This window comes from Ochotona princeps, chromosome 4, assembly GCF_030435755.1.
Source record: "Ochotona princeps isolate mOchPri1 chromosome 4, mOchPri1.hap1, whole genome shotgun sequence".
Taxonomy (NCBI): Eukaryota; Metazoa; Chordata; class Mammalia; order Lagomorpha; family Ochotonidae; genus Ochotona; species Ochotona princeps.
The window spans coordinates 68,403,185-68,691,542 of NC_080835.1; the positions used below are offsets into that span (position 1 = coordinate 68,403,185).

At 41.5% G+C, this 288,358-nt stretch overlaps 2 protein-coding genes and 1 non-coding gene across 3 annotated transcripts; all 3 read left to right on the top strand.

Annotated features, from left to right (window-relative positions):
* Nucleotides 1-270: 270 nt before the first annotated feature.
* Nucleotides 271-124,066, top strand: LOC101522123 (protocadherin Fat 3). Its single transcript, XM_036493716.2, has 24 exons — nucleotides 271-576; nucleotides 2,897-3,107; nucleotides 11,431-11,570; nucleotides 27,125-27,400; nucleotides 29,697-29,907; nucleotides 35,207-39,280; nucleotides 43,362-43,558; nucleotides 45,168-45,321; nucleotides 47,516-47,749; nucleotides 68,145-68,534; nucleotides 70,981-71,195; nucleotides 72,763-72,900; nucleotides 73,801-73,944; nucleotides 76,758-76,955; nucleotides 79,585-80,383; nucleotides 91,688-91,822; nucleotides 94,616-94,773; nucleotides 101,028-101,496; nucleotides 112,304-112,457; nucleotides 114,359-115,017; nucleotides 118,569-118,682; nucleotides 120,510-120,569; nucleotides 121,107-121,142; nucleotides 121,741-124,066. The coding sequence occupies exons 1-24, from the start codon at nucleotides 271-273 to the stop codon at nucleotides 122,361-122,363; spliced, it is 10,095 nt and encodes a 3,364-aa protein (XP_036349609.2). The 3' UTR covers nucleotides 122,364-124,066.
* Nucleotides 124,067-196,370: 72,304 nt separating this feature from the next.
* Nucleotides 196,371-206,856, top strand: MTNR1B (melatonin receptor 1B). Its single transcript, XM_004585254.2, has 2 exons — nucleotides 196,371-196,593; nucleotides 205,988-206,856. Exons 1-2 carry the CDS (start codon nucleotides 196,371-196,373, stop codon nucleotides 206,854-206,856), a joined length of 1,092 nt encoding a protein of 363 aa, XP_004585311.1.
* Nucleotides 206,857-214,499: 7,643 nt separating this feature from the next.
* On the top strand, nucleotides 214,500-214,630 carry LOC118759626 (small nucleolar RNA SNORA40). The gene has a single exon (XR_004996316.2). It is a non-coding gene; the product is annotated as a small nucleolar RNA SNORA40 (small nucleolar RNA).
* The last annotated feature ends 73,728 nt before the right edge of the window (nucleotides 214,631-288,358 follow it).

A 288,358-nucleotide genomic window follows, 5' to 3' on the forward strand; every position in this document is an offset into this window, starting at 1 on the left:
TGTTAACGTGATGTAGCATCTTCAACAAAGACGGTCCTAATTCTCTACCACACTTTCTGTAGATTTTCATTTCTGTGTTGGGAGAACTCCTTTTTCTGTAGGTAAATCATGAAAAGTAAACTTTTTGATATGAACCATGGCAGTAACAAAACTGAAATGCCTTAGGGCTTAGGGTGCAAGATGGTCCTTTGTGGAGCCAGCCACGGGACAAACAGGAGATGTTTTCTCTAATTGTGTCATGCTTTCTCTTTCCAATCCCAGGTGACAGTGATGGATGGCGGTCCCTCTCCCAAGCAATCAACGATTTGGGTGGTGGTTCAGATTCTGGATGAGAATGACAACAAGCCTCAGTTCCCAGAGAAGGTCTACCAGATCAAGCTGCCCGAACGTGACCGAAAAAAGAGGGGAGAACCAATTTATAGGGCATTTGCCTTTGATAGAGATGAAGGCCCCAACGCAGAAATTTCCTACAGTATTGTGGATGGCAATGATGATGGGAAGTTCTTTATAGACCCTAAAACAGGCATGGTTTCCTCCAGAAAGCAGTTCACAGCAGGGAGTTATGACATCCTAACGGTAAGATCTTCTGAAATCCAGCAACACTGATGGGAAGAAAGGATTACTTTTTCGTGTTTGTGTATTCCTTTCAGTATTAAATCTTTAGGATAAATGTGCAGCCTCAAAGCTGTGGAAGATAAGTACAGGTGAGATCTCTTGCTTGTTTGGTATTCTGAAATAATGAGCCAGCTTCCTTTGGTTGTATCCCATCAGCAAACCTTCCCATCTTCCAACCACAATCCTACTGCACGTCCCACAGCATACTCAGCTGCACTTTCTGCAGCCCTAAATTATTCTCAGTGTACTGAGCACGGATGCAAACTGAGGACAGTGGAACAGCAAAGGGATTCCTTTCCAGCACTAAAGAACATAGCACTCGGCATGTCCCCAAGATTTCCCAAGCAACTTTTTAAATTGTTGATAACATGATAGAACATGAATTTAGCTGTGTAAATTGTGAAATAGATAAAAGTCACACCTGTTTACTCGGTACCAAATGAAAAAAAAAAGCTTGATAATAAGTGACAAGTTAGAAACTAAAAATCAAAACCAGCATGAACATAATCTCAAATAGAAATTTCACCACACGTGACTGAGGTATATACCTCGAACCACCTTAGCTATAGACTACCTGTGCTTCTGGCGAATAGGACTGGCTGGTCATCCTTCACAGCTGATGGACACTTTCCAGAGTCTCAACAACTGTCAAGAGTTGACACTGTTCACCATCCTTCTCTTTCTCTTCAGCCTCCTCTGCATTGTGCAGTAATACCTTTATTATTTTAAGGATGATAAGAGTGCCTTTTCTTTTTTGGTCCTCAGGAACTAGGGATCTTTTCCCTGTTCAGTAACATATCCAGAACAGCAGGTAGAGAAAAGAAGATAATAAAATAGCTGCCCTGTTCCGACCATTGACAGCTCTGATGGAACATGTGTTGTTGCAGCTGTTTGAGAGTTGCAGTTGGGGATTTTGAGAATTCAATGCACTCTAGTGGATGCTGTTGATGTCCTGCCCATTCTCCTATAACATGGAGCTCTGTCAGTCCCCCAGCTGCTGTAAGTGCTGGGCTCACAGCTGCCTCCTTCTCTGCAGAAGCATCTTTGGCTGATGGTTGACCCAAGAGACTCTCGTCTCCCACCCCAGCCAAGCCACATACAGCCAATGAATGATTGGCCACAGTATCCAAATGTACAATCCCTTAGCCTCCAGTGTGGGTGGATCTGACACAGAGCTTCCATGCAATCCGTAGGACATCATTGCAAGTTCTACCCCTACCTATCCTGATCTCTTTACTTCCTTTATTTTAGAGCTCCCCCCCCAAGAAAATCACTTACCCTAATGCTTATCTCAGCTCCCTGGGAAACCTAACATAGATGTGCATCTTTAAGGGTTCTTTGGGGCATCATGATAACCCATGAACATACAGCATGACGATGTTATAAATTGTCTCCATTTTCAAAGGCTGCTGGCCCTGTGTCCCAAAATGGTACTTTTCAGATGTAATACTTGAAAAATCCTTGTAAACTTTTGTTTTGATCTTTCAGTTTTGTGTCAGTCTTTTTTGCTCATTGGCCTTTTTTTTGACTGTCCAACATTACACCACAGCAGTTCACCTGACCTGCCCAACTGGGCAAGAACACGTGTTTTCTACTACTCTTTCATCAGACTATGAGCGTACAGTACACTGCTCCCAGTAGCTCGTGCTGCCAACCAGGAACATGCACTTCATTGCGTTGCAGTCGGCATAACTGACAACCCTCTAAGGCAATTAGATCACGCCAGCTGCCTTTCCCAAGTCTGCCTCCATCACTCCTCTTGGGCCCTGTGTGAGTGAAGTACTTCTCTGGAATAATGTAGAAGGCAGAGCTGCAAAACCTGACACTACCCACACACACACATACACACACTTTTCACATGTCTTTCACACACAAAGAAGTATTCACATTGCTCTTTGTTTCTTTTCAGACATCAGTACCAGGCAGGAGCTTCAGGGTCATTGCCATTAAGAGTTAGAATAGCTATCCTACTAGTGTGATTATCTTTCATGCCCATGAAGCACTGCACTACACATTGTTAAGTACAGCAGTTCTTTTCAAAGTTTCTGTATCTGGAAACTTGGTAGACGTCTAGATAGGCCTCTGGTGAACAAGGAGTGACCCCACCCCTTGACTCACTCGCACCCTCCAGATTCCTGAGATCATCTGTGGCAGGTCTCTTCTTGCAGGTCTCTATAATGAGCATGGACTCTTGGGCCAACAACACATGACTAACAGATCCAAACTTCCACAGCAGCAGGGCTCTAAGACATCTTTCTGTGTTCTTTCTGTGTGCAAGTAGATTAAGGCTGTGGACAATGGGCGCCCACAGAAATCCTCCACGGCTCGCCTCCACATTGAATGGATTAAGAAACCACCTCCCTCACCCATCCCATTGACCTTCGATGAGCCATTTTATAACTTCACAATCATGGAGAGTGACAGAGTGACCGAAATAGTGGGGGTGGTGTCCGTGCAACCTGCTAACACCCCTCTGTGGTTTGACATAGTTGGTAAGTTTGAATCACCCAGAGCAGTTTTGGGCAAAGTGGTGGTAATTGATTGTTTGGAATGACTGGACACAAAATTAAATAAAACTGAAACTCGTGCTAAGATTAAAAGTTACATAGTGCTGGAATGCAAAAGAGCCAGTAAAATGAATAATCAACCTGTGCTTTCGTTCTGATTCTGTAGCTAAGCTGAACAGAAAGTGCTCTCTGGCTGGATTTCCATAGTATGTTATTTATTGCAATCTTAATGTCTTTCTGTGTGTCATTTAAATTCTATTGTCACACTTGGCTAATCTCATTTCTAAATGTATTGATGGTACTAGACTTGCTGTCCTTCATTTCTCTCTTTTTCTTCACCTTTTTTCTGCATTCTGTTCTTTTTTTTTCTGCTCCCGACTGCCCTGCTTCAAGGTGGCAAGCATGCTCGAGAGATGTTCTATATTCTACAGACAGCTTGTGGGCAGAACTGTTCAACAGAAGGTACCCTTAGTGCAAACACATTTGCTAAAATATAGCTATCCAATCTGCCTTTTACGTTTTTTTTTTTTAAGCAAATTGAATTACATCTTTCATAACTGCCTGTGACAGGCTGAAGTGCAGCCCACAGATTTCATACATGCCTCTAACAGCCATTGCATTACTTGTATCCAATGACTCCTTTGTTTAAGGTTTGATGGGGTTTGGGTTGGGGGGTTGTTTTGATTTTTTTCTTTTGTTTTTGAGGTATGTGGGCTTTTTGTTGTTGTTTTTTTTTTTTTTTTACCTTTTTGTAGCTTTTTTCTATTGAACTGGGTCTTTTACACTTTAAAAGATAATTGAAGATGTATTCCAGCCCCTCTGTTTTATAGCAGCAGTGTCGTTTATATATCAAAAAGTTCCATTAAGAGAGTCCCCTGACCACTGTCCATAAAAGGAAGAGCAGGAAATGGATCATAAATACATAGCCAGTATGCGTCCCACACAAGCTAAATAGGGAAAAGCAAGCGGAAGCATGCAAGATAGACTTGGGAGCCAACCTTTAAATTCCTTGAAAGCAAGCAAGCAAGCATGCTGGGCTGCAAAAAGAAAAGGGCAAAACAACACTGTTGCCCTCAACAATCCTGCAGGGAGAGGCAACGGTGAGGAAATAAGTGCCAAGGAAAGGGAAACAAAATAGGCCTGTTGCTGAGAGCACAGAGGTATCTGACACTGTGTTGAACTCTTGCCACGTCCCACGCTTCTTAATGGAGGCAGAAAATCCAAGAGAGCTGGGCGGGGAGAATCATTTCCTTCAACATGTTGCTGCCTGAGCAGGGTGCACAAAAACCCACTTCTGCTCTCAGGAACAGCTGCATTGAGGAAAGCATCTAAATATATTCCATATCTATTGAAAGGAGACAAAGAAAGTCACCCACCCACCTTTAAGCCTTAGGAGAGAGCCCTCTGACCTCCCAAAAAGAAAGGGTTCCTTTTTTTCATTGTTTGTATAGGATGAGAGTAAAAATGTCTTTGTTTTATTTAATTGGCGCCAATTTAATTGTCCCAGTATGCCACCATCCTCATACAAGCTTTCAATTCCTTCTTCATCTCCGCTTAATGTATTGGACTTGGAACCTTTTGTGACCACTGAAATTTGTCTGCATTGCTTCACCTTCTTTCCTAGTGCAACAAAGGGAGTTTTTAATATTCATTGCTTTTGTCTTTCTGCAGCCATTTTCAACACAGCTCCCACAGAGCATCACAGAAAATACACTTCAGGTTCAGTATGTGTGCTGGTTGCAGGGTTTTCAGGATCATGTGCAGTAATGATCTCTTATGATCGACCTGTAAGAGGGTGCAGTGGAAACCAAGCAGTCAATAGAATGTGGCTGTGCACTGAGTAGTTCTTTTGATAAAGACCCCAAGGATTGGTTCTCCAGTGGGATGCTTCCTTTACAGAGATCCCACTGTAAATCTAGTAACATCCAGCCAGGCTTCTCTTAGAAAATGAACTTACTGGGCCAGATGCCTGAATAGAACATGATTGTATTTCCATCCCCACATCCAACAACCATCATCTTGAAACGCCAACTCTGTATTTCACCACAGAGGTAAAACCCTTCCCCAGATGCTTCTAGTATTATGATACAGTCTCTCTTCCACCAAATCCCCCTTTTGAAAATCTTTCTACTCCGTTAGACTCGTTTTTTTCCCTCGTTCTGCTGACAACATCTTTCGTCTTCTTAAATACCTATTGTTTTCTTTATCGTATTCAGATGTTTCATTTTCACGTTCAAGATTTCTTGCTTATTTTTCTTTGGTTATGGAAACACGCATCTGTTTCTTCTTTCTTCTTTATCTCAGCATCCTATTTAGCCAAGATCACATCAAAGGGACAGGAGGGAGCAGTTCTCAATGCTTAAGACACAGCAGTGTATTGTAGGGAAATGTGAACAATTAATTCCAAGGCATAGGATGTCAGCATGGATTTGAAATGAAGTCTCTGGGAAAAGTACTGATCTGGCGAATAATCTCATGACTCTTCCAAGGGGGATCATGTTTGTTTCTTTTTGTATGTCTAGGGCCTTAAGTCTTCTGTATAGACAGATACATAGATAACCAACATGCTGGCCAAGCACTTATAGCTTACAAATGCTAACTAATAAATACTCAAGTAGGCAGAAATAGTATCTCAGTGTGTTTTTCCCCTGAAAATATAATCTCCTCATTTCTACATTTCCATATCTACCAGCTACTTGTTCAATTACATTTCTTTTTCTCTAATCATGATAGGAGTTCACCAAAACTATGGCTGGACCTTGCATTGAGGATCTGCTAGATATCTCCGTGTGCCTCCAAGATAGGTTGCTTACAATATTATATAGCTACACTATTTGGCTTCCAGAAGCAGTAGCACTGCATGTAACTGAGTTAAGAACATTGTAATTAAAAAGGAAACATAATAAGGTTGAACTGCTTTGTGTTCTCACAGTCTAATGCACAGCATGTTCCTCTTCTGTGTTAAATGGGAAGGAAAATGAAGGGAACAAAAATAACCCATAATCCTTTGTGGTTTTATCACGTATCTTCACACTTTTCAGGAGACTATGATTTCAACTCAGTAGTTCCTTGATCTACATACTCTCTAATGTGCACACAATCTGGTTCACAGTTCAGTTCCCATATCTTTATTTTGATGGCAAATATTTGAACTGTAAAGGCGACCCTTATGGCACACTTCAAACAATTGCTGTTTACCTAAAGTTTGATAAGGACTGCTGCAACTGTTATTTTTTTTTCTTTTCAGTTTTTTACCTGAGTCAGACAGGAAGATGGCTTTCTTTGTAGATAGCATGCATCTAACATGTTTTCATTTATTCATCCCATGATTTGCAAAGAGAAAGACTGTTTTCTGAGAATGATTCTCATGGTGAATACCAGTTCACAGGTCCATCTCCGGCAGGAACATCTTTCTGTTTTGCAGAGAATGTAAAGGCCACTGTGTCCTTAGTTTGTCACTGATCCCTGCAGACATTGGGCTTCTATCTATTTGTACTCATAGTATAGACCTGTTCTTCTTGAGCTTTGTTCCCAACCCTAACCCCTAATTTTTGTATGATTGAATCAAATGGGCCAGTTGAACTTTGATAGCACTAGCGGTGGCTTTAATATCCGACCAGGGTTTGGAGGTCTCTGGGTCTTTCTTAGGCCAGTGTCCATATTTTTGTTGATCATAAAACTATTCACTAATCATTCCGGGTAAACCAGCCATGTCCACTTACAATACACCTGTTCTTCTATCAGGGTACTGTTACTGAAATTCATTAGAATGATATCCGAATTTCATTTCTCTTATTCTGCAGTATTTTTCTAATTTGATCCTTGGTAGACCTTTTTTATGGCATAACAACCATCTGGTCCATAGGAGCACATCTATAGAGGTTTTTTTTAAGAAAGATTTATTTTATTGATTTGAAAGGCAGACTTACAGAAAAAGAGTGACAAAAAGGGTCCATAATGATGGCTAGATTGGTTAATCCTCCCCATTGTAAGCACCGAGATCCCACATTGGTGGCAGTTTGTGTCTCAGCTACTCCACATCCCACCCAGTTTTCTGATTGTGCCTGGGAAAACAGGGGGATGATCCAAAGCCTTGGGCCCCTGCTCCCATGTGAGAAGAGGCTCTGGCTACAGATCAGCTTAACTCCAGCTATTGCAGCCACTTGGGGATTGAACCACTAGATGGAAAATCTTTATGTATCTTCTATCTATAAATCTGCCTTTACAATAAAATAAATACATATTTTTAAAAAGAGATGAAGAGACAAATCTTCAATCAGCTGATTCATTTTCCAAATGGCCAAAGTACCCAGAGCTGAGTAGACCAGAGCAAGGAGCCAAAAACTCCATCTAAAACTCCCATGTGGATTCAGGAGTCCAAGGATGGGGGCCATTTTCCACTGGTTTCTCAGTCACAATAGCAGGAAGCTTGATTGAAAGTGGAGCATCTTGGACTCGAACCAGTGCCTATGTGAGATGCTGGCATTGCAGACTTCAAGTTAATATGATGCAATGCTGGCCCCAGAGGCTTTAAGAAAATAACTTTTAACGGCTAGAAATACTTCATGTATCACTTGCTTTAACAAAAAGAATCTGGATTCTAGAAAGCATTTGAGTTCCTATCACTATTTCCTTGCCTCTACTTGGTGTCACCTGCCTTCCACGTAAATATCTTTTGCAACCCTGTACAGTGCTTGCTGCTTTCCAAGGAAGATTATACATGATGACACCCTAACTGGTGTTTAACAATTTGCTCTCAAGTTTGGTGTACATGCTGAACTTGAATGAACAGCTTGCGTATGACTCCCTTAATTCGTTGAGATTCAGCAGCTCAGTGTTTTGGAAGCTTCTCACACAACACTTCCCCCACAGTGACTACTACATTTGGGGTTGGCATTTTTATACCTACACTGGTAGTGGAATGAAATTGTATGCTAGAGAACTAAAAGCTTCTCAAGGGGGACACTGTGGGAATTTTCACTTTTAAAATCTATAGAGAGACCTTGGTATTTCACACCCATCTTTAAAGGGGAAAATTGATTAAATTGTGACCTGGGATTTCCCCCCCCCCCACCCTCCCCAGCACAGTCAGGCAGTAGCAGTTAGCTCAGGATATTGTCATTCATACCCCATTGTTACAGTCTTTCATCAGACAATCCTACTTGCTATATTTAATTTTAGAACTCTATAGCAGTCCAAAGTGCCACTTCTGCTCTTTGTTTATTATACCTGTCTTGACCAAAAATGGTCAACCAGCAATGTCCCTGATGTGGATGATCTGTTATGTGGGCTGTTCACAACCTCGCTTTTAACCATCCCTGCCGCACACCCTTGCAGCAATGCTCAGGCTGTGACTTCTCTGATTTCCCACTTTGTTGACACTCGGATTGGCTCGGCAGTGTCCTCCCTTCTTCCCACCTTTTGTTGAGCCTCACGCTGCTGCACCAAATACACTCTGGCTTTGCATGTTCTGTTACTGGCTCTGAGGAAGCACACCTTGTTGAAATGGAATGCCGCTAGTGAAAATGGATTCCTTGCATTTGATATTCTCACCCGGGATGATTCGGACATGTTTTCCTACGAAAATGAAATCACCTTTCAGGCTAAAAGGAAACCTGAAAAATGAGACCTCGGGGAGAGATACAGAGTCATTTATGAAATGGGATGCTTAAGTGGTAGGTTATTAAATTGTGTGAGGGTTGATGGTGAACTGCTGGTCTAGATTCTGTGTCCCTTGTCAGAAATTCAATTTGAGACTTAGGGAAGGTTTGTTTTACATAAAATTTTGGTTTAACTAGGAGCAAATGTCCTGGAAATGAGTATATATCAAGCCTGCTAGCCGTACTGATAGACTAAAAGATATTCAATGGCTCATTGCCAACACGCTTCACCCTGTTCTTGCAATGGGCTGACTCCCCTATCCCTTTAGACATCTCTATGGTGAATGAAGGAGACACACAAATACAGATACAGACACAATGCCTACCAGCAAAGCAGCAGCTGTAAAAAATGACAACCCCCAAAGTGATCAAAATTCTATTTGAAATGAAGAATGACTAAGAAAATAAACAATCTGCGTTTCACATGTAAATTTATGCCACTGAGAATGTGAAATGGTTGTGCCCTTTATGTTAAAACCTGAGGAAAACATCACAGATGAGAGCACACAGTCACACCCCACCTGAACAGTTACTGAAGCTGGAAACTTGTGCTTGCATGTTCTCTGAACTTTATTGTCATATACCTTTGGACCAGAGCAAAGTGAAGTCACGTAGTTATCAGGATTTCTATGTTGTGAAGTCTGGTTTACCTTCTTATATAATCCATACCAGAGGAGGACTTGTTTCTCCCATGTGCCCTTCCACCAATAAAAAACAAAACAAAACAACAACAACAACAACAAAATCATGCTCAGATTGAACAAAATAAACATCTTGGTGAGAAAATATTCTCAAAGCCATTTAGAATATGATTACATACACACCAGAAATAGTGTGTGAGGTTATATTTTTGTCCATCCTTTTACTCAAGTCCTATGAGATAATTTTGAGTACTTTCTGTGGAACTCTCTGTAGCAACATATGTGCGTATGTGCGTTTCAGAATATACCACTTGATAGAAATGGTTTTCCTTTGCTCATTATAATGGCTAGTCTAGACTCTAAAATCTGCTTTCCATTTCATTTCCTGTGATTATCAACATGAAATATTCCTTTAAATAAGAAACAGTGACCTAAGGCTTGCTTCTTTTTTTGCCCGGATGTTCCCACATTTTTTCTTATCCTATTCTTCAGAAGGGTGTTTTTTTTTTTTTTTTTTTTTTTTGGCTTTAACATGTAGTGTTTCTCATAAGTCAATTAAAGATATTAATTGGATGATGAGTCTCTTTTTAGATGAAATTTCTGAAAAAAATATATCACCTCCAAGCAATTTTCTGTACCCCTGTATCTCCATAACTTTAATTAAATGTCAAGGGCAATTATGTTCTCTCTTGCAATTAAATAATGTTAAGTGTATATGACAGATGCAAGCATTAAGTACTTGAAATATATGACCAGTTTCTTTATAGTAAACCATAGTATTTGTTTTATGTCACTATACATCAAATTCCAGTAATTTAGGTAAATTTCTCCTTTCTGTTAAATCATTTCATTTACAAAGGTAATACCACAGAAATGTACTGTTCATTGATCAACAAAGTGAAATATGAAGAATAGAGAAAATAAGAAGTCAAGATTTCTAAATTATGAAATCAGTAAGTGCACATGCTATAGTCAGATAAAAGTACTGTCCAAGACTAAAATTAGTTAACACAATGCTGTTTCAGACTAACCAAATAGAGCTTGTAAGTATATCTCAATGTTAATTAACAAATTTCCGGCATTTCCAGGATCTTTTCTCCCTCCAGATAACTATGTTTATTTTGTAAATATCTTAAACCACACCCTGGGACACCAAAAAAAAAAAAAAAAAAAAAAAAATTAGCAGTAATTTCAGCAATGCCAGTGTTATTTTGAGCATAGCACCTTCAGACCATGAGTTCTTCCCAGCACAGGGAGAACAAAGTATTCTAAACTTCATATAAATTGTTCTATGAGTTGATATTGTTCAAACTGATATTCTCCTTTAATCCTTTCTTAGTTCCATTTTGAATTTTCCATAAACTTTCTACTTTTTTTAGGAGGAAAATAATTTACACCATAAAGGCAAACCAAATCTCCAAAAATATACCAGCTTGCCAATGTAGAGCTTTTAGTATGAAATTCAGTGTGCTTTTTTGGCTTTTACTTATTTGCTAGTATTTATGGCTTTATTTCTGATATTTCACTGAAGGGATCTGAACTCTACCAGCCAAGTGTTTACCATCAATCCAGGAATAGATTTAAGAGTGTCTGCTCATTTTTATTGATAATAGACTATGCATTTCCTTGGAACTTGATCAACTTTTGAAAACAGCCAAAAGATCTACAGATTGTTAGCACAGAAGCCACAAGGGGTGGAAGGGCCATTAGCTTTCTAAATATTTTATGCAATCAGTTTATGCTTCAGTACTCTAACATTACTGCTGAGGTTTTTCTCTGCAATACATTCTCTCTTTTTGTTTTTAAAACATTGTTTAAGTACTCCAGAGGCTGTGTTTTAAAATATGAATTAGGTTAGAAATAAAGAAGCCCCATTTAAGACATACAAACTGAGCCATAGGGAAGCCTGTCAACAATATTGCAATGTGTCCTGTTAAAGACTATGCTCAACACCTGTAATGATTTCTCAGATATGCTAATTTCATGTTGTTTCTGTGAAATCATCAGGGGGGAATTTTGACAGCTCTTTTGACGCAGAGAAAGGTGTTGGGACAATTGTCATTGCCAAGCCTTTGGACGCAGAGCAGAGATCTCTCTACAACATGACCGTGGAAGTCACCGACGGAACAAATGTTGCTGTCACTCAGGTAAGATGTTAAATTACTAAATAACAGGAATGTTGAAAGATCTACTAAGGCAAGGGTGCACGCAGTGAAGCAAAACGTGGTATTGGAAGCAGTAAATTATGTTCTTGGATTGCTAGCATTTGAAAAACTTAGAGAACAACCTAGGAAAAAGATTCTCTCAATGGTATTCGATAATCTTTCAAAAGCTTGTGATTGTTCATGTGTGGGAGAGTGATTGATGCCTGTTTGCTTCCTGAGCATTTACTGTTGATATATCTCTGACAACAACATTAACTCCTGAATTTACAAAGAGGAGTTTGACCAAACCATGTAAGTTAACATGCTGTGGTATTATTCTCCTCCTCTGATTTGGGTGTGTTTGTTGATTTGTTTTGTTTTTTAATATTTATGTATTTGAAAAAGAGAGATAGATCTTCTATCCCTTGGTGTATTTCCCAAATGGCTACAAAAGCCAAGGTTGGTTCAGGCCAAAACCAGGAGCTTCTTCTTGGTTTTCCTGTAGATTCAGAAGTCCAAAAACTTGGGCTGTCCTCCGCTGCTTTCCCAGGCACATTAGCTGGGAGTTGGATTGGAAGTGAAGAATCCAGGACTCAAACTGGCACTCATTTGGTATGCTTATGTTGCAGGCAGCAGCTGAACTTGCTCTGCCACAATGCTGGTCCCATTAAGGTATTTTAGTATCAGAAAGATAAAACTAGAGAATACCCAGGGATCCTCATTCACTTTGCACATTGACAACAGCGGGGAAATCCACCCAAGATCACACAGTATTAATAAAGCATAAGGACTAGGATCTAGGTGCCCTGACCCCTCCGACTCCAGCCTAGCACTGGTTCCTTATCCAGGCTCCACAACAGAATCCCCTAGTTGTGGGGAGAGTTAAACACTGATGGCTTTCGCCTCCATCCCCAGCGATCCATCACAGTTGTCATGTGCAGCCAAGGTGGAGGACTGCTCTTTGCGCTCTGCAACTTAACACAAATAAACATGTGATGAGAGTCAGGAAGGACGGAAGCTCCCTGGGCATTCCCTATGGCTCAGTACACCTTCCTCAGTGAGACTAACACAGTGTTCATATTAACATGGGGCAGGCTTTCCCCGCCTGCATATAAGAGGATTTCGTGTGTTTGTTTTCTTCCTTGGTAACAGAAACCGAGGCCAGTTAAGAGGGCAAGCCAGTGCCTATGCATATGCATATACCATAACCCCTATCTTCCTCTGCTATTCTTAACTCTAAAAGGCATCACTAACTGATAAAGGCCCTTTTCTCTGCTCAGATGTGTCCTCAGCATCTGTCTCAGTACAATGTTTCAGGTAGGAAAATGACATTTTTGCCAACCTTGAAGCAAGCAAGTATTGGTTTATTTTCAATATGGTATAAGCTTTCCTAACGACCCTTTTTTTTTTTTTAAGGGCAGAGGTATTTTGTGTTTTTGTTGAGCCAACCACCTCCTAGTCTAAACTTGATTCAAGCATTTAATGACACTCCTTTCACTCTAAGTATAAAATAATAGCATTTTAAGGAAAGAACAGGGTTCATTGTAGTACAATCGCTGTATGTTTTATTTGCATAAATCCAAGAAAAAGGAGGTGACTTAAACAGGTAAGGCAGCTTGTGTATGATCATTTCTGATCTTACAAGTTGTGTCTGTTCCCACTAACCTGATAAGGCAAAGAGTGGTGGCCAGAGGATTCCATTTGCTGTAAATGGTCTTGCTTGCACCTGTTGCACTGGCAGGATTATTAGTGGTATTCCATCCTCTTGTAAAACTGCCCAATGGAGAAAATAAATTGTGTGGGCACCCTACTTAAACCACAGCACTTCAGGTTATTTTCAACACTATAGACTTCATAGCAAGAGCCTCAAGCTGAGGTCCTGTGGGAAGCACATAATTTAAAACTGTGCCCAAAGACTAAAGCAAAGCAACCCACTTAATGTATTTCTAAGTCTTTAGTGCTAAATTACTTCAAGTACAACTTTAGCTTTTTTTAAAAATTAACCTGTCTTATAACCTCAAACCCAGATTTCCTGCTGTCTTAAAAATATAAGATACAAAAAGGCAAAAATGGAATTAAAAGAAATACTTATTTTAGCGTAAAAACTGTTGAAACCCATGCAGTTGTTTTTCAAAACATGCGTTTCCTGTGAACTTTTTTCATGATTCCTCATAAGTAAATAAAAGACAACTAGAGCGATGAGTCATGTTGATTTCCAGTCTTTGGAGTTTTATACTATTGAATTAAAATGGTCTTGAGTATGCCCAGAATGTTACAGAAACTTGTTAAATACTTTTAGAATGAGTGGATGAATAGTGGATACTACACATTCAGCATGGTGTATGTGGCCAGCATGTTGGATCAGCAAAACATACAACTGAATCATATTAATTTTAAAAAGGGAGGAGGAAGGCATGGGGGTGGGAAGGGAGCAGGCTCTATAGCACAGTGCATTAAGCCACCAGTTTGGATGCCAGCTGCCTTTGTCAGGAGTGTTGTTTTTTTCTGGCTACTAACAGTTCCATTCCTGCTCCATCCTAATGAGTGTGGGAAGGCAGCAAATGATGATCCATGTTTTTGGGTCCCTGCCACCTATGAGGGAGATGCAAATGAACTTGTAGACCCCTGGCTTCATTGTGGTTCAGCCCCAGCTTTTGCAGGCATGTGAGAAGTGAATCAATACATGGAGTAAATCTTTGTGTCTGTCCTTCTCTCTGTGTCGCTATGCCTTTAAAATAAAGCAACAAATCTCGTTAAGTGTTGTTTGTTTAAAGATTTATTTTTATTGAAAAGGCAGATAGACAGAGAGGAGACACAGAGAGAAAGATGCTCCGTTTCTTGGCCCACTCCCTAAGTGGCTGCAAAGGCCAGAGCTGAGCTGATCCAAAGCCAGGAGCCAGATGCTCTTCCAGGTCTCACACATGGATGCAGGTTCCCAAGGCCCTGAACTATCCCCAACTGCTTTCCCAGGCCACAAGCAGGGAGCTGGATGGGAAGTGAAGCAGCCAGGACACAAACCGGCACCCATATGGGATCTTGTTGCATACAAGGCGAGGATTTTAGCCGTGAGGCTACCACACTGGGCCCTTAAGTGTTCTTAATGGAACATTTTTTTCCAGAATTTCTTTAGGATCAGATGAGAAATCTTATAACAGCATTTATTCCAGAAATAGTCTTTGAGTTCATCCAATCTACTAAAAGTTGTCTCAGGTGTTGAGGTTGCAATGCTATAATATGAAATTCAGATGACTAATAAGTGCTCATGAATAAAGTAATATAAAGTATATAATCACAGGACTTGAATATAATTTTGTTTGAGTTCCATTCTTGATTTTCCTTCATATTAATTTACAGTTCTACTTATCACTGGAGCAGTTCAAAAGGAGTTAAGCAGTGAGGTGATCTTGAAATTCCCCCTTGGCCAGATCAAGCTAAGGAGGTAAACAGAAGGTGTTAAGAGATGTGCTTTTCAAAAGCAACAAAGTTATTTCGTGTCCTCAGAGTCATCACCTTCTTAAGTGAGAGCTAGCAGTTTCCAAAGCAAAAACTTGTGTGTCACAGCCATTACCATCAAATGCAGCTATGACATGGTCTGAATTCAGCAGCCACCACTGCCAGCCAAGGCCTCTCCCACCTTCTGTATGGTTTCCCAGGCAGTGGTGACAAGAGTAGTTCTTTGAATTAGTCAATGCCCCGCCACCCTGTGTCAAGGACATTTTCACAGAAAGATGTTTGGGGAAATAAAAAGGCATTCTAGAAATCTCTGCGAAACCACTGAAGCATGCATCAGTCCATGACCCTAAACGACTTAATGATTTCACCATCAAACGAAACTTTTCACCATGTAGCTAAATAAATGTCTTGTAGGCCCCGAACACCTGTTCAGTGTTCCTTTGGGAACTTTTCTCTACTTTGTTCATTTAGAAGCATAAAACATGGTATGACATGGGCTTCAAATCAGCCATAAACAATATGTTGAATTTTGCTTCACAAATGTCACATAAATCAGAACCTCAGGGATTTGGTATCGACATGAAAACACTGCCTTCATCTTCAGCTTGGTCCTCTTCTCCCAACTCCCCCAGGATCCCTGTGCCTCAGAGCTACAATATCTGATGACGAATAAACATGATTTTCTTTCCTGAGATTCCCTAGTGTAAGAACGGAATGTAAAAAGAGCTTGTGGTTTTAAGGTATAAGGATTCAGCAGAACTAACTGCAAGAACAAAGCACCCCAACATTTATAAAACCTTCTGGCAAGATGAACAAAGGCCTCCCACAAAGTAGTTGTTATATTGTGAGGGATAGTATTTATTGTAGCTTTTATAATGTGGTGTTTGATGGTGAGAGCTTCGTAGTAGATAAAACTGTGTCCCCATCCCCAACTCTGCCCTCTGAGTCACCTCAAGCATGTTGTTTAATTTCTCTGTACCACAAACTGCTTATCTGTAAAATACCTATATCATTAGCGCTGCCATCAGGATTACCTGAGTTTATGCATGAGGAATGTTAGCATGAGGTATAAATGTAATAAATACGTTATTCATCACTGCAGTGAAATATGTGAGGCAGACTAGCTTTTTAAAGCAACAGAGTTTGTGTATGATTGTGGAGGTTCACAGTCTAAGGTGGAACCGTTGTTCACCCTAGTGACAGTGGTCTTGCCGACAGGGTCGCAGAGTGGCTCAGAGCATCACACAGATAGGGAAAGCCTGTATAGCTAGATCAGAATTCAGCCATATCTTCATGACGCCACCAGAATTCAGCCAAATCTTAACGACTCAATCCATTTACTTCCCAAATGTTCCACTTCACAGCAGTTGAAGTTGAAGTTCCTTAGCTTCTTTGAGTTGCTGCAATGTGGGAGTTGGCTTCGCAAGTTGTTGTGAGCCGTGCGTGCCCGAGACAGAGCTCTGATGAGGAGAGTAACCCAGAGTCTGCATCCCAGGCATGGAGTACACAAGTCTTCTGGATATTTTCTAACTTGTCCTGGGATGGAAAGCTCAAGCCGGAATGTCAAGGCACTCCCTGGGTAGCTAACAAAAGGCCAACAGGGTAAAATCTGTCAAGGTCATTGTGACTAGATCAGACCCAGTGTAAGTTACCAGACTGTTAAAGAGCCAGCCCTGAATGGCCACTCTTGGCAGCCCTTTGACAGTCTTCTCTTTTCCTAAAATTAGACAAAGTATGTTAGTGTTTTTTCTGTTCCAAGAATCGTCTCAGATTTTTAAAAGCTTACTCAGCGTTTATATCCTTAAAATGACATGAGGTGGTGCAGTCAGTTCATGAGGTAGTATTGCTTTAGACCAAATAATCAATAGTGTTCAATGGAGCAATTTTAAAGCAGCATCATGATGCTTTCTTATGCAGACATCTCCTCCACCCACAACTCCTGCTGTCTCCAACAAGCCAGTGCAAATATGGACTGAGTTGTGCAAATTGAACTCTGCAAGATAGCTTAAGGTGATAAGAGATACCTGAAACCTATAAAATTACTTATAAATTTTGGTGGATATGTTTGTTGTTCTTTATCAAAAGTCCATCGTTTTAATCAGCTGTCCAATTGGCTATGTGAAATTCTTTAGCATTTTTTCATTGCCCAGAAACTGTAGTTAGAAATTCAACCTGCAATCATTCAGACATCCTATGGAACACATATACTCAGTTTTATAAAGGCTCCCCAACTCTGGCTGTTAGATTGACAATTTCCATAGTGTCGGAACACTTTTATTCTGGGTTAATAAGGAGACTGATTGTGTCCACTGAAGCCTTGGCTAGCAAGAGCAGGTTAATTTCCCTCAGGAAGAAATTGGGGCTGGGGTATGAGGCATAGTTTGGGGAAAGAAAATCATACAGTTCTTTAACCTTTTGGAAACTCACACTTGGAAACTCAAAGATGAGTGAGGGATGCCTGGCTTAGAAAGGAAGGATGAATGGCTTGGGTGATGAAAAGAGTAATCATAAGGAGTACGGATTGCTATAAGCAGAGTGGTAGTGCCAGACACAATCGAGTAGGACTAGGGTTGTGGTGGTCATGTAGTGCAGCAAGTTAAATCTTGCAGTGCCAATACACTGGTTCAAGTCCCAGCTGTGCTGCTTCCAATGCAGCTCCCTGCTATTGTACCTGGGAAAGCAACATATAATGGCACAATTAACCAGTCTTTACACACTATTTACCACTCAAGGGACAAGAATTCCTTGCATAAGTAGCCAACTCCAGTTTTGGTGAAGGAGTATGGGGTCTGTTTTCTTTCCAGAATAGTCCAGTGGAACCATGTTAAAAAGTGATGCTCGGCAACTTGAGCTAACTTTTACTGGTCAAATGGTATAATTGAAAATCAAATAGATCTTTGGAGCAAGGGCTGTGATGGACTGAGAGACATGAAATGGATAAAACCCTAGAGTTTATAATGATCCTCAAAAACACTCAATTATCTCAGTTATTCCTGAGGAATGTGCTATTTGTGGTAGGCAGGTATTGTCACAGGCTAGAAGTTCTCTTCTGCCTCCCCCCAAAAGATGTTCCTCCCTAAATCTTTGGAATTTGTGAATGTGTCAGGTTCTCTGCATAAAGAGGGTTTTGTAAATATAATTAAGGTTGCAGATTTGAAGATAAAAAGAGGATCCTGGACTATCCAGGTAGTCTTAAGCTAACGAAATTCACTCCTCAGCCAATGACATTCTCCAGTTGGATTCTGAATTGCTGAAACAAAAGTAGAAGTCAGAGATTTGAAGTGAAAGAAGTGTTTGAGATGACATTGTGAAGTTCAGTATGGGGGAGGCAACATGACAAAAGAATGCAACCAGCTAAGGAGCAAAGAAGCCCCCGGCTCACATGAAGAAACAGGGACCTGAGTTCAGTAACCACGAGCTCTACCCAGCCAATCACCTGAACTTGGAGTGGATTCAGCTCCAGCACTTCCAGAATGCATCCCTGCCTCACCCACTGACTTCAGCTTGACTTGTGATTTCAGAAATACGACATAAAGGAGTAGAAAATGAATCCACTGTCGTCATTCCCATGTTGCAGGTTAAAAAAATAGAGGCTAAGCAAGGTGGAATACCTTGGGCCATCACTGGTTCAGAACTAGGTAAACAGGTTCCTTTCCTCCTTCAAACTATGCTGCTTCTCCAATGCAAGATGAAATATTTGACAACTTTTTTAAGGTAGGGAAAGAACTTAAAGGGGGATTTTTTATTAAGATGCCTGAGAGACATGATGCTACTTGCGGCCATCAGGAAGTCTCAGCCAGCACAGACTCCTCATAGCCCTCAGATCAGTACACTGAGTTAGTGTGGCCCAGCGACACGTGTTCCTACAAATGGGATGTTCTGACTTTTAACAACTTTCCTAATGGCATCTGCCAAACACATCTAAGCCAATGTATTTCCATAGTAAATTGAAACAAAACAAGAACATGGTTCTTCCAAAGGGTCGGTGGATGAAAATACATAGGAATATATATATGTGGTACTTGCATAGTAAGCTCTTAACTTGTTTGGCAGACAGTGAAGCCATCACACAAGACACCTGCATTCCATATGGAGTTCCTGGATTTGAATTCCAACTCCACTTGCCTTTCCAGCTCTTTTTTTTTTTTTTTAGTTATTTTGAGTCACAGTTACGGAAGGAGGGTGAGAAAGAGCCTGAGAAATGATAAATCTTCCATGCACTGGCTCATTCCCAATTGGCTGCAAAAGCCAGAGCTGAGCCAGGAGCCAGGAGTTTCATCCTGATGTCCAACATAGGTAACAGAGACCCACACATTTGGACAATCTGCTGCTGCTGTTCCCAGGTCATTTGCACAAAGCTGGTTTGGAACTGGAGCAGGCAGGACACAAACCTGTGCCCATATGGGATGCCAGCATCTCAGGCTGTATCTCTGTTATTCCAAAAAGCCAGTTGCTGCAGCTTCTTTCTAATGAGAGTCTGAGAGGCAGTCCATGACTTTTAGAGTACTTCAGTGCCTATAGCTCACGTGGAGTTCTGGGTTCCTGGCTTTGGTCTACCCAGACTCAGCTGTTATGGATATCTGAGGGGATAAAACAGCATATGGGAGATTTCTGTCTGCCATTCAATACATCAAATAAATAAAAATGTAAAAATAATTGACATAAGAAATCTCACCCTAAGGCCTCATTTTCCTTTAATCCTGGAGTAGTCACATGAAGAATTATTATTTCACCCTTTTTCCAGGGACAAGTTGAGGTACAGACAGTTTGGGCACCTGCCAAAATATGTATTGGTAGAGATTCAAACCCACATATTCTTTCTAAAAAATTACATGCCACCCCAGAAACTTTACACACTTGCACGTACAATAGAATGCCTTAGAAGAAGCATCTAATAGAGTAGCAAGAGCACTAACCCTGAATCAGGTAACCCAAGTTCAAGTCAGTATTCGACCAGTTGCTATCTGAGACAACTAAGTCTTGGTGTGTGTCCATTTTTTTCTGCCCAGTGAGAATAAGATCTTGCATGCGTCAGGTTATTGTAAAAATGAAAATGTGATTGTGGAAAGCTTCCTGGGTCTGTGATGTGTGGAACACATACACATTTTATTAATAGAGCCTGGTTCTCAACTAACATAAAATTGCAATAACATACCTGATAGTTATAAATTATGTGTCTGGCCTCCGTTGTGGTTGGTGAAAGACAGCAGAGATAGGCCTGGCCAAATAATAATCTAAAAGTTATGTTGATTTGATTCACAGACTCAGGATGTGTAGGATGTGTATGATTTTGTGATTTTACCATGCTTTTCTTATTCAAGTCATGCTTTGGTTTTATAAAGATAGGAAATCCAGCTTGTATTTACATGCTCTGTTGTTGCCAAATTTGACATTAAAAAACCTCCTTATGATAATCTCTGAAATTTTTAAGCCTCCCAAAGACATTAATTGAGATTGGCCAGTTAGACTGCATTCACTGGGACTGAGTGGACTGTGGCCTGAATCTAGCCTTCCTTCATTTCCAAACACTGTTTAGAATTCCTCACTGACCTGCTGCCTTGAAAAACAGATTACCCACACTGACCATTTGCACTTGGTCTTATTTCTGTTCTCCATTCCACACCTGATTCAAGGGTGGGATGGGGGGAAGCACTTTTGCCAAGACTGCTCCATGGCTTTGCAGTTCAAGGCACTGTCAAAGGGCATGGTTCTCAGTGTCTTCATTTGTCTCCTTTAGTATCATCTGCCTCTTAGCAGGTGAAAAAGGCAGTGGCCAAACCTCTCCTATATTTAGGTTGGTTCTGAGAGCATCTGCAATTGGCTGAAGGTAAAATAAGCAACAATCAACTTCTTAAAATATGAAACTTTTCTATTAAGACAAAATTTCCCTGACTGTAATTGATCTGTGCCTGACAACTTACGGAGAATCAATATTTGAAAATGAATTTTAATGTTGAAGGCAGCAGAGGGATTTCTATTTAAAACAGTCTCATGATTAATGTTCTTGAAATGATAATGGCCATGCCAGTTATATACTTTGTAAATTACAGTTTCTCTAAAATATGTGCATATTTATTTGTTCATATGTGAGTGATCCTTACACTGATTCTTTATATGCAACTTAAACACTTAAAGAAGTAGTATGATAAATGTAGAACTGACTCAAGAGGACCCAGGTTTGAGTTTGATACTATCCCTTAACTTCTGTGATCCTTTCAACATTGGAAAGTTAAAAGATAGAAAGTCATAAGAAATGATAATGACACAGATTTTTAAACTCTATAACAAATACCAGCTGACATGATTTTTCTACTAAACATGGAAAAACAAAGCTTGAAATCCGAGCGAGAACATAAGAGCATCACCCTTGAAATCACAACTGAAGACTGCTGTAAATACAGTTGTGAAATGCCAGCAGAGGCAGAGCAGGATTGCAGTAATTTAGGATTTAATTAGTTCCAACAAAGACAGAACCCTTACCCTCCAACTCTTGCTGTGCACATTTCATACCATGAGCCTTTGTAAAGCAGGGTTTGGCCTCTGCCCGGAGTTAGCCTAGAGGAGCCTGCAAAACGCAAAGTGTTTGTGGTGGGCAGCATTGAAACCAGCTCTGAAGAGACTTCCTATATTCGAGTTTCCTCCTGCTTTTGAGTCCATTGTGCTTCTTTGGGTATTTCAATTACCATTTTGAACACAACATCTTTGAGAGTTACTTTGCTTTGTTTGTTACTTCAGGAGCTCACAAATGGCCCCAACTGTGGGAAATAAAGAGCAAATAAGGAGAAGGAAGTCTTTTACAGAGAAACACTTGTTCTGACTATAGATTAGGCTCTGCACAAAGCAAGCAGAAAGAGGCAAGCTTTTCAAGAGCACATCAACTTTTAAAACTTCATGAAGGTCAGGGCAGGCTTGCTGGCCAGAAAGGCTTTTCTTTTTTTCCCGTTGCTATAACTAACTGCTTCTGTGAACATTAATATTTTAGCATCGTGATGAACTTAAGCTTTTAAAAAAATGGGCATCCAAGCAACCTGGTATGATCTTATAAATAGAGTAGATATTAAAATAAATACCCAAAGCTATCAATGTAATTCCTAACTGCTTTTCTGCCATGGACTGTATCGTAAAGCTTGTTCTCCAGCAGGCCTGCTCCCAGGGTCAGCTGGTCCTGGCATGGAAGTGAAAGCACCGCCCCAATTTTCTCACTTAAAAAAAAATCACATCTGTGCGAAGGTAAATAAATTTCTAAAGGCAGCCAAAAACATGATTACTAGAGAATCATTAGAGCTTTTTCTCAGCCGAGATTGAGAGAGCATCACTATGTCTGTAGCTATGCATCATTGTGCTCTAGGTATCAGTTAGACAAGATAACCATATAGTTAGACAAGATAAAGCAACTTGAATTACAAGGAAAGGGCCCAGCACAATAACCCCGCAGCTAAATCCTCACCTTGCATCTGCCGGGATCCCATATGGGTGCTGGTTTATATCCTATCTGATCCACTTCCCATCCAGCTCCCTGCTTGTGGCCTGGGAAAGCAGTCAAGGATGGCCAAAAGCCTTGGGTCTCTGCACTCGTGTGGGAGTCTTGGAAGAAGCTCCTGGGTTCTGACTTCAGCTATTGTGGTCACTTGGGGAAGGAACCAGTGGACAGAAGATCTTTCTATAACCCCTTTGTACATCTGCCTTTCCAATGATATAAATAAATAAATCTTTTTTAAAAATATGAACAAAACTAAAGCTACCTCCATTTCGATGATTTTCAATCACATGATTTTCAGTGATAACCTGATATTCTTGAAAGATTGCAGGAAAAATACTGTAGATTATAACAGAATTGATTAACTGCTTATGAGCATCCACTGACACATAGTCAAAAATAGCAAAAATATTTATTGGGGAAAAAAATCCCATATTGCACTTGCATAAACTTAGAATGTGTTCAAAACCTACTGAGGGAAGCTAAAATACCTCAAAACCACACAACAGATTTGAACAAAAATTTTTTTAAGATTTATTTATTTTATTACAAAGTCAGATATACAGAGAGGAGGAGAGACAGAGAGGAAGATCTTCTGTTGGGAAGTGGAGCTGCCGGGATTAGAACCGGTGTCCATATGGGATCCCCACGTGTTCAAGGCGAGGACTTTAGCCGCTAGGCCACGCCTCCAGGCCCATTGAACAAAAAATTTTTGAAGTTTTTGAATTAGAAGGCTGCTTTTTAAAGACTAAAGATTTATTTACTTTTATTTTTAGGAAGGTTACTTTTTTAATAAATCAGTTCTCCTACTACTTGAAGCATAATCCCTTATCAAATTTCTACCAGAGATTATACAGTTTGATTATTTATCTGGAAAGAATCCTGAAGAGCAAAAGTGGGCCTAAATATACCTTAAAGCATTCGCCATTAAAACATTTTGATACTGATATGTGAAAAGATAGGTGAGCTTATGGAATAGGTTATAAAATTCAGAAATTAATTGCTTGTGTACTTTAGTATGCAATGGAAGTGGCTCTTCAACTCAGTAAACAGTCATTTTTTTTTGTTTTTTGTCTTTAAAGATTTGTTTTTATCTGTTTATTGGAAAGGCAGATACATAGAGAAGAGATACAAAGAGAAAGATCTTCTGTTGGCTGATTCACTCCTCAAGCGGCCACAACGGCCAGAGCTGAGCTGTTGAAGCCAGGAGCTTCTTCCAGGTCTCCCACATGGGTGCAGGGACCCAAGGCTTAGGGCCAACCTCTACTGCTTCCCTAGGCCACAAGCAGGGAGCTGGATGGGAAGTGGAGCAACACTGTCAAGAACCACTGCCCATATGGTATCCCAGTGGATACAAGGCAAGGATTTAGCTGCTAGGCTATTGCACCAGGCTTGAAAGTCCTATTATTCTAAAAACAGCATTGGTTTAAATGGAGACTAAAATTGGGACCCCCCCCTCCCAGTAATATATTAGGATAAACTCCAAAAGAACTAGAGGAATAAATGAAAGAAAGGCAACATTCAAATGCTATTTTTTTTAAGAAATGGTCATGGGGCTCTTGGCACCAGCAGCAAAGGCACTGCTTGTGGTGCCTGTGTCCGTATCAGAGTTTCTGGGTTTGAATCTTGCAAGTGCTTCCACTTCTAGCTCTCTGCCACTTCACACGCTGTGAGACAGCACGTGATGGCTCAAGTACCCGGGTTTGTGCCACCCTTGAGGGAGAACTGGAGGACATTCAGTCAGCAACAGCCATAGCTGTTTAGATAATAAGCCAACAGCCTGGAGCATACTCCTGCCGTTTCTCTTTTACTCTTTCTCTAAATAAAAATAAATTAACATGGATGTGTTTTTATATAATTTGGAAGTATAGAAGATGTTTGAAACTCTAACATTGACAAATGCTAAAGGAACATAATTATGTACTCACTTTTGCATGATGAAAATATCACTATGCAAAGTAAATTTAAAGTAATTTATGATAAACTTGAAAGTATATTTGCAATTTATATCACCAAGCTTCCAAAAATGAAGCATAATATTATCTAATTTGTAGAAGAATAAGCTGATATAAATAGTATAACAGAAAAAGAGATGCAAATGGATCTTAAATATATGAATATACTCAGCCTCATTGATGGCAAGATAAATGCAAAATGTAAGAGGCCGGCAGCGTGGCCTAGCAGCTGAAGTCCTCGCCTTGGATGCGCCTGGGATCCCATATGGGCGCCGGTTCTAGTCCCGGTGGCCCCACTTCCCATCCAGCTCCCTGCTTGTGGCCTGGGAAAGCAGTGGAGGACGGCCCAGAGTACTGGGACCCTGCACCCATGTGGGAGACCCGGAAAGAGGTTCCTGGTCCTGGCTTCGGATCTGCACAGCATCGGCCATAGCATTCACTTGGGGAGTGAATCATCGGACAGAAGATCTTCCTCTCTGTCTCTCTTCCTCTCCGTATATCTGACTTTGTAATAAAAATAAATAAGTCTTAAAAAAAAAGCCATTCAGAGTTTAAAAAAAAAAAACTATACTAAGATGCCATTCTTCTATCAAATGGGTAAAAATTTCCAAAAATCATAATAAACACTGTTGTTATGGCTGTAAGATGATTATTCTTGTATATTGCTATGGGAATGCAAAATGATAAAACTCAAGAAGGAGAAAAAGCCATAAATAATTATTATGATGTCTTTGAATATGAGAAGTGTTAGCATGGGAAAGGGAGATACATATGTAAACGCAAGAACGAGAGGTAAAAAAAAAAAAAGGAAAAACACCTGATCTATTTTGACTTGGAAGTAGCAGTAAGATTTAACGAGACATTTACTTATTAAAAATCCAATCAAGTTGCAAGGAGCATTCCTAGTACTAGGTGTTGGTCTTTAAATACCATTTGTAACTTAAAAAAAAAAACTTGTAGAAATGCATAATTCAGTATTTGGATGTACATATGCAACACGACCCTGGGAAAATTACCAGTAGTACTACCAGAAATCAAGAAATCTGTTGAACAGCAGTAGCATTGTTTCAGAAGATCCTGAAACCAGCTAACCTGAAGAATCTCACTGGGCAAAGAAGGGCTGCTTGTGCGTCACATAGCTATAACAGATAACACGTATTAGATACAATCAAGTTAACGAGTTCATTATAATGCATTGTTGGTCACCTTGGGAAGAACAAGAGATGCACTCATTATTGTAAAAAAAAATGGTGAAGAGAAAGAATTAAGGACTTATCCTGTCTTTCTTTCAGGAAGTATACTTAGGAATAATGAAGTTGTTAGAAGATTTGTTTTGGTAGAACTATTCCAGCAATGAATTGAGGAAGGAGTCATATAATTAGGACATTACCATCTGGGCTTTTAAAATCTTTTATATGTAATGGTCATCAATGCTAATAACAATACAGGAGAAAGGAGAAAAACAGATAACACATGTTTCTAGCAGTAAGTTGAACATAATAATCATGAACAACTTTCATCCAAATGAAAAAGAAGAAATTGGAATTGATTCCGAATTTCATTAAGTTTCTTAAACTACAAATTTATAAGAGGTACAAGGGAAAGAGACAGAAATGTGGAGACCATAGAGTTGCCATGAGAAAATTCAGACTAGGAACTCAGGAGAAAAAGAGACGTTTTGTCAACACCAATCGTAACAGCATAATAAATTGCACAAGCATAGAATGAAAGACTCTATGATCTATGCTCAAAAGACATATCAACCAAAGACAGTATTAGGGTATTGTTTGCATGTCTTGATTAGAACTATTATATGTGTACACATGCACACATGTATATGTATATGTAAACAATAAAATGTATTACAACTCTTAGTGAAGTATAAACATCAGTTGAACATTTGATATATTAGGGAATTTTATCTGTTTAGGTACAGTAATGATACTGGATATGTTAATGATTCCTATGCTTTAGAGATACATGCTGATATTGAATGGTGGCTGATAATTTGCTACAAAATATTATGGAGAGCAAGTAGAGATGAGTGAGGAATACAAATAAGAGGAGACGGATATACAGTGTATTGGTAATTGTTACAGCTGAGTAATGAATATGTGGGCATTAAAACATTATCTGAAAGTTTTTTATAACAAAAGGTTTTATGAAAAAATAATTTTGAAACTTTTAGTTGCTTTTCATTCCATGTCCTGTGCTAGACCCCTCCCACAGCAGGTCAGCCTCAGTGTGTAGACGTGGCCGTTGAGGAGCCCTGACTGCTCTGAATGCATCTCTGTTCATTCCTCCCTTTTCTGACTCCTCTTTGTTGCTCACTCTGTTCCACACGTAATAGGAACTTAAGATGATAAGAGCTTAGCAAACTAAGGTCACAGTGTGAACATTCCTCTTGTGCCTCAAATAATGTCATGGATTTATGGCCTTATGCTATTTCTATTAATAGTGAGAATATTGATCACCTTATAGTTTATTTTCCTACTAAAGTGAACTACTGGTTTATCGTCAGCCTCTAATCACAGATGTTTTTGAAGAGAGTTTCCTATGTGTTGAGAGAGCTTCTTGAAACTAAGATCAAAAGATAGAGAGGGAGTCAGATGCTTTTATTAGCAATGTGTGAGTTGGCACTGGTCATCACTCTCGTCTTCTTTTAAATACAGGTATTTATCAAAGTGCTGGATAATAATGATAATGGCCCAGAATTCTCTCAGCCACATTACGATGTAACAATTTCAGAAGATGTGCTACCAGATACAGAGATATTGCAGATTGAAGCCACAGATAGAGATGAGAAGCACAAGCTGAGCTACACTGTCCACAGTAGCATCGACTCCATCAGCATGAGAAAATTCCGCATTGACCCTAGCACTGGTGTGCTGTACACTGCCGAGAGACTGGACCATGAGGCCCAAGACAAGCACATCCTCAACATCATGGTAGGATGAAACTGATCATTTACTTTATGATACTGCCACTTATCCCTAAGTCACAAACCTTGATCCTCAGAAGTAGGATTCATAGCCTTTTCTAATTGGTAGTAAATTTGATTTTTTACAGTTAGGTTGCGTTTAATGTTTTGCTTTTTTCCAAGACAATGAAAAATTAATGTTGTTAAGGGGTGACTGGTTGCCAAACTGAAAAATTAAGCAAGTTCTGAAGACAGAGGCTTCTTGGTAAATGCTATTGAGAGACTGGCTTGAGAGGAGAGATCAGGTCAGGTTTCAGGTACTGATATTAGCATGCATCCAGAAAATTTTGAGGAGAAGCTTAAAAGAAATTCCTTGAGAAGTTAATCATAAGGGTAATCATTTTCTCAGCATATGCAATGCTCAGTCTGTGGAAGCATTTAGAGATCAGCTTATTACTTTCACTAGCATTGAATCCAGCAGTGATTACTGGCACAGAAATGAGGTCTCAGGACACACCCAAGCCTGCGTGGTGTTAACTCCAAATTTATTGCCACATGGCATCCAAAGAATGTAGGAGAAGTTGCTCTGCTTTTAAAATTTTCCTTGTTCACATATTTGGAAGATAGAGATTAATAAGAAACATCCTTGGTTAATTTAGGAACTGCAACAGGTCCCTTTAACCACCCAGTAACTCCATGGAAATTACGCAGCCACTACCTGTAAGAGCCACTACAGCAGTTCTTAATGCTAATCAAGATAACAGAGACTTAATCTTGTAAACTGATTAGCTTTATAATTCACTAAAACTCTGCAGATTCTCAAGTAAGTGCTTGGTATATAATAGGTACTTGAGGAATAGCTGTTCACTGAATGAATGAACGAGGGACCAGGGAGATGTGACAGATACCTTTTGTGAGTCATTCTTACATCCTTTGGCCCTTCATTCATTCTTCAGTGAATAGCTATTTCTCAAGTACCTTCTGTATCCCAAGCACCATTCTGAGCCACTGAGTACCGAAAATACATTCAACCAGAACTGCCTGGATTTCAATGTTCCCCCAATAAAGCATAGACCCTGAGGGTGGCAAGCCAGTCTACATTCAGAGAAACACATTTTGTGTATGTTCTCTTCCAGGGTTCAGCCCTCGTGCTCATGTTAACTTCATTCTCACTGTTTTTCTAGTCATTTCCTTTCCTTCTTCCTTTAACATAATCTGTTTGGCCACCTTCCACTATTAATCATTTATATAAGTGAATATTTGTAGCCGACAACTTTTGGCTGTCTTCAAGCTAATCCATTTGAATCATTTTGCTCATCCTTCTACATACTGTTTCTCAGGACACATTTTTCTTTGATGTCTCTTCTGGGTTTATTCCCTAATTTCTTCCAATCTTTAAAGTTACATAGCTTAAAGCTGAACAAAGCAAAAGGAACCATTTCATTAGTACTAGATTGAATTGATTGCTTATCAGTTTCTGCTGTTTGCAAATTGAAACTTTTAAAGTTGTCAGATGAGCTAGTTCAATAAGATCAAATGGAGAGTCTCAATATCAGAAATTAGGAGTATGATTTGATTCTTCCCAGTGTTCAAATTTGCCTTTAAATATATTGGCTGTTCTTGGATAAAAATGCCATCACCACTATCGTCATTTAACTACCTCTGCTTGGTCTTTGTTCTCTGGAAGCTGAATATTAGTGTGAGTTGTTCTTATCACACACCTTGAAGACAGTTAGTGTATAATGGTACTTACCCTGTGTTACACATGTCTATTTACTTGTTTGTATTCCTCACACTAAGCTTCTTGAGGGCAGCAGATGTATCTGATTCAAAACTAAATACTGACAAAGGAGTCAAGCTGGAGATTTCACCAAAAATCATTGACAGTAAATGCTTATTGGAGAAAGTGATAGACAATGCCAGCATCGCTTTAGCTAGTTCCACTTTTGGTTTCTACTTTAGAATTGCTTCCACCTACCATTGCATTCACAGCTATATGCAGACTAATAAGGTGAATGAGTGTGCAAGGGAAGCCAGAGTGAAGTGTGTTTTCGAGAGCAATGCTATTTTCAGTTATAGACTGCACCTAGACAATGGGCTAGGCATGAAGCCGAGCAGTTGAAAGTATGTTGTTCCTGCTTAGTTGGCTCACCTGCCTGTTTTCTGCCTTGAAAAATACATTTCCTGAGTAATGTATAATGTGCCTGTGACTGGATAATGCACTTGCTGTGCATCGGCTCATATTATTTTGGCCACAGACACAGCCATGGGAGTTCTTTTCAGTTCAAGAATGTGGTCTACTACTGCTTCTATTTTGCCTAAAGGTCAGAGATCAGGAATTTCCTTATCGAAGAAACTTGGCTCGAGTCATTGTGAACGTGGAAGATGCTAATGATCACAGTCCTTATTTTACCAACCCACTGTATGAAGCATCTGTGTTTGAATCTGCTGCTCTGGGATCAGCTGTTCTGCAAGTGACCGCTCTGGACAAAGACAAAGGGGAAAATGCAGAACTCATATATACCATAGAATCAGGTGAGAGCTGTTGCACTGTACAGATTTCAGTTTCATGCATGGCATTCGACCTAAAGTAGCTTTTATCGCCTTGTGAAATTCATATTGTTACCACTGGAAAATCTCCAAATGAAGTTTTCGGCCAAGTAACTTCCCTATTTGTGTGATAATAGATAGTATATAATTGCTTGGCGTTTCGCTAAGGCGTGTTCCATCCATAACAGCAAGGAAAGGGCTTCCTTTGTTGTGTTCAATCTCAGATGTTGCTGGCATGGAGAAGAGAAAAAAAATGTAGTAATTTCAGTGGTTTTTATGCATGGGTCAATAAATCATGGCGTCAGAATAAAATAATCAAAGCCTCCCATTGCCTGGGGACTGCGGGGCTCTTCTGTGAATTGAGTTTTGTGTGTCTTTGCTTACTCCTCAGTGAATGGAGTGAGAACTTGAGAAATTCTTGTGCCCTCCAAGTCCCTACAAATTAACTTCAAGGGAGGCAGTGTGAGTGTGAAAGATAAAGTCCTTGGTAGATATGGTGTCTGAACTGCTAGTTTAACCTGACAAGTAAATACAGGCTCTCATTTTGCTAAACTTGAGATTTTTAGAAAATCTATTTTATCATCCACAAGACAAAATTTTATTTCATGGTTTGAAGATCAATAGCCAGAAAACATTCATGATGGAAAAAATGCAGCAAAAAATACTGTGATCCTAAAAATGACAAATACCCTTTGTCTGCTCGGTTCTCCTTCCCCTGTCCTGTCTCTTTTGGGTGTTCAAGCCACATATTTCCAAAATGTTCTGCAACATTATGTCTGTCATAATGTTGGCACTTAATGCCAAGTGCACTCTCCTTTCAAGTCAGCAATGGAAAGGCTCATTCCTTTCATGTAAATGTGGAGCATTTTGTGAGTACTTGAATTAAAATAAGAATGCTAGGATGGCAGTTTTGGAATGGAAATTTTAGAAGACAAAAGGCAACAACCTTCTAAAAAATTCTATGTGTAATGATTAAAACTGTTGGTACCACTTTACTTAAAAAAGAAAGATGCTGGCCTGTCACAGCCAGATGCTGCAGAGAGCTTACTTAGGCTAGATGTCTCTGGGCTATCTTTTCACCATGAGCAATCCTCAGAAATTCTATTTTACGTCTCTTATTTAACACAGGACCTGTTTATAATTTCATTATATAATCCTTGCTTCTTGGTTCCCGAAATAATAGAAGGAAGGTTTCTCCCCAAATTCAATGTTTAAATAACATCACAGAAAATGTCATCCAACTCAACAAATCAAAATCTTTCTTTGGATTTTTCTTTTCTTTTCTTTATATTGACTTACATATACACATTGTCTCATGTAATAGCAACCATTTAAATATAAGGTTTTATTTCTGCTTATTTTCTGAACATTTGTCCATGCATCTGCTTTATTTTAATGTTTGTCACTAAGCGATTATTTTCAATTTTCTTAGATGACTAGAAAATTTGTAAATCAGTTTGGACATTTTCAAATAATAATTTAACTTACCATGCAGTTGAAAAAAATTCACTAACAAATTATGAAACGAAAGAGAAGCTATTTCCTTAAAGCATCTCATATATAGAAAAATTCATGGAAAACCACAGGAGTGATTGATTTAATTTTTAAAAAGAGGCATTGCATGTGTTACAAAGCTAGCAAAAATTATAACTTGTACAATAACCTCAAGCAGCCAGCAGACACCATCACAGAAAAATATCCCAATACTGACTCTGGGCTGACCCAGCCCAAGCAGGTTTCTTCCCAGAGGATGAAGGAAAAGAGATCCCTGATGCTTCAGTGTTTTGAACCAAATAACAAGTAGTTTGTGAGGAGTTTTACATTAACCATCTCTCACAGACCTTAGATACAGAAATTTATACTCTGTTTACTGGTGGTTTATACATTTTGTCTGTGCTGCCTGGCCTTTAAAGTGATGCTGAAGCTTTATTTTGACTTACAAGTTAGGGGGAATTTGAGTGCACAGCATCAAGCCTAGCATTCAGTTGGGGTTTGTGTTTGGTGCCAACAATGATCATTAGATAGTCCAGGACAAGAGAGATCGGGAGTCAAAGTTGAGTTAGGAAGCAGGAATTTTGAATTCTTAAATCCATACAGACAGAGATTGTTTAAAAAAAAACCATAGCTCTAACCTTCTGGTCAGTCTTTCAACACAATCATTTGCTAGTCAGTGCCCTTTATAGCAGATAGATAATAAACCTTTTGCTCAACTTCCAGAAGACTCGGAGTAGAACCTTAAAAAGTGGGTTATTATGAAGACGTGAAGAAGCCAAAAGCACGCTTTGGCACTAACAGATGAACATTGAGTTCTACAAGTGGGTAACAACAGGTCAGCAAACATGGGATTATAGGGTTGTCAAATTCCACTTGAGGTCAAGAGTTACCCTATGCATGCTCACCGTAATGCATCTTGCAAGATGCAGAGAGATACACTGGGCTTAAAGTGATGAGGGAGAACTTGTGTATAAACTTCACAGTGGGATACCATCATCAGTGAACACAGGAAGACTTAGCACTCACAGCATCCTTCAGACAGGTTCACAATGTGGTGCCATTATTGGAAGGTTGACCTTTGCTCAGAGGAAGCAATTACTCTTTGAAAGGTCTAGAAATCAAACGTTTCTCCCATATTCAATTCCTAGTATCTATTAAGTACTTGGAATTTTACTCATAGGATCATTAACTATTGTAGTCACAAAAAGGTCGTGGTTGGGTGATAAAGTAAAAAAAAAATCAAGCTAACATTAAAGTTAGCATTGTTTACTGTTCACATTTTAGGACTGGAATCAAATTGACTTTTTTTTTTAAGATTCTTTCATTTTTATTTGAAAGACAAACTTACAAAGAGAAGGAAAGATACAGAGAGGGAGGGCTTCCATATGCTGGTTCATTCCACAAATGGCCACAGTGACTAGAGCTGAGCTAATGTGAATTCAGAAGCCAGGAGCTTTTTGGGGTCTCCTATGAGAATGTGGGGGACCAATGACTCTGCTGCTTTCTCAGGCCACAAGCAGGGAGCTGGGTAGGAAATGGAGCAGGCAGTACTAGAACTGGTGCCCATGTGGGATGCCAGCACTGCAAAGCATACAGTTAGCCTATTGAGTCATCATGCCAGCTCCCAAATTGACCTCTTGATTAGATATGATTCCTCCTTAAAAATAAACAAGATCTTATTGAAATAGATTTTATGTGAACATGACCATTTTCATGTTCCATTTCAGACATGGAAAACTTTATTCACACCATAGGTATATCTGCGCAGCCACAAATTCTGTGTATTTCAGTAAATACATAATGTAACTGTCCTCTGAATCCTGGGACCTATCTCAGTAAGCCTGACATTGAAATGGTCTGTCTGTCATGCTTCATGGCTCAAAAAGAAGGAAAAATCCAAGAAAAGTTGAATAACAAAGGCCTTTAACATTTAATATGAAAAAATTTGAATGAAAAGGCCAACATGTTCATAGAGAAATTTCAAGAAACCTGATAAATGACTCAGAGTAATTTGGGAAATGATGCCGTTTGTATTGTCCAGCACTTTTGAGGCAGAACCAACCTTCTTTGCATTCTTCCAGTTTCATATTCTCCATTCTCTACAATTTCACTTTCCGCCCCTCCCGGCCCACACCAGTCCTAGATTTGCACCCTCTGTATGCTTCGGAGCTCCAGGCCACTATACAGGCATGGCCCACAGCTCTTCCCATGTCACATATATTCATGTGAGCTCTAGCACTCCATTTCTTTAGGATTGTGCTTCAAGTTGAGTTTGTTTGTTTAATTTATTGTTATTGGAAAGGCAGATTTTACAGAGAGAAGGAGAGACAGAGAAAGATCTGTCTGCTGGTTAACTTCCCAAGAGGTCTCAATGATCAGGGATGAGCCATTCTCAAGCCAGAAGCCAGGAGCTTCTTCCAGATCTCCCTCATGGATGCAGGGACCCAAGGCTTAGGGCCATTCTCTACTGCTTTCCCAGGCTACAAACGGGCAGCTGGATGGGGAAGTGGTGCAGCAAAGACACCAACCAGCACCCATAGGGGATCTCGGTGCATGCCATGCAAGGATTAGCCACTAAGCCATCATACTGGGCTCACTTCAAGTTCTTCGAATGGTGTTTCCAATTAGCAATAGTTTCCTCCTTTACCAGACACATCTTGAATAGTTAATGAATAGGATAGTGACACATTGGATGAACTGCCTTACATATTTTAGATTTACTTTTTTGCCTATGTGTGTACAGGAACATAGGTGAAAGATAGGAGTGAAGAATACAAGGATAAGCAGAAAAATTGGTCACAGAATACCAAGCAGTGCCTTGGGAAGAATTCTCCAGATCTGGTCGAAATTCCTTCACCAAAGCAGTGTTTTGGAAGAAGTCCGTTTTAGTAGGGCAAGGTAGTATTATTTCCATGAGGTGAAGCCTTCTTTTAGGGTAATCAGAAACAAGAACTGGTAATTGGCTAAGGCTGATAGTCCCCCTGCAGTTGTGGTAGCATCAAGTCGCATGGTCTGCCACAGTAAGAAAGCCCCGTTCCTGGAAAGCACTGTGTTCAGATATGGAAGCCTTTATTCAGCACAATCAGTAATGTATGAGAAGGAGCTGTTCCGTGCCCTGTGGGGCTTGACAGAAGAGTTAAAGAAAAGACCAGTGATGCTGCGGTGGAAAAAAAAGTGAGTCTAAAACACAGCAGTAAATAAAACTGAAGCAAACAATAAGCTATTTTATAAGTCCTTGATTTTTCACTATCAAATCAGAAGATTAGATACCCACTATTTTATATAAGTTCCAATTCTTTGACAACTTTCTTTATACTAAACCAAGTCATTGAATTCTGAAAAAATGTTTACATTATAATATCCTGAAACTAGTCCTACAATGTTCCTTATATTAACATGAAATTGATTTAGCTACAAACTTTTTTTTCACAAGTGACAGTGCTAGTGCCTGCCCAGTCACTAAGGAAGGACTCCATATTCTTAGCAGAGAAGTCCTTCCTAAAATCTCTCTTATTTCCCATTTCTACTGTATACAGTGATGCTCTTCATGACCTAGAATTAAAAGCTACTGAACTGGGACTGACTATTTTACTAAAAAACTCATTTCAGTGACTTTTTAATAACCTTGAAGAGAACTTTCTTTTTTCTACCCCCCTTAGAAAGACATGGAATTCATACAAACCATTGCTTTCTACTTGCCACATTGAAGTACTTTTACATGACAGCTGAATATCAGAAAGGATTTAATGATCCACTTGTAACTTATTTCCTGATGATTTCTATATTTTAGGGAACACTGGGAACACGTTTAAGATTGAACCAGTTCTGGGCATCATCACTGTTTCCAAAGAACCAGACATGACAACCACAGGCCAATTTGTTCTGTCAGTCAAAGTCACAGACCAAGGCTCCCCGCCAATGTCTGCCACTGCAATTGTGCGTATTTCTGTCACGATATCTGATAACTCTCACCCCAAATTTACTCACAAAGACTACCAAGCTGAAGTAAATGAAAATGTTGATATTGGAACATCAGTCATCCTAATCTCTGCCATCAGTCAATCTACCCTCGTTTATGAAGTCAAAGATGGAAACACTGATGGGATCTTTACCATAAATCCATATTCTGGAGTCATCACCACTCAGAGGGCTCCAGATTACGAGCACACTTCCTCTTACCAACTCATCATTCAAGCCACCAACATGGCGGGAATGGCTTCCAATGCCACAGTCAGTATCCAGATTGTTGATGAAAATGATAACTCCCCGGTGTTTCTCTTTTCTGAATACTCAGGCAGTCTAAGTGAGGCTGCCCCTGTCAATAGCATTGTCAGGAGCCTGGATAACAGCCCACTGGTGATCCGAGCTACTGATGCTGACAGTAACCGGAATGCTTTGCTCGTTTATCAGATTGTGGAATCCACAGCCAAGAAGTTTTTCACGGTGGACTCCAGTACAGGTGCAATCAGAACAATTGCCAACCTGGATCACGAAACCATCTCCCATTTTCATTTTCATGTGCATGTGAGAGATAGTGGTAGCCCCCAGTTGACTGCAGAGAGTCCTGTTGAAGTCAACATCGAGGTGACGGATGTGAATGATAATCCACCTGTATTTACCCAGGCTGTGTTTGAGACTGTCTTACTTCTCCCTACCTATGTTGGAGTGGAGGTTCTGAAGGTTAGTGCCACAGACCCTGACTCTGAGGTGCCCCCTGAACTGATATACAGCCTAATGGAGGGCAGCCTTGATCACTTTTTAATTGACTCAAGTAGTGGAGTGCTCACCATAAAAAACAATAATCTCTCCAAAGATCACTATGTTTTGATAGTTAAAGTTTCTGATGGAAAGTTCTATAGTACATGCATGGTGAATATAATGGTAAAAGAAGCCATGGACAGTGGTCTCCAATTTACACAAAGCTTTTATTCCACCTCAATCTCAGAGAACAACACTAATATAACCAAAGTTGCTATTGTCAATGCAGTTGGAAATCGCCTTAATGAGCCCTTAAAATATAGCATCTTAAACCCAGGAAATAAGTTCAAGATAAAATCTACCTCAGGAGTCATTCAAACTACTGGAGTCCCCTTTGACCGTGAGGAACAAGAACTGTATGAGTTGGTGGTGGAAGCCAGCCGTGAGCTGGACCATCTGCGTGTGGCCAGAGTGGTGGTCAGGGTTAACATTGAAGACATAAATGACAATTCTCCAGTTTTTGTGGGCCTCCCTTACTATGCTGCTGTGCAGGTGGATGCTGAGCCAGGGACTCTGATTTACCGAGTGACAGCCATTGACAAAGATAAAGGTGCCAATGGAGAAGTGACCTATGTCCTGCAGGATGACTACGGCCACTTTGAAATTAATCCTGTTTCAGGGAATGTTGTTTTAAAAGAAGCATTCAACTCTGACTTGTCTAACATTGAATATGGAGTCACCATCCTAGCCAAAGATGGTGGCAAGCCTTCTCTGTCCACATCTGTGGAACTTCCCATCACTATTGTCAACAAAGCAATGCCTGTGTTTGATAAGCCATTTTATACAGCGTCCATAAATGAAGATGTCACAATGGACACCCCCATTCTAAGCATTAATGCCACCAGTCCGGAAGGTCAAGGCATCATATATATCATCATTGACGGAGATCCTCTGAAGCAATTTAACATTGACTTTGACACTGGGGTCCTGAAAGTTATTAGCCCTTTGGATTATGAGGTTACACCTGCTTACAAGTTAACTATAAGAGCCAGTGATGCCTTGACCGGTGCCAGGGCTGAAGTCACTGTAGACTTGCTAGTTAATGATGTAAATGACAACCCCCCTGTTTTTGACCAGCCCATATACAATACAACTTTATCTGAAGCATCTCTAATTGGCACACCTGTTCTACAAGTTGTATCCACTGATGCAGACTCAGAAAACAATAAGATGGTACATTATCAGATTGTTCAGGATACCTACAACAGCACAGATTATTTTCACATAGACAGTGCAAGTGGCTTAATCCTGACAGCACGCATGCTGGACCATGAGCTGGTACAGCATTGCACATTGAAAGTCAAAGCGACAGATAATGGTTTCCCATCACTGACCAGTGAGGTTCTGGTTCATATCTACATTTCTGACATAAATGACAATCCTCCAGTTTTTAATCAACTCATATATGAATCATATGTAAGTGAGTTAGCTCCCCGGGGCCATTTTGTAACCTGTGTTCAAGCCTCTGATGCAGACAGTTCTGACATTGACCGATTGGATTATAGCATCTTATCTGGGAATGACCGGACAAGCTTTTTGATGGACAGCAAGAGTGGAATCATCACACTGTCCAACCACAGGAAACAGCGGATGGAGCCTCTGTACAGTCTCAATGTCTCTGTCTCTGATGGGCTCTTCACCAGTACTGCACAGGTGCACATCAGGGTGCTTGGGGCTAACTTGTACAGTCCTGCCTTTTCACAAAGTACATACGTAGCAGAGGTGAGAGAAAACGCAGCTGCTGGAACAAAGGTAATTCACGTTCGAGCCACAGATGGGGATCCAGGGACATACGGGCAGATCAGTTACTCCATCATCAATGACTTTGCCAAGGATCGGTTTCTCATTGACAGCAATGGGCAAGTAATCACAACAGAAAGACTAGACCGAGAAAACCCTTTGGAAGGGGATATTACTATTTTTTTGAGGGCCCTTGATGGTGGAGGGAGAACAACTTTCTGCACTGTGAGGGTGATTGTTGTGGATGAAAATGACAATGCTCCTCAATTCATAACAGTAGAATATAGAGCCAGTGTCAGGGCAGATGTTGGAAGGGGCCACTTGGTCACTCAGGTTCAAGCTGTGGATCCAGATGATGGAGTAAATTCAAGGATTACATATTCCCTCTATAGTGAGGCCTCGGTCTCTGTGGCTGACCTCCTAGAAATTGATCCTGACAATGGATGGATGGTTACAAAAGGCAATTTTAACCAGCTGAAAAATACAGTGTTGTCATTCTTTGTCAAAGCCGTAGATGGCGGCATTCCAATAAAGCACTCCCTCATTCCTGTCTATATCCACGTCTTACCCCCTGAAATACTCTTGCCATCATTCACTCAGTCTCAGTATTCCTTCACTGTTGCTGAAGATACAGCCATTGGAAGTACAGTTGATGCCCTGAGAATTTTGCCCAATCAGAATGTCCAGTTCAGCACAGTTAATGGGGAACGGCCAGAAAATAACAAAGGTGGTGTTTTCATCATAGAACAGGAAACGGGCATTATCAAGCTTGACAAGCGCCTTGACCATGAAAGCAGCCCAGTTTTCCAGTTTAAAGTAGCGGCCACAATACCCCTGGATAAGGTAGACATCGTGTTCACCGTGGATGTAGATATTAAGATACTGGATTTAAATGACAACAAGCCAGTCTTTGAAACTTCAAACTATGAGACCATCATAATGGAAGGAATGCCAGTTGGCACCAAACTCACACAGGTGAAAGCTATTGATATGGACTGGGGAGCCAATGGGCAGGTGACCTACTCTCTGCATTCGGATTCCCAGCCTGAAAAGGTAATGGAAGCATTCAGTATTGACAGCAATACCGGTTGGATCAGTACCTTGAAGGACCTGGACCATGAGACAGATCCCACGTTTGCCTTCTCTGTGGTGGCCTCTGACCTTGGAGAGGCATTCTCTCTTTCTTCCTCGGCTTTAGTCTCTGTAAAGGTGACAGATATAAATGACAATGCACCAGTCTTTGCACACGAGGTGTACCGAGGCACTGTGAAGGAGAGTGACCCGCCAGGCGAGGTGGTAGCCGTCCTCAGCACCTGGGACAGAGACACATCTGACATGAATCGGCAAGTGAGCTACCATATTACAGGTAAGTCTCTATAGCCATGAGATTCACTATGGGCTTTGTTTTCTAGAGAATGATGGATGGCGGTAGAGGGTAAAAGTGGGAAAGAAGATTGAAGATGCAATGAGGAATAGGGAGTAATAAAGCATTGCATGGGTGGAATGACAGATTTCTTGAGTAAATTTGGGTTCCTGTGATTGGCTCTTGGTGGCTAAGCATTAGTCTGAAATTTATTGGTTTACCTGCAACATATTACCACACTGGCAACCCTTCCTTATATCCCTCCTATCATTTTAAAGAAGAGTCTAGCCACGTATTACAGTTGAAAAAATTCGAATAACAGTTATTAGTGGTAGAGAGATATTTTTAAAATATATTCCTATTTCCTTTTTTGCTGGGGAGGAGTGCTAAGAAATATAATCTATTGATACAATAAGCCTTCCATACAAGCTTCTCTTGGTCATGAAAACACACATGCACATACATAACACTTTACAGGTCACAGTTTGACCTCTTATTTAAAACTTCTAAATTATTGTTCCAAATCAAGCCACATGTTCTGACAAGTAAACTTTCTTAAATTTCTTTGTAGTTTTTCAAATAGTAAGTAGCAGTTCAATGGAAAAGCCCAGATGGACAAATGTGTTCACGGAGAGTACATTAAAAGTCCAATTTCTGAGAGGGTCAAGGGACTTCACAACGGGGTAAAAATCTTGTCACTGATCAGATGTCATTTTCTGACCTTAAACAGGACAGGGATGGTGGTCTGAGAAACAGTATTGCCATTTGATGGAGGGGGGTGGGAAACTATTTAAGCTAATATTTTTATATTGTCATATTCAGAGGCAAAACATAAGCAAAATGCCGAAAGATTTTAAAGAATCCATCAATACTTGTAGTCAGGTGGATTTCCCTTTAGAAACACCACATTATTCAGAGTGAAAAATGAATTAATTAGAATGCCCTTAGGACCCAGAATCTGCTTAAGTATGTTAGTAGAAAAGTTAATTAATCACTGCAGAACGGATCCACAGTGGAGCAGATGTGGCGGTGCTTGGGGTTGCTGCATTGCTCAGCACCATTCTCCAGTTTCATCATGAAATTGCCTCTTGATATTTTTATTAAAATATTTTATGCTTTTTATACTTCATCTGATACCAACAGTCTTTCTCGCTTAAGAGAGATGAGCAAACTTCTAAAAGTTCTTGGAAAAAATGGAATTAAAAGAGGTTTGTTTTGGTGCAAAAAGATGTTGACAACTTTTTGAAGACCCCTTGGTATTTCTGCAATTAAAACTCAGAAGATATTGGTAAGACAAAGAAAGATGAGTGAAACATCCCTTTGATTTATTTGTGTTTAGTTTAAAAAAATAAAGAGCTGCCTTAGGCATTCTGAGGGATGCTTTCCCATATATAAGACTTGTTGAATGGCTTTAATTATTTATAGACAGCCTCTGAATTCGCAATTGATGATGTAAAAGGACCATCCCATTGACTTTACCGAAGTAATGAGCACCGAGTAGCTTAGAGCTACTGTTACTATTAGTGGTGCCAACCACCAACTGATTTTAATTAGATTTAACTTTTGCTCTTGATGTAACACAATTTGACTGTGCAGCCTCCAATTTACAAAGGACCATTAATCATTTTATGCAACAAAAGAATGGTGTGGGCCTGCCTTCACTGAAAGCATTTAATAAGAGAGGTTAAATCTGTGTGTGCTGAAATAATATTCAACTGCAGCATAATTGAATCTTAGCCAGTGGTGGAGGAATGTGATATCCCAGGGTGCACCCGAGCCTCCCTGCAGCAGGGTTTCTCAGCCACACATGATTGACACTTGGGGCTGGATAATTCCTGTGTGGTGGGGGCTGTTCTATGGGTAGAATATTCAGCTGTGTTCCAACCCTCTACCCACTGGATTCCAGGAGCCTGCAGCACCACCCTCTCCCCAATGTGGCATTCCAAACTGCTTTCAGGTACTAACAACTGCCTTAGAGAGGGGGAAAGGCTTGGTCGTCCCCAGCTGAGAACCACTGCCCTCACCTTTCCTGCACTGTCTCCCCAGTTTCATTCTGTTTATCCCATGATTGCCCCATAATCCAGAGGTCCCTGGATGGAGCCCCTTGTCTCAAAATCAAGATTTCAGCCTGAAACTCAGAAACCTTCCTCCCCTCTCAACTTCTGCAGTAGGACCATGGTGGTCTCTTTCTGCCCTCTGTGTTGTAAGATTCATTATAAGGTAAGAAGGCTCCACTTTTAATGAAGAAACGGCCTACATGCAGTATGCTTTGCTTGCTTTTTGTTTCTAATGTTAAAAGATAACCTTGGGCACAAAGTTTGAAGATTTTATATGGGCAAACAGTGATCCAGTGAAGTGGCTGGTTATAAGTTATAAGTTGTACAGTGTTCCACCTACGGGTCACATGAGTGTTGTCAGAGGCAAGACAGAGAAAACACTTAAGTCCTGAGTGGAGATCAGCTGGTGGTTTCCGATTTAGTAAAGTTTCGTTTTACCATCATCATTGAATAGGGCATATTTCTGTTTGCCTGGGTAGAAGGAGCCCAAGGCGCCCACAACATCTGCAACCTGCTGACACCCCAACTATTTTGACTATGATCAGTATTTCACAGAATAGGAACTCAACTGGGAGAGCAGGCATACTCTACCAGCTTTATCCCTGAGACTAGCACTGCTGCCTTGTAACAGTCCCAGTCCAGAGGGGCAAACGGATACTTGCTGAATGTGTGTGTGAACAAGATGATGAGCGTCAAGCTTGTCTCCTGACGTGTTGTTGTCTTGTCCAGTCTTTCCTGGACATTATCCTCTCCTAGGGATAAGAAGGTCACAATTGTTTACTGCCTCCTGTTTCCTCCCTTGTTTGCTAAGTGGTTTTTGTCTCCACCAAGTTTAATGATGTGGAAAAGAAATATGGCTAGGACCACTGTCAGTGTTTCTGCATCGTAAGAAGCAGTTCCACTTCATCTCTCCTCTCTTCCTTCCTCTTTCACCAGCTTCCCTCTGCTAAATCTCATCTAATTGCAGTACTTGTCTTTCAATAGCTCCTTAAATGACCCCTTATTAGGGCTATTTAATACTAATGGGTCTTCCCCTGTCATATAAACTTTTCTCCCCAAACTCTAATCCTCATGAGAAGAACGCAGCTGTATGATAAAGACTTCATTAAAAGATTGCTTAATAGAACTGACTGCCTTCCCTTGATTGCATAATCAACAACTAATGAAATTGTCTTGGTAACAAGAGCTATAGTGTATTACATCCTCTCTTGAGACTAAGTGGAAAGACAATTGTATCATCCTGAGAAAACGATTGATTGTTCACAGTTTGAATTTGATTGTTCTTAAGGGGACTCAAACAAGGGATCATTTCCAGCTTCTCTAAGTGGATTTTATTCTCTTGGAAGGTTACTGTTTTACTTTCCACACAAGCAAAGCATATAAATACCATACTTTGTTGCCCAAGAACCAAACAGAACATCAGGGTTATTTTTTTTTCTTAGTATCATAAATGATACAGTTGGAGGGGCACCTACGTGACCTCCCACGGGCCTCATATGGGAGGTGGATCTCAAGGCATTTTATTGTATACCTTCAGAAAATGTTCTTTTCTTTTGAAAGTAAGTTTATTTTACAGCACTGTGCATAAGAGGTCTAACTGGGTAAAAGTCTGGCTGCCAGACTTTTCCAATCCTTCTTTTTAGAATTATTTTTACAAACTTTGTTGGCATGCATTATTTGTATGTTTTTGTGGAGCACAACACACACACACACACACACACACACCCCATAAATCAATTAAGTCAAGCAACTACATTTTCATTTATCTTCTCTTTGTATCTGGAGCCTTGCAAGTGCCTGTCATCTGGTTATTTATGCAGTATTGAATACATTAATGTGAGAAACACTCACCCCATTGCACTGTGGAACATTCGAACTTGTGACTTCTCTCTACCTGTCTTTGAGTACCGGTTATCCAACCTCTTCCATACCCTCTTTCCTCCATCCTCCTCCTCCCAATGTCTAGTAAGCGCTCTTCTAAGTCAAGAGTCCCTGTATTTTTTTAACATCACTATTTTTCCCAACAGGAGGAAATCCCCGAGGAAGGTTTGCCCTGGGCCTGGTGCAGAGTGAGTGGAAGGTCTATGTGAAGAGACCTCTAGATAGAGAAGAACAAGACATTTACTTCCTCAACATCACAGCCACTGATGGGCTCTTTGTCACACAAGCCACAGTGGAAGTGACTGTCAGTGATGTCAATGACAATAGTCCAGTGTGCGATCAGGTGAGATTCAGACAGAGCTCTGCCTTTCCACTATGCATCTGTAAAATTAGCACCCATTTCACTTTTCTTCATTAAGGCCAGGAGACCTTCTGTTCTGATCTCTAGGAAGGGCTCAGTTGGTCTTAAGTGAGTGGGAAGTAAAGTCTAGGTAAAAAATATTCTAAGCATAAGAATGAGATAGGTGGTAAAATCAGGTGCCTAATTTGATCATCCTACAAGAAAGAACAAAAACTGTTAAGTCTCAAAATTAAATTGTATCGCAGGGAGCACTTGGTGCAGTGATTAAGCCTCTGCTTGGTAAACCCACGTTCCTTCTGAGAGGTTCCAGATTTGAGTCTCAACTCCACTATCTATTCCAGTTTCCTGCTAATGCATACCCCGGGAGGCATCTGGTGATGTTTTGATGGCTCAAGTACTCGGGTCTCTACCTGGATTCAATTCTGGCCTGCAGGTTTTAGCAGGCCCAGCCCTGGCTGTACTGGTCCTCGGAGGAGTGAATCAGCAGAAAGAAGATGATTCTGTCTTTCTTTCCCACTTTCTCTTTATGACTTTCAAATGAAATGAAATGAAAACATGTGAAATCAAGTAAATCTGAAAGGATATTATGAGTAGCTCTGTCAAAATCACTGATACTTTAAAAGAGAAATGGACCACTCTGTAGGCTAAGTTGCTTGCCAGCATAAGTTTACATAGCTGATCAGTGACAATACTGACATTGAACCTAGGTCTTCAGACTCTTCATGAATTAACATTTCTACTACCGTACAAAACATGATGCTTTTCTGAGGCCCCAGTACTAGATTTAATTTTCTTTCTTTTTTCATATTTTTAAATTTTCTGTTGGAAAGGCAAATATACAGAGAGGAGGAGAGACAGAGAGGAAGATCTTCCAGCTGCTGATTCACTCCCCAAGCGGCCACCATGGTCGGAGCTGGGCTGATCCAAAGCCAGGAGCCAGGAACCTGGAGCCTCTTCCGGGTTTCCCACGCGAACACAGGGTCCCAACATTTGAGCCGTCCTTCACTGCTTTCCCAGGCTACAAGCAGGAAGCTGGATGGGAAGCAGGGTTGCCGGGATTAGAACCGGTGCCCATATGGAATCCTGTCATGAGCAAGACGAGGACCTTAACCACTAGGCTGCTGTACTGGGCCCTTGCATTTAGTTTTCTTTCTTACTGAGATTAAAATACATGGCTTATTGTGTCCTTACCACGAGAATCAAGAAAAAAATTACAAATAGATTTAATCTCTCCTGTTAGTGCCACATGTTATCAGTGCTGTCTCACTGTGCTCCAAGGATTCATTGAGGTTCAACAGAAAGATAGGACATAAATGATATGTGATGTGTTCCATGGGTCCAACGGAACGTTTTTGTCTGTTTTCCTCAGCATTATGCCCTTAGCATCTGTAAACATGCATAATGGCCTTTACTGAGTAGACCTTCTTGTGAAGGGGAAGACAGCAAAGTATCATGTTTCATCTTATAGTACAAGATGGTTGTATGGTGAAGGGAAGAAATAGAAATTAAATTACATGTATGAATTCTCAAATGAATCATACATCTTTACAAGGTACTAAGAACTTAAATGCCTTTCATCACCTTTTTCTAGGTTGCATACACAGCATCATTTCCTGAAGACATTCCATCAAATAAAATCATCCTGAAGGTCGGTGCCAAGGATGCTGATATTGGATCCAATGGAGACATACGATACTCACTCTATGGATCTGGAAACAGTGAATTTTTTCTAGATCCAGAAAGTGGTAAGGTGAAATTTATTCTTTGGATAAATGCCATTTTTTAATCCATAAGGGGTGTTACACCCTCACAGGATGTCCTCAGTAATAGGTAGTTTGAACAGTAGAGGTTTGATGGGGTAATTGTGCAGGATCTTGGAAATTATAGCAGCACATAATTTCCGAATATGCTCTGGACCACACTAATTTTATCTGATCTATAAAACTTGCCTGGATTTTACTTATATTTATTAACATAGAAAGCAGACATCTTCAATCTGTGAGTTAAAGCATCTGCTTATAAAAGGTATAAATTGAGTTACATGTTAAATGAGGGTTGCCATGCTAACTGGACGGCAATACACAGTAAGGAGAGTTTTTCTTTCTTTTTTTTTCATGTTTCAGTTCCTTTTGAAACCCTTCCTGATCATCATTGACACATTTGTTTGGTTTCTATCAAGCATCCCTCCTCAGTTTTTCTGATGCTGTGAGCCCTCATATTTGCTTGTACATTCAGGTAAAATTTACAGTGTGAAAGGTTATGTAAACTAAAGGCAGCTGCCTATACTGAAGACCAGAGTTAATGGAAAAGCCATTTTCTATGGAAATTAAATTATTTTAATATTATGAACAGGATCATCTGTCCAATGACAATTTTAAATAAAATGTACAGGATGAATAACTTTTATATTTCAAGTATTTTGTTAGTTTTAGTAAATAATAACCAAACATTGAATTTCCATGAATTAGTTTCTCCCTATCTTACTTCCATGTCATCTGCATCTTACTTGGACACACTGACATGGTCATGTATATTTCTGTCAGCTGTATACCCTGATGATTTTTAAGGAATGGGTCCTATTTGTTGAGTAGTTAGTAAACATACAGGCACTTTCCGGGATAACAATCCAATCATCTCTAAGGAATATGACAGGCTGGTTGGGACATGGACAAGAAAACTAATACTAGCAAGAATAATATTAATCAGAATTAAATGAATACCCAGAAAAAAAAATCAAAGGGGAGCTCTATCTGTGAATAGAGGAAGGCACAGCTAATATGATGAGAGAAAACTGTTTTAAGAAAGAGATAACATGTGAACCAAGCAAGGGTTATAACTGACATTGCAACTTTTAGGAATAGCACTAACAACAACAACAAAAAAAAAAACAGCACATCCAGAGAATGTGAGAGCTCAAAGTGCCAGATCAGATCAAGATCTTAAATGCTCCACCAAAAAAGCAACTGGCTGCTCTCTGAATAGGAGAGGAAAATGATCCAATCTGTGGCTGAGGGCTGGTTCCGTGCAGCAAGGAAGCCTGGTAAATATAGGTGGCTTGGTCTCAGTAATGTCCAGTAATATTAAGAGCAGTAATTTCATGAGGCATCTTTTTTCCCACATAGAATATAATCAGGTTTCTTACCATATTTGCTGTCACTATCTATTGAAACTTAAACAGTAATAAAATCTCCACATGGGGTCTGGTATCCAGCCCCAGTACAGCTGTTGCCTTTGTTAAAAGCAGACAGAACATACCTCCATGCTGATTGCTAGACAGCTGCTGCTGTTGCAAGCTCCTCAGCCCCTGCCTCAAACCTCTAAACTTAACCCCTCCCACAGCAGTCTCACGCCCTTCCACACCCAGCGAAGGAAAGTGGTAACCCTGGCACAGCACAGTCAAGTTCCTTCAAGATTCCAAATCAGTGAGCGTCAGTTTTATGTGTGTGATCATATTTTCCTCTAAAACATGAGGTGTACATTTAGTAGCTGGAAAAAGAGGTTGCCCTCTTGGGTTGACAAGTTACTGACATTATTGAATATCAGAAAACTTGAAATGTGGGTGCATTCTTGGTCTTTTCTTTGGAAATAGAGCAGAAATCCTGAGATTGCTCTCTTGAGCAGGTTTCAGGAAGCTTGAAGAGGTATAGGTCCAGGAAGCCAAAGGAAAGAATCCCTTGCATGGGAGAACTTGCAGAGGGATTCATTCATTTGAAAATCATATAGTCAGTTCACTGTTTTTCACTGATTGCTAAAGAAACTGAATTTGCTCATGGGGGAGGGGGTTATTTTGTTCTTTTTTTTTAAGAGTTTGGGACACTTGGACCAAATGTTATCAGTCTTTCCTGTATGAAAAGCCTTTGTATAGGGGATGTCTCTGTTCCTCAGAGAAATGCAGTTTTCAGAAAGCCAGATCAAGCATGCTGTCATTTGTTTCCACAGGTGAGTTAAAGACCTTGGCTCTCTTGGACCGAGAGAGGGTCCCTGTGTACACTTTGATTGCCAGGGCCACCGATGGGGGTGGCAGATTCTGCCAGGCTGATGTGAGACTCATTCTGGAGGACGTGAATGACAACCCACCTGTGTTTTCTTCGGAGCATTACAATGCCTGTGTGTACGAGAACACGGCCACCAAGGCTCTCTTGACCCGGGTTCAAGCTGTGGACCCTGATGTTGGTAAGTCAGCTGTACAGACCAGCAGCTCCATTTACACACGCTGGACATGTTGATATCTGATGCTACCATTAATGTTAGGACAACCCTGCTCAGCCTCATTGGTTCCCATCTCACTTTTTATCTGCTGAAACACCTCATTTGCACAAGAAAGGCTTATAGGATGTGCTCTACAAGCTGCCTTTCCTTCTATTTCTAGGATTTGAAGATACGTTACTATAGATTGCCTCATCTTAACCAAGACTTTTGGTTTGGTTCACTTTTTTTCCCCTAGCCCTTCAAATAGAAGTCACAGCTTCTTTACTTGTCCATTCCACCTAAACGTAGTTAAAATGCTATGCTGTGTGGCAAGAATTCCATTTCTATGAAGAATTGCCTCGCATGCCTCAACTGAAATATGACAATCTCAATTTATTGTTGTGCCCCACAGTGCAAAGACCAATCACTAAATGCACTCCCAGCCCAGTGTGGATTTTTCAAATGCTGTTTTCCATTATTTTGTCACATATAAGCTGATAGTATAGTACCATGCAGAGTCAAAGTAGGGGAGATATGAAGGAATTAGAATTAAAAGCTATGTTCAAATCCACTTTACATAAAGACGTGCAGGGCTGGAGTTCATTGTTAAGTGGACCTTCTGAGTATGCACAAAACATTGATGTGACTACATGATGGAGCACAACTACAAAAGGGCATGTACCAGCCTCTTGGTTGAATATTTTACAAGCTGTAAATCTGAGGGCTAGGGAGTAGTGGGGTGTGTCTGCTATGCTAAACAGGCCATTATACAATTCAGTGTCTTATTGCTTAATTTTGAATTGAAAGAAAAATTATTGGGCTAATGGAAAAGTAAATACATGATAATTAGTGAAAAACACACAGGGAGCCCAGGGTCTGCGTGTTTTTTTCCCTTAGAGAAATTAGTGGCTACATTTGAATTATTGCTCTTCCCTCATTAGCATACTTTTCGGGGCTGAGAACCAGCCCTTTGTGAGTCTGCATTATAGAGTGTGGTGAAAAATGGCAAACAAGAAAAGGCTGTTATTTATAAATAATTATGTGGGACCCACAACACTCCTTTTTAAATTGCAGTCAAAATTCTATAGACTTCTGTTGATGGGATTTGGGGGAATGGGGAGCAGACGGGACAGAATTAATGGAAACTATTTTTTAAATCATTTTAAATTTGGTGTTTGGAATATGTAATTAAGCCACAGGAAATTCTTTAAAAGTTAAAAGACTGGAATTCTCTTGCTCACTTTCTTCAGGAAAGAAAATTGGGTGTATTCCATCAAGCTGGTAAAAGTTTAATTGGTATACAAGATATTGTTTCTGACAGCATGGGGATAGATAGATTCTGCCTGACTCATAGACATGGTACCTAGAGCTGTTTTGGAAGTACTGGTGATGTATGTGCAGCTAGCTATGTCTTCCTCAAAGTCAGCCTGGCCAGGCTGGGGGGGAGCATTGTCTGAGATGTGAGCATCTAACAGGCAGACATGATAAACCCTTGAGAAACACTAAAACTGGAATGAAGACCTACTCAACCTGATCTGCTCCTTCCATTATGTTAAGAACTACAAACACAGTATAATGGGGACATTGCTGACAACAACACATAAAAAGTATTCAGCAACCCGTTGTCTCAGTGTCAAGAAAGTTCTAGTATAAGACACCACTGTGGGGTTCATTTCCGTTTCCACAATTTTTATAGATCTAATTCAATTGTTGTAGATCTGATGTGTATATGTTTAAAGAATTAGGATAACTAGGAAGGAATAAGTGAACATTGCTTAAAAAACACACGGTAATGACCATGTCCTTGACACTGAGTGAGAGTGACTGTGAGCTCTTGGCCAGAGCTTGCAGGGGATTGTGGGAGCAGCTGCAGTAGCCCAAGCTGCCAGCTGACTGCTAACATTGTTTAGAATACCTGGATGTCTAGGCCTGCTGGCTCAGGACATATTCATCACTGAGCAGAAGGCTAACTTTCTCTCCAGTAGCCATTTCTCCTTTTGTGTAAGGGATCGCCAACTAGTGTGAGCTGTGCACTGAATGGGGGATTCAACTGGGGTTAAGTTGATCCACTTTGTGAAAACTGAGTTCACATACAGAAGTAGCCATGAGATCAAATGTCCAGCACCCTTAGTGCGTGTTTGGCATATTTATTGTTCAGGAAAGTTTAGCAGTGGCACGTATTTAAAAGTCAGATTGTTATTAGAATTTGAGATTTCCAGCATTTTTTATCAAAACAAGAGCACTCAAAAGACTGAGTAACCTCTGAGGCACTGAGCCCGTGGTAGGAGCTAAAGACACTGTCTCTTCCGTGTCAAGCACAGTTCCCCTCCGTGTTTGCGCTACTTTACTTGCTTTTGTTACCACCGTATATGTCTGCAGCACCTCCTCCAAGGTGTCAAGAAAATGGCTAATTTTTAAAAAACATTTCAAAATAATCACAATGTCACAGGACATTCTAAAACAAAAAGCAGGAAGGTCAAATTCCACTTTCATGTTGCCCTTCGACCAATGATAACATCTTGACTAATTAGTTTTTCTGGTATCAAAACTAGGCAGCTGACATGGCGTGGCTTGCAGAGTTTGTTCAGATTTCAGCATAGACAGGTATATAGGTGTATGTTTTATGCTGTTTTACCTCTTCTGTAGCTTCATGTCACCACCTTCATTCACCTGTTACAAGGCTGCCTCCTGAGGTCCCACTGTAGTCCCACCCACCTCCTTCCTACACCCGGTTCTCAAGCCCTAATCCATGCCAACCACTGATCTCCATAACTATCATTTTCTTATTTCAGAAATGTTGTTTAAGTGACATGTAGTCTGTAAACTTATGAGATTATCTCACTTTTTCACTAGCGTAATTCACTCAACTGTCATCCCAGTTATCTAATTGGTTTCTGATCCTCATGACAAGCATTAGTTCCATGTGTGTGAGAGAGATGTTCAGCTTATGAAACTTTACTTTGGTAAGCATATTACCTGAACAATTCATGTTGTAAATTATTTCACCAGTGCTGTGAGCTGAATGTCTATGTCCTTTCAAACTTTTTAGTTGAAATCGAATCCTCAATCTGTTGATGGCATGGAGAGTTGGCTTGGAGGGTGGATAGAGGGCAGCCTCTGTGGGAATCGGTATCGTTATAAAGAAGGCTCAAGAGAGCCCGTTCACCCCTTCCACTATGTGAGGGCAGACAGAAGGTAGCAACCACGAGGAACACACTTTCTCCAGAAATCCGAATCTGTTGATGCCTCCATCGTTGACTTTTTGGTTTTGTTTTGCTAGAGCAGTAATAAATTTCCATTTTGCCTAAGGTGTTATAACAACTAGCATTTGACCACAGTAATATAATAGATCACTATAAATTGCTAAGGAAAGCAAGGATATATTTATCTGATATCTGATTCCATAGCTCCATTAATTCAAATCCCTTACCATGACTTGCTAAACCCTCACATCCTGCTTTTCTAGTTTTGAAACATTATTGTTTTCAAACAACCTTCTCCTATGAATCATTCATAATGAACCAATATTAATGTAAAAATAACTGCCTAGGTCAGGAATAAAATAAAGGTAGAAGAGAATTTTAACATGAGTTCTAAGAAATGGTATGACAGCTAAATAGATTTTAGCCTTTAAGTTCTTAGTTTTCCTATAAAGTGAAAATAGCTTGAATCACTTAAACTAGAAACATGACTTATTGACCCAACATTTAAAACAATTCAGTGCTTCCAACAGAAATGAGGAAACCATTTTTTCTATTCACCTTTTGAAATTAATATGCTATTATTTGGTCTACCTCTACAGGTAGGATTTGTTCTTATGTGCCCAACGTTAATGATTTTTTTGAACTAGTAAAGAAAACAACATGTAATTTTGAGGACCAGAACGAAACATTCTGAAACCACTTTAGACAAAATTACATAACAACAATATGTAAATTTGTACTGGAAAACATGTGATAGCCCATACTTGATGAAAAGTCCAATTTCCAAAGAGTTGTGTTGAGAGAGGACATTCTCTTTTAGTGGAACAGAGTCATAAACCAAGGAAGTTTTATGTTTGTTTGTTTTTAAATGAACAACTCACCACTGTAAAATACTTCCTATAATGTTGAAATTTCTTTTAGGGCTTTCAGAGAAACCTGAAGGCTCATAATTGCAGTTAACTCAAAAAATATTTGATGAGCAGTTAGACACTACTGATGGAGGAACCTGATTCTCAAAGGTACGGATTATGTAGTGGCAGGAAATAGCCAGAGTAAAGGAGTTACTCAGGAATAAAAATACTGTTAAAAAATGCTGAGCTCCCAAAATGAACATAGTTCTAGCATTCCAGGATAGGAAGTAGGAATATATTCAGGAAGACAAAAAACTTGAGTATGTAAAGTTGGGAAGTTTTAGCTTCATTGAATTTCTGGGAGAGCATTGTTTATCTGAGAGGGAGGAGGGGCAATGAGACAGGAATAGTGGAAAGGGTGTGTCTGCTGCTGTTTCATAGGGCCAGGGATCATGTGCTTAATTCAAGAGGAAAAAACAAAACCAGTACTCTGAGCACTTTTGGAAAATCCAAAGAATCAATTCTGGGGTTTGGAGAATGCTGCCTTCAAAGGAGACGTCACGGTGGATGGGAAGGGAGCAAACCAGGGGATGAATGAAGTTTCTCAGAGGTTACTGAGAAAGATAACAAGGTCTGACATGGGCGCTGGGACTTTGGGATTTAAAACAAACAGGTAGATGAGAGCCCAATTGAGAGTTCTAATGTGGAATTTCTAGGTTTTGACAGCTGACTGGACTGTAAGCAATATGACTGGTCAGTGAAGATTTCAAACTTGGGCACCAGGTGAGGGCGCTGCTGAACAAAAAGTAGCACCAGTAATTAAAACACAACATGATGTACAGAGGTGAAAAGTTGAGGAAAAATTGGCCATTAAAGTGTTGCATGGCTTCTTATTTAAGGGAATGTATAGTGGCGATGCAACAGAGACTCATATCCAGAAGTGAGGATACAATGCATATGCATCTCTACTTCCAAATCAAAGATGGACTCCCAATCAAACTGTTGGATATATCTTGACAACAGGATGCTGGATTGTCTAATGTTGTCTGTACCAGCAATGTCAGGGCACACTTAAATAACCGACTAATGGACTTAATGATTGTTTATGAAGGAATATGGAGACTTCAGTGGAGGGGGGGCGGGGGAAGGAGGAGAGAGGGAAATCCCAGATTCCATAGAATTCTACCATAAAATTGAAAACTCAAAATAAAAAGTGCACCCCTAGAAAGAAGCCAAGGATAAAGGTAAATTTTCTCAGTATTTAGAAATGAGTAGGGCTTTCTTTCCTTTAAGGAGCATACAGTCATAGTAGGAATAAGCATAATGCACAAACGAACATTCCAGGACAGTTGTAAGAAATGTAAGAAAACCGTTTCCAAAAAGATGGGATTTTGTAAGGATTCCTCAGATAGAACATGTACAACACCAATGCAGGTTACAACAGAAACATGAAAATGAGTGTAGTGAATTTGCAAGTGGGGCAACTCAGGAAGTGATTTAACATTTGTTTGAGTCTTAAACTGGATTTAAACTTAGATAGAGAGGGAGTGAACTTTGGAAGGCTAAAATGGTATTTTGAAAGTCTCAGTGGCTTAGCATGCAAATGGTGAATTATTTTCCAAGTTAAGTATAGGCCCATGGGCATCCCCCCACAAACCTCAATCCTATCAACCACACCTTCTTGACCACTGGCTTCAAGGCCACCTTAGCAAGAGAAGAAAATGAAGGTGAGATGCCAGCTTTCAGCTGTATCAGCCCAAGTGTGACCCACATGGCCCCTTCCTGTACAGCTCAGTGGTCATATAGCCTGAGCCACCTGCATGGAAAGCTGGGGAATGCAGAGCATGCCATAGGGCCTGGAGGAAGCTCTTGTTATTTCTACTGCAATGAGGATAGCAGGAGAGGGCAAGAAAACAACTTCTTAGCATGTCCTAAGGAGGCAAAAGAGAGTGACATTCCTTATATTAGGATGACATTCTTCATGAGTGTGGATGGTGAGCGTGACATTACACATTTAGGTAACATGAAGCAGCCACTTGACTTCAGCTGTGAAAGAAAGAAGGAAGCAGAAAAGTAAACATTAAAATTGAAAGGAAGAAACTAGACAAGAAGGCTAGGGAAGGCCCAGTAGGAGGCTCCTCTCTGCCGGCTTGGACTTCTCAGTCAGTGCAGTCAGTGGTTCTACCACCTGAGACCAGTGGCTTTCACAGATGTGTAATATGCCTTAACAAAAAGTTTCGAAACATGCCTTCTTGTGGAATGATTCATCCTCCCCTAAAGTTAGTAGTTAGATCCTTACATTGACAAAGGAAAGGAAAGAGACTGATACAGCTTGTCTCTTGACAGAACTTTTCTATGTTGACCCAAGTGTGTTTCTGTTGTTCTCAGCATCCTACACTCTGTGTTCACTAAAGTTTGCTTGACCGTATTGGGAAATCATATACTGAGAAGTTGATGAGGCAGATGGCTATTCACCAATGGCGTGTGTTTTTGTGGGGCAAGAGTTGGAATGAAGTTGGTTTTCCACAGCACAGATTTTGCCAGAAGATGTGCAGAGCTGGCCCAGAGTCTCAGAGCAGCACTTGCTATGAGAGTGCAGCTCCGTCTGGAGAGAAGCTCACAGAAAGAACCCTAGAGGGTTCATTGACTGAGAGCTCTCTCAAGCCTCTTGCAGTGAATCGCTCCTCTGTCTTCCTGCCTCTTAGGATTTTTCCTGGCCTGTTTGGTGTGCCACTTATTGAGAGCCACACCACAAGGCTTGCAAAGAGAAAGAGTTGAGATAAATCCGCAGTAAAGGATCATGGACTGAGGATGGCAAGTCCAGCACAAAAGCACTTGAACGGCTCTGGGCGCAGAGTTCCCTTTGTCTTCCTAGAACAGGGACTGCGCAAGCGCTGCTCTGCCACTCAAGAACCAGAGATGCTTTCTCATCTACACCTGGGGCTCCAGACACACCACTGCAGATGCGATGGCCAAAGCAGTTCTGCGACTGCCTATGATGCCATATGGTTTTTTCCCTTATCCCCTCCCCAGGTCCCTCCCCACTCACTGAGTTCCCCTGTATCATTACCATAATCTCCCAACCTCACCTTCTGATCTCAAATACGCATTTCAGTGTTTACTCTCTGAAATGCCAAGTTGCTGAAGAGTTGCTAAATATATACTAGGATACTTCAAAGAGTAATCCAAGGAATAACTTATCTTGATAGAGAAATCTTGGCCATGTATAGTGTTTTCATAATATGCATTTTCATGAACATTTTGGAAATCTCTTAGAGGAAATTTTCATTGAACCCCAAGAGAGAATAAAGGCAATTATAACAGAAGAGGTGAATTCTTAAGCATCTCTTGGCACTGTCTTCAGCACCTTAGTGTGGGAACAGGGAAGAAAGAGAAGCTGTGGAATCTACTATTACTGTGTGTCTCAATGCAGACCTACAAATATTCTACCATTTCCACCTTTTAGGGATTTCTTAAGTATAAAGTTTTCTTGGAAGCCCACACTTGAGAAGACAGCACTCCCCAGCTTCCTTGGAACTTACAAATCAAACTGCAAGGCTGTCCTCAAATATCCCCAATGGATATGTCTCCTACAGACAAGATTGATCAAGAGGCCATATGATATGGATATGGGCCAAGGCCTGGGACCTATGAACTTGGACAGGTCTTGGCCCCCAACTACTTCATGTCCCTCCTGTATAATGTGAACTTTCCCAGCATCAAAATATCAGTGTCAGGATTGCCTAAGAATGCATGGAAAAGCACGTTGACGGGGTCAGGCTGTATCTTTCCTTGTTGCTCTGAGTTCTCGTGGCACCTTACGGCTGCCCAGGCAGGGAACTGATTTCACAGCTGTTCTCACAGCCATGAACCTTCCCATACAAGCTTAGTGCTTCATCAGGACTTTAAATGATAATAGTCATAATGTGGCAATTAACATCTACTTCTGAGCTTCTGCTCTATGCCAGGCACTCTGCCAAGTGCCTTAGACACATTATTTCCAATTCACATAACAAAATGTACAATTTGGCAAAAATTTTTTGTTCTGTTTAATACGGTAATAAACTCTGAGGGGTTGAGTAAGTTGCATTGACCCCCAAACTAGTCACTTGCAAGGCTTCAAACATTACTACAGGGCCCATGAGAGCATTGCAGGACCGGTATCCAGAGAATAGTGAAGCTGTGGTCTGGGACAGTGGTTCTCGAAAAGTGATCCCTGGGCCAACAGTGTCCCTGGGAATCGGGTTGAAGATATAAATTCTGAAAAGCACCCTGGGCTAGTGGTGCTCCCACTCCAGTGAACCTCAGGATCAGTTCAGGTTACAACAGGCTGCCCTGTGCCTCCCCCAGTCATCAGCCTTGGTCAGTCTGGCAGGGAAGCTGACATTCACAGGACAAACACCCGGCAGTGTCAAACTGCTGTGCCTTACATCACAGTTTGAAAAACCACTTGCTTAGGATCCTGCATATTTTGTGTCATGAACACCCTGGCAGTTTGGTGACACCTGCAGATAGCTTCTCAGAATCATGTTTTATGACTCATGAGATAAAATATGAAAGTTTTCAAGTTGAGTGTATTTGTCAAAATGTATCCTACAGTAACATGAAATGTCATGTTTAATACGTTAAATAGCAAGTATCTGCATAGCAGCTCTACCGACTTTCATATCTTGAAGTAGTCGTAAGCAGAATTGTATACAGCAACCATAAAATAATATCAAAATATCCATGATGCCCACTGCTTACAGAATCATTGGTACTGTTCATATTATTTTGATTGTTGCCTGTGTCAAGAATTGAGTGCTAAATCCGGTTGAATAGCAGTGATAAAAAGATGTCAGTTACTCTCCCACTGTAGTTAACCAACCTGTAAGATGACCCAAAGCAGCGCCAGCCTCCTTGCAGCCATGTCTCTTTTCGTGAGAGTAGCCCGAGCTTCTGGTTCACCTCTGATGAGCACACTATGACAGAGTGACCATTCACTTCTGCATACCACTGTACAAAATGACAGAGTGATCATTCACTTCCGCATGCCACTGTGCAAAGACTGGCTTTCGTCTAGGACTTCCATAGCCAAGCTCTGCAGACTAGCTGGCTTCAACAACAGAAATTTATTTTCCTGCAGTTTTGGAGGCTTGGAAGCCCAAGTTCAAGATGAATAGGATTGGACTCTGTTATCAGTTCTCTTCCTACCTCACAAATGTCTGCCTTCTCTGCATGTACACACCTGGTTTTTTCCCATGTGTGTGCCTGTATGTAGAGATAGGGTGATAAAAATAGCTGCAGTTGCTCCTGACTATAAAATCATAGTTGCTACTCATATTATATGCTTCTTCTTATGAGGATACCAGTCCCATTAAATTAGGATTCTACCATATGACATTATTTCTTTGAAAGAAAAAGCTAATTTATTTTGTTTATTTGAAAAACAAAGAGAAAAATCTTCCCTCTGACTATTCCTTCCACAAATGCCACAATGTCTGAGGCCAAGCTGAAGCTTGGAGACAGGATCTCCATTCGTTCTGCTATGCAGGTACAAGATTGATTTTCCAGTGCTTTTCCAAGGTCATCAGCAGGGAGCTGGATGAGAAGGGAGGCAGTTACAACTGGAACCTGGCCTCATGAATGAAGCCAATGTAACAGGCAGCGGCTTAGTACAACTGGCCTCCTATGATCTTTTTAACCTTAGTTACCCCCTATATGCCTTGTTTCCAAACACAATTGTGGGTTAGGGCTTCAAGATACAGATTTTAAGGAGACACGGTTTAGTCCAAGGCTCTCTTTATCACTTTCAGTTGGGACACTTAGCTCGGGTAAAACAGCTGTGATTGTGAGACAGCCTTCAGAGAGGCCCACATAGCAAGCGATCAAGACCAACCAACAATTACAGAAGTAAGTTTGAAAGTGGCTTCTAGAAGAAGCCATAATGCTGTGTGACAACTTGACTGTCACCTCTTGAAAGCCACTCAGCCAGACACAGCCAGCAAAGTCTGGTTCATAGCCCCCAGAAATAATAGATATTTGTTGATTAAATATTTGTTGTTTCATGCCACTGAGTTCTGGGCCAACTTGGCACAAGTAATGTAAACAAGGACCCTGGGCATCCTGAATTCTATCCATATATCCTTAAGAATTTCCTACTGTAACATCTACATTGTCCTTTCACAGACTCCACTTTCTGAAATGAAAAAAAGGACTCCCGTGCAGCTCAGTGACCATTCACACAGGGGCCACCTTCTGAAGAGTAGTTCAGCCTCTGGGAACAGAACCATTTCAACATGAGCAGGAGATGGGTGATGCCATACCAACTGTTGACTACTACCATGGATCTAGGCATTCTATAGGCCCACTTCCTACAGAAACTGCAAATTCTGGGTGGATACCACTGCAGAGGCTCTGAAACAAAATCTAGGCAGCACCATTCTTTCTCTAAGGAGGAAATTAAGGCCCAGGGACCAAGAGACTCACCCAAGATGACATACTTGGTAGCAGAGTCAACTCTGAAAGACAGCCATCAACACCTTGAAACCAATGATATTGCCATTCTCCAGTGATTTCTACCAGAAACTGATTCGTGAAGGATTCTATTCTGACTTCATTCTTTCTTGTCTTATGTGCCATATGTTTTGTGTTTTTCCAAGTGCCTTAGAAATTGTTACTGCTAAACTGCATAGGTCAGTGATTGAATGTTTTCTTTTGCTTCCCCAAAGCTCTGTTATTCTCTGAAGTGTTAAATCTTTGAAGATGGCTGAGGAGCTATTAAAATGTCAGTAAAAATTAAATAGTCTTCCCTAAAGACTGAGAGACATGAGTCATTCCCTTGAGGAAGTGATCAAAGCGCCTTTGTCTGGTGTAGATATCAAACATTACACTCCTGTGTTTAAAACCTGTCTCCAGAGAGCTTGCAGTCTCACTGAGAACAGATCTTGATGTTCCTTCTTGTAGATGATGGAGAAACAGGTTCAAAAAGGCTAAGTGGTGCCTCCCAAGACTTCTGCTAAAAGGAGAGCAATCCCAGCAAAGAACCCTGGAGCCTCCTCTAACCCCTCCTGGATTTTTCACCACCTGCCTGTGAGGACATGTCCTATAGCACCTGCAGCTAGATGGCAGGGCACTGGCACCGTATCTGTCATGTCACAGAGTTACATTGTGAAGTGGCTTCAGGATGAGATCTTATTGACTATCCACATTTTAATCCTTACTAGTTAGCTGACTAACTAAATTCTGTTTTAGTTCTGTTAGGGAAAGCTCCCTTTTATTTGTTTACTCCATAAATGCCCTCAATGCCCAGGGCCAGGCTAGAATTGAAGCCAGGAGCCAGGACCTCAGTCCAGATGAGGGCTCCTGGTGAGCTCTTTTCATAATTTCTGACATGTCACAAAATATGTCCCACCCTCATGCCCACGCCAATTCATTTTTGATCTACTGCTTCTCTCCGATGATGTAGCCATCAATATAGGCCTGGGGTTTAGCTTATCGTGGCTGTTGTTCCTTATAATGTCTCTGATACCCTGCAGTCTCTGGAGAGAACACTTCAGTGGTTTTCATTCCAAACTTGTGTTTTAGCAATGCCGAATGCTTCAGCCTTGCCTCCACACACCTCGGCATTCTTCATGCAGTCGTTCCTGTTGCTGTTTACCTTGGTGTTCCTGACACTCCCATTTCTCTTTATTGACCCAGTCCAACTTTCTTCCCTGGGACACCTCCCAGGCTACATTTCTGCAACAATTAGCTGTACAATATGTTTGTCTCTTGGGTAATGGGGTCACTTTAATGTAGAAGTCCTGGGGTCATCGTTCACGTCATTTACCCCAGTGCCAGACATGTGCAGAAGTCCTCAGGTATTCTTTGGATGGGTGCGCTACTCAGTCCAGTGTTGCCCGTTTGTGGCAAACATAGGAAATCTTTTCAGTGTGATTGTCGGAAGCAATCCAGCACACAACGTCTACATACCAATAAAGACAGAGTTTTGAGTACTTGTTTGAAAAAGCAAGTTACTTAGGCTTCAGTATTCCATGCCTAGCGTAGTTCCAAGCCACAGATAGTTGAAAAAGTTCACAGCTCACGAAATTGCAGCTTTTTCAGTGTCACAAAGAGTGGTATTATTCAGCGATAGGACCAGCTTTATGAGTGTGCAGCCTGTGTGCCTGAAGAAGGACTTGCTTAAAGAACCAGTGCTTGTTTTAACATTGAACTTCGTAATATTTTTTTAGAAACAAGGCACCCTGCTTATTAGCGCCTTATGGGGCCATCAGTTGTGTTGCTGATGTTGCAGCTAGAAAAACTGGCAAGTCCTTCAGAGATTGTTGGTGCAGTCGTTAGGATCTCCTTGATTCTGTGGATGGATGGTGCTTCCTCTTGCCTTTTTATTTTTCCTTGACTTCAAAAATTCACAGGGCTGCTGCCCCCTGGGAATTGGGATTCTGCCCATGGGAATGTGACAGCGTTAGTGGTCACTCACAAAAAAACTTTTAAAAGATCCTAAAAATACAAGTAGTTGGAGGCTGTCTTTAAAAGAAATTGCTAATTCCATGCACCTCCTCATAGCAACTTTTTGTTTTATTTAATATCATTTAAAGACATATTTCAAAGACGAAAAAGAGCAGTCAGTTAAAGCTGTTTCACTAAACTGGGGTTTTGTTTGCTGGGAGAATTGTAGGCTGGCCACTTCCTTTGACTTAGGACCGTTATTTGAAATAACTTCATAATGAGGCTTTTGACAAAGACATTTTCTAAGCAGCATCATTGACTTTCTAAGAATGTACTCAAATGAGGAATGGAAATCTCCAGGAAAAGTAGTGTAGATAACACATAAGTATACTTTTCCTCATTATGTCGTAGAGCATACATGTTGGAAATAAAATTTTCCTGAAAAGTAACTTTAAAAGATGACTTGTTCCCCAAATTGCAATCAAATAATTATTATCCAGGGACATGTTTTTTAATAGCTTGTTTGCCTGTGAAAAACATGTTCTGTGTCCTCTCAGGGGTGGGGGATCTTTTGTTTAACAGGGACCCCTTTGATAGTCATACCATCACTCATGGGCCATTCAAAACTACCAACTTAAAAATTAACCAGCTCTGGATTTACTGAATTTTAGTCCTGTCTGCACTTGTTTTGGGAGAGTCAGACCAAATGATTGAGCTAAACTTTCCCTGCCCTGCAAGATGCAAACTTCTAACCTCAATTATCATTTTGAGAGAACTGCCTCCTGCCAAATGGACTCACGGTTTAGATATTGTTTTGAAATCTGTTCTGTTGCTGCTGATTTGCAAATGCATTTCCATATATTGCTGTATTATAGTATTCTTGATACCAGGGTACTTAAAAAAATTCATGGGAAAATTAAAAGGTCATATTTTGGGGGGAAGTACAAAAACTTTTGAAATAACACATGGATTTTTTTATATCTTTTTTCATGAACTTCTGAAATATCTTGGTAAATGATTAAAATATACCATAACTTAATCAGCCAGTCCTCAGAGTGGAAAAATTAAGTAATTATCATAGCTTTTTAAAGATTTTTAAATTTTTGTTTGTGGCCACTCCCCAGTTGGCCACAATGGTCAGATCTGAGCCAGTGTGGAGCCCTGAGACAGCTCTCTGGGTCTCTCACATGGGTTCAGGGGCCCAAGGACTTAGACCCTCTTCTGCTGCTCTCCCAGGTTCCAAGCAGGATGCTGGATCAGAATTAGAGCAGCTGGAACTTACACCAGCACCCATACAGATGCTGGTGTTGCAGGTGGAGGATTTGCTAGCTATGCCAGCATGCTTGCTTCATTAGCAAACCTTTTTATAAATTCACTCTCCTTAGTCAGAAGTGTTAATGTTATGTTTTACTTATATTTTTAATAAGTTATTTTTATCCCCTATGTTCTATCTAAGTTATCGGATTATGTTAACACATGTATTTGCAACAGACATATCTACGAAGCATATTCATTGCCTGCATATGTTGTGCTCACCTGATTATACTTCTGTTGGTCCTGTGTTGCTCCGCGATTCAACATTCATGCTTCTAAATTTGCTAGTTTGCACTCAGTATGACAATGAGTAAGGTATTGTTTTCCTGTCTAAAAACCAAATTAATCTAGTGGGAGTCAGGAATTACATGTGGATATTGATAATGTAAAAGTAGAGTCAAAAATCACATTAAAGGATCACAGAGAAGGAATTGAAGGGGTATTAACCTAGCTACTCCAGAAGAGAGTCTGCAAAGAATATATAAAATTTGGACCAGAAAAAGCAGGGAAAGAAGATTCTCTTTCAGGCACAAAGGATCCACCTTCTAATTCATTGAAAAAAGGGGAAGCTGGGCAAAGTCATGAAGGGGATTTGATGTAGTGCAAGTCATTTTTCACCAAGTCACCAAGCTCCTAGAGTTAGGAATGAAGTCTGTGAGGTGCTACATCTCCTTCTCTCAGTGCCTAGAACAGGCAAATAACCAGGTGACACTTGGCAGATGCTTATCACATGGAGGCATCATCTCAGTGCCTAGAGTCCTCAAACAGGAGGCACAAGGCAAGTCCTTAGTAATTGGCAGTATCATAGAGCGACTCCTGTGAAAAAGACAGAAACCTTCCAGTTCTCAAAACAAATGGTACTGTCTTTTAAGCATAAGGCCATTGCAAAGGAATGCAATGACATAGTCAAGAGCCAAAGCTTTGTTTATCATTTTTCTTCAAAGGATAATCCTCATGGCTTAAATAAGAGCATGACTTAATCACTCAGCCTGGGTCATAAAGACTGTGAAACCTAAACATACTTGTGGGATTTCAAGTGCTGATGAGTAGACATTAATAAAGGCAGGCCGGAGAAAGTTCAAAAACAAGTTATTAAATTTCCTAGGGCATGGGGTCAGGAACTAATTACAGTGGGGCATGAGACAACTTAAAGGGTGCGAGAAATGTTGCTTTAAATCTTGCTGAGTGGTTTCTTGAGGACACACATCCATCAGAAATTATAAGTTGGACAGTAGAAATCTGTTCGTATTACTGTACGTAAATTTTGATATTTCGATAATCTAAAAATAAGTGACGAAAATTTAAAATGTTACTAGAATCGGATGATTGAAATTGTTTCTAGATATTTCTGTCTCAGACACCTACTCCCTGTAAATTTAAATCCCTTTATAAGAACTAGTGTAAAGCACTTTGGCACAGCTCACATTTTGGGGGCCACCTACAAGCCAGATCTGCAGACATAGTGGTGAATGTCACAGACAGAGCCCTATAGAGGAGTTGGAGCAGCTGCCAACATTAGACACCCAATACAAGCATAAACTGTTCCTGGTTCCTTCAGCCTAAGGAGTCTGGTCTCAGTGAGAAAATGCTTTTTTAAAGATCAGCTCAAAATAAAATCTCAGGGCCCTCTATGGCTCTAGTGCTTTGCTTTCAGTGCAGACCCTAACACCTCTTATAGCCTCACTTACAAAACCAAGTTATGCTGACACTGGGTTAGATGCTTGGGGACAATGTTAGCCCTGGGGATTAGCTCACACTGAAGTGTAAATGTCCTGATAACAAAAAGCTGCAAGTGTCAATTCTGAACGTTTAACAAAGCGATCTGAAGTTGTTGTGTTACACTTCTTTCCCATCCAGAAGAATCTGACAGATCTGTACATAATCTGGTTTAATGTGGGTTTTTGCTTTGTCGAGGCTGGTCAAGCAGCTCCAAGAGCAGTTGAGGTGACAAGCCCAATGGAAATAAAAACCAAACTCTCTTCATTTGTGTGACTTAGAATTACATAGAAGAAAATCTCAACTGCACAGGATTCTGCAGTTCTTGCAGCAAAGACTCATGCAAACTAAGCGAGTTTCCAAGATCGACTTACACAGTTTGAGCAGGACACAGGCTACATACAGGCAGGAGTTCTTATCTTGCAGGACTAGACAACACTCTTTCATTTTGTCTTAGATTTATTTACTTCTGTTGCAAAGTCAGATATATAGAGAGAGGAGGAGAGACAGAGAGGAAGATCTTCTGTCTGATGATTCGTTCACCCAAGTGACCGCAATGGACAGAGCTGCGCCAATCAGGAGCTAGGAGCGCTTATGGGTCTTCCACGCAGGTACAGGATCCCAAGGCTTTGGGCTGTTCTGGACCACCTTCCCAGGCCACAAGCAGGGAGTTGAATGGGAAGTGGAGCAGCCGGAATTAGAACTGGTACTTATGTGGGATCCCGGTGCGTTAAAGGTGAGGACTGTAGCTGCTAAGCCACTGCACTGGGCCCCACACTGCTTTCATGTTATAGTGTTCAAAAAAATTAAGAAAAAAAAATGAAGGAAGGAGTGAGTGGGTTGAGGGTTGAAGTGTACTTATGTTAGAATTGTACCTATGAAATACTTTAAATCTGTTTATATTAGTGTAAGTTTCTTTATAACCTAAACTTTTATGTGTAGCTCCATACCCAGAAAGTCTACGTATAGATTCTCTCACTTAGGCATGGAAAGAAACCTCAGCTCTACTTAGATGCTTCCCAAAGGAGAGAATATAGATGTGTTTGGCAGCCCCTCCCAGGATTTCATAGCCTTTCCTACTAGGAATTTTTATGTGTTCGCTCTTTCTTCCAACCCCACGCCACAAAATGCCACTGCCCATTACTTCCTTTGAGCAAACAGAATTTTAAGCATTCTCTTTGTACTTGATTTTAATCCTCTGAAGGCATGCCTGCTCCATTTGCTGCAGTTAACATGCAAAAATTTCACTTGCAATGATAGTCATACTCCTCTTGGTGGTCTGGCATTTTGGCATTTTAAGGCACCGAGTAACTCCACATTCATTAAATCAGGCTCAAATTGGAGAAGAGAATTACATCCTTAAAAACACAAAGTGATAGATTCGTGTTATAGCTTGATAGGACACATTGTGACATGCAGTAGGAGCATTAGACCAATTAGCAAGCAGATCTTCTGCTTGGGTTCGTCCTTTCTGCTGGGCATGTAGCAAAAGGGATGGCAATCTGAGGGATGACATTTATCAACTCTGTTGGATAGGAAGCTCCCACTTTATTGACATTGCCTGCATTCATTTAATAAGGACAGCACCCCATTTCCCAGTAATGCAGCAGAGACCCAAGCATTATACCAAAACCTCTGTCTTCAAATGAACATCTATGTTTCTGACTGTATTTCTAAAAATTATTGAAACACATTGCAGTTGTGTCTAAATTGGATTGTGTATGTGTTCCAAAAATACATTTTGCTCTTTTCTTGAGAGCTAGCCAGTTATAAGTGATGCTATTTAGAGAGTTTTTTGGCTTGGCTTCCCCTTCCCCCTGCCCTAACACAAACACATATACCACCACCACCACCCCCGGATCCCCGCTGCACACACTCCTTTTCTTGATGTTGGCTCCATATCAGTCTGAGTGCTAACAGAGACTAGGGGGAATAATAAATCTCCCAGCCCCTCCGGGTGTGAATTCCCAAGATACTGTCATAAGCAATATGTATGGGGAGGTGGGGGAACATGGGTCAGCAACTTGTTGGGAAGGGGAGCATGTGGGGAGGGATGGTTTTTTGCTAGAATAAAGCAGAAAAGGCGTCACCGACTTTAACAGAATCTGCCTGCAGGAGAGCCATGGTCTTTGTGTGGCTGATTAATGTCAGCCTGGTAAATGAGCAGCACTCCAGCAATGGGGCTGACCTGCTGAGCCTGCAGCTTAGGGAACAGGGAATCTCCAGTTTAGAGATTCAGGGCCCAGTTGAGAGCCTATGAATAGAGCTGGGAGAGAAAGCTGCAAACCTGATGACAGTTTTCATTAGACTTCTACCTAATCCAGGGAAGAAAGCACAGATAACCATTGATAGAACCTTCCTTTTTGACCTTACTGCTACACAGAGCAACTGTGTGCAAATCCAACTCTTGTGTCTCCTAATGCGGTTGCCTGGAGTACTATGGCTTTAGATCCAGAGAGTCTGAATCACCTTCCTCTCTGATTGTTCTTTGGCTTACAAGCCAAACGAGCCCAGGCGCAAATGGATTGTGCTTATTGTCCCCAATGCTTACCTAAGAATGCTGATGGCGCCAGGTGAGTTCATGAGCCCTTGGTTTAGGCTTCAGTGGAATGGATTTCCTGGTTTCCAACACATGCTCAGAAGGAAGGCTCCATGTGCTTTCCCTGCCTGCTTTTCTTGTTGGCAAATGCAATATACCATATGGTGGAGGTGGAAATTGAACCCCAAGGGAACGTGTGTGATTTGAAAACCTAGGTAGTGTCTTTGTGTCAGTTGTTGCTGTGCTTCCATAAAAGCACTCCTGTGACTCCAAGAGGTATCTGGAGACCATCAAATCAGTCAGGGCAGCTTCCCGAGCACAGAGCCTATTCAGACACCCAGGCAGAGCTGTTGTTTTCCAGGTGCAAGCTTGGTTGCCTCTGCAGTCCTCTGTGCATTCATCTCAGGAATTTATGTTAAAGCATGTAATCTTGCACTCACCACAGGAATAGCCATCTCTAAGACCTCTGGCTCTGGAGCCTTATGTCAAAGGGCAGCAAACAAAAAAGGAAACCTTTTTAATCCCATCACCGATAAAATCAAAGGTTGATGTTTATATATCACAGGGTGGTTGTTCTGAAACAGAAATAAAAGTAAATGATGAAACTTTGGAAAAAATGGACTCCCTGGAATGAAACCAAGAACGAGCTCTCAGCCCTGACCTTCTGGTTAAAGCCACATAATGCAATCTATGTCATCCCTTCCAGATATATGATTTTATTGGTTTGCTGGGAATTTAGGCTTAGGGGAAATCGCATACTGGGGCAGTGAAATGTTTAACTCTTTATTATTGCCAGGTGCCTGTCCCGTTGGTAAGGTGTTACAATAGAAAACACAGAGTTAGGCTGTCTCCTCTAAAAGCTTATATTCTGGTCTTCTACAATTCACGGTAGACATTTACAAGTGATTGTCATAACTAATGACCCCTGACTAGTGAATGTCTTCATTAACAGCATTTAGGATCAGAATGGTGGTTTTTTCAGCCTATAAAGTTGTTAGACTTTCTACCTTATAAATATTAATGACTAAAGCGAGGTTGAGCTTTATTAACCATTTTAAAGTGCTAAGATCTCTAGCAACAATAATTAAATCACTCTATAGAGTCGGAATAGAAACAAGTCTACATTAGGCAATTTGTTGCTGACTGATGGACATTGCCTGGCTGATGTTTAAGCTTTAAGTACATGTTAAGATGAAATGATATTTTGGTAGCAAATGGATGGGGCTTAAAATAGTAGGTTAAAGAAGGTCTTGCTCTCTTCCTCCCTTGGTGGAGAGCTCCAGGTCATGGGCTCACAGCTTTCACTCTTCCTTCTTCCCTCTGTGCTGCCCGCTTTGAAAGCTGTCTCTGTGTAGATGACCCTCCAACTTACAGCTGCAGCCTGGGCTGTCCTCTGACTGCCAGCTCCTCTAACATCTTGCTTGATGCCTCCATTGAATTTTACATGCCCACCTTGAACTTAGTTTGTCTAAATCAAAGCTTCTAATTTTTACTTCAACTCTGGTTTTTCTGCAGCTCTCAAGTTCAGCTAAGGATAATTCCTTTCCAATTGTTCAGGCCAGAACTGCAACATCTCCTGGAATACTCCCTCCCTCCCTCCTTCCTTCACTCTTACTCTCTCACCCTCAAATCCCACATCATGCCAGATCTACAATCAGAGAACATTTTTTCTCACCACCTCCAAGTTCAGAATGCATTGTGGACCCCTCACTTGTCACAAGTGTGTACTCAGAATACATCTGGAACCCAACCCTTGCTCACCCCTCCCCATGCGGCCACCCTGTTTACGTCTGCCATTATGGCATGTCTGCATTCCCGCAGGAGACTGCTGCCTGTGCTGCCTGCTTCTGGCCACTCTTCAGTCTGTTCACAACATGCAGCTGGAGGGACCCATTAAAGTCTAAGCCACATTCCATGACTCCGTCTTGGAGCCTCTCAGTGTCTTCCACCTCACCAGCACATCAGTAGGTTACAACAATTTCTTGAAGAAATTTTTAACCCTTTTCCATTACTAGAACTTCTAGAATCTACAGGAGCACCTGGTGAATTCTAACTAAAAATGTGTTGATGTGATTTCTGTAATGCCTCTTTACTCATGTAGCAGCAGCTATGAGTTTTTCTTAAACGCTTTCTGAGTAGGTGTATACAGGGTTATATATTAAGTCTACCCAACTATTTCTGGCTTTTTGGTGTCAATATTTTCTTGTTTGCTCTATCTTTTAATCTTGTTGGATATCAAAAGACCCTTCGAGTCCAGCACAGCCATAATATTTCAGGGTCAAATACTGACCATTCTTGTCTGTTCCCCTTCTTGTGTCACTCCACAGGCATCAACAGGAAGGTTGTGTACTCCCTGGCAGATTCCGCTGATGGGTTCTTCTCCATTGATAGCATGTCTGGCATCATTATCCTGGAGCAACCGTTGGACCGAGAGCAGCAGTCTTCCTACAACATCACTGTGCGGGCCACTGACCAGAGTCCAGGACAGTCCATGTCCTCTCTCGCCACAGTCACCATCACCGTGCTGGACATCAATGACAATCCACCTGTGTTTGAGAGAAGGGACTACCTGGTAACAGTGCCTGAAGACACATCCCCTGGCACCCAAGTCCTTGCTGTTTTTGCCACCAGCAAAGATATTGGCACAAATGCTGAGATAACGTATCTCATTCGTTCTGGGAATGAACAAGGGAAATTTAGGATTAACCCAAAGACAGGTGAGTAAAAGACGTTGAACTTGGAATTCAAGACTTCATGCTATTTATTTTCATACTACTCTTAATGTCTTTTCGAATGGTCTCTTTTCTCTTCTTCCTCCCTCCCAGTGGAAACGAAAGTAGCATGTCCTATGGCAGGCCCAAGAGTACCCTCTGGCTCTTCTTACCTGAGGCTTGCCCACCTGGGTTCTCTGAAGCTCCTTGTTGTTGGGTCACTTGGCAAATACTTATCCCTCAAGTTGGCTCCAAGATTTCTAAATGAGATGGCTTGGAGACACAATGATGTTTCTTAATGGAGAGATGAATCTGCATTCCAAGCACGAGGGTTAATTTGCTTTGCTATTTTTCTGTTGTGTGTATGTGTGTGCGGGAGTGTGTGCGTGCATGCACATTGATGGGTGTGTGTTTAGATCCTATATACATTTATTGAGAAGTTCTTCTAAAAATGAACATCCACTTGCTACTTCCACTGTGGTCATCAGTCAGGGCAGTCACTGATCAGGGAAGCCAGCATCCTTTCCAGATGTCTGGTGCTGTGTTTGACCGTGCTTGCTATTTTAGGGTAGAACACGGCCATTTTTAAGCAAGCCCTTGTCAAGATGTTGGGGGATGTGAAGCATTACCTAGGGGAAAGGTACCTAAAACAAAAATCCAAAAGAACAGAAACATAGCCTTCAGGCTTTCTCTTCTTCAGTGAGTTAATAAGGCTGTTTGGGTAGATGAAATTGGTAATTCAGGAAACAAGTTTGCATATTGCATGAAGAATAAACACACACTCTGCAGTGATTAGGTTTCTGTTATGCAACAGGCCCCTTTGTGAATATTCTCACTTATTTACCAATTTTCCTAATAGTAAAGATAGTTGCCATTTTGAAGATCTCTCAGCCTTTGGACATCCTTTCCTCAGCACTTAAGAAGCATGCACCTGTGGACCAAAATGCCAAGGAGATGCATTTTCCTTTACAAAGTCCACTAAATATAAGAAACTATCATAATCAGCAATGTTCATTTAACATGGCAAATGACCTAGAATCCTAGTACATTATCAAGTGTTTCTCACGTTTTCCATATGAGAAAAATAGAGCTTCAGCGTGGTTAAATACTTGTCCCATTGTCCAATATTAGAAGTGGGTTATCCAGGATCTGAATTCAAATATTCCTGACTCAACAATAATGCTATAGCTTGATATCACGTAGAATACTGCTATACTCAGCATGCAAAAAATGCAGAAGATACTGTCTCACCCTTAAGTATAGGGAAGTGTAAATATTGATGGAGAGTTTATATTTGTGTTTCAGCAATAGCTGTTTTCTAAGCCCATTAAAATATATGTGTTGGGGACCAGCACCATGGTATAGCAGGAAAAGTTTTCTGGGGCCAGCATCACATATGTGCATTGGTTCGAGACTCAGCTGCTGCACTTCTGGTGCTTAAATACTATTTAAAATTAGCACTGAATCACATTTCTTGGACACAGAATAAAGTACTTGGGCTGGCACATGGGAAGAAAGAGGCTACTCATACAGGCATGACTTTGGTTTCTCATCTTAACAGTCCATTGACAGTTTAACAACTAGGAAAGTTTCTTTATAAAGCTGTGAGTGGATGAAACCTTTCCGCCTACCCTAAGGATTTCTTTTTTGGATGGGAGAAAAGTACCCAGCATTGAGGATGATAGCACAGTCAGCAGACACCAGTAGCCTGATACAAGATTTGATTGTATCACCAGAACAGGTGAGGGTGAAGGGAATATAAAGTACTCGTGGAGTCCCTCCTAGAAGTGGCACTCAGCAGCCTTTATGTGTTCTGCTGGTTCATTTCAAACAACTGGGTGAAATGGATATTATCTTCCCTGTAATTGTGACTTATAAACACAGATCGTTTTGCCGCTGTGCCGTCAGTTATCTTTTCTTTCTTTTCCGTTGTATTGCTATACCTTGAAACTTCTGAGAGCTTTGCCCATTTTGCTTGGCAAGGCACCTTTGTGGTTAATTCATGCAAGTGTGATAGTATGTATAGGCTGAAAATGAATGAGGCCATACCATTATATCCTTTCCTCCCAGCCCATTCTTGGTCTTTCTGGGTGCACGTGAGAATCAAGAGATGCTTATCAAGGAAGGATACTTGATCCCACCTCTGTTTCCTAGATGCATGAGAGCAAATGAAACCAGAGGCTTCCGAACTGCTTCAAGACATACAGAAACAGTTATAGGGGACAAAACAACCCACTTGATTTCTTCAACATTATGTTTGATGCATAGCTGTGCTTTAACTGACAACATTAATCAGATTTCCAGAATGTTTTCAATAAGGCATTAAATAAGTAAATTCCAGAATACCTAAAATCCTTGGCTGGAGATGATGTTGTAAATATTGCCACAACTATGAAATGATTGATCAATGTTTTTCCAAATCAAATAAAGTCACCCCCCTTTTTTTTCATAGGGAGTATTTCTGTCTCTGATGTCCTAGACTATGAATTATGTAAAAGGTTTTACCTTGTGGTGGAAGCCAAAGATGGAGGCACCCCAGCTCTCAGTGCTGCAACCACGGTCAGCATCAACCTCACGGATGTGAATGACAATGCTCCCCAGTTCAGCCAAGATGTCTACAGTGCTGTCATCAGTGAAGATGCCTCTGTGGGGGACTCTGTCATTTTGGTAGGTGCTGGGAGGTAGCCAAATGACTGTCAGTAATCATCCTCAACAGAGTAAAGAAGCAAGCCACGTCTGTCCAGGACTGTATTCAGGCTGCACCCCTGCAGTGTCCTTGTGTCTGCAAGAAGGCTAGTTAAGTACCTATCTTCCAGTGATTCCTATTCAGCTTCTACATTAGAATGAGTATGATGGATTAATTTGTATGGTAAAAGTGACTAATAGGGCCTGCACGTTTAGTGGCTGGGATCCTCTCCTTGCATCTACTGGTATTCCATGTGGGCACAGGTTCATGTCTCAGCTGCTCCTCTTCCCACCCAGGTCACTCTTTGTGGCCTGGGAAAGCAGTAAAGGATGACCCTGCACCTGCATGGGAGGCCTAGAGGAAGCTCCTGGCTCCTGGCTTCAGATGGGCTCAGCTCCAGCCATTGTGGCCATTTGCAGAGTGAAACAGCAGATGTAGGATCTTTCTGTCTCTTCTTCTCTCTCTAGAGCTGGCTTTCCAGTGAAAATGGATAAATCATTTTTAAAAAGTGACTGATAATCACTTTTTTCTCAGGAATGCATATTTTTTGAAGAAACAAAACAGCCCATAGAATAAACTTCTGATGATGATTTGAGTAACTTAGATGATAAGTTATTGGGTAGTTAGAAGGAATAAGTTTCCACATTTATTTAAATCAATTTGCTCTATAGTGAATGTAGTTAATAATAGTGTATTGTTGATTTCAAAACCACTAAAACAGATTTAAAATGTACTCATAATAAAACCACTGTCTGATGGATATGTTAATCAACTTGATTTAATTGTTTATGCTCATAAATCATAGCCTTCTGTACCCCATAAATATATATAGTTCACTGATTTATCAATTCATAATAAAGTTATTAGCTGGCTAGGGATAAGTGCCATCAATACATACAGAGTGTAACAGTGTAATTTAGAGTGATTGGTTGGAGCTGTTTTGGGGAAGAGAACAAGCCATGTGTAGTGAGGACTCAAGTCTTCTTAGGTCAGATTGCATTTTGGAAACAGTGAAGTCACATCCTTTGCCATCTCCATGCTGGACAGATCCTTTTCATCCAACTCCTCTCAGGGCCATTTTCCAAAACACCACATTGCTGGTGGCTACAGCTCTGCTGATGACAGAGCAACCTGACTCTTCCCATCCATATAAATCTCAACATTACCTAAAGGGGCAGCTTGTTTGCTCTGTGGCTTCAGGAATATGTGATTTCCGAGGTTTACAGAATGCCTGCCCATTGTTTGCACATTTGGGAAGGAATCATGAAGGCATCCTTATCCGTTAGCGTCGCCTTCCATCTTCGTTCCTGCCTCAGCGCCTGAGAGAAGTCTGACCTCACAAGCACGAGGCTATAGATCGATAAAAGTTCACAGAAATCAATGGAGGTTTTTGAACTGGTGCTGCCCCCTCTTCAGTCAACTTATCAGCCTTGCTACTGGGGACATGATCATTGATACTGGTGAACAGATGCTGAGAAGACTCTCAGGGCCATACCCATTCCTCGGATTCTCATGTCCTGTTTTGTCTTGTCGTTGTTTCCCATGAAGCTAATAGCAGAAGATATAGACAGCCAGCCCAATGGACAGATTCGTTTTTCCATTGTGAATGGAGATCGGGATAATGAATTTGCTGTAGATCCTGTGTTGGGCCTTGTGAAAGTTAAGAAGAAGCTGGACAGGGAACGGGTAAGCTCCTTTAGACCAGCTTGCTTTACCTCCACACTCACCCCTTCACTGGAATCCAGGTCACAGGTCTTGCCTATACTTGTTAGGTTCTCCATTCTACAGAAGTAGAATAAGCATGCAGGGACTGAAATGCAATATGAAGTATTTGGGTCAGACTTTAAAGGAATTTTCTGCCAAGAATAAATGCTGGCAATTTCTCATTTATGGAGATTTCGAAGAAAAGGTGAATATGTATCTTTCAGGATGGTTTGAATTTCAATCTTTCTTAGAACAATGCAGCAGAAAAATACTTTCAGTGTTGTGATTCTAGGGCCCTGGTTTCATGAATAGCTTTAGCCCTAGGTGAGCAGATAAAAAAGGATTACTAGAAGGTATGTAGGTCAAACAGAATAGTCCTGAGAATTGGTGTGTTGCAAGTTAAATGAAGTTTCTGAACATTGCCTTTCTTAACCAAAAGTATAGAAAAGTAGGTTATATTAGTGATGCTCAGATGAACTCTACTAGAGGATGTATCCTCCAAACCCCAGAACTCTTGATACTGATAAATAAAGCAGATCAACAGTGACAACCGTTAGGCTGAACAAAGGCCTAGAGTCATGGCTTTGTCCACCAAGAGGCATTAGGCAATGTTTGGAAAGGCAAAGGGTGACACTGGCTCCTACTTGACAGAGGTCAGGGAAGCTGCCAAACATCTTAGAATTTACAGCTCAGCTCCCAAAAGCAAAGAATTATCTGGCCCCAAATGACAGCAGTACAAGGATGAGAAACCATTGACTGGAGACTTTGTGAGAAGACTGGCTGATCTTGAACTAGGCAGCATATGAGCCTGCAGTTCTGTGAGTGAGCACAGAAAGACGGGTGTGCTGCACTCCTGTACTGTGACCTCCCTGTGCTTGGCAGGTGTCTGGATACTCCCTGCTGGTCCAGGCAGCAGACAGTGGTATTCCTGCAATGTCATCAACTGCAACTGTCAACATTGATATTTCTGATGTGAATGACAACAGCCCAGTGTTTACACCTGCTAACTACACTGCTGTGATTCAGGTAAGCAAATTTTCCCTGCCAGCTACTTGTCCTAATGCATTTAGCTCCTTCCTGTGCTATGCTTCACTCACTATGGTTTATTGTTACTGTCACATAAGGCTTACAGATCTTTCCTTAGGACGGGTATGAAAAGAGCTGATTTTTCCTAACACACTAATTGATCAACGTTGATAAAGAGCTATTATGGTTGGATTCTTTCCAGTGTTAGGTAGATTATGTGTATCTTCTATCACCAGCACATTTTAATAAGCAACAGTAGGTTTGCCTACTTTATACTTGAAGAAGGTAAAGGTCTGTGACATTAAATAGTTCACACAGGGTCATCCAGCTATTGAGTGATAGAGTCAGGATTTGAATTTGTGCTTTGTAAAAAGAGGGAAGAAGGGAAGTAAGTTAGTTAGTTAGAAGGAAGGAAGGAAACTAATTTCTATCTTCTTTTTCCACATATTAGGCTGCAATTTTTTGTGCTTTCCTAGCAGGGGAAAGAGATTGTGATGAACCGTCTCATCAGTCAAAGGAAGATTGGGCATCAAGATAAAGCTGCTATTTATTAAAATTAATCTTCCGTATGCAATTTGTTTAGCACTTTAATACACCTGCTTTTTAAAATTAGATTGAAGGGTAGAATAACTGCTGGTAGTGTTCCACCATCTGAGGGCATAACTCTGTTTGTGGACTGTTTTGTTTTATTTTGCCTTTTTGCAGAAGGTGTTTTATGAGAGCAGGGCTAGGTACTGAGCTTCTTCTATTCCACAACATTTTGAGAAACTGTAAGCTTTAGGAGAATCAGAAAATCCAGTCCAGGAATACCTTAGTGTACAGGACTTGAGAAGACGTAAAGAGTGACATACTCGTTGTGAGTGGCACAGATATTCCAGGAAAAGAAGCTTTCACCTGATACAGCTGGACTTCAGAATCTCCCCACAAGGACTTTCAGACCTGAGTGTAAGGGAACACAAGAGTAACCCAGGCCTTGGGAACCCTTTTAGTATGAAGTGAAGACTCACGTCTGGACATTGATAGTCATGTTGAAGCTGCTGAGCTGCTCAGGACTCAGCCTGGAGGCAGTTAGACAGCAAGCAATGACTCCTGTTCCTTCTCTCGTGGCATTTTGGTTTTCCTCCCTGATGCCTTCCTTGCAGCAGCTCTGTGTTCCAGTTGCTCTCTCCTATGTGTCCCTCTACTCTGTGTCTCTCACATTGCCGTCTCCAGAACTGTTGCCCACAAGGGTGTTCCTCCCTCAAGACAGAATGGGCTCTTGCCTATTCAGTGTTCAGGTTTATGACATGCATCCATCAACTTGGTAAGCTGCTTTCAAATGCATAACAAGAAACCAGGAGTGAAAGAGCTGAGAGCCCTGGCCCACACCAGGGGCCAGATCCCCTCTCCATGGACCTTGGCCTGTGTGTGGTTTATGACAGTCTTCTTTCTCAGGCGCTGACCCAAAGGCCTCTCATATTCATGTTCATTGTCTCACTTCAGCTCTGCTATGCAGGAAATAAGCTTTATAGAGTGAGCAAACAAATCAATAACTCTTCTGTTTTGTGTGGCGCTGAGGATGTTGCCAGTGTGAAATAGTAGATCTGTGCTGAGCAGAGGCAGTTGCAGGATTAATTCCAGAGAAGGATGGTATCCAGTTCGTGATGAACAAAATATCACTTGAAAGAAAGAGAAAAATAAAAAGGGCATTCAGGTCCTTTTCTCTTTCTCCTCCAAAGAAAATATGTGCCTCCCCTTTCCCAACCTGGAATGGCTTTCTTTTCCCAGCACATGGTTTTCATAAGCCTAATTCAGCACATAAAACTTGAGTGGGCCTGCCCTCCAAATGCAGTGTATCACTGTCTCCATCTCTGTGACCCAAACCATTTAATCCTTACGCTGATGCCATCAGGAGTGCTGAACTAATAAAACTGACTCGTGGGCTGGGGTTTGGACTCACCCATGTCTAAACAGAGTATGCCAAAGATGCCAGGACCTAAGCTATGAAGGTTTTAGCTCAGAATTTTCAAAGGAAGGATAACCCTGCACTCAGAGCGGGGCAACAGTGAGTCTTTGTGTTCCCATGTTTGGGAAAAGGCAGAAGGATTCTAAAAACTCACCTATCAGAAATAAAGCTTCCAAAGAGTCTCATGAAGCTTAGGATTTGCTTTCTATCAATTTTTGAGATGAAACGTATTCTACTCCCTTTCCCTTACCTAGAGAAATAGCAAAACTGGATTCTGAAGTTAACTGTTTTGACTTCACTGAGAAGCACATTTTAGCCTCTTAAATTCCATCTAAAATTTGTATAAACTTTTAGGCACAATAATCTACAAATACTTTACTTTTAAATAGTATCCTCATTTCCCACCTGACATATGCCTTCTGTGAATTTGCCAGCATGCCCACCCACAATCCCCCACAAAACAAGGAAGTTTGATGTGGTGATAATGCTGGGCCTCGGCATAATGACACAATGACAAGTATGAGCAAGCACCTTGCCATCCCAACAGCCACAAGGCTGGCAAGCACTGTGTATTCAGGTAAACTCTGGGCTTTGTCACCTGAGGGAATACAAGGAATTCCCAGCGCCATCCTTGGCCCTTAGGAACCCACCCATCATCACCAGGTCTTAGAGTATTATCTCAGGCACAGTTGTGTGAAGGCAGCCACAGATAGGAAACACAAAGCACAGAGAATCCAGTGTCACAAGGAATCCCGGAGGTTGAGCACTGTTGCCTGGCACAGCCATTTCTGCCAGTAACGATGGATATTTTTTAGATATGAGCAGAGATGTAATTGTGTCTTCCTTTTTACTACACTCTTTTGCACAGGAAAACAGGCCGGTGGGCACCAGCATCTTGCAGCTGGTGGTGACAGACAGAGATTCCTTTCATAACGGGCCTCCCTTCTCCTTCTCTATTTTGTCGGGAAATGAAGAGGAGGAGTTTGTGTTGGACCCTCATGGGGTCCTACGGTCAGCAGTGGTCTTCCAGCACACGGAGTCTCCGGAATACATACTGTGTGTCCAGGTACAATCTCCTTCATTCTGTGTGTCATACTGTCTGCTGTACTTGTTTCTCTGTTCATTGGCTAGGTTTTTTTGTTAAACAAGTGAATGCAATTCATTACCATGCAGGAATGTTCCCCTTTTAATCTCAGATTCAATTTCACACCAATAAAAGTGGCTTCTGTGTGTGAAATTGAACAGGGAGGAAGGCAAGCATCATTGTTCGGGAAGGATGTTGCTATAGGATATGCCCAGCGAATAGTTTTCTGGACTTAAATCTGTGATCTAAGCATCACAGGGCTCTAACAGACCCTTAAACACAACTCATCGGTCAACACGTGGTGCTTTCCACCACCCCGTCATCCTACCTGGGGAACATAGTGATCAATGTCATAATCACATTGAGCTATTTCATGGCCTGTGTGAAATGAAATGGGACAAAAAGGCAGAAGTGGTAGTGATGCAACGAGGATGGAAATGAGAGAATATCCAAAAATTTCCATGTTTGAACTTTGCCAAGAGAAAGATTTAGACTCTTATCAGTGACATGGGGGACGACTTCTGCCCACAGTTGCCCACAGAGCAGCCTAGACTCATGATAGATGATTCCACTGACTGTCTGAAACATTAGTAATTCTTTATATTTGTACAGAACTGAGTTGCACATATTACTTCTTTGGAGAAATTAATGACTGATGCCTATCAGTATATCCATAACTAGAGTTGCCATTACTCTTCAAACAATATTTTGTAAATGATTTTATTTCTTACTATAGGCAGGTACTCAAAAGCCAGGAGAGATTTGCAGCATCCTCTCGCAAAAGTTAGGATACTCCTTTGGATATTTTGTCTGCTTGTTGAAGAGCAGATACCTGAGTTCAGAATCCCCATTAAGAGCTGTCTCCTCCAAGTCCTATATGTTAAACTACTTTGAAGGCCTGTGTTTCCTTCCCTCATAAGGTCCCTGTGTACATCAACTGTGTTCCCTTTGCCATTGCATTTCCTTGTACTGACTTGTCCCTGTTGCCACTGGAGCCTCCGAGGTCAGACCTCTGGCTTCAGCCTAATTTCTCTAGTAAGCCACCTTAAAACCCACTTCACATCATTCTACCATTTCCCTGAAGTCCTGTGTCAAATTCTGCCCTTAGCTTTTCTTTATAAACTATGATTCAGGCACAGCCTTGCCCATTCATTTCCATGTGCTTGCTGGCTACTTCTATACTGTCAGAGTGGAGTTGAGTGATTAGAGATCATGCCTGCGAAGCCAGAAATACTTGTTATCTAGACCTTTATAAAAAGTTTGCTATTGTTTATCCCGAAGTAAAATTATCTGAGGATGACTTCCCTGGCCTCGGAAACAGGGCCTGAAGGCTAAGCACTGACCCTGGACATTCCAAAGGCAGATTCCAGGGTCTTTACACAGCCTCACCTTCCAGTGAATCTGCACTAGCTCATTACTCTTACCTTACACCCGGCAGCTGTATTCCTTCCTGTCATGCTTCTGGCCTCTGGCATTTGAGTGGGAAATGCCTGGCTGATAAAGTCATTTTAAGGCCACCCACAGTTTGACTTCAAGTTCAATGTAATTTGGCAAAATTTATCACCTTCTACATTTATTTTGTCATTTCAGCCCCTCTGGTTTAGATAGCCAATTAATTAAAGTATATGGTGACGGTGAGAATAAAATAGCAGGCTCTGTCGCGTACTGTCTTCCTATGGGTTTGCCTTTTGGTACTGTGCACTCTCTTTTAATTCTACAGTGTAAGAACCCTGTGGGGTTAATGCTACTATTTTCATCATATTAAAGATGCAAAAAATAAATCTCAGAGGAGGTCAGTACTTCATTCAAAGCCAGACATGCAATGAGTGCCAAAGCCAAGATTCACACTCAGGTCTTTGTGATGCCCAGGCACCTGCTCTTCTGCAGCCTTCCACACTCCATTTCCCACCTGACTGCACAGGCTGAACAGTCCTGTATTTTGAGACAACTGCCCTGTGGACCCAGCCAGGGGAATCTGCCCATCTCCTGTATGCCCACACTCTAATACTGATCGCCATGCATGTAGCAGGTATACAGTAAAGATCTAGTGTCAGAATAGTTGTTCTGTCAGTTCTTAACATGGAAAGAAAAGGGGGCTTTTAAAGGATGCCTATTTTTCCCTTCGGTGTGCCTTCTTTTTATTACAAGCCTTACTCTGATGTAATGCCCTGCTTGGGTAGGGTGTTACCTTTCTTCAGTGTGCAGAAAGGTGCCATCTGGTTCATTCCAACAGAGAGCAGAGATTCCTTTTCCAAGTGAGAGTGCCACTGTATGAGGTTTTCGCTTGTAGTTTCTATCCAACATGAAAACAAGGCATCCTGTTATGTGCAAGTTGGATCTGGTGGAACTCCAAATCCTCCTTCCCTGTTCACCCCGAGTGGCTTTATTGTGTTGTCACATTTTACTGTCCATAGCAAGGTGTACATATGGGAATTGAAAGTGATAAATCACTCCTCTTACCTAAATCTGCCTCCTCAGCACTTCTGAGAATCATGGCAGGGAATAGAAGGAAAATCAAAGGCAGTTAAAGAAACAGATATCCACACTCTATTTTTCTTGGAATGATTTTTTTTCTAAGTTCCTCACATTTTCCTGATTTTGGTTGTTTCAGGCAAAAGACGCAGGCAGGCCTCAGCAAGTTTCTCACTCCTACATCCGCGTGCGGGTCATCGAGGAAAGCATCCACAAGCCCACAGCCATCCCCTTGGAAATTTTCATTGTCACCATGGAGGATGACTTTCCTGGTGGGGTCATTGGGAAGATCCATGCCACAGATCAAGACATGTATGACGTGCTCACCTTTGCCCTGAAATCAGAGCAGAAAAGCTTGTTCAAAGTCAACAGTCATGATGGAAAGATCATTGCTCTGGGAGGCCTCGACAGTGGCAAGTACGTGCTCAACGTGTCTGTGAGCGATGGCCGCTTTCAGGTGCCCATTGACGTGGTTGTGCATGTGGAACAGCTGGTGCATGAGATGCTACAGAACACCGTCACCATCCGCTTTGAGAACGTGTCCCCTGAGGACTTCGTGGGGCTACACATGCATGGGTTTCGACGTACCCTGCGCAATGCAGTGCTCACTCAGAAGCAGGACAGCCTGCGCATCATCAGCATCCAGCCTGTGGCGGGCACCAACCAGCTGGACATGCTGTTTGCAGTGGAGATGCACAGCAGTGAGTTCTATAAGCCAGCCTATTTGATCCAGAAGCTGTCTAATGCCAGAAGACACCTGGAAAATGTCATGCGCATCTCGGCCATCCTGGAGAAGAACTGCTCAGGGCTTGATTGTCAGGAACAGCACTGTGAGCAGGGCTTGTCCCTGGATTCCCACGCACTCATGACCTACAGCACAGCTCGCTTCAGCTTTGTGTGTCCACGTTTCTACAGGAATGTGCGCTGCACTTGTAATGGTGAGTGTCATTTAGAAAGTTCCCTTCTACCTCCTAGATTCCTTAGGAGTAGCCTGCATTGCCATTTCTGGAGTGCATGCACATAGTCACCTGTTCAATTACATTTTAATTGACTACCTACTGTGTGCCCAGATGTCGGGACTATAGGATTAGACAAGATAAACTCATGCCCTTATTCCCATGGGACTGCAGCTTAGTGAGCTGCACAGACAGGCAAGCCCGTGTCATGAGACTTGTTAGAAGCCTAATCCTGTGGGACGATCCTGTGAAAATAAAGGTTTCCTAAATGAGACATCCTTTAGATTGAGATAAAGTTCACGAAGGCATTCAGGGAGGGGTAGGAGAGTGTTCTAGACTTGTGTGAGGACAGCTTAAGGGTGAGAGTGGAAACTGCATCTAGGAAATTGAAAGAGCTTTCCTCTGGCTGAAAGGAGTGGGCAGTGGTGATAAATGAGACTTGAGAACAGGTCCGGTAATCACACAAGGGCCATTAGCCAGAATGAGGGATTTAGAAATTATCCCAACGTGGTTAGAGCCACTGGCCATTTTAGAATGTGAAAGTGACTGATCAGATCTGTCTTTCAGAAGGAATGCACAGAGGGCAGTCAGTGGGGGGGACCAGACCAGAGGCAGAGAAACAAGTTGGGAATGTATGGCAGAGGGTAAAGGCAGCTCAATTCGCCATCATGAGAAATGGGGCCCTGATGTCTCGGAGCACAGTTGGGATGGATTCCCCCCTCAGAGCAGAGAGGGTGAAGTAGCTACTGTTGCTTGGTGTAAGCAGACCCATGAACATTGACCGTCACTGGTCAAAGGCTATAGCTATTCACAGTCCCACTGCCACAGTTACCACTCAGAAGCGTACTCTCTCATTTCCTCCCTCTGACATGTGGACACGCTGTCACCTTCTAGGAGAATTGTACCTAAAGTGTTTCTTGTAAGTGTGACTTTGATGCAAAGAGACCTTGACCAGAATGGAGGCCATTGGTGAAAAACCCTTTTAGGTAACTGGGGACAGGCAGAACCCCTGCTTCCTCCATTATAAAAAGTTCCTGGCTGCAGTTTGGATGATGCATTGATCAGAGAGAAGCCCTAGGGACCACACCTTCCTCCAGGAGCAGGATGCCTGCCTGCCATTCATTCTGTAGCAATCAGTGAAATCATCCGCCAGACATAGTGATGTCCAGACTTGTGGAATATGTAAATCAGTTGCAGAGTAACTCATGGCATCCATGCAAGGTAAAATGCACTTCTGGCAGATGCCACCAAAATGCAGGATTTATGAGTGCCAGCTGTCTGAAGCCTTACCTAGATGTCTGGCAGCAAGTTGATTTATGTCCCAAAGCACTGCTAGGGCCTCCACACACTGATTCACAGCAGAGTTCCCAAGGATTCCAGACAGGACAGGGCAGACCCTGCAGGAGAACAATACCAGTTAATTAATCCTCCTACTGTGAGAACATGCTTCTCTTTTCCCCCTGCTTCTTATTCTTTTTTTTTAAGTTATTATTTTCCATGATACGGTTTTGTAGGTACAGGGATTCTCCTCTCCACCTCCCCTTTTATCCCTCCTCCTTCTCCTCTTTCTCCTCCTCTTTCTCCCCTCCCCCACACTGATTGCCCCTATATTATTACAATAATATAGTCCTTCAGCAACAGTCACAAATCCAACATTCTATTATTTAAGTGTATCATAGCATTATAGGTATAGGCAATGGTAGAAAAGTATCGTAGTGTCAAGGTATATTTAACAATTTCATTGGGAGTTCTTTTATTTGGGAGTGGAGATGCATACTGCAGTGTGTCTTCAGTTTCCCAATATGCTAGTCTCTATTATATAGTTCATCTGTGAAAATATATTGGGTGTATGTGCATATTAATAAGCATCTATATGTGTGATATACAGGTTTTGTATATATGTGTGTGTGTGTATATATTTACCTAGAATCGCCAAAATCTGTGGAGGCAGCAGTGTCCTAGACACTGAAGATTTAAAATGAGAAAAATGCAGCCACTGACCTTAGAGGCTGGCTGTTTGGAAGTCAGCTTAGCCTCTTCTTGCTGCGATGCTATTCTAGTAAATGCTTGCAAGTGAAAAGGACACACTGCTGTGCGAAAAGGAAACCTCTCTGCGATGTTTCCACACAGAAACCACCTATGGGCCCCATCCCCAAGGATGCATAAGTTCATCAAAAAGGACAAGGAGGAAAGGCTTTACAAACTTACCTTAAAGAAGGGATTGTAGAGGGCTGATTTTGTGGGGGTTGGAAGGGCTGGGTTTTAAGTGCAGTATGTATCAAGGAAATTCCCATGCCTAGGACTCCTCACCTCTAATCCTCACAAAACTTGCTACTCTGGGCAAATAGTGAATGCCCTGAATCTTTGTGATTCTCTCCCAGAGAGCCAGAGAGCAGACTGTGAGTTTGAAAAGCAAGCACTTACTTGATTGGTAAGCAAGCATTTCCTTGGCAGTGTCAGGCTGTGCTACCAGCCTTCTCTCACCTTGAAGCCAATCTTATAATTAAGCTGTAAAATAGAATTTCACATTTTAGTGGTAAAAGAAGCTCAAAAGGTCATCTTGCCTGGTCCTGTCTCCAGGAGGTGATGTATGATAATGTTCATTTTATAAATGCAGCAGCTATGTGCCTTGCCCAGGGCTACACAGCTGGTGAGAGTGGCATGCCAATTCGATATAGGGTCCCTTGGGCCAGTGTTTTATTATCTGCATCTTAAGAGCAGGGGCTGTTCCTTTTTCTTTTTTAAATGTGAATTGTTACCTCCATGCTAAGGACTCTATAAGAGTACCCAACCCCATGTTCCTGGCAGACTGAACGTCAATCTCATAACATAATTCTAGCGAGGTGGAGATTCCCTCAGATTCCTGTGTTGGGGACATTCACTGAGGATGGTGAGGCCACATCCTGTGATCAACAGACTTAGCATGAAGCCTGGGAGCCCACTTATATAGCCAAGATGACAGCACTGGTGATCGGAAAACCACCCTGAGAAGTCTCACAGGAGGGTAAAAACAGGAAAAAGGAAATAAAAAGAAGTCCAGGTTCAGGAGGCAAGCTCTTAGTTATAATAGGAATAGCTCTTTCACATCTTCTTAAGGTTCCTTTTAGATAAAAATGTCATGAAGAGTTGTTAATGTAAGCATTAGGCACTTGTAGGTGTCCTCTCATTCACTTGCAAAGAGAAGAGTTCAATATATGTCCTCCTGCCTCAGCACAGCAAGCTCATATTGGCTGCTCATCTGTTTACTCTGGGAGATCACTGATCATTAACGGACTTTCCCACCGCTTGGAGGAATAATCAGCATGATAAATAGTCAGTTGTCCATTCTGGGCTGTGGAGCCATGTTTATGCAGATTTGGTCTCAATGTTATTTACCCCTCCCAATTTCCATTCATCTTTTTCTCAAGCAGATTTTTTGGGTCCAATTATCATCATTAATATCTTTAACTAAATGCTGAGTTGCTGTTACTCAATGAAATCAGCCTTGGATTTTAGCTCATTCAATGCCAGCCACATCAGGTACCATGTTTGAAGAGAACTTCAAGAGACACAAAGTTCTGATGCTGTGAGATGATGGCTGCTTGGTATAATTCAGTGTTTGATGAACCTGACTGTAATTTAAAGAAGTGGGAAGTGAAGAAAGGGTGCTGTGGCAGCAAGTGGGGTTGTGCTCATAGTCTGTGTTTGAAAGATTCCATAGACGTTTAAGAAATATGACATAGGAACATAATATAAAGGAGATGTTTACCTAGGAGAGTGAAATCTTAGAACACCAGAATTGCAGACCCATGTGTCGGGGAGGAAAGACTAGGAGGCTCCCAGATGTGTCAAGTCTTCATTCACACATGTCATGCAGAACGGAGCTTGGGACTCCTCGTGAAATGAGTGAAGTGTTGATCATGGGAAAGGCTCTGTGCCAGGTAGAGATGAATGAGACAGCAGCCATATTGTCACCCAGAGGGGAGGGTGATGTCACAAGCATTTGGCCCGGGTGCTATGAGAAGACTGAAATGCACTTGAAAGAGGTCTAAAAGGATGCCTAGAATCAGGTGGGTGGGAGGGATGGAACGTTCCAGGCCGAGGAGGTATGAAGGTGAGAAAAATTGCATAAGTGAGTAGACAGATCAAGTAGTGACAGATACCACAACTGATCGACTGAGCAAGATATTACTATGCTGCTTTTCATGCATATGTAATTGCATTTAACTCTCACAATAATCCTAAAGAACAGGGGCCATTACCTCCCTTCAAAACTGAAAGAAACCAGGACTTGGAGAGGCAAATTAGCTTGTGCAAGGTCACATAGATGATAAATGGCTAAGCCAGGGTCACACCTGACTGTTTTACTCAAAGCACTTCCTAACCACAACACTTTCTTTCTCTGCCCAGATTTGGAAGAAACTTGGAAGTCACCCACTCTATCCTTCCCCCACCTGCAAACTTCCTCTTCCTATATTTCTCGCTTAGTAATTCAGCCAAGTTTTGAGCACCAGTGCCAGCAGTTCTCAAGTCAGCCCTGAGATGAGTTTCTGCCTTATACAGTAGTACACCGAATCCATCTCCTTGTCATGTTACCCAACTGTACTCTTCAGAGCCACACAGAACCCAATCTGTCTAAGCCCTCCTCTGCAGGCTTCCCTTAAGACAGCTAAGGATAGTGAATATCACCTTTGCCTACTCTTTTCCTAGGCAGACAGCAAAACTTTCTTTGCCCCTTGGCTGTAAACAAATCTGTGCTATTAAGAGTTATAGGTGGTATAATGAGGGCACAGAGGAGGCATTAAAGGCGAAGTTATCAGTTTCGCTTGGACAAATCCAAGGAAGGCACTGGAAGCAATGAAGCTTGTCATAATGGTTCTTCGCCACACAGGGAATGCATGTTGAAGAGAGGAAGCAGTAAACAGAAAGACCCATAGATCTGGGGTATCCTTCTGCTTGCTCATACATTCAGAAGTTAATTGAATGCCATTTCACATCAGGCCCTGGGAGGACCCTGGAGATCCATAGTGAAACAGGCCTGATGTGTTCCCCATCCCCACAGAGCATGAAACAACACCATGCATCAGGCTGATATAAAGGAAAATGATTGGGCCGGATGGTACAGTATCTAGTCCTTGGGAAGATCACGGTAGCTCAGGTAAACAGCCTGCTGCTAGATGGCTGTAGCAGTATGCTTCTCATAAGTTCAATGAAACAAAGTGATGAAAACTCCTGTGAGGCAATTAAGAAAGCTAAAACTTGGTTGTGATGGTTTGTTTTTTTAAAAAATTAGAGCAAATCTAAGATTGAGTCTACTCTTAGGCTAATGCATGTTAATGCTAACTTGCTGAGAAAAAGCCACCAGGATCTATCCCAAGGGTTTTGACTAACTCTCAGGGACGTCCCTTGAATCTTAAACAGTTTCCTCCTACAAGCTGGCTAGTTTCTAATTTTCATTAAGAGAGATTTATCTCTGCAGATCACTCATCTCCAGAATGCATGAGGATGCTTGACTGAAACAGCACTCAGCCTTTAGTGAAATCATATAGAAAATACAGTAAAGCCAAGAAAATACCATTCTAGTAAATTCTCCACTTCTGAAGAATCACAAGAGACCATGTATGGCTGAGGTTTCTGGATAGCATGTCTTTAAAATTCTTCTAGGCCATGCATGAACCGGAAATGTTATTAAGTGACACTTGCCAAAAAATGAGATCTTATAAAGCACATGAATTCAAGATACGAGATGTTTTCCTTTGGCTGCTGAATGCTTCAGCACATGAGGTGAAACTGAAGCAAGAAGTTGAAATTGGCTCTAAATGGCAGCATAATTTTTCATTTAGATAGTGATATATTGACTAAAGGTATGGACTTAAATCTAAGGCACTGTGGAGTACTGGGCAGGTGGACAGAATCCTAAATATGGTAATGAGGCCCTCCTAAGATCAGAGCAGGTGTTTGGCACAGTAGTTGAAATCTCACTTGAATGCCCACAGCCATATTAGAGTTCTGGGTTCGAGTACCAGCTCTGCTCCTGATTGCAGCCTGTTGCTAATAAACACCCTGGCAGAGAGCAGGTGATGGATTTGTTCCCAGCTACTAACATGGGAAACATGGATTGAGTTCCCAGCTCCCAGACACTTAAGGAGTGAACTAGCAGATGGGATATCTCTCTATTTCTGTCTACCATCCTTCCTTTTAAATGAGTAAAACAAATCAGTGCAAGCATACAAGGCTCTCCCTTCTGTTCTCTGCATGTTCCACCATGCTGGAATGTGAAAATGAATCACGTATTGTTGATTCAGTAGAAAGTGATGTAAATTTCTACCTGTACAAACCTTCAGATTAGAAGTCTTCTGTTCAGAAAACGAGCAGACTGTGCACATTTCTCCTGATGGGGAGGCTGTGTGGAAAGAACACCTAATTTGAGACAGGGAAGCTGGATGTTGACATGTCTGTGCATGCCCCATGACTCTGATGAATAAAAAGCTCCAGGCTTTTACACTTCCAGTGCACGCAAGATTTCCTCTCATCTGTCAACTTACAAACCACGAATCTGACCCCAAAAGAAGAGCAAGTGAAAGGCTAGATTCAAGTTCAGGGCTCTGTCATGCTGTTGAGTCAAATGAGTGCCTCCAGTATTGAGAGCTTATAGTAATATGTTTATTCTATGTATTTTTCCTCTATGTGCTAAACATACACTAGCCCATTTTATTTTCACGATTCTAGGAAGTCTCTTTATCTTGATTGTTTTGTAAAAAGGAAATCCAGATGCACATAGACTAAGGTATTTCTTCAAGGCCATACAGCAAATAAACTAGCCAAGGTCAGAATCCAGGTCTGTAACTTGCTGGTGCAGTGTGCTCCTTTGGTTACACCACGTCCCTTCCCAAAGGGACCTGGGAATGGGGAATGGAACTTACTATGTCTGCTTCAGGTTGTGACAGAAACTACAAGTGCCTGGTGCTACTCAAACATAGAATCAGTGGTGTCATTCGGTTTAATAAAGTGAGACTATGTTCTCTCCAACTTCACTCCAGCATCAAAATGATGGGTGCCTGGAGAGGTTCACAAGTCTCCAGCTCCCAGGCTGTCACAGAGCACAGCACAAGTTCATTAAACCTGGATTATTTAATGATAATTAATGAGATAAACCTCTTCCCAGAAGCACTAGGACTTAACACTGCTGTTTCTTCACCGATACTCCAGAGCAGGTGAGGCGCCTTCTACATGCAAAAGGGTCTTAATGGTGCAGAGGCGTTTATACTTCCCTGGAAAGGTGATGGTATGAATCTTGATTTCTAAAAACAAGTTAACCCCTCAGCATCCAGTGAAAGTGTCCTGGATGTCACCTGGCCAAGAACGGAGGGCTTTGACTACAAAGAAGGACACTGCCTCCAAGAAAATGTCCCCAAGAGTGGGACTTGAGTGTCTCTGAGGCCGAGGGGCAGGTGCCATTGCTCAGGGTTGTCACACCAAGGCCAGGTCCCTCTGATGGTATTTGTTTATTAAAGGACATAAACTTTCAATGTATCAGGAAGGAATGGTCACATCGGATATGAGGAACTTGTTTTCTATAGCGAGGAGTCTTTACAGCACTAGACTGCGATCTGCATACGTGGCCACCTCTGACACCTCTAAGAAGATGTCACATTCATACTGACCTCCATACTCTTAGCTGCCTTGGTTCCACATTAAACCACAAGAAAGTGGCTCAGTGAACAGAGCAAACTGACAGCAGCAGCTCACAGTCTGGGACTCAGGGATGAGACTGTGGAAGACTTTTACAGCATCAAGAGACATGTCCTTTATCCAAAACTGACTCCTCACTCCTAAAGAGCTGATAAGCAAAGGGAAAGAAAAGAACCCATCAAAATCCATGCTGCTAGAATGAATGTACTTATATTATACACTCTTATATATCTAATAAGATTATTCTAGAATATATTTACACAATTTGTTTTAATGTGTGTTGTATGTTCCTTGAGCTACAAATTTGTGAGTGGGGATGGAACCTAGCATAATCATTAGTGATTGCAAGTTGATTATATGGGCTGCAACACAGAACATGGGAAATAACAAAAAGTGAGTTTTGAGCTCCAGTCGCTGGCTTAAATGGCTTTTTGCATTACTGCAGAATTATGGATGCTAAAGCTAGAAGTTTTGTACTGATTACCAAAGTGGGACTGAAGGTAAAAAGAAATGCTTAAAACATGTAAATACAGGTAAAGCTTACCCAAATGATGTATTTTTTAGGAAGTATAGTGCTTAGCACTGAAAACTATCTTTTTCTTAATATTACCATAATTCACACAGAAATAAAAAGCTTTGCTTTCCCTCTTTGAAATTGAAACATTAAAACTGAATTGTTAGTGTCAATTGTTTTATCAGTGTAGACATTCCATTGGGGCAGAACAAAATGAAAAACATATCTGTAGCTGTTCTCAGGAACACAGAAATTTATTTTTAAAGATTTATTATATTTTTATTGGAAAGTTATATATACAGAGAGGAGAGACAGAGAAAAAGATCCTCCATCTGCTGATTCATTCCCCATCAACCACAATAACCAGAGCTGCACTGGTCCCAAGCCAGGAGACTGGAGCCTCCCCTGGGTCTCCCGCATGGGTGCAGGGTCCCAAGGCCTTGGGCTGTCCTCGACTGTTTTCCCAGGCCACAAGCAGGGAGCTGGATGGGAAGTGGGGTGCCAGGATTAGAACCAGTGCCCATATAGGATCCTGGTGCATGCAAGGTGAGAACGTTAGCCACTAGGCTATCATGCCAGGCCCAGAAACAGAAATTTATAGAGAGGATAGTGTTAGGTGGGGTAAAATAGAAAGGACAAAGGCATGCCCACAGAAGGGAAAGTAGATTTCTTAAATTTATAAACTATTGTTTTGTGTGTGTGTGTGTGTGTGTGTGTGTGTGTGTGTGTGTGTGTGTAGTTGGGAGGAGGGGGAATGCAGAATTTGCATCACATTTTTGGCCTGCCCTTTTTGAGTTTTGCACATTGCCACCTCCACATGGCCAAGATAGCATCGTGCTGAGTTTTCATTTTTTTTTTAGCATGTGCTAGCTACTGGTCAGTATTTAGGAGCACTCCAGAAGTGTGTATGTTGCTGTCAAAGACAGAAATGAAGCCAGAGCGGAATATAGTAGAGTCAACCCATGGAGTTGTGATCTTACTGTGAATTAAAGACAGGCGTCAGGTTAAGCTGCTCTCCATGGTTGGCTTGTTCTTTTGTTACACACAGGATCTCACTCGTCAAGCCTGAATGGCGATGCCCCTTTATGAAGATGTCTGATACTCTCCGAGGAGACAGAATTCTTTCTCCTCTGGTCCTTCGGTACTTTCACATATCTCTGTCATAACGGCTACTTTCTACTTTGGCGATCATGTGCTTGCCTGTTCATTCCTGGGCAGCAGAAGAGGAGCTGTGAGCTGTCATTCTCTTTCATCCTTCTACACCCACTCCTATCATCATCATCTTCCTCAAGAATTACTGTACTCAGTGAATTTTCTGAAAAGTTGTACCAATTCAGCCATGTGATTATTTGTTGAGTGAATGCACCAAAAAATCATTGAAAAACCAGAGTGTCTTGAATCAGTTCATGAGATGGTCACACAGCTGTTTTAAGTTCCATAAATATTGCCAAATACATGGCAGGGAAATAAAGGTATTGAGGATAAAAAGAAATCTAGAACATATATTTTAGGGCACTTAGGCCTTACAGAGCCACTGAAGAGACGATTCTAAATTTTCAGCTAAAAATGCCTTCACTTCCAAGACTTTGTAAGCTGGATCAGTGCCAGGAATGTGTTTCATCACTGAGCTGTGAACCAGTGGAAAATAGGATTTATGATTTCTGACTTTGCTAGTGCTGCATGTGTTGCTCCTCTCCAGGATTATCATCCTTAAAATATTGAGATGTAGTTGGCACTGTATTTCTGCTTCCTCCTAGACAAAGAAACAGCTGTATCACAGGAAGGAAAGAAAGTTACTATTTTTTTTATTATTATTATTGGAAAGCCGGATATACAGAGAGGAGGAGAGACAGAGAGGAAGATCTTCCATCCGATGTTTCACTCCCCAAGTGAGCCGCAACGGGTCGATGAGCGCCGATCCAATGCCGGGAACCAGGAACCTCTTCCGGGTCTCCCACGTGGGTGCAGTGTCCCAAAGCATTGGGCCGTCCTCGACTGCTTTCCCAGGCCACAAGCAGGGAGCTGGATGGGAAGTAGAGCTTCCGGGATTAGAACCGGCGCCCATATGGGATCCCGGGGCGTTCAAGGAGAGGACTTTAGCCGCTAGGCCACGCCGCCAGGCCCGAAAGTTACTATTGAAAGGAACATCACCCGGGCCAGGCTGTGCCCAGGCATGAACTGCTGATGGCCAGTGTATTTTGAGTTCCCGGACAAGGGACTCGTTTAGGACATGGCTAACCCAGTTGGGAAACTGCTGTTGCAATTGTGGGTTATTTTTAATTTGCATCTTTTTTTTTATATAATCCTTGTACCATCTCAACTCTTATCAGATTGCAGGTGGACTAGTTTCTCTTGCTGTGTTCAGGACTTTTGTGCTTGCATCCATGCACCAATATTTACCCTTATTCCAGCGCTGACATCACACACTTGGGTCCTGCATTGTACCTTAGTCAGTTAATCCGCTGCCTAGGATTTCCCTGAGAAGGGATTAACCTTTCATCTTGCTGTGCTGTTAACAACGCAGAGGTAAAACGGAAGCCTTCCTTTGCCAAGGCTAATTCTACTTTTTTGATCGCTGGAATGGTATGTTTACAGCTAATCAATAAACTAGTGTGTAGCCAAAAGGATTAGGAAACAATGGAAGCTGTGTTTTCACAACTTAGATTCAGTCATACTTGTATCTCTTTAGAAACATCTTTTTTCTTCCACATCTACAATCAATAGCTAACATGTCTTGAAATCTAGCCCCAGGTATTTCAGAACGAGAAAAGGATGTAGAAGAATTTATAAATCCTAGGGGTACATTCAAATGGCCACCAAGGTGCAGAAACTCCACTTGACTGAATGCTGCCAGACAGTCCCTGTCTTCTGATGAAGGTGATCCAGATTGGACCATGGTGTATTTTAGCTTCACAGGAACTTCACTCTTTACTCTTTTCACCTAACCAACCCCCCACTTTGGCAGATGCAGGGGCATTTGACAGAAACACACAACCGCTGAAACCCATTGGGATCATCATCTTTTGGACAGACTGTTACTAAGCTCAGAGCCTGTACAACCCATTTGTGTACTGACTGTCTGCATTCCCCCTTTGTCACAGGAGGACTGTGCCCAGGGTCCAACGATCCTTGCCTGGAGAAGCCATGTCCAGGGGACATGCAGTGTGTCGGTTATGAAGCCAGCAGGAGACCCTTCCTTTGCCAGTGTCCACCAGGGAAGCTTGGAGAGTGCTCAGGTACAGAGAGTGGTAGAATGATAAGGGTTGTAGTTTTATATTTCTTTTTTTTTTTTTTTTTTTATTTATTATTTAACTTCAGTAATTACATTGTATTATGTGACACAGTTACATAGATACTTGGGTTCTCCCCACCCCTCCCCAAACCCTCCCACCATGGTGGATTCCTCCACCTTATTGCATAACCACAGCTCAAGTTCAGTTGAGATTTCCCCATTGCAAGCGTATACCAAACATAGAGTCCAGCATCTTATTGTCCCGTCAAGTTCAACGGTTTCTTAGGTATACCCTCTCTGGTCTGATGACAGAGCCAGCAGAGTATCATCCCAGTCAATTGAAAGCTCCAACATACCATCAGCAAAAATTTACATCATTATGGAATTAATTGACATAGTAATGAGTAACCAATATGTTAAAAGTAAATGCGGGTTCCCAGCCACCTTCTGTGACCACCTCATGCCCTTTAGTACATTAACACTGCCCAAGCCCTTCAGAGGACACTTCTGTCTGCATGTTACATTGTCATTGGGAATGGACCACAGCTAACTTTTCCCTTGCTTGACCTTGGGATTTATCCCAGATACAATCTCTGCTAAAGAAAAATGTGAAGTCGGTAGACTCCTTGCAAAATGGCAAGACACAGCATGTATTTTCAATGATATTATGTGACTGTTATGAATATAAAATTACAGAAAAATAGAAGGCTGTCAATTAGGCAAAGGAGTCATAATATCTAGGGCATGGCCTTTGATGTTCAGAGGGCTACACAAATGTGTGAACACAAAACAGAGATGGACAGAAAGTGGAACTAAGGCGATATTGCTAAAGTCCCAAAACGCAAACCAAGTTAAGAAAACAAGTAGACTGACTCCGCTAGAAAGCTGTAACTAGCCTCAAGTTCTAGAACAGAGAGGTATATGTCTTAGGCAAATTTTGATTCAAATGATCCTCTGTGACCATCAGTTTCAATATTTCATTTGATTCATATATCCTCCACCAGTTCTTTTGTCTAAAAAGAGTATGTTTCATTGCTTAAAGATTTATTTACTTATTTGAAAGTCAGAGTCATAGAGAGAGATGGCTAAACCAACCACCTGTTGATTCACTCCTCAAATGGCCACAGCAGCCAGTCCAAAAGCGAGGAGCCAGAAGCTAGAAGCTTTCTCCAGGTCTCCCACATGGGTGGTAGGGGCCCTTGGACCATCTTCTGTTGTTTCTCCAGGCATATTACCAGGGAGCTGGATTGGAAGTAGAGCAACCAAGACTTGAACCAGTGCCCATATAGAAGGTGGCATTGCGGTTGGCAACTTTTCCTACTATGCCACAATGACAGCCCCATCATTTCTGGTACCAATACAGTGCTCTTTTAGTTAGAGTGCGCATTTAAGACACATTAACTGGTACCAATTTTGGAATCCGTGAAATACTTAGGTATTGATAATAATAATAGTAATTGTAATGGGAAAAAATAATTATTCCTGGTATGTGAAGGGCACTTTGCAAGAACTAGGCTTTAAAATTTCAGCCTTTACCAAGATAAGCACTGTTCATATAAATGGAAGTTGGGGCAGGTGTTCAGCCTTGCATCTAAGACACTTACATCCCACATTAGCGGGCCTGAGCTCAACACCTGCCTCTGGCTACCGACTCCAGCATCTGGCTGATGTTGACCCAAGAGACAGCTCTGATGGTCTAAGTAATTGGCATCCTAGTGCCTATAAAGGAGACTTGGATCAGTCTCCTATCACCTGCTTCAGCTTTGGCCTAGCCATAGCATCACAGGTATTTGTGGTGTAAACTAAAGGATGGGAGCACTCTCTCTCCATACCAAATAGATTAATTGGCATTTTATTTTAATTGGATGCTGAAGGTCTTTCCTAGTAAATTTCAATAATGTAGATGCCCAGCAGGTGACGAGATGACCAGAGTGCCTGCCTAAGTCATCTTACGTTTACATTTGGAAGAAAATGATGGTGCTGCCACCTCAATACTCAGGCTATGAGCACAGCAACAGGACATGTAGGATGAAAATCCCCCAAATTCTGATGTCGCTTTCTGGCAATCTCCCTTCTCTTGTGTAGAATGCCATTTGGTTGTCCACTTGGTGTGTTTCCACACTTTCTGCCTTACCTGCAGAGAGCAACTTTTCAACCATTACGCTACCTCTTAAATGCATGAAGTGGATGGCAAATTGAAAATAAAGTGAACTTAGAATTGGGCTGCAGACTTTTGAGTCCAGGAACAGACTTTCAAACTAAATTGTGAAGAAGTGACTTCACAGGAATTTCATTGCTATTAGCTGCCTGAAATAACATGTGTGCAAATGATATCACTTGGCTATTTGACATTAGGCTATTTGAGGAATATGGTTCTTATTTTAAAATGCATTGGTTGTCCTTCCACCGTTTAATTGAATTGAAGATTCTTGAATGCCTGAGTATTGGGAGTGGGATGCATAAGCAGGTGTCTTAATAACCTTAACTCTAGAGAGTGAAAATTGGGAATTTGGTGACAATAAGAAAATCCAAGCTATGGAATTTACCAAGTTGCCATTGGCCAAAGATAATTAAGGTTTTTTTGGTAGCTGTGGTTTTATTTGAAATCAGAAACTGTAATATGACATGGAGAATCAATTTTTAAATCACAAACATTTATCCTCAACACCTTCATTAACTCCATGTGGTGTTCAACCAGTTTTCTAGGTGGTTGGTGGTTTGGGGAGGTTATTTCCGATATTTCTGCTCATTTTTAGATATTAAAAATCTATGCATCTTTTTGCAATGGTGTTTTCAGGGCACACTTCTCTCAGCTTTGCTGGAAACAGTTACATCAAATACCGGCTTTCTGAAAACAGTAAAGAAGAAAACTTTAAGCTAGCGCTGCGTCTGCGAACCCTGCAAAGCAACGGGATTATTATGTACACCAGAGCAAATCCCTGCATAATTCTAAAGGTACTTAAAATGGGTTATCTTTGCTTCCAGTCAGTTCTTGTATTAGTGTTTTGGCTCTTGGAATGAGGACTGTTGAAACGGTTTTGTCTTTCAAGTTTAGACCAAAAGCCACTTTAGGGCAAAGGAAAGTGGCAGCAGGACTGGGAAGGGTGCCAACACGCACTTCTTTTTGAATAGCAAACTTCAAAATTGGCTATTGGTAGAGCGGGGCATCTCCCTCAAGAACAAGTTCAAGGCTGGCCTGCTTGGCTCCATAGTCACTCAACAGCTCATTAGAACATTTCTCTTAATCGGTTCCTCAACACGGGTGGTCCATTGAAAGGACTGCCTTTGTCCACGTCCACCACATGTGTCTGCATTTTATTCTTGCACAGGAAGGGAGTTGGTGATCTTTGATATGGAAGATTCCATATATCTTATCTTGACCCAAGTGGCCTAATTTTTAATTATTTTCCCAGGAACAAAAACCATCTCAAGTTAGTCAGATTGCCTTTAGAGCAAGCTGGATGTTTTTATTCAGTTCTGGGTTTATGGTGCTTCCATGAAAGCAAAAACAACATTGGTGAAAGAGTTATTGTTATTGTTAATATCTGTTAAAGCAATAGCAATTAAAGCATCATTAAGTTTATTAGAAAGTTGGTATAACGAGTGTCTTAATATGATCTTCTATATTTGATGGAGAAAAGAAAGACAGTTTAAAACAGCTAAGTCACGTACTTGAGGTTGCATAGCTAGTAAGTAGCAAGGCCTGGACCCATTTCTCAAGGACTCTCACTCCAAGCTCTAATCTGCATACTGTCTTTAGCTCTCATTGTTGCCACTACAGCTATTGCAGATTTGGCCTTCCGCAGAGGGAAGAGAAGGAGGAGGACTTATTTCATCTGATGCCCTTCTCACCAGGTTGTGATGCCAGCTTGTGCAAGATGCATTTAGAAGTACTCAGTATTTGGTAGCAAGTGCTCATCCAAGTGGAAATGGCTGGAAAGGTGTTTTTTTCCCCAAGGTTCAGGCTCAGCAGGAACTGGGATAAGTCTTACTAGCTTCTGTCCTTCTATTGTTTGATAGATGACATGCAAGCTTTTTCGTTACCCTAGACTTTAGTCCTGAACGCAGAAGAGAAAAGGAAGAAATATGGAGGATGTTAAATGCCAGTGATTTCTCTTAGCGATCACAGACATCTTACCACCTTCTGATGCTGCCAGATAGTTGCCAGAGTGAATGAAAAGGAGTTTGAAAGTTGGCTACTTCTATGAGGAATGTCTCACATTCCTTATCCATTCAGCTCAGAGAATGATTTCAGCTCTGTAAAAGAAGATAATGTTTTCAAAAGAAAATAAGACAAGCACTTTGGGGAGGTAGTTTTGAGCACGATGCATTCAAATAAGGCATTCAGAGAAAAGAAAAATGGAAAGTCCTCGAAGTCTTGTGTCATTCCCACTTGCTGTCTGAGTTGCTTGCCTTAAGTCAAGAGAAGTTTTTCTAAACAGCGCTGAGATGTGAGGGTTTGCACAACGGCCGGGAAAGTGTTCTGCTCAGGCAGAACCACCAGTTCCTAGAAGCTCTGCTTGCCTCTCATGCTCTTCCTCACTCCTCCTGTAAGCTCTAACAGGGCTGGAGGTCACACAACATCCAGAAGAAATAAATCACTTCTACAGTATTGTTTTTGAGAGGGAATCAAAAATACTGAGCCTAAGTGACTTGATCTTAAGAAGGAGTTTGTCATTTGACAATTTATTAGCAAATCCCCGGGGAAGGGAAAAACAGTAATTAAGTCTCATAGGCAGTTCTTGCTCCTAAAGTATATTGTATTTTATGCAACAATCATGTTTCTGAAAATTGTGTAAAGTGAATTTCTATAAATAGAATTCTGATAAACTTGGGATGGCTGCTGTTTGAAGGAACTCATCCATTAATCCATGTGTGATGTGAATAATCAACCCAACTCTGTCTGTTTTATAAGTTTGCTTTTCATATGTTGAGTTTGCCCAAAGCAGGATACAGCTGGCCTGTAGTCTTGCAGGTATTTTCATGCAGTCACCAGCAATATTCACTAAGGGGATTTGAATCTGTTTGCTTAACATTTTCAACCTCATGCAAGATTTAATTTCATTGGCTTTAGCTACAGTATGTACCCTGTACTGTGGTTCAATACTAAGCTGAAGTGCTTTGTTTAAATTGAACCTATCGGGTGTGTATGTTTTCTCAGTCCAAGCACATTCTCTGAAAACGTACTTAAGACAATCAGTGGGGTTAACAGCACCCCTTGAAGCCTGTTGAAGAACTACATGGAGATCTTGAGAAGTGAAATACTCATGGATAAAGGGTATGATTGTCTTTCGACTGCAATAAGACAGTGATTCTTCTGCTCACCAGTAATATTCTGCCTTCCAAAAGAAATGCAAGACTTGCCACATGCACCCAAATGCAGTAAAATCAAAGCACTATAATGATGAAAATAAAAGGTTAAAAGCTAACCAACATAGTAGGAAAGAGTATCACTATTGAAAAACCTAAATTCAGGGTAACTACATTAGTGAGGGACAAATCATAATGATGAGTTCTCTGACAGCCAAAATGACAGAGTGGGATAAATTCAATGACTCTGCTCATCCCTAGAGAAGAAACACATCAGGCCAACAGAAGAGAAATCTCCAAGGCAGTCAACTTTTTCTCGATGTCAGTCGTTGAGCTCCAATAATTTGTGGCTCATCTAAAAGGATCATGTGTGTTAACTTTTCTCAAAGTTATAGGTGATACATCATTTCATTTTGGCAATTCTTGGACAGCTGGTCTGGGACTCCAGTGTCCATGGAAAAGGGAATACAGGGAATGCTCATTTGATTTACAGTTTAGCCCATTTGGAATGATGTCATGTCTCCAACAAAAAGTGGAATAATAATGAGGAAACTCCCCCAAACTTCATAGTTGCTAGGACCTATATAGCAATGCCATTAAGTACCATTAGCTTGTAATCATCACATTTTATACTAGTGATAAAATGTCTATGAGTTTACCAAGTGTTTTCACATATTCTTGATGGCCACTCCTCCACCATGTAGGATGAGTGTGTGCTTGTGCTTTCTCCCTGGGAGGAGACTGAGACTAAGAATGATCCAGGAACTTCTTTCCATGTGGCTGCTAGTCAGTAGAGAGTCTGGGTCTGTGACAGGGGGTCCATGGTTCAGGGTAGCATAGTGGTTTATGTAGAGATCCAGACAGCTGAGATAATCATGTAGCCAGTCATGTATTCATTCACAGTATTCTTTTTGAGCAGTTACTGTGTGACAGACAGCTATTATTAACAGCCTTGAAAATGAGCTTTTAGAAAGTACTTTTTTCAACAATATCTAAATAAGCCTCTTGCAAGTTCCACAATTATATTGCATTTGCTGCAGCCACATACCTGAAGTTGTTGACCTTGTGCCATAATTTACATGTTTCACTGAAAATCCTGCTTTCCTATAGAACTGAGTTTTTGCAGCTTCTGTTTCTTGTCTCTTAAGACCCCAAGCTACCAAAGAGCCAAGTTAAAGCATATCAATAATCTCAATCCTGATGATCCTATATATTTTTATAACATACGACAGATCACTCTGAATTATGCATTTCACTGAACTTACCTAGCCGCAGCCCACACTGGTACATCATTTACATATCACTGCCATAAGCTTTGATTTCAGTTATAGGCTATACACTTGTAGGTATAACTCAGTTTGTATTAAAACAGCTTGCCCTCTGGTTAGAGAAAGCATCATTCTCTTACAAGAGAACTCTTTTAAAATTGGGCAAACCCAATTCTGAAGAAAAAAAAAAGCCAAATAGGATCAGAGCCTATTTTTCCTCAAAGGAAAGGAGTTTAGTTACCAGGAGAACCAAGCGTTCTTTTTTCTCCCTGGCAGAGTACCCCAATGAAATAGCAGAAAATTTTTAGCTTTTTACAAGGTAACTTGCTATCAGCATGCTAATTTGTCAAATAAACAAGGCTGATACATTCAAATGACTTTTGTAAGAGGCACACAGGCATCTGGTTTGCTTCATTCGGCAGTGCTGCTACTGTTACTTTTCAACTGAATCAAAGGGAATGTTCCTGGACTCAGTGCTCACAGGGAATGGTTTTAAGCGACCTCCGTTGCAGGATTTCCATGTGTCAGAGTAAGGCAGAGTTACTAGGTTCTTCTGGATGAATTAGTAACTCGGTTACTATTCCAACAAGGAGAGGGTAGGAGAGGGGACCAGGTAACATTAATTGAATGACCTGTTACACAAACTTACATGAATTGCACCCTCGCCACCAGATTTTCTTCCATGAAAGACTGGGGACTCTGTTTTGCAGCCCTGGAGCAAAGCAACAGATGTGCCACAGGAAAGTAATCTCCAAAGTCACATTTGGTCATTTTATTACTTCCACTAAAATACAAATATTGATATCATCCAGGTGTTGCCACTGGTATGATTTACAATCTCCATGCAGTGCATTTTGTCAGAATGAGTCAATGAGCAGTATTGTAAGATTACCTGTGGAAATTTTGAGAATGGCTGTGGCCAGTCCTGACATCAGTACATTTGCAGCAGAGTAGAGTGTGCATGTGTGTATTTAATGGAGCTAACCATTCTACAGTGCGGACAGTACCTTCCTCTGCAGGTGACCTCAGTGGTATGCAGTAGAACCTAAGCTACACTCAGCATTCCTGAATTCCCACAAGACCCCCATCTGCTTCATGAGGCCCCTTGCCTTCTGTGCACACATGTGGATGCAGCAGGAACCTTTGAATTTTTATACAGGAGGGGAGAATCCATGGAATCACAAAGACATAAAAAAGGAGAGCTCCTAAGAATCTGTTGTCTGCAGAGCACAGGGAAATCCTTAATTAGGGCACACAAGTGGCTCTGTAGTGATTGCTGACAGGTCTATTAGCAGTGAAACGTATCAGAAAGACTCTCCAGCCTGTTTCCATGAATTCCTTTGATATTTATGCTGCCGTGGCTGTTAGTGACCTAGAAAGGTGTGTGTTTTCTTCTCATTTTGTTTCCCTTCCTTTTTCTTTTTGTCTCCCAACAAGTATCTCTCTTTGCACAGAACTACTAATGCCTATAGAGCCTCAACAAAGACCAGTCCCACCTCCTTGCCTGACTCTGATCCTGGCCTTCATGGGATCTTCCTACTGATCACAGATAAATGCCAGGAAACAAGCCTCTGTCTCTCATAATTTATGGCCGCGATGCTCTTTGTGGCCACATGTAAATGTGTTGGCTGGGCAAGAACTCTCATTCTCAGGATGCTAGATTCACCTTGCATCTCAGAAACGTAGGCAAGAGTAGACGACAGAGGACTCATTGGCCACCCCATCACCCCAGCAACAGCAAAACTTGCCCCTACCCTGCAGCTCTGTGCCAGCCAGTATGCTTCGCTAACACAGACACTCCCTGTGCAGAATGTGCCTTGGGGCTAGCCTCTTGGAAGGATTTCGAAGCCCATCCGGCTCTTGGAGTATGCATCTTGCACACGCCCCTCCCCCATCCAGATTGGGGGTGGCAAGCTGTGGTCTCAGCCCCAGCTGGTGTAATCAAAGCAGCAGGTAGTGCTCCGTCTTAGAACTAATGGCTTGGAGCTGCACGCATCCATGAGATGTGAGCTGCAAAACCAGCAGATTGCTCTGCAGGGCTCTCCAGCTGAGAAATGGGATTTTTTTCCCCTTTATATCTTCCTGCTCTCTTTCCCCTGTAGACCACTCCCATCACTTACTCTGGGAATGTATGTGATGTAATATGTGGGGTTATTTGAGATGTATCCCAGCTAGCCTGCTGTGATCTAGTTGTGCGGTTGTTGTACACCTTGCAGACTGTTTAGCATATTTAGCTGTTCCATAAATATTGAGTTAATAGAAATCATTCCCGTGGTGAGAATGACGACAAAGGGCTCAGCGAATAAGCACCACTGCACAAGACAGTGCTGTAGACTTTAAAAGAGTAAATGCGTAGAGATGAGAACCAATAGTAAATATAATTATAGGTTTCTGAAGCATGCTCATTTTACTCAAAGTATCAGGCCCTAGGAGGCCTACATGGCAGCTAAGGAGGAGGGAGTGGTATAAAAATCAACCAGAGATTTATGTCTATATAAAAGCAAGGTGCACCTTACAAGCTGCTTGTGAACGGCTTGGACTTGTAACTGGGAACAGCTAACCAGTAGATTATATATATACAGATGTGGCCAGATTGACATTTAAAGTAACCTGTTGTTCTTTCCCGTGCAGATTGTGGATGGCAAGCTGTGGTTCCAGCTGGATTGTGGCAGTGGCCCAGGCATCTTGGGCATCTCAGGCCGCACTGTCAACGATGGCAGCTGGCATTCCGTATTCCTGGAGCTCAACCGCAATTTTACCAGCCTGTCCCTGGACGACAGTTACGTGGAGCGGCGCAGGGCACCCCTCTACTTCCAGACGCTGAGCACTGAGAGCACCATCTACTTCGGTGCCCTGGTGCAGGCGGACAACATCCGCAGCCTGACCGACACGCGGGTCACGCAGGTGCTCAGCGGCTTCCAGGGCTGCCTGGACTCAGTGGTGCTGAATAACAACGAGCTACCCCTGCAGAACAAACGCAGCAGCTTCGCAGAAGTGGTGGGCCTGACCGAGCTGAAGCTGGGCTGCGTGCTTTACCCAGACGCCTGTGAGCGCAGCCCATGCCAGCATGGAGGCACCTGTGCAAACCTGCCCTCTGGTGGTAAGTGAGCCTATACCCTGGGCGTTATATGCAGTAGCAGTTGGGGTTGGGGGCTTCATTGTGCGGGATGAACCTGTAGAAGGTCCCATCTTCACAGCTCTCAGAAAGGAGTGTTCACAACCAGGTTGCTCCCAGAGCTTCCTCGTTCACTTAATGGAAATTTCAGAGCTTGCCACAGCAGGAGTGGTCAGTTTAGCCAACTGTTTGTGACACACCACATGTGCAGGACTGTGGCCATAGACAGAGTTTTCCAATCCACACCCTTCCAGGCCTCTCAGCAGTTTGGATGAACAGGACCACCTTTTAAATGGAAGTGTACTTCAAAAAGCTAGTGGATTTGGATGTACGTGTTTTGTTACAAAACTTTTGAAAATCCATGCATTTTTTATAGTATTCATTCTTGAGGAACTTTCTGAAGATTCCTTGTAAACACGGATCTTAAATAAAGTGTTGTAGCAAAATAAACAGATCTCTGAACTCCATTTTCCACCAACTTTTTGAAGGACCTGCATATGTCTCCCACGTGCTAGCTGCCTGTCACTGCAGAGACAGCCGTCTTCAGTTTCATTGTCTGTGCATAATCCTTTCACTGCCTGGAATTGCTGACCAATGGTAGACACAGTTTACTAACAAGGTAACAGTGGTGGTAATGAGCCTGCCACCCAGGAATAGTAGCAGAGTGGAGATGCTTGCAAGCAAACTTTTGAAACCTTTATAGGAAAAAATAAGTCTACTGACAATTCTACAAAGGAGTAAAAAAGTCAAGAATATGGAAAAGGAACATATGTGTAGTCTCAGGATGATAAGGGTCAGTGAGGGGATGATAGTCTACCTGAATATTTCCCCCTAAAGGTACATCATAAACAAGAAAGGAGTAGACACTTTCCCGCAAAGAAGAGATTTATAGAAGGTTTCCATTGCTTGAGGGGAAAGCCAGGATTCTTGCAGTCCCGGGAGTGGAAAGATAAAGGCAGCTCTGACTGCCTAGATGCATTGTCTGTGTTCATGTCAACCAAGTCAGGTATGCTCCTGACCGAAGACTTGCGTTCCGCCAGCACTCCGACCACCAAACCCATGTCCACCCCTGTGCAGAGCGGCTTGCCAGGTCTGTGGTGAGCAAATCAAACCCTTCCTCACAAATCACTTCGAGATTCTGCTGTGCGCATTACCGTCTCATGTTCATGAAGCCCAACTCCAAATTTAGAGTGCATTTTATTATTAGAATGTTATAAACTGACCAGGAAATGATGCACAGCCGAAATACAGATACCGAAGTTGTTTAGACTTGCATATGTTACTGCCACAATGAGGACCAAGTACCCTGGGGGGAAATTTCTGCCTTCTCGATTTAAGAAATCTATTTGCTGTTTTTACTGTCTCAGCAGTATATGTAAATAAAGGGTTGTTATGGTGCCATAATTCCTGGATGATGGGCAGTAACTATACTTCAGTGGTTCTATAAACCAGCACATTATGACGAGTCATGGCCAGTTTTTCACTAGGCAAAACAATTGTGCTAGTGTGAACCATCTATGATATATAAAAAGAGCATATAATTAAATTGGGTTGAAATAGAACACCACTTCATGTCAAATCTTCAGTACACAGCCACAAATTGTAATGTACTTTTAAGGCGGGCAAGGCGTTGTTTTAGCTGGCAAAGCTGTTGGCTTCCAAAATGGTTATCTCCAAAATAATGGCTGTATGAAAAATATGGAATCTTGTTCCTGCATGTGCATTTACACTTCATTTTAAACTGCCATGAAATCTTTTAGCTAAGTGTTCAGTGAAGGTGTGTTAATCAAATGACTATGACTGAAGTGAAGAATAACCACTTTTTTTCCTATATTTTAAGATCATCTTTGGTCTAGCTAACTCACGGCACTGCAGACCACCCCCTGTATACTTCCCTTCCTTTCCAGTGGTCCAGCCTTGCATGACAGCATGCTCTCTTTACGCCCCCACTTCCTCCTATGGTTGCGCTCCGGACTAGGATTCCACATAGCTGCTGCTTCTTCCAAGCAGATACACAAGCTTTGTGTGTTTTGCTTTTGGTTTTGATTTGTTTTGCCATTTGTGCTTGGGGGCTCAAGTCTTCCTACAATGAAGATCTTTCTTCAAATGAAATATCTTAAAAAAAAAAAAGAAATATCTTTCCTTAGCTCCAACTGTATCAGTTCTGTTGAGGAAGAGCAGTGGTAACTCCTCCACCAAGGCTGCTCTCAAGAGTGACCTGTGGGTTTTTCATCTCAGAAGCCCCCAGTTATATTCCCAAATGAGCATCCCAACTCTCCCAAACAAAGCAGTCCCGAGCCCAGAGCCAACAAACCCTTCCCCACTCCCCAGGAAATACAAGAAAAGGACTTGTGATGGCTACTCTGGGAAACCAAAAGGGACAGGATCCCTCTTCTGTTACATAAGAAAGGGCTTACCAGCTTTCTGACTACAGGATTAGCCAAAGCTTCCTCAACTAGAGGTGAAGAAAGCCATTTTTTGACCAACCTCCCACATTGCCTGTTCATATCAGGATTATGTTCTAGGTCCCTGGTCCCTATCTCCCACTTCTGTAAACTAATGCCAATTAGAGGAGAGGTGAGGAAGCCAAAGAAGAAAGAACCAACAATTTGGACTTTATTTCCTATCCATGAGACAGTAGCTAATTGTAAAATACTTTCAAATCAGAGAAAAAAATCTTCTTTGCTCTGAGTGCTAATTTAAAAGTGACAAAAATACTGAGTCTTTAATGGAAGAAAATTCATTCTGTCTTCTCCTAGGACAGTCTAGAGAAAATGGAGTGAGGTTACTTAAAATCATGATTCTTTTCAAGGAAAGACTAATCAGAAAACTTAAATGTCTAAATACCTTTCTGTTGTTTAGACCTTGTTCTGTGTGTTGCTCTAAAACTTCACGACAAGGATTTTAGCATGATCATCCACTTGAGCACTGAAAACAAAGCTGTATATGGGTCACAGGCTCACTGGTGACAGACTTCACTCTTAAATTGCAACCATCCTGGCATATTATTCCAGAACAGTCAGAATATTTAAAGTAGACAACCACAGAAATAAGCATTTCTTTCAGTGGGGTGAGATTTGGTTACAGCCACCCCCAAACTCAATCAAACCCTTGGCACACAGGTCCCAAAAGCCACATCTGCTCAGCTGGAATGCCATAGTCAGCAGGTTTGACCATGGGGACAGCTCTGGCTGTCCCAAGAGTTAGCATGGGAACCCCAGGGAGTCAGAGCCCAGAGTACTGACTTGTAATAAGAGCCTAAATATGACTCCATAAATCAACCACAGGGGGAAGGCCTTCTCGTGGTAAAGTCTTAAATTATATGTGTTTCATATAAACATGAACTGGGAATAGCAACCACCATGGAGAAGAAATGGTCAGAGTTCATCCTGATCCCTGAATTTCCAGACCAGTAGAAAAGGAGCTTCCAGTAATCACCCACAGCCAAGTAAGCAGAGCTCATCCTTTCATGCTATAGGGTGCTCAGCCTCAGCCCATTCATCATACACCTAGTTGAAGCAGATGTATAATTTTACAAAGAGGTAAAGCAAGTCAAGCCATCACCAGGCCAAAAATAGTCATTTAGAACGCTGTGTGTCAGACTAAAAGCCTAACTCCTGACATGAAAAATGGGCTAAATTTGTATTGGTAAGAGCTACTGTTCCTTGGATCCTTACTATGTGGTTGGTACTTGCTTTTCAAGTCCTTATTGAGTGGACCATATAAAGGTCACAGTAATTCTCAGAACAGTGTTGTTCTCTCCTACATAATCATTCCCATTTCATGGATAAATGCCCCAAAGAGGCTAAATAACCAGCCTCCCGTCACAAAGCTGATAAAGTGTAAGGCCAGGATTTGACTCAGGTGTGTGCACATGCTCTTATCCCTTGCCCTTCCATGTGTCCCAGGGTCCAGTGGCAACAACACCCCGGGAATGTCAGAAAAGCAGCATCTAAGTTGCTACCCCATACCCAAGCAGTCAGAATTGCATTTTAGCAAGTTGCCTACGTGATGCCCTGAGACACAGAAAGTCTAGCTCTTTCTGTTTCTTTCATAATAAGAATGGTGGTTTTCAAATTCAGAGACATATCAGCATCACCCGAGGACCTTATTATAGAAGAGTCTCTTGATGGTTAATACAAATACAAAATACATTTAATTTGCTTATGTCATTTGCTATCCATATCAGAGGAATCTTCTACTAGGTTACTGAATTGAAATTACAAATCCATGAATTTAAAAATGCCAAGAAAGTTTTTGGGAGGACAGCCTCAAACCTACAGAATCATCTGTAGGGGTGGAATTCAGGCATGTCATTCTGTAACAAGCTCCAAGGTGCTTCTGTGCAATCCAACTTTGAGAACCGCTGACATTTGGAAATCCAATAATGGTATTTGCCAGAACATGTGTTCATGAATGCTAAGAGAAACAACTAGACGTAGGACATCCAGAAACTGAAGGTCAGTATTTTATAAAAAATGTATTTTATAAAAATCGATTTAATGTAAAGATGGAGTTTTGCTAATTTGTCCTTAAAATAGGTTTAAGTAAGTGCCTGCTGTGCACCAGCTCTGTGTGGAATGATGGATACATTAGGGCCTATGACCAGTGGACACCATTTCTGTTCCTTGGCTTCCTCATCCCTGGGTTAACGGAATTCAGCAGTGATCCCATACGTGCTGTGCCCGTTGACCCATGGAGCAGGAAGGCCTAGGAAAGGAAACACCAGACTCGGTGAGCATACCACATACATTACTTGGATGAGCTTTTCAGCTAATAGGAAAAAATTCTTTTCTTTTCCAAACATCTTTTTTTCTAACTTTGAATTTATTTGTTTGCTTTGTAACCTGTGAAAACCTGATGGTAACAACATTAATAATTATAGATACTGAGAAGAAAACTCCTAGCTAGGAAGTGGGTTGTAATCAAACAACAGAAGAACATACCACAAGGTGAGAATTATTGTGAACCTAATGTTGCGAACACATTAAAAGTTTCCAGATCCTCAAGGAAAATATTAGGCCTAGCCTCATTTGTAACACATTTGTAATACATGCTATATGAGGTACTAATTATGTGTGGAGGTGAACCCAGCTGGAGAATACTGGCTCATTTCCTCACTGTGCTATTTCAACTTTCACATACTCTTTTCTTTCACCAAGAAAGTTGTAGGGCTCATCTTAAAAGACTTAGCTTTTACAAGATATTAAGTGTCTTGTAAAATTGTTATTTCTATGTTTACATTTAACAGATTTTGTAATGCTCTTTGAGCAAGGAAGGGAGGCGGCATCTTAAGTTTTTCTGGGTGCTCAAAACCATGTGCATTTTAAAAGATTTATTTATGTGTATGGGAAAGGCAGATTTACAGAGAGAAGAAGAAAGATCTTCCATCTACGGGTTTACTCCCAAGTGGATGCAACAGCTGAAATTAAGCTGATCCAAAGCCAGGAGCTAGGAGCTTATGCCGGGACCCCCACATGGGTGCAGAGTACCAAGACCTTGGGCCCTATAGAACTGCTTTCCCAGGCCACAAGCAGGGAGCTGTATGTGAAGGGGAGCAGCTGGGATGTGAACCAGTATCCATATGCTTGGAGGTGGAGTATATTAGCTGGTTGAGCTAATGTGCCAGCCCCAAGGATTTGTGTTGCTTACAAGTATAAGGATTGTAAACAGGAATACAGTTTTTAAGCAAGGCTTAAAAATATATTCCTTGTTTTACTGGAATTGAGTAGAGGGGGAAGATGCTATGACATTTTTGTGCATGCATGAGAATATTTTACAAAAGTTCATAGAAATTGAATGAAAAGATATCCTTATTGTAAAAAAATTTGAAATTCATGCATATGACAGATCTTCAAGTTCAGAAAAATGTATGGTGGATGGGTTTTGAAAAATGTTCAACCAGAATAGACATTTTCATTCCATTTTCCCATGAACTTTCTGACATGCCCTTGTGTTATGTCAATGCTGGTAGGACAGTTTCCTTTTAAAATCTGAAAACTGGTGTAAGCTAATCTGCCACTGATTGGCTATATAACCTTGGAAAGCTATGTTATTTAATCTTCAGTTTTTTCATCTGTGAAATAGCTGTAAGAACAGCACTTATGGCATAGAGATGTAAAACATTAAGCTAGATATACTGTACAAAATGTTCTTAGAATCTTTTTATATAACATACTGAGCTACTGTTATTGTTAATGAGTTCCTTAGTTGACATCCCTCCCCACTGCCTCAACTGCTCTTATTAATAAGACTTGTAGATTATCCTTGAATTTTATTTTACTTTTATTCTGATGAAAGTGTTCAGTGGTCTTCTGAGCAGTTTCCTGTACATCTCTCAGAGTTCTCCCTTTGTTCTGTTTTGTGGCGGGTACAGTATTGCTTACTTCCCAGAAGGCTGTATGACACTGTCCATTTCCTTACATCCTCTGTTTTTCTGGAGAGCGGTCGCCAGTCAACACTGGCCTCTCCCTCATTCTGGGCAAGAATTCCCACTTACTGACAAGTTCTAATCCAATAGTCTCTTAGAATGGTGTGCGTCAGAAACCCCAGATGCAAATTCAAGCCTGATCACTTACTAGCTGCATCACATCCTTGGGAAAAAAGAAAAAAAAAAAAAAAACACCTATCCTTGCTAATGCCCTTTGGGGTGGGGATGCTAACGGCCTCTTCTTCATCCTCCACAGGACTATTATGCTCCTTTATAGAGTGGCTGTAAGTGATTTTAAAACACTAACACATTAGATGACTTAGTATCATTATGGCAGACTTAGCAATATTATCAAAATATATTAATAATATAGCCCATGACAGGATAATGAGATAATAAATTTTGCTTTGTGAGAGCAGGTTAATTTTGACAAACAAGTGTTTCACAGAGGCTGAACATTGCTCATTCTTCTTTTATCTGGCCACTTATTTAAAATCCATTTTTTTTCTTCTCATTATGTTCACAGACAAATTCCACCTTTAATGCTCTAAAAGCAAGATTTTTTCCAAAGGACCTCTGACCCCTTTGTGCATGGTTTAAAATCTAGTAACAAACCCTAGACAATTCACTTCTCTTTCTGACAGAGAAATCCAGTTCAGGGCTCTGCAGCCAGACTGCCTCACTTCAAACCCACACGAGCTTCATGAGCATGAATAACCTCTCTGTGTCTCCATTTCCTTCTCCATAAGGTACTTGGGGATGGTGCTTTTTCTCTCTATCCGCAGTGCAGCCATAGTCCCTGTGGTAAACCCTCTAAAGTACAAGCCTTGATATGTAGTGTTGCTGGTCATGCGGCATAAATGCTCCCGCCATGGCTGATGTCAGACCACCAGTGGTTTAATAACTAGCTTGCCACATCCTTGAATATTCAAAAGCCATCTCTCATGACCCCTCATGAGCTGGCTCCTGCACACCACTGCCTGTTACTCAGGCACTCAATCAGTGTGGATTAGTTAATCAGTCAAGCTGGCTGCGGCATCAAGTAGCACTAGATATTCTACAAAAGATAATGAAAATGACAAAATGCAGGAGGAAGTGTGAATGAAAGAGAGCGCAATAGAAGAGTCTCATTTTAAATGCTGATTTTCCAAGGCTGAGAGACATCCAATTGCTTCTCTGCCATCGGATAAGAAATCAGGCCCATGACCCACGTTAAAATCCAGTTTCTATGATAGTGATTAAAATGGCCCTTATTTCCAGACAGCCTGTCCTTTGTACTGCTGCTGTCTTCAGCTGCTTCTGAGACAGCTTTATGTAAGAAGCTGTCAGCTGCTTGGCCCAGTAGAAGCTGTGGGAGGTGGCAGGTTTTTCTCCCCTTGCTTCCCTTTTACCTTAGGCTACCCCCTCCTGAACTCCCAGTTCTTCGTTGTTGTGGTTTCCAAAGATTAGTGCTGTGATTACCGCCTGCTCCTCCCTTTAGCAATCTAATCCATGCTCACAAGTTATTCTTTATCTCCAAGTAACGTAATATCCTGACCAAGAACTACCCAGGTGACATGAAGAAGCATTTTACCCATTCTTACCTGTTTTTAGCAATTCCCAATTCCATTAAAGTAAGCAGTTCTCCAAACTGGAAAAAAAATAATAACCCCAAGTCAGCATAATTTGAAGCAATCTTAACTACTGCCTCTGCCCACAGACCTCAGGCTGGCACCTTGTAGTTGTAGTTCGCATAACCAGTGTTTTTTTCTTGTGAGTTCCCTGTTGTTGCATTAGTATTGTATGCAGAGATTCTCCACATAGGAAGGATTTTAAAAAATTATGACTGTACAGCATGAAAAAATAACTATGCATGGTATTCAAGTTTTTTGCATCAAAATATCTTCTAATTCAACCTTTTCCATGAACTTTTTGAGATTTCTTCCTTGTCTCTGATCCCATAAATTTTGGGGGCCAGGAAAATGAGACTACACAAATTTCTCCCCTTGAGAATGTTAATTTCTCTCTTTCCAATAGCCTTCTCAAGCCGAGATTAGCCCTCTCTGGATCTGTGAGTGCCGCACATGCGTACGTGCCCACACACACACACACACACACAGTCCTGATGCCCTCTTCTATATGGGATCTCTCTGTGAAGCAGATTCAATAAAACACCCACAAAAGTACAAGCTATTGCAATCTATGGATTTCTGGCTACTTTATATCTACAGAGCTCAATCTGTAAAATCCTCACACCAGTTACTGACCACTGGTAAGAGCCCTTCAAGTAAGAGGCATAGGTTCTTAGTAGTACTATCAAAAGAAGTAAAAATGAGGCTTTCTCATTGGCAACTTCAAGGTAATGGTGAAAACTTGCTGTCACAGCTGCACCATCATGGGAGTCAATTTTGTAATCCTGTGCCCACAGGAAGGAGAAACAGTGTAGAGGAAGAAACACCTGCAGAGGGTAGGGAAGACTGGTCCTGAGAGACCTGCATTCCAACGGAGAGGACAACTGGGAGCTGCATCTCCCATGTGCACAGGAGCTGGGGGTGTTGGTCACTTCTGAAGGGGAGGTGATGGGGAGACCATCTTTTTAAATTTATTTTATTTTTATTGGAAAGGCAGATATACAGAGAGGAAGAGAGACCAAGAGAAAGATCTTCCATCTGTTGATTCACTCCCCAAGCGGCCACAACAGCCGGAGCTGCGCTAATCTGAATCCAGAAGCCAGGAGCCTCTTCCGGGTCTCCCACGTGGGTGCAGGGTTCCAAGGTTTTGGGCCATCCTCCACTGCTTTCCCAGGCCAGAGAAGGGAGATGGATGGGAAGCACAGCTGCTGGGATTAGAACTGGTACCCATATGGGGTCCCGGAGTGTGTAAGGCGAGGACTCTAGCTGCTAAACTACCACACTGGGCCCATGGAGGCTGTCTTAATGGAAGACTTGGCCAAACAGCCAATGTGGATTCCTACTATCGCTTTGCACAGCCAGACAAACTGCTTTACTACACCCTAGCTGAGTCTGCAAGTGACACTGCATTATCCATTAGCATTTAAAACATAAACAAATTTTAACTTGAGGAAACACAAAAAGTCATATAGAAAAAGATAACTGTAGTTCACTACCTGGTCTAGCTGCATTTCAGTCACACGAATGCACAGAATGATGATTGGCTTAATCAGAATTGTGCTGTAATGCACTGGGAAAGAGTTCCTATGTGGTGGGACTGAAGATTTGACATAGAGTGAAAAGCTGAATGAAAATGCTTAAACCTAAAATTGGGTGTGATAGAACAAGCAGTGAACAAGCTGCTTGGGACACCATCTCCCACAAGCATCCTATAACGCAGTGCCTGAGGTTTGAGATGCTTTTAGCTTCTTTCTACTATGCATGTTGTGAAGCAGAAGAGCCTAAATTAAGTCCTTGGGTCCCTGCAGCTCACATAGGAGACCTTGATTGAGCTGTAGGCTCGTGACTTTGGCCTTGGCAAGTCCCAGCTGCTCCCACTGTCTGGGGAGTGAAACAGCAAATGGAAGGCTCTTCTCTGGCTCTGCCTTTTTATTTTAAATAAATAAAAATGAAAAATGGAAAATATTACAAAATCGCAAAGTAACATGGAAGAAAATACTGAGGATTATCTTTTTAATTTCAAAGTAGAGGGGAAACACCTTTACTAATTATTCATCCCTTCATTCACGGTGGATAATGCCATTTCTTGTAACAATCACATTTTCCCTGGTATCCAGTATTCTCTGTCCTGGGGATATGAGTACATATTTCTTCATGATGGGTTCATGAAAAGAAAAAATGCAAAAATAAGCACAGAAATATGGAGCTGTTGAAGTTCTTCCATGACCCTGCACAGCTATCAATCTGAGGTTCATTTGAATTGACAGATATCCTCATTTTACATGTTCTTGCCTCAACTTTCTCTCCAGGAGAATTTGTCAGCTCCTGACTAATGAGATAGGGCACTGGGGATGGGACAAGGGCTTGGGAAGAGCTTACATGGCACTGTGGTAACCTTACATTTCTGGAAACCTCCTGCCTTTCCCAGGAGTAGTGTGGCGGAGAATGCTCCTTGGTCTCTGCTCTTAGGTGACTCAAGATTTTTCACTAGCATGGATGTAGGTGGTTAATTAGGTGACCAGCAGAGAATTCAAAGTGTAACTTGGTATTTGTGTGGCAAGATGTGCTCCAGATACTCAACTTGCTGATCATCTCTGGAATCGGAGCCCTTAGGAGATGGTTCATCAAGGAACTGGGGTGAGCAGGGCTGTGGGCACAGGTTCCAGCCGAGTACACACACACACACACACGCGTGCGCACACTGAGCTCGACACAGTAACATTGTGATTCACAAGCTCCTCTTTTTCCCCAGGCTATCAGTGTTCCTGTCTCTCTCAGTTCACGGGGAGAAACTGTGAATCTGAGATTACAGCCTGCTTCCCAAACCCCTGCCGGAATGGGGGGTCCTGCGACCCAATAGGCAACACTTTCATCTGCAGTTGTAAAGCTGGCCTCACTGGAGTCACGTAAGTGGGACTGTGCACGCTCTCGCTCGCTCGCTCGCTCTTTCTCTCTGCTGCCACTGGTGGCTTGAGAAAAACCAATCAGAAAGGAAATCACTTGGATAAAATATATACCATTAACAGAACAGGCAGAGTTTCTGTCTATACTATATAAGGAGTGTTCATAGGTGATTACATGGGGACTGTCTGGCAGTACAAGGACAGGTAATTTGTATGTTTTATTTTGAAAAATCTACATTATGTATTTTGTAATTTGAAATAGTTTGTTTAAACAAAGTCACCTGTGGCCCTAATACTTCAGCTAGAATTATGAAGCTGGCACTCTCCATTGCCTGAAAATCCATTTATTGGACTCTACTATATGAAGCTTTATGATCATTGTGAGAAACTAAACTTTGCCTTGCCTTCGCAAACGTTGTTTTCTCCAAAGAGTGGAATTAAAGTGTTAGCCTAATGGAAAGGAAATGTTTTAAGTTCTCCATAGAATGCTGGTTTCAACTGTACCCAATCATTTTAGAATGTGTGTGTGTGTGTGTGTGTGTATGGATAGATATACAGATAGATATATTTATCTACATCTATATATACATATACATACATATATACACACATTTATCTCCACACACATACACATAATCTCAATCAAGTAATACTCTAATTACAGATCAGTCTTACGTATTCATTAGAGTAAATCTCCCAAGGACTTTACCAGGAAATACTTAGACGGCTTTGAATTGCTGGATGTAATTTCAGGCAATAAAGATGCATTTACTTTTAAATACTCTGTGATTCTGACTAATTTCCGGCTGACCTGGCCTCAATCTGTTCAAATTAGGAACATTTGACTACATTTAAATAGGTGGATTGCCCAAAATATAGGTGCTGGAGCCTTTTAAATGCACATATCCAAACAATCACTGACATAGACAAAGTGATGGAGGAGGGAGGTCTGTAATCTCCAATAATGTTCAACTAAGAAACAGTAAGACTTAGATGCTTGCCTTGTAATTATGTCAAAGCAAAACATGGGCTGCTTTTGAGAGAATAAGATGATTTAATTATTTTTTCATTAAAATGTTGTGGTCATTTCTTCCTAATAGTCTGTATTACCATTAGCCCTCACCATAGGCATAGACTCCAGAGGATTCGCTGCCCTTCTCCCACCATCCCACCCCCTGCAGTTCCCAGCCTCCCAGAGGAACTAAAAATGACTAACAGCATTAGAGGAAAATGTCATTCAAAGATTTCTTCCTCTTGGGAAACCCCACAGTGAGCCCACAGGTTGATAGCTCTTTATCTGCGATTTTACAACACCCCGGATTCTGAGAGCTAGGAGCGTTAGGGGTACATTAGTGGGAAACTAATTTGGTGGCGAAACACATCCAAAACTACTGAACTACTGCGAGGCTCTTCCTTGTGCTCGCAGCGCTCATGTCTGAATATCTACACGGTTCTCTGCAGAAATCCTGGCACTCTTGGACTGTTGGGTCGCACAGGAGCACTGCTTCCTGTCGGAGGGAAGAGGTGTTTTGCATAATGTGGGGGAGATCTGCTGTGGGTACTTTCTCACAATTTTGAATTTGGAAATACATCTGACCCTGAGGATTTGACAGCAGTACTTCAACAGCCAACAGCCCCTCTTCATTCTTCTCTTTTTTCTCTTACCAAGTTCTTTACTCCTGTAACCTGGGTGGGGGAGGAAGACTGGGGAGAGACTGGGTGAATGCATTTGATGATGGAACTACAGGGGGCTCAGAAATGTTTCAGTCATATCCATACATACCATTTTGTCTTGCTTCATCCTTTCCCTTCAGGTACCTTATTTTCTAAGATGCCAGGTTTTCCTTGGGTTCACCTGCGCATCCGGGTCTTGATGGAAAGGGTTGTGTGTTCTCTCGGCACAGGTGCGAGGAAGACATCAATGAGTGTGAGCGGGAGGAGTGCGAGAACGGCGGCGCTTGTGTCAACATGTTTGGCTCCTTCCTGTGCAACTGCACGCCGGGCTACGTGGGCCAGTACTGTGCGCTGCGCCCCGTGGTGGTACCCAACATCCAGGCTGGCCACTCCTACGTGGGTAAGGAGGAGCTCATTGGCATCGCTGTGGTGCTCTTTGTCATCTTCACCCTTGTCGTGCTCTTCATCGTCTTCCGCAAGAAGGTTTTCCGCAAGAACTATTCGCGCAACAACATCACGCTGGTGCAGGACCCTGCCACAGCAGCACTGCTCAACAAGAGCAACGGCATCCCCTTCCGCAGCCTGCGCTGTGGCGGCAGCGATGGCCGCAACCTCTACCAGGAGGTGGGGCCGCCGCAGGTCCCAGTGCGCCCCATGGCCTACACCCCTTGCTTCCAGAGTGACTCCAGGAGCAACCTGGACAAGATCGTGGACGGGCTGAGTGGCGAGCACCAAGAGATGACCACTTTCCACCCCGAATCCCCCCATATCCTCACAGCCAGGCGCGGAGTGGTGGTGTGCAGTGTGGCACCCAACCTGCCGGCTGTGTCCCCCTGCCGCTCGGACTGCGACTCGCTGCGGAAGAACGGCTGGGACTCGGGGACGGAGAGTGAGTATGAAGTAGTCCATGGGAGGGAAGCACAGAAGGCTGTGTTGGGCCATGAAGGGCTAAAGGGTTTGGGGAAAAGGAAGGCTGTCGAGTGATCATGGAAAACCCACTGATTCTGCTTGGCTGAAATGCAGTGTCCACGCTGCAGAGCAGGGCAGCCCGAGCCAGCGGTGGTGTTCCCCTCTCCTCAGTCAGGGCTGCAGAGGCCCTGGGGTGGAAAAGAGCTGTATGTGTTCAACACCCAGGAAGTCAATGTAGTGGGAGCCTGGTGAGCACCAAGAGCAAATGCATTTTATTATTATTTTCCACGATACAGTTTATAGCTTAGGAATTCACCTCCCTGCCTCTCTACCCATTCTCCCCTTCCACAATGTGTCTTCCTATCATCAGGATAGTATGGCTCCGCAGTACAAGTTGCAAGCTTGACTTCTTGGTATTTAAATGTATCATGACATGGTAAGTATAGGAAAAGGTAGAAAAGCTAGTGTGATAGTGTGAAAGAATATGCATGTTTCTTTGGGAGTCCTACTTGTGTTTGGGAGTAGAGACACATACGGCACCAGTACCTTTACTTCACAGTATGCTAGTCTCTCTTGAATAATTCATCTCTGTGTGTGCATATACCTGTATTTATTTATTTATTTATATCCATATTGTTCTTTGTGTATTAGCTACTTATATCAGAGAACATGTGATATGTGTACTCTTGGGACTGGCTTGTTTCCCTAAGCATCATGGCTTCTGGCTGCAGCCACTTTGTTGCAGATGCTAAGATTTCATTCTTTTTTTTATGGCTGAGTAGTATTCAGTATAGTAGATGTACCATAGTTTCTTTATCCATTCCTTTGTTGGCGGGCATTTGGGTTGCTTCCATGTCTTAGCTATTGTGAATTTTGCTGCTAGAAACAGGGTCGCAGATAACAGAACAGATGTATTTTAACGGCAACATTATTGTAGGGATTTATGCAGGCCAGTGTATGGTCTGATTTGCATTTTAAACACAAGCTCTGTTTTATTCTTGAGAGGACAGTGATCAGGACCAGCAGAGAGGAGTTTAGCTGGTCTGTGAAATGGTAGGTCAGAGAAGATGATTGTTTTCGCCTCCCTAGCATTGATCTGAATGAGAATAAGGAAGCTCTATTGTAGCTTACAGCTTTTCACCTGGGTCAGTGACTTTATGTTCCATTTGTGCAATGCTTAGGTTGCAGGGGGGATGCGGATGGATGTTAGGGAGCTCCAGAGCTTATACAGTCAAGGAGACTAGAAGTAGCCTCATGGAGATAATGGGCCTTCAAACTGCGGTCCTTGAGCATAAGGCTTCAGCAGGGAGCTAGTGAAGAGGACCACCCAGAGGCAGGAAGCAGGGTAGAGGCTGCCCAGGGGCTTATTACTCCAAGACAGCATAGGCGTGTTGTTCAAGAGAGAGGTCAGGGCTGCAAGCAGAAATGGGGCTGTATCTGCATGCAGGTTGGTAGACTCTGTACAAGGGTGAACTCGCTAAGGAACAAAAGCAGGGAGAGGAGACAGCTCAGGCTGCCAAAAGAACCTTAGGGTCAGTCACCTGTGGGCAGTGGCCAAAGAGGAAAATGCAGGAAGGGGAGACATGGGGAGGAGGGAAGGAAGCGAGGGCAGCCATGTGGAAGCCCAGTGGGAAACAGTAAGACCAGCGGTATCAATGCTGCACAGCCATCCAGGAGGACACGAGCTAACCTAAATAAATGCACATATACCGAGTGCAACACTTAGATGAGTCCCAGGGGAGTCATCAAGGCAGGAAGCAAAATGCAAGGGTTAAGGTTGCACAATTGGCTAAGAAAGCAAAAGCAGCAACAGAATATAAAGCTGTGTCATCTCCTGAGACTGTCACAGCTGCCCCCTGTGGGCACTGTTACCTGTCCATCATTTCATGAAGGAGAAATGCGGTTGAACAGGTCAAAGAGCTGACCTCAGGGCCTGTAACAACAAAGGAGGGTCAGGATTCCAATCCGGTGTGTCAGGCTCCGAAGCCTATTTTCTGACTAGCCTTGCCCTTAGGTGCTTTGACAGAGAGGAGGGAGAAGGGGCAGAGGGAGAGGATTCCCTAATGACAGAGGAGGCCAAACATGAGTTCGTTGTTTTCTGGTGCCAGTCAGCATGTTGTCTACTAATTTTCTTTCTATAGATACTTTTTATGTTTTAAGTAGTTGCCCTTAAGATTTTTATGGTATATTGCCTCTCAAATTATGTTGGAGTTAGGTTTTATTAGAGTGTGGTCAATCAACTAACAAGCTGTTACTAATTTAGTCATGAAAAGGTAGTTTTGACTCCCTGGAAGAGAATGGAGTTAATGCACAATGATGTGTACTCACGATAGTGGATCATTTGTCATTTCCTTCTTGTATCTGGAGCTGAACTTGTGTGCACCGTGACCTGGCTGTTGGGAAGTGAATGTCCCCTTGGTTGCATCTCTCGCTCTACTTCTGTCATTTGGTTATCCAACTCATCATTTTGCTGAGGCTGCTGTTTCTGGCAGCGGATGCCGAGCCATGGGTCCTGCTCCTAAGCTCACCCTTTGTGGAAGAAACAATGATTTCTGTGGCCGTGGAGAGGAGCAAGTGTTGCCTTAATGATCAGTCTGTGTCTGTGAACTGTCCTCTCGCATGATGTGCAGCTCGTCCTGGTGATCGTTTCCTCCCACTTGGTGACGTGACAGTTTTATTTCCAGAATCCACTGCAAGCCCAAACTCACATTTCCCCCCAAAGCACCGTGGGGTTTTATTGCCTACATTCCCTTCTTTGTTAAGCAAGGCAGAGTTAGATGGTGAGACAATCTCTGGGCAACTAATTCATTTTTCACTTGACAACCTCAAGATATGGGCCATTTTTATTGCTTCCTTTAGTCGATCAAATAAGAAAGCAGCCCCAGTGTTGTGTGGGGGTGGGGAGAGGGTATCAGGTTGCCTTTGGACAGCAAACAGGAAGAAGTATGTGACTAAAGGCACAGCCGCCCCAACAACTGCCCTCCTGTCAGACATTGTTACAGAGCATGATCATTCTAAAAAAATGAAGCGACACTGCCCCCTAGGCGACCAAGCGCAAAACTCCACTCACTGCCACTTGCTCCCCAGGGATGGAAGGCGGGAGAAATATTCTTGCCTATAAAATATTTATGTCTCTATTTTAAAAGTAATCTAATTTAACCTGGTGTTGACACCATGTCTGTTCATGTAAATGATGTAAATTAACTATGAATGGCAAAGAGCAGTACAGCTCTTCCTTTTCCTCTTCACTTCCTCACTTCACGTTCAGGAGGGAACAGTTACTTTGGGCTGTCAGCTATTTGGAAGCTCATTTACCACGGGTTAAGGGTTCTGCATCCATAATGTAAATCACTTGATTGACGGACCTTTGCCCCCAATGGCACAATCAGGTTTTTTTATTAGGGAGCTGAATTATTTTTCTTAGCAAATGGAAGTGCCCCAGGAAGTTTATGAGGTGGCTGTGGGGGAGGCAGGACTAGAAATATGCACAAAGTAACTGGTGTCATTCCTGCTTTCTCTTTGTCCACAAAGACAAAGGAGTTGATGACCCAGGAGACGTGACCTGCTTTGCAGGCAGCAATAAAGGCAGCAACTCTGAAGTGCAGTCCCTGAGCTCCTTCCAGTCGGATTCAGGTGATGACAATGGTAAGGGGGCTTCAGATTGGTTTTATGCAAGTGGGCTCTATTTTCTGACTAGGGAGCAGTGGTTGTTGGGAGTAGGGGGAAATGTTACCCAACTGGCTTTGTAGTTCACTCCATTGCGGACTTGTCACAACCAACGGAGACCCTGGTGATCTGTTTGATTTGATTCATAGAGGAACAGCCTCCTCCCAAATGATACTTTTTGGTAAATGGGGGTGATTTGTTTTTCCTAATTTGTGAATGACCTCGTCCCATTTCAGGGTTCATGCAGTCCCTCCATCGTTGACAGTTCAGGGATGAGATCAGCTCTGGTAAAAACAAGTGATATCTTTATTCTAACCATTTGGGGTGATGGGGTTTTGCAAAGCTTACTTTAGAGGAGTGCACCTCCATCCCAAATGCTGCATGTGAGTCCTTGGTTCACAATGGCATTAGCACTCCAGGCTGCTACCCCTGCCTCTGGTGAGCCTACCACTGTAGAGAAGGTGTTCAGGCTAGGCCAGGTTTTCTGAGCTGAGGCACCGGCTCTGGAGGATTGTCCTTCCTAGACGGATGGAAGGTAGACAGTCATACAAATGGATCTGCCATAGGGTAGAAAAGCAAGAATACTTTTCAAAAATCATCCACAGACAGAAGTCATCAGCCAGAGAAAGACACCCTACCTTTGTGTATTCTTTGGGTCCTTGTCCCATGTATCAGAAACTGGAAAACAATGAGATTTAGTTACATAATTACTTAACTCACAGAATTTTGCTATGATTTTCCTGAGTCTAATGCTGAGGTTATTTTTATGGAGAAGCACAAAATGAAAATAGCATTGTTCTCACCTGCCAGGTAAATTCACTAACAGGTGAGCTCTGTGACCACTGATACGTTCATGGATGTCAAAGTCTACCTTTGACCACTTCTACCCAAATTTACTCCACCTTATTGTTCCAAACCTAGCAGTCCCAGACAGTGGAGAAGCCCCCACTTATCTGCTTGCTGAAATAAGAAACTGCTTTAACATGTAAAACAGCAGTTGCCTTCTTCTAACCCTTTATAGAAACTCAAAAGCAAACCACAAGCTCTATTCACCATGGTGTATCCTTCTTTGCATAGAAGCACTCAAGAACATTTCATTCTAGACCCCAAGCAGCAGGTGCAACAATGATACCAAGTGACTTTCTCACAGATTCTGAGTGTACCGTTGAGAAAGGCCACAAACTTGCTCTGGCATGAAAATTTTGTGGATTGGTTTCAACTAAGGCAAGTGAATTAGAAACTTTCATCAAATTCTTTTGATCACCCATTTCACGAACAGCAAATATCAGGTGTAAGGCAATCCGTGTAGAACAGAGCTCCACGGTTCTCCCTCTTTGAGAGGTCAAACTCTGCCCACAGCTTGCTGGTGGTGCCTAGGTCTTTTAAAACAGTGAAGCCATCAACTCTGGAAAGGTTATCGTATGGCTCTGGAATTTGGTTCTAAGTGATATGACTAACCAACAAATAGTTGAGAGCCTTTGGGATTGCTAATGAGAAATTAGCATGATTTTGATGAGCCACTGCCTCCCTAGAGGGATTGTACTGGACCCTGAGGTGTGAATTTATGACGCAGCAATCCCTGCCGCTCATGCCTTTCCACAGAGCTGGCTTTGGCCTTGCTGCAGTTTGTCCTAGATGAGAATACCCACCAACATACTCCCTCGGGGACAGGGAGTGGGAAGGTGTGAGTGTCTGCATGATGTGCCTTGGTTATTGTGGTAGTGGTTAAAAAAGTTGATGTGCTTTGAAAATACACAACTAACCCGAAGCTGTCCTCCCCCTCTGTCTTCTTTTCCTGACCACAAGCCTCCATAGTGACTGTCATTCAGCTTGTCAACAATGTAGTTGACACTATTGAAAATGAAGGTATTTATTTTTTTTTCTTCCATACTATTTCCTTGTGCAAAGTTACCTTGCAGAAATGATCACAGCCAGCTTGCAGCAGAGAGGGCAGTAACAGGTGGAGTGAAATGAGATGCAGGATTTTTTCCTTTAGAGGAAATTTTAAAATAGCAACTGCACTATTTTTTCAATATATGTTGGACTTTTTATAAAGTTCTCGTCAAGAGAAGAGTGCCAAATGAGTATCCAAATTAATACTGAAATTCATTCAGCAAGCCCCTACTGTGAGCTGGGAATACTTAAGAAATGATTCAGATCTGCATTATTTTGGGAGTGGATTTCAACCACAACTCTTACTAGTGATTTCATAGGATAAAAGTATGGTATTGATGAGGTTCATCTTTTCAGTTCCTAAATAGCAATGAGAACACCACAAAAGGCTAAACTTAATCGTATCCCACAGGCCTTTAGAAATGGATTTTTACATCTGAAATGTTGTGTTTTGTCATTTAACCCATACCTTGAATTGTCAGTTTTACTTTCCACTTTGTGTTTAAACAGTGTCGGTCATGGACCAAGGACAGAACTACAACCGAGGTGACTTGCCGCACCCCTGCACCATGCCCCCCGTCATTGCCGCACCCCCTGCACCATGCCCCCCGTCACTCTCCCGCCATCCTAAGTTTCTTTCATCTCAATTTTTGCATGTTCCAGGTGTCTTGTACATTCAGTGCTGCAGGTATAAGCTTCACCAGCATTCCTCTCCCAGCATCACACCCTGCACATCTCCCTGCCTCCTGTGGTCCACAATGCAGTGGGTGACTCATCCCACCCCCTCTCTCAGGAAGCATGATGCCAGCCTGGTTCTGCACACAGCATGTCCATAGGAGGAGGGAGTGGCATGGGGGCCGGGATTCTAGAACTATGCTTCCTCGGCATGTCCTCCCTGGCCCTGTCACAGCTTGGCTGACAGTCTAAGCAGCCATAAATCAATCCCTATCCCAGATGCCATTGCTTTGCTCTTAGGGCCAGAGCAGCATGGCTTGTCTGGATAGACTCTTGCAAAGAGCATGTGGTTGAGCCTGGCCTCCTCAAGTCTCCTGGATGTTAAGCATTGCATGGCAGGTCTTTTCCATTCCTCTGAACCCTGCTCCCAGAGAAAAGGATATTAACTGTCATGGCTTTCCTCCCACAGCCTATCACTGGGACACCTCTGATTGGATGCCAGGAGCCCGCCTTTCAGACATAGAGGAAGTGCCCAGCTACGAGAACCAGGATGGAGGATCTGCACAGCAGAGTAGCACGCGGGAGTTGGAGAGTGATTACTACCTGGGTGGCTATGACATCGACAGTGAATACCCGCCTCCTCACGAAGAGGAGTTCATGAGTCAAGACCAGCTGCCTCCTCCCCTGCCAGCAGATTTCCCAGACCAGTACGAGGCCCTGCCACCTTCCCAGCCGGTCTCACTGGCTAGCACATTGAGCCCAGACTGCAGGAGGAGGCCCCAGTTCCATCCTAGCCAGTACCTGCCTCCTCACCCATTTCCCAACGAAACAGAGTTGGTGGGCCCACCTGCCAGCTGTGAATTCAGTACTTTTGCCATGAGCATAAACCAGGACACAGAGGCCACAGGCCCAGCAGACAGTGTATCTCTGTCCTTGCACAATTCCAGAGGCACCTCATCCTCAGATGGGTCGGCCAACTGTGGCTTTGACGATTCTGAAGTAGCCATGAGTGACTACGAGAGTGTGGGAGAGCTCAGCCTCGCCAGCCTTCACATTCCCTTTGTGGAGACTCAGCACCAAACCCAAGTGTAGAAGACCTATTCTGGTGCTTTGCCCTCTGGGTTACGGCAGAGCAGAAGAGACTGGCTAGGCTTGGGTCTCAATGGAGAGTAGCCTGTGCAACAAGGAAGAAACATGAAGAAATTTCTCATGGAAAGTCTCTGAAGTCGTACTGTCACAAGCAAGCTTGATTCCAGTTAGGTGGGGGAGATAGGCTCAGAAATTGTTTCTGAGAGGCGCCTAGAAATCCTGGCTGCAGTTGCCTGGTTTGAGGGTTTAAGACTGTTGCACCTGCTAAGTTCTTCCCTCAAGGCTTTGTGCAGTATTGTGCCCTGGAGAGCGTTATTGCCTCAGTTGTCTTTGCAGTATTAACAACCAGCAACAATCAGTGGCGTTGTTGCATGTAACTTTGAGCCATTGAAATGAATAGCAATGAGTGGTAGAGAAATGAGTCCCTTAGATGAAAGACATGGGAAAAAAATATTTGACAAACAAGAAAATGGGCTGAAGCCTTTAAAATCAACTTTTTTCTAAGCTGCCCGATTTTCAGCTATAAAATTTGTTTAACTTGTTTAGTATGCTCAGTTATTTTTGTTTGTATTAAGCATCCTCTATGATAGAGATAAGGTTTATGAGACAGATCTCAGCGAAGAGCAAGGTGAGGGCACTGGGACTTTGCTCTGTGTGTTGGCAACAAGGCTAATGTTGCTCAACATTACTAAGATTGTGATTACCTGGTTTTGTGCTTTCTGGTAAATATCCTTGGCCAACACCACAATTTTGATATAGCCGAAGAAATTGGCTTTTGTTCATATATTGTTCCCTAGGGTAAGAGATGTTGAAAAGTTGAAGCAGAATTCACAAATTCATGGGGCAGAAAACCTGATGTTTTCAAAGTTTTCAGACTGGATAATCACAGTTCTTGATAATGAAGATAAAATGCACATGTTCATTGTCCCTGTAAAGTTACATTTAAAGAAAGAAGTAGATTAGTTATTGTGTATAAATTATACCAGTGTCTGTCTGGGTGTAGGTACAGATTTTGTGCTTGCACTCATAAGGCTGCTCTGAGGAAAGCAAACATGAAGGTTTTAGGAAATGGACCATGTTGACAACCCTGCTAGGGGAGGATGGCCTCCCGATTTATCTGATCTAGGATGTTAGAGAAATACCAAATGCCATGTTTTGCTCCAATTCAGTTAACTTTGTTTTGGAACTGCCATTTATATTAACGTAAGGTAAAACTGTGTTTCACAATAGTGTTTTGTTAGAATTATCCAGAACTAAACCTCTATTTGCCAACTGGGTCGTGTTTCATCCATGTCCAAGGGTTCCCTCACTCCTGAGATGGGAGCCTTGGCCATGACTTTCCAACCCTGACAGGAGAATCATCCCACTGGAAAAACAATTTACTACTAAACTTTTTGACAAGTTTGAGTGACTCTCCTCCTTTGCTTCAATCAGATTATGGCCAATTCAGTGGCCATGGTAAGTAAATGCATATTTGCACTATATGCTTAATGAGCAAATCTCTGTATTCAGAGTTTCTGGTGACATATGGCACTTGTGTGTACATTGTACTGTCTGGAGTCTACATGTCATCCTCTCAGACTTGTTTTTAGAATTTTGTTTGATTTTTTGGTAGGAGTTGATATTTATGGAAGTTTTTTTTTCCTGTTTTATTCTCAAACTTCCTGAGTAAATGAATACGTTTCACAGGTATCCTTTCTTTTCCTGTCTCTTGGTCAGAACTGCAATGTGGTCCTGAAACAAATGAATTTTCTTAAGACTCCTTTCCTTATGTCAGAAGCACATTTGCAAAGATTATATTGAAAATAACAAACTAATGGTCTAGAATCACTGCTTTGCTTTTAATGATGCAGTGGTAAAAACCATGAAAGTAAAACCAACAATTCATTTTATTTCCCCCAGGAAATGCTAGAATGAGATTAATGCCAATGAGTCATTATCGCTTACACAGCATTTCTTGGAGGGAAAGTGGCTGACTGACACACTAATGATGGAGTAAATAGATCCTAATGCAATTGGAAAGTCAGGGAAGAAAAGTGTGTCCACCCTTTGCTCTGACCTATATAAAATACCTCTCTGCCTTCGAGATATCTTCTCCACCACCACCCCCCCCCACCCCTGGTTTTCTGCAGAGTAACTCTACAGTTAGATGTGTACTAGACAATCATGTGTTATGTTTTGACTCATCCTCTTTAAACACATGATACCTCTTTGGGTTTGCAGTCAGGGCATCATGGAAATAGTTGGGATAACAACTGATACAAAGAACTGAAAGGTCCTTAACATTCTGTTAATCCAACCCCCATATTTTATTATAAGGAAAACATGCTGAGAGAGGGAAAGAGAATTTCTCTAGCTCACATAGGAAGTAAGTAGCTGAACAAGCATTAGCCCTGTCCATCTATCCCATCTTCTTTCGCCACTGCACTACCTAGATATGGTAGCCCTTTGCTTTTCATGGGCCCTCTGTCTACCCTTCAATCTTTGGAATATGCAAGAAAAGAAATCTCGTGGAGAATATTTCCCTAGAAGGCTCATGAGCTCATGTTTCTTGACAGCCCTCTAGGAAGGATATAGTTAACAGAATTTACACTTTTTTGGGGGGATATTTACCAAAATGCTGCTTTTGCCAAATGAATGTTTCTAAAATGAGGGTGGAATGATTATTGCAGAACAGAACTCAGACCAAGCCATCAGTTGTAATGGGACTGATCATAATAGTGACTGTTAGGTACCTGTTTGGTTTTGTTTTTTCCTTCACATCAGCACTGGCTGATGTTTTTCCACTGTAGTGAAACATGTGGAAAATATTTAAGCTAATTAGCTGCTTTCGCTTTTTTCTAACATGTACATGGAAGCCATTTTCCACTACCTGTTGTTGGCACTTTACTTGCATTGCACACATTCTGGTCAGGTTGTTCCTGTTTGTCATAAATTAAGCAAGTTATGTGGCAGCAGAAAGTGAATAATGAAAGAACTTACTTCATTCCATTTGTCTTTGCTGCTGAGTTGCCTTCCATGCCAACTTTCCATGTGCCCATGTACCATCCACCCATTGATGAAATATCGTAAATGTGATGAGTAGCTTGAGTCTATGCATGTGAGGTTCACTCCAGCAAATCAGCGTGAACAACTTGAGATGGAATTTGTTCCTGGAATTACCTGGAACAACCCTTGGCAATCACCTGCATAGCCTGTGAAGGAAGAAGGAAGACTTTGTATATCCCATTGGCAGTCTCCTATTCCCTGTCTGTCCCCATCCTCCACTATGAATGCTGTCTGTGTATCCAAGTCAGGGGAACTGAAAAACAGACCATAAAACACATCACATAAGTTCTAGGAAACACTTTGAACTTATTCAGGAAGATCTATTATTCATTAGGCATGTACTGTTCAGATGATTGACCTCTTCACTCTGCTGCCTTCCCAGGACACAGACATTCTGATGTCCTTAGGTTTTATGGTTTAAAGTTTTGATTTCAACTCATGAGAGAGATGAAGAGTCATTGCTTCAGTGTCATCACTTTGGTCTGTAAGAAGGTGGTTATGTGTTTTTTGCTGGTTTGTGTCCTGCAATGTTCAACTGCACATTATCCTGATGGAAATCCGCAATATCTTTGAGCTTCTGGTTGTATAACTCTGGGGTTTAAAGTCATTATTTGTGGGTTTAGCGTCAGTTAATGTTAGCCAACTGGCTAAGAGATAGGAAAAGAATACTTCTTATGTAATAATGAAAAGCAATAAATACAAGTATGTAATAATACACAAAGGCCATAATTAGTCTCTTGCAGTGTTTAGGATGCACTAGAGGATTGCATAGACATTTGGAGTGTATCTGGACCCATTAGTATGTACAGTAGTGCCCTTTCAGCAAACAAATATCTGAATTGCTACTATTTAACAGTTTTATGAGCCCATACTACTGCATTTGGGGAGTGACAAATGTGTTTGGAAATGGAAGCAGTTCTTTTTAAGCACTGTATTGGAGAGATTGTCTTGTACATTTACCTGTTGCAAACAGGCTGGTTTGTAAAAGATGTATGTTTTGGTGTTTAAAATGTTTATAAAATTGTATATAAATGGTTTCAATTTTCCAGGCTTTTGTAGATACTTTGATGCCTATCAGGATGCTTTAATTTGGAGGGTCGAATATAATTCTAAGTCACTCATGCTGTTGGTCTGCAAATCTTTGAGGTAGCCACACATGCACAAAATAATTTAGGTTTTAAAATGATATTTTTTCATCATTTCAAAATGTACTGTAATTTTCTTTTGGCACTGTGTTTGTTGAACTTCATCCGTTTTCAACAAAATGTTTATGTTGACATTTTTAAATACTTTTTTGCCAAGTTATGAAGCACCCACTTTGTACATGATTTCAAAGTCAACATGAAGCCTGTCATTTCCTCATACTCCTGTACACTCACCTTGCACAGACATCCTGCACCAAACCTTATGCAAGGGGAAAGCGGACACTGAAAGTGCCCCTTATCCCTCCAGCAGAGATTGTTCCTGCGTAGATTGCTGTTGGCAGTATTCAGTCTTGTGGTCTTTTTCTAAAAAAAAAAAAAAAAAAAAAAAGAAAAAAAGAAAAGAAAAAAGAAAAAGAGAAAGCAACAAGAAAAAAGATAGCCAAAAAAAGCAAATCAACAGTGTACAGGTTTGTAACTGCCAGAATTTGATGGTTAAAACACGTTTTCAAGTAAAAAGAAAAGAAAATGAAACTAACAATTGTGTTGACTTTTTTTTCAGTAACATGAATTATATATTTTATGGGATGGAGTGCAGAATTTCAACACACACAATATTGAGTGATTAAGCTTGGTAATTGCAATAATAAGCATTTATACTTCCATGTCTCTCATTATAGTGGGACCCTACCAGCTCCTCTCTTGCAGTGCCTCGTGCAGAGTATGACACCTTGGAGTTACCCATACTCCTGTACTGTGACACTAGGAGCTCTTCAATCTGACCTCCGAACCACAAATACTCACCATTCTAAGTTCAGAAGGACTTTTTTTCTTACATTTCCATGTATGATAGTGAGCATGGCTTGATTCCTTTTATTTATCTTTCATTACCTGGGCTTATTCATAGGGTACCATGCAAAGGCCAGTCAAAACTCTCTAGACTGGTTAACACAAAGATTGGGGTCTGAGGCATGCCCCTCTGATCTCAAGGGGATAGTTTTGTTTTGTTTGTATGGCTTCCACCACTGCCTAGCCCAGGAAATCCTTACCTCCCAGGGAGCTGTTCATTATGGTACACATTATGTTACGTAGCCCCACATTATGTTACATAGCTACTTACTGGGAACATACTTTGTGATGGTGTGTGTTTTCCTGATGAGAACTCCCCAACTCTGCTTGTGATCCAGCTGCCTGCTGATGCATCTGGGAAGGGAGCAAACAATGGCACAGTTGGCACTTAACTTTTCTTCCCAGAACTCCAGGAACAATAAAACACAGTTAAAATATATACTGAATAGGAAGAGCCAGGTGTAAAGCAGAGCTCATGCTGATGCGTTAAAGTGGAAACAAAAATCACACAATGTTACTCTAAGATTAGGAATAACTCCAGAAGCACTGGGATGCATTCTGGCTTGCCTCCTTTTTTTGAGAAGAGGCCAGGGCCTGAGGTCTGAGCAGTGGGAAGAAAAGACACCTGGAGTAGGTCATGCACAGGCCAGGAATGGAACTCCACTGTCCCAGCTGAACCCGGATCCCAAAGCAGTGGTAACCATTTCCCAGGGAAGAGCCATCACTCACCATGCTTTTCTCCACATCGAAATCCTTGTTGACTACAGCAGCTCAGTTTGGCAGAAATCACGGCACTGCAGCCTCCTGCCAGCTTGTCCATCTACCCTGCTGTTGGAAATTGTTTGACAAGCAGTAAACAAGGAGAGCACTGATCTGTTATACTTTCCAATTCCCTGCTGTAAATACTTTTATGTTAGCTGACTTAAATCGTCAAGATACTGGGAACTGACACATGCATCCTACGCATCTAACAGTAGTGTCTCATGAGTCAATGCCAACACATCAAGTTCTCCCCCACTCCACCATAGGGTGATTAAAGGAAGAGTGGTATCTTCATATAGCTGCTTCCCAAGAAATATGTGTAGCTGAAAATTAAGCAATGATATCTGTAGCCAAATCCACAAATCCTCCTGCATTGTTATTCATTTTGAAATATGTAGCAGCTTCAATGAGAAAGGTTTCAAGAAAAGCAAGTGTTGAAATTGTTGGAAGTTCCTCAGCTTTGATCCACATACCACAGTGATGTGTTCATGAACTGAGCAATAGCAACATGTTGATATCTTTCATGTGGCCACCCTTACCAGAAAAAGAAATTTTCAAATCTCTGTATCTCAACACCAGTATGGCACCCCAGAGATGTCAATGAAGAAACAGCATTGGTCTCCTAGGGGAAGAGGAAAAAAAAATGCTGTATCATACGTCTTTGGCTGCTGTTTGTGCAGGATAAAGGGACTGGCTCCTAGCTTGGAAATGATTCACTGTAGTCAGGCCAGTATTTTCCTGTTCCCTGATTGGACCCTCAAGACCATGCTCAGGCTCAATGATTCATAAAGAGGATTTATAAGACTTAGCATAGAGCCATATACACAGCTATGCTTTATCACAATGAAAGAATACTAAGCAATATCAGCAAACAAGAAAAGGCAACAGGGGCATATTCAAAACAAACAGAAGTTTCCAAGGGCCCTTTCCCCTGGAGTCACATAGAAGGTGCTCCATCCTCCCCGACTGCCAATCGTGGCATATGTGTGAAATCTTGCCAACCAGGAAGTCACTGGAGATTATGAAGTTTGTTTGGTTTTTGTTTGTCTTTTTATTTTTTTCAGGAACTGGTTGTGGCCTCAATTTCAAACCTCTACAGGAAATCAGTGGTTTCAATGTAAGTCACAGCATTTGCACAATTTAGACATGACCAGCCCCCTCTTCAGCTTTAGAAATGGTGGGCACTCTCCCCAGAGCCAGGTTCCCCCAACACCAGTCAAGACCTGACCTTGCAAGTAGGCCTTTCAAAGATTAGCAGTCAGCTTTGGGGTGCTAACTTTTCCGTTCATGGTCTAAAACTTTCTACCAAACTTGTAGCAATTAATTATTTCTATTTTTTGCAGTGTATAGCATAGGCTTACATAGGTCTTCTCCCTTTCATGTGCTTCTGCATAGAAGGATCTCACAGTCTATGTCGTTCTGCCAATAGCATCCTAAATGAATGCAAGCTGGCCGATAAAATGGTTGGTTCCAATTAGAGCTCTGCAAAAATTCTCCTGTCTGGTCACTAATTGGGGATAATTGGCAGTTTTGGTAAGCAAAAGGTCAGTTTACCAAAATATGCAACTTGAAGCATTTGTGCCCATTTTTTAAAATATTCTTCCATTTTTCTCTCCATTCTTTCATCTTTGAAATGTGAATTATCTTTCACCCAATTATGCATTTAATAAATAGGACTGGGAACAATGTATCCATGGAACAATATCTTGGAAAAAACTGGCACAAACATTAAAATAGCCTAACAGAGCAAGAACAAGTGGTATGAAAAGATAATTTCAGAACATTTTGCAAAATGTACCTTTTAAGTTCTTTGTACCTTTTTTTTTCTTAATTCCAAAGTAATAGAAGATCATTACAAAATACAAAAAAAAGAAGACCCCAAAGATATCATAAAAATCCCTGTATGTATCTTCAATTGTAATCACCCATATTTTATCAGAACATGCACTTTCAGGCCATTTTCTATAAAGACATATATTGGGTATATGTTTTGTTAAAAGAAAGGGGGTGGTAGTTACACTTTGGGGGTCTTTGGAAAATTTTACTTCAAATAAGAAATGAGTTTTTCATGAAAGCTCTCTTGACTTTGCTGTATCTTTTCCACAATTACCTTCAATCTTCAATCAACACAAGATAACTTCTTCAAAACTAACAGAGACATGTTAAACACTTGATACTCAAATTATTATTTTAGCAGGAGTCTTTCTGTGGTCCTCCTCATTTGTCACATTTTCTTATCCATCACCCCTCATTGGTAACATGCCACAAGTTTTACCCATAACTCCAACATGCCTTTCTCAGGTTTTGGGCAATCCTGTTGCAGCTTTGCAAGATGCTCCATTTTATTGACAGTCAGGTGCATTGGGTTGGCACTAAGTTTACGAAGCCCACAGCCAGCAAGAAACAGAACAGCACGGATGCTGCAAGACTTCAGTGCTAAGCTGCAAGAGGTGTTAGAGTGGAGCCTATAGACGTAAGATTTCTCAATCTTATAACTGGAGTGGCTAAGACCATGGGAAATATGTATGATGAAATCCTAACCATCAATGTGACGATATTAGGAGGTGGGAATTAGCAGGTCCTTTATACAGAACCTCAAAGAGCTCTCTTATCCACAGTAGCATGCGAGCACCCTGACCTTAGACATCCAGGCTCCAGAACTATGAGAAATAAAATGTGGTGGATAAGCCACCCTGTCTACGGTAGTTTGTTACAGCAGCCCGAATTGTTTTATATAGATGAAATTATGTAACAGCATCCTGCATCACAAATTGCCCTGAAATTTGCTGAATTCACTTAACTCATGTCTTGGATTGACTACAACACAAGGAGACAATTTGTTCAAAGTGTTTACTTAGTACACTGACTCACAAATTACAGCATTCAAATGATAAGGCATAGTAAGTTTTCCTATCTTTTAACTAGGTTCTATTTTGCTGAATGGATTTTAATCATTTCCAGGCATCCCATCTAGTCTGGCAGCTAGAGTAACAGTTCAATTAGTAAAGATCAAAATAAATGAATAAAAAAGCATCCTTAGAGTTAAAGCTCAGATGTTCTCTGGAGTCTTTTTTTTTTTTTTTTGAGAAAGTCTTTGTAGCATTATCCAGCATCTCGAGTGTTTTGCACAGATAGGAGGCCCAGGGCTTTGATGTGGTTGCATATCCATATTAAGGCATATCATCTCTCCCATCCTCATTTTTCTTAGAGTATTAGTAATTATCTAATGAAGTCAAGGCTCTGATTAATTTTAGGAGCCACTTCTGAAGGCAGAGACTTAAAGATATGTATCATTTCTGTGACCCAGAAAGAAGCAACATTTAAGTAGGTCACAGAGGAATTCAGTGACAGGTGAGGGGATCATTATGCGGGGAAAACCAACTGGTGGGATACTTTTTCTAAATGGTAGGAAACTGACTTTGAGAGGAATGAGGGTAAAATGACCATGAGGGCAGCAACTTCAGGGACAAAACTGAAATTCACTGATGAGATTTACTGTGTAAGTAATTCACCTAACAGAAAAAAAAAAAAACACGACTTAGGATGAGCTCTGAACATAAAGGGATTTTTTTAATGCCTCAGAATATAATTAAGAATTCAAGATATATGGTAATTAGAGTAGCTGTAACCTAGAGGCATACTGCTGAATTATTCTCACAATTCTGAACAATGAGAAAATTTAATTCTCCAATTATGTGGCATAGATTTCAAATTCGGGTAATGTGAAGAGTAATGTACATACTGTTCAGTCAGCAAATTTAATTATTTCTTTTTTGATTTTCCAGTGAAAATAAGAATCAAGTGATCTAAGCTAAATCCTAGAACTGATTGTAGAAACTGAAAAGAGACTTGGAATAGACATGTGAACACTGTAATTGAATCTTATGGCTTCCGTAACAGTTACCCACGTTGCTCCGTGTGTGTCTGTGTGTGTGTGCGTGCACGCATATTTGTGTTTGGATTCCTTTGTTTAATATTAGGTATCAGGACAAAAGGAAATGAATCCATGTAGGTACGTATGTGTGCATAATAGAGTGTTCAAAATCCGTAAGAATTACACCCAGTTTTCTTCACAGAGGCTAGAAACACTTTAATTTCCAGTTAGTGCTCATGCAGTTAAATATCAAAAAGTATATTCACTTTGATGAACTCATTGCTCACACATTTGCTACAACCTACTGAACTTAGTGAATGACCCATTTCTCACATTCCTTATGCAACTATTCCCAAGCAATCCTAAGTTGCTCTTATTAATCCATCGATTGTCTTTAGCAATGTCTTTCCAGTATCTGTTGTCTAGCTCTGAACCTGTAAAACCCTTACTTTAATTGTACTATCAAGACTTTCAGGGGCCCAACCAGAGGGTATAGCTTTGGTTTCAGAGAGATAGTAATTCTTGACTCCCTCTGCTGTGGGTAGTATTATGTCCCCTTCAAAATAAATGTCAAGTCCCAGTTCCTATGAATATGAAGGTAAATTCTTTGGAAGTAGTCTCTTGGCAAATAGAGGTTAAAATGAGGTTGTAGTTGCTTGGAAAGGCATCCCATCCGAAATGATTGCTTTGATTTCAAGTGGAGGAGAGGAGCCACAGAAAGGGAGAACAGAGCGTTGAAGATGGAAGCAGACATCAAGGTCATGTGTCCCCAAGACAAGTAATACTGAGGATTATTGGCAGCAACCAGCCACTAAGAGCGGCACAGAACAAATTCTCCCTCAGAACTTCTGAAAAGGAGCAATGCTTCTAACGCCTGCATATCAAACATTGGGCTTCCAGAACTATGAGACAATATGTTTCTAATCTATACCCTTCCAGCTTGGGGCATTATATCACAGCAGCTATAGAAAATTAACACAGCTTCAGGTTTGCGACCTCATAAGGTCGCTGTACAGATTTATAAGCCATACTCCACTACCTTAGAGAACTGGGGTGTTGGCAAAATGGCATGCCGTTGCTCATTGTGCTTAGCATGGTACCGGGCACGTGCTAAGGTTCTAGTTTATCCTCAGTTTAGGAAGCTTGGAGGCAAGGAACACAAACTCAGGAGGGTGGCTGACACTGTTCTCAGGAAAATGTTTCATTGGTGCTTCTGTTTTGACTGACAAGTACCAAGAGCAATATTACACAAGCCTTCATTGGGAAAGGTAGGGAAGAACTTCACATCCAGACAATTCCTAGTTTATTTTCTAGGATGACTTCATAATATTTTGTTCATTTGCACCATCTTTCATACTTATACTCACAGTACAGGCATCATTTTACATTCTACTTTTAACTCTCTATTTCACACATTTCTCTTGCTGCTATATGTCATCAACATTAGGCTTTGATGATCTGCCTTTACAACCGAGGTGCATGATTAAACTCATGGATGACAGAGCTTCCAAGCTGGAGAGATGAGAGAAAGGGAAGACAAGGAAAAATCTTCAACTTTCTGAGTCTGAGAGAAGCTATCCACTCCTTTCCCCGGGCCTGTCCACTGAGGGCCTTGTGTTCCAGAAGGAGCTATTAGAAATGTGGATGCTACCAAGAGGCCAGGGCACAGGGCTCTGCTGGTCATAAGGAAGGAGCATTTTCCAAATCCTCATACCTGGCTCCACAGAGATGACCTCCCCAGTTTCTTCTGAGGATTTCCTTGAAGACATTGCTTTTTCTGAATGAGCACACTCTGATTTCATGTCCGCTTGGACTGGCTTATAAAGTTTGTGGTGCTCCAAGACATATTCTGTGTGCTATGCCCTTGGGTCAGTCTCAGAGGCCATGCAGAAGAACCACTCCTCCCCCAGGAGTGTCACGAGACCACTGCACTACATGTTGCTTTTATTAGCTGGGGCTCTCCAAAGAAACAGAGCCAACAGTACAAGGTACTTCAAAATGTATGTGGAAGTTGAAATAAATATTTGTCCAGTGGACATCATACACACTTATTTCACAATATGAGTTCTTGTAAACCTTTTGAAAACCCCCCTCTTCCATCTATATTATACCCATAGAGAGATTTATTTTAAAGAATTGGCTCAGACAGTTGTGAAGGCTTAGCAAGTCTGAAATCTGCTAAAGTGGACAAGTAGGTTGGGGACTCAGGGAAGAGTTGCCCTGGAAGTGTGCTAAGATCATTCTTTCCTGCTTTCAGAGGTCAGTCTTTGTTCCAAAAGGCTTTCACTGATTGAATGAAACCCACTCGTATTATAAAAAATAATCTGCTGTACTCAAAGTCAGCCAATTTAAATGTCAATCTCATCTAAAACCACCTTCAAAAATGGTATTTGACCAAATATCTGGCCAAGTTGACACACAGAGTTGATCAACACGCTCCTCCGGGGCAGAAAGCCTCTCATTAGCCTGGTGCTGGGGAGATGATCTATGTTCTTCATGTAGTTTAACTATAAAACTATACGCATTTTAACTCAGAAGAGGCAAACCAAAGTCTCCTATTCTCAACTTACTCCCAATAGACAAATGCAAATATTATTTATATTTTTAATTCATTTGAATCAAAAGCCATAGCTATGGAGAGAGCTCCTATCCACTACTTCCCACCCCATAATGCACACAATGGTTGAACTGGGTGGGACAGAAGCTAGGAGTTGAGTTCTTACACGATAGATAGGTTGAAGAAGTCATCTATGTGAGCCATCACTGCGAGCTTCTACAGTCTGTATTAGCCAGAAACCAAGAACCGGCAGCCAATCAAGCCACTCCTTTTCTGGGACACAGTCATATGACCCAGCAGCTTATTTACTTCTACATCTATGTAATACTTCGAGGAGTTTCCTTACAGTCTTTACAGTACATTTGTAACTTCTGTATATCCATACATATATGGACATACATGTATGTATATATACTGATAACTATATATATATATAAACATGTATTTGAAATTCATTCCACAAATATGGTAACTGATTATAGGCAATGGTTTCTGATTATAGGCATTATTCTAAAAAATGCTTTTTTCATTTTTTTCATGACAAGCACATTTTTAGTAGCAGCAATACATTTCACTATATGGAAGGACCCCAATTTATTATCCCCTTGTTGATAAACATTTTATATTGATTTCCAATTTGAGATTATCAAACAATACAGCAATGATGTCGCTGACCATGTTTCACAATCCTGTCCAAGTGTATTTTCTGGTAAAGATCTAACAGTGAAATTATACGATAAAAGGATACATTCATCTTAAATATCGCCCAGGATTTTCAAATTAGTAGGTACTTAAGATGTGCTTGTTGAGTTGATATGAAAAGACAGAATTCTAAAGCCAATACTGCAGAAGAGGAGAGAGGAGAAATGAAAGGACTATGAGCAAGGCAAAATTAACAAAATAGTGACAATATTTTTATCCCAATTTGCATTTTGTTAAATGGGTACATGTTCATTGGTGCTTCACTGGACTGAAAATTGTGCAAAAGTAAGTTCCACAAAGGTCAAGCTCTGTTTGTTCAGTAAAATAACCCAAGATCCTAAAACAGAGCAAAAAGTAAAGATGGTACTGGATAAAACTTGGATGAATGAGAACATGAAAACCAGGACTCACTGAGTTTCATTTAAGCAAGATATGAAAAGTACCTTGCACATCATATGCACTCAGTACATGCCAGCTGCCATAGAATAAAACAGCAGTGACTCTAGTGTGCAGCTTAACAATATTTATACTAACATTAAGATTAGACATACTGGGGCCCGGCAGCATAGCCTAGCAGCTAAAGTCCTCTCCTTGAACGCCCCGGGATCCCATATGGGCGCCGGTTCTAATCCCGGAAGCTCCACTTCCCATCCAGCTCCCTGCTTGTGGCCTGGGAAAGCAGTCGAAGACGGCCCAATGCATTGGGACACTGCACCCGCGTGGGAGACCCGGAAGAGGTTCCAGGTTCCCGGCTTTGGATCGGCGTGCATTGGCCCGTTGCGGCTCACTTGGGGAGTGAATCATCGGATGGAAGATCTTCCTCTCTGTCTCTCCTCCTCTGTATATACCTGGCTGTAATAAAATGAATAAATCTTTAAAAAAAAGATTAGACATACTATACTTAAAAGAGCAGATATTGGGCCAGTGTGGTAGCCTAATGGCTAAAGTCCTCACCTTGAACATGCTGGGATCCCATATGGACACTGGTTCTAATCCCGGCAGCCCCACTTCCCATCCAGTTCCCTGCTTGTGGCCTGGGAAGGCGGTCAAGGATGGCCCAAGGCCTTGGGATCCTGCAATCTGCATGGGGGACCTGGAGGAGGTTCCTTGCTCCTAGCTTAGGATTGGTTCAGCTCCCGCTGTTGCAACCGTTGTGGGAGTGAATTATCAGATGGAAGATCCTCTCTGTCCTTCTCTCTGCAAATCTGACATACTTATATTTGAAATAGTTATATTTGCAATAAAAATAAATAAATCTTTAAAAAGAGCAGATACTATTAGATTTTGCTCTCCACAACACTGGAACAGTAAAGAAACTGCAGTTTTCCTTGTCCAAAGCAAATGCCTTTTCATTGTCCCACATGAGGTGCTTTTGGCTGAGACTGCATTGAGAGGTGGGATTCAGCGTCCATGTAGGAATGGAAATTTGTACAAGAATCAGGCCAGAATACTGACAGACACACATGTAGGGTTAGCAAAGCAAAGGGTCTTGCAAGATGTAAGCCTGGCCTTGGACCATATTTTTCATGCAGCCTCTGGTTTGTTGCAGTATGAAGAGGAAGAAATACAAATGTTTTCCTCTGTAGAATTTCCTCTTACATTGTACAGATCAGTTTATATCATAGCATTGGAAGCAAGTGGCATGAATGCTATGTGGATTCTGCCACATACCCTGTAACTGTGGCAATTAAACCATTTCAGATAATTGTCTTGTAATTGCTGCTGTGATTTAAAACCTAAGGCTATCTCCCATTTGTCCTTATGTCTTTTCATGAACAATGTAAATGTTCCATGAGCCCTCTGCCAGTTTGCTTTTTAGATTGGCCCTGTGTTTGAGTTATGCACCATTGTCTCACCAAACTAATGTAGTAGAGACAATGCAGAAGATAATTAGCAATTGGCTAATCATGGGAAATGGGAATGAGAGCCAGTAAGGTATGAAGTTTTTCTCTGGAAATATTTCCACCCTCTTTGGCCCTTGAAGTAAATAGAATTGGAGCAAATTTCTTTGAGAATCGTAGCCTGTCGCTATCTGTGTGTCGGACATACTTTTTTCTATCTGACGTAGATTTTTGTCTTTTCAGAATGGACAGATTTTCCCAAGGCATGACTTTTCTCAGTTGCAGCATGTTGTCACCAAATGCAAACAGCTCTGGAAACATGAGCTGATGCATCTCCCACACAAGGCCAAAATAGGAATTGTTTCTGTGAAATCCAGGCAAAGACAGCCTGGATTCCTGTTTCTAGTATGTGGGACTTGCTTTAATAGGACAAGAACAAGCCAGTCACATTCGGAGAGATGATAATAGAGTTGTGTGAGAATTCCAACTTAGCGTCCACCCACAGAAGGGACCATCTCAAGTCTGATAGATTCTTACACAGTCATCTGTCACTGACACCCAGGCCTTCATTGTTGGGCCCTCTGCATCCCTATGGACACATGCGCGAAGGGGACTCCTTCAGTCTACACAACAGTTAGATCAAATGTGGTCATAAATGTTCCTTTTTTGCATAAAGGAAGCATGAGCTTACAACTTGCACTTCTCAGAGGAAAAACACACACCTATGCCCTCTAAGGCTTCTCTCTGCCGTCAGCACCACATGCAGACTTCCTGGATTGACAAGGCCCTTCACTGACCTGCCTTTGTGCTCATACTCCCCTCTGTAAAGCAAGCTTGTCCTCTCTGCTGCCTCCCCTCTGGCACACACCAGAGTCTCTTGTTTGTCATAATGCGTATAGGAAAAGGCTTCTCATTGGTGAAATGACTAGAGTTTAAGACATCTGAGCTGACTAGAACTATTGTACAAGCATCTGTCTGGATAAACAGATGAGTTCAGTGACACGGACTAGTTAAAATAAGCAGTTAATGCCTAAGAACTCCATCCTGCTGAGTCAGTTTTAAAGGACTAATGCACACCCTCCCCCTGCCAGAATGTTAGAAACTGAAAACGACAGGTTGCTAAGACTGTCTAGACAACAAGTTCATGAACTCTTTGTGGTTCCCAATAAAAGCACAAGTGTACTTCAAAATGTTCTTGGAAAGTGGATTTGAACATTCTTTTTGGAGTATTTCTGGTGTCAGAAATTTCAGTATCTAAACACATGGACCACATTCAAACATATGAAAAAACAATGTATGGTTTTCAAAAATCTGTCTTTTAATCATAATTTTCGCTGAACTTTTAAAGCATCTTCCCAGGTAGGAACATTCATTATGAGGCCTACTTTGATTGTACCATTTTATGGAAAGAGTAGGGATGAGAGAATCCAACAAGCAAAGGTCTCCAAAGTTTGCCAGAAACAAAACTGAATTGTGACAGACCAAGGTGGTTTAGATCCTCTTGCAGTATTATGTTAAGAACTAAATGAGCGGGCCATGGACCAGTTGGCATTGACCTCATGACTCCTGAGAAGCTGGACACAAAGTTCTGTCTCAGATAAAAGACCAGAGCTTGTATACAGTAGTCTGCACTGCTGTATCTACATTTTAGTTCAAAACTTCCGACAGTCCTGGCAATTTTATATGCCATACCACACAGAAATATTCTTGGGGTTTCCAATGAGACAAATTTCCCCCACCTAGCATAACATTTTAGGTTATATTTATTCCAATGGTATTTTTGAACTCCTGCTCCAATGAGAAATGACTGAGTAGAAAAAAATGCCACTTAGAGAATAAACTCTAATATTTTAGGTTTTCTTTTCAAGTTTAACTTATAAATTATCCTTAAAAAATAAACATCAAAAGCATAAGTATTAAGAATTAGGAGTGAATTGGAACTCACTCATTTCAGCAAACATTCATTCATTATTTAATGAGAGTTTATGGAGACCATATGAAAGGCCCAAACTGTGATATCTACTTCCTCAATCATTTTAAACAAAACTGTGCCTATGATGTATGTAAGTCTAAGTAAAGTGCTTTGGATAAGTTCCTGAAACGAGGCAGGAAATAGGTAAGTATTCTGCCTTCTATTTTTACCAGTTTCTCACCTGCTGGCTCCCCCATTCATACTGGTGGCCTTTGACAATACTGACAAGCTTAAGGTGCTCCAAAGGTGATTCAGGTCCCAGCGGGTACGGATTCAAGCTGCTAACAGCTGGAATCTGACAGGCTTTCCAGCACCAAAGACAGGTGAGTCTCTTGAAGCCTGGTCTGGTGACAGCTCTGATAAGTCATCCTGCTGCTATTTCTAGATTTGTGCTGGGTCTGGGGTTTCCCAGGAGACTGACATTTGAAAAGGAGCCAACATGACAGACAGAACAGGTAATATCATTGATCAATGAGGAAAGCAGACCACCGCACACTTAGTCTCAGGAATCAGGATCTCAGAAATGGGCAGGAAGTGATGGTATTCCCAACCTACTCCAGAAAGGATTACAGCAACACTCCCAGGACTAATCCATTGTAATAGTCAGAATTCTAAATATTTGCACCTTAGTTGCCTTTATAATAGATAAGTGACCACAACAGTGCGATTGATGAATTTCTCTCCATGAACAAGGTTTATGTACATGTACTGCCACCTCCCAGCAGGTACACCACTTCCAAGAAGATTTACCCCCATGTTCTCCTAGAACTCACTAAACTTCAGGTTATATCTAAATGCCTCATCATCGTTAGCAGATTATTCACATCCAGCACTCATCATACAGACTATCTTTGTGATTCCTCTGCCCCAAAACTCCCATATCACTCTTGGTTTCCCTTCCCCATATGCTGCATCTGATTATGAAGATTTCCTATCATCTCTGTCTACAACCTCATTCTCACTTAACTGTGACTAACATTCTAGTCCAAGCAACCATGTTGCTGGTGCAGCTAAAGTAGTCTCCACAGTTCTCAGAACTTTGCATCCTTCCTGAATGATTTCCCATCTCTACCAATTTTTCTCCTTGTGTCCTAATTCACTACCATCTGATATTTGCCTTCTTTCTCAATCCACAAAATAAGTCCATGGGGTCATAACACCATCTGGAACATGACGAGTGCCAATATTTGATGGATGAGCACATAAATAACACACTGGGGTCCTGACTCCTACCATATGCTGAATGAGCACAGATTTAGCGTATTAAGCTACAATGAGGAGTATCCTGTTACACTCATTAATGAGAACAAAGGCCATCTCCACTGGACTCCTTATATCCTAGGTGTATAACTTTAGACTTAACCTGCTGTTTACATCATCCTGTGAGACCAAACTTCCAATGAGCTATTTAGAGTTTTCACCCTACACTGTGGATTGAGTGATCTTTAGCATTCACTGTTGCCTAAAGGTTCTGATTAATAGAAGTGGAAATCACATATACAGATGTGTTGGGCTAACCTACGGACACTGAGATCCTGTTCCAACTACGTTATTATGAATAGGCTTTTCATATATCCAAACAATTCTGTCACCTCCCACAAGGAACAGGACAGAGGCAGAGACTGAGAATGTGTAAGCTGGAACTCTGGCTGTGAGAATGAGGTACAAGGCTTAGAATAGTCTTGACAAGCAGTTATTAGAGCAGGAATCATGCCATTTGGGAGACCCACATCCTACCTACATCAAAGTAATGGTATCAGTACCAGCTTCCCCCAGCAACTTCCAACCTGGCTAGCGTGCCTGGGAAAGCAGCAGATGATGACCAACATGCCTGCCCATTGACACCCACACAGGATATGCAGATGGAGTTCCAGACTCCTGGCTTTGGCCAAGCCCAGCTGTAGCTGTTGCAGGCATTTGCAGAGTGAAATGGAAGATTTCCTACTTCCCTGGCCTACTCTCTCTTTCTCTCACCCATGTGACGCCTTCTCTTTTGCTCTACCTTACAATTAGATAAAAATAATAAACATTATTATTGTGTCTAGGGTTTCTCAGCTATCTCATGCTTCCTTTCCTGGGAGAAACTTTGACAGTCAAACTTTACTAATTATTATTCAGTAAGTATACAGAATGTTAAACTATCTGAGGGAGAGCAAGGGGAACCACAGAGGGCAAGCACTGCCACTTGTTGGACTTTGCTGATGACTTGGGACCTACTTGGCCATTACAGACTGCTTGTCTGCAGCATTGGTAACTTCAATGGCTGTTGTCTGCTTGTGTCCTGCCCTGCAAAATGTTTGGGAAGGAGAATCCTCCTTTGCCTGTCTGGGTCTCAGTAATAGATGGAAGACTGTCATTTCCTTCCATGACTTAGTAGCAATCCCTGTCTTTGAGAGGCCTGCATGCAGAGAAGTTCTCCACATCCAGAGCCTTGCCAGGGACCATCTCATATAATGGCTTTATTGTAGGAGGACATTGTGACCATAGAAGGTCAGTGAGCACAGGATTACAGTTGCTTGGATAATATTTGGAGAAGAATAACCAAATGGCTACCTTTTGTATACCTGATGAGATATCATTTGTATAAGAACAGTTGAGTGGAAAGTAATATACAAGAGAAAAGGACTTCCAAACAAAGGCATAGAAACAGTTGATGGTTTTGTTGATGAACTAAGTATCTCTACCCTAATCCTGTATGACCATCAGTGTATAAAGTCTGATGCTACTAATAAACTACGGCTTTTGACCATCAGTCAGGGTCCACGTGTGTTATTATCGGCTCCGTGCACCAAGTCCATCGCTGCGGGACAGCGACACTTTATCACTTGACTTCAAGGCCTTGGAGCTGTCTTTCAATTTCTTCCCTAAGTGCCCAATCTTTTCCATCAATTCAGTCAATCTGCAGGAGACACAGTCAATATGACAATCCAGCACTGGGGAGGAACCACTGCGACTTCTCAAGGTAGTTCAGGACTATTACCTGGCAGGGGTGCAGGACAGAGGGAATTAGAGACAGAGGGTGGCAAGCCACATGGAGTGAAGCCAAGTTTACGAATAGGTGTCCTCAAATGATGTCAGGGTTAATTCTTTTTAATTTTTCATTAATTTATTTGAAAAAGAGAGAGAAAACCAATTTTCATCTGCTGGCTCACTCCCCAGTAGTGGAGGAGAATGGGAGTGAAGCCAGGAGTTTGAGACTCAATCCAGGTCTTCCATGTAATTGGCAAGATATCCCAGAATGTACCTTATTGGGAAGCTGGAGTTAACAGCTGGGATCACAACCCAGATCCCCCATATGGGTGAGAGACCCAGTTACTTTAGGCAAGGCTATGCTTCCCAGCATCTATATTTAGCAGAAATCTGGAATTGGGAGCCAGAGCCTGTATCAAACCCAGGTCTTCTGGTGTGGAACACAGACCAAACACCTACTCTTTCACTCCTAAGTCACCATTTCCCACCTTTATCCCAAGAAATTAGACCATCAGAGAAATGAAGTTTCTTCAGGAAACAACTCCTTCTTCACTTTCCCCACTTTACAGAAGACCTAAATAGCTAGCATAATTGTCCAAAGATTCTGTAGCTTCTTATTCTCCACAATCAGTTCTGCTTGCTCACCCAGTAACCTTCCAGAGAATACAAAGCAAACCAAAGGGCAGAGTTGCTGAGCCCACTCATTCACTTGAGGAGCTTAGCTCTGCCCCGAGAGTGTTAGATGCAAATATGAGTGAGTGACAGAACTCCTGTCTCTGAGGAGCAAAAATATGCCCATGGGGAGGCACGTGACTACAAAGGAGCTTTCAATTTAATGTACGAATAAAGAGACTTGTGAATGAGGCACCTGTACAGGTTCCCAGGTGCCTTGGGAGGTAAGGACAGCTTCAGAGAGGAAAGCCATGTCTGGTGTTCAAGATAAGTGAGCACCTCAGAGCCTGAGGGAAGGAGCTGCGAGCCACGCAGAGGAAGCATGGAGCAGTTCTGCATGTTGTCTGCCTGAAGGGCCGGGGGTGGGTGGGAGAAGACAGTGGTGAGAGACCGGAACAGGGGAGGGGAGAATCATTAAGCATGAACTCCTTAGGTTTAATTCTTCTAAACTGTAAATCTAATCGTGTAATTTCCCAGCTTAAATTCTTGATTATCCTTCATTGCCCTCAGTGGGGATGGAGAGAGTATCTTAGTACCATTATGGGGTGAGAAGCTAGGGAGGGAACTGAAACAGGGCAGGGAGCCCCTCAGGAGGCCAGCATGAAAGTCCTGGAAGCGTGACAGTCTGAGCCAGGCAGTGCAGGAGAGTACTTGGAGTGCCAGAAAAGAGAGGGGAAGTCTTGGCATTGGTAGCATCACACATGCCATCAGGAGCAAACATGCATTTGTCACAATCCTCTCCCTCACCCAAAGTCAGGGTGAAGCCCCAGAGAACTCCACTGGAAACTAGAAGGGTCCAAAATCTAGACCCCTTCCTGACTGTGCAGCTCACCATCTCAGCAAAGTCCTTCTCAGAATCTAAAGTAACTCAGTGTATTTTTTTAAGTTGGCACTTAATTATCTATATTGATGTGGTGCAGGTGACAATTCAATACCCGCATACAATGATCAAATCATGATAATTAAAGCTTCCTTTTCCTTAATATTCATTTCCTTGTCTTGGGGAGTTTCTAATGCCTTTCCCTTAGTTCCTTAAAAAAATACATTAAAAATTTATGAACTATATTTAACTTACTGTATTATAGAGCACTAACACTTGTTCCTCCTGTCTAATTGTGTTTTGGGGCCTGTTAAATAGTCTTGAAACTTCCAAGTTTCAGTGTGAGATTACAGCACCTCTCGGGGTTTGAGCCTCTACGAAATAGCACAAAGGTAGATTAAACACATAGGATGATTCACCTTGGAGTCAGGTAGATCTGGGTCTAAATCCTGCTCTGTTTACTGCATGCATTTAAAGTGTTTGCATTTTAGCTTCCTTCTCTTTGCAATGGGGATGAAACTAACCCTGATTCAGCATGAGATCCTTACCTTGCATGCACAATAACTGATCAGTAACTGATGATTTCTGTTACTCTCCTAGCTTCCTCTGCCTTGGGTTGCTGGACATCACTCCTGATGTCAAGTGCACACACAAATGAAATGATTCACCTAAGGTCACATAATAAATCAATGAATAAAGAAGGTGATGCTTCCCAGCCTATAGGTTTCTGGCCTTCCTTGAGACAGACTTGTCTCCTCATTAAGAATTATTATACTCCTTCCACTTGAGCCTCTTACATAGCATTTCTGTGGTCTTGGCCAGCTCAAACTAAAGGAATAATCAAAACGAAGAGGTTTTCTGATATTGAAGTAAGCTGTAGGGTAAGTATTCTTGATAGAATGACTTTCCCCGCCTGGTATAATTGGTTGTTGCTAGGGAAATATCCCATTATTTACAAATCTGAAAGGCTCTGGAAATTCTTGATCATTTTATTAGAAATCATATTTACAATTCATAAACGTAAAGTCACCAGAGTTTCTGGAGTGGGATGGTTAGGAATGAGAAATTAATCTGCAGGCCTCACATAGGATGAAATATAATCATTTATGATGACAAGCACAATGCAATAAGTCACTGAGAAAAATGGAGTTACACGGTCGAGATGTGCAACTTCATAAATACACAGAGGTAGTTTCCACTCAAAACCCAAGCAATGAGCATTAATATCTCCTTATTATTGAACAGGCCAGGGTTCCCCAAACTCATTGAAACATGAAGCCTTATGTTCACAGTTAATGGATTAATGCTGATGCTTGATGGATGAGGGTAGAGACTTGATCTAATAAATGCGGCTAGGAAGTGGCCAGACAGAAAACCATTAGTCCACTGGTGCTTGTTCTTGGTAGGTATTCTCATGTGTGAACTGGTTCTTTGAACAGAGCTCAATCCAGTTTCTCTCTCTTGGCTTCCTGTTAATTCAGGAAGCATTTTATACTTGCATGTGAAAACTGAGATCCAGGCAAGTCACACCCAATCTCATGTGAGTTCGTGAATAATTCTTATGCACCAGGAAAAGTGAAAGAAGGACAATTACCTCTAAGAAACACCATCCAGAGAGGGCAGCACACTGAATCACACACACAGCAGGCTAACTGGTACAGTATAGTTTACAAACAGACAAAGTGAGCACCAGATCTCAATGGATCCTGCTGACTGACTGGATCATAACCGCCCTTGCCTGAACAGCCCGAAGAAGTCCTGGGCAACACTGACATAATCACAGGTCACCTCTAGTACTCCAGAGCTAGCATGTCTTTCTGTGAGAACTTGAGTGTGAACTTGAAATTTCCCAACCTCTACTACTCATCTTGGGATCCCATCCGAGAGTATAAATCTAAAATTAATAGATTCTGAACTTTAACTCAGAAGCAAAGCAGAACAGATACTGGAGGACAGGCTGTAAGAGCTGGCTCTACCTCACCCCAGTGCTTGTTCAAAGTGTCTTAGAGAAAAATTGGGGGAAAGGGAGCTTCCTGTGGTTCAACATGGGAAGATGTGCCTCAACGAGGCAGGATGAGGTAGGAGACAGTTGGGGGGAAGCTAAGTGAACAGTTCAAGTTGGATATTCTAGTATTTTCCCTTTGCAAATCTGAGACATCAGTGGGTTTGTCCATCCATCCATCCATCCATCCAGGCACTAGTAGAAGTATATATTTCCAACTCTAACATTTTTACATGTGAAACATATGATGGAGGGATAATCAAACAGCAGACACATCCCATATTCAGGAGTAACCTTCTCTTCCACCAATTCTGGACATCTGAGTTGAGGTTCTGTCTCTCCTTTATCTTTGCATCGTTTGGATAAGCCTATGGTACTTTGTATTACAAAGCCCTGCACTTGGGCCTGGCGTGATAGCATAGCTGTTAAAGTTCTCGCCTTGAACGCGCCAGGATCCCATATGGGCACTGGTTCTAATCCCAGTGGCTCCACTTCCCATCCAGCTTCCTGCTTCTGCCCTGGGAAAGCAGTAAAGGATGGCCGAAAGCCTTGGGACCCTGCACCCTCATGGGAGACCTGGAAGAGGCTCCTGGCTTCGGATTGGCTCAGCTCCGGCCATTGCAGCCGCTTGGGGAGTGAACCATTGGATGGAAGATCTTCCTCTGTCTCTCCTCCTCTCTGTATATCTGCCTTATCCAATAAAGAATTAATAAACCTTAAAAGAAAAAGCCCTGCACTTGTATAACAGTACTAATAACCACTCTTGCTCTTCCCCTGCACCAGCTCTTGAGGGATCAGATTATGGATTGGAAGGAAAAACCATAGGGTACAGGAGTAATGTTCAAAACAACTACATTCAAGGTGAGCAGAGGTCTGGAATCCTAAACTGAACTCTCCAATGCAGGAGGTAGGGGCGTGGGAGTGGGGAAGCTGTTACTTTAGGTGCACTAGAATGAAAAAATGATTTGATAAACATTCCCAGGGACTCCTGATCAGTGAAATTCAGGGATAATGACAGACTGACGGCTGTTCCCAACGTGCCATTCATGCCATTCACAGCAATTTGAAAAGAGGAGAAACGCCATTAGTGAAGGTTGGAATGAGATTCTCATAAGGTGTCCATTTATAAGTTAATATATAAGGCACATTACACATTTGAACTCACATTGTTAGGCTGTTAGCACACATAGGATTTCTGAATGCCATGGTTTGCTTTGGAAATCATTTTATATTTTATGCTGAGAGTTAACAAGACACAGAAAACAAACAAATGATACTACTGAAAAAATTAGAATTGGTTTTCTATCAGTGAGTGGCTAAAACATGATCTTAAAAAATGTCAGATTCTACTGTGCTGTGTTTATAATTTAACTGTTATTTACCACTTATGGATAATACACATACTTGCAAATTGTTTTATAATCACTTTATTGCTGCTGTGTGAAAGATAATTAAAGCAACACTGGTTCAAATGAAGCTACTCAAAAGCACAAAGTTGTTGTGCCAAAAATATGCTATATAAATGCAAATTATCACAATTCCTATTACAGTGAAAACTGCTTATATGTTTTTTCATGGAATCCACATGTAAATATTATAATAGTTGTCTGATGCATAAAGCACTTTTCTCCCTGAAAAAATAAGTATGCCTACCAGGCATTATTTAACAGATTCTTCTAACTCACTAATCTCGTCACTCAGATCCTACAACAATTGCTAGGCTCAAAATAGGTACTCAGTGTTTGAAAACTGAATAAATGAGGCGGCATTTAAACATGACCCCAAAACATCAGTAGCCTTTCTGCAGAGAATGAGCGTTATACACATGGGGAAGGTTGGTCACAGCATTTGGGGAAACATTGAGAAATTCCAAAGACTTGGTGAACAATAGAAGCAACAAGAATAGAACGGAGGAGGCAGAATGCTGGCCAGGGGAGTTGGAGCTATCATCAGCACACAGAAGAAACCTAGTTATCCAGCTTAGAATAAGAAACTGAAAGAATATATATGATGGGAAAATTCACTTGTAATAGGTGAGGTTAATGTTCTGGAGAAATAACTCCAACTGAGTTATAATCTATACATTTTAAGTGCCTCAGAAACCAATACAAATGTAATCACAGGAGAGTCTTCATTGACATAGGCAAAACAGAAGCCTTGTCAGTGGTGTGAACACAGCAATCCACACTTTAGATTTTACAGAAACTGCATTTTTGAGAAAGACAGCTTAGGCCTCTCATCTCAACAAATCTAAGTAAACCTCCAAAAATGGCCTTAAGCAACTGTCCTCTGTTCAGCAGGTCTTGAGAATGGGAGAAGCCCAGTATGGCAATGGAGAATCCACTTCTACTTTTCTGAAAAGTCCCTTAGCACAAGGCCACAAACATAAGTGCTCAATAAATGGTATTAGAAATCAGAATTATTTTAAGTCATACATATTTTATTGTTTCATTTTTTAAAACTATAAATGTATATTTCTATTGATAGAAATCAGAATTATTATTTAAAGTTGCACAGTGAAATAGAAAGGATGGAGACAAATTAGATTTCTCTGACCCTAATTCTAAATCTAATCAGGGTATATGTTCAAAAAGTACCAGAATCCTCCTAAGTTATAGGCAGGGGCAGCTCATACCGGTGTCACTGCTGGAAAGAAAAACCAACTTTAGGGGTAGGAATGTCACAACTCCTGATGGGACACAGGCACTGAACCGCTGTGGGTTCAGTTCTCAGAAATAAAAAGCAACAGATAAAAAATAAAAATTTGTACTAACGAAGGGGAGATACTGCCATGAAGCTGCACACACTTGGAAATCCTCAGTGTATGTCAGTGTGAAAATAAAGACACCAGTGTGCCTGGAATAAAATCAGCTCCTATCACTTTATTAGAGCAGGAGGTGGTAAACTGGCTTGCCTCTGCTTTGCTACAGCCCATGTGTAAGGAAGGGTTATTATACTTTAAAATCACTGAAAAAAAATCAAACCACCAGTGATCCTTATGGTATGTGAAAATTAGATGACGTTGAAAGGCGTGTGTGCCCCTGAGTAAAGCTCAATTGGAGTAAAGCCACAGCATTTTGCTTCCACACGTGGATGGCTGCTGTGAGACGATACCAGCAGAGTTCAGTTATAAGTGGCCCATCAAGCCTAATGTAACTCTCTGGACTTGTACAGGACGGATGGATTTCACACAGCAAAGCAGTGCCATGACAGAGGGAGCAACTGGGGGTGAGGTTTGGGAGGGGTTCTGTGATGGTTTCAGGAAACAGGTTAACATACCATCTGGTTCTCACATGTGACAACTGCATAATCAAGGATGCCAGGCAATCTGCTATCACTATCTTACAGATGAAGATAAGAAACTCATAGAGGCCAGAGACTGGCTTCAGGTCAGCTGGAAAAGCAGGGTCATAGCCAGGATTCCAGGCTTTCAGCTGCAGACCACGTGACCCAACGAAGCAGGCGTCTGCAACATGCTGCAAACAGCGGGAAAGGCAGGGCAAGTTTCCAGTGCACAGATCAGATTCAGATACAAAGACAACCCCTCGAAACAAAGTCTGCACGCCTGCTGGGGAAAGGCTATTGTAATTTCAGAATGTCCATGTGAGAACACGGGCAATTGCTTTCCACACTGCAACACACTATTCTGAACACTTTATACTGTTTGTATTTTTGAAAAACTGCTGCCAAAGCCTGGATTTTGTTACCTTCTTTGGAATCTCTGGGAATATCCTGTGTTCAAAGTCTGCTTTATTTCCACCATTCTGGTTTGGGCTGCATCCATGGAGGCTTGGAAGACAAAGTGTTGTCCTTTTAAATGTAGCCATTTTCTACTGTTTTTTTCTTTTTATTTGGTTTGTTTTGTTTTCACAAATGTGTTAAATGTCTACCATGTGTTGGGAAAATTTGCATTACATCATTTCAATAAATTGTGGTTACTAGTAAACAGCAATTGTACTGAGCCTATAATTGCTTCATTTTAGTATCATAACCATCCTGCAAAAGAAGTTTAGACACTTGGAAGTGTAAGATCAGGATTAATAGAAAAGGAAATAGTAATTGAAGTTGGTTGAGTGCCAGTTTTCAAATACAACAAATGCTTTACTTTTTATGATAATAAATGATGCAGCAGAGAATAACACTGAAATTTTTAAAAACTCTATTATGTAAGCTCCTTTATCTGAAATCTTAATTAACACTGAGGCTACCCAATCCCCTCCATGGCCTCTAATATTTCTTAGCATGGGCAAATATTAACATAATGAATTGACCCTTGGGTATGACACCATTACACCATCTTACCTCCCTATCCCCACTGACACCCTCCAAAACACACACACGAGGGGGAACCTGACATTTGTATGTATCTTGCAGCATAACTATTCCAGGGATTCTGTGGCCTTGAGGAGATTCCCAGTTCTTTCTTCCGTGCTGGTTCCCTCCTCCTCTCCTGATCCCTACCCTCTGGGAGCTGCTCCCACTGATCCTTCAGCACAGGACTAGGAGAGATGTTCTTCCTGCATAACGGCGTTCATGTCATCCTGCTCTAACAATGGAAATTCATTCTTGTGGAACTAGAGCATTTTCAGAGAGTAAATATTCTCACTAATTAAAGTTTACAGCATGTGCTGTGAAAAATGCACCTTTAAGGAGCTAAATTTATTCTCCCATTCAAGACCCTTAGTGTCATGATCAGTAAATGAAAATCCAATAACTTCCTTTACCACGAGATGCTTTGTCTTTTTTCAGCATTTCTATAAGCCTATAAGAGCAAATTGAATGCAAAACTTGGACGAAATACTTTCCAGGGAAAGGTATTAATCATCCTGCTGATTTAACTCCAAATTTAATTCCTTATTATTTCTCATCCATTGCAAAAGCAAGCTGGCATTAGGGAGTATAGCAGATGCCCCTAGATCCTAGATCAGACTCCAAAAGTTCTCTGGCTTTCATAATAAGAGAGAGGCACCTTCCTAGGAAATTAACTCTAGCTTTGTAACTTACACGCCTAGAGCAAGTGACTTAACTTCCCCCTAGTTTTTCTTCTACAAAATGGAAGCAATAACAGTACCTACTTGATTGTTTTGTAAATATCCAATGAGTTAATTCATGTCACAGACTTTGAGCAATTATGAACACAGTGACTTGCAACTTCTAGTTATTACTACTTGTTGAACTACAGAGCTTAAACTATAAACATGCTTGAATAAGTAAAAACTTCCCTGAAAAGAATACATCTCCATCTTCACAAACAGAATATTCATTCAGATTTTGGGTGTTTCAATAAAATGAATTTACTGCCATGGGGATTTTATTTACATGATCCATTTATTTCTATCATTTAGTCACAATATGCTACAAGCAGCGAGATACAAGGCAATATTAGGATATAAATGGAGGTCTTTATGCCATGTATTTAAATATTTAATAATTATAAATCAAGTGTTTGCAGATGACATGATTCTATGCATAGGAGAACCAAGAGACTCAATAAAGAGACTGCTAAAACTTATATGGGAGTACGGTAAAGTGGCAGGGTACAAGATAAATAAAAAGAAAAAAACCAGCCATAGTGTACACAAACAACCCCAAGGCTGAAGAACTAACCAACACAGTACCTTTTAAAATAACAGAGAAGAAAATAAAATACCTGGGAATAAACCTCAGAAAGGATGTGCAAGATCTCTATGAGGAAAATTACAAAACATTAAGAAATAGAAGAAGACTTCAAAAAGTGTAGAAACATCATTTTCCTGGATGGGAAGAGTCAGCATCACCAAAATGTCCATATTACCAAAAGCCTATATACATTCAATGCAATTCCAATCAAAATGCCAAGAACATTCTTCACAGAGCTGGAAAAAAATGATACAAAGGTTCATCTGGAGACACACACACACACACACACAAAACATGAATAGTCAGAACCATCCTGAAGAATAAGAATCTAGAGGGAAGGATCACAATCCCAGATCTTAGGACATATTATACAGCAGTAGTTATCAAAACAGTCTGGTACTGGCACAGAAACAGAAAGGAAGACCAATGAAGTAGAATAAAAATACCAGAAGGGAACCCACATATGCACAGCCATCTAATCTTTCACAAGAAAACAAAACATAAACCAGAGAAAAAGGAAGGTCTCTTCTATAGATGCTGTTAGGACAATTGGTTGATATCCTGCAGAAATAAGAAGCTAGAGCCACACCTTTTACCATGTACAAGATCAAATCTAAATTGATGAAAGATCTAAACCTATACCCAGAAACCTTCAAATGCTTAGAAGAAAAAGTTGGAAATACTCTGCAAGATATAGGTGTAGGTATAGACTTCTTAGAAAAAAAATCATCAAAAGCAAAGGAATTCAAGACCAAAATAAAAAAGGGGGCTACATTTAGCTAAGTACAGCAAAGGAATCAGAGCAAAAAGGCAACCAAAAGAATGGGATTTTTTTAGGAGACAAAGGACTCATTTCTAGAATATACAAAGAATTTCAGAACAACCATAACATCAAAACAAACAAACCAGTCAAGTAATGGGCATGGGAAATGGGCAGACACTTTTCAAAGGAATAAAACCAAATGGCTATCAGGCACATGAAGAAAATGCTCAAGTTCCCTAGCAATAAAGGAAATTCGAATAAAAACAACATTGAGGTTCCACTTAATGCCAGGAAGAATGGCCCACATACAGAAAACTGCCAACAACACCTGCTGGCGAGGTTATAGGGAAAAAGGAACCCTATCCACTGTTGGTGGGATTGCAGACTGGTACAACCACTATGGAAGTCAGTATGGAGAACACTTAGGCAGCTAAAAATCTACCCAGCAATACCACTTCTAGGAATATATCCAAAAGACTTGTTTACATGAGAAAGCAATGTGCACCCCAATGTTCACTGCAGCATAATCAACAATCGCAAAAACATGGAAACAACCTATATGCCCATTAACAGAGTATTGGATAAAGAAACTATGGTTCACCTACACTATGGAATTCCCCACTTTGAAAGGTTTAGTTTGAGGGTGGTCTGAAAGCCCTGGTTTGAATTTAGAATTCTTACAAATCTAAGGTGTCTGTACTCAGATGAGGAGCTGAAAAACTACTGCCATTATCTCTATTACTCATGGTCTGACACCTTTTGGTCTTCTTACCCAAGTTCAGTTCTGCACACTGAACCCCTACACAAAGCTGTGTGGAGCACTTGCATATCCAAGTTGCACGTAGAGAGTCACCCAGCAGTCCGTGGGCAAACCCTGCACCTGGTACTATTTGGTTACAGCATCACCCATCCTGGGAAACAGAAGGCACAGGACCCAGGCCATGCTTTCCTTGACTGAGTCTAAAGTCAGCACCAATTGTTGAGCCTCTTGTTTGTGTTCACAAAGCCCTGAAAACTGGAGATATTATGGTAAGAAGCTATCTCTGGTACGGAGTTTATATAATGCACATCCAACAAAAATGCTTTATGAATAAGAAAATCTAGCTGTGTTGACGGGAAATAAAGCTCCTTGGTACTATCTGCATGTGGGGAGAGAGATCTGACGTTGTGTAGGAAGTAGGGAGGCTTTCTGGGGATAGTGAGGCCTGGAGGATGGAGAACGGGGATGTGAGACAGCCTTCTAGGCAGAGGAGCACGACGTGCAAAGATGTGCAGGTGTTAAAACAAGAAAATGAGCCCTTCTGGAATGAAGAGAAAGATTGAAACTGGGGTGAAACTGAAGATGTATGAAGGGACAAGGTGCTTTGGAAGTGAAAGAAATTTCCTTGAATCTTTGGCGAGGCACTGAAGGATTTTAATAAATGATATGATCTGCTGAAATCTATTTTTGAGAAGAATTGGGGTGAGGGTCACAGAACTGGTCAGCTTGAGTGTAATTGAGAGGCTGATGCAGGCAAGATGGCAGCTTCCAGAGAAGATAGAAACAATGGACGAGTGCAAAGGGTAGAGCCCAATGAGTGGATGGAGCAGGAGGAGGTTTTGGGAGGAGGTATTGCAAACAGACCTCTCAGAGCTTGACTGGGCAACTGAGTGGGTGACAGAGCACATCTGGTGAGGAGCAAGACAGGATCTGTCTCAGCTGACAAGGAAAAATCCAAATGGACATCCTGAGAGGTAGGTTAGAGAAGACTACTAGGCTGAGTTGCCCATGGTTAGATTTTTGGCAGAGTGGCATCTCCCAACAGGGATCACCTCAGGGATAGGCAGCCAGGCTTACTGGGTTCTGTGATTTTCACAAGGTTCTGTCAGGCTCTCTAACTTCTGTCATTCTGGTTGAATCCTGCATCCTCCCAGCTCTCCACACAGTAACCAGAGTGTTCCTATTACAATACAACATCAAACCTCTTTTCTCCTTGGCTCAAAACCTGGCACCCTCTAGCTTACTCATATAAGAGTCCACATCCTGCACAGTTCAGCACACACTCCTGCCCTAGGCGTTACTGCCAACTCTTCAGCCTCTCATCCCTGCATTGGAACATTCGTACCGGATTTTCCCTCTGCCTATATGTATGGCTTCCTTCCTTAGCTCCATACCTAAATTACTGTGAACTTTTTTTTTAAAGATTTTATTTTTTATTACAAAGTCAGATATACCGAGAGGAGGAGAGACAGAGAGGAAGATCTTCCGTCCGATGTTTCACTCCCCAAGTGAGCCGCAACGGGCCGGTACGTGCCGATCCAATGCCGGGAACCTGGAACCTCTTCCGGGTCTCCCATGTGGGTGCAGAGTCCCAATGCATTGGGCCGTCCTCGACTGCTTTCCCAGGCCACAAGCAGGGAGCTGGATGGGAAGTGGAGCTGCCGGGATTAGAACCGGCGCCCATATGGGATCCCGGGGCGTTCAAGGAGAGGACTTTAGCCGCTAGGCCATGCCGCCGGGCCCAATTACTGTGAACTTTATGAGTGCAGTGATTTTTATTTTTCTGTTCCTTAATATTTCCTAGTGCTTAGAGAATGTCTGGTATATCCTTTGATTCCAGTAAAAAAAAAAAAAAACTGAATTTATGGGCACCAAGGACTATATCCCAACTGCCAAGGAGACCACAGAGAATTGGACTGCCCTTGTAGGCCAAGAACTCTGAGGTTATCCATTCCCTATTGGAACTCTGACACGGGATGGCAGAAGCCCAGATCCTTCCTTACAGGATCTAATGTCATCGGAACAACAGTCAGGAGCCCTGAGCGGTCCTCAGAAACAAAAGAACAGCAAACTTCCTTTGGGACGTGGGAGAGGAGCTATCTTTGGTCTTTACTTAGCTCCAACTTTGGATCCCCAGCCTCTCTTGCAATGACCATCAGGGTCACTGCGGAGCCCCCTCCCCACAAAATTAGATCAGATAGACAGAGACCAATAAGGAAAGCTTAGAGCAGACAGCAAACAATCAGCTTGGACTCACATATACCTTACTAGGTAGGACATAAAGATCAGTTACTCCTCACTGAGGTATTGAAGATTTCTCTGCACACCCCTCCTAAAACTGTTCTGCGCCTCAAGTGTTAACGTATGCCTTGTTACAGTTGTAAGCCTGTTTGGACTATCCTAAAGCTCACCAAGTTCAGTAAAAATCATGCTTCAATACTATAAGCTGCTAAATATACAAATGAAAATAGACATGAGACAACTGAATAGTACCCTATAACCATGTTAAGGTGTATAGCAGCTGGTTGTGTGTAAACTAAAATGGAAATGTCAATGAAGTAGTTCCAGGATGTGGTTAAGAACTGCATTTTCTAACATATTTGTCATTCAATACCATGTCAATTAACTCCATGATGCTGTAAATTGTTGTTGATATTGCGTTGTGGCTTTTCATTGGAGGAGAAGATATCTGCCAGCTCTACTTTCAGACCAGGGATGGTCTCCCAATGAAACTGTTGAATTTATCTGGACAATAAGATGCTGGACTCCATGCATGGCACATGCTCTCAATGAAGGAATTAGGACTGGATATAAACTATACTACTGCAACAATGTGGAGGAATCCAACATAGGGGAAAGGCATGGGAAGGGATTGGGAGAATCCAAGAGCCTATGAAATTGTGTCATAAAATGAAATAAGAAGAAAAACAAACAGAAAGAATAAAAGAGAAAAGCAAGTAAAAAAATACTGAATTACAAAGTGAATTAAAAATTGAAAGGTAGAATGATAAGTTGTCAAAGAAGCTGAGACCATTAACCTTTTAAGAAAAATGATGCTAGTAAGAGGTATTTTTAAATAAGCAAGAAATCAATTCTCACTGACGGTGAAATAAAAAATGGAAAGGATTCTTATGAACCCTTTGTACTCTTGTATTGACTACCTGGCAGGCTGCATAAATGCAGCTATCTTTGTTTAATTGCTCACAATGCATTCTGAAAGATTGGCAGTATCTTCAGTGTATGAAATGCTGAAATACTTATCTTGAACTTAGTGATGAACTGAAAGATATCATTCACTTGTCACCATGGCAATGGCTGTGTTGCCTGTATAATGGAAATGGGAGGTCCAAAGCAGGTGAAATGTGGAAAAATGAGGTATTTTGAATTTCTAAAGCTCTGACGGGAAATGGGGAAATGGACTGTGAGCAAGAAGACTGAGCTAAAAAAGTAGCTAGGAGAGATGCATGATCCAGGAAACTTTTTATAAGATTTTCAATTGGAAGAAACAGAGACATGAGCAAATACTGATTACAGCTAGTGGACAGAGAAACGTAGGAAATTTATGAGACAGCAGGAATGTAGATTTCTTAACAATTTCCCCTGTGGGACCCAGAAGTTACACCAGAATAGGATGCTATTCCCCTAGAATAGGCAATAACAGGTGAGAATGTGGAAGCTAGTCATTTCTTCTGATGATTTCTCTCCTGTTTGTATAATGGAAAGAGGTCATGGGCAGTGAAGCACAAGGGAGGAGAGAGGTCTGCAGCTTTTAAAGGAGAAGCCTTGAAATTTTGAGCAAAGAAATAGCAGTAGTTGGCTGTTAGTGAAGTTAATAGGCATGGCATTGTGACACAATAAAAAGCACATATTTCAGTTTTCATTCTCCCATTGCTCTCTCATACAACCCTCAGGACCTCCAAAATGTCTTTTGTATGCTTACAGGATAACTTAAGACTTGGGGTTCTGTAGCCTCCTTGCAGGAACTGGATTTCAGGGTAAATGAGAGGTTGAGATCCAAGATGGATGAAAAGGAAAAAGACATGCTAATTCTAATCACAGGAAGGAAAGGGGAGGAACTACACTCCTAGGGGCACAATTACAAGTTTGCAGTGAGAATTCTACAAAAAGGAAAGACACACACGGAGCAAACGGGGACAGTACAATCATGCCACGGTGAGCAGGAAGCCACCAGTGATTCCCACAGCCAGTGACTGCAGGGGATGCCATCTTCCTGGAGCAAGACACCTGGCAACCAACAGAGAAGAAACTCCATCTTAATAATACAAGTAGGGGCTGCTGTGGCCCATGCATAACTGGATGTCTTATCTGAGGGATAAATCCTCAGTTCACTGACTTTGAGTCTGGCCTGGCTTGTTGGGAAGGACAGGGCACCCCCTTAAGGCCTATGAAGTGCTCTCCTCCCTCCTCCAAAGTACTTGGAATCAACTTGTTAAGACGGAACAGCAACCAACTCCTACCAGTGAGGCAGCTGTCTCTGAAAGAAGCTACAACTATTTCCAACACAGGGAGATTTGTGGAGCTGAGAGAGGAGTCCCTGTGACTGTGGGAGACCAGCACCTGTGACTGTGGGATGGGCGATGCAATAAGGCACAACTGAGTCCTTAGGCAATCACTGTGCCTGGTTATCAGAAGTTCAAGGTACTGCATCCACAGTGTGGCACACACAGATCTTTGTGCAGCTGATGAGTCTCAGTAGATGAGATGCCCAGGCACTGTGGGCTCACCCTGGGTTATTGCTTGCTCTTGGCAGACAGGACCTGAGGCTGTGATCATGCCAGCCACCCAGATCATGCCCTCCCACCACTGAGGATAGAATTCATCTGCCATGCCCAACCTGGAACTCACCCTGGACCCTTGTCCCACCCTAGGGCATTGGCTAGAGCTCCAAGGCCACACCTAAAATGTATCTCTGGATATCCACCGAAGGAGAGCAATTTCTCCTCTAAGTCACAGAGCTCAAATATAAAAACAGGGCCCTGTGCGGTAGCCTAGTGGCTGGAGTCCTTGCCGTGCATGCTCTTGGATCCTGTATGGGCACCGGTTCTAGTACCAGCGACGCTGCTTACCATTCAGGTCCCTGTTCGTGGCCTGGGAGGGCAGTCAAGGTTGGCCCATGGCTTTAGGACCCTGTATCCACATGGGAAACCTGGAGGAAGCTCCGGGCTCCTGGCTTCAGATTGGCACAACTCCAGCCACTGTGGCCATTTGGGGAGTGAGTCAATGGACAGAGGATTTTCCTCTTTGCCTCTCCTCCTCTCTGTACATCTGACTTTACAATGAAAAAAAAAAAATCTTTAAAAATACATAAAATTGGGCCCGGCGGCATGGCCTAGCGGCTAAAGTCCTCGCCTTGAACGCCCCAGGATCCCATATGGACGCCGGTTCTAATCCCGGCAGCTCCACTTCCCATCCAGCTCCCTGCTTGTGGCCTGGGAAAGCAGTCAAGGACAGCCCCAAGATTTGGGACCCTGCACCCGTGTGGGAGACCTGGAGGAAGTTCCTGGCTCCTGGATTCGGATTGGCTTCGGATCGGTGCAGCACCAGCCGTTGCGCTCACTTGGGGAGTGGATCACTGGATCTTCCTCTCTGTCTCTCCTCCTCTCTATATATCTGACTTTGTAATAAAAATAAATAAATCTTTAAAAAAAATACATAAAAACCATCACAGGTGAAAAACAACAAGTGTTTCTACAAATGACTAAAAGAAGTATGAATGTAAGACGCATAAGCAAAGAATATAATGATTGTCCAAAAGGAACAGAAAAATACTTCAATGTTAGAACATATGGATGAACGAGCTAACGAAATGCCTAAAACCCAATTTAAGTACCATTCATGGGGCAGATCTCAAGTAAGTCTGGGCTGGAGGCACGGGCGCTTTACTCTGCCAGCTGCATGGCTTCAGCTGGGGGAACTTGGGCCAGGTCAGACTTGAGGTTTGGGATCCTAGCTTTGTCCACTGCTGCCATACAGTGGGCAGCTCTTGAACCAGTCTGGGCTTGAGGCTCAAGAGTTTTCTCTGTCAATGGCCACCATTTTGTGGGCAGATCTCGAGTGGGTCTGGGCATGCTCAGGATCTTGGTTCTGCCCACCGCCACTCTACCTTGGGAGGATCTCCAGTAGGTCTGAGCTGGAGGTACGGGTGCTTACTCCCTCAGCTGCATGGCTGCAGCCAAGGAATCTTGGGACAAGTGGCCCAGGTGCCAATAGTTCTGAACAAAACTTTGGGCCACCCAGCAGTGTGTGCTGTGAATTTGGGGGTGTGGGCTTACAGGGAGTCTGGAAGATGGCACAGGTGGGAACAGACAGGGACCTGAGGGTTCATGTCCAGGTGAGGAATAACTGCTCTGAGACTTCCATGGACAAGGCTACTGTACTCGAAGGGTTGCAACATGGAATCCACCAGTGAATGTCAGAAAAGGGAACAGGTACTGTGAGGCTGGGCCATGAAATCAACAAAGACGTGAGTGATTCCGGTCTGAGGGTCGAATCGGCAAGGGAGTATTTGTGCTCACCCATGTGGAACAGCAATCTCCAACGGCAGATGCAAGATCTGTGTCTGGGAACAGGCCTGGTAAGGGGATGTGCCTACTGGGTTAGAATTCCTACTGGTAAGTGCAAAAGCCAGAATCGGGGCATTGTGCTGGGCTGGGCATGGCTGCAATCTCCCTTGGTATATGTGTAGACTGGGCCTGGGGAGGGTCAGACTGGGCTAGACTCCAGTACCCACTGGTACTTGTGAGAGTCAGGGTGGGTACAAAACAGACTGGGCTGGGTCTCAGACCACGCTGAAGCATGTGAGTTCTGTGTCTGGGCACGCACCAGGTGCGGCTGGCCTGCAATACCTAACAGTAAGAACTGGAAAAGGCATGGGACAGATGGGCAAGGGCAATGTTCCTTCCAGGACAAAAGGTAGACAAAGTCAACCTGGGTGAAGGACCCACCAGTGTGCACAGGATCTGACACTGGGAGGAGACTGGACAGAGGAGCTTGGTGAACACCTTTGTCAGATTGTGATCCCTGCAGGTAAGCGCAAGAACAAATACAAGGAACAGCCCAAACCAGGACAGGTTGTAGTATCTGCCAGCATACATGTGGCTCAGGTCTGGGATTGAGCCATGCCAGACCAGTTCATAACATCCACTGGCGGATCTGAGACCCAGGATTGGGTGCAAGAGGGGCCAGGTTGGGCTGCAACACCAGCCAGTTCACAATGGAGCTGAGATGGGGGGACGACTGGGCAAGGCTAGGCTGTAGCACCAACTAGCATAAGCTGGAAGTGGGGACAGGTTGGATCAAACTAAACTGAAGCAGACACTGATGGATGCCAAGATGAGATGAGCTATGCCACTCTGGGGGCAGTGGGTGGAAGATCCATGAGCCCCAAGGATGGAGGGGCCCTTCAGCCCACCTGCAAAGTGGGTATCGGATCTGTGAGCCCCAGGGGTAAGGGGTTGAGCAGGACGTGGGTCATGTGGCCCAGGACTTTCAGCCCACCTGGGAGGTGGGTGCAGGTTCTGTGAGCTCCAGGAGTGGGGGTTCCTGTGGGACCTGGGTCTCCTGGCCCAGGTCCCTGGGCTCACCTGCATGTTTGGTGGTAAGTTCATGAGCCCTGAGGGTGTGGAGGTTCAGCAGAGATAGGGTTGCATGGCCCAGGGTCTTGGGCCTACCTGTGTGGTGGGTGCCAGGTCTGTGAGCCTCAGGGGATGTGTGAGTTGGGGGGGTGGTCCGGTGGGTCCTGGGTCACCTGGCCCAGGAGCCCACCTATGAGAACTGATCCTCCTCATCATAAAGAATGGAGTGCTAGACCGTAGACCATGGTGCACATAGAGGACATGGTAGTCCTTTGGGGCCTGTAGAGGATATATCTGGCACCATAGCAGAGAATGAAGAACAGAACATATGTACAACCACCCCAGTCAAATGATGACAACAATTATCTGGGCAAATGGAGACTCTAAGGCTGACTGTGTCAGCCAATGGACATTGGAAGAGATTCCTCACCCATAGATAGGCAAGGTTGATAGCATTTCAGAACTATCACAGCCACCTGTGTAAAACACTCAGAGTGTCCGCCACATCACAACCATGGGTTAATATCAGATGGCCTTTCCCCATCCTCGCATAGTAGGATGATTGGGAGGCTGGATATGGCCTATTTTCTCATTTACCCTCTCCCCACTGAAAAGGAAGAAGAAACAAAAAGTTTGGAAACAATGATCACACCCACTTCTCCCTAACCCTAGATCCTTCCTACTCTCATCAACTATGTAAACATCACCTAAAGTAATTTTTAAAAGTTTTAAAAATATTATTTACAATAGCTACAAAATTTAAGTACTTCTGGAATTTAGCCAAGAATGTAAAGATCTGCAAATTATAAAACATTAATGAAACAGAAGACATACAAAAAATTTTTCCATTTTCATGGATTGGGTAATATCACAATGTCCATATCTCCCAAAGCAATTTAGAATTTCAGTGCAATCCCTATCAAAATACCAACGATATTCTTCTCAGATGTGTAAAATATGATGCTAAAACTTATATGGAAATACAAGAGGACCCAAATATCTAGAACAATGTTAAATAACAAAAATGAAGGAAGAGGCATCACAGTATCAGATTTCAGGACATATTACAGGACAATTATAAAAAATATCCTGACACTGGTACAGAAATAGACAAATAGATGAGTGTAACAAAATAGAGATTTTAGAAATTACTCCATGCCATCAGCTACAATTACCTGATCTTTAACAAATAAGTTAAAATCAATCCCTGGAGGGCTCGGCGGCATGGCCTAGCGGCTAAAGTCCTCACCTTGAACGCCCTGGGATCCCATATGGGTGCCGGTTCTAATCCCAGCAGCTCCACTTCCCATCCAGCTCCCTGCTTGTGGCCTGGGAAAGCAGTCGAGGACAGCCCCAAAGCATTGGGACACTGCACCCGCGTGGGAGACCCGGAAGAGGTTCCTGGTTCCCGGCATTGGATCGGCGTGTACCGGCCATTGCAGCTCACTTGGGGAGTCAATCATCGGACGGAAGATCTTCCTCTGTCTCTCCTCCTCTCTGTATATCCATCTTTCCAGTAAAAATAAATAAATCTTTAAAAAAAAATCAATCCCTGGAGATAGGATAGTCTCTAACAAATGGTGTAGGGGAGAATAAGACCCTCACCTTACATCTTTTACAAAAGTAACACACAATGGATCAAGGATCTAGATTTATGACCAAATACTATTGAATTAGTAGAAGAAAACCTTAGGGAAACTGACATTGGCATAGGTTGAGACTTTTTGGAAAAGAAGCTCAAATAACAAAGGCAAAACCAGACAAGATCACATCAGCTAAGAAGTTCAGCACCGCAAAGGAAATACTCAAAGAGGTAATTGATGGAAAGGGAGAAAATATTTGCAAACTATGTAACTGAAAAAGGATTAATATCTTGAATCAATAAAGTGCTCACAAAACTCATCAAGAAAACAGTCTATTCAGGAAATGGGCAAAGAACACAAGCAGGCAGGATTAAATATATATGTCCAGCTTGGTATATGTTTGCAAGGGAAGAATCTTGATGGAATTTGAACTGTAATACTGCATCAAGGTGGAGGAATCCACCAGGGGGGAGGGGCGTGGGGAGGGGTGGGGGGATTCCCAGAGCCTATGAAACTGTCACATAATGCATAATAATTAATTAAAAATATATATATATATGTCCAACAGACACACAAGAAATCGCTCAGAATGACTAGCCAACAGGAAAATGCAAATTAAAACCACAGTGAGGTTTTACCTCACCCCAGTTAGAATGATATCATTCAAAAATCAAAACACACACACTGGTGAGGATGATGGCAGGGAAAAGGATACTCAATCCACTGGTGGGAATGTAAACCAGTGCAACCATTATAGAAGACAGTACAGATTCTTCAGGGATTAAAAAACAGATCTATTGTTTAATTCAGCTATCCCACTTCTGGAAATTTACTCAAAGGACATTAGTGTGGTATTTCTGTACCCCAATGTTTGCTACATCTTAATTCATAATAGCTAAGATATGGCACCAACCCAAATATCTATCAACTGATAATTGGACTAAAAGCATGGTATGCATAAACGCAAAAAAATGAAGTCCTGTCTTTTGCAACAAAATTGGTGCAACTGGAAGCCATTATGCAGAGTGAAATAAACGGTTCTCAAGTATCACATTTTCTGTGACATGTGGTAGTTAAAATACAAGAAAAGGAATTTCTTGTATTTTACAGGAACAAAACATACATTTTGTAGTTTAATCATTTGGTTGTAGCTCTTGTTTTGACTCTTGTGGAACTGTGGTCTTTCCACTTGTTACTTGAATATTATGGTTAGGGTTGTACTAAGCTTGTGCTTATAGAGTGCCATGGAATCAATTGTTTTTGCAACAATTTAGAAAAGGGAAAAAGGAAGAATGTGGATTGAAAGAGGGAAAGAGAAGATGGGAAGTATGGTTATCTTTTTAGAATTATATCAATTAAATACATGAAATTTCTTCATTTTATATTAATCAAACCTGTTGAAAAAGATAAATGAGAGTTGCTTTGTATCCAGATGGAAATCTGATTATCTGTAGGCACAGTTGTTTCACCCACTCCCAATCTTGCTAGTGAGCAGTAATAGATTGCTTGTATTTCCTGGTGGAAGGAGCCTCTGAAAGTCTCTAATTCCCAAACTGTTAACACATAAGCCCAGCCAACCTCACACCAGTTCTTACTAGAATCCTCACTCTTCTGGGCATCACTCACTATTCTGAGTATGTGTTATGGTAACTCATTTGATCTTCCCCACTCAAAGAGACAACTATTTTCACCCTTATTTAAGCTATAAGGGAATTTAGGCAACAAGGATTTTCAGTAACTTGCTCCAACTCCCTCAGCTAGTAAGAGTCAAGTCAGTGTGAGAGTCGGATTAGTGTCCTTGCGTACCCACTGCGGCTGCTTCAAACACTAGCAGAACAAACCACTTGCAGGGGCTTGCATGCCTTATGTAACTATTATGTGTAGTTGCCACAAAAAGCCACAACATCATTATCGCAACTTGGCCACAAAGATTAAGCTGCTGGTCAAAGACTGCAGAGCGACTCAGTGGCAGAGCTGGACATAAGCGAGGGACTGATGGCTTCCACATCCTGCTCTCTCCTAATGCATTGAGGTGCCCTATCAAAATAAGGTAACACATAGGAGATACTTGTTCACCTGTAAAACAATGCACTGACCATGGTATGATCCTCCTTAATTATTCTTGTTTTCTCCAGAAGTCAAAACGATGTGTTATTTTTACAGATAACAAAGTGAGTTTCACTGCAGCAAATTAATGTTTAATGTCGTAGATAGTAAAGAAGATGGGTAGTACTGGAAACAGGTCTGCCTGGCCCTGTGGTTTTTACACACCTCAAAGTAGGAGCCATTTACCCCAGAGTAAGATGCCCTCTGTACAGATGAGGTATTAATCCACAGGGTTAGTGTTCAGAGATTTGAATGAAAAAACATTCTGTGTTAAATATGATACACTAGTGCACGAGAATGCAGTATTCATGTGAGCATAATAAAATGAAGTTCCAAAGCTATGTTTTCTTGGTTACTGCTTTGTAAGACCATCTCCCCAGGTCACCAGAGATATGGAGGGGTAACTTAAAAGCTTCTCCCATAACATGTTCTCTCTCCTGGGCCATGTGCCTGTACACCCTGCACCCACTGACTGGGATTCCAGGGCACTGCTGCTCAAATTCCATGGAATAAAGCTCATCACGAGCCTACAATTCCTGAGAGTATTTTGCTTTATAAATGAAAGATATGATCACTCCTCTATACCCAAGCCACTCATGTTTGGTGTTCTGAAATAGAGATTTGTTTAAAGATTTGTTTAAAACAAATCTTTAGGATGTGTTCCTTCACTAGGTCTCCAACTCAGCTTCAGCTTCTCTAGCTGAACAGATGCCTATCCATAACTGTGAATGTTTCAACATTTATCTTTAGTTAGGAAACCGGGTTCTAGTTACAGTCTGTTTATCCCAGTCTGTGGCCACAGGGCAGGAATGTACTGCCATGGACTTGTTACCTCACATACAGAAGAAAGGGCTGGACAATCAATCACTAAGGTGTCTTTCCATTCTGACACTGTCTGGGGCTCAGGGTCAAAGGTAGGAACATGAGGAGTGCATTGTCACCTCAGTCCAGGCCATTACAAGGTTATTATGCTAGATATGTGAATAAATGGCATCCTTCCATGTGTTGTTTCACATTGATAGTTTTGGGAGGCAGAGTCTTTGGTAGATCATTAGGACTAAGTGAAGTCTCCATTTGGGTAGCCTATGACTGCTTTGTAAGAGGAGAGAGGCAACCAGCTGCCTCATACTTACTCTGTCTTGTAACCTGATGTCCTCTACCATGCTGATGCAGCCAAAGAGCCTTAGCAGAATCCAAGCAGATACTGTGACCTTGCTCCTGGGCTTCCCAGGCTCCTGAATCATGAGCCAAAAAAAGTTCATGCTCTGTAAATTACCCAGCTGCATGGTATTCAGCAATAAGAAAAGAAAACGTATTGAGACAACCCTCAACCTATTACCTATTGCCTTAAGGACAGACACCCTGACGGCTAACTGGAAGACAATGACAGGCACTGGGCTTGATCTCTGTCCCCATCTCCACCCAACAGAAGTGGAGTCTGTTATGGGTGACTGCTCATGGGTTGTGTTTTTAAGTTGCGTTGAAGGTAGTGGGCAAGCCACAGTGGAGGTGGTCACAGTGTGTTGTGGTAGAACAGTCCTCTAGCTGTAAAAGGCCAAGGTTATAACATCAGTTAACAGGACCTTCATCTTCTGGCTGTTGTAATGCTGGTTGTAATCTTCCTTTTTGTGTGAATAAAATTGCTTGAAACAAGGTGTGAAGGCCAGAGGTATTTTAATGTTGTATTTATTGCTTCAACCACAGAGAGACATTATTTTACATCACTAGTCCCAGTGGAGGTTCAGCAAGTAGTGAGCCACTTCCTTTCCTTCTCCTTTCCTGACATCATTGTATGTAGTTTCCCGTCTCCACCACTGGGGGTCACAAGTGCCCATAATAATGCTCCTTTCTTAAAAAAAAATAACAAAACAAGCTTCTTTTTGTAAATGAGATTTTTACTTCACTGAAACAAGATTGTTTTGCTACTACACTGATCAAGAACTATGAAGGAGTAAGGGCAGGCAATGGGGTGGAGGTGGAGTAGGGTCTGTTTCTAAAGGGTAGGAAAGTGGGTCTACTCTAAGGAAGCTACAACCTAACTGGGGATGACCATCGGGATGGGTACATGCAATGCCAAGGTGGGCGTGGGACAGTGAGCACTCTAGGTTAACTAGCCTCCACGGGGGGTACCAGTGGCCAGGCAGGGTCAGAATCACTGATGTAGGGTGACAGCATGTTTTATTTACATATTTTAAGGACATAATCCACCTTTCCCCAAAGTTATGTAATTTCCCTTATTGCTAGGACTTTCTTAAAAAGATGTGTTTTTTTCCAAGTTAATCTTGATTGTTACTCAGCTTAACCAGAATGCCACCTTTGTTTAATAAAGATGATGAGTTTAATAACTGTATGTAAAGAGAATCCACCATCAATACAGTGCTTCTTGTGATGGAGAGAAAGGTATTCTAATCTTGCAGTGCTATACAAACTATATTCTAAAGCCTACCTGACCTAAAGAAAAATAATGAATAAAAAAAGGTTTAATTAGCCCGTGCATGTGGCCAGAATGATAAGTGTAATGGCTTAGAAAGTGGCTTTGGTGTTGAAACTTTCTGCATGAGGCTGCATGCCTCCAAGTTCCTCACCTTCGCATTCCCAATGTCTGGTGCAGCTCTCCAGCCACTGTCAACTCACAGTTCCTACTAAAGCGAAGTAGAGAGGTGATGAGGAAAGAAAGAAAAGGGGGAAAACATGTAAGGTGGTCATGGTGAGGCAGTGTAAGCAGGTGATGGCTCCCAGTGATGTCCACCCTCTGATGACCAGGCTTCTGTGGCACCCTTTTGCTCACTGCAAGTGGCAGGAACCACTGCTTTGGACTCACTCTCTGCACTGGGTTCCAACAGACCAGACTGAATGCAGTCTCTCATCTGAAGTGCATGTTAGATAAACTGAGCTCTCAAATGAGCCAGTTTTCAAAAACAAAAATTAAAATAGACCACAGCAACCAACCAACAGTGACTCAGTTCAGCTGAGCAGCATGCAAAAGGAAGTCCCCTCTGTTTTAACTGCATAAGTATGCAACTCCAGCACCAAACATTCATTTTTATTCCCTGCTTCTGCTCTTCTCAATCCTGTATTGTCTGTAGAGGCACTGTCCTATGCTCAACTCATCCTAATGATCCTTCTGTTTTAGAGGATGATGTCTTCCAACTCTAGAAAAGAGACTAATCTTTCAGTTAGATTTGCTGTTGTTTTGTCTTCTGATCCTTTCTACTGGAGTGGTAGGCTGACGCTGTAGCTCATGCCAAAAGTGATGATTGGTCACTTATTCTCACTCGCTGTTTTGGATTGAGGGAAGCTAGCAACCATGTTGTGAACTGCTCTATGAAAAGACCCATTTGTGAAGGAGCCGACATGTTAGACAAACAAACAGAGAAGACCCATGCAGAAAAAAATAGTTGCCCTAGTAAGCTTCCCCCATGTGTAGCCCTAATGAAAATCCCGCATCAGGGATATTCTCTGAATCTTGACCCACAGAAACCAGGAAAAGGCAATGCTGAACCCAGATGCTAATTATATGATAAAAAAAAATGTTAGGAACAACAGATAACTGCACTTTTTGTACATGAAAATGGATGTGGCTGTACCAGATACATAGATACAAAGGAAAAGCACCAGGGAAACTGAGGCAGGAGACAAGTCACTGTCTGCTAGGTGGGAGCGGACAAAGAAGGCTCTCTAGGCCCAGGGAAAAGCTCCATGCCACCAGCCTGTTCCCATGTCTCTGGGAACTCAGCTCCATACCTCTTGCCACAGTGTCCCCTCATGAACAGGACCCCCGGCCACCAGCCACTGATGCTCATGGCTTTAGGAGCAGGCTTGCAATGTTCCTTATTCCCCGCAGGTTGGGCCCTATGCCAGGCATAGGAGACTTCATGTGAATGAGACAGAGCCAACCCTGACCTCAAGGGGCCTCTGCCCAAAGCAGGAGCCAGTAGTGTCATGTTTGGAAGCAGCAGTCAGGATGTGTAAGCATGTGAGAGTTAACAGACACAGACACCATAAAGTCCAGTTGCTCAGTGGGACAAAAGAGTTGCTCAGTGGGACAAAAAAATGCCAGAGGAAAACACATCAAAAAAATCAGTCTTCAAGGTCTTTTTTGTGTGTCTGTGGAGTGGAAGGCACTATGCTGGGACACAGCAAAGATTACATCTTTTTGGAAGAAAGGGGATTTCACAAAGTTTATGGACAAATGGAATTAAGAGTCAATGACAGGTTGATTTAGACCCTTCTTTGCAGAAAGAAGAAAGATCCTTTAGAGAGTACGTAACAAGCTTTTAAGACAGTGGAAGAGTGGGGAGAATGAGCTTAAACAGATAGAGAAGGATTAGTGGAGGAGAAACAGAGGGCGAGATCCCAGCCAACAGGAGGGCCAGGCCAATGGCAGAGGGGCACCTGAGGACACAGAAGCAGCAGAGACAGAGAAATGGTACTGCAGTGAACAGATAACCCTGTGGCAATCAGAACTCCACAGCTGGCCAGGTGGGAAGAAGAGTTCACCAGGAACTCAGGAGCTGAACCCAGCCAAAGAATAGCATGTCCTGCTGATTTGTTTAATCTGAGTGCCAGCAGAATCAGCACAGCAGAGCCCAAACAGCCAGGTATGGATACAGGGTGAATTTCTTGGCCCAGATCCCCACCAATGCCACAATGGATGCCAGCTTGCATATTGTGGCAAAAGGCTTCAGGAGGGAAGAGGGGACAACAGCAAACTCGACGTGTGATAAGCCAGGAAAGAATTCACTTCTGGCTCAACACATTGAACTGGTCCTACCAAAAAAAGAAATACCAACTTGGCATTCCAGAGATTACCTCCAAAATAGGTTCAGATTGCCCTCAGACCTAGTTGCCAGCAAGAATTAGCAAGATCTCCACCAGCGGTCAGATGGGAAGAGGAGTTCCCCAGGAACTCAGGAGAAGAACCCGGTCAAAGAACAGCAGGTCCTGCTTATTTGTTTAATCCAACCACCAGCAGAAATAAGTGGCAGGGCCCAAGCAGGCAGGTGTGGGAACAGGGTAGATTTCATGGCCCAGACACCCACCAGCGCCACACTGAGACTATTTATCTACTGTGCCAAAGCCTCTGGGAGAAAGGGGCAGGAATACAACAGCAAGCTGCACATATATTAAAACAAGAGAAAACACACTTCCAGCTAAATGCATCAAAATGAACCCACTGGAAAACAATACTGACTTGGCATTCCACAGGTTCTAAGTTGTCCTCAACCTAATTGCCAGCAATTTCTGGCAACAAGAGGAAAGAAAAAAAAAATCTATACAACAGATACCACTGACAAATCTGTGGTCTAGCTTAAAACCAGCTGGAATCTTCCTAATACACAGTATGGCTGGAATAGGGGGGAGAAGGCTGAATAGGCAACAGTGTAGCCACAACAATGCAGTGGGATCACAGGGCGTGTAGAGTGATGGGCCAGAGCTGTAGAGACTGTGGTAGAAGCATACCATGAGAGTCTAGAACTGAAACTTGCTGGAGGGAGTGAGATGAGGGATGGTAAACAGAGAATTTGCAATGAACAGGATCAGTAAAGTCTAACTGCAGACATGTGGACAACATAGCTTAACAATTGTCTCCCAGGAGAACCTATTAATCAGATTGCAATGACCAAAGGCAAAAGAGACATAGGCATAATAAAGGAAGTTACTAATGCCTTCCTGGCAAAGAAGTAAAAGCCTTTGTTAACCTGAGTTAACCGAGGAAAGCATTAAGGAACTGCCATATACATTTTTTTGAAAAATTTTTATAAAGTGCCTTAAAAATGAACAACACCTATAGGAGTTTAAGGAATATGTTACATAAGAAATAGCAACATTGAAACAGAATCAAGCAGATGTATTATAAATAAAGAACACAATACAGAAAATTAAAAATTCAATGGAAAACCTCAGTAATAGAATGAGTGAGGCAGGAGGAAGAATCTCAGAATTGGAAGATACCTTCTGTAATAACGTTAAAATAGTCAAAAAGCAGCAAAAGACACTGTGACAAGCTTAGAAAACCACCCAAGAGTTATGGGGCACCATCAAAAGGCCAAATATAAGAGATAATGGCAATTCCAGAAGGCATAGAAAGAGAAGCTGTGTTCATAGATATATTCAATACAATAATAGAGAACTTCCCTAATATGGAGAATGATTTGGGAGCTCAAACACAGGAGGGACATAAAACTCTAAATAGAGTTGACAAAAAATGATCCTAACTACAACATATCATAATCAACCTCTCTTCAGTTGATCATAAAGAAAAGATATTTAAATATACATGTGAAAATCAAATTAACAGATAGAGACGCCCCAATCAGACTCACAGGTGACTGTTAGAGGAAACTCTATAAGTCAAGAGTATTTTGTGACATATTCCTAAAAGGAAAAAAACAACAAACAAAAAAACCTGTCAGCTCAGAATAACACACCCAACAAAGCTTTCCTTTGTCTTTGAAAATGAAATATTTCCACAGCACAAAACCTGAAAGAATCCACCTCTACTAGACCTGCCCTCCAAATGTTAAAGATATCCTTCTGACAGAAAAAAGGAATAGCACCTGCAAAACCAAAGGCAAATGTCAAGAACATCCTAATAAAATGACAAAAGGTGACTAAATGAAACAACGAACAACCATTGCTAAAATGACAGGATTAAATCAGTACCCATCAATATTAACCCTGAATGTACATGGTTTAAATCACCAATCAAGCATCATAGATCAGTGGACTGGATCAAAAAACAAAAAGCATTTATCTGGTGCCTACAGGAGACACATCTCACCAACAACAATACATGGAGACTGAATGTGAAAGGATGGAAAAAGATATTCCAGACTAATGGAAGGGGAAAATGAATGAAGCCATTCTTATAACCAGACAACATAGAGTTTGATATAAAAAGCATTACAAGAGATGAAGAAAAATACCACATAATGACGTGTATGCACCAAATGCCAAGCACCTAGCTACATGAAACAAATATTAATGGATCTAAAGGGAGAAATAAACTCCAGAACAATAGTGGGGACCTTAGTACCCCCCAAACCTTAATAGATTGACAAAACAGAAACTCAGCAAGGATGCAATAGAGCTCACTCAGACAACAGAACAAATTGACCTAATTGTCGTCTACAGAACTTCTCAACCTACAGATGCAGAATATACCTTTTTTCATCAGTACATGGGATCTTCTCTAGGATTAATCATTTTATAGGCCACAAAACAAGCCCCAACAAATTTTCAAAGCATATACAATATAATCAATGCACTGTTGGGAAGAAAATTCATTTCAGTCAATGCTTATGTCAAAAATTAGAAAAGTACCAAGCGAATAGGCTATCCATACATCTGAAGTAGCTGGAAAAACAACAAAACCATCCAAAGATTAGCAGGAAAAAACAATCAAAACATGGGAAGAAATAAACCAAATAGAGCTTGAAAGAGCAATACATAAGATTAATAAATCAAACAGCTGATTCTTTGAGAAAATCAACAAAATAGATTCCCAACTAGCCCAACTAATCAAAACAAAGGAGGGAGAAAGTGTGAATTGATGCAATTATATACCTCCCCTACCAAAAAGGAAAAGTCATAATGAATAATTTGGGCATATATAAATAATCAGAATCTCTTATAAGCAACTAAATGCAGCAAATCTGAAATCCTTAAAGAAACAGATTTTTGGACAAATGCAATCTACCAAATTTGAATCATGAGGCAATCAATACTGTAAATAGACCTAAACAAGGACGGAGATTGAATCAGTAATTAAATCACCCCCAACTCCAAACTTAAAAAGCCCTGGACCAAATGACTTCACTGATGGATTCTACTAAACATTTCAAGAACATATAAAGGGAGGCAATCCTTCTAAACTCTTTCTACAAAACCAACGTCACCTAAATACCCAAACCAGATAGACACACAGCAGGGAAAGAGAACTACAGACCCATATCCCTGATGAACATAGACACAAGAATTCTCAACATAATGCTAGTTAGCCAAGTTCAACAATAAATCTAACAGATCACATTCACTTAGATGAGGTGGAACTTATCCCTGGCAGGTAGATACGGTTTAACATACACAAATCAGCAAATGTGATACACCACATCAACAAACTGAAAAATAAAAACCAAGTGGTATTTCAATAAGTGCAGAGAAGGCATTTGGCACTTCATGCTAAAAACCTTAAGCAAGACAGGCATAGAAGGAATATTCTACAACACAATCAAAGCAATATATGAAAAATCCAATGCCAACATCACACTAAAAAGGCAAGATTGGAAGTTTTTGACTAAGATCTGCAATTAGATAGTGATGTTCACTTTCATCATTGTTATTCAATAGAGTATTGAAAATCCTTGTTAGTGCTATTAGGCAAGAGAACGAAATTAAAGGAATTCAAATTAGAACTGAGGCATTCAAATTATCCTTGTTTGCAGATGATACAATTATATTCAGAGAAGAACCAAAAGACAAGTTCAAGACACTATTGGAACTCACAGAATTTGGCAGGGCTGTAGAGTGCAAAATTAACAAGCATAGATCAATAGCTCTAATATACTAAAATAGAATGAAAAGAAAAAGAAAAAAATCCATGGCTGAGAAAGAACTTGTAAATACAGTCTCCTTTAAAATAGTTGAGTGGAATCTTAAGTGCCTTGGGATAAACTTATAAACAAAGATGTGGAATACTTCCATGATGAAAATTATAAAACATTTAAACAAGAACTAGGAGATATTAAAAGATGGAGAAATTTACTATGTTACTATATTGGCAGGGTTAACCTCATTAACATGTCCATATTCTCAAGTCATATACAGATTCAACGTCATCCCAACCAAAATCCCAACAATTTTCTTCTCAGAAAAGATGATACAAAAGTTCATCTAGAAAAACGAGAGACCACAAATAGCCAAAGCTATCCTGAAGAATGAAAGTTAAGACAAAGGAATCATAATTCCAGACCTCAACACATACTATAGGGCAGTGATCATCACAACAGTTATACTGCTACAGAAACAGATAAAATGATCAACAGAAGAGAAACTCAAGAAGTAAGCCCACATGTGTACAGCCAACTAATCTTGAACAAGAAAACTGAATATGAATAATCCAAGGAAAAAACATATGTCTGTTTTACAAGCGCTTTTGGAATAACTGGATAGCAACCTGCAGAAGTAAGAAGTAAGACCTCCACCTCTCACTTTATACATAAAATCAGCTTTAAATGGATCAAGGGCCTAAATCTGCAATAAGAAACCATCAAACTATTAAAGGAAAACATAAGATACTCTGCAAGATATGGGTATTGCAAAAAAAACTTTTGAGAAAAGTCACCAAAAGCGCAGGCAATCAAAGTCAAAATAAATAATGGGACTACATCAAACTAAGAAGCTTCTGTGCAGCAAAGGAAACAATCATCAAAGTGAAGAAGCAACTGACAGAATGGGAGAAAATTTTTGCACACTACAGCACCGATGGGGGACTAATATCCAGGATTTAAAAGGGCTTCAGAAACTTAACAAAAGCAAACAATCAACCCTATGAAGAAACAAGCAAACATTTCTCAAAAGAACAAATTCAAGTGGACAATAGAAATATGAAAAAATGCTCAGGCTCCATTACTATCAAGGAAATACAAATAAAAACCACATTGAGATTCCACCTAACCCAGTTAGTTTGGCCTACACTCAAAATTCTATTAATACCTGCTGACATGGATGTAGGGATAAAGGTAGCCTACTAGGGTAGGAATACAGGCTAGTGCAGCCACTATCAAGTCAGTATGGAGAGTGCTGAGATGACTGAAAATTGATCTTCCACATGACCCAGCTCTCCCACTCCTGGGCATATGTCCAAAGAAAGGGAAATCTGAATATGAAAAAGTGAACTGCAACCTCTGTTTATAGCAGTCCAATCCAGAATCACAAAGAAACAGAAACAACCCAGATGTTCAATCAATAGAAGAGTGATAAACTGGAACATCTACTCCCTGGAATACTACTCAGCCATTAAAAAGAATGAAATTTTAACATTTGCAAATGATCCCAATTGGAGACAATTGTGTTCAATAAAATAAATCAATTCAAAAAGACAAATGTAGGTCTTCTCTGATATGAGGCAACCTTCATGCAAAACCCAAGATAAATAGGTATATGCATATATTCACTTAGGGGAATTACATAATGGAGACTAGCACACCGAGAAGTGAAGATGCATTGCAGTAGGAACCTCTATTCCTTTTACAAAAGACAGACTCCCAATGTAACTGTTAAATATATGTTGGCAATAGTTGTTGGACTCTCTGCCATTATCTATGCCAACAATGTTAGGATACACTTAAATAGCAGAATGATGGGCCCAAAACTGTTGCTGAAGGACTATAACACTATAACAATATAGGAGAAAACAGTCAAGGGAGGGTTAATGGTGAGAGTGACAGGGGAAACCTCTGAGCCTATGGAACTGTATCATGAAAAATAAAAATTTAAAAAAAGAAATACAGACAGAGGCAATCGAACTTGTCTGATACAAATTGGGGCTTTGAAGTCACTGCTTTTAATTCTATTTCCATTTCTCTCTGAAAACACAGATGCCCTGCACAAACAAGTTTTTATGCAAATATCTATGATCCTCTTCATCAACTAGAGAGGATACTGATACTAACGTTTGTAAACATGAGCCTGCTACTTCTGTAATTAGGCAGCAGATGTTTAAGTTCCCTGTTTGTGCCAGGTACCAATGAAGATGTGGGTAAGATAAAAGTGAATAAAAGAGTTTTTCCCTTGAAAGTATAGTCTTGTCAAGGTTCCGGTTTTTATCATTGTTTTAAAAGCAAGGTGCTTAATTGGCAGCCTCTTATGTGAGGGCTACTATTCTATTCTATTGATGGCAATGACTATTTCAGAGGTCTCTACATCCTTTGGGATGTGGGCTGATTTAAGTATAGTGCTCACACTGAAGCGCTCTTCTCAGGAGGCATTTGTCTTGGTGCCATGATCGAATGCCCACGGGCCTATCTTTTATTATGGAACAGGTCCTCTGAAGCATTTCAAGTGTGTTTTTGCAGATCACATTTGATCCAAGCCGAGTTTACTAAAACTTGCAGACCTCCAGTGAAAAGAACTGGGAAAAGAAACACGGTCTTATCTATGTTTTTGAATGATCAGGAAAAATTCTTGGATTTTCTGTGATGTGAGAACATCAGGGAAAGTAGAGAAAAAGGCCAGCAGGGCTATTGGACCCATGTTGTTGCTCATGTGAACGGTAAAAATCTTGCAGGTACTGATGAAATTATAATGTCCTTTGTTTTTTTCCTGGTAGAATTGTTCTGTGTTTTGAACTCTTCACAGTACCGCAGAGAAAGAATGTCTATTAGCCAATAAAATACTCTAGTTTGGACAGCCAGTGACTAACATTTCTAAAAGTTGAATGAATGCCTCTTCTCCATCTCTTCCCTTTGGGACCAAACAAGGTACAACAAGCATCTCCACAGGGCACTAATGCATCTCCCCTTTTCCCTTCCAACTTCCTTTTCCTCTTCAACCTGGTAGGAAAGGGAATGAAATTCATTTTGCCAAATAAAAGAGAATATTTAGAGTTATCAAGGAAATAGAAAAATAGGCCTTCCTACTCATTTAACTTGGCACAGCTTTTTGGGAACACTGATTGGTTTTGTTTATCAGCAGCTTCAGGCTACATATTCTTTAACACCTCACAAATGCCACTTCCAGAATTTGCTGCTACAAAAGTTACCAGCACACACATATATTACATACAAAGATAGGTGATCAAGGCAACTTTGTTTCAGATAATGCAAATTCAGAGGGGCCAAGGTGGCAGCTGACACCAGCAATCACTTCCCACACAGGCACCAGTGTGAAGAGCTGTGCATATACCCAGTCACCTCTGTCAGAATTAAGGAAGCCAAAGGCAAGACCACAGTGTCTTGTCTCCTCATAATCATTAGGATATTGTACTGAAAAAAAAAAAAGAAGGAAAGCACTGTCCATGTTGCCCTTTGCCCTCCTCCAAGGCGTGCTTCATGAGGATTCCTGCTCAGGAGGGGGCAGGGACGTGAGCCAGTGCCGGGCTGAGCTCTACCATTTCCCAGCACCCAGTGCCTAGGCATGAGAGCCCTCATAGCCAGGGAACCTTTGCCAGCACTCTCCCTCCTGCATCCAAAGCAGAACTCCAGCCCCTGAGGAAGTCTAGCAGGGGAGCTTAGGACCCAGATTGAGAGCCCAGAGCCATGCCTATCACACCAAGATCAGCATTTGATAAGGCTCCCAAACGTCTAGGTCCCCTTGCCTGGTACTCAGAACTGAGTCACTAAAACTGTCAAGCATCAGGTGGAGACCCTTACTCCTTGGGGTGAGACTCATTTTGGTGAGATCACTGCTCAGCAGACATGTTCATGACTGTGCAGGGAATAACCTGTAACTGTGGAAGCCAGATGTGACCAGCACGGGTGCAGTTATCACTCACCTTCAACCTTGGGAAGACAGCAAGGGGCCACAGGACAGGTTCAATACAAGTGTTGGTAAGAAAAAGGAACACTTGCACACTATTCTTCAGGAGGAAAATTACTGTGATGATTTTGGAAAGGAGTATGGAATTTCCTCAACAAACTGAAAATAAAAATATCATACGATCCAGCAATCCTGCTGCTGGATAAATAAACAAGAGTTGAAATCTCCTTGTCAGAGGAATACCTGCTGTACTATTCACAGTAACCAAGAAAAGGAATATTACTCAGTCATTAAAGAGAGTGAAATATGGCCATTTACAGCAATACAGATGAGACTGAAGGTCATTATGGTAAGCGAAATAAATCACACACAGAAAGACAAACATCACACATCATTTCACTCATACATGGAGTCTAAAACTTTTTAATCCTATAGAAGTTAAAAAAATTCATAACCAACTCAATTCTATGTCAATTAATTCCATAACATTAAAAATTGATGCTGATGTTCTGTTGGGGCTTTTAATTGATCGGGATGATACTCTGCTGGCTCTACCTTCAGACCAGAGAGGGTCTCCCCAACAAGCTGTTGAACTTATCTGGACAATAAGGTGCTGGACTCTATGCTTGGTATATGCTTGCAATGAAAGAATCTCAACTGACCTTGAACTGTGGTTATGCAGCAGGGTGGAGGAATCCACCATGGGGGAGGGTTAGGGGAGGGGTGGGGGGAATCCCAGTACCAATAAAAGTATGTCACATAATACAACACAATTAATAAAAAATTTTTTTTAAATTAAAAAAAATTAGTAACCACAGGTTGGGGAGGTGAATAGCAAAGCAGAGATGGAGAAAGATCGACAGGTACTAGGCTTTAGGATGGATGGATGGATAGGAGTGAGAAGTTATGGGGTTCTTTTGCACAGTAGGAAGGCTACAGATAACGTCACTATACTGGGTATTTACTTAAAAATCTGGAAGACTGGATACTTTCAATGCCACAAAGAAATGTTAAATTCTCAAAAAATTAACATATTTACTCTGATTGAATGTTACACAATGCATGTAACTAAATATCATGTATTATCCCACACACAAATTTTCCATGTGTGTTAATATCTAAAAACTAAAATATTGAAAGTAAAAAAATAACATACTGCCAAAGGGAAAGAAAATGAGTACCATGGGACTGTTTAGTATGGTACTAAAAAAAACAAAACTCACATTGCTCACTCATTTTCACCATCGATTAAAGAACTCAGTGTTCATTGCTTATATGTCAGGCAGAGGTTTAGATGCAGAGGATACAGCAATAAATAATCCAGGCAAAATCCATGCTTTTACACAGTGTATTTTCTAGTTGCAGATTAACACATAAGTCATTTAGATTAAAAATGAATTATATATGTAACTGTTTACAAATGTGTGGTAAATGATTTGAAGGATGTAAGCCTGAATCTGATAGGTCTTTGCTGTTTGGGGCATTTCCCAGGCAAGGGCCCTCTCAGGAAGAGTGAGCTCATCGGCTGCATAAAAGCAGCCAGCTCCCCAGATCACAGGGAAGTGTGCTGGGACCTAAGGCAAATATGTTGCTCAGCTACAGACTGAGAGAGTCCCGGATGATTCAATTCCTCCTTTTATACCTGCCTTCTATGTACAAATAAGTTATCACTGAAAATAGCCACAATTCCCAATAGCCTATGTCTCATGCTAGAGCAGCATTTACTTCAAATTTATTCTTAAAATGAAGCTTCAGGGTGACAAACGAAAGTCTGTGATAGCCGTGCAGCCACACTAGATAAAAAGAATCAGCTCAGGCAGGACTTGAGGCACAGCCCTTTCCCAGGGGGCACCTGCCACTCAGCTCAGCCTACAGTGGCTGTGCAGAGGACAGGCTGCTCCAGCCTCAGCTTCTGATTCAAAGAGGAGCCACACAGACTCTGGGTTTTGTAAATATTGACTGAAAAATTCAACATAGTGTGGACCAAATAATCCCAGCTGCGATCTGCATGGGTGCAAAGGCCTCTAGCTTATGACCCGTTCATATTTCCTGAAGCTTTCTAAAAACTTAATCTCTCTCAAAGTAAGGCCTCCTGTGGGACCCTAGACATAGCTTCCCAGCAAGCAGTCAACCATGAGCCACTGCTAAAGCATCTCTGCCAGTCTCTGCCCATGCAAGTTGCTGGGAAATACACTTTACCTGCTACTAACACAGCTTGTAACTGAAGAACCAGCTGGCCTGGGAGTCAAGTGAAACTTTCCATTTCATTACAATTCCAATGTATGTATGTATATGCATAATAGATACAAATTTACCCAAAGACTCTAGAAAGCATGTGACAAGTCTAATTCATTCTGTCCACTCTCTACCCCAACTTTTCCCAACTAATTCTCATTCCCTCCTATTCACTCCTTAGATCTGCGAACAATGAATTCTTGCCTAAGCACTGTCAGTTTTTGGTCTTTATAGTTGTTTTTTTTTTTGTAAAATGGGACACTTCTGTCTCAAAGATCCAAGAGAACTGAATCAAGCAACAAAAGTGAGAGAGTATTGCCTTCTGTAAGACATGCAAATATAAAATATTCCTGTTTGCACCATGGTGACAGATTGAACCAGTGGAAGCCTCTACCAGGCTTCAAGAAAAAGCTCTGGAATATCACTCAGAGTCGCCTGTTGAGAGGGCTAAGCTTGCAGTGGGGAACACCAGCTATGGTCTGCTGATAAGCAGAAGCAAGATATGTTGAAGGGACTGGCATTGGAAACTCCCATCCAGCTCCCTGTTTGCAGCCTGGGAAAGCAGTTGAGGACGGCTCAAAGCCTTGGGACCCTGCACCCATGTGGCAGAACCAGAGGGGACTGCTGGCTCCTGGCTTTAGACTGGCTCAGTTGAGGCCACCTGGGGAGTCAACCAGAGGATGGAAAATCTTTCTCCATCTCTCCTTCTCTCTGTAAATCTGCCTTTCCAATAACAATAAATAAATCTTCAAAAAAAAAAACACAAACTACCAGTTTACAGCCAATTCATCCACACCTCTGTCCATTTCCATCTTCCAGTGCCCTGCCCTGATTTATTTTCAAATAAATGTCAGATATGACATCATTTCATCTGTAAGTATCAAATATTTTCATATTTACTGCTGGAAGATTTTTTAGGTAAACAACAAGAATATCATTATCACACCTAACAAAGTAACAGCAATTCTTTACTCTTTTTTTCACAAAGCCTAACTACTCTAAAAGCTGCTGTCAACCTTGCACAAAGTTTTGCACACTTTGTTAATTTTTATTTTGAATTTTTAATTTTATGGTATAATTTTGTATAGACTGGGATCTCACTCCCCTAAACTCCCACACCCGCCCCAACAGATTTTCCCCATGTTGCTACAATAGTATAGTCCTTCATAAGGAGTCATAATTCCATCAGTCTGTTATTTAAGTGTGCCTTGACATTGCTGGTACAGACTTCCACTCAAAGTGATGATCAATCTAGAATAGCGTATTTGAAAATCTGCATAATGTGTCTACCTTGTTGCTGCAAAGAGGCAAACAAGAAATCAGTGTCTGCAGGCACACCTCAGTGCTAAGAGCAGGATGGAGCAGGGTGCCAGACTAGCGCTCACCTGTGGGAGAGGTGACTTCCCATCTAGGAACCAGGCAGCCTCAGGCATGGGAGGGGAGGCAGAGGACGTAGGAACAGAGCTGTGCTATGGAGGCTGGTGAGCCGACTAAAAGGTGAGAAGCCGAGTGTTAGGAGACAAGAGCAGATCCTGCAGCCATGGGAAGAGCCAGGAGTTATAATCTTGGGGTGAAGTGAAACTGTTGGAAAGTTCTGAGCAGGTAAATTAGCAGACATAGATATTCCAGTATTCATGGCTATTGCGTGGAAAATTGAAGTCCATCCAGAGGGTAGGAGTAGTAGCAGACAGACTAGTCAGAGACTCTTACAATTATTGTCTATAACCTGTGGAATAGTAGTAGCAAAATGGAAAGAACAAGATAAATATGGGATTCTTAAGATGAAGGAAAACCCAGCAGGTGTGGGGCTGGAGCTATCTTTGGATTTGGCTTGTCTCCTGAAGGTTCCCATGATTGATGCTTACTCCACCCAACAGTGGTAACTGAAAGAGAAAGAGTGTACTGAGAAATACTGTGACCAATGCCGGCATTGTCCTTAGAAGGGACATGGGAACTCCAACCTCTCTCTGGCTTCCTCTCTGGTGACATCATCTTCTCACACACGTTCCCACCAAGGTGTCATCTGCCAATAGACCCTCACCAGATGCCAAATAGACAGAGTTGCCTGATCACAAACTTTTGGTCTCTAAAACTGAGTTAGGTCCACCTGTCTCAGGTATTTCATTGCAGTAGCAAAAAAACAGACTAATAGAAATACATGTGGTGAATTCACTTCTTTCATTATAAATGAGGTATTAATGAACTGGCTCGAGGTATAGTATGAGAATATTTAACAGCATCCATCAAAACGCTGCGAGGCCTGAGCTGTGTGAGGATCTCTGCATTCAGGAGCCTTGTCTCCTGCAGGTCACCTTATATAGGGTGCACATTCCCACTACACAGTACACATGATAATACTACACTTCACATCCCTCATAGAGGTGTATTTTTAAAAACCTGCCAGAGTTAATGTCTCAAGAAAAAACATTCTGAATACCCATTTTCTTTTCCTTTGAGAGAGATTGACAAAGAACTTCTATCTACTGATTTACTGCCAAATTACCTGCAATAGGGCAGGATAGAGTCAGGATCCAGGAATTTAATCCAGGCAAATCCTCCATGTGTACTAGGGACTCAATGACTGGACTCACCTCTTGCTGTCCCCTAGAGTACACATTATCAAGATGATGCATCTGGAAGCAGGGCTGGGAAATGAACCCAAATGCTTAAAGAGCCTGTGGGCTTTCCAAGCAGCATCAAACCACTGGGCCAAATGCCTGCTCTTGTCTCCAGCTTTGAGAACAGATATCTTGTTCATGAGTGTATTGGTCTTTTGCCTAGTACTTAAGCAAAATCCATGAGGATGGATAACTTAGATGACTTATTTAGTTTCTGGTTTGGGAAGTGGACAGTCTAAACAGCCTAGCAGCAGCACTGGCAAGGGTCTTGTGGTAGGAACAAATGTGAAAACAGATCACACAGCAGGACGGAGGTTGCATGACATCTACATTAATCCCTTCCAAGGGCACTCCAATGACCTAATGGCCTCACATTAGATGCCACTCTTAATGGTGACACCACCACGTGACATCACCACACAGTGGATTAAGTCCCTCAAACCTAGGGAGACAGACATACTCAAATCACAGCAATCCACAGAACTTGGTCATGAAGACTTAGACTAAAATGGGTAGGACTTGAATTGGAGAAAATTGGAGATAAGTTTGCTTCTGGCTTCTTTTTTCCAGTGCACCCCCCATTCCCACCCACAGTCTCTCTTTGTATCGAGGAAGTGAGCAGGGAAGTGTAGCTGAGAGCAGAGACAGTGACAGAGGGTGCTCAGAGTTTCCGCTCAGTAGGAAGATGCATGCATTCACGCAAGGCTTTATTTTTTTTTCCCCAAGCATGAACTACATGCACAATGCTCTGGCGGGCACTAATGGGGCAAAAAAGAGAAGAATATATATCCTAGCTCAAACTATTTTGACCTAATGAGGGAGAGAATCTATGTTTTTCGAAGTCAGTAAGGAATATAAAGTAAAGGTAAAGTAGACTACAGAGAGAGGTAATAGAAGACGAAGTTAACTCTAGGCAGAGGCATTAAAGGGGACATAAAGTAAGGTATTAAATAAAGGTAAAGTAGACGACAGAGGGTTAGTATAAATAAGAAGGGAAATGAGCTGTGTCTCCAGAGATGCTTGAGCAGGTACATACACCTGGTGCTCCCAACCCTAAATCAACCCTTCATTTTAGCCTCAGAATTCTCTCTTTCCCTCAGAAGCATCAATTTTCTTAGGAAAGTAGCTAAATAGTTTTAACTATCATTTTCCACAGAAGAAAATCAGCTCAGGTGGTGTGGAAGTGATTTTTCTTCTCTCTACTTCTTAAGATTATTTACATGAAAAGGTTTTCAAAGCTTCAAAGAATTGGCTCACAGTTGACAAACTGTTGGAAAAGGCACAATTAAGCATGCTGGAAAATCTGAAAACAGATGTTTTTCATATCATTTGCTGTTCTGTCAGTGCATTCCCTGCCCCACTTTGGCCTGTCAAAATTCAGCCTTTTCTCTTTGAGAAAAAGGACCCAAACTCAAAAGTTCAATATATAACATATCCATTGAACTATGAAACTTAGATCTTCATGATAAATTATACAACCTAGTGGCTGTTTATTTCTAGCATAGACCTAATTTACAACAACCCAGAAACTGGAACTCCTTTTCAATAGTTTATTATCCTACTGAGATATTTTGATGTTTCCTGCATATCTAGTATTTCAGATGATTAGGAACTAACTAGTTTTAAAAGGTACTGACAAAGGGCTTTTTCTCCTGGGCCACAGCAGAATCAAAGGATGGAGACATTGCACAGACTCCCTCAGGACATCTATTCTGTCTTCTCCAGTCCTTTGGAAGCTGCAGTATGCATGCCACACACGCAGCATCAGCACCATGAGAAACTCTAACAGCATGCAGAATGGACTCACAAATGCAGATGCTTGCAGGGAGAAAGCCCAATGGTCACAGAAAAGAGCACTGTCTTTTGTTTGCCTGTTTGAAATACTAAGACTTCTGATTTCCTATAACAAAACAATGCAAGCGAAAAAACAGATGGCATTTGATCTGACTTTGGTATCAAGAACATGATGGGGAGCAGTGTTGATGACAATGTTCTGCATAAGGGCAGTGAGAGTGGCAGCTGCTATTACATTCTGACTATACTCAGGCCAGACAGGCCAGATGTCCAGCTTTTAAGAAAAAAACACTTGCCCATATTTTTGTGAATCTTCACGCCCCCAATTATTGGCATTTCATTAAAATATATGAACAAAATATAAATGTATGAATGCCCTCTGAGTCATAATTCTGCGGTCAAACTTAGTTTCATTCCCTAAAGTCTTGGCGTTAATAAGTTCTCATATAAGATACACATTCTAACTTGAGATAAATAATATCTCTGGTATGCAATACCTCTGTGGCATATATTCCACTTCTTATTTTTCTCATTATAAGACAAAATTTGTCTTAGAAAAAAGTGGCTACCTCCCCATATCACATCCATTCATTTCTATGTAAGCTGAATTCCCTGCCTCTGAGGTAGGAGAGACCAAGTAAAGGAAGCAGAGATTGTTTTGTTGACAGTGATGAGTAAGTAGGTTAGAAGAGACCCACATTTTTCTGCTCAAAAACTGATTTGAAAGATTCTGGTGAAGAAAAGGGAAGGTTGGGGCACAGGGTAAAAAGGATAGGTTAGTTGGTGTACAATAAGAAAGTGGAGGGGGCAGCTTAAAAGGAAATTAAATATTTTTCCAGGTGGTGACTAATATCCTGATAGCCTTAAAACCTTCACAGTGGCCTTCAACTTGCTTGTAGTCATACGTGCGCTTGCTTTAAGGAGAGAATAAGCCTCCCGGGCTAACTTGGATTGTGCAGCAACGAATGGTGACAACTAAAGATGACTGCTATGGAATGAAAGGTTAATGAAGATAATCAATTCCCAAAGTCACAAGTTAAGGATACCAAAGCAATGAAAACAATCCACTTATCTGGGGGTTCTGAGATCACTGGTGGGGGGTGCCCTCGCATTACTGATGATAAATGTCAAGGTGAGTATATCTGGTCTCTTGCATCTTAGTTCTCTTTGTGATCATTGCTCTGCCCATATTCTGGCCTTACCAACTGGGTGAACCAATGAGGACGGCCAAGTCTTGGACTGTGACTCCCCTAAATCCTATACCAAAACAACCTTCTTCCCTTCAAAAGCAGCTACTCTCAGATATGTTGATAGTCATGAAAAGCTAATCCAGAAAGTCGAATCTTGTAAAGGACTTAGTAGTATACCTAAAGATGTGGAGAAACCTTTGTGTTAGGTTAGGCAGAGCAAAAGTGACTCCAGCATCCTGTGGAACTCAAGCCGACACTCCCATCTAGGAAAATATGGAATGCCGAATCACCTAGCCTTATTTCTATGCAGAAGGTCAAAACCTGCCATGATGAGTACCCAGTGCTACATGTCACAAACATGTGCAAACTGAGGAGCTGCTGTCTTCTCCAGTCCCCCTCTCCCCAGCCCAAGATGTATAAAGGTTCAGTGCTGCATGCCCTCATTGGCCATTTCTCTCACATGGTCACTCTGCCATATGGAAGTAGTCCCAAGCTGTCTCCCGCCAGAGAGCAGTCTGTAGTATTCTCTCCTCAGATTAATAAAACCCTTTGCCTGAACTAAAAGTCTCCCTCTCTTACCCTCAAATCACATCCTAACCTAACACTTTGGAAGTGGTTTATCAGGAAGAATTGAAGAGTTTGGAGGAAGCGACAAAGAAATCTTAGGAATCCTATAGGATTGTTATGTGTGAATCTTATGTGATTCTGGTGAGGGCTTAGCAGATCACAATGCTGTTAAGACTATGGCAAGTTAAGGCCATCATGCAAGGTTAAACCTAAAGATGCAGCCCTGGTATATTTGCAAAGGAGGTTTTTTTTTAAAAAAGGATTCAGGACGAAGCATGGTTATTATTAAGTTTTGGAAAATTTGCCACCTGAGTTGAGAAGAAAGGAACAGAAGGTTTGTTTAGACAGGAAAGCAAAGTGCAGAAACATATATTAACAATTGAGATTAGCACAAGCAAAAGAGGGTCATGGGCTATGTCCAGAAAATGGGAGAAAGACCCCCAAAACATTTCTGAGACCTTTGGTGCAGCCCTTCTCTTCATAGGACCAGAGGCTTGGAAGGGCAGAACTGTTTCATGAAATGCCAGGGAACTTTGAACATTTGCCAAAACTGTCTTATGATTTGTTTCCCTTTGTTCAAGCTGGCAAAGCACTGCAAGTGTCAGCTATGATTCAAATGGCCTAAGGTATGGCTCCAGTGGGTGTCAGACCCGGAGCTGTTGACAACCTGGAGGTGTTGACATACACATGATGCTGATTTTACAGGTGAGAAGAATGAAAGACTTGTGGGATCATGGACATTTCTACCAAAATTTCAAACAATTATAGCCCTAGTGGGCAATGCTGAATGAAGCTATGTGCGGAAGAGATTCCAGAAGAATACTAGCAACATAAGGCACCTGCCAAGGAAAACTTCAGTGTGACAAGCAAGGCTTTGGAAGCTACCAATATCAACATGCAGCCTTTGAGTGCAGCCCACGTGGGCACAGAACAACAGAGGCAATGATGGTGTTGAGGTCACTTAGATTTTAAAGAACGTCTACGAAAAGTTTGGAGCCTAGGGAGGACCTATGGCAGGGGTGCAGAGTCTGCACAGATCATACCAGGGCAGTGCCTCCTGAGACTGCAGAGACAAAGCCTCAATCTGTAAGAACCAAAGCCAAGCTAGGACCCACAAAGCCATAGGCACAAGGGTACTCAAGTCCTCGAGTAATCGGCCAATTCAGTGTAGCCAGAGTGCTGAGCCTAGAGCTTTAGGATTTCATACTTACATTTTGAACTCATTCTCATTTTTTAAAATTTATTTCAAAGGCTGAGTGATGGGAATTATCAGGAGGAAAAAAGCTAGAAACAAAACAGGGAAGGAAAGAAAGGTGGAAGAGGGTGGGGGGAAGAATCTGCCTTCCACTTGTTCACTCTGCAAATAGTTGGAACATCTGGCACTGGCCCTGGCCAAGCCCAGGAGCCAAGAATTCCATCCGCCATGTAGGTGGCAGGAGCCCAAGGACCTGGGCCATCCTCTGCTGCCTTTGCAGACACATCAGCAGGAAGCTGGATAGGAAAGAGTGACCTTCAATCTCAAAGTGACACTGGGATAAGGGACACTGGTGCTGCAAATGACAGCTTAACATTTTGCAACACAATGCCATCCCCATTATTTTCATTTCCCGTCTCTCCTTTCCAGGATTAAAATGTAGTACCTTGGAAGTATGTAATTTGGATTTTTATAGCCTTACAGCTGGAAAAGTTTGCCTTGACTCTCACATAAGAATGAGACTTAAGAATTTTTTAGTTAATATTTGACTGAATTAAGACCTGAGAATTCTTGCTAATGAAATAGTAGTATAGTGTATGTGATAATAGTATAGGTTTCAGAAACCTAGGGGTGAAATGCTGAGATTTGAATAAAGTATGGTTCCCAAACTCTAACAGGAGCTTAATGCCCCAAGCAATGAGTTAATGGCACTAATAATGTGGAAACCAAGCCCAGTCATAGTGTTTAGGAGGTAGGCCTGGTGGAAGGCCATTAGAACATTGAAAGCAGGGCCCTGGAGACAGGTCTTACAGGAGAGTTGATTACAAAGCTGTTGGGTCTAGTCATCCCCTGTAGTTCCTGGTTTTCCCTGCGATCATTCCTCAGCCTGACCAGGCAGCCAGTATAACAGGGCCAACTGATATTGCACTATTAACCTCCAACACTGTGAGCCAAAATAATCCTTCTTCCTTCATCAGCAGCTCTTGTCAAGTATTATGTTAACAATGAGAAGTTGACAAATAGAGTGGCAAAGGAATGCTGACTGCATTTTACTGACTATGAACGTAATCAACTCAAGGTCTGACAACTGAGTAAGCCATTTATCCATAAAGAAATATCATGAAGGATTTCCATCTTGGAACTGACTGTCACAGCAAAAAGAGAAGATTTGTTGAGAGGTAAGGGCAGAAAGTGGGAGAGAGGAAGGTTTTTCTGGAGCACTTTGACCTCACAGAATGAGGGTATGGGTCTAAGATGCACAGAGACTGTGTGATTAGCATGCGACTCTTATTCAGGTTAGAAGGGCGACTGTGGTCACCATCAACTATAATTCACTTAAGTTCCAGCCAAGGCCATGGCCTTGGTGTGTCGCATGTCTTCAGGTACGACTCTAACACCATGTTCTTGGAGACCAGCCTACTAGACATAGTAGCTACAAGATTTCAATTTTAAAAATCATGTTGCTGTTGGTAATGGGCACTTGCAGTTACACTGATGTTAAAAGACATAATTAGAACACATTGAAGCATCTTACTTGGCTTTTACTTGCTAGTCTGGAATCACGTAGCAATTCACTCTATAAAATAGAATGAGTGTGCTGGAAAGCCGAGCATAAGAGTTTAGTTGCATAAACAGTTAAGGACTGAAAAAAAGCAGCCTAGAGAGAAGCAGACTGCTCATTACTAAGTCACCTGCGCTATAAATGCTAAAGCACAGGGGACCACCCTATCATGCTGGCTGCAACTTTAATACCTGCATTAGGCTATTATCTCTCTCTCTACCTCCTGGTTTCTCAGGCCAGGTAAGCAACTTCGCTTTGACTTCATGGTGTGGAACTTCAGTAAGGGCAAGTCCATTTTGGTTTGGTCTATTGGGCCTACTACAAAAACTCTGTGCAAACCAACAATCTCCTATGCACTTTTATTAAATCTTGGATATACCTCACATGCCAGTACAAGACAGGTCCTGTCATTAAATATAGCAGTTACCCAGTTTTGCTGAGTTAGCCCTATGTGAGCTGGTGTCAATGAGTCCAAACTCGGAAACTGTAACAGTACTTAATTGAGCATCTTAGGAGCTGCAATATAGGAGATACAAGTTTAGATAGCGCAGAATTAGCATGGAGCACGGAATTAGTGTTTTGAGGAAGGCAGGAAAAGTAGGACCTCACATAGGTTATTGAATGTTCAGAAGGAACAGAAGCTATGTGGAGGATGGAAAACAAAGAAAAAAGATATAAAGAGCATTGGAGAGTTCACAAAACCAGTATGTGATGACCTTTTGAAATGTACCTCGAGTCTCTGGGCACAATGTAATTGGTCATTCTAGTTCACTCCAAGATGCCTGTTGTAAAATGTGGAGGTGACCAAAGTTCACGCTCCTAGGCAGCAATTGGAATTGCACACAAGACCTCCCATCAGAGAGTCAGCGTAGATAATCAAATACAGTTTGGTTTCTTATGTTTGATGCACATCTTCAGTGACTCATGAGGCTCGTCTGGAACTGGTGACATTTGGGCTAATTACACAGACATTTTCATCGGGTTTTACCAAAGGCTGTTTTTCCACACACAGGAATTGACTCAAATCCCTATAATAAAGAAACCTTAAGCTTGGATGTGGACATTAGTCAGGGGCTAGGACAGTTCAGGCCCTGGTAAATTATTTTGGCTCACTGGTTAAATAATCACAGAGAAGATCCAGAGTGAGTCGCTTTTGTTTAAAATTCTCTTCCCAGGCTGGGTTTCCCTTTTCCTACTTGGGATGCAGTGGTACTGAGTGCGGCCCTTTTGGACTAACCTCCAGTACAGAAGAGGCTGGGTCTGCCAAAGGCATTGCTCAGGGGCCAGGGCCCTGGGACCAGGTTAAACCAACAAGAGAGTGGCTCCATATTCCATTTAGTTCAGCTAGACTTCCAGGACTGCACTACCGACCCCTCTGCTACACAGGCACCTCAGCTGCATTGTTCCTGACAGGGTTTTACTTGCCCAACTGCCCCTTCTCACATTCCAATTTCAAAGACAAGTGTTAAGATTTCAAACAGTTTTTTTTTTTTTTCTGCAGAAGTGAAAACCTTTACAATTTTGATATGGTCCTTTCACTTGAATTTTTCTGCTTATGATTTTTTGTCTTATAATTTATTTTTACAAGGGCCCAGTGGCACCATATGGTGCTGGTTTGTGTCCCATCTGTTCCACTTCCTATCCGACCCCCTGCTTAAGGCCTGGCAAAGCCAGTGAAGAATGGCTCAAAGCCTTGGGATCCTGCCACCCATGTAGGAGACCTGGAAGAAGCTTCTGGCTCCTGGCTTTGGGTAGGTTCAACTCCATCTGTTGTAGCCACTTGGGAAGTGAACCAGCAAATGGAAGATCTTTCTGTCTTTCTCTGTAAATATGCCTTTCCAATGAAAATAAATACATCTAAAAAAGAACCTTCCAATGCAACAAAGCAATATTTTTGATTATACATATGTGACATAATATATATATACTCTATACACACAGAGAGAGAGAAAGCAATTCACTGTTGATAGCATGTGATAATAAAAAAGCTGGGTTTACTCAGGGTTCAGTGTATCCTGAGGGAAGGGGTCAGCCCTTCTGCTTGAACACTGAGCTGTTAGATTAGACTCAAATCTGAAATAACCAGGACAACAACTCTTAACTCTGTTTCCCCTGAAGGGAAGAAGAAAGTCAGAAAATGTAAATATCATGAGGCAGCAGTGGTCAGGATGTGCTTGCTCCGACCCTGCCTGGCCAGCCTAGCTGCAGGATCACTTGAACTTTTTTTCTGCCATTGATACATGCTGGGAAACAAAGCGGGAGAGACCGCCCAGAAAGGGGGGGCTCATAACCATGGTTTTTATTTATTTCTATTTTATTGCAGCATATCACCCTTTCCAGATACTTCTTCACTTCAGGAAAAGATATTGAACAGCTTCATGATCCTAAGCAGTGGGGCTTTTGTCAGTTTTCAAAGCTGCCACAAGGAATCCCTGGATTCTGGTTCCACCCTCCCATTGTCACCAAGCTTCCCCATCCCTCTCTGTGGAAAGAGTCCTGAGATTTTAACATTCCTTAATACAACACCAAAGCTTCACCAGGCTTCAGAATCCAATCTTCATTCTGAGACCACCGGCAGAGTGGCCTGGACCAAGTTTTGTAACCTCATTCTCGGTTCATTCATGGTAAGAGAACCCATGTCAGACATGTGAAGATTCAACAACAACAAAAAATCTTATGTCCCCATATCTGATACAGAATAAACATTTAAATATCAGGCTTGGCCACTTTGTAACTTCTGGCAGTAACACTGAAGGAACGCATGGTTATCTCACCTATGTCGCAAGCAGATTGTCACATCAAAATTTTACTTCTATTCTGTGTATACCTTGTATGTTTCACATGCAGAGTAAAAACCATCACCATTTAATAAAAGCAGTGGGTTCTACTAGACATCTGACCCTCACACCTGGTAAGCTACCAATTTCAAAGAGTCTATTTTCCTTCGTTTCTGGCTGGACTAACACTTCTTTCTCTTCACAGAGGGAATACAAGACATCCGTGTCAAAACAGGTTTGGAAAAGGTTTCAAGTATTCTCTGGAGTGAAAGGTATTATTGTCAGGGTACAAAACGGTGAGCTTCTATGGGAAGATATTAACTTGAATTTGAACTGAAATCAGTGTAAGGAAAATGAGCCCTGTAATTCTAGGACACTCTGTGGGTCTTCAAAATGCTGATTTCTGTCATTAACAAATCACCTAGGAATCTTGAAACGTTCACTTTTGTCTCTCTTTGTTTACCCCAGGGTTTGGTTTTTCTTCTCAAACTTTTCACTGTTGTCAATAGCTATTGATTTTACTTATTGTCAAAGTAACCCTGTTTCCTGAAGAAGGCATCACCTTGGAGCCTGGGAAACAGTCCCTATCCTTCTCCAGGTGGATGTCAGTGTGAGAACTGCTCTCTGAGGTGGACACACTCTGTCGCTTGGACAGTGCATTTAGCCTGTTCCCTGCTACTATTATGAAATATTGCAGGGAGGTAACTTATAATGTTTTATTTTTGTTTTTAGCTCACAGTTCTAGAGCTTTATGGGTGTAATACTGGCCTCAGCTCAGCTCTGGTGAAAAACTCACAATGTGTGACAAGACCATAATGGGAGTATGTGCGCGAGAAGCAGCCAGAGAATAGGTTGGATCCCCCAAGAATGACTTAATCCCTCCAAGATGTTATCTAGCCAGCATATGCTCGTGGACCCCCTTTCTTAAAGGTCCCACCAACCTTACCCATAACCACACTGGGTACCACGCTCCAAAGCACAGAACTCTGGGGACTTGTTCAAATCATATCCTGACTGCACCAGAAGGAAAGCTGGAAAAAGACCTTAGGGCAGCATGCAAGTACATGACAGACCCACTAACAACTTTCCCTGTGCTCGAGATCAAGTTCAGAATCCTCACACCTGCCCACATCTCCCATCTCATCCCAAAGCTCACCCTTCTTGGTGCTTTGAATAGGAAACTCTTTCTCTGCACCTTGGGTATCATGTCTCTGATAGCTGCAACTTTCTCATCCTTGGGGTTTTTCCACTAGATTCACTTCAGTTGTGTTGATCATGAGACGCATTCGGCTTGGCTGAGGATCTATGAGTCACAGAGTTTCTGCCTCCTCCCTAGCAATTACCCTCTTTTAAAAACACGCTATTTGGGATGAATGTTAGACATAGTGGATGCCCATGTCCCTAATCAAAGTGCCTAATTCAATCTCCAAGTTCCCTTGCTGCTAATGTGCACCAAAAGCAGGCAATGACCTAAGTTCCCCATCCTGTCACCCATGTTCGAGCTCAGGACTGAGTTCTTGGCTCTTTGATTTAGCCCGGCTCAACCCTGGCTGCTGTGAGCATTTGAGGCATGAACCAGTGGATGGAAACAGTGAAAATAACTAAAACATTTTTAAATCATAGACTGCCTTTCATTGTTTGAAGCAGTTTTAGGTTAAGAGTAAAACTGACAAAAATGCATTTTTTAAAATTGAAGACCACACATTGACACACCACTGTCACCTAAACTCCGTTGTTCACATCTCGTTTCATTCTCTGGGAAGAAACATAGTGATGTATATTCTCCATCATGGTATTACACCGAATAGGTACACTGCCCTAAGAATTCTCCATGCTCTGCCAGGTCAGTCCTCACTCAAACTCTTGTCAATTACTGATCTTCATACTGTCTCCCCCAGATTGCCACACAGTTGGGAATCACATGGCATGCAACCCTCTCAGATTAACTTTTTCATCTGTTAATCTGGGTTTGGCGTTCCTCTGTGTCTTCTGATGAACTAATTGTTCATTTATTTTTAGTACTGAATGATACTCCATTGTCTAGATACACTGCAACTCACGTTATCAATTTACCTATTGAAAAACGAGATAGGGAACTAACGTCCAAGATTTACAAAGAACTTCAGAAATTCAACAGCAAAACAAATGACCCTATTAAAAAATGAGGGAAGGAAATGAGTGGACATTTTTCAAAAGAAAAATTCAAATGGCTAATAGACATGGAAAAATGTTCACACACCCTAGTTATTAGGGAAATGCAAATAAAAACCACATTGAGTCTCCACCTAACTCCAATAAGAGTATCTTATGTACAGAAGTCAACTAGAAGGTTAGTAGCGAGGATGTGGGAAAAATGGTATCCTATTCCTGTTGGTGGGAGTCCAGATAAGTGCAACACTATGGAAGTTAGTATGGAGAGTGTTTAGACAACTGAAAATTGATCTGCCATAAGACTCAGCTATCCCACTCCTGGGAATATATCCAAATGCAATGAAAGGTGCATATGAGAAAATGACCTCCAACCCCATATATAAAGCAGCATAATTCACAATGGCAAAGACATAGAAACAACCCAGATGTCTGTCAACAGAGGAGCAGATAAAGTGTGGTACATCTACTCTATAGAATACTACTCAGTCAGAAAGGATGAAACTCTACTTTTTTGTGACAAAATGACCCCAACTGCAGACCATTATGCTCAGTAAAATAAACCCATCCAAAAGGACAAACACCATATGTGCTCTGCTAAAGGCAATCTCCATGCAAAATGCAAAACAGATAAGTATATAGGTAAACAACTACATACATATATTCTCATAAACTGTATAATGAAGACTAGAATGCCAGAAGTGCAGATATGTTGCAGTATGTATCTCTACTCTAATAAAATTAGGATTCCCAATGACACATTTAAATATACCTTTGTAGTAGGATACCAGATTTTCTACCTTTGCTTCTATCTACAATGCCATTATACACTTAAACAGCAGAAAGTTGAAGTTGTAACTGTTATAAGGGACTATATGGGGGAAATGGTGGGAGGGAAAAACCGGGAGGGAGGAAAGAACCCTAATACCTACAAAATGGTATCATGCTCCTAGGTTTTCTGCCATTGTCTATACCTACAATGCCATGGATTAAATAGCAGAATATTAAATTTGTAACTGTTATCATATGATTATACTACTGCAATAATATAGGGGGAGAAATGGTGTGTTGGAGGGGAAAATGGGGAGGTGGAAGGTGAAGGGGGAATCCATGTATCTACAAAATTGTGTCATGGAAAATAATAGCCACCATCAAAAAGATGTCAAAATGAATAAATAAAAATTTTAAAAAGATATACCAGATAAATGGAAACCAAAATGAGTAAGAGTAACTATGCTGTTATTGAATAAAGCTTTAAATTAAAAAAAAACTGTAAAAGGAGACAAAAATGACATTTTAAAAACTGTATCATAGGACATACTAGAGAAAAAAATCTAGATGATGTCCAAATGTGAAAATTGTGAATAAATCTGTTTTGCATGTCTGTATGCAGGTTTTCTAGGGGCAAATATTTTCAATTCGATGGAGTTAGGACAAGGAGTAGGACTGTTGCAAACTACTGGGTCTCTTAAAAGACTGCTCAACTCTCTTTACAAGCAGCTGCACCATTTTCCAGCCCAGGGAAGGCAAGGCCCAGGGAGCAGGGCCAGCAGGGGCACTGACTTCTCTGGCAGAACTGTTTTCTAATTCCTGGTGCCCAGCGGTCTTGAGATTATACAGCTGTGTGTGTAGGCAAGCTGAATAATTGCATTACAGTGCAGTACTCCTCTGCTTGCTGCCCATTTAACCAAATGTGTGTGTTCCTTCCTGGGAAAACCCCTCAAGTCCCACCCGCCCAGCAGTACTCCTTTCTCCCTGATGGCCCCCGCATGCTTCCTCATTCAGTGGGCCTGTGCCCCTGACCAGAATTTCTCTCACCAGCTTAGCATCCACCACCTGCTATCACACTTTCAGCCTTTTCATCTCTAGCAACTGCTTCTACCACCTTCCAGCCACCCGCTCCCATAACCACTCAACGAAATCTCAGCTTCATGGAATTCACTCTTTCAAAACCAGAGCTTTTGAAATGTTCACTCACCACAATTCCTCCACTTTGCAGGACTTTGAATTTCTGGATTTTCGCTCTTTCTCAGCCCACCAGTGCCTCTGGTTTTTCATCATTTAGCTGAAGCTGTGCGACCCCTCTTCCCAGGACTGTCTCCGGTGGCTTCCTCCTACCAGGCACCCCTCAATCATGGCTGAAGCTCCTTCTGCCCTTTCTGTGTTTGTCCTGAGCAGCTGCAAGCACTAATCAACAGTTAAAGACTAGGCTGGGGGATTTCAATTAAAGCCATGGTCTTCAGCTGCTCAGGAAGAGGCCCTCTCCAGGCACACCGGCTGTGCTTTCCTTGTGACTACTCCAATTTTCTAAAACTGCATTTCACATCTTTTCTAGCCTTGAAGTCTCCCACCCCGTCTTCCCCCAAATCCTGGCTAATGAGGCAACTTCAAATTCAGTGAAAACATCCAAGAACATCCACTTCAGTCTAGAAGCATTCTAAATTTGCACCTGGCTTCTGCTTCCTCTATTGAAGGGAAGTGAGGCTCTCTCTCCTAAATGGTAGCATTTCTTCTTTGGGCTCTGTGGGGGCTCACCTCTCAAGGAGCTGGTTCTGATTAATACCAACTCCACCTGCATCTCCAAGCCCTCCATGCTACCCTCCCATTTGGGTTTGTTTTTGAGAAGGAGTGGGAGAGTGTATTTCACATGAAATAATGTTTGTGGAAATAACACTCTAGAATACTTTGAGCTGTTCCCAGCTTTGGACCAACACAGTATGTCTGTTCTGGACATTCTTGTAGAATAATTTCTTGGTAAAGATTATTTACATTTTCATTTGGAAATTGCAGTCCTAGGTTGGCTAAATGTTGAAATGGCACAGAACTAACCAACATTTTGCAGCTTTTTACACCATTATGAAAGCAATAAGAACTTTCTGGTTTTTTCACCTCTTCCACCAATTTGGAACTATTGGTCACTTTGATTTTAGCAAAGCTAGTGGGTGTGTGAGGGGTTTAGGATAGTGCTTGACATAAAATTAGCCTCCAAAGACGTTAGCTATCATTAGCAGAGGGAGTGCTGGAATACCTTAAATAAGGGACACCTGACTCCCCTTCTATCCTGACTCACCCTGAACTTGCTGTGTTCCCATCCTTGCAAATGCTACAACATAACACACACCAGCCCCCAACCATGCATCTAGGTGCTGTGTTTTAATAGCTACTCAGAGCTTTATTTTGTAAAGAGGACACACTAGGCACTTCATTATCACCTACTATACAGAGCAATTGCACAATAATTTACACCGTTCAGCCGCTTCTGCAACTACCTGTAGTATAGCATGCTATTTCTACCTTGGGAAATCTGTTTTCAGACCCTGGAAGTTATGTTCTCTTTGGCCCCTTGGGGTTTCAAACTGCCATTCCCGCCAAGGACAGCACGTTCAACCTGGCACCTGGGCACTTCGGATGTCCCCCCACCTGCGCACGGCTGCTCTGGGGTAAGCCATAGAGAAAAACGGGGCAAAGTGGTGCGCTAAGGAACTTGACTGGGGGCTGAAGCCGACGTTCTGCGCTCCAGGTGGCAGCGCCAGGGGCAGGGTCCCAGCTGTTCCCAAGCACGCCACTGAGGGACGCACTCCCTTCCGCAGCGCTTGCATCCCAAGTCCTCCTCCCGTTCCTATATTTTCCCCGCCCCCTGCCCACGCTTAATTAATGATCTTCTCCAGGTCCTTCCACATTGGACTCCTTTCTCGGCTGCGCGGGCTGGGCAGGAAAAGAGGTGGAGGGAGCGCCAGGCTCAGCACTGCTCGCCCTGCTGCGAGTCCAGGTGGCTTGGTGTCCCGCGCGCAGCGCGGGAGGGTCCAAGATGCCTGAGAACGGCTCCTCCGCCAACTGTTGCGAGCCCGCAGGGCGGCCTATGCGCCCCAGCTGGTCGGGAGCTGGCGGCACGGGACCCTCCGGGATCCCCAGACCTCCCTGGGTGGCACCTGCGCTATCCTCCGTGCTCATCATCACCACCACGGTGGACATCGTGGGCAACCTTTTGGTCATCCTGTCGGTACTCAGGAACCGCAAGCTCCGGAACGCAGGTGAGCCAAGGTCCAGGGTCAGCCCTTCCTTGCCTCCTGGTCTTGTCTTTAAACCCTTGACCTGTCACAATTTTCTAGGCAGGTTTGAGAGTTCCTTCCGCTTCATTCCAACCTTGTCCTTAAGTTAGGCTCTGCTCTGGCGAAACTTAAGCTGAGTTCAGCCTGCTCAGATGATGGGAGGAGGGGGAAGGGGTCTGGCGCCAGCTGCAGGCAGCTGCCTAGGACACGCTTGGTTTGTTAGTGCCAGCTTGAATTGGGCCGCGTTTCTCGTCTGCGTTTTTGCCAGGTTGCCGACGCTGTGAGATCCCACACATATGCAAGCTGTTGCTCTCCATAGCACACCCAGCTGTTCTCTTCCAGATGGTACCCACATCTGGCTACAGAAATGTCAAGGTCCCAGACACCTCTGTCCCATTCCCTCCTCTTCTCTGTGGCTTCACACAGCAGGGGCTTAGAAAACACCGGCTGGAAGAAGAGGGTCTTCCAGTGGGCACTGTGTCAGACGCTTACATCCAGGGCGTCCGGAGCTTCACTTACAGGTGCACATGGAGAAATTTCACACTCTGTCCGCACTGGGCGGACTTACATTGAGGATAAGCTATTTCGTGAAGACAGGCCATCGTGACCCTAACTACAAAACACTGATTTGACGAAATCCGGCAGCAATCCTGAAGCAATCCTGAAAATACCCACCCCGCATCGTATCCACTTTCATTTTTGTTTCACCACAGACAGGTCTGCAAGAACACAGAGGGGGGAGAAAGGATCTGAACTCTGGTGTAGGCAGGTCACCTGAGCATGCTGACCGTTCCACACTGTTTTGAAGCTCAGTGACCAGTGATTAATTGTACAATGTCACTGTTAGTTCCTTGGGAGGAACTCAAATATTAGGATGAATTACAATGGAGAGATAGCAGCAAACCAATTGTAATGCTTAAAAATGTTGATACTCTGCTGGCTCTGTCTTCAGACCAGAGAGGGTATACCTAAGAAGCCGTTGAACTTGACTGGACAATAAGATGCTGGACTCTATGTTTGGTATACGCTCGCAATGGGGGAATCTCAACTGAACTTGAGCTGTGGTTATGCAACAAGGTGGAGGAATCCACCATGGTGGGAGGGTTTGGGGAGGGGTGGGGAGAACCCAAGTACCTATGTAACTGTGTCACATAATACAATGTAATTAATGAAGTAAAAATAATAAATAATTTAAAAAAATGTTTTTTCTTCTAGGTAGCTGGACCATTCGAAAAGGTTATTTTTAGTAAATAGTTGTGAAAATATATGTGTGTGTGTGTGACTCTGTGATTTCAGTATTTTTATCTGGAAAAAAAGTCAACAAAAATGTGAGCTTCTAAACTTCATACAGATTTACTTTAAGAAGTAAGCTTTGTGACTCCAGTGTTTCTGTAACAGTAGCCGATATCTGAAATACTTTTTGAAGAAACTGTATCCTTTCAATAAGAGCTCACATGTTAGGAAAGAATAGGTTTGGGTTGGAAAATGATGTGATATTTCTGACCATGTTGTCCTTTGCAGCAGCCACAAACATTCATTTCCTCTCCAACGAGGGAAGAACCACTGGCCCTCTTCGCTGTGGGCGGGATGGGTCCCTGTTTCTGACATTGGCCCCCTCATTCCCCAGTTCCCTGTGTGTGTACCTATGGGGTTTTGGCTTCCTGTTCAGAAATCTGTGTGGCATCCTGGGAGAAGTGCAGGCTGCTTCCTTCTGCCTGCGGGAGACAAGCACCCGCTCCCTTCTCCCTGCTGAGGCTGGCCCCTCACTGCTGGAAACCGTTTTGATCTGAAATTGTGGCCAGGGTGGGGCGTGAGCACCTTGAATTGCTGCACAGCCTCAATTTTGTCCTGCTCCTCTCGACACATCTGCACTGTTGAGCACATAAAAAAATGTTAACTCTATATCTGCATGACGTTTATTCCTGCCACATCGGTGGCTTTAGCATTCATGTAACAGAACTAATTTTTATCTGACCTTCGGTTTTATTGATGACAGTGACTTAATCTAAATGAGCTCACATCTGAACATTTCAGATGTGTAAAAGCCTGTAACGCTTGTAACAGCACCCCCTCCACCCTGGATCAGGCCTTCTCTTACAGAGCAGTTTGGGATTTAACCTAGGAAATGTTGATCCAATGTTTTTCAATGGCTCCTCAGCATTAATAAATGAGGGCAGTGATACTGAAAAATATAAGCATTTCTAGTAACCAAAGTCCATAGTTACATTGGGATCACAGTATGTTTCCTAAGAAACACCATATCCTTCACCTGTCTGTCACACATCCAGGTCTCTGTCATTCACAACAGGAGCCCCTGATGACTGGTTGGGTTTTTTTTTTTTCAGGGGCATCACAGTAAGACAGTCGGGGGACAGTAGAGGGAAGACAGGAGGTAGGCTGAGGGCACTGAGCTGACTCAGCATGTAAGGCCAGGTTTGTTTCATGCTTGTCTGCATTCCCAGAGCGTGCTCTAGGGCAAGGCTCTGCCAGCGAGCTTCTTAGGGCCATGCCACACTTGGCACCCTCCTCAGAGCATCTGAGCACTTTTCCATAGGTCCACCACTGCCACCCACACCCTCGGTCTCAGCTTCACCCGTATTTATCCCTTTTTACTTTGATCTCTTCCTCCTCCTCTCTGGAACCTTCTTTCATCAGGTTTCTCTTTCTTTTATATTTTCAACCTGTCTCCCCTCTCAGCCTGTGTGTCCAAACAGCTCTGAAGTCTTCTGTTTTAAAAGCAAAAACAAAAGTATCTTTTCCCAGCTCCGTCCTTACCCATTTCCTTCCTTCTTGTACAGGTGACATCTAAATGTCACAAGTGATATCAACGTTTGTTGACTGCACCTCTGTCCTGGCATTTCCTGTTCTCAACCTCCTGGGCTTGCCCCTTCATGCTGTGTCCTGAGCATGACATCCTTTTGGGGACTGTCCTTTCCCTCAGCTCATCGTCTGTTGCTAGATTGAATGTCCTTCCTCTCTTCATCACCCAGGTCCCCATGTCCTGGAAGGTATTTCTAGCTCCTCCTCTTCCTCAAATCCTAATGATTTTCTACCATAGTGTTTTTTCACTTTCCCTTCTTATACAGCCCCAGTCCCCACCCTCAGCACCCTGTATTGCTGGGATGGCTTTCCCTGGCCCCTACCCGAGTCACTGTCTCCTGCACCAGACTAACAGGCTGCTGTTCCTTAGGCCAACCCAGCACCCCCTTCCTCTGCTTCCTCCATGCCAGCTCCTCCTTCATACCCTGTTGGTGTCTGTTAGTCACAGCACCAGGAAGAGTGCAGGTGCTCGTGGCCAATGCAGCATCCACTTCCTGGCACTGTGGTTCCCAATCTCTCTCCCTGCTGGCCTGGGAACTTGCTTAGAGCAGAGACTTCTGTTCTATCTCGGCCCACAGAAAAGGCACATGGTAGGAGCTGAGTGCACTTCTGGGGGGAAAAAATGGAAGTGGACACAACACGAAGAAAAAAGTGGGACATAAAGGATCAATGTGTCTTCATCAGTTGGGGCAAATTTAGTCAGCACTGCTCTCACCACCTCTTACATATCAGCATGGTTTGTTTTCAGGGAACTGAATTGTTTTGAGCATGGAAAGCCCAAAGGAAACCCCACGTTTGTTCTCCAAAGCAGATTCCTGACACTGTCTGCACAAAGCTGTAATTGCTGGCTGACTGGCCCAGTGTGATCATAGCTATACTGTGGGCTCCAGCTGCACCATATATCTCTAAAATTGTGTCCCAGCCTCTCAGAAAGTCAGCTTGCTTGGTGCTCTAGACTCAGGGTGCTGCCTTTATGCTCCCTGTTACATGTGAGCCTCCTGACATTGCTTCACCATCTACCTAGTGGGGAGCGTCCAGCCCACAGAATCATTTGGTCTGGCCCTGCCAAGGCAACTGCAGGCAACATTTGAAATTGAATAAGTCTATAGTAGGCTAATTTGTAAACTGATAATTTGCTATGTCACATGATTGATGTTATAAATACCCCAATGACCCTTGGCAGAAAAAAAGGTGCCACCCTGGACTGACAGTCATCCATATAAGCAACACGTCATTACTGTAACAAACAAGTGGTATCTATTAACAGAGAGGAAAAAAGAACAGTCACAGAGACCCCTGGCCCCACTGGTTCATCCAACCGACATTGCTCAGTAACAAGAGCTGGCATATGACAATGGATCTTAGAGTTGCAACTTGGACAGGTGTTAGGAAGTGGTCACATTGGCATTTATAGGGTGTTGCCATGATTTATAAAGGAGGATTTGAAATATTCTACGTTGGGGTTGGCCAGGGAAACTTGGAAAATCTGCTTGCTGGCTATTGCCCAGGGTCTACTCTGTCCACACCAGTAAAGCTACACTCCAGCACTCAGCAGTGCTCAGCATCTGTAACATTCCGGAGGCAGCACTGACACGTGCCTGTGAGGTTCCCATGGGAATCTTCTACCTGTGCTGGTGTTTCACATCTCCAACTGGATTAGAGAAGAGCCTGAAGAGGCCCGTTTCCTTGCCATTGCTGTTCCCACTTATAGACATGAATGCTGCATGAATAAGCAACATGGTCCTGGATAAGAGCTTTTGGGATGACTGGAGGGGAGTGCAGTTTTTCTATGTTTATTCATTTGAGAGGCTGAGAAAAGAAAGAGACAGCTCCACCCATAGATTCCCTTTTCAAATGTTCACAATGACTGGTTGGGACTGGCCCATGGTTGGACAATAAATCCAGGACTCTCACATGGAAGGCAGGAATTAAATTACTTAGATCCTCACTGCTACTTCCTGGGATATGCATTGTCAGGAAACTGGATTCAGGAGCCAGAGGCAGGCATGGAATCCAGGTGCTTTGATGTGAGGTTGCAGGCATGTTAACCAGTGAGTTACATACCTACTCTATGAAGGAAATATTTAATTACCCCTAGTCCCTATATTCCGAGAGTTTCAGAATATGTTGCAGCCCAGTTCATCCAGGTTGCATTCAACTACAATCTACTCATCGAGATGTCATTTGGCTTCAGGTATCTTTTAACTTGCTCAGTGTGCTGGGTTTGGGGTGCTTGTTATCATCCAAATCTTGAACTCCCATTCTGTTTCCCAAGCTGTCCACTTCATGTTTTGGCTGTGAATACCTGATTGTCTCTTTACCAAACACAAGTGAACACTTCTTAAATCCCATAATTATATCTTTAGCTGCATTATCAGGAAAGCTGTTAATCCTCTTTAATTCTTCTCACGGACTGCTCAATAGCCCAGGGGTATAAAGCTTTCATGTTCAGCTGCCTGTATTTCCAAAAACTCAGATTCTGTATTTCAATGTGGTTATCTACCACAAATCAGAACATACCGAAGGCTCCCATAGGGAGTTCTAACTATTTATATAATTATTGCAAGGGAGTAAAAGGCAGTTGGAAAGTGAAGTCCCAGTTATGTGAGTGTAGAATCCAGGGTGGTGTCCTACCTGCTTCATTGTCTTCCTCCTCTGCTACAGCTGTGTGCCACTCAGCAACCTTTGGACCATGTGTGAAATGGGCTGAATCATTAGTTTGGAGTGAGTACAATTGCTAATGTCCACACAGCAACAAAATTGCCCAACAATAAATTTCTGGCAGCTAATCCCTCTCATGAAGTAACATGTGAACATCCTTACATCCTATCTCAAAGGAGTCCTATTTCAACAACGTGCATTCAGTGCAACTAAGAATTTTTTAAAAAAATAGTAAGCATTAGCTAACATTGCTAAGTGCTGATTGTATGCCATACTAAATCTTTCTCAAAAAGCAAGAGAAGGGAGGAAAAATCCACAATCTCCTAACAAAGCACTATTCCTTTCCAAAAACCATTCCATTTTTTTCTTCTCTGTGAACAAAGCTTATGGACAGAGCAAAGCTACAAAGCAAAATTTACCCTCCAACCCTCTATAGAGCATCCCCTTAAAAATGTCGGTATTGATCTCTTAACTGCCAAGTTTGGCAGCTACTTACCTGTTCTTTCTCACTTTCATGGATGATCAATGATTTCCCTACTCCCTTGCTGTTAACCCCCTTGAAACATCCTTTTCATGTCTTTCCCTTCTCATTCACTCATTCTTTTTTATTTTGATGGCTCTGAGCAGATCATATTATCTGGTTATCTTTTTTTTTAATTATTAAAATGGAAACCATGCTACCCTCCTAAAAGGATTCTTATAGGAATTAAGTGAACTTATGTATCTGCATATTATCCATTTCAACAAACTACATCATTTATTGTTTGATTGTTAAGTACAATTAAAATAATAAAACTCTATCCATAAGTTTTTCTGATCTTTTGATGGTTATACAAGAATGTTTTATAATAGTATCTCAAATGTTTCTTGGGATATTTCTTATGCTCTTAAAAGTATTTCTTGTATTGATTGAAATATCCATCACTTTTGTGTGTTGCTTGTCGTATAGTTGGTAGCCTTTTTCTTTTATAATTAAAACTAAGGCTTCAGTTCAGGCCTTGAATGACTTATTCACATTCTCTGGGGTTTTGTAAACAATATGAGTTGGAAGAAAACAATCTCCACTTTCAAGGAACTAGAGAATCCAATTAAGAGCTTACGTTAAATATGGTATTTTAGTATTTATAGGGAAATTAAATTCTTAATAAATTACCCACTCAATCATTCAAGATTGCCTATCACTAGAACATAATTTAAAGCCTCTCACTTTCACTTGGAGATTATTATTCTTACTGCTTATAGCGTTTCTCATAGAAAATCCTATTTGGAGGTAAACCGTGATCCTAGAGTGGAAGCAGATCTGTTTCAAGGGATGGGCAAGTTTGGCCCCGAGGTGAACTGTCCTGTCCAACCCACCTCATGCTGCCACTGTGTGCAGCCCCACTACAGCCTAGGAATCCCCCACGGTTCCCATGACCTTGTTCTGGCTACATTGCCAGCTCTCATCCCCCACTGAACTGCTCCTCTTTCTGTGTGTGTTTTCCCAGCAGCACTACTGATGTCTCAGTAGCCAGGACCATGCCCACACCTGTGCCCTACTCGACTGTAGCAGGCATTCAATGCATGTATTAGACTTAAATAGATGAAAGGATGGAAAAAGTCCTCAAGGCACAAGAAATTTAACCCTGTCAGAGATGACAGACCATTGTTGATTCCCCTTTAATAGTTCTCACAGCATCTTGTTTTTAGTCATTTAATTGTCTCCCTTATGAGAACATGAGTTTGGTAAGGGAGCATGACTGTTTTGCTCACCATGATTCCCTCAGCCCTAGGAACACAGAGTTAGTGCCTAGACATGCAGAAATTTGCCAAGTTAATAACTCAATGGATACATGCGTTTACATATCCCTTAAGCTCAGTGATTGGAGAAAACATAAACCCAAATGAACTCTGAGGTCTCAGAAAAGAATGGCAAGGGATAAAGTAACATTGTCTTCCAGAATTCCCCTATCTGATGAATCTGATGATGACCAGATAGCTAAGCACTGACTGGTTTTTCCTGATGACCAGATGCTTATTGAGACATAGATTTCCCAGAAAAGAGGAAGGAGGAAAGCAGAATCGAGGTGTGGGTGTGGGTGTGAGAGAGAGAGAGAGAGAGGAACAGGAAGAGAGAGGAACAGGAAGAGAGAGGGAGAGAAGGAGCCAAGGAAGGGAAGGGAAGAGAGGGAGGAAAGGAGGGAAAAGAGAGAGAGAGAGAGAGAGCGCGAGCGAGCTTTTTTTGTATGAAAACTGGAAGGGTATTCCCAACCAGTTAATGAAGCCTCCTGCCACTAATACAACCTGACTGGAAAGTACTTGTGATATAAATATTTATTAGAAGCTCCTGAACAGGGTGACAAGCAGTGTTGTGTGCATATTGATTGATACTTCCCTGTCTGGGGAAGTAGTGAATAGGGAACTGGATTCCCCTTTGACTGTCATCCAAATAGGACCTAGTTTCTTACAGATGGGAGACAAAAACAAGAATTTTCTTCACCTAATTTGGAATCTGCTAGGCAAGCTAGGAGACAACAGAATGTCTCAGTAGACCAATCTACAGCAGGAACTGGTAAATTTTGGCCTTTTAGGAACACCCGGTGTATTAGGGATGAGTAATTGAATAACTTTGCACGTGGAGCTGAATGTGTTCTCGCTGTTCTCAAGCTGTCTGCCAGCCTCTGGGGCATTGTTAGCACATGAGCCACATGAAGGTGGCAAAGCCTCACTTGGCTTTCCCAGGGAAACAGCTGGCTGGGCTGGCATTGGTAACCAGCAGCTCTTGACTTTCTTCACTCCTGCTTTTATGTGCCAAGAATTTGCTGTTCACCCAAGAGCCCAGAGGTCTTGCAAGGACTACTCTTGCTGTGTTGAAAAGAAGTAATTTTTTATAGAGATAGCCATGTGGAATGTGGTAAGGAGGAGGACTCCAAAAGAAAGGGGAAACTGAGGAAGTGCAGCACTTTGTGAATGGAACAAATAGTATCAGGAATAGAGTTAGTGTCAAGTTTAGGATGCAAATATTTGAGAAGCAGAGGCTATGCCTCTTGAAATGAGGTCTGTTTGCTGCCTGGGACATGCCCGAAGCATGTTAACTAACAACTGTGTGCTTTCCTGAACCTTGCTCTGTCTGACTGAATCTAATAATGCTAGAGAAGGCTCCATGCAGAGGAGAAAAGCAATTCAGAAAGCCAGTGAATATGCAGGCCAAGCTCCCAAGAGGCTGTGAAGCAGTGAGTGTTGACAGCCCCTGCCCTGTCAACAGGACTGGGCCCTGTGCTACCTGCCAGGTATCTGTCAATGCAGTCACATGGCTGGGCATGGAAGCCCCAGATGGGACATGCCAGGGAATACAGGACTCACATGATTTCCACTCTCAAAACCTTTCTTCTGCAAAAATGAATGATGCAATTCACATTTAGGAAAATGGCTTAAGGACACTTAGAAAGAAGCCTTTTAGCAGTGGAAAAGGGAGACTATGAGAGAAATGTGCAAGGGGATGAGGTAGGATTTGGGGATGGGGTAATCGTGAATAGTGGAATAAGTCCACAACCCCACTTTAAGGCTGTCTTTCATGATCCTGGGTAAGCCCAAGCCTGTGTCCTTGTCATGGAACACAGCATCTATGAGTGCCTGCTCTGTCCCCAAGCATTAATCTCATTATTTATCTCTCACATTTATACTACAAGATAAGCATAACTATTCATATTTTATAAATGAGAATAATGAGGCTCTGAGAGCCTAAGTAACTTGCCTTCGTCACTAGTGAGTAGCAAAGCTGCAATTTGAGTTCTCAACTCTAAACACCATTTAGTTCCCATTCCCAATGCTAAATGAAACTCCTTGACAGACAGAATGTTCTAGACTAGGAATCCCAGGGCATGTGCTAACTCCTGCTCCCTGTGTCTTGCTGCAGGTAATTTGTTCCTGGTGAGTCTAGCATTGGCTGACCTGGTGGTGGCCTTGTACCCCTACCCGCTAATCCTTGTGGCCATCTTTCACAATGGCTGGGATCTGGGAGAAGCTCACTGCAAGGCAAGTGCCTTTGTGATGGGCCTGAGTGTCATTGGCTCTGTCTTCAACATCACTGCCATTGCCATTAACCGCTACTGCTACATCTGTCACAGTGTGGCCTATCAGCAGCTCTGTGGACACTGGCACGCCTTCCTCTACATTGGCCTTGTCTGGCTGCTCACTCTGGTGGCCTTGGTGCCCAACTTCTTTGTGGGGTCCCTGGAATACGACCCACGCATCTACTCCTGCACCTTCATCCAAACAACCAGCGCCTGGTACACAGCAGCAGTAGTGGTCATCCACTTCCTCCTCCCTGTCACTGTGGTGGCCTTCTGTTACCTGCGCATCTGGGTGTTGGTGCTCCAGGCCCGCAGGAAGGCTAAGTCACAGAGCAAGCTGCGCCTGAAGCCCAGCGATGTGCGGAGCTTCCTAACCATGTTTGCGGTGTTTGTGATCTTCGCCATCTGCTGGGCCCCCCTTAACTGCATTGGCCTCGCTGTGGCCATCAACCCACAAGAAATGGCTCCCCATGTCCCAGAGGGGCTTTTTGTCACCAGCTACTTCCTAGCTTATTTCAACAGCTGCCTTAATGCCATCATCTACGGTCTCCTGAACCAGAACTTCCGCAGGGAGTATAAGAGGATCCTCTTGGCCCTCTGGAATCCAAAGCGTTGCTTTCCAGATGTTTCCAAGGGCAGCCACACTGAGGCCCCACTGAGCCAGGCTTCCCCTGGGGTTCAACCACAGCCTGTACAGGCAGATGCTCACTAATCTGGATCTAAGGCACACCACCTCAGTGACAAACTCGTGAAATCTGCTACCACCATGCTGGCCTATTCTCATGGCTGGTGAGACTCAATGCTGTGGACAAGGAGGTCATCAGCACCCTTGCTTCAGGTTGGCCCAGGCCGCCCAAAGGACCTGGAAGATACTCTCTCAGGGCTGCATTGGGAGTTTGCACATACAAGACCTGACACGGAACAGAATGAGGAAAGGCCTGGGGCAGAAGGGACTAGTTCCTTGCCATGGACTGCTCCTCATCCTCCCTGCTTCTCCCTTCCCCCTGAAGAATGACTGGAATGCATGCCTCTGTTGAGCAAAAATAGCAGAGCGAGGTCTGCAGAGCTGGAAGGTGGGTGCCTCTGTAGGAGCCTGGGCATTGAACTGCTACACAGGAAAGCATGCCCACCCTACACACACACACACACACACACACACACGCACGCACTCCTACATCCCTCACCACAGATACTATATATCATATACTAAATACTATATTCACACACACACACATATATATAATGTATGCACTTGTGCTATAAGCATATGTAACCTCACCAGGCATACCACACTCTATGTATACCATACCATTAATTGCATATACATATACCTGCACACTTTTCCACACACTATAGACACATACATATGGTACACATACATGTACCATACCACAAACATCATACCACACACTTATGCCAAACCATATCCTATAAACACCATATACACACAACATACATCCACCACAATAAAAACACAACAGACTACATGCATCTTACATCTTACCCTGCACATACACACACCACGAACACTACATGCCCCCACCATACCACACCCTATGTACACATACACATGTTCACATACACCACACTACACATCCACCATGCTACATGACACATATCACACCATATAGTATACACAGTGCACATATTCCACAGGCACACATGTACCACCCACATCTCATATACATGCCCCTAGCCCATAACCACACTACATAGCAACACACACACACACACACACACACTCCTCAGACACCTGGAACTCAGTCTGCCCTACTACTTCTTCAGGTTGCACCAGATTCAAATTCTCTGACCTGGAAGATATCCGTGACCTCCTTATTCCTCAGTTCACCATTTTAAAATGGGGATCCTGCTAGAGTTTCCCTCTCAAGGCTGTTAAAAGGATCTGCTGGGCTGGCACATCTGAGGAGCTGAGGGCAGCATTGGCACATGGCTCACTCTGTGAGCATTATCTTCAGTTGTTGAAAATCCCTCAAGTTAAGATAATCTTGAGAAAGTAAAAATATCAAACCCCAAGATAAGGGGAATGACAAAAAAATGGGCCTGGAGGTGTCAGAGTGGAGACAGAGCAGCTCTTCCCCAGTTCCTGTCGTGGGATCATATTTAGGAGTTCACGTTATAGAGATTAAGTCTTCCTTGAGCTCTCTTCTTGCCAGGGTTAAGTATCCTATGAGGACCAAGGCCAGGATGGGAAATAGGAACAGCGTTGTCTCCCTTGGACAGGTAACTGCTCGCACATGGGCAGTGACTCGCATTTGTTGAGTGTTTTCTTCATATAAAGCACTGTGGTAACGCCTACACATGTATTTTCGCATGCTATCCTCTCCAAACTCTCAGAAATAAACACAATGATCCATTTTAGTAGTAAGAAACTGAAACCCAAAGAAACCAAATTTCTTGAGTTCACAGAACTGTTGAAGTCCAAAATAGATGCAGAGCCTAAGTCTGGCAGCAGCACCCTACTTCTGCATCCCTTCAGCTCCTCAGGGATGCGGCACGAACAGAAGGCAGTGGGTTAACAGCCCCATGAATGAGGTACTTGGGGGCAGAAGACTCCACATGCTGACCTTTCGGCAGTAGGCTGGACATGCTCCCTTCCTGGTACTATGAGGTGCTGGAGCTCGGGACTCTGTTAGCCATCAGATCATCTGGGAGCTAGTTGAAGATGCACATTCTCTGGGCTTCAACACCAAAGCTTGATGGTTTGAATCGGGAGATGGGGGTCAGGACTCTGATCATCACAGGGGCAGTCCTTAAGCAAATGTTAGGAATATTGGTGTCATGGCCCTGGTTATTGCAATGTTAGGGTCAGCTGCCAAGAGTGGAGGATCCCATGAAGGCAGGTTCCCTTGTTCATACATCTTTTCTAGGCAGGAGAATAGGTGTCTGAAGACTTCATGGGTTGCAGCAACGTTTCTGGGCTTTGGGCACAGTCTGAGAGTAACCCGATCATCCACAAATGCCTGTTTTTGTAGTTTCTTCCTCCTAATAACCACAGATTTGCCTCTGTCTCCAGATGTAGAAGTCAAAGTAGCATCACTTCTTGGCAACAGAGTAAACCCCACATATTCCCCATTTCCTCCTTTTAGAGCTGAGTTAAGGCATGGCACATACTTGATGGGTACAGACTAAAGCAAGAAAACACTCTTATTTTGCCTGAGCCCTTATGGGTCACCTGTTTTGCTGGGAGTCAGCAATGATAGTCCACTAACTGGGATATTTTCTTACGTTCACAGGTTTTTGCTGATGAACCAGGAGCTGAGAGAATGAAGGGGAGTGAAGAAAAGCCAGGAAATGGTGATGAAACGGCCTCATGTTGCAGGCCCTTATTCTAAATAAAGATGGTTTTGTTAGAATTGTGTGGGAACTGTATCTTTAATCCACTAGTTTGACTCTAGACAATCCGGTCGAAAGTGCCACCAGGTTTCCTTTCTCTGGATCCTGCTATTTGAGTTCTCTATGAAACCCTCAGCCAGCAAGAAGCTCAAGTTCAGGTCCAGATTTCCAACTAGGTTGACACACAACCTTGGGTGATCCAATGCCTAGGCTCACCAGGGTCAGGGTCACCCAATCAAGCATGAATCAATCAATCTCTCTACCTCCCTCCCTCCCTTTATCCCCAACTTTGTGCTGTCCCAATCCTTTGAGCATCCTGTTTTTTCTCAGTCTGTTTCTCCTGCTTCTGAAATTGCATGAGACTTCTTCTAGGACTGCCTTTCGTTCCTTGTGCATGGCCTAAATAGAGTGATGCATTTCAGATCTTACTAAAGGAATATGCGTAAAATCCCAAGGTCACCACTCATGAATACAGTGGCTAAGATCATCCATTAATCTTGAGGTTGTTTTTCAGGTGCTTTTTATTTGCAGACTGGCTAAGACTCAGGCTCTGTGGATGACTCCCAGGTACTAACCTCATTCCCAGGGATATGGCCACCATCTCCCCTGTAAAGCCACAAAACCTAGCAGGCACTAGAAGTACTCACTACATGCTGAACACTGTTCTAGGGACTTTATGATAATCAATGATAAGGTTTAATTCCCACAACAATTCTGTGGGGAGGCACTTTTTCTCCAATATGTAGATGACAAAACTAAGGCACAGGGAAGTTACATGACTTGCTGAAGGTCATGTGGCTACTAAGTGGAGAGCCATGCATGCTCTGAGACCAGACATATGGAATTTCTGAGTCATGGTAGCTCTGTTTTTAACTTTTTGAGGCACCTCCATACTGTTTACAAAGTGAGTGTACCATTTACTTTGCCACCAACAATGTGAAGGTGTTTCAATTTCTCCACATCTGCACCAACACTTGTTGGTGTTTTTGTTTTTTGCTTATTTATTTATTCTTGATTTAATAGTAGCTATGTAAATAGGCATGAGTAGATATTGTAGTTTTGGTTTGCATTTCCCTGAAGACTAGAGATGTTGAATATTTTTTCCTGTTGCCTATTTGTATGTCATCTTTATAGACATGTCATTCAGATCTGCCATATCTTGAATGTTTATGTCTCCACAAAATTCATATATTGAAACCTAGTCCAAAGTAAAACTGGGGCCTTTGGGAGGTGATTAGATCATGTCTACAAAAAAACTATCAAAGAGATCTCGTTGCCCTTTTCATCAGGTAAGGTTACAACCAAAAAATGTTGTCCATGACCAAGAAGTGGGCCTCACTAGACACTGTCTGCTGACATCTTGATCTTGGGTTTCTCAGCCTCCATAAATGTGAGAAATTTCTGTTGTTCAAAATTTACACACTGTAAAATATTTTGTTATCATGACCTAAATGGACTAAAACAGAGCTCACTTCCCATTCATAAAGTTGGGTTATTTGTTCTGTTGTGTTGTAGCAATTAAGTTGAAGAAATTCCTGTATGTAAGGCTACTTTCGTTGAGTTCATGCAAAATAACTTAATGTTGGTGACCAAAAACTGACATCCACACACAGTGTCTTCATAATATATACTTTCCATGACACTTTTTGAGATATCTTGAACATTACAAATATTAATCCCTTATCAGATATGTGCTTGAAAATTCCACAGATAACTTTTCCACTCTGCTGCTTCTTTCCATTGTTGTTAAGAAGCACTTTAATTTCATGTAGTCCTACTTGTCTATTTTTCTTTTTGCTCTGGTGTCATAGCCAAGAAATCATTGTCAAGATGAACAGAATAAAGCAGATCCTCTGTTTTCTTCCAAGACATTTATAGTTTAAGTTTTTAAAAATATCTATCCTAATTTTGAGTAGTTGCTCATGTGGTATAAAATAGAGGTTCAATTTCATTCTTTTCACTGTGGCTATTTAATTCTCACATCATTTGCTGAAGAGGCTTTGCTTTCCCCAATGTGTATCTCAGCATCCTTATTGATTCAGGAATAAAAGAAAATTATCTCAATATATGAAAGGTTATGTGTGCAAAACCCACACCTGATATCGCACTCAACAGTGAAAACCTGAAAGCTTTTCGTCAAAGATCAAGACTGAGACAATGGTGATCACTCTTGATATTTCTGTTTAGCCTTATTTTACAACTCCTGGCCAGAGCAATCAACTAAGAAACAGAAACAAAAGACATCCAAATTAGAAAGGAATGTGTACAATTATCTCTATTCACAGGTGACATGGTCTTATGTACAGAGAACTGTACAGACTCCATCAGGAAAAAAGCCAGTTAGATTAACAAGAGAATTAAGTAAAGTTATATAATTAAAAACTCAGTTTCATTTCTACACACAAAAGTGAAAGAAAAGGAAATCACATTTCTGCATTATCAAAAAGAATGTGAACAAATGTAACCAAGGAGATAAAGACTCATACACTGAAAACTGTAAAACATTGCTCAAATAAAGAAGATAGACATAACTGGAAAGACTCTAATTTCTTGGACTGGAAGACACAATATTGTTAAACATGTTGCTGAAATAGTCCAGAGTAAAACACATCTTCAGTAATCTATTTCAGAAGTTCAGCTGCATTTTTTTGGACATAGAATAGTTATAAAGTCAAACAGAATCACTATAGGTCCCTCAGTACCCAAGAAATCTTGGAAATAAAGCTAGAGGCTCACAATTGATTTCAAAATACATTCCAAAGCCATGGTAATCAAAACAGTGGTATTCAGAGATACAATCAAAAATGGAACTGAATAGAGAGCCCAGAAATAAACCTATGCATATACGAGGTAGTCTTCAATAACGATATCAAGAAGACAATATAAAAGTGAGAAAACAGGTAAACCTCAGCCGTGCTTTTCCAAAGGCTTTCCCACTGATGCTATTCCAGAGGCTGAGAGCATGGCAAGGGAGCTGAGACAGGGGCCACTTTCCTAAGTACAAGACCATGATCTGCTGAAAGCTGAGGGAAGGCAAGAACACTGGGAGGAATCTACAGCCACCTCATCCCAGGGCACTGCTTCCTTAAGGTCTCTGTAGCTGCACTATAAGGGATGGAACAGGACAGTACAAAGGAGACAAATTACTGAAACACGGTAAGCCAAAGTTAAGACTTCATGGAAAAAGAGAACTGATAGCTATACTATGACACAGATAGAGGTATTTCATGGTTCACTAACCTGGTGGGTAGGCTAAATACCCAAGGAGAAATTTCAGTGTCTTTTCACTGTGCCATGATCAAAAGAATTTCCCATTCCCATCTTGAAATGTTTGAAGCTGATGTTGAACCCATTCTAGCTAAAAAGCTGCAACAAAGCTTCTCAACCTTTTGGCTAAGGTCAAGTGTAAACAGCTGCAACAAAGCCTGGATCCAGTAACTGGTGACTAGAGAAACTCGGACCCTTATCCTAAAGCTTGACAGGAGAATGAGTGAGCCCTTTTCTTGAGATAAATGTTTCTCACTTCAGGATTGATTATTCTTTATACAAAGTGGTTTTTACAATATAAAACCTGTAGGAAACGTAAGAAAGCAAGCAAGTTGGACCCATAAATCAGGAAACTCACCTGCACAAGGAGATGCAGCTATTGTACAAATGCTGTTTTAGAAGGTAAATACTTTAAATATAAACAATAAACTAAAGATCTTACTAGCAAAGTTAGACAATCTTGGTGGTGGGGAATTTTAGTATTGAAATGGAAGATCTACTTTTAAAAAATGGCAACACTGAGGTGAAAAGTGTGATACCAGATTAGAAGAATTAATTTGAAAGACTTCACAGGAATTTGGACACAGCAAAGGGAAAGGCATAAAGCAAACCAAGTAAAGGAAAAAAGAGCATGAACAAAAATCTGGAGGAAAACAAGACAAGACACCCACAGTCCCATCCCAGTGGAGTCATACAAGAAACAGCCACTGCAGCAATGAACTGGGACATCACATGTCAAGCTTTGTCCACCAGGGAAGCTTACCTAACTCAAGGGCTCCATGGTTTACAATGAGGTCACTATAAAGGGTGAATTCCAAAATTCTAGACTTCTAGGGGGAAAACAGATATTTATCATAAACCTCTGATCTGCAAAATCATTTAAGTACAGTGGATTATTTAAGAATGTTGGAAACCTTCTAGAATTCCAAGTTCCCAGACACTGGTCAAACCAATCTTACAAGTAGATATTTCTAGGTTAGCAGTTTCAAGCCTGCTATATTAACCATTTCTGCAAATTTCCTAGGTATAAATCACATGGGTCAAGAAGACTCAGAAGGGTAATACTAAATGATGATGTAAAAGTGATGTGTATCAAACTTGTGAAATGCAGGTGAATCAATTTTAATTAAATTCATGACCTTAAGTGCCTATATTATAAAATTTAAAATATATGAAAGCAAGAATTTCAGTATACACTAGCTAGGCTATGAAAGGAAAAAAACACTGAAAGAGACAAAGAGATAAATAACTACAAATATCAGAATTTAAAGATGGGATGTCTATAAACTCCAAAGACACTAAAATATAACGTGATTATTATGGACAACTTTGTTTCGATGGATTTAACAACTTTAACACAAAGGGAAATTTTTACGAATCCACAAACTAGTAAAACAAACTAAAAGTGGAATAGAAAAAAAGTTTGCATAATATTTCACATATGAAAGATGTAGAATTTGTAATGTCTTTCCACACAAGAATTATTGCCCCTCAAGGTTTTATTGTGGATTCCATCAAATGTCTAAGAAATGTCAACCTTGCACACAGCTGAGGAGTAGGAAAAGCACTTTCCAATACATTTTATGCAACTAGCGTAATAACATTATAACAAAAAATAAAATTATAAACCTATTTCTCTTACACACAAAGATGCAAAAAGCCATAATATGAAATCTAAAACTATAGAATCAAAACAGAATTTACCTTGTCATTACTGAGCGTTTGTGTTGTGTGTGAGTGTGTGTGTGTGTTTGTGCTCTGGAACCTGAGGTCAAAGATTTATAAACAGACAAAAAATAAAGCCTCTTTTAAAATCTGGAACACATTTTTCAGTGTGCATTTTGATATACATAGGAAGGAATATTGAGAGTAAAATAAAATAAAAAGCAAAACATCAGTGCACAGAGGAATAGGAACATTTGCTTAGATAAACTCACAGAATCAATAAACAAAACTAATAAGAGTTCAGCTAGGTTGCTGGACACAAAATCAAATTACTAAAATATCAATAGCAATAACTTAGATGTAATAGTCCAGAAAATGTAGTTTCAAAAATTAAGATACTATTCAGAATAGCACTGAAAACTGATACAGAAAACAAATAACTCTAGGCTTTCCATGATGTGTCAGATATATCAAAACTAAAAAGTCCTGCTCATTATGATATTACTAAAAGGGAAAAATAGATGAGCTACAAACCATGAAACATTCATAAAGGATTTATGTGCAGAATATGAGTTTATATAATACCTACAGCTCAACTGTGAAAGTTAAATCCAACAAAAATGGACTGAAGAAAATATTGAATCTTGATTTATATCTCACTTTTTTAATATGCAAAAAACTTACTATGCTCATCAAAACATCAAAGTTCTGCTCCATGAAAGATCTTACCAAGAGGGTAAAAGACAAGTTATGGTCTGGGAGGAAACATTTGCCAATCATACATTCGTGAAATAAACAAGCACTGGAACACGTAGAAGTTTTCCTTCAATGTGATGAACCTTGCAAATAGTTTGTGGAGTGGAATAAACTAGTCACAGAATGACCATTACTGTACAATTCTACTGACCTCAGATAGAGTAGTCTAATTCATGCCTGCATCCCATTCTCAGATCCCTGGGTTTGAGTCCTGTCTCCATCCCAAATTCTGGCTTCCTGCTAACATGCACTCTGGGAAGCAGCAACTGTGGAAGACCTGGATCAAATTCCTGAATCCTGAATTCCACGTGGCCCATCCCTTGCATTTGTGGTATGAACCAGTAGATGGAAATGCCCTCTCCTCTGCCTACATTTGAAATAAATAACTACTTCATTTTTAAAATTGTATTGAGTTTTAACCAAAAATAATTTAAAATAAAAATGTTAAAACTGAAAGCAAAATTATCAATCCATTCATCCAAATTAAACAGAAATTTAGTCTTCAATTAAAATTTGAGTAAAAGTTCCAGAAATTTAATTAAGAAGGACAGACAGATGGGAAATAAACAAAAAGATGTCTTACATCATTAGCTATTAGGGAAATGGAAATTAAAGCCAAGATGAGATATCACCACCTACCTGAAATTTAAAATCGTTACACAAGATGTTGTTTAGCATGCAGAGAGAATGTGTGGAGCTTCACACACTGCTGATGAGGTGGGACTAAGGGAAGTCATCTTGTGTTGGTCTAACCAGAACTCAGGCAGGCAGAAGATTTGGGGTGTCCCTAGCACACATGGGCAGGCAGGGTTCCTCTCTTTCACATACAACATCAGGAGCCCAGAACATTTTCAGGTTGTGAGCTAGTACTAACATGCCATCCTAGCTATTTAAGACTCAGGCCTCTAAACTTACGTAGACAATACTCACTCTAGTATATCACTGATAGAAATGTAAAATGACACAACTACCCTGGGAATCAGCTTGACAATTCCTTATAAGTCTAACCAATCACCATATGACCTGGAAATTGCATTCTAAGGCATTTATCCTGAACATATGAAAAGATGATGTCTGCTCACACACACACACAAACCAAGACATGAATGATCATAAAATCTTTTTCGTATTAAGTGAATGCAAATAATCAAAATGTGTGGTAGTCGGGGAAAGTTCAACTGTGGTACCTCCTTATCATGGAATACTGCTCAGTAATAGCAAAGGGATAAGGTGTAGATAACGACTTGAATTCATCTCCAAAGAACTGACTGAGAGAAGAGGATAAATCCCAAAGGTTACATGGGGCATGATCCACATATTCAGCTTTTTAAAAATTGTGGTAAGAATATAGAACCTAAAATTTAACATCTAAAAAAAAATTAACATCACATACATTTAGAAGTGTACAGAAGCACACATTAGTACAAGAATAACTATTGTCTTTTCTGACTGGTTTATTTCAGTTAGCATAATATCACCGTTGGTTCACATTATACCTTGTGTCAGAATTCCTTTCGTTTTTGAATCATTATACATATACAAAATCTCTCTATATAGTGTTTTGTTCATTCATTCATTCACTCAGCCATTTATGGATACCTCACAAATTATTTGTACAGCACTTCTAAAATCCCAAACTTTATCCTTGGAGAACAGATGACTGATTGAAAAGTTTAGGAGTGTGGATGGAAAGAGTAAGGAGGAAGTAGATGAGATTATAAGCTCAATATGAAGGATCTTTGCGGATGAGACTATTCTAAATCTTGGCTGTGATGATGGATACAAGAATATATTACAAAATTATATAAAACTAAACAAACATACAGACAGAAATTAGCATATACAACATGGGAAATGTGAAGGACATGTAGCAATGTCAACATCCAGGCTGTGACAGTGTACCATAAGTTTACAAGATGTACTGTTGGGATAAACTAAGTGGCACATAAAATATTTGCATTTAAGCAAGTTCATTTTTATAACAGAAATTGGAAACAACTCATTTATTAACTTTATTCTTTATTTTATGGCACTGTTTAATAGGCATTGGGGTTTCCCCTGCCCTCTCACCACCACCCCCCGAAAATGTTAATATCCCTCTTATCACTATTACCATTACCCATGGGTAACAATGATCTAGTCCATATTGCACTCCCATTTGAACCACACGGGTCATACACAAGCACTAATTTCTGCAGGAAGATATTGAACTGCTGGAGGCCAGCTCCAGCCAAGTTCGCAGCTCGAGAAGGGTGTATGTCATTGGTGAAAAGAACAGACACGGACATTGCCACTTGGTGCCCTCTTGTAACAGTTCAAGAAGAAGCTTTTTATTTACTCACACACATCACAAGCCTCTGCACAATCATTTGATTGTTCTGTTTATATTTCATGACTCAGTGGGTAGGCACAGATGTTTGATTACTTTAGTTTTTACTTTCCTGGTCAACCAGGTGCTCTTAAAGATAATTCTGTAAGTTACCGTAATCATTTTCTTCAAAGTAAGCCGTTATTCACTCTTCAGTAGTAGCCATTGGGTGACAGCCAGGACTTTAAGGCCAAGGCACATGTTATTACCTACTAATCAGTATTACATTCCTAATACATTTCTATTTCCAACACTTGCCCATCATTTAATGGGAGAAATATGTTACAAGGGAAAAAATGTAAAAAGCCAAGACAAAGGTTTCAAATATTAAATCCCCCTACAATTACAGGCTCTATAACGCCATAAACAATCAAACAATAATTAAAAGCCTATCTCCATATTAATAAAAGCATCCTTGAATCCCTGTAGCTAAAAATTATATAAGAGGCTAAAAAAAGCTACATTTCCTATGCTCCAAAGATATTGCAAAAACAGGATAGCCTTTAAGGTCACAGTAACTTTATTTATTGCCATAGTAGTTTCAGCTCATATTCCCATCACTTTCACCAATATTTAGGATATTTATCAAGCCCTTTCCCAGAAACTGTGCTACATGTCTGGGCAGGATTCTGAGGCAATGGTTAAGCACACATTAGGGTGTCCAGAAATGGCATGGGCTTAATTGTGCTCCTGTGCGTAAATTGTTAAAGGCCCACTCACCAAGACATTATCAGTGACATTAACTCCCAAGCTCACATTGGTTGCAAAACCCATCTTGCAGGGGCAAACAACAATGCCTTTATAGATTACAGAATTCTTACTAGGGTGGTTAAATGTCCATGCAAAAGGGGGTGAGACTGTGTCAAGGTGGTCAGGCCTTGCCAAATAGCTGGAAATTCCTCTGGGCCTTGCCAAACAGGATACCTGTTTTCTTCACACCTTCATGTCATCCACACCCACTGCACAGACCCCAGCACTGGACGTTCTTTTGTGCCACCGTAGGATCACATTGATACCCTTGCTACAAGTTTGACAACACCATGAAGATGAAGACTCACTGTTTCATTTTATTTAAATTTCTAATTTGTTTTTCCTTTTTATCCAGTGGTAGACCGTACCTAAGGGGAGGTATAATGGAAGCACAGATGTCTATATGCCTGTATGCCCACAGGCAGAAAAAGAGAAAGGTATATCCTCGTACTTGCAACCCAAGGATGGTCTCACAGCAAAATGACAGATAAGCCCCTACATTGTTGGTAAACAACTCAATGGCAGTATGATGGACTTCTGAAGGTACTTGAAAAGCAATTTCTTACTATTGCATGTGAATCTAACATTGTCTGACAAGATTTCTGAAGTGAGACTACAGGTAAACTACACCTGAACTGGTGCTTCACTGAAGATACACAAATGGATTATAAAAACAAGATATTCAATATCATTAATCATTGAGGAAATAAAAAATAATCATAATTACATCATAATGTTTGCCTTTTATGATGTCTAAATAAGAAAGCCCTAGTATCAATATTACTAAGCTCTCTTGCATTATTAGAGTACAAAATTACACAACCATTTCAGAGACTGGGAGTTTCTAATACATACTCACTTTTATAAATAGCTGAGTCTTCAGATTTCCTAGGTATTTATTTATGTAAGAGAAGGGAAAACATGTTCACACACAGAATCGACCCAAATTTCCACAGCAGCTTTTTCCATGATCACCAAATTTACTTGAATTAATAGGAGAATAATTAGATAGCTCTGTACATTTTACTTATCTAAATGATCTTTTTTCTTTATTTTCCTAAATGGTCCCCTTAGGGTAATGCATATTTATTCTATTAACAATTTCACATGTTTCAGCAAAAGCTTTGTAACTGGTTTGGGAAACTTGCATATTTTCTTGGTGAGCAATTTCATCGATATTTAACTTTTGTCCTTTGATGATTTAAATTTGGAAATAGACACAATAACTCAAAGAACAATCCAGAGTATTTATTTGGTAAAGAAAGTGGAGTGGGTCTCAATTCCAGTCACATGTTAAGATTACTCTAGAAGCTTGAAAACACAGAATACTCTGGTATTCAATCAAAATTGGCTTATGACGGCCCACTTGTCAGCATTTTGTTGCAGTTTTTCAGATGGCACTAGCACACAGCCAAAGTGAAAGTCATGGCTGGCATTTGAAGTTTGCTTTGTTGTGTGGTTTGCAGATTGACTTGTAAAGGAAGACCCTAAAGCAGGGTCACACTCATTTCCCAAGGCCACAAAGCTAAGTGAAGACGAGCTTGTGTTGAAGTACACACACACAATTGTATGTATGAATTTTACTGTGCTTTCAAACATTTGCCGATTTGTTTTCCATACTCAAAGGAGGGGAAACAGTCATAAAAGATCTAGCTGATTGCCCTAATTCTCAAAGCAAATCAAATCAGATGGTTAGAGATATTTTATAAAATGCATTTCTATTTTTATAAGGTAATCTAAGTAAAGTTCTTTTTTTTTTTTCAATTTGTGGCATTGGAAACAACATGGAAGGCACCTATATATGTATATATTAGATATAATTACAAGAACAAATGCTAACACTCTTTCCTCTGTGAAAAAATCATACAAATTATAGTCAAATCTGAAATGCTTTAATAGCCCATTGGTACAATTTATTTCACAGAGGTATGCTGGAAGCTTGGAATTTGATGAGCTACTTGAAATGGACTTGGAGAAGGTCAAAATGTGTATGAAGAACAGGCCATACCCAAGAGGGATTTTTAACAGTCTCTACAAAACTGTAAATTTGATGTGCTGTGTATCAAGCCAGCCACCACACTCTGGCATTTCTGAGTACTGGCTCACCTATGCATGAAGTTGGGAGGGATAAGAGCAAAAACACAAGTGGCACATGCACCTTACCCTCTGGGCAGTCCCCAGCCCTACAGGACATTACAAACATGAAGTTTGCTTTTCTTCTTGAGGCTTTCCTACTGAATTTCTGTCTGAGAGTGTTGGTCTGCAATGATTGAGAGGGACAGAAAAGAAGACAGTGATGGAGAAGGTGAGAAGTAGGAGAGCCACAGTGACAGTCACATGGTCATTTATCACTGGTAGGGTGCTTGCTGTGGATCAGGCTCTGGACAAGTGCTCTATATTCATCATCCATTTCATTATGACCATGTATTTGTAATTGTCAACTCATCCTGGGTGAAGAAACACAAATACAAGTTCAGTAACTTGCCTAAGTTTACATATGAACCCAAGCAGGCTGAGTTGATTTGGAGGAACAAAGGGCTCTCTATAAGACTCAGTTCCCATATCTATAAAGCAGAGCCATCACTTCTCCCACCACTGTAGAGATGATTTCAGACTAGAACAGGAGGATAAGCATGTACATCACTGCTGAAAATATGGCACAGTCTTCAAAAAACCTGTTGTGTCAGTATTTCACAATGTGCCTGTCTGGTGAACACACTGAATTACTGTCAAGTTAGGCTGCCTCCATACAAGCATTTCTTTCCCCTTCAGGATATCCTCAACTTCACTTCACTGTCCAATCAGAGGTCAGAGGAGCATACGTTGTCCAGGCAACTTCCTAATTGCTCTTTAACAGCCACAGAAACACAACACTCTTCTAATTGTATATGAAGATTAAAAAACAGTTTCCTGAATGTTGGACAGCCATTGCCTTGTGGTTTGAGCCTGAGTTCTGCTGATGATGGATGTGTTCCAAAGGATGCTTTATAACAGCAGAGAAATTAATCCTGATATGGGTATGAAAGATCCCCAGCCCTCATGTTTTTGGTCATTTATTTTCTTGGGTAGGCACTGTGAACTACATCATGTGCTACCAAGCATCGCTTTCTGTCAGACCCTTGGGGCTGAAGGCTGCACTGAGCCCTGCAGCCGTGGAAAGTATGTGCTCTTCCTCTTTGGCTGAAAGGACAGATCTATGTAAGATGACCAGATACTTTTGGAGATGATAGGAGGTGGGGCAGGCATTGTGGTGTAGTAAATTAAATCAATGCTTGTGATCCTGGCATCCCATATGGGTACCAGTTCAAGTCCCAGATGCTCCATTTCCTATTCAGCTCCCTGTTACTGCAACTGGGAAGGCAAAAGATGACCCAAGTGCTTGGGCAGCTGCACCTACACAGAAGATTCTGAATAAGTTCCTGGTTCCTCACTCTGGCTTGGTCTACTCCTGGCTGTTGCAGCCATTAGGACAGTGAACTGGCAGGTGTGAGTGTTCTTCCTCTACCACCACCCCCAATGTGTTTGTGCTTCTCTGTCTCTGTCTCTGTCTCTGTCTCTGTCTCTCCCTCCTGTCTGTATAACTCTGCTTTTTAAATAAATAAATAAATAAGTATTTTAAGCAATGAGTGAAAACATGCACTTTTTTAATGTTTTTTTTAATTAATTATTTTGCATTATGTGACAGTTTCATAGGCTCTGGGAATCCCCCCACCCCTCCCCACGCCCCTCCCCCCTGGTGGATTCCTCCACCTTGATGTAATATTACAGTTCAAATTCAATCAAGATTCTTTCCTTGCAAACATATACCAAGCATAGAGTCCAGCTACTTATTGTCCAGATGGGTTGAACAGTTTCTTGGGGAGACCATTTCTGGTCTGAAGTTAGAGCTGGTAGAATATCATCACAGTCAGTTAAGAGTCCCAATATAGAGACTCGCAAGATGGCCAACATAGGAAGATGGATGTGAGGGAGCTCACAGACAGAGAGGGATAGAACGCGACAAAAGCGTAAGTGGAGCAGCATAGACCTGCAAAGAGAGGAGCGTGAAGTAACCTGGACAGTGTGGAGCCAAAAAAAATCCACAAAATTCGGAAGAGCAACCAGCAAAACAAACGAAACAAGGCAGGGAAGACGGCGTTCCACTCCAGACCTGCTGAGTCACAGCCACCGGGAGCCGTGCCGGGAGCCGCGCCGGGATCCGCCCCTGCAGCCGCAGGAGACACAGCAGCCATAGAAACCGCCGGCAGCCGCCATACCCGCCACAGACCCTGACCCGCCGCAGCCACCAGGAGCAGCACCCACGGCGAAAGTCCTCACCAGAGGCAGAGGCAGACTGCAAGAACTTGAGGTTAGAGGGAGCTGGGTAGGAGCAGCAGTGGGTCGGAGGCTCCGGGAGTTAACTCTCCAGCGGCAGGCACAGACACTGAACATCCTTGGTACTCATCTCCCCACCCCTCCACCCCCCAGCGATTCCAGCCTCTGGGGACACAAGGCAAGTGCCTTGAAACTGCCAAAACTGTCTTGGAGTTGACGCACAGCGGTCCTGTGCGCTGAGGAGAAAGGCAGAAGGCACACTGAATACTCCCCCGTGCCTTGCAGACTGGCACACACCTAGGCGGTACTGACCCACAGGAACTCGCACCTCTGGACTTTGCGGACCCGGGTGTGCCTCTGGGCTGGGTGGTCCTGTGCAAGCGCTGGGGTGGGCGGTCCCCTGCACTCAGGTGGGCGGTCCCGTGCTGCTGGGGTGGGCGGATCTGCGCAGGAGGCGCTTCTAGAGAGCACCTGGAACAACCCACGCCCTATAGTCCTGTGCTTGGAAAACACACCAGGAGGGCACTGCAGTCCCGCGTGCAGGAGGCGTTCCCAGAGAGCGCCTGGAACCTCCACGCCCTGCAGTCCCTGACACTGGGGACACACTGAGAAAGCACCTAGAATCCTCTGTGCCCTGTGTTTCTGCGCACGGGGGCGCACACAGAGTGCCTTCATTCCCCCACGTCCTGTGGTCGCATACGTGTAGGGGACGAGCTGAGAGTGCGCTTTGAATCTGCTGGGCCTTGGAAGTGGCGCCCTGAGGTCCAGTGTACTGGAGATGCACCAAAAGTGCCTTGAAAATTTCCGCACCCTGCTACTCCACGCCTGCACACTCTGATCTCTACAGGATAGCGCTTGGAGACCCCTCAGCAAGCTGGTGCCTGGGTCTCTCAAAAACAAACACTAGACTAGGGTGAGAATCCAGCAACACCTTGGACCACAAATATGGGAAGAAATAAGAGAGTTAGTGACGTAGACACAGCTTGCTCCGCCCCAAAAAGCCACCATAAAGCCTGGTCAATTGCAGAGATTACAGATGAAGAAATTGAAGACATCTCTGATAAGGAGTTCAGAAAAATAATTATAAAACTCTTCAGAGACAATGAAAAGCTATGGGATGAGCTCAAAGATTTTAAAAACCACATAATCACAGAAACAAAATCACTCAAAAACGAGATCCTAGTCTTGAAGAACAAAGTTGAGAGCTTAGCCAACAGAATTACAGCAGCAGAAGACAGGATATCTGACTTGGAAGATTCCCAGAATGAATACAGGCAGATTATTAACCAACTAGAGTCACAACTACACAAGGCAACCAAGACGATCCAGGAGATGAACGACAACATCAAGAAGTCAAATATCAGAATAATGGGGCTCCCAGAAGGAGTGGAAAGAGAGACAGGCATACAACCAGTACTTGAGGAAATTATGCAGGAGAACTTCCAAAATACATGGAACATGAACCCAATCCAAATTCAGGAAGGCCAGAGGACTCCCCACAGGGTGGACCCAAAACGATCCTCCCCAAGACACGTGGTAATCAAGCTACCCTCCAATGAATACAAAGAAAAAATCCTAAGGTTAGCACGAACCAAAGAGAAGCTTACATTTAGGGGCAGGACCATCCGAATCACTGCCGACTTCTCAGAACAGACGCTCCAGGCAAGAAGGGAGTGGAACAAAATCTTTCAAGTACTAAAAGAGAACAACTGTGAACCAAGAATACTCTACCCAGCAAAGATTTCATTTGTATACGAGAACGAAACTAGATACTTCCACAGCAAAGAGAAATTAGAAGAATATGCCAACACAAAACCAACTCTACAAAATCTCCTTAGAAATGCGCTACTCCCAGAAAAAAAGGAAGCAAGCTATAAGCAAGGATGGCAATCTGGGAGATCTCAATAAAGTCCATCCACAGAAACGACAATCAATTACCAACAACCTCAAAAACACAGGTATATGTCACGGCAAAATTATAATTTCTCAATATTAACCCTCAACACAAATGGCTTAAATTCATCACTCAAAAGGCACCGATTAGCAGACTGGGTTAAAAACCAGGACCCAACTATATGCTGCTTGCAAGAAACACATCTAACCAGAAGGAACTTCAGGAAACTTAAAGTGAAAGGGTGGAAACAAATATTCCATGCCAATGGACGAGAAAAAAAGGCTGGTGTGGCAGCCCTATTCTCAGATGATACGGACTTCAAAGTAACAAATGTCAAAAAGGACAGGGAAGGGCTCTACATCTTCTTGAAAGGGAGGATCAAACAAGAACCAATCGCCATTCTTAACATTTATGCTCCTAGCCCAGATGCACCCAGCTACGTGAAACAACTACTTTTGGACTTAAAGGGAGACATAGATGAACATACGATAATTCTGGGAGACCTGAACACCCCACTAACACCAATAGATAGATCAATGCAGCAAAAGCTCAACAGAGAAGCCACAGATCTCACACAAACAATAGAACAACTGGACCTAGTAGACATCTATAGAATATTTCATCCTAAGGCCACAGACTACACCTTCTTCTCAGCAGTGCATGGCACCTTCTCCAGGATAGACCACATAATAGGACACAAAGCAAGTTTAACTAACTACAAAAATATCAGAATCATACCATGTACCTTTTCAGACCATCACGGAGTGAAACTGGAAATGAACAACTCAAAATGTCCCAGGAAACATGTAAACTCCTGGAGGCTGAACAATATGCTATTAAACGAACAATGGGTTAGAGAAGAAATTAAAGACAAGATCAAAAAATTTATGGAAACCAATGAAAACCCAGATTCAAAAGTCCAAAACTTATGGGACACCGCCAAAGCAGTGTTACGTGGTAAGTTTATTGCAATAAGCGCGCATGTCAAAGCCCAAGAAAGGCAACAAATGCAGGAATTAAGCACACACCTCCAGGAATTGGAAAAGCAACAGCAGAAGGACCCCACAAACAAGAGGAAACAAGAAATTATCAAAACAAGACAAGAACTAAATCAGATAGAAATTAAAAAAACCATTCAGAAAATAAATGAATCAAAAAGCTGGTTCTTTGAGAGGATAAACAAAATAGATACCCCACTGGCCCGAATGACAAAGAAAAAACAAGACAAGCAAGAATTAGCAGTATCAAAGATGAAAAAGGCAACATAACAACAGACGCTACTACCATTAAGGAAATAATTAGAAATTATTACAAAGAACTATACGCCAACAAATTCGAGCTAGTCTTTTCTTACACAGTGGCAATAATATGTCATCCAAAGTACTCTACAGATTACATGAAACATGACATTCTGAGTGTTGCCGCTTTAGAGCGCAGTAACTTCAAAGTGATTTTATACTTTAAATTTTCCTTAAAAATATTTAGTTAAATTTATTGTTTTGAAAAGAATGTTTGAGGTTTCTCCACAAATTTTTCATGATGCATATAACGATAAAGAAATGGCCACATCTGGCAGAAGGTAAAATGGAGTGTTGTGTCAATGAATATGTTTGACTTCAAGATTCATAAACCTGAAATATTGACAAAAAAAAAGAGTCCCAATATAACATCAACAGCAATTTGCAACATTATGGAATTGACATGGTTTTGAGTAACCAGTATGTTAAAAAAAAAAAAGCAAGTTCTTAACTACAACCTATATGATTAGCTCATTGACATTTCAGTTTTAGTTTATATACAGGACCGGCTGCTATATACCTTAAAATGGCTATAAGGTACCATTCAGCTGTCTCGTGTCTATTTCATTTTAGTACTTAGCCATTTGTTGTGTTGAAGTATAGTTTTGCTGATCTTGGAAGATTTTAGGATAATCTAGACTGGCTTGTAACTCTAACAAGACATTTGTCGACAATTAAGGTGCAGAACATTTTTTTTGGGGGGGGGGGGGTTGCAGGAAAATCCTCAACACCATGGTGAGGAGTGACTAATCTTTGTGTCCCACCCAGCGAGGCATGAGCCAATCCACGCCAGCTCTTTCCTGTCAGATTCCAAGCTCTACTTTTTGTTGTTTGTCTATTTATTTTAGTTTTTTTTAGTTTGTATGATCGTTTGTTTGCTATGAGGGGTTTTTGGAGCGACCCCGATGGTCATTGCAAGGGAGGGTGGGGGTCCAGAGGTGGAGCCAGGCTCGGACCAGAGAAAGCTCTCCTCCCTGGTCCCGAAGGACATTTATTGTTCTTCTGTTTCTGCGGACCACTCAGGGCTTCTGGTTGTCTTTCTGATGACGTTGCTTTCTGCACGGTAGTGTTTGGACTTCTTCCATCCCCTGCGGAAGCTCCGGTTGGGGGTGGGTGACCTCAGAGTACTCAGCCTCCGAGGGCATCCAATTCCCTGTGGCCTCCTTGGCAGTTGGGATATAGTCCTTGTTGCTCGTATTAATAGTTTGTGGTGAAGGTCTGGGAGTCTTCATGGTTGGGATCCAAGCTTCCTCCTTACCACCTGCTCCACTCTGGAGTGCCCCCCCTGCTCCATGCACATGACCTCCTGTTAAGAGGTTGTCAGGATCGCACCCGATTCCCCCCTCATGCATTGGTATAGTAGTTTTACTATTGTTTAGTGCCGCTTTGAGTCTGTTGTCTATGAATTACCAGATTTGATCTTGATAGGCTATATTGTACCTTTTCCTCACTCTTTTTATGGTCCTGAAAGACTTCCCTGCACTCCCTCCCCATCACGGATTAACATAGCGTATTGAGGGTATAGTAGGTTTTACAGGAAAACATGCGCTTTTAATCAAATAAGAACATCAGCTATAACTTTGCATACTTTTCTGAACATATGTTCTCCTTAAATTTAGGGAAAATTCAACTATACAAGATGCTGTGCAGTTAGTTTTTTGGGTCTCCCTCCCCAAATTCATATCTTTGTAACCCTCATCCCAGGAGTATAGTTTTGGAGGTAGCTTTTTTTAATAGAGATTAAATCATCAGGGTGGACACTATTGAGATTAATGTCCTTGGAAGAAGAGATCATAGAGGGTGCGAAGCCTTCTTTCAGCCATGTCAAGGCATGGCAAGAAGACTGGCATCTGGACATCAGTAGTGAGTCCTAACCAGACACTGGACCTGCCAAGGTCTTGAGCTTAGACTTTCCAGCCTGCAGAACTGTGAGAAATACATTTCCATTGTCTGACCTGCACAATGGTGCTTGGTTATAGCAGACCAAGCCAAGATAAAAGAGAAAGCTACAAAAAACAAACAAACAAACAACTTTGAAATGACAGATCTGGAAACACCAGAAACAGTTGGGCTTGCTTCTATCTACATGAAGTAAAATACTTGCAGGAAAAATGAAGCAATACAACCAATTAATTGTTTAACCTGAAATATTTAGCTGAATGCCTCCCATTCTATTGCTTTAACATCATGTCCACAGCAAAGCATTCTGTGACATGTTATGGATTTTGTAGGATGCTTAGATGTGCTTGATGCAGAGAGACACTCGTGAATATTAGCCAGACATAGTACTGGGGATCACAGTGATAGAGAACTATGAACAACACCACTAACAATAGCAGTGGCAATGACTGTGGAAGTAACAGTAGGCACAGCAGCATTGTTCTACTACAGGAGGGTGGTATGAGTTAGACTCCAAGAACCCACAGCTGGTTGACAGGAACAACCCAGCAACCAAAGTAGATAGCACAAATTAGGGGATAAAAAGCTGCTGTGGAGTAGATGTGTGTTAGAACTTTTGCAGATTTAGCATACAAGAGGCAGTAGCATGACACGTGTATCAAAGAAACCTAGAATTAAATAGTAAACAGGCACCTACTTAAGCAGAGAAAACATAGCCTCCTTATCTAAATGTCCTGAACTGGCATTCTTTATCTATGGCATGTGAAAAACAACAGGTACCTCTTAGGATTACAGGGAGGAGTAAATGACTGTGGTATACAAGTGTCTAGCACAAAGTCATTGTTCAGCAAGTACTTTACCCATTCCTAGAACTCCACATAGAACAAAGAGGAAACTGCAGTAGGCAAGACTGAGAGGAAACCAATGTGCTCAACATTCTAATTTGAAACCTGCTTTTTTTGGTCTTTTTCATTTTTAGATTTACTTATCTTTCTTGAAAAGGCAGATTTACAGAGAGAGAAACTGAGAGAAAACTCTTCCAGCCACTAGTTCACTCCTTAAGTGGCCACAATGGTCACAGCTGAGTCAATTCGAACCCAGGAGTCAGGAGTTTCTCCTGGGTCTCCCATGCAGATACAGGGTTCTAAGGCTTTGGGTTATTCTTGATTGTTTTCCCAAGCCACAAGCAGGGAGCTGGATGGGAAGTGAAATAGCCAGGACACGAACTGCACTCATATGGGTTCCTGGCACGTGTAACGTAAGGACTTTAGACACTGGACTACCATGCTGGGTCCTGAACCAGGGCATTTTTTAAATCATCCTGACAAAACAGCTTAGAAAGCCCTTCTTTACGTAAAGCAAAATCAAACATACACCAAACCTTAAATATTATATACTAGATTCTAACCTAGTTTTATTCCAGGATTTGGGTTGTATGTAGCTTAGTAAATAACATGCTTCCTCTTAAGTTGGAGACCACTCTCTGCCCACAGTGTCCTCATGGCTCCTCCATCACTGTGGGCTCAGGACTGGAGCAGTCCTCAGGGTGGGAGATGAAGGATCCCAGGTGCTGGTGGGCACACAGGACAGTAAAAGGGCTGGAAGTAGGCATGCAGTCATGTTCAGAAGAAGGCTTATTCATTAGGATGCAACTCCTGGGAGTTGGGGTTACATGGCCTCCTTTATATGAGAGTGCTTCAAAACAAAAGGAAAAAAGGAGAGAGAATCACGATGGCAGAATAGGGTAAGGACACATTTAAACAGATGGAGAAACATTTAATCAGGATGAAGCAGAGAGAACACATTCCAGGAAATAGGAGAGGACAGAACAACAGCAGAGGGGTACCTGGAGACTGACAGACACAGGAAAGCAGCGGACACAACAGTGTGGTGTTGCAGTGACTGATACTACTGCAGCATTCAGCTAACCGCAATCTGAACTCCAATGACAGCCGGAACTCCACCAGCAACTAGGTGGGAAGGGACTCTCACTGGGAGCTTGGGAGGTGAACCCAGACAAAGAATTGTCCATCCTGCTGGTCCACTTGATTTGACCTGGAGCAGAGACAGAGCAGCAGATCCCAGATGGGCAGTGCGAGAACAGGGTGGATTTCACAGCCCAGTCAGCCCCCCAGAGCCGAATTGGGAGCTATTTTGCCTAAGGAGGCAAAGGCAAGGGAAAGAACTGAGCATATGCTTAGCTGGGAGTGAACTCATTTCTGATTCAGTGAACTGCAGCAACATGGCATTCTACAGGTTCCAACCAAGACAGGTCTGGGTAGCCCTCCGAATTGATGGCCATCAGATCAAGAACTCTAGTAGTGGCACGTCAGGCACCATTTTGTACAGTTTGGTGAAAGTTTTAGGACTGCAGGGGACAACAGTGAACTGTGCACGTGCTGAGTTCGCGAGAACTCACTGAGTTCAGCAGATTGCACTGGTTCCATAGGAAAATAATACCAACTGTGGCATTGTATGGGTCAAAATAGGTCCATGTGGCACCCAGACCTAACGGCCAACAGGTTCTGACAAGATCAGTGCCACCAACAACCTAGCTATATAAGACACCTGGTGTCTCCCTAATCCTGGGACCTGCTACAACCGGAAGTGGGAGAAAGGTTGCAGAGAAAACTACGCAACCTCAGCACAACAGCACAGGAGGTGGAGAGTGGTGAGCCAGGAGTTGGGGCTACGGAGACCATGGTGGAAATCTAACATAAGAACCCAGACCTGGAACTTGCTTGAGGTTGTGGCACAAGTGGCTGCAAGCAAAAAGTTGTGTACCAACAGCAGCAAGTAAAATCAAACTGTAGACCTGTGGGTGACAGAGGTTAGAAATCTGCCCCCAAGGAGAAGACTCTGATAACTAGAAGTACAATGATCAAGAGCAAAAGAAGACACAATGAATATTACTGAAAACTCCCCTGCAAAGGAGCAAACCCCTATGCCAACCTCAGAGTTAACTGAGGAAGACATTGAGAAAATTGGAGACACAGAATTCATAAAACTCATTTTAAAGCTTCTGATCAACAATAAGAAGTACATACAAGAGTTCAAAGAATTTAAGGAATATGTTACACAAGAAAGAGCAGCAATAAAGCAAATCAAGGCTGATATATCACAAATTAAGAACACAGTAGAGCAAATTCAAAGCACAGTGGAGAGTCTCCAAAATAGAATGAAGTAAGCAGAAGAAAGAATCTCAGAACTGGAAGATATTTCCTGTCATCAGGGGGAAGCAAACAAAAAGCTGGAAGCAGAGCTGGATCAGACCAAAAAAAGTATTCAAGAATTGAAAGACACTATTAAAAGGCCAAATATAAGAGTTACGGGGAGGGGTTGGGGGAATCCCAGAACCTATGAAACTGTGCCACATAATGCAATGTAATTAATAATATACATATATATATATATTTTTTTTTTAAAAGAGTTATGGGAGTCCCAGAAGGTGCAGAAAGATAAACTGGTTTTACGAATATATTTAATGAAATAACAAGGGAAAATTTCCCTAATCTAGAGAAAGAATTGGATAACAACATCCAGGAGGGGCACAGAACTCCCAACAGGTTTGATCAAAAGCGATCCTCACACCACATGATCATCAAGCTCTCTTCAATCGAACATAAGGAAAAGAGCCTTAAATGCGCACAGGAAAACAAATCAATTGACTTAAAAAGGAATGCAATTAAACTCACAGGAGACCTCTCACAGGAAACTCTATAGTCAAGAAGAGAATGGAGTGACATATTCCAGATTCTAAAAGGAAAAAATTGTTGGCCTAGGATAACATATCCAGCAAAGCTTTCTTTTGTTTTTGAAAATTAAATAAAATTCCTCCACAGTAAAGAAAAGTTTAAAGAATATGCCTCTTCCAAACCTGCTCTAGAAATGAGACTTCAAGATGTTGCCTTGACAAAGAAGAGGCATAGCACCCAACAAAACCAAAGGTAAATAGGAAGAACATCCCAGTAAAATGACAACAGAAGACTAAATCAATGAATAACCTATTGCTAAAACGACAGGACCAGATTATCACCCATACATATTAACCCTGAATGTAAATGACTTAAACTCATCAATCAACGTCAGATTAGTGCATTGGATTAGAAAACAAAAACTGTCTATTTGTTGCCTACAGGAGACACATATCACCAACAAAGATCAGCGGAAACTGTATCTCATGGATTTTGATGTTTTTGTTAGTTTCATCTCTTCTGATTAAATTATTCAATGACTCAGAGATCATACAGAAGCATCATTTTCTTCAAGAAGGTTCTTGAGTTTCTTTTTCATTTCTTCAGTGACACAATAGTCATTTAGTAGCATGTTATTTAACTTCATGGTGTTGTTCATTTCTTTTTTCTTCCTGTTGTTGATTTTGTTTTGTGGCTTTTCATTTAAGGGAATGTACAGTAACTGTGAAACGGAGACTAACATATCCAGATGTGAGGATTCAATGTAGTATGCATCTCCACTTCCAGACAATGATGGACTCCCAATGAAATTGTTTACAATAACTTGGCAATAGGATGCTGGACTTTCTGCCATTGTCCATGCCCGCAATGATGGACAAATGACTGTGTATGAAGAACTATACTTTAGTAATGAAATAGGGAAACTCGGGGAGGGGGGGAGGTGGAATTGGGGAGAGGATAAAGGAAATGCCAGGAGCCTATGGAACTGTATCATAAAATGATAATAATAAGAAGTAAGTAAAAGATTAAAAAACTAAAGGAAAAAATGGAATTACAGATTAAAAGAAAATGCTATCTCTCAACATGAACTCTGTCATGTTCAAACCAATTTTGTAAGAAATTATATCAGCCATTTAGTCCATTTCTAAAAAACTGAGGGCTCTAGACCCTGAGTATTCAACCTTGGACCCAAGTAGGGTTTTTATTATTATATAATCATAATTATTAATATATTAATATATAATAATTATAATAATTATAATAATAATTCATTGAAAAAATAAAATTCCCTATTAAAACTTGTTTTAATAATAGGGAGCAAAAATAGATCAAAAGTAGTCAAATCAGATTGACCACTGCAAGATTGTAAAGTGGATGTCTAACGATATTCCATCAAAGTCACAAAATTGCCTGTGTTTGATGAGAAAAACGCACAAGACCACTGTTATGGTACAAAGGAGTTTCCTGGTAAAGATGTTCAGGGCATTTTTCTGCTAAACTCTGTCTAACTTTTTGAAACACTCTCATGAGAGTCTTAAAAGTTCATGGAAATGTGTATTATTATAACAACCTGTTCAAGATCCCCAGAGGTCTTCTGAAGTGCCTTCACAGAATAAGCTCAGATTCAATCAGACACTTCCCAGGGATTCATGAGTGGATGGCAGCCATTGTAAGACACTGAAAGTTCCTAGGAAAGGATTCAACAGTGAATCTTAGGATAAACTGAATAGACAGCCATTGGTCAGGTTTGCTGCTTCTGATTTTTATGAAAATAACCCTGATACTTTGTATAGGATGCAGTTGATATGGAGTTGAGGGAAGGGGCAGGGGCAGTAAGCAGAGCATGAAGTATGATGCGTGAGTGACACGTAGAAGGGTAAGAAGGTTTATAGAATGCCTGCACTTATGTCACCTTACTTGATTGGAGATATCCATGGTAAGTCCCCAAAGACCTACAACACATTCCTATCCTACTTTGCCATTATGTTTCTCCAGTGTCCACGGGCATTGTTGCTGAGCCTTTCCTGCAGCACCTGACTCAATTTTCTCACTTTTGAGGATTTTTTTCCCTTAATGTTCCTATCATCCCTCAATGCCATATTGCTGTTGTCACTATAACTCTAGCAATCCATCATCCTTTGCCTACTTATGCCTAAACTTTAATTAGAAGCAGAGTACCTGTGTAAAATAGAGGATGTGTCTGCAACATGGAAGATTATCTATCACCTGTTTCCCACCAGTAGCACATCTAAAGCTGAGCTGCCACCAAGCAACATTCCCACTATCCCCAGCACGGTACATGGGATAGTGTGGCTGGAAACACATCTTCATCCCCTCTCCTTTTCTTTCTTCTTCCTGGAATTGATACATGCCCTTTCTGAGGACAATAATTCAGTCAATTCCTTTTTGCAGCAAGTTTTTTTTTTCTGCAACAAGACATTAATTTAGAAATTTTAATCTTGATACCAAAATAGATACTCAGCAGAAAACAAAATATACTCTGAACTAAACAGATTTTAACAAGATTGTTTTCAACTGCTTTATTAATATAAAGAGAACTGATTTTACGCATTGCATATGTATAGTTCAAGAAGACGATCCACTTCCCTCGCTCTCCTGCTGGAAAACCTGCTTTGTGAGCTTGGAAAGCTTTTCAGTTATAAGAAGGACACTGACAACTTAGAGAATGGAATAAGGAGAAAATTTGGTGAGGAAGAATAACTTTGAAGCAAGTACTGCTTTGAGTATCAGCAACTTCTCTGTCCTAAGAAACAGAAGACACTGGGAAGGGCTAATTAAGGGTTGCTTTTGTGAACATTAAGAGACTTTCTGGAATGACCTCTCTAGTAAAATATAGACAGTGGACTACCTTACCTAAGAATGTCAAAAAACAAAAGAAAAGAAACAGAGAAGGTTTTTATGAGCCAAGCAGAACTGCTACTTCCTCTAGGAAGAAAAAACAATCTTTGTAATTCTAAGAGCCAGAGGAAGAACACAAGAGAGGGATTTTGGTTCTTGGTTGTTTTAAGAAGAAATCTCAAGGATAATGATCTCTGTAAAGTTTGAAAGAACAATGAGAGAACAAAATGCAATTGACTTTATGACTGTACTCTGTGACTTCTGCTATATCAGCGGCATCATGATGATTTCATTCCTTACTCAGTAATGTGTCTTGATTACTTACCATTCACTATGTACCATAGGCATTAGGAATAAGCATTTTTGCCCTGGAAATGGAAGTTTTGTAAAAGAGATACGCATTCTGACCCAAAGTAAGATATCGTTAAGGAATATGAATGTAACATTTTGTCCTTACGGACAAAACAAACACAGGCATAAAAGCATGATACAAGTTCAGAAAACCGAAGTGAGACTACCTGAGCAGGAAGTACACCAAACAAGCCAAAAGAACGATCTGTAGTTTTGTCATTGCTGAATGGGTTAGGCATAGAACATGGCCAAAAAGTAAAAAAACAAGTATTCAAGGGAAAACGTAGACATCTTTTTTTCACAGAAGCACTATTGCTACTAATTACAAGGTAGGAATGACACAAATGCCCATTGATGCATGAATGGATAGATAACTGTGACACAACTTGTGTATGCAATGGAATACTCTGTAGTCATAAATAGAAACGAAGAACTGCAGCATGGGGGACCTGAAAAAACATTTATGCTAACTAGAGGAGCCAGACACAAAAGTCACATATCATATGATTCCATTTATATAAAATTTCTGGGAAAGGCAATGTATAGAACTAGAACACAAATTATTGGTGGCCACATAAGAGAGGAAGGAATGCATGTGAGTTATTATTTATTAGATGCAGGGTTTTATTTTGGAGTGATGTAATGTTACATATAGATATACATATAGATATACAGATGGTAATTGTGTAGTATTGTGAATGTATTAATGCCATTAATTTTTTTTTACTTTAAAATGGTTACTTCAAGCTGTGGGAATTTCACTTCAATGAACTTGAAAAGGGGAATTTTTAATCACAAAACAAGATATTCATCTTTCACACGTGCATACTTGGGAAACACCTGGAGGATAACTTGGGAGTACCAGGCAAGAGGCAGGCAGACCAGCTGGGTGATCACACACAGAAGCCTTAGAGAAATGGGTGGAGGAGATGGAGAGCAGGAGATGGAGTTAAGACAGCACTGAGAAGTGGTTTTCTAGGCCTACAGGACTGCATGCCTCAAGAGCCTGGGTGGGAAGGGCTAATGGAGGGGGAGGGCGAAGAGCACGAGGGGCTTCACAGATAATGAAGTGTCTGTCTTGTGACATAATGGATAACTGTGTCAAAAAGACATGGAAGGAGCAGAGAACACAATGAAGGAAAGGCTAAGCAGGATGGGGAGTCACAGAGGATAAACTGTTTTGTTTTAGGCATCTGGTATTCTTGCTATTTTTTTAAACATGCTTCAAATATTTTATTTTAACTGTTCATATGGTATATTCACAATTTTATAATATTTTAAATATTTTAATAGTAAAAATGTAAAAATTACTATAACAGGTTCCTCCATCCAACTTATTTTCTGCTTAAATTTTACTAAGTATCATATTATAATGTTTTTATTCCTTTAAGTACTTTCATAAAATATAACTTTTAGTAACTTCATTAGAATAGTATTTATTCTCTAATCATGGATATGTACATCATTATCCTTTATTATGATGAATGCTGCTGTTTGTATTCTTGCAAACAAATCTTCAAAACTCTTTTTTCTAAGATTATGGGTCAAATCTCTAAGCTTTTTTTAAATAAAAGTTCAAGATTTTTTACATATTATCGCAATGTCTTACAAAAAGCTGTTGAATGAATCTGACTTCATAAATTTTCTTTTTCTAACAATAATTATATCTATATTTATGAACCACAGCCTGACTTTTTATTACATGTGTATACTGTGCTTGATATTGAAGTGTTTATGGGACATTTAAGTAGAGACCTTTTTTCTTTAAAATGAAATCCTGAAAGACACCTCAATTAGAAAATTTCCAATGGTTTTAAAATTGAATATGGGTTTATAACAGTTGTGTTTTGTCACTTCTTTGGACTTTATAAATGCTTATATAATGGATTTTCTTTGGTTGCAGCATTTCAAGTTAAGATTCAAATATTCAAGAGTGGGAACTGAGGGGACCAGTGCTGTGGCACAGTTGGTTGTACTTCTGCTTGGTAGAGTGCCAGCTCGAGTCCTGACTGCTGTACTTCTGCTACAGCTCCCTGTTGACTCATTAGGGAGGCAGCAGAAGACTATCCAAGGAGTTGTGCTCTGCCACCTGTGGGAGACTTGGATGAAGTTCCTGGCTCCTGCCTTTGGACTGGTCCAAACCTGTCTATTGTGGAAATTTTAGAAGTGAGCTAACAATTGCAGATGACACCCCATCCCTCCATGTGGATCTCTCTATGACTCTGCTTTTCAAGTAAATAAATCAAACTTTGAAAAAAAAGGTAGTGGAACCTTATTATTGAAAGGAAGTAAAATATTTGGATTTCAAACCAAAGCAATGTCTTGGGAGGACTTAAGCATCTAAACTTTAACCACTCACAGGAAACATTTCAATCAGCATTGTGATTCTGCTTCTTGCAGCATCAACAGCTTTAAGGTCAACAACTGGAGTTTTGGTTTACTCGAAATTTAAAGTTCTGCGACCTCAGAAGTCCTTGAGTCTTGGATAAATTTGGATGGTCAATGGCTGTAATTACAACACCACTGAAATTATGTGGACTTACAAAAGGGATTTGCTTTCCCCTGGCAGCATGAAACCCACATATTGTAGTCTTCCAACAAGGCAGTTGCTCCATTGTGTCCTGAAGAGTGGTCTGTTTTCTTTCTCTGTTGTTCTTAGCATTTGCCATTTCATGGCGGCAGGATTGCTTATCATCTTCCAGTTTCACAAATATGTTCCAGGCAAAGCAACACAAAACAAAAGATAGATGAGGGAGGACTAACTGGAGAAAATGATACAGCACATACCAGACCATTTGGGCACCTTTCAAAAGTTTTCGGGGAGCAGGCATTTAGCATATGGTTACAATGCTGCTTAGGATATCTGTATTCCACATTAGACTAGTTGAGTTCAAGTCCCGGCTCTGTTTCCAACTTCAGCTTGCCACAAAGGGACATCCTAGGAGGACTAGGTAGTAGCTCTGTAATGGACCCACGTGGAAGATTCTGATTGAGGTCCAGCCTTCTAGCTTTAGCTTAGCCCTAGTGCTGGCTATTGCAAGCATTTGCAGAGTGAAGCAGCAGATGGGAGATATCTCTGTGTTCTTGTCTTTCAGATAAATAAAATAAGTTTGAGAAAAAAATCTTTTCTGTAAACCTCACCTAGCAATTTGTGCCCACATCATTGGCCCAGAACTCAGGCTAAGTCTATCCTCCACAACAAAGATTCCTAGAAGGTTTTTTTTTTTTACCTGTGCCTGTTGTCACCCCACACCAAATCAGTTTCCACTGCTAAGGAAGATAGCTTCTTTTCTAAAAGAGAAATTCACAGTCCCTGCCACATGGACTAAGGAGAAAGAACCACTAAAATAGGTATCTTGTAAGAGTGGCACTGTGACATCTTGAACTTCAAAAACTCTTCAGAGATGCTGTATCTATCGCTCCCCTTCCTTGTGGTGAAGGGGAAAGCATCACACTGATACAGACACCAGTTTCTGAACCCAAGTATAGAATCCTTGTCCTTCTCAACAAAAGTCAGCCCGGATGCCCACTGATAGCCTGATTCTAAGAACTACTGAAATGGGGGGATTATGTCTCAGGTAACAGCAGATTGGAAGCCCAGTGTAGAAGAGAGAGGATCCTTTGAATGCCCCACACTGGCACTAAACTAAAATGAAGTTGAAAATCTAAAATGCAAAGTAAGTGCTCCCTGTCTCAATTATTTTCCCTTTGGGAAGAATGTTATCCTAAATTAATTCTTATTACCTCAGTTATAAGGAACATTAACTTCTGAAGAACTTCCACCGGCCTTGTTTTAATGTTCCCTGACACTGTTAACTGCCTCATGCCTCTATAGATTCATAATAAGACAAGAGAAAAATATCTGAAAACATCCAACTAAATGTATAAAGGACAGAGAGAAAGCAGATGTTAGTTACAGGCACGGACAATCTTAGAATGCCTAAGCCAGGGCCCTTTGATGTACAGAATACACATGTGAGTCCTAAAGAGTGCAAAAGAGAGAAAAAGAGCCATCAAGCACTTTGAAGGGAACTGAAAGAAGGCTACTTTGAAAAGCTGAACATGATTCTAAATCATAACAGAGAGGTCCTATTTTTAGAATTTTGCTTTAAGGGAAAAAGAGGATTTTACATTCCCTTTCACTTGTTCTCTTTAAATGCTCTGGGAACCATTGCAAGTATTTTTATAATGAGCTGCTTGTGCCCTGGAGATGGGCCAGGCACACTGTGAGGTCAGCTCCTGAGCCCAGTTAGCTGCCACAGCACCTGCCCTCAGGGGCTCACAGGACAGAAACCACAACCCTCCAGCGGCCCCAAGCTCTAGTGTCAGGCATAGCGAGGCAGGAAAGCCCAGGAGCTGACGCGAGGAGTTCAGAGAAGGAGGAAGCCTCACACAGCAAAGGGATAGAGGACACTCCCCTGGGAAAGGCAATGCACCACCCATCTCCGAGAGCAGCACAGCTGGCTTCCTGGAGTGGGTCTGCCAGGGACAGTTGTACAAGTGGACCTTAGCTGGCAGTATTGGACTGATGCTCATGAGCACTGCAGCAGGTGTTGCGGAAGGCTCAGCGAACAAAATTCAGTTTGTTAGGGCTGAGGAGCTCATAGAGAATAGCACATTGTGTACCCACTGAGGGGAGGTCAATATCAAGTTCAAGACCGTATGCTCATGCAGTTTAAGATAGGTCCTTCTCTATGTTAACAACTGGATAATACGAGGAGACCTCAAAAAGGTCATGAAAAGTGGAATTTAAAGATAAAACGTAAATGTCATTTATCTATATAAGCTCCTTCAGGCTCCAGACATTTTTATTCATAAGGATATCAGATATTTTGTCCAATGCTAAAGAAATGAGGGTCCTGGGAATTTAAACACATTAATGCAGCTGAAGAAGAATAGGTGCTCTTTAAATATTGTTTTTTCCTGATTTGAAAACAGCAGACCAGTCAGAACAAGGCTCACGGGCCTGGAAGGTGTGCGCCTCGTGATTTCTACTAGGGACAATCACAAAATTGCCCCTTCTGAGCGATATGGGCAGAGGTGTCGTGGAAAACGACTCTTGTGAAGCTTTCGTGCTTGCTTTTCTGCCAGTGCTTTGGCTCACTTTCTCAAAACAGATGTTCTGTGGTTGCTCCTTGGGCTTTCAGAAGGTCAACAAGCAAAACGCCTCGAGCTCCCAACACACAGCTGCCATGACCTTTGCGTTTGACCAGCCCACTTTCGCTCTGACTAAAAAGAGATCCACCTCTTGATAGCCATTGATTTGATAGCCCTTTGTCTATGAGATCATACGAGAAAAGACAAGTTTCCTCTCCAGTGCTGATGCTTCAAATAACTGCTTCAGGATCTTGGTCCCACTTGCAGGGAATTCCATTAAAAATTCTGCTCTTGTCCACAGCACGATGGTTTTGGCACTAACTGCTCAACTTAAGGTTTTCATCAGAGTTGTGTAAGCTGAACCACTTGAGATGTCTCTAGTGTCGATTATCGGTTGTGTGGCTCATAACTGACGCTCTCTGATTAGGCCATGAACAAGATGAAATGTTTCGGTCATGAGTTAGTAGATGCCTGCTGCTGCAGTTTTAACCCTCATCTCTTCTCTTTTTAAAAACAGCTGTCCATTTGTAAACTGCTGATTCCTTTTTTAATTTAATTTTATTTTTGATGATCTTTACATGGTTCAGAAGGATGCATGCCCATGTGGACCACTGATTAGGGTGGAAAGGGTCAAAGAGCAGGGGAAAGTGGATGAGACCAATGCTTATAATTTGTTTTACTTCTTTCTGTATCTGGGGCAAAAAGGGAGATAAGGGAATAGCCTCATCTCAGCCTCCCAACTGCCTCAGTACCGGGGGGATAGGGAACAGCCACCCGATGTCATTCCAGGATCCCCAGTGTGGAGCATGTTCCAAGGGTTCTGCTCAAGCAGTTACAATAGCTCTGAAATGCTGTCGATTTCATTGCTCCAAGGATGAGGAAATCCTTCCAGGGTCCATCGGCTGACATAGCCTACTTTAGAGTCTCCATTTGCCCAGATACTTGCTATCAACACTTGCCCGAGAGATTTCTTTAATTTGTTCTGCCCTCCATCCTCTGCTATGATACTAGATGTCCTCTGCAGGCCCCACTGTACTGCCATAACCCCCAAGTGCATTTGAGCATGCCATCCACTGCACCATCTTCAGCAACTAAGGAGGCCCAGTTCTGACACATGCACTCCATGGTCAGACCACAAATCCTGAGAGTCACCATGTAATTGGCGTTCTGAGTCCAGCAATTCAGGAAGGGGTTCCTGAAAGAAATCTCAACTGAGGTGGTCCCAGACCTAACTTCTGTGTGTACTAGCCAGAGTGAGGGCTGGCTCAGTCCACCATCCACATCAGCCTACACACATACTTGTGGTTGCAGTCATCTGGTCAGTTCTGTCTCCAGCCCTCTTATGCAAACCAATGGATATTGTGGTCCAACCCAACCATGTCCACCACACACTCAGCCCTCATGTACACTAGTGGGAACTGCAGCCTAATTGGGGCAATCCCCAATAACTCCCACCAGGTCCACCACTGATTAAATGGGCATGCCGGAATGTGCAGCAGACTGGTCTGGGCTGTTCTGCATCCCATTCACCTTTTGCACACACCAACGGGTGCTGCAAACTGCTGATTTTTCTGAGGCATTGTCCCCCAAAAGCTTCACAGAAAGCATCCATGATCTCATCATTCTTCCCCCAACCTTTAACATCAATTTGACATTCATTGTTGAATTTTAGCAGACTTTGTATTGCTCTCTGACAGGGGCTCTTCAAACTGATACCTCACCCTTCTTAGTGTTTCAAATTACATCCCATTGAGACATGATACAGCAAGTTAGCATGAGTTTACCCTGGTGCAAAAAAAAAAAAAGCTGGAGTCCATGCATAATTTTTTTCATAGTAAGTAATTTCATGAACTGAAGACTATTCATTACTTGTGTAGCTCAAAGGGCAAGCAGTATAGTTACTTATCTGTCATATGAAATATGAACAGCTAAATGGATACTTCACATAACATGTATATTGTAATAATCCTTTCTATATATCTTTTGCTATGATCTCACTCCTTTTTCTTTTCCATATTCCCACTAATCTGATTTTTCCAAAATGTAAAAATTATAATTTCATTCTTTATGGAAATCATTTGTGTATCTCTTTGAATTATGTTCAAGAGATCTTTGTGATTTTTTCTCTGTTTGTCTCCCACCTATACCATCAGGCACTGCACTCACCACCTAAATCTTGGTACTTCAGGCTGCTTTCAGGCCTGTGCTTTTCAGTGCTCACACTGCTAGCCTGCCTGCCTGCCTCCTTTTACCTGGAGAGCTCAGAGGCATCCTATTGAACCCTAATTGTTTCTGTTCTTCATTTATTACTTCATCTCTTCCCTCTTAGGCTCACCAACCTTATTTTTTTTAAAAAAATAATTCATTTATTTTTATTGGAAAGTCAGAAATACAGAGAGAAGAGACAGAGAGGAGGATCTTCCATCTGATGATTCACTCCCCAACTAGCTGCAAGAGCTGGAGCTACGCCAATCTGAATCCAAGAGCCCAGAACTTCTTCTGGGTCTCCCACATGGATGCAGGGTCCCAAGGGTTTGGGTCATCCTTGACCGCCTTCAGTAGAGCTGCGAAATTAGAACCAGCGTGCATATGGGATCCCAGTGCGTGCAAGGAGAGGTAGCTGCTAGGCAACCACGCTGGGCCCTGTCTTATACTCATTTTTACCATACATTTGAAACACATAATTAATTCTATTTATATGCTTCTAGTAAGACTGTGAATTGCTTCAGGGCAAGGTATTATGTGGCTTCACTATTTTTGTTTTTTCTGTACTTATTAGAGTGTACATGACATACAGAAAGTGTGCAAAAAATATAAACTGAATAATAAAGGCAAAGACAACTCCTGAGAAGTTTTTTGATGGCTATTGGGAATTGAATCTGAAGAGTGAGTTTTTGAAATTGTTCTCAAAGTTCAGATTCACAACATCTTTTCCTTATGCTTTACCGAAAGCTAGTGTGTGTCCATGAAGACCAGTGTACAAATTTTTCTTTTAAAAATGTTCACGGACCACTCTACTTGTACTCATTAATGTGATACAAATACAAATTAAAGCTAACCATGCTCTCTCGGCATGGTCTGAGCCCTTTCATCCTAGCTTTACATAAAATACACAGCAGAAAAAGATAAACAGATCTGTGGAATAGATACAAGCCCAATGACATATCTACGTATATTGGAAATCTAGAATTGTCATTGCAAGTCAGTGAGAAAAGAACAAAATGTGCAATAAAGTGTGCATAGATATCTGTTTTTCATTGTGGAGAAAACAAAGATGCCTTCTCACATTATACTAAATATAAGTTATAGAACTAAACATATAAATGAAACTGTGACAGTATTAGAAGGAAATACAGAGCATTTTCATGACTTGGAAGAAGAGAAGATCTTCCAAAGAATGGCATAAAATCCAAAGACCTTAGAAAATAATCAAGATATTTGACTGCATACAATCTTAATGCTATTACTTAGCAAAATGTGATATAACGTTTAAGAATGGAATAAAATGTTTGGAAAACATAACAAAAAAAGTAATGTGTATCTATTACAGTTTGTGAAATTTTCACAATAATTTCAATTAGGCAGTGCTCAGAGAAATAAAAATAACTATTAAAAACAGGAACTTAATTTAACCAAAAATCAAATAAATGGCATTTTCTACATAATTTTCATTCACTAGTTTGGCAACCTCAAAAAATTAAAGATACTCAATGTTAGCAGGGATATGAAAACTGCAACTCATTATTACAGAAACATAAGTTTTAAAAACACTTTTGTTACTGTTCATCAAAATTTTTAATGTGTGGCATAGTGGTTTAAGCTGTGGTCTAGCACCCTAGTACCCCATTTGGGCACTTTGTATTCTTCCTGCTCCATTTCCATTCCAGGTCTCTACAAATATGCCTAGGAAGGCAGTAAAAGATGACTCTAGAACTTGGGCCCCTGCCTTCATGTGGCGGACCTGAAAAAGGCTCCTGGCTTCGGCCTGGCCCAGGCCTGGCAATTACAGCCATTTGGGACAATTTCTTTCTCTATCAATTCTGCTCTCTGTAACTACCTTTAAAATAAATAAATAAATCATTTTAAAAGCATTTGAAAATTTACACATACCACAATTTAGCTAGTACTTTTTATAATGTTTGTACTTCATTATTTGTAGCGCTAAAGAATAGATCCATTTAAGAATACAGTGACAGAATCATGTTTCAATAGAAACCAATTAATAGCACTTATGTATTATGCTATTTATGTGTTATTTTATCCAGATACTTAAAAATATGGTATCACTTTATATACTAATGTGTAATTACATCTGTTACATAGGATTTAAAAAAATAAAAACATACTGAAGAAGTTACATATCATATGGTACCATTTTTCTAAACATTATAATTCCCATATATATGCTCATTTATTTGCAATCTATTCCTTGTGTGGACCTCAGAGAAATTTGGGAATCTTCCAGGGACCAGCATGGTGGTATATCATGTTACTCCTCTGCCTGCATTGCCTATATCTCACATGGGGGCCAGTGAAAGTGCCAGCTACTTCACTTCTGATCCAGCTCCCTGCTAATGGCCTGAGAAAGCAGCGGAGGACAGCCTAAGGCCTTGGGCTTGTGCACCCATGCGAGCAACTCACAGGAAGTTCCTGGATCCCAGCTTCAGACTGGCCTAGCCCTGGCCATAGTAGTCATTTAAGAGTTACCCAGTGGATGAAGGATGTTTGCCTTCCTCTCTCCCTTTCTCTTTTTCTCTAGTAAAAAAAACTCTGGTTTTCAAATAAAAATAAATCTTGTTTTAAAAGGCACAATGTTCTGAGGAGTATAACCTTTAGTCATGGAGAGTGGAAGGGGCACAGTTAGGGACTCATTAACAAGACAGACTTCAGTTCTTTAATAGTGATCGGATGTACATTCATACACGGCAAGAGTACTTACCAGTGTGTGGAGTGGGAGCAAATCCACATTTGAGAGCTAGACTCTCTCAGGTTTGGGGACGATGTAGTGGAGGAGGGAAAACAGATTTGCATTGGTGTCATTCATGGTAAATGAGAAAATGCTGCCATCCTGGGCCTCTCGGTTGGCTCTCCAAAGCTGCATGGCTTTGTGTTTAGAATGTGGTTCAAAAATAGGAAATATTAGAAATGGTTTCTAGAGTGTCTGATAGATTCATTGGAATAGACTTATCTTCAGGGTCATTAGGAATTGAGAGATTGTTGTGGTTGCACACACCTCCACATTAGACCTGAGTTCATTAATCCTAGGCTCTCCTAAAGCCAGTATCTACTTATACGTGATGGAGTATCAGACAAAAATGATGAAATACAAATGCCATCTTAGATTTATGACTTCCTTCATCACTCAAGGTAAGGACTCCAGGATATTCAGAATACTATGTTTCTATCTGATACATGGGACTACATTTAACGTTGAATTACAGGCTAGATGGAGGTGGAATTAATTAATGTCAGTTCTCATATAAATTGCTTATGATAAGAAACAATGAAATTAAAGTAAGTAGATGTGATACATCATCATTCCTCTTCATTTAGCCCAGCCGAGCAGTGAGCCTGGAAGATACACTGCATATGTCAGAAAAATGGGCAGAGTTTGGTGATAAATTATCATTCCTTTCATTTTCAAAGCAGTCAGGAAACGCTACCTTAAGCCAAACATTTATATCCAGTGTACAAACTAGCCTCATGCTTTCTTCTTTAGGTAACACCTGGCTTATTGTGTTCAACAATAACATGATTCTTCCGTTTAGCAATGCAAAGTTTGCAAGGAAATTCTCAATAATAGAAATATTAAATCTACGATATCTTTCTAGCGAAGTCTTCAAGGAGATGATGATTGCCCCAGAGCCTGGGATTTATGATGAAAAGGAGGATTCGATATGCTTTGGACTTTGTACAAGTTCAGTCAGAGTTCAAATCAAACTAAAGCAGGGAAGAAGGGAGTCAGATCTGGTCTTTTCTACATTCTTTTTCTGGCCCCCTCATGTCTTCTCAATATGAGAAACGAGGACTCAGTGGCAAAGCCAAGTTGGGTACTGACCATGAGAATGCCAGTTTGGCTACAACACCCAAGCATGTAAAAGAGGACAAAGTGCTAAAAACAGAAAAATTATCTGAAACTGAAAAACTCTAACATATACTTCATCACCAATCAAAACTCAGGGATTTATTTAATCAGTTATTAAATAAGCACAAGCCTGTTAGTCTCAGTCTCGGGTGCTGAGGGCAGCAGATAAATAAGAATCCTACCTGGGAAAGATTACTAGGAAGACAAACAGCTAACCAAATATTGTGGAGGTACAATACTAAAGGAAAAGGTGTTATGATCAGATTTTTTTATCAGATGATCAAGGATTTAAAATGTATTTGATAAGGTCTGGCACAATAGCTAGTGGCTAAATCCTCACCTTGCATCCATCAGGACCCCATATCAGTACTGGTACTTATCCCTGCTGCTCAAATTCCCACCCAGCTCCCTGCTGTGGCCTGGTGAAGCAGTGGAGGATAGCCCAAAGCCTTGGGATCCTGCACCTGTATGAGAGACCTGGAAGCAGCTCTTGGCTCCTGGCTTTGGATCCGCTCAGCTCCAGCTGTTGTGACAACTTGTAGAGTGAACCAGTAGATGAAATAATTTTTTCACTGCTTCTATCTGTATATCTGCTTTCCAATAAAGAAAAATAAAATAAATCTTTAGAAAATATATTTGATAATCTATGAAGAAAGGTGCTGGAAAAATCCCTCCCATGTGTTTCTTGTTAGAGTATAAGTTGGGATGAGTTCTTCTTGATGAAAAATTGGCAAATCTCCCAGTTTGCAAATGTACCTACGTTTAATACAGGAGTTCCTTCATGAGGAAGCTGTCCTAGATATTCATTCACCCCTGTACAATAATGTATTAATTATGGCTGCATCATTTTTGGTAACAAAAGATAGGAAATACTTATGTTTATGTCACAGAAGACTAGCAAAATAAACTTGAATGTAACCTTACAATGCAATACAGTGTGTAGGCTGCTTTGGATCAGACAAGATCTCCAAGATATATTATTAAGCAAAGCATTAGATATGAACCAGAAGTTATAGAAGATAACTAGCTTGTAAAATAAAATGAACAAAGCAAAATGGATGCAAATATTTGGTAATTATGATGATTAATTCAGGTGCTCATGTGACTGGGAAAAGGGATGCCACGATAACTAGTACAACATCATTTCTGAGTGTGTCTGTGTGTGTGTTTCAGGAAGAGATTAGCACATGAATCAGCACACTGAACAGAAAAATCTTCCTTTGCCAGTGTGGACGGTTAATCATCAAGCAAAGGCTTGGATGACATCAAAAGCCAGAGGAAGGGTGAATTCTCACTCTCCTGGGGCTCAAATGTTTTTCTTCTTTTGACACTGGAACTTCAAGTCCTCCAGCTCCTCAGGGCTTTAGGCTTGACCTGAGAGCATCAGCATTGGCTCCCGAGACTCTGGAGTGTCAGACAGATGGGATTGCACCACCAACTTCCTGGATCTCTACTTACAGGTGGTATATCATGGGACTTCTTGGCTTCCACAACTGGGTAAGTTAATTACCATAATAAACCCCATCATATACCTACCTCTATATATCCTGTCAGTTCTGGAGAATTCTATCAAGTACAGAAATGTATGCACCAAACAGCTCTTCCAAGAAAATGATTGGGAGGTAGAGTGTAGGAGAGGACTTACTATATTCCCTTTGAATGTAACCATTTCACTTGTCAAATACAATTAGATAGCTTTTAAATGCATATAGCTTGTTTAGATATTAGTCCACTATGATCATGTTAAAAGACTAGTTTTAAGTAAGTTAAATTTACTGAGGTTTATTGGGGCAAGAGATGATTCGTGAACTGAACAGCACTCAAAGTCTGAAGAGGTTCAGAGAGCTCTTTCCAGGAACGTGGGCAGGTAGCATTTATAGAAAGAAAAAGAAAACAACACACAGAAATAACTTAATGGGTTACAGTTCAACAGTTGCCTTATTCAGGCATAACATGATGAAGTATTTTGCATGTTGGAACTATGGTTGCATCTGTTGCTGGCCTGTAATAACCTGAAACTTAGATGCTGTGACTGGATGAGACTCAGGTAACAGTTATGAAAACATACTCCTAAATTAGCAGGTAGCTTGCTTACATACTAGCTTGCAGTTTGTTAGGCAGGGATTCAAAGTGCGGAGGTAGTGTTGGGCCAAATTTCATTCAGGTTAATACCACAGATAAAGAAGTGAAAGAACATATTGGGTCAGTGCAGTTGTGGAAGATAAGCCCCAAGGTGGTTAGAGATGAAAGCATTTTAATCTCAGCAAGAGGAGAGTCATGGTGGTGGTGTTGAACGTGCTGGGTTTTATGGTTGAGAGACCTGGCTTTAGAATTCCACCTCTCCCATTACTTGGCTGGCTGTGGCATGCAGTAAGTTCAGGAAAACACTTCATTCACTCCGACCTCACAGGTAGGGCCATTTATAGATAGTGCCTGACCCAGTTCCCAGCACAGTAGGCTTTGAGTTAAACTCCTCCCTCATTCCCTTTCCCTTTTTCATCTTTACTAAGCCTTGATGGCAGAAAAATAAATCTCTGAGTAGGGCACTGTCCTCTGACCTGGCATTGCTGGGTCACAGGAAGTTCACTGAGAGACGTGAAGGAGGTAGGTGGGAGATCGAAAGCCACGGTACCCAGTGCTTTTGTTTCTTTAACACAAAGTTCAGATTAAAAATGAGGCTCATCATTCTAATGACTTGCTCACCAGGGGACACATCACCAGAATCCCATACAACTCAGAGGGAGGTCACAGGAATCAATAGGGCCAAGAGAAGAGGAATTGGAAATGAAATTGAATGTGAGAGGAAAATCCTGCACATACAAAAGCACTCAGAAAAGCTTAGGCAATTATACTTAACATGCTCCTGCCATCAGGAAATATCATTACTGTGTGCTTCACTTCCTTCCTGGAGGGACTAAATGGTAGAGCAAGATTCAAGATGTCACTTGAGCAGTTTGTAATTATGCTAGAGAAAGGGAAGGAAGCTGGTTTAGAACACAGTGTCCTTTCTGAAGAATACTAGAGACTATACCTTTGGACTGCCAAGACTCAAGACTGATTGCCTGGGGCCGACAGGATCCGAGGGCTGCAGGAAACCCCTAAGATCACCCTGAGGCAAAAAAAGTGAGTGAATGAGGTTCCCAGTGACTTACTGATTCTGGTGAGAGGCAATGTTTTGGTTTCCACATTTTCATGAATTTTTAAACATTTATTTATTTATTTATTTATTTATTTGAATACATAGTTACGGAGACAGAGAGAGACAGAGGGAGAGACAGAGATCTTCCATCACTCTTCAAATATACAACAACCAGGGCAGGGCCAGACATAAGCCAAGAGCTTCATACAAGTCTCCAACAGGAGTGCAAGGGCCCAAGTACCTGGACCAACCTCTGCTACTTTCCCAGCTGATTTATCAGGGAGCTAGCTTGGAAGTGGAGCAGCCAGCATGTGAACCTGTGCTCAGACATAATGCCAGCATTGAGGCACAGGCTTAACCCACTGCACTATAATGGTAGCCATGGTTCCTGAATTTTTACAAACTGGAAAACAACCATTTGTTTCTTGAATTTTCTTTCCTGTTTTGTTTGTTCCATTATTTGTTGAACAAATAGTAAGTGTCAACTGCTTGCCCAATACTGTGCAAACCACTGAGAATACAAAGAACAGTAAGACAGAGATTCCTGCTTCAAGATTTCATTGGGGGGGGGGGGTGTATCACTTTACCTCTTGTCTATCGAACTTACATTCTTTACAATATCTGCCAACATCAAAGGCAGCACACACATTATTGAAAAAGAGTCAGTAGTACCAAATCTTCAATGAGATAGTTTCATTTTTCCATGGAAAAATCAACCCAGGCATCACGTATGATTTTAATGTTTATGCTAATGTGAGACAAGAAGATAAAGAGTGTAAAAAATTTAGTATATATATTGAGTGGGGGAGGGACCGGAACCTTGCTGGCCTGGGGACGGCTGGCTGCCCCCCAGGGCTAGGGGCAGCCCTGGGGGAGCGGCCCAGCCAGGCCGGACCCGAGAACGAGGACCCAGCATGCCAAGACCACCGCTGTGAGGCAGTGAGGGGTCCCTGGCTATTTCCCAGGCCCAAGCGCTACCGCCTCCCTCCGGAATTTATCACATGCTCATGAAGCAGACGATGACATCATTTTTCCCAAAAGACTTCTGTGTTTCCTTTTAATTAAGCATGTGTTGGTTACTCAGAGGCACATTATTTTATCAGGGTGCTATACTCTGTTGTTGATGTTGTTGTTGTTGTTGTGATTGATGTGGCTGTTATGAACTGATGTCAATCCAGAAAACAGTATTATTATTTCAACCCCAAACAGCCTGTATCTCATGCAATAAGACATTGTGAAGTAACCAATGAACCAACAATCGATATGAGTCAGATTGCTTATGATCTACATTAAGAAATGTAAAACCTAATAAACTTGTAAGGCCCTATGATACTTGGAAATGGGGAGGGAGAGCAGAGAAATCTTACACCACCCCAATAGTTGTGAGGAAGACGGGAGAAGGATAACCCAGCAGGATCATAACTGGTAACTCAGAGACAGCAGACTCGAGTCAGCATTAGACAATAGCAAAACTACAAAGACATGTGGGGGGAATCAGGAGCAATCCTAACAACCTCTTAACAGGAGGACATATGCATAGAGCGGGGGGGGACCCCAGAGTGGAGTAGGGGGACAGGAGGAGGCTTGTATCCCAACCCTGAAGACTCCCGGAGCCTCACCAAGGACTTTCAGTACGACCACCAAGGACTACATCCCTACTGCCAAGGAGACCACAGGGGAAAAGGAGTGCCTTCAGAGGCCAAGAACTCTGAGGTCACCCATCCCCATTTGGGCCTACAATGTGGGATAGAAGAAGCCCAATTCCTGCCTTGCAGGATCCAGGGTCACCAGAACGACAACCAGGATCCCTGAGCAGTCCGCAGAAACAGAAGAACAGTAAACTTCTTTCAGAACTAGGGAGAGGAGCTTTCTCTGGCCCTTGCCTGCTTCCAACTTTGGGTCTCCACCCTCTTTTGTAAGGACCATCAGGATTGCTCAAGAAACCCCTCATAACAAACAAACAAACATATGAACAAACAAACTAGAATAGACAGACAGAGAACAACTAAGAATGCTTAGAAACAGACAGGAAGCAGCCAGCGGGATGCACTTATAACTCACTGGGTGGGACACAAAGATCAGTTACTCCTCTCTGGGGTGTTGAGGATTTCTCTGCACACCCCTCCCAAAAACGTTCACCTAAACTGTTGACATTGGTCCTGTTAAAGTTATAGAGTTAGACTACCCGAAAAACAACCAGGTTTAGCAAAATCATGCTTCAATGCTATAAAATGCTAAATACTAACATTGAAATAGACAAGAGACAGCTGAATAGCAATCAATAGCCATTTTAAGGTATATGGAACATGGTTGAATATAAACCAAAATTGAAATGTCTAACAAGAAGTCACAGGTTGTGGTCGAGAACCTGCATCTCCCTAGTAACATGTTGGTTAATCAGTACCACGTCAATTAATGCCATAATGTTGTAAATGGTTGTAAATATTATGTTGGGCTTTGTACTTGATTGGGATGATACTCTGCTGGTTCTACCTTCAGACCAGAGATGGTCTCACCAAGAAGCCATGGAACTTACCATGCTGGACTTTATGATTGGTCAAAACCGCCAATGAAAGAATCTCAACTGAATTTGAACTATGGAAATGCAACAAGGTGGAGCAATCCACCATGGGGGGGGGGAGGGTTTGGGGAGAGGCGGGGAGAATTCCAGGGCATAAAAAAAAATGTATCACATAATGCAATGAAATTAATAAATAAATAAAAAAATTTAGTATATATAACATCACAGTCCCCCAACAAAGTGGCCTACCTTAGCATGGTCTATCATAGAATAAACTGACATGTACTTCCTGATATGAAGGAAAAGAAACACAATGGGACTTCAAAAAGTTCATGAAAGATATGGAATTAGAAGACAAATACATTTTGATGCAAAATAAATTTGAAACCCAACATGATTTTCGTATAATATGTAACCACCATGAATTATCTAAAACTCCTTTGTGTCTGCATCTAGTTAGGAAAAAACAATCAAGTGGAAAAAAAGGTATGTTATCCTATAAGAAAACTGTGCTGATTTAAAAAAAAAAAAAAAGGTCATGACCTGGGTGGTAGGCACTTTATAAGATGGTATCCAGTGATCCTGGTATAGTCTTTTCCCATGCTAAACAACCTGACCCGTGTAAGTAACAGGGTGATGTAGAATAGACTGTGAATGGCTTCCTAGACTAGGTCAAAAAATTGTGTGGCTTCTGCCTGTGATCCATGAGAGCATTCAGGAGCTGACTGCAGTAACAGCGGAAGATGCATCAGCAGGCCCACGGAGTCATGTGCTGACAAACAGAGGCCTTCTGTCCCCATCCAGGACCACCTTGTCAGCCTGTGAGGCAGCCACACAGCAAGCTACCCCCGAACCTCAACCAGACCTTCCAATGTCTGCTGGAGAGCTGTATGAAGGCACTCTCTCAGGACCTAAGTCTGAGCTGCACAGCTAATCCATTCCCAAATTCCCAACTAACAGAAACAACAAGTTAATAAATCTTTACAGTTACTTTTAGTCACCTCCATTTGAAGCATTCATTCCACAGTAATAGACTATTAATATGTCATGAAAGAGAAAAACAAAAGAATTACTCTGTGTTAAAGAAGACTAAAACAACATGACAATAAAACATAACATACAAATCTTCCTTGGATCCTAGAAGTGAGGAATGCTTTCCAGATTGTTTGGGACATGATTAGAAAAATTTGGACATTTCTGAGTCCAGGGTAACATTGGTAATATGGTATTAAAGTGAATTATTCACTGTGCCCTCAGAAATACAAGCTGGAATAATTCTGGGTTAAATGCATGAGCTGTTTACTATCTAATGCTTTCAAATATAAGTTTATAGAGAGAAAGCGGATGTAGTGACATGTATCTTCATGAATGGTATGTGTTTATTGTTATTTTGAGTTTTCTGCACATTTCAGTACTTTTCAAATGAAGATTTAGTAGGAATATGCATATGGCATAAGCGGCAATTACCTTCCAAGAATTTGCTTTAGTGATAGAATCAACAATAAGCACAAAGATTTAACTATGAGATTTAGTATCATTATCTTTTTTACAGTAGGCAAACTCCAACTTTTATATATTTTTACTATCCTTTAAAGTCTTTTAAAAATATGTTCAAAATCATAAAATTTAATTTTCTACTAAGTATTCCATAAAGGGAATAATCATTAAGTTGCATATCTAGAATACTAGTCCAGCATAAAAATGACATTAAAAACAAATAATTATTTTGTAAAACACCCTATTGTCAAGTGAATAAAATGTACACAACAAATCTGTAGAGATAATATGATCTTAGTTTGAAAAATAAATACATGTAAAACATCTCTTAGATAATTCTACAAGAAAATCCATTAGGAACATTTCTCTGAATCTAAGAACAATGAACATTTTTTCCTTTGCATTGTTCTATTTTTATTCAATGAATCTGTACTGAACTTAATACAAGTAAATGGGTGATAGGGGCATTATTTTTTATTTCAAAAAATGGGCATGATGGTTTGTTTTGGGGACACAGGCATACTGTGCACAAATCAACCAGTACCCTCCCAAGTTCAGTCAAGTTAACCTCTTTCTTGCAGAGAGCACAGCTTAAAAAGTGAATCTTCATTAAAGGATCCACTGTTGTCCCTAACACCTTACCAGTAGTTTATGTATTGTTCAGCCTTAATCTGCAGTTAATCTGGACCATACAGTTCAGTCGCTTACATGTGCTTGCTCCAAACTACTGCCCCAGTTGCTGCTGTGTCTAAAAGATGCCCTCATCAAAGAGTTCTCAAAATGCTTTTCACACACTCTCATTTGGCTGTCCCAAGTCCTATGAGGTCAGGGCTACCCACTTAGAAGCATAGGCAGTGAAATCAGGGCCTCTGTTCTAAGGAGGCTTATGGTGTAGAAGGCAGATGGATTTTCTACACAGACTTGGATGCAAATTCTAATCTTCCCATATATTGATCATGTGCAATGGAAAAGTTATCTGCTTCCTCTACATCTCATGTCTTTTATTAACAGTAAAATGGAAATGTAGCTAATTAGATTATGATAAAGATGAGAGTAATGGAAAAATAGATGTTTCATAAATTTTACTTTTCTCATCTTAGTCCATAGCTCTTCTGGATACACTGTATTGTTTCTCTTGATAGAAACACTCTAAGCCTGGGGATTAGCATTCTCATTTATGATAAGATGGGTTAACTACAGAAAAGAGGAGTTCACTGCTGTTCAATGTCGTCACAGTTTGAGTTCCTATGGGGAGCTCATGAATTCTGGCATGAACATATGCTGGTGTCATTTGCTTGTGGCAGAAATCACCTGGAAGCCAGAGGCCCAGCTGTTTGCAGCACTTGTCAGTTAAGAAGGCAAGCAGTGGGATGCAAGGCTGGCTTTGAAGCAGATACAGGCTTGCGATCCATCAGGCAACTGCTGAAGGCAAGCAGGCACTGACAGGTTTCCTGTCCCATTCAGAGCCTTAAAATGCCACTAACACCAGCATTTAAATCACTGTACATTTGCGTTAATCATTTCTCAATGAGTGTCTAACAGACTCCCAGCTCTGCACTTTGGGACCCTCAGCGACCCATAAGGAGGCCTGCCAGTGTGCTGCCCGTGGAATGGGCAGGTGTGGAGGAGGCTTCACTAGTCGACAACTTGTGAGATTTCCCCTTGCTTACTGGGTGGTAAAGACTCAGGGGAGGCTTCAGGCTGTGATGTTTGCAATGACCCAGGCTTTTGTCCACCTAGCCAGTGGGAACAGTGTGTGGGATGCAGAGGTAATTATTGGATACAAGACTGTTCTGTGGACTTCTGAATCAGAGCCAAGCCAACAGTCTGAGGTATAAATCAATGAGAACAGATAAATGGGAAAAAAAAAAGCAGATTGGGGATTCCAGACAACAAATCTGTGAGGCTATCACAAGGGAACTGAGTCATAATTCAGAGATGCGCCGTGTTGTTTATTTTATTTTTGTTTATTTTGTTTATTTTAGTGCTAATGTGATACTCAAAGGATGATAGCCACTCACTGAATTTTATTCAGTGAACAGATTATTTAGTGGAACCAAAAAAATAAAACCCATCTCTATGCTTCTTCTCAAACTTGATGAAAGGGACTATTATTAAAACGCCACATTCCTTCAGATATAAAGAAAAAAAACCAATGGGATTCATTTTATTTTCCATGTAAATTGGGAGCTATCCTTAATCTTTCTGTCTGCCTTTAAAAACTTTACTTGACAAATAAAAATGTTATACTTAGATAACTATAGCATACAGCTGTGAAATGACTAAGTAAAGCTAATTAACACATGCATTACCTTACACAATTTTAGTAGTGAAAGCACTTGGACATTCTCTTAGCAATCCTCAAGTATGCAATATATTAACTATAGTCTACATAAGATACTAAACCAAAATATCTCTGGTCCTCCCTGGCAACAAATTGTGCCAATGAATTTTGAAGATGCTCAGAGCTCTCTTAGAATGTGCTGATGGGGAACAAGGGATGGTTTCAGGAAAATGGGGCCAGAGAGAGGTACTTTGCACACGCCTCCGCAGAGTTGCTGCACTGGGGGGCTTGGCCTCACTCGGGGGTGGGGGGATGCACGGGCTCTGGCATGAGAACACAGACTGCTCAGAGAGAAGCCACCAGCTTCTGTAGATGGGCTCGCATGCCTGGCATGTGGGGTTCTTCGCTCACAGGATCAGCTTTGACTAAATGGTTTGCAAGAGGTAAATCTGAGAGAGTCCAACGCAAACAGGTTTACACAGGGAGGACTGATTTCCTTAGCTGCTTCTCCCCAATTTTTGCCATTCATTTTGGTTTAGTGTTCTCTTTGTTCCTGGTCAAAGTAAACAAAATAAAGCCATCATATGTTATCTTACTAGATTTGATTCATCTCTCCACCATGCCTTTTCTAGATCCTAATTATGCAGTCAAATATGTTCAATATTTACTGAGTTTCAATTCCATGCTTTGTATGTTACCTTCAATGATCATAACATGCCCAGAGGTAAGTATTGTTATTCCCACTTTGTTTCTTATTAGACTCAGGTTCAGCAGTGACTCGCCCAAAACAACACGCTAATTGGTGCATCGGCAGGGAATCTGAAAGCAGCACTTTTGTTTTATTTCAAGACCCTCTCTTGTTCTGAGTATAATATATTGCATTAGCAAATTTGATGAGGCTCTTCCGGTCTTCACCCAGTCACTGAAAAAAAAAATACTGAGACCAATTCCAAGGCCTGGACTCAGGAACCAATCTTACCACTCATACATTTCTTCTGGGTCACCTTCCTGGTTTACAGGCTAACACCTGAGTCTCCTTGAGCTGTTCTGTCAGGACAGATGTCTCCAGTCTAAAATGGTCTTGTGGGACTCATGTGGAGCTTTGCTCAATATAGGCACTTAGGTCTCTGATCTTGCTTCCTCATCTAGGATCTAATCTAATTACATTATGAAAGAATAGGATCCACGATTATCGCTTAAAGAAAACATGCTGAAAGCCATGATTTTCATTTCTTCTTCCAAATTAATACCTGTTTCTTTATCCCTCTCCCCCCTCCCTCTCTCCACTACCCTAGGTTAATTTACTAAGGCTTTGAGGTGTCAGGCAACAGAAACATACAATGGGATGGTAAACCACAAATAGGTATTATATCAAGCAGCATCAAGAAGTTTTAATCAGAATGCAAAGACTAGCCAGTGACAGAAAACAGGACCCAATTATACAGACTGTATGTCATGGTTGATTAAATCAACCCTAAAATTGATTTTGAGCAATTTATAGAGAAATTTGAACCAGTACATTAAATATTTCTCAAAAGCGAAAAAAGCTCATGCTTTGCTTTTGAGATTGTCCCAGAAGAGACTCTTCATGTCCTATCCTATTAAGAATGCTAAAATCACATCTATTTGCTCACAATCAACCTTCTCAAAAATCGTTCTTAGAGTTTCTTCTATCCGTACCTATTTGAGTCACACAAAATCCGCCTTATTCCTCTTTGTGAAAAGAGAAACTAATTCGCCTCTGGTTTCAGGAACTTTCCACAACTTGCACAAGTCCCCTGGGAGGCTGCAAGGGCTACTTGAAATCGAACAAGAGATTTCCTAGAAGCACAAAAAGGCTTTCATGCAGTCTTCTGATTGCATTTGTGGAATTACTCAACAGTGCAACAAATCTGAGCATCTGTCATGCGTGCGATCAAGTGATAAGATCAAACTTCAAATCAGTCTTTGAAAAACTTAAATCTACTAAAAAAAGAAAAAATTACGCTGTCACGATATTTCACAAAGAAAATAATTTTGTTGAAATACACATTGGGGGATCTCAAACTTTGGCTACTTAATGCACTTCTCAGTAAACAGGAAAATGATTGTCAGGGAATGTTTTCCTTTAGATCACAGTAGCACAGTGAAAGGGGAGCACCAGTAGGGGGTGACAGACCTGGCAAAGGTCACATTCACATTTAGAACATGGCATGCTCTGCTTTTTCCCCAGTTGTGAGATACACACACGTAATGGTACATAAAGTACACTTGTATGATTCAGTGAGGCATTATAAAGCCAGTAAGCATGGAGCTAGTGCTGTAGTCAAGACAGCAATGTGGTAAACAGCTTCTTGTGCCCGTTCCCCGTCATAAGACCCTCCACCCCAAGAGTTAACCACCACCCTGAATTGTACAATAATGATTTCATTGGCTTGCTTTATTATTTTATGACCAGAGCACATAACATAAATGCTGTCAGCTGTCACCCATGAGAGATATGTCCCAAGAAACCTGAGGATAGCAACATCAATGAATATTCAAGCATCTCACAAAAAAAAATGGCATGGTATTTATATATAACCTATGCATATCCTCTGATAGACTTTAATAAAATACTTTAGTAAAGTATTATATTACTTTATTTGGTCAATAGTGACAAGAAAAAAGAAAAAAACCCCTTTGTCTGTTTAGTAGAGACAATATTTTTTTTTACCAAATATTTTCAATCCTAGTTGAATCCATAGAGGAAGAACTCTTGGATTTGAAGGGCTGATTGTAATATCGCATTCTCTCTGCTGCTGAACATGATTTAAGGAATCATCATGTGTGTATTCTTTTTTACTCTTGATATTCATGTATCCTGGTTCATGTGTATTTGAGTGTTGTTAGGTATTGTCAGCCTGTGAGGGATATGCATCCTCCAATCTACTGAATAATGTTCAACTGTGTTGGAAAGCAGTGATAACAATCCATAGTCTGTATCCTGGCTATCATATGGTAGTATCAAATATTTCAATCTCGTCAGGAAGATATTTAATATTATCCCCTTAATTCACATTTCCCTCCAGTCTAATAATGTTGAATACTTTTTCAAATGCTAATCATGCATTTGGAATTTTTTTTCTGAAGTCACTGTTTAATACTGTTGTTTTTGTTTTTCCTTTTTAATTGAGCTGCTGTTGCTAACCAATGTGTAGGACTTTGTCAAGTATCTTTCCGGATTCCAGTACTGTCTTGGTTTTAAGTATGTGAATCTCTTGCCTCTCCCTGTGGTTTTATTGTCCTACTCTCGTTTCAATGGTTTTCTTAATCTTGATGTGGTACAACACATGAAACATTTCTTTAATGATTATTTTTAGCTTTCATAAAGAATCATCCTCTAGCCTTTTAAGTCTTGCCTTCCACAGAGAATTGTGATGCATAATGTAGAACTGAGGTTTCATTTTTATCCATATCAAAATCCAGTTTTCTCAGCACAATTAAGACTGACCTTGTCCCATGAATCTGCCATACCACCTTCATCATGTTTCAATGTTCACTTATTAAGACAGTTATTTAAGGGTTCACTATGTTGTCTTGTGGATCTATTTATTCTGCATTAAACCTTATTATCTTAATTACTGTAGTTTTAAAAATAGCTTTTACTTCTGTTAGACCACATTCTCAGCCCTCTTGTTGACCATTTCCAAATTCAGCGATCTCCTTAAGAATCTGAGAATCATCCTGTTGGGTCCTCCACAACTCTTGGTGGGATTTTGATTGAAATATCAATCATCTTTGGATAAAATGTGGGGGGGAGAGACATAAAAACAGTAATTTCTTTGAATCTATGATGATATTCTACTACACAATTTATTTCTGTCTGCTCTGACTTCTTTTACAAACATTTTATTTTATGTAAGTTTCTGATAATATTTTACTTGCATTTATTCAAGGTATTTCATATGTTTTAGATGGGTAATTCCAGAAAAAATGAGTTTTCAATATCATTTGTAGCAGAAACAGACACATGTAATCTAAGCTTGACCAATTCTGCTCAGCCATGTGAGATTTTAAGTTAGATGTGAGCCTTCTGAGACAGCGACCTTGAGGGAGAACATTTTTGTGGTGAGGGATAGAGCTGAACTCTCTGATTTAGAAGGAGTCCCAGAGCAGAACTGGCCTCAGCAGGGGCAGTAGTGGTTTATTTTTCAGAGAAATAGGATGTATTGTCTTAGTCATGGTTTCTGGAAACATGTACTACCCGAACTTCAAAGCCAGTTGCATTCTTTGCTACAAAGAACACTATTTCTATTGGAAATGGGACAAACGTCATTTTGTGGATAATATGTAGAAATATGTAATTCACTTTGCATATTGATTTTTATTTAGTAACCTCTAAAGACTGTTTTATCATTTGCATTCCATTTTAACAAATGTATTAATTATCTTTAAATGACAGTTATATTTCCTCCTTTCCAGGGCTCATATTTTTTCTTTCCCTTCCTCTCTTTCTTCTCTTCATCATCCTCATTCTAGTTTTTCTTCCTTTTTTTCTCTTTGCTAGATAGAGCATGCATTTAGAATCATGTGGAGTTCAAGTCTTCTACTGTAAATGCTTTTTAGCTACCTAAGTTGCTGCTTTTTGCCTCTCATCTTCATCAACTTATGTAAATTGCCTTTACTCTAAACATTAATCCACTTTATATATATTTTTTCAAAAGTACTGCCATAAAATTGTTTATATCATCTCACCACATTTCCATATCTATAATAATCTACTTTTCTTTTATATGATTGTTTCTTATATTTTTTAAATTAATGAATTTTGAAAGGAATTTTAGTATAATAATTCCAATATTTGTATTGTTAGAAGGAAATTTGGTTCAAATTATGCTCTATATATGATTCTCTTTTTCTTTCTTATTTGGAGACAAAGATTGATAAACAGAGAACTCACGTTAGCCTATTTAATACACAAATACTAGCAGAAGCCATGGGGGATCCAGATGTTACTTGTAGCAGAGAACCCAGCCCAGCTCTCCCTTGTGACAGGGAATCAACCTCTTGAACCATCACTGCTATCTCACAGAATGTACATTAGCAAAAAGCTGGAGTTGGAAATAGAGGCAGAACTCAAATCTAGGTATACCAATCTATGGGCATCCCAATTGGTAATTTACCTGCTAGGGCAAACAGCTGTTCCAACATTCATTTTTAAATGCCTACTTGGGCCCGGCGGCGTGGCTTAGCGGCTAAAGTCCTCACCTTAAAAGCCCTGGGATCCCATATGGGTGCCGGTTCTAATCCCAGCAGCTCCACTTCCCATCCAGCTCCCTGCTTGTGGCCTGGGAAAGCAGTCGAGGACGGCCCAATGCATTGGGACCCTGCACCCGCGTGGGAGACCCTGGAGAGGTTCCTGGTCCCGGCATCCGACTGGCGCATACCAGCCCGTTGCGGCTCACTTGGGGAGTGAAACATCGGATGGAAGATCTTCCTTTCTGTCTCTCCTCCTCTCTGTATATCCGGCTTTCCAATAATAATAAAATCTTTAAAAAAAAATGCCTACATAAGCTTAGTACGTAGGTTTAGTCTGTTTTACTATGGTTTAACAAAACAGTTCATATGGCTACTTTTTAAAGAGGCAAATTTGGCCCATGGATCTGGTAGTTAAAGAGTCCAAGCAGCTTGGTGCGTGTGTCCTACAGAGAACCTCTCATCTGTGTCACAAGAGGAAGAAAGAAGAAACCAGCCAGACAGGAAGGGAATTCAGCGGGGTGCCGGGCTCCCTTAAAGCAATCCATTGCTGTGAGAAATAGCCTGGTCCTGCAAGAACTATATTGTTGTCTTCTGGGGACGGTGCCCCCAGTGACCTACTTGCTCTATACAAAGCTCCTCCCCTCTAGATTCCACCATTTCTCAACATTGCCACACTGGGGACCAAGCTTCGAGCATATGAACCTTTGAGAAACAAACCACATCCAAATCATACCAAGTACTCAGTTCAAAACATGTCTCTTCCCATCAACAGTTTTAAGGCATTCAGAAGCCAGTTCGAGGTTCTCTAAGGAACTCAGCTATTCAATTATAGACATTCCATTTACTCTTATAGAACTGTAAACATTAACAATACATTTGCTGTAACCACAAAACATTTTTAACATTTATTATCTATTTGTTAAAGGAAATTGACTTTGCTTATAGGCCTCAAATTCACTCACAATGTTTTGAGTGAGTTAACCCATAACTACTTAACTCACAGGCCTAATGCTAACCTACTAATATGTATATAATATGCATTATGCTAATATTATGTGTATAATATATATTAGTATATATAAAATCAAAAGTATATGTATATATACACACACACATACATACATATGTACATAATGTTTTTTGTCATTATCAAGAAATCATCAGAACTAGTAAAGAATTTTCTTTCTGTGGTCTACTTGAAATGTAACGCACCTCCAGAAGACCTCATTCAAACATTAATAAGAAGATGCATTGTTCTCCTTGAAGGTCAAGTATTTCTGAACAATGGGTGATCCAAATTAAGTAAGACATACAGGGCTCCTGATCCCATGGAGCTGGCATTCTGAGGCAAGGGTTGGCCAACAACCTGCTGCAGGCAAATTCCTTCTGCCTGCCCTTGTCAGCTGGCTGGCAGTCCTATCTACAGTGACCTGAAAACCACATGTGAAAATGGCAAGTCTCAACCTGTTCCTTGGATGACAGAAAGGAGTCAGAAACTAACCCACTATCAATGGGAAGAAGAATTCTACTGATTTAAGTCATCTACATTTCAATACCGTAGATATACATAGTTCTTGGTGGTGAATAATATGAAGATTTGTTGGATAGAGACAGCAAGAAGCAATGGCAAGTGTCAGGGTTTGGGGACAGAATAATAAATATGTGAGGCACTAAATACAGTGCACAGCCCAGTAGACCTGTGTGAAGCTTGTATGGAAATCTCTGAATGGAGAGAATAGATCTGGAGTTTTTATTATTCTAAATGTAATTAAAGTGGTAAGTATTTAGCCTGGTAATTAAGAAATGGGTTAAGGTACCCTATGTTCCATATTGGAGTATGTGGGTTAAACACTTAGCTCCAGCTGCTGGCTCTATATTCCTACAGACATGGGAGGCAGCAAGTGGGAGATTGAAGTACTAGGTCCTTGAGTTCTGAGCTTACTGGCTTTGCCCCAAGCCAAGCCCCAGTCACTGCAAGCATTTGAAAAATACACCATGGATGAAGTTCCTCTCTCTCTCTCACTTTCTCTGTCACTCTCACTTTCTCCTTAAATACAAAGTAAACACTTCTTCTCTACAGGTATAAAATGGGTGCTCAGAGCCTCATTCTAGTGTCCCAGCTCTTCAATTGTGAACAGTCATCTTATCTGAAGAGTGCTTTTTGTTGCTGTATGAACTGTATTTGAAAGCATATCTCTCTTTGGGAAATGTGGAGTGACTTCTCTGTTTCACTACCAGGGCCTGAAGTTAACAGGTGCAGGGTAGCTTCTGATCCTGCTTCCTAGCAAGTAAATACTAAAGAGAATAATTGCTCTTCAGACAGCTCAGTTAGCTACCACTTCACTGCAGGACTGATCAGAAATCAGGTTACAACTTCTGTCAAATTTCTGAATTTTCCCTTGGGGGATTATGCTATTGGGATGAATCATATTGTCAGTTAAGCAAAAATTTCTGATTAATACAATTTGGACATTTTTAGATTTGTTTGATTTGATACATGATTTTGTGAGAAAAATCAGAGATGTTACGACTTAATGCTGTAACCACCCCAATACCTATTTTAAACACATTCCATCCTGCATTTCAATTGCAGCAGAGGTACCTAAGGATGACCTTGTGCTCTCTGATGCAAACAGACGCCAAAATTCCCATGTTGCAAGAGCACCTGAGCCAATTAATGTCATTTAGTGATTGTTACATCCTTGGGGACTTTCAGTAGGCACTGCTGATTAAAGGAGATGGCGGGTTTTACCACTCCTCACTCTTGGGTGGCAGATTTCAGTAAAAGCTAGTCTCCCAACAGATTTTACTGTAGTAAAATGCAGGTACAGAAAAGTCAAGTAGCCTGAAGGCTTAGTACTAATGCAAAATGGACTAATTCAGTCTCCTAAAACAAAACTGAACATTCCATCAACATGTAGACAACCCACAACCGTAGAATGAACGGACTTCAATCTATCAATTAAACATAGCACTCCAGGGCTTGGCGGCGTGGCCTGGTGGCTAAGGTCCTTGCCTTGATCCCATATGGCTGCTGATTCTAATCCCGGCAGCTCCACTTCCTCTCTATCTCTCCTCCTCTCAGTATATCTGACTTTGTAATAAAAATAAAAAGTAAATCTTTAAAAAAAAAAAACAAACAAACAAAAAAAAACAAAAAAAAAAAAACATAGCACTCCAGCAATTTGTTTCTTAACTCCCAGAAACCTTTTCTTAGCAAGGGTTAAAACAGCTCCCGGGCCCGGCGGCGCGGCCTAGCGACTAAAGTCCTCGCCTTGAAAGCCCCGGGATCCCATATGGGCGCCGGTTCTAATCCCGGCAGCTCCACTTCCCATCCAGCTCCCTGCTTGTGGCCTGGGAAAGCAGTTGAGGACGGCCCAATGCATTGGGACCCTGCACCCGCGTGGGAGACCTGGAGTAGGTTCCAGGTTCCCGGCTTCAGATCGGCGCGTACCGGCCCGTTGCGGCTCACTTGGGGAGTGAATCATCGGATGGAAGATCTTCCTCTCTGTCTCTCCTCCTCTCTGTATATCTGGCTGTAATAAAATGAATAAATCTTTAAAAAAAAAAAACAGCTCCCAAAGGACTCATTTCTACTCTCTCAAGCACTATTTTTACAGTCATTTGGGGAAGGACAGTAATTACAATCAGTACATTTTGCCAACAATATATCAGGATTCTTTGTCATTAGAGTATAAGCACCCTTTAACTTAAAAAACAATGTGTGAAGGTTTGCCTGCATGGTCACGGGTAGAGTAATTAGAAACATCCTATCAATCACTTAATAAGAGAGAAAGCTCACTGTGATAATCAGTTTAGGAAGAAGCTATGGAGGAAGGATGCCGCTGGCCCTATACTACAATTCAAATAGGACCCAGGGCTCCAAAGTAAACACTAAAATGACACACCCCTGAAGAAGGGACTAGCAATCTTGTTTGGGGACATTAGAATGGTGCATTCTGATGTTTCTTTCTCAGGTCTTGCTTCAGTAAGCCTTTCCAAACAATCTAGAACATAATCACAATCATCAAGAATTTTATAGTAGCTGGTCTTTTTATTATCAAGAGATGCCTCTCAATTTATGTCTTAATTTTCCCCCTCAGTTGTGGGTGGGAGTTATCTGTGCCCACTCTTCCTCTCTGTATTAGAACCTGAATAGACAGCCCACTAACTACATCAAGTCTCATGGGCTTGTCTGTGAGCCTCACCCTACAGAGACTGGAAGCACACATTTTGCGGAGTGAAAATCAGACAATCCTTATATTTTAGAGTAATGTGAGAGAGGGAAAGCAGTGGGATATTGTGGCTCTCTATCCAGCTACATGTCCTTTTGCGCATATAGGACAAGATAAATGAAAATGCATTACTGTTAAGGTTAAGTGCTAAAATGTTATAGAATTGGTTATACAGGGGCCAGCTCCATGGTTCAATGGGCCAATTGCTATAATGACTTATATGCAGTTGACGTTTGAACATGTTTGGGATTTACTCCGTTTTTCTTTTCCTTTAGTAGTTAGTAACCCACCCTGGGTCATTCTCTCTATGTGACCCACTATTCAGCCACATACTTTCTTTTCTACAAGCACGAGTGAGTCACACAGTCAAATCTCAGTGGGTTTCCATTGATTGTCTTCCCTGGGCATCTATGACTCAGCACAGAGACTATCCAAAGAGCCCGACATTTTTACGGGCAGCCAACACTCTTTCAGAAAGGAAATAAACAGAGGATGTAATTGGTATCACTGTGAGGAGGTGAATTCTGAGAGTTTGAAAAATACCCCAGATGTTAATCGCCTGTGAAAGGGAGAAAATATCACTATGTTATTTCTTTTCTCAATTTCTAAGTTCTTAGCTGGAAACAAATCCTACTAACAAAAGCAGTTTAACAAGAGACAGAAAAAATAACTATTAAAGCATGTGCATCACGTGAGTGCAAAGTCAGAACACCTTTCAGTTTACTTAAAGTAGTTTGGGACTCTGTCCTAAATAGTGTCGTAATGAAAAGTAATATATCCTAGAGTGCTAAAACAAAGGAGGAAGAAATTTCAGGCTTCAGAGGCAGTAAAACATTGGGAAGGTAGTAAAGTTGTCCCCAGTCCCTTCAGTATGTGATGGTACCACTCCTGAAATAGCAAATGGCTGTCTACAGTAATAGATGATTACTTCTCTGGTTTTAGGCAAGAAAGAGTCTAAGGAGAGGAAAAAATGACAGAAAGGTCTCCTGTCTCTGTGAATGTCTATCCTTCCCTCAGGCAAAAGAGAGGGTCCTTCTGCATATTAGCTCTCTCTAGCTTTCAGAAAATCCTTAACATTTTTGAGAGAAGTATTCTGGTTTCCTTCATGTGTTTTGAAGGACAAATATCTGTGTGTTTGGTTTCCTTCAAATATATGTTGAATGTATGGAGCACTCAGGCTACTCACCTCTTGCTCAAATGAAATCAAAGGGATATTTTAGGGAGCAATGTTGACATCTGAACACATTCATCCCTGCTCTTTCTCAAGGCCACTTATTCCCCGCTATCTGAAGTCTTGTGGTGAGTGCAGCACAGCAGGCTAGTACTTGGAAAGAGATGGTCCTGAGCCTGACTTCCAGCAAGGATGCTATATGTATGCAGCCTCCCTCTTCCAACTCTACATCTTCATTCCCTGAAGCTAAACATGTTTTCCAGGCCTTGGGATTTCTGGGGCATGTGGGACACCTTCTTCATTTAAAAAGTGCTTGAACATCAGAAAAACATAGGTCTCATGACAGCTCTGCAATTTTACAGCTCAGTCAGATGGTGCCAGCTGACAGATTTCACAGTAATGGGAAATGTGCAAATTGTCTGATCCATAGATAGATATGATAACAACCAGAGGAAGAAGGTATAGACCGAGCACAACCAGTCTTTTGTACTTTCAAGTTGTTCCTCAGGTGACCTGCTCTACCTTTTCAAATATAGAACAGTAACAATGACTCCTTAGTGAGGCATGCTTTTCTCTCTCTCCTCCTCCACCTTCACCACCCGGATGCCCATAACCATTACTAACTGCATACTGGGTTAGCTTCTCCACGATGACCACCTCCACATGGGAGCATCATTCCACCCAAGTCGTCAAGGCCTAACATCACTAGTCAGGAGTACCAGGAGGACATTCCCATATACCCTGTTGTGTATGTCCATATACAATGCTGTAACTGCATTAGAACCTCTTGTAGGCTGATTCACACCAGGCCTGTGATCTCTTCCATTCTCTCCAGATCCTCTCTTTGGAACTAGTTTTCTAAGGTAGTGTGACTTTCTCTTGCATCTAGAGTCCCAAGATTGTTCTTTTGGGGGATGAGATACATGCTGTCTGCTGACCACTAGCAGTTCAGAGATCATATCTGATGCTTCCAGAACATGTTTAGATTACTTTTGGGAGCAAGATGAAATGCATCCACAGATTAATTAATGATAATCTTTCAGACATTCAAAAACATAGCTTTTATCTTGACAAGCACAAACTGTGCACACTCTAATGCACTTGTATCTTTTTCCGCCCTTCTCCCAAGGGTTGGGAGAAGGTTAATATATGTGCTGTACTTGACCCCAGGCTAAGATCTATCTACTGACTCCTCTAAGATTATAAACCCTAGCAGGGACTTGGTGTGCTAGAGGAATCCAAATCATGCTGAAAGAGACTAATAAAATGCCGGAGATTGGTGAAGTCTGACATTCTAGAGACAGTCCCATAGATTCTCTTGACGAAATGTTCACCAGCGCCTCTGTAAGCAGGGGCTCTAATTTTCTAGCTGGACTGAGAATACCAGATAGTAAACAAAATATACTGAGAGCTGTTGCTTCAAAAATAGTTGCTTTGAACTGCCTGCATATTTCTAAGATTGCTGCTGGATGGGTAAAACTGGACTGTGGCTGAATCTTTCCCATACCACTTTAGTGAGTTATCTTGGTACTTCTCATAATCAATTTTCACTTTGCAAGCAGATGCCCTTTTGAACATTCAGAGGCAATGAAGCGGCTTCAGTTTGCCAGAAGGGTGTTGAGGACTCCACATGAACCTAGCAAGCATATTCTGAGCCAGCTTTGCTGCAGCATACATTACCAAGCAAGCAAGTTAGCAAGTCTGGCCCTGAGAACATCAGCATCACAGAGGAAATCTGGGACCCGTCTCCAGGTAATTACCTTGGTGAACATTCCAGTGAACCACTACCTGAGCATCACACTGACAGCTTATTTCTGCAGGCCCCAAATATTATAGCTCTAAGAGCTGGTGGTGCTCAGCATAATGGTATCATACTGAACACAAGGAGAGCGGCAAAGTCAATTTTCCCCAGTTGAAGGCCTCCAGGTTTGATTATTTCAAAAAAAAAGGGAACATGAATCCTAAAGCTTTGTTGTGGAACAGCAGGTCATCGTTTGTGATAAAGACAGAAAAGGATGAAGGAAACAGTGAGAAAGGGACTCTGTAAGGTTGCCCTATCTGTGTGGTGATTATGACTTGAAAGCATGCCCTTATGACTGCAAAATCCTTTAGAAGCAGTAATATACCAGCTAGGCCCTGAAATTCTGATCAAAACGTTGTCTGTGTGACAAAAATAGGGAGAATTTGAAATGCATAAGATATTATCATCCAGAAATTGCCTGGTGCCAGCAGTCTTTTTACAGTGAGTATCAGTCTTCCCATGTTTCTAATCTACAGAAGCCTTACTGCAATGTTGAATAATAAGGACAGTGTGTTTGTGTAAACAATGAAGTCCTTCCCCAAGTGTGGCATCCCACCATCATGTTCCTTGACCCTACTCTAAATATATTCTGACCTATACAAGCAACACCATAATACTAACCTAATTACAAAACACATCAGTGTTTTTTTATACCTCACTAAGGCAAATCATAAATACTTTCATAGATCACATAAACATATTGCACCCATGTACATTTCCTTCTGGATGTCTTCCATAGTACCACTCAGGGTCCCTGATAGAGCAATCCAAGTAAATTAAGTAGCCCTTATTCTCCTCAATGTATCGCTTCCTTTACAGACTCCACGGAAAGCAGGGGTCTTTGCACCCAGCTGGCTGACTCATTCTGTGAATCTGAAAGGAAGATCATCTCACAGCAGCCTATGGCCACATGCTTTTGAACTGTGCTTACTCAGGAATATCTGACAGTGTGCTAAGGAACCTGGACCTACTGATATTATTTACATAAGCATCCCAAAACAAGCAAAGCTACAAACAATCTGGTTTTTGTAATCTCGTGGATTGCCATCAGAATATTGAAGAATATACAATATTAACCCAGACCAGATCTACATTTTAAACAAAGGCAGACACTGGGTGGTACGTCAGGAAAGTTCTCCAAATGCTCTTAAGCAACCATGGTTCCACTGATTCTTGGACTTCTGACCACTTGGCAGTGAAACAAAGCAAGAAGCTATATCCAGGGAAATGTTATCATTGGGAACAAATGAAGAAGGTGCAACTACTTATACAGAGGAAAATATCATTATTACTTACTGTCTAGAATACAGCTAAGCTGTGCAATGCACTAGCCAAATGGAGTCACAGAGCACTTGAAATGAGGCAGGTCTGAAGTGAGAAGTATGGTAAAAGGAAAATATAAGAGTACTTTAAAGCATGCAATTCAAAGTTTGTATGTTGATGAAAAACTTAAATGCATACACATAGGAACAGTCTTCAAAAGGTTTGTGGAAAACACGTATCATGTCTCCAAAGACAAATGAGACAAGAAACTGTCACTCTCCAGAGCTTTCTTCCCAGGCACCATAAAAGCTATGACACCTAAGAGGTGCCTACTGGGATGGCTGCAGGTTTAAGCCCCATGAAGATCCCGAGACTTATCTTCTTGCTACTCAGAGGATCTTGAGGAGCAGAAAATTAAATTCACACCTTGCTACTGTAAGGGGCAGATGATATTTTTTGTATATATGTAAACTTCACTGTGGAGTGTTAATCTTATGCCAGCAACAGAAGTAACACTGTCACCTCTAACATAAACACCAGTTTGAAGCTTTCAAAATTGTAGTTGTGTGTCTTTTTTAAAGATTCGTTTATTTTTATTTGGAAGTAAGACTTAACGAGAGATGTGGAGGGAGAAAGAAGGAGAGAGAGAGATCTTCTAACTAAGGTTCACTCCACAAATGGCTATGACAGGTGGAGCTGGACTGGTCAGAAGCTGCATGTGTTTACGGGAGCCCAAGACCTTGAGCCATCTCCTGCAGCTTCCCCAGGCCACAGCAAGGAACTGGTTCAGAAGCTGATCAGCTGGAACTGGAACTAGTGTCCATAGAGGACCCAGCACCACACCTGCTATGCCATCACGCCAGCCCCAGATGTGTGTTTTATATGATGTTACTGACCTATATTGCTTTTCCATGAAACACAGCCTAGACAAGTGCAAGCCCAAGGCATAGAAAACTCCATTGATTGTGTATAGAGGACATGCAGCCTCCCAAACTGACGAATCTAAGGATCCAAAGATCATCCTGATGCTGAATGAGTCCAGCTACCAGTAAGTGAAAAATCTGGCTTATGTTGTGCAAGGAAAGAGAATTTGTTTGCCTCCTGAACTACTTCTTACATAACAATATGAAATCAATTCTTAGCTTATTAGGTATGGTAGCTATGAAGATGAGGAAAAAGTAAAAAAAATCGGCCATAGGCAAATCCAAAAGAGACAAAATATCCTGAGTCAGTTTGTGGCGTCAGGATGTGGTTTCCTTTATTGCTACAGTTGACGGAGTGCCTGTGGGAGACGGGAGTCTGTGGAAAGCAGAAGAGCAGCAGGAGCAGTCTATGGCTGCCTGCTCTAGCACCACGTGTTTTATAAATAACCACATGTCATTTAGACAGAGGAAGGTAGAATGCTTGCTGGATAAAAAATAATCATTTTCCATAAAAAGCGATTGTTTACCACATCCTGTGATAAAGAACATGCATTTTTTTAAACATGTTGGTTACTCAATTCTATGTCAATTAATTCCATAACATTGTAAATTGTTGCTGATGTTAGGTTGGGGCTTTTAATTGATGGGGATGATACTCAGCCGGCTCTACCTTCAGACCAGAGATAGTCTCTCCAACGAGCCGTTGAATTTGTCTGGACAATAAGATGCTGGAATCTATGCTTGGTATAGGCTTGCAATGAAAGAATCTCAAGTGATCTTGAACTGTGGTAATGCAACAAGGTGGAGGAATCCACCATGGGGGGGAGGGTTTGGGGAGGGGATGGGGGAATCCCAGTACCTACAAAACTGTGTCACATAATGCAATGTAATTAATAAAAAAAAGAATTTAAAAAAAGTGAATGTTTATGAGCTAGTATATCAGGACAAGCTTTTGGTCTAGCAGTTCAAATGTTGCTTGAGAATCATGGTTTCCATATCATACTACTGCTTGGGTTCAAGACCTGGCTTTGCTATAGATTCCACTTTCTGATGATTCCTGCTTCGGGAAGCAGTAGGTGATGGCTCAGGTTCTCGGATCTCATCTATCTGTGTGTAGGAGACCACACATTGAGTTCCTGGCTCCTGGCAGCTGACTGAAAAGTGAAACACTGGATGGAAGACTTTCCTTTGTCTCCAAGTCTCCTTCTTTCTCTCTGCCAATTAAATAAATACAAATTTAAAAACTGATAAAAATCTGAACCATTATCATGGAATACAGAATATTCCTATTCTAAAATTGTGGTGTAGCACAGGCAAGTAGTTAAGAAAATAAAAAATATATCACTGTTTTAAAGGGGCCAGGATTTGTAGGAATTTTCAGTGACCCTAATACGTCAAGTAAATAAAAATCCATAAGTTATAGAGGACCTTAGCAGAGGAGAAAAGAGGACAGATAAAGAACATCTGTGGAATGCCATTTAATGACTGCAAAAGGAATTTTAGAAATAGACAATTGTTTTTTTCTAACCTCTGGTATAATAAGTGGCCAATGGTTATTATAGTCAGTGAGTGCAAGATAGTTGGGAAAAAGGATATTCTCATGGGGCCAATGCTAATGCAAAAGTGGTATTTTACCGTTGTGCAGAAGGAATCTGGTGATTACTCCATTTGACCACTGATTGGTGGATGTTATGACATACCGATTCAGTTTTTAAGACTTGATTGTTTAAAGTCAAGAGTTACACAGAGAAAGAAACACACACACACACACACACACACACACACACACACACAGAAAGAGAGATTGACCATCTGGGTGTGCTGCAGGTCAAGGACATTGGCCATCCTCTGCTTTCCCTGGTGCATTAGCAGGGAGTTGGATCAGATGTGGAGCTCTCAGGACTCAAGCCAGTATCTATATGGGACACAGTTTTACCAGCTATGCCACAATATTCTTGCTTACACTGGTTACTCTGGATCTCATCAAGACTAGAAACTATGCCACCCTCTACGGCAATGTGGAGGAAGAAAGTTTTCCTTATGCCTCTCAGGAATTCTGGCTGGGTCTAAATATAAAATAGACAAGGATAAGTAAAGAGAAAGCATATGTGTCACATGTGACTTTATATAGATTTCCACCCTCAAATCCAGGAAAATTTGTGTGTTTAGCTAGGTCCAATGAAAAAGTGGAGAAACACAATTAGATGAAGAGCTTTGATGTAATAATAATCTGTAGGACTCAGCAAGGCCTGTCTGCTTTGATTCTTTTCTCTGTCTCTGCACCATCAGGGATTAAAGCAGTTACTTCCCTTTAAGGAACAGAAAGATTTTTCTAAAATTAAGATATTCTGACCTATTTTCAGGGTAAGTCAGCTTTGTTTATAGTCTTGAAAGCAAGCTAGTTCCTCAACTTGCCTTAAGGCAAGATGGGAATGGAAGATGGCGGATGTGGAGGGTAGGAAGGTCAAAGAGACCCTCTTGATTCCTTGTTTTTCTCAATTTCCTTCACCTTAAAACACTCAGGATGTTGTATTCCAGGATTCTCTGTTCTGTGCTCTCAGCAACCACTAGCCCATGTGACTACTGAGCAGTTGAAATGAGGCTAATCTGAATTGACACGTGCTACAGTAAAAAAATATTGGATTTTAAAGACTCCATGAGAAACAATTCAAACACCTTGTTGATTATGTAGTAAAAATAACAATTTGATATATTGATAAATTGAGATACGCCATTAGAAATTTCTTGGAAGAGACACCAAAAGCACAGGCAATTAAAGCAAAAAATAGACAAATGGGTTCATATCAAGCTAAGAAGCTTCTGCACTGCAAAGGAAACCTCAACAAAATGAACATGGAAGTGACATTATGGGAGAAACCATTTGTAAACTATATGCAACTGATAAAGCATCAATATCCAGACTCTATAAAGAGCGCTAGAAACTCAACAAAAACAAGACAAACAATCCAGTTAAGAAATGGGCAAAGGACATAAACAGGCATTTTTCAAAGGATAAAATACAAATGGCCAATAGATATGAAAAGATACTTAGGCTCACCAGCCAACTAGGAAATGCAAATAAAAACCACAATGAGCTTTCACCAGTTAGGATAACTATCATACAGAAATCAGAAATAATAAATGCTTGTAAGGTTGTGAAGAAAAACAGTACTCTAATTTGTTGGTGGTGGGAATGTAAACAAGTACAACTATTGTGGTAGACAGTATAGAGACTTCTCAGAAATCTGAAAAGAAATCTACCACATGACTCAGCTATCCTTCTTCTGGGAATGTACCCAATTGAAATGGAGTCAGCATATAAGAGAGCATACCTGTACTCCCATGTTTATAGTATCTCAACAGAAATAAAGAGGGAAGGCAATGGTTGGGAACACAGATAGGAAGGAAGGTAAGGTAGGAAGTATCACTATGCCCCTAAATCTGTGTTGTGAAATAAGTGAAATGTGTTCATCTTATATACTTTTGTTTTACTATGATTTCTAAAAAAGCAGCCTTACAGTTTTAGTAATTTCATTCATTTTTCATAATCAAGATTCTTAACAAACTAGAAGATGGGGTTATTGAATAGACCCACAGAAACCGCTTCAGAAGAGCTTCTTTCATTCTTTTATGAACTGCAAATAAAAGATAACTATTATTAATTATACATAATTTGGGAAGGGAAATCAGATACTCCTGAAGGCTGGACTTTATCTTAAGGCTTTTTAAAACACACATCCAGGAGGACTTTAAAAAGTTTATAGAAAATGAAATTAAATTAGAAGTTTGTTTGGACACAAAATTTTTTTGAAACTTGTGCATAGTTTATTCAAAATATGCATATTCAACAGGATTTTTAAAGACTTTCTCATATACGTGTTATGCCAAAAAGGCCAATCCCTGGCTTAGTTTGTTCCTTTGAGCTGTAATATGCTTAAGAGGAACCATCACTCTTGTAGAGGAGGTGTGCTTGTGTGTTTGGAATGTTCTGAGAAAACTCTGTGAGCTACTGCTGTGGCCCCCTCGTGCACCTTATGATGCTATTACCTTTTCTCTTGTTGATGTATTATTTGAGAGTTTTAGATCTTGTGAAGTTCGCTCCTCAGTTTGTTCTTATATTCTGTAGAAGTCCTGTTCCCCTTTTCATCAGTTTACCAAATCTTTTAAAATATTCCATAACATTCAAAATCATATTTTATAGCTCACATGAAGTACAAGAGTAATACATATTCGAATTTGTCTCAAAGGAGCTTCAGAATATCTGCAGCTTCTTCCCTATGTTTGTCTCAGCCTGCACTGAAGCTCCATGAAGTTGTATTAATCCCAAACCAATATGAGATCTATTAACCTGGTTAGTTTCCAATTCCTGCCTCAGAAAGATCACTTCCATCATTCAAAAAACAGAGATACAGCAACACAATGAGGATTAATAGAGGAGATAAAGTTTGTCTATTTAATTTGACTTGAGGTTGTAGTCAGTGCAATAGGATAAAGAAAATAAACATAAGGTATGTATAGGCTGGAAAGAAATGTAAAACTTCTGTTGTGCGCAGATGGTATGATTGTTTATAGAGAAAACCCAGGCGCAATCTTGTAACCTGACAGCTAGAACACCCATATCCCACATCAGAGTGCCTGGGTTCAATTCCCAGCTCCGGCTCCTGTTTCCAACTTCTCATGATTGTGAGCCTGGCATGTCGCTGTGACGGCTCAAACAACTGGGTTCCTACCACTAACCTGGGTTGAGTTTCCCAACATTGACCCCAGCATATTTTGCTCCAGCCCTTTGCAGGCATTTCAGGAATAAACCTGCATATTAGTGATCTCTCTGCTTTTCTCTTTCAGTCTCTCTCCCTCTTTGTATCTTAAATTTCTTACCAAAAAAAGAGTAATTTTCAAAAACTGTTCTCCAAAATTCCCAAATAACATCTATAGATGAATATTTAGAATTCAAAAATGATTTTGGCATGATAACTCAGTACAAGGGCAGTGTATAAAATCATTTTCTGTGTGTTATCAACATTTCATCTAGAACAGCATAAAAACTCAAATCATAAAATCATAGAAACTCAAATAATAAACAATGTACAGCACCTCTATACTGAAAATTATGAGCATTGAGAGAAATCTCCATTCCTAAATTGGTTAGAGAGACCAATTGTATGTTTATGGATTAAAAGATTCAAAATTATTAAAAATTATTAAAAGATTCAAAATATTTGCAAATTCTAATACACATTAAATACAACCTCAATCAAAAACTTAGATTTTTCCCCTGAACATTAAAAAGCTGATTCTAAAATATTCTTTTAAAATGAAACGATCCTGAATTTCCAAGAATAGTAAAGAATAAAAAATGAAAAATAGTTATTAGATTTAAAAAATTACCATCCAGCAATAATATTTAAAGGTTCACATTGATACAACAGTGGAAAGACAGATCACTGCAACAGAACGCATTAGAGTCCACAAACAGTTCTACACTTCTACAGTCCCGTTACTAAAACGCGGGGGGGGGGGGGGGGATGAATTGCAGTCTTCTAAGCAAATAATGCTATAGAATTTGCTGATTTTAATCTGTTATTCACACTTCACACAGAATACTATGCACTATTGAAACTAGAAAGAACTTTTATATGCAACAAGTTACATAAATCTTACTGACAAGCCTAACAGAAAAGGGCACAATTTTATCCCACTCATATGGCAGTCAAGAACAGGCAACATGAATGATTTTACAAGTCAAAAGTTAGTGGGCTGGGCCCGGCGGCGTGGCCTAGTGGCTAAAATCCTTGCCTTAAAAGCCCCGGGATCCCATATGGGTGCCGGTTCTAATCCCGGCAGCTCCACTTCCCACCCAGCTCCCTGCTTGTGGCCTGGGAAAGCAGTCGAGGACGGCCAAAGGCTTTGGGACACTGCACCCGTGTGGGAGACCCTGGAGAGGTTCCTGGTCCTGGCATCAGATTGGCGCGTACCGGCCCGTTGCGGCTCACTTGGGGAGTGAAACATCGGACGGAAGATCTTCCTCTCTGTCTCTCCTCCTCTCTGTATATCCGGCTTTCCAATAACAATAAAATCTTTTAAAAAAAAAAAAGTTAGTGGGCTGTGGATGCATTTCTCAGAAAAGTTCATCATTCCTAAGCAGGGGCTACCACAATAGAAATTATTTTTGTCTACAAATGATGTTCTCCCTCTGACAAAAAAAATGAAAATGAAAAAAATCTAAGTGTACCAATCCTTTCTTAACATGGACAAACCAGTTGGTTTTGAGATAGGAAGGTACTCCTTCCTTCTTGTGAAGGGAGATATAGTCTGGAAGACGCAGGGCTGAGATTTGGAGGGCTTGATTCCAATCAGCAGGCATTTGCACAGTTCTCAACTATTTGCAGGTTATACTCTATGCAAACACAACAGTGAAAAAGCTACAGCATATTTCTGGTAACTAACATCCACCTGCCTCGGTCTTTGCAGTGCCAGCAGAACCTCCAAGTTAGAAGAAATAAAAGAATATGCATTCTGTGTTTGTCCCCAGAGGAAAGAATGTTGGAGAAAATTACATTAATTTCCTTGTTGGTACCCAAAGGCTTCAGTCATTTGAAAAAGAAGGAAGCTTGCTTGTGGTTACGGGAAGTGGTATTGCCTCTGTAACCCCAGAATCTCTTATTAAAATGATGAATTCCCAGCCTAGTGAAATGAAATGACACTGTGGGTTGACAAAAGGAGTGTTGTTTCTGAATAATACATACCACAGACGTGTTCATTTCCGACTTTGGTCCTGACATTGTTTTCATCCCCCTCAGTTGGAATGCCGTTTGTTCCCTCTAGGGGACTGTACCCCTGACGGTGTTCTCAACTTGAAGCTTCCTTAGATTCTCTGATTCCCTTGAGGGATCTGCCACTTTACTAAAGACTTGAGCACCTTGAGCATGACGGAGATAGGGAAAATACATTCTTTCCCTGGCTCAGATTTGGACTGAAACTGTTTATGGAACAATAGAATGAACGCATGCTTATCTTGGTGCAAACTGTTTTTTAAATTCGTGCAATTTTATTTTCATAAGATGCACTTTTAGTGAACTTTTTGAACTTAGGGCACCTACTTCTCAGGCTGCTGACTGAGGGAAAAGAACTTTGTGAAGTGTGAAATCTGCAAAGCTAGAGGTCACTGCATTCCTGTCCTACCAGCTAGCTGTGGGATGCAGAGGCAGGCCACTGTGATTTGAATACTTGAAGGCTACTAAGTCTGAAACAAAGCAGCTGGTGCTCTAAGCTCCCTTTCTAATCTCAAGAGTTCTGAGCATCCCCTGCTGTCCCTGGACCCAATTACACTGGCAAGGGAGAACATATGGAGCCACTACTGTGTGATGGCCACCACTGGAAGACATGGGTTTTGTAAAGCAGCTTATAGTTTAGCTGAGGGAAGACACACACCTGTGTAAAGTTTATGAATGCTTCAGTATGGTTAATTTCTTTTAAATGTTAGAGTGTCTCGAGGCTCTGTCTTCTTTTCCATCTGCACTCCTATTTTTGATTTCATCACCTCCGGTGACACCAAATCCCATCTTCACGCAGGTGACATCCACAGCTCTGCTCTCCACCCAGACGTCTAAGCTCTAGACCTAACAAAGGGATTGACTAAACACATCTTGTAGGATGCCTCACTGCATCTTAAGCCTGACGTGTCTGATGCCCGGCTTCTCCTCCTCGGTCTTGTCTCCCCGTTTCTGCTCAGGCACTCACTCCTTCACCTTCATAAAGGTATCCCTCTCAACCCAGCCACTGTCCTCTTGCTTTTTTAGTTTACTCGTGGAATTAATTCAATCAGGAAATGTGTTTTTGCTTCTTTCTGTGCTTTTGGCTGAGAATCTCTGCATTAGAATTACTGGCAATAGGAGACACTATATTTAAACTAGTAACAGAGGGGCAAGCAATTAACCTAGAGGTTAAGACTCCAGTGAAGATGTCTGATCCCTTATCGGAGGGCCTGAGACAGACACCCCGCTCTGGCTCCAACTCCAACTCCTGACTGATGCAGGTTCTGGAAAGCACTGCTGATGGCTCAAGTGACGCCACTTGCCACCCACGTGAGAGACCTGGATTGAATTCGCTCTGCCCAGACTCCAGTCACTGTGGACAATGGGGAAGTGCAACACAGGAAAGAAAATCTGCATCCACATGTCATGGCCGCTTGCCTTCTTGTCTTTCAGTATGTATTTTAAAATTTAAGAAAGATTTACATAGGTTGTATGTGCACATAGAGGGAAATCTCTTTGGGCTAGGGAAGTAATGGTAAGCTCCTCACAGTGGGGCACTGGAGCTGCCAAGTACTGATGTGCAGGAGCCAACTATCAAATTTTCAGTATAAAGATTATTCATGTGCTTCATCAAGTCTGTAAAGAGCCTGTGGTATTATTCTCAGTGCATGAGCTGAGGGAGCTCACCAGGCAGAAAAATTGTTCTTTCAGCTAAAATTTACTTCTCAATGGCTATAAGCTGCAGGAATTTAATAGAGATCGCAATTAGGCTGTGGATTGAGGGTTCCTCAGCCCTGAATAGGAAACCTATGGAAAAACTAAAGCCAAAGTGTAGAAGAGGAAAGAGCTGTTGGAATAAAGTTTATCATGATTAACAGTATTCACAAGCAGAAAAGCCACCATTTTTTTTTACTGCCAATAAGCCTGTTGGCATAGCCTCTCTACTGACCTGAAAAGGTGAACAAATGTAGTTTGCACTGTATTTACTTAAGGGTGTGTTTCTTGCCACTGTTGAGGCTCATTAGCAGCAGCTGAAAGTAATTAGAGGGCTAATTAAAACAGAAATTAAAAAGTGCCTCAGCCCTGTTAGGCTACCCTTGGTTACTTCGATGCTCTTTGTGTCTTACTCGTGCCTAAGGGAAGAGCACACATCCCACTAAATACAAGGAGGTATTGCAATTTTTATGAAAAAAAAAATCACAGTTATGAGAGTCAAGTCTTTCAAGAAGAAAATCCTGTCACTCACCCCCTTATAAAAAGTGAGCAATAAATCCAACTATGTGGTATGTGGACCCAAATGATCATCAATTTGCCCTTCTCAATATGAAGAGCGGCAACTATGGGAAAATGATGTAGATAGCAAAGGGAAGGTGAGGAGGCCTTGACAGCAGCATGAGTGCAATTGCTGAGGAAACAAGGGAAACAAAGCTGTAACGAATGGCTTGAGCCCCTAGTTCCAGAGTTATAAGCCAGTTTAGACTATCCTAAAATCTGCCAAGTTCAGCAAAATTATGCTTCCACACTATAAACTGCTAAATACTAAAATGAAAATAGACACGAGACAGCTGAATAGTACCCTATAGCCATTTTAAGGTGTACAGCAGCCAGTTCTGTGTATAAACTAAAATTGAAATGTCAATGAAGCAGTCACAGGATGTGGTTAAGAACTTGCATTTTCTAACATATTTGTTACTCAATACCATGTCAATTAATTCCTTGATGTTATAAATTGTTGTTGATGTTATGTTGTGGACTTTAATTGATCAGGATGATACTCTGCCAGCTCTGCCTTCAGACCAGAGATGGTCTCCCCAAGAAACCGTTGAGTTTATCTGGACAATGAGATGCTGGACTTTATGCTTGGTATATGCTTGCAATGAAAGAATATTGTCTGAATTTGAACTGTAATACTGCAACAAGGTGGAATGGGGGAGTGTATGGGGGGAGTGTATGGGGAGGGGTTGGGGGAATCCCAGAGCCTATGAAACAGTGTCACATAATGCAGTGTAATTAATTTTTTTAAAAAAGAGGAAAAAAAATCAGGTGTCCTATTGGCTTGGTCTCAGGCAACAGCAGTGGGAAGCCCGCATGGCAGCATGGACTAGAACAAGAGCAGAAAAGAGCGATCTAAGCTGAGGCTTTTATAATAACCCTCTTTCATGAGAACTTGAATGTCACATGAGAAAGACCTTTTGAACATACTCTCCTCCTGCCTCAGTGACCAAAAACTCCTCACTATGGCTTACCTCCCAATGGTGCCACCCTGGGAAACAAGCTTTCAACACATGGACATTTCAGGAACATCTAAACTAATATAAAACAACCACAACTACAACTCCACTGGAGTTTAGAAAAGTTAATTTATTACGTGGTGTTCTGAGTCATGTAGGTTTTAAGAACTTTGCTTAATGTCTGGAAAGCAGAGGAACTTCTGGTGATTAGTTTAATCCCCAACTCAATTAAGAAAATACAATGATTATAGAGATACTAATCTGCTTGCTCCACTTCATGCTCTAGGCCATAGGCAGATGCTGTGCCTCCTCAGCCTTCCTTCCTCTCCTTCTACCCGTGCTTTCTCCCTGCTGCTGTAACAGAAAGCTTTGCCACATCTGCCTGGTCATAGCCAGCCCTGGCAGCTCCCCTTGTCAGCAGAACACAAGGTTCTCCAGGTTGGTCTCAGCTCTTAGACTCTCCTGATACCTATCCTCTGCCCCCCATGTCCAGCTATAGCTAAAGGCTTATGATTTTAAAAAACACTTTGTTCTTGATTATTTGCACATCTAATGTTCTATTCAAAATCCCTTCTCCCTCACTTTAACCCACACAGATTCTGATTCATACCACAAGGCTACTCTCAAGTTACCATGATTTTCTGCCTTCCTTCCTTTCTTCCTGCTTGCCTTCATTCCTTTCTCTCTCTTTCCTTTCACATTTATTTAAAAGGCAGAGTTATGGACACAGAGAGAGGCAGAGAGAGATTCTATCCACTAGTTTCCTCCATAAACAGCCACAACTGCCAGGGCTAGGACAAGCTGAGGCCAGGAGCCCAGGAGTCTGGCACTCCATCCAGGTCTCCTGTGTGGGTGGTAGAAGCCCAGAAACTCAGATCATCTTCTGCTTTCCCAGGTACATCAGCAGGAAGCTGGATCAGAAGTTGAGCAGCTGGGACTGGAACCAGAATGCATATGGGATGACATCACTGCAGGTGGTGCCTTAACCCATTGTGGCTCAACTCTAGCCCCTCAAGTAACATTCCTGTATGCTTTTCTTTATTCTGCTATTGCTCTAAATTGAATTCTCCAACACCTATTTTGTTCTCTTTCTCTACTTTTTCTGTCTTCATTCATAGACCCTGAGATAACTGAGATACTGCATCTTTCGACAGACATTTGCTTATAAGACAGGACTACTCCAGGTTCTCAGAACGCCGCATGGACAAAGTAAATTCACTGCCCCTGGAGTCTCCGCACTAACCAGGAAAGGCAGGTGTAAAGCAAGCAGTTCATGCAGTGTTTCCTAACATCACTACAGAAGACATCGGCAATTCAGATGCTGAAAAGAAAGAAGTAACATGCAATCTTAGAAATTAACATCCTGTGTTTACCTGAGCAAGCATTTCTTTTTCTGATGGTTTTATTTTCAGCTTGAGGAAAATTAAGGTAAGCTGAACTTGTTCTAGGAAAATTCCAGGGTTTGTTGGTGGCGACCCCAATTTTATCTCCTAATTCCTCTTTGGGTATTCTTTTAAAATATAAAATTTCCCAGGAGATTCATATCTTACAGTCTTGACCATGATCACAAGCCTTCTTAGAGTTGTTTTGTAGAGATATGTGAATGAGATTGGGTATGAGCTCCAAAGCCAAGGTGGACCGGCAAGGCACCTCTGGTCAGAATGACTGATTCCCATAGGAGAAGCGACTGCTGTGCCACTACTCTGATCTGAGGTGATTCTGACTCTGCACCACTGATTGTGTGCAAACACTGACTGACAAGTCAGGCGATGCAGGCCTCCATCTTGCAGAAACATCTCCCCATAATAATGATGAAGGATGACTGAGCAAGATTTCTGCCAAAAACAACCAGGATGGAGACTCAAATGTGGCATTCCCTTTCTGAGTCACTGACTCACCGCATCCCTGTGCAGCTTCACAATGAAGGATAAGACCACAATGATGTCTCCTCTGAAAGTCTTTGCTGCTGTCATCGTCTACTCTCCGATTCTACTGAGACTGTACTCTCCCCTCACCACAGTGTGCCCAGACTATGGTAGTCATTGCAGAACTCTATGCCCAGCCAAGGTTTCTTCCCAGTTTGTTAGTATGTTTATTTGTTTTTCTTTTGTTTTGAAGATTTATTTTTCTTGAAAGGCAGATTTACATGGAGGAGAGAGAGAGGAGGAGAGAAAGTGGAAAACATCTTCCATCTACTGGTTCACTCACCCCAGTTGTCACAATAGCCAGAGCTGAGCTGATATGAAGCCAGGAGCCAGGAGCTTTCTCTTGGATTTCTCAAAGCTTTGGCCCATCCTTCACTGCCTTCCCAGGCCACAAACAGGGAACTGGATTGGAAGTGGAACAGTCAGGCAATGAATCACCATTCATATGGGATGTCAGTGCTTGAAGGAGGAGGATTAGTCTATCCAACCAAGGCACTGGCACCTCTTCCCAGTTCTAAGGATACAGCTCTTGCCTTTATTCTGTGGTCCAGGGCTTGTTAATATCAGCAATGTTAGAAATTTGAGTCAGATATTCATGTTTTCCTGTGCAAGGTAGGAAGGTTAGCAGTGTCCTCTGGCCTTTACCCACTAGATGCCAGTGGCATAAGTCCTCAGGTCATGGCAATCAAAAATATCTCCAGGAGGGCCTGGCATTGTGGCACAGCACGTTAAGCCTCTGCTTGTGATGCCAGGGTCCCTGGATGAAGGCCTGGTTACACTCCCAGTCCAGCTGCTGGCCTTGCCCTGGCCAATACCTGGCTGCTGTGGGCATCTGGAAAATGAACCAGTCAATTAAAAACTCCTCTTGCACATGTGTGCTACCCAGCTCATGCTCTTGCTGTGCCTCTCAAAAAATAAATTAATAAATCCTGAGTATATGCCTCCAGGAATTATCCAGTATCCCCATGGAAGACCACTGATTTAAACTCCATTTACTTATCAATAGCAAGGGCAGCAACAGTGAATTGAGGCTTTTATACTAAGTATTTGGCCAACTACTTTATATAAACCACCCACTTGCACCTCAAAAGAGGAAAATCAAATAGGGAATACCAGTCCCATTTTACATAAAGGAAAAACAAGGTAAGGAGAGGTTACGTAACTTCCCCAAGGCCGTAGAATCAGAAAGCAGTAGAGCTAGAGCTTCGGATTGAGGCCAGTCCTCTGCAGTCTACCCCCAGTTCCAGGTTCCTACTGGAGTTCCCAGAACGGCAGCTGATTTTCTCTGTCCATGGCTGTCCTCTTCAGAAGAAGTTTCCAGCACTCCAAGTCGCCGACAGCCTGTGCACCCTGCACCTCTTCAGTCCCTCCTTGGACTCCTGGGTCTCAGGCTTCCAGGACCATAGTACTCACCCCAGAAATGTCAGCTGGGAAGCAGAGCTCAGGCTTACAGCTCATAAGGCTCTTCCTCCTGCTTCCTCCAAACTCTTCCCTTTATAGCTGCAGCCCAGGCTACTAATTGCTTTCTGTATTTGCTACTTCTGGGGTAGCTTACTGCTCTCCTTTGAATTTTTAGTTACCTGGTTGAAAATGCATTGTATCTAGCTAACATTCCTTTGTGCTCAATTCTCTTCTCATGAAATAACCAGCATATTTCTATCTCTTAGATGAACCTGGACCAATCTAGATGCTTCCCTGTACCTGTGAAGGATTGCAGCTAAACACTCTTAGATGTAAAGATCAGAAGGGACTGTGTTTACCATACAGGACTCAGACCATCATGTTATTTGTATTTGGAGCATTATGCCTCCTGGGAATTGGGACACTGCTCAGGAAGGTAACATATCTGTCTTTCATTGATGATGCAATCGTGGAGGAAACTAGAGATTATGGGGCAAATGATGATGTTCCACTATACCCCCATGTCTGTATATGATAGACCCCAGTACTCCATCACTATCCATTACCATATGTGAGAAGCCATGAAACAAGGTCAACCACTGGTATGAGTCAGAACAGCCACAACAACAATAACAACAACATCAACAATAAATTACAGCAGCATGAAAACAAAAACGCGCTACTGAGTAACCAACACATGAGTGACAAAAAGGAAACACAGAAGTCTCTTGGGAAAAATGATGCCATTGTATAATTCACGAGCCCGTGATGAATTCGACTAGAAAAAAAGAGATTATTTAGAATGATCCAAACTGAAATAAAAAACATCAAAACACATGGGATACAGCCAAAAAAGCAAACAATCAAAAAACAGAATGGACTGGACTATTGGAGTTACACTTTCCATGTTGGTTTCCTTATATAAGAGAGAATATATGGTATTAGTTCTTTTGTGATTGACTCATTTCACTGAGCATAATGGTCTCTAGCTGGGACCACCTGGTTGTAAATAGAATAATTTCATTCTTCTTAATAGCTGAATAATAGGCCATACCACCCTGAACATGCCCGATCTTATCTGAAATGAGCTTTTTAAAGAAGTATATTTCATACAACAATAAATAATTGAAAGGAAATTAAACTGAAATAAGAGCAGTTTCTTAGACTACAGCAGTCTGGGGAATCTTTTCAAGAAAAGAAGCCAATGGGAAGCAGAGTGCAGGGTGATTAATCTCATCAGTCCACTTTGATGAACAAGTGTTAGGATGTGCACAGTAATGAGCTTTAACTACAGAAGAAAGCACACCTCATGCTACTCTCCCCGGTGTGGCAGTTGTAATGTCTTTTCCACATGCTGTTCTGTGGAGTACCTTCTGCTTCCCAGATGTCCCAGTGTTGCCCATCACACAAGCCTCTTTGTAGCAATCTCCAACTCGATTCCAAAGGCCAACCTTATGTCCAATACCACGTACATTCTTTAAGGCATTTCCTAGACCCCTCCTAGTGTTATGCATGATCTCCTGCTAGTCTGAGAATAACACTCAGGAGCGGCCAATGGCTACACAGGCAGTGCCAGCTCCCTGAGGTTTAACCCCAGCCCCTCTGACTCCAGTCACTGCAGCCCTGCGGTCCTGGAAGAGATTAAATTCCTGTCAGTGGTTCCTTCCTGCCCTATTAACTGCTCAGTCTCCCACAGAGATCCTGATTCTCTGGAAGAAAGAGCATCTTCCAGGTGAATTAGGCAAGTCCTTCCAACGCTTCCACAGTATTTCTTCTTTTCCTAAAGCCTGTGATCGCTACATAGTTTCAGCATGTACAACTTCACAAGTCTCAGGGACAAGTTTGGGCTTCCATACTAAGGGCTTTCCAAATCTCCATGCTAGCTTGAAATGTCTGCATAAACCCTGCTAGGAATTACTTAATAAGCAAATAAAAATTAATATTCTAAGGGAAAGAACCTGATATTCTTACACTGATATCATTATGAACAATCTCTAGAAACTACAACAAGTTGTGTAATTGGCATCTATTATCTCAGTTATGAATAGCGGGGGGCGGGGAGTGATAAAACTATAAAACTTTGCCTTCCTCCCTGGAATACGGTTATTTCTATAAATGGGTCAGGAACTATTAGGTGATGCCTGTAGCATCTTTCAGTACCAGGAGCAATGTGCTCAAAAGCAAGTCACTTGTTAATGGCGGTGTGCCAAGAGACATAGGAGCCACTGAAAGAATTTTTAGTGGCCAAGCATAAGACAGTTTGAGTGACAAAATAAACAAGCATTGGGCTACAATCTAGAATACAAAATGAGCACCTATGTGTCCACACGAACTAATGATAGAGATGAACAGATGTCTCTTGCATAAGAATTCCAAATCTGCCCTCAAACAGGTGGATGTACTTCTTATACTTAGGGACAGGACACACAGTTACTTCAGTCACAAAATTTGAAGATGGAAAGGCAGAGATGACAAAGACTGACAAATACTGCTTCAGACAGGTCATATCAGCAGGGATAGGTCACACCGCCCTGGGTAGGAGGTGATAGAAACCACACTTTTTACTTCAGTTCTTTTCCTCCCAAGACCAAACAGCATTGGACAAATCATGAGAAGACCAGCAGGCAAATTCTAAATGAAGAGAATTCTAAAAAGTACTAGTACTCCCAGAAACTGTCAAGGCCATTCAAAACAGGAACATTCTGAGAAACTGTAGCCACCAAGAGACACCTCAGGAGTCATGGCAACCAATTGTAATGTGCTGTCCTGGGTGAGCTCCCATGAGAAAATACATTACGGCCTAGGCTATCAGAGTAAACTATATCTCTTAATTAATACATTATCTGTATTATTTCATTACTATAACAAATGTACCATATAATAAAATGCAACATGAACTTGGGTTACAGGCTAAACAGAAACGCTGTGTATAATTTCTTCATTCTTTCCTATAGATTTTAACCATTTTTTAAAATAAAATCTCTTTCAACATACAAAGCAGATTCATAAATCACACCTCCATCCATCTCTCTCTCCCTCTCTCTCTCACACACACACACATACACACACACATGTTGCCTTCTAAAAATCCAGGAAGAGCAGAATGCCTTATTTTATCTCTTTCAAAAGTTAAAAAAAAATTAAAAAGCAAAAGCTGTAAGGAGAACACTGTTAATTTTTTATCCACTATCCATTCTTCCTTCCTTCCTTCCTCACTGACATCCAATTTTGTTAGGGATGTCATGGCACCCAATTAAAATGCTTTCTTCTCCAAGCACTACTGCCTCCAGGATAGCCAAGTGACCAAGTCCCAGTTAATGAGCTGTGTGCATGAATCAGGTCTAGCAAAGCTTGTTAGGCTTGTGCTGTTTTGTTTTTATCCTTCCTGCCCGTTCAGAACATGAACACCATCCTAAACATAAAATACCCTTCTTTCAAAGGAGAAAGCAAGCCACCCACAGTGCATGAAAACATGAAAATGGAGAAAGGGACTTGCTTTTTTCTTTAGGAAGCTGACTGACTCATCTCCGTCTGGCTCCAGATCTCCTTTCTTGTGAGACAACGGTATTGATACACGTTGAGTGAGGAAGGGGAAGGAGAAAAGCATGAGTAAGACTATTTGGTTAAGTTGCATTCCGTTATGTGCAATCAGATGCACGGGCCAAAAGGATAGAAGCTAGGTTTTTGTTTTGTTTTGTATAAAGATTTATCTGACTTTCCAAAAGTCAGATACAGAGAAAATTAGTTACAGAGAAGAAGATCTTCTCTCTGCTGTTTCACTCCCTCAAGTGGCCTCAACAGCCAGCGCTGAGCTGATCTAAAGCCAAGAGCCAGGAGTGTTTTCTGGGTCTCTTTGTGAGTTCAGAGTCCCAAGGTTTTGGGTCATCCTCCACTACTTTCCCAGGTCACAAGCAAAGAGCCAGATGGGAAACGGGGCAGCCGGGACACAAAACAGCTCTCATATGGGATCCTGGTGCATGCAAGGCGATTTAGCACTGAGCCATTGCATCAGGCCCAGAAGCTGATTTTAATCATATGAAAAGAAAAGGCCAATTTACTTTAATGAAAATAAAACAACGTTGCCATCACAATAAAGACCATTAAGTGAGAGAAACAAATCTGTTGGACAGGCTTTGCAACTGCATGATGTCTTGTTAGTTCAATCTCTGGTCAACTGTGCTGTTCTCTGGCCCAATGGCAAGTGATGAGTTGCATGTCTGTGTCTCAAAGACTTTGTTAAACTTCCCTGATTTTATCAGTGGACGAAGAGACACAGTAGAGAGCACCACTCCATGCAATCAGCACCACTCCACGTTTCTTCCATTCCTCTGTTCTTACCAGATTGTAACGTATCTGTCTTTCTAATAATGAGATTCCCTTTCTGCCTGGACTTCCAGGAAGCTTAAAACAAAATTTACTTTGGTTGCATTAACCATGCTATTCCTGCAAATTGGTAATACTCTTTTTCTCCATATAATTTTTTCTCTACTCTAACTTTATAATTCTTTCTGAAAGCCTTTTATTATAAACTGTTTTGAAATCTTTTAAAGGCATGGATGGAATATAAATACACATTTCTACATACATATTTTGGTTAAGATTATATAAGCTGAGATAGCTTCAGTCCTTCTTCAAGCACTGATGCAAAATAACCAAAATCATTATGCTGCAGGACTTCTCCATTATGCCATCTGTTCTTTCGTGTTTGTAATTCAGGAGATAGAATTGCAGGCTTCTCCAGAAGTGATGAAAGTAGGATGATTGGATGGTTCCCTACAGAGTTGAGACTCAAGGATTTTCTGTGATTTTTCTAGAGAATAAATGTACACCTGTGTAATTAAATGCATTTATTTTCCCAACTTAGGAATGAAACAACTACAACACTGTTTTTAATTAACAAAACTGTAAAATACTGTTTCAAATATTTCTTGGCATTTTTTATGTTTCTTTAGTAATATTTACTGCTTTATTCTATAAAACTAAAAATCAAGCTTTGATAATGTCTAAAGCTCTTCACATAGCTCACTAACTTCAAAAATACAAGACAGAGAAGAGAAAAGGTACAGTTACACAAAAACCTCAAAGGCACTGAACACTCAGATTAAATCATCCCTATTTTCCTGCTGATAAAAGTTTATATTTTAGTTTTCCAGTAAGCATGATAATAAAAAAGCTATTGTTTTATTCATTGCCAGCA

Bases quoted from the DNA above. Each gene is read 5' to 3' on its own strand.
- LOC101522123 (XM_036493716.2), top strand. From the start codon at position 271: ATGGATGGCGGTCCCTCTCCCAAGCAATCAACGATTTGGGTGGTGGTT. The intron at 73,945-76,757 runs GTAAGCAAATTT...TCTTTTGCACAG, and splicing joins ACTACACTGCTGTGATTCAG to GAAAACAGGCCGGTGGGCAC. The intron at 94,774-101,027 runs GTACTTAAAATG...TTTCCCGTGCAG, and splicing joins ATCCCTGCATAATTCTAAAG to ATTGTGGATGGCAAGCTGTG.
- MTNR1B (XM_004585254.2), top strand. From the start codon at position 196,371: ATGCCTGAGAACGGCTCCTCCGCCAACTGTTGCGAGCCCGCAGGGCGG. The intron at 196,594-205,987 runs GTGAGCCAAGGT...GTCTTGCTGCAG, and splicing joins CCGCAAGCTCCGGAACGCAG to GTAATTTGTTCCTGGTGAGT.